Below are 283452 nucleotides of genomic sequence, written 5' to 3'. Positions count from 1 at the left end.
GCTCCTGTCCCCAGGCTGCCTTCTTTACCGACAGCCCAGGGTCTCCAGCCCCCACCTCCGACTCGGGGATGCGGGCTGGGCCGGCTTCTCTCACAGAGGCTGCAGTTCTGGGGGGACAGAGGGGCAGCGCTGTGATGCCGTTGCCGAGGGAGGGGTGACACCTGCAGGGAGCAGGTGAGCGGGGGCTGCCGGGCAGCTGCTGAGCCACGTGAAACGGTCCTTCCTGCTGACTCTCTCCAAGAGATGCACCCCATCCCTGCCCCCCCGACCACGGAGCCCCGCACCGAGAGGAGGCCCCGCCCCGCCTCCCATCTGGAGCCCACCCAGACATCAGCAGGCCCCTAACCGTGAGGCCACCAGGTGCTTTGTTAAAATTCATCACCATGTCCCAGGCCCCCCACCCCCCCAGCCACCGCGGCGAAGAGATGACCTGTGAGCTCGGACACCTGCCAAGACCTCTGGTGCTGTCACGTTAGAAGGGGCCGCAGGAGGCTCTGCCACCAACAGCGTCCCGCGGCCTGTCATTAAATATTGATGAAAGGAGAGAGGGGACAGCTATGCAAATCAGGCATTGATCTTCCCAGGCAGGGCTGAGATAATGAGGGGACCAAGGCAGGCCGGGGCACTGGGAGGAGACCCCCGGTGCCAGCCTGCCGTGGACGGGGCCTTGGGCCCAGCAGGCCTAAGGGTCCCGGCACCAAAGGAAGGGGTCTGGACACAGACAGACCGTCCAGCGGCCCCGCTGTCCAGCCGCTGCTCCCGGGCTCGGAGAAGCTGCTGCTTCCCCAAGCCAGCCCCCAAGGAGGGGCCTCAGCCCCACGGGTGAGAGGCCATCTCCCATCCTTGGATCTGCATTCCAGCTTTGCTGCCTAACGGTTTTTATGATTCTTTTTTACATAGGAGCATCTGACTTTAAGACAATCCATATAGTAAACGTCTAAAAATAAGTGACGACATGTATATTCTTGCAAATCTCCTTTGCAAAATGCCGCGAAGAACTGAATTACATATCTACTTTAACACCAGTGGCGCTTACGTTTTCAAGAAGGATAAAAGTGTCTTCCTTCTGGTTGAAGAGGTGGCCCCGGCAGCTTTCCCCTCTCCTTCCCGAGTGGAAGCCAGAACCTCCGCAGGGCTGCCAGGACAGGTGGGGCTGGCACCCAAGCAGGGAGGCGGCTGAGAGCTGCCCCTCCCCAGCTTCCTGGAGTGAGGAGGTTCTCCTGGAACTCCGTCTGGCGCGTGGCCTCAAGGCCGCAAGGGGCACCCTGGTCTCCTTGAATTCACAGGTAGCCCCACACCTGGGCCAGGTGGGCCCTCCCCAGTACCTCGGTTGCTAAGACAGGGCCAGCCTGCAAACCCACGTCTGCTGGACCCCAGCCCCACCCCAACGCCCCCCTCCCGCAGGGACCCTCAACCAGGCGCTGTGCCTTCCGGGTCCACCCCTCATTCCAGGGAGATTCTGACGCAAAACAGTTCTTTCCAAAGTGGTCCCTTTAAGAAGCGGCTGCTCAGCTAGCCAGAACCCTCTGTTTCCCAGGAACAGGGCTCCTGGCGGGAGTCTCCTGGCCCAGCGCCGTCCGCTCAGCATCCCCCCTGGGCTGTGGTGGCCATGCTGGGGCTGGGAGGTGAGCCAGGGCAGGCTGACAGCGCGCCTTCAGGCAACTCTTCCCAGCACCTCCCCTGCTTCAGCCAGGGCCCCACGCCCAGCGTTGCCTCTTAGTGATGTTCCGTCCACTGACCCACTTGCTCCTACAGGGGCAAGGGTCCAGGCCAGCAGACCCCTCTGCCCGCCGGGCCCCCACCCTCTTCACATCTGGCCTGGCCTCTGTTCCCCCCTCCTCCCTGCCCCCCCGCCACTGCTCAGGGTCAAAGCCACCAGCTGCAGCCTCAGTTCCCCCCGTGCGCGCGTGACCGCTCCCGTGGGTCTCCTCCGCCCGCCACGGCATCTTTCCCATCCCCAGCTCCAGGACTTTCTCCAGCCTGCCTGGAAGCAAGAGAGGAAAGGTTTTCCTGCCCTGCCAAACCTGACGAGGGAGGGGCTTTAGTTGCTGGGATGACTGAATTGCTGGGGTCTCCCTGGCCCCTCCGTTCCTTACAGAAGGGGCAGCTGGAGCTATCGGTGACCCCTGAATTTCTGGGGTCTCCCTGGCCCCTCTGTTCGTTCCCGAGAGAAGGGACAGCTGGAGCTATCGGTGACCCCCCTGCCCTGCCCCGCAGCCTGACGCTTCACACAAGTGAAAATCAAAATCCAATTGTCAGTCCTGCTCACAGCGGGGGCCCGGGGCCTCCATGCCCGCAGACAGGAAGGGGTCACCCTGCAGACAGCCCTTTGCCCCAGTGGTCCGATGTGCCAAGTGCCCTGGAGGGGGGCCTCCAGCACCCCCAGGGGGGCCCACACTCCTTTTCTCCACCCTCCCAGGCTGCTGCAGGCAGGGGTGTCCCCAGCTGATGGCAGGCCTTTCCCAAGTCACTGCTGACCCAACGGGTCCTAAAACCCAGTCTCAGGCCCTTCTGCTGCCCAACAGGCTCTGTTGCTGGGTGGGTTGGGGGGGCTTTTAGGAAGGGAGCCAGGACCCCTCAGGCCCCCACAAGCCCCACCCCACACCTCACCCCTCTCCTCCACCTGCAGGAGGGGTCAGTTGCCCACTGGCCTTGCCAGCCACTCCTTCCAGCTCATTCCAAGGTGTTAAGAGGCAGTGCCGAAGGGCTGGGTGTGAAGGCCTGAAAAGCAAGGACCTAACCCTCTCCCCACCTCCGGTGCCAGAAACCAACCCCCACAGCCTTTGTCCCATTCACAGCGAAGCTTACTGTTAGGAATAATTAACACAAAACAAAACTGACGGCAGCCAAAACTCTCCTGGAAAATGCTGTGCTTGGATAAAGCTTGGCAGCAGTGCTGTCGACCCCTTGGGACTCCAGGTTGGAGCAGCCGGGCTGGGAAGGCGTGACCTCAGCTCCCACACGATGTAGGACGCGCCCAGAAAACCACCAAGGACAGAGGCTTCGGGGGATGGAGATGTTTACAAGGAAAACCAGAACCCTGACTCAACGCTCCTGCAGGGGAAACCAATCGGGGAATTCGATTGTCTTTGAGGCTGAATGTAGCCCCAAAAACGGGCGATCCCAACCCCCAAACTGAGATGTGACCTAATTTGATAAGAGTCTTTGCAAATGTGGTTACATCAAGGATCTTGAGGCGGGGAGGCAGCCCTGGATTTTCTGGCGGTGGGGTCGGGGGGATCCCTAAATGCAGCATGTGTGTTTTATCTGAGGGACGAGGCGGGAGATTTGCTCACACCCAGAGGAGGCCCCGTGAAAGTAGCAGCAGAGACTGGAAGGAGCTCAGTCTAGCCAACACCTTGGTTTCAGCCTGGCCTGGCTCTGTGCTCAGGCTGGGCTGAGCTCTCACCTGAAAGCCCCTGGGAAGGCCCCCAGCCAGGCCCCTTCTTCTGGTCTGGGCAGAATTCCGTTCCTGGAGGCCTAGGACGCAGGAGGCCCTGCTCCTGCGCTGGCTATCGGCCAGAGGCAGGGAGCGGCACTCAGCAAGCAGAGGTCACTTGTCCCGAGGTCCTGCCCACCCTGAGTGGCAGGAATCTGTGGACTTCTGCTTCCTGCCCCTGACCCCTCTCTGCCACCCACCAGGGAGAACCCTCTGCCTTTAAAGGCCATGTGACTCGGTAGATGCCCTCCCCACCACCACCCCCCACCCCCGACCCCAGAGAATGTCCCTGTGTTGAGGCCAGCGGATTCACAAGTCCCCAGGGTCACGTCACAGATGGTGGTGCACGGGGCCGTCCTGGAAACCTTGTGCTGTTGAAAATATGCGTAGAAATAAGGCCAAATAACTCAGGGTCAGATGTCCTCAGGCTAGAACCACGGGACCTGGGGCTCCGGTCCCAGCCTGCGTGGCGCACAGCCAGCCCGCGCCCCCGAGCCATGCCTGCGGCCCCCGCCCGGCCTCCCACTGTCCCCAGCCAGCCCCACTTGGGTCCACCCGGGCCTGAGCTGACCGTCCGGTCCTTGGAGGGGCTGGGGTCCTGAGGGCCTGGCTTAGTCTCAGCTTTGTTATGCAGGCCGCGGGCCTCGGGGCCTGTGCAGGCTCGTGGGGCATCCGCCCCATCGGGGGCTGTGTGCTCAGGACACTAAGGGTGTGAGTGGGGACCCTGCACGCGCTAGTCAGTCCCTGGGTGTAGACACTCGTCCCAGCCACGAGCCCTCGAGCCCTTGGCCCTCAGAGCTCCTGCGACCCTCCCCCTGAGGGCTTCTTCAGCCCCGCCCCCTGTGTTGACTTGCTCCCCCCATATCTTGCCCCCTCTTACCTGCTGGTGACCCCAGAACCCTTCAAATGCACTGCTCGCCCTGAGTCTCCAGGCAGGCTTCTGGGGAAACTTCAACCCAGCACTGAGAGCTTGCGTCCTGAGGACACGGCCCCTTTTGCTGATGGCCCAGACCCGAAATCCCTGACTGGTGCAGCCAAGCTGGTCGTTTGCAGGACCAGCGATCGACCCCACCCGGGGGCCCGGCCTCCGACCCACCCGTCCGTGTTCTCGTTGAGGCCGCTCCTCCCTGGGCCCTGGCCCCACCCGGAGAGTCGGCGGCTGACTCACGCACACGGCCCCCATAGAAGCGGCCCACGGACGGCTTGGGCCCTGCTGGCCAGCGGGCGCAAGGCCCCGGCAGACCCGAGCACGGGGCAGGGGCTCAGGGCCTCCCTGCAGGTAGCATCGGCACGTCCCCGCACCCCTGACGCCACTCAGCCTGGTGCCCCTGTGCCCTCCAGACAGATGGGCCGGGCTGATCGGCAAGGCGGGAGCACGGGATTTATGTGCTGAAGAGTCTGCGTCTGAAGCTGACAGCCGTTGAGGAGCAATCTCGCCCCAATAAATTCTGCCTTCAGCACCGGGCCCTCCTTTCTGCTGAGCGTCTCCCGAGAATCAGAAGTCCGCCACGCGAGTGGGAGGCAGGCTCCTGCCTGGGGCGGTAGGCTTGGTCGGGGGGTGGGGGTGGCACACGGGTGCGGGCTGCGACTTACACACCCCCCACGCTCAGAAGGGACCAGAGCGCTGGAGTCAGCTCCTCGGGTGACGTCCGAGAGGCCCCAGGTCTCTCTACGTGGAGGAAGGAAAACCCTCTGAGTCCACAGACCCCTAACCCCTCCAGGCCTCACCCGCTCCCCAGACCTGCACCTGCCAGCGTGGGGTCGGCCGCCTTCCTGGACACCTGGCTCTGACCCGCAGCCCAGCTCCGCCCCTGCAGGGACTCCCCAGCCCCGCCCCTGCAGGGACTCCCCAGCCCCTTGGCGCTTGCAGGCCCCAGGGTGCCCTGCCCAGCTCCCCGTTCTTGCCCCAACTGGCTGGCCCTCTTGACCCCTCCTTAGCCCGTCCCCCATCACCCACCACCTGCCCGCTCACCCCTCCAATCCCGGGATTCTAGACTCCTCACCCTTTGAGCCCAGGGCCCCCTCCACTGCTCCCTGAGCTCCAGATGCCGCTGCCCCACCCCCCAGGCCTGGCTGGGCCCACCTCTAGTGTCCTGAGGTCCTGCTGGATCCCAGGGTGACCTGATGGTCAGAGTGGAGAGGCCCTGCCTCGTATCACGTGCGTGGCAACTGATTCCTTGGTTTGAGGTTTAGCTTGGCAGCGCTGTAATTAACACGCATTTGGGAAGTGCTTACTTGTATCGGTTAGGGCTTGTTGGGTTTCTATGGAGACCCGTCAGCTGTAACGGGGGGATCTGGGTCCCCGTCCTCCTTGGTGGCCTTGGACGGACAGGAGCTCGCAGACAGAGCCAACTGCCACTAGCCACTCCATTCCAGCCACTGACAGTCCAGCTAACACACTCTCCACCCATCTGGGCACACTGCCCGACACCTCTCCTGGGGCTGTTGAACACCCCTCGAGGGCATCAGGGCCCCCCTGGCCCCTAGAGGGGATGGCACCAGGCTGGGAAGGGGCCGGGCCTCAGAGCCCCCTGCCCCAGCCTGGCAGGATGTCCTGGGTTCCCCCAGAATAATTCTGCTGTCTACAGCCTCCCACCCTGCTCCCCATAGAGCAGTGGGGTCACGCGTGCTGGCCAGCCGCCGCACTCAGACGGACAGGCGGACAGAGAGTGAACGGCTGCAGAGGCAGACTCTCCAGAGGGAGCAAAGGCGGGCCTTTGGCATCAGCATCCTGGGGGTTCAGCACCTCTGTGGCGCCCTGTCAGGGGCCCCACGAGAGCAGCCTGTGCCATGCGACCATGTGACCCAAACACACGCTTCACAAGGGGCCCAGAGGCCACACGGGGAGGCGGGGAGACAAGCAGAGAGGCCACTGGCGCCCAGAGGGGCCGACTCAGGGTGGTCACCCTTTTTGCCAATGAAGGAACCGGGGCAGAACCCGGAGGAGGGAGGGCCCATGTGGGATCCTGGCCAGTGAGTCCCTGAGCCCCCGTGTATCCCGGCCCAGGGGTCTGATGGTCGGGGTGAGGCAGGAGGGAAGACGGAGCCCCTCTGTCCCACCGGCTTGGAGGCGAGAGTGGGTACCGCCCAGGAGCCCCCAGAGCGTGCCTGTGACAGAGCTCCCCCAGGCCCTGCCTCTCCCCTCCAGGCTGACCCCATGTCAGAGGGCCCCCCCAGAGAGACCCCCATGGGAGGGGGCCCAGGAAGCTCCCCCCACCCTGCCCCAGGGTCTGCCCAGCTGCCTCCCCCTGGGGGCGGGTGGGGCCATGCTCTCAGTGCCCCGCAACAAGGAGGAGCAAAGCCCGCCTGTCTCTGCGCCGCCCACACCTGCTGGTCTCAGGGGGCTCGGCCGGCTGGGCGGACGCTGTCCATGGCCCTCATCACCGACGGCTCTCGCCTGCCAGACCATCCCCTCCACGGGGCCAGGACGGGCCTGCCTGGTCAGGGCCGCTTCACCAGGGCCCAGAAGCGTGTCCGCACTGGCCCGCTGAAGGCTCACACTCACATGGAAGGGGAGACTGAGGCTGGGAGAGAGGAGCCAGGCTCCGAGGCCATGGGCAGGGAGTCAGCAAGCCGGACGGAGGCCACGGGGAGCATGCTGTGACGAGACAGCCCTGGGTGGCTGACACGGCCCTGCCTGCAGTCACCCCGTCCAGTCAACCCAGGGCTGTTCCAGCCCAGCCGGTGCCTATCCTGACAACACCACCCATGCCAGGCTCTGCCGCCCGAGAAGTGACCTGGCAGCCACAGCAATGGGGGCCTTGCTGTCATTTTGATCCAGGGCCCAGAGCTCGGGCCATCCCACGCCTGCCCCCAGCTCCCAGCAGGCCCACACTCTGAGACGGGCAAGGCCATCGTCCACGCCAGGCGGGGCCCCAGGACCCAGGTCTGTGGGTCCGGAGCAGAGAAATGGCCCGGCTGCAGCTTGCATGGCCTGGCCTGCCCACAGGCTGACCCACCACCCCCGTCCCTGCAGCCCTGATATTCAGGAGGGGTGGTCCCCAGGCCCAGGGGCTGGCCTTCCCTTATGAAGGGGACAGCCCCCCCCGGGGACCCCTCGCTGCCCCACAGTGCCCTGGCCCAACTCACTGTCCCACACTTGGCCCAGGCGCCACTGCCCTCCCAGGGGGGACCACCTCCCGGGCCCCACGATGCGCTGGGGTCTTCTCTGGCGTTCCTCTCCAGACCGCAGCACTCTGGACCACAACAGCCTGACCATGTGACCCCGCAGGCTAGGCCCAAGCTGGGCGGGATTGTGCTGGAAGGGATAAAGGTGGGAGGACGGATGGGAGTGGGGAGGAGTAGGTGCTTGAGGACCAGGGGGTGGGTCACCGGACACACGGAAGGAGGATGAGCTGTGGACGGATGGATGAGGGAGGGAAGGACGGATGGAAAGAAGGAAGGCAGGACCCCCGGTGGCGGGGAAGAAGGAGGGACAGGCTAACCGTGGCAGGCACCCCCTCCCGGTCTCCTCGCTGCTCCGGCCCCCTGAGACGCGCGGTGCAGTGACCCACAGAGCCCTTGCGTGCTGAATGTCCCCTGAGGCCAGCGCCGTGTTCCTCCCCTTCTGTCCACGGCCCCCTGGGCTGGGTCGAACGGACCAGGGGGCCGCCACCCCGCACTGGGTAGAGGGAATCCAGAGGACCCCAGACAGCTGTGCCTCCTGTAGCCGCCGCTTCCTCGAATGCCCATAAATGGGAGCTCTCAGCTGGGTGGGCCAGCAGGCATGGGGGTGCCGGTGGGGCGGGGGCTGGAGGTGGGAGGAGCTGGGCAAGGGCGGTGAGTCCAGTGGCTCCCCCGGGGGGCAGTGAGACAGCCCAGGGTGGGGTGCAGGCCCACAGCCACCACAGGCGCCTTCCCAGGCTCTCCCAGCTCAGGGGGCCCTCTCCGGAGCTTTTCCTGACCCTTCCTGGTGCCTTGCTCTCTCCTCCCTCCAGCTTCACCTGGGCCTGCGATCTGTGCCCCTGGAGCCGTCCTGGTCTCACAGCCACTCCAGGGTCCAGCCTTGAGACCCACTGCAGGGTGCCGGTCAGCAGGGGGACAGTGCCGGAGTGTCCTGGAGGGGAGGTGACCCTGGGCACAGCTTGACTGTCATCTGCCTGTGTGTGTTCACTCGGCACACACACACACACACAAGCACATCCCATTAAGGGATTAGCCAGACCCGATGCCCCCTAGAAGCCCCCAGGCTGGTTGGACCGACATGATAGCGGAGCGCCGAGCAGCCTGCCTTCGTGGGAAGGGGGCGCACCCAGCACTCCCAGGCCAGCGCCGGGCCTGGAGGAGGCAAAGGAGACCCCTGACAGTCAGCACCGGGGGCCAGAGACAGCGGGGTCTCCCCATAAACCCCACACCTGCCCAGCTGCTGTGGCCACCATGCCCACTCCCTGCCTGCCTGGGCCAGCTGTGCCCCCACCACGCAGAGGGGTGGGCGTGTGTGCGGGCCGGGCATGTGTGCGGGCCGGGCGTGCGGGGCAGGCAGGCATCTCTCCTCGGGGGTCCTGGGGAGGCTGCATCCTCCCAGCCCTTCTGCCCAGAGCTCCCATAGAGCAAGCTAGATCCCCCTGCGACGGCCGGACAGCAGGGCTGAGGGGGACGCCGCAGCAGGGGCTGGGTTAGAGGGGAGCGTCGGCCCCAGCTGGTTGGGGCTTCTCCGGGGGAGACAGTGAGCCAGCACCTCCGGGCGGAAGGGGGCAGCGGGGGCCGGAGAGAGGCCGCACTCGCTGCAGCCGGGCCGCGGGGCCTCTGTCCAGTGAGACCACCACCCGCCCAGTGAGCAGCCCCAGGCCCGCGCCACGGCCCCCTTCCCTCACAGCACCCCAGCCCCCCGCCTCTCTCAACATCCACGTCCAGGGGGCTCATGGCGCCCAGCCGCCCAGGCAAAGGGGCTCAGCCTCCTGTTTCTCTGAGGGCACCCCACCCCATAAACACCACGTGTTTGGGGTGCAAGGGCAGGGTGCAGGGCCCTACGGCCTGAGCCGGCCTTTCTCCACGCCTGCCCAGCTGCCCTGGTCCCCGGCTTCCCGCCCTTGGTGACCATCTACACAGCGCGAGGGTCAGGGGTGGTGAGCCCAGACCTGCCCCTGGGATCTGCCGGGGAGGGGGCCTGGCAGGGCTCAGATAGCCCCTCCTGCCTTTAGCACCTGCAGTCACAGCCTCGGCCGCCCCCACTGGGCCACTCATATCCCCAGACCCCGTCGGAGAAACCCCGGGCCCAGCACATCAGGTTGTGGTCCTTCGAGTCCCTAGCTCAGCAGAGGCGCCAACCCAGGGAAGGGCGGCTGCAGCCCAGGCTTCCTGGCTGCTGGGGACCCCCACCCCCAGGACAGACCACCAGCTCAGGACCCGGGCCTGGACCCCCTCCCACCAGGACAGACCACCAGCTCAGGCCCCGGGGCCTGGACCCCCCACCAGACAGACCACCAGCTCAGCCCTCGGGCCCTGGACACCCCCACCAGACAAACCACCAGCTCAGGCCCCGGGGCCTGGACACCCTCCACCAGATAGACCAGCCTCCAACCAGGACACACCACCAGCTCAGGCCCCGGGGCCTGGACCCCCCACCAGACAGACCACCAGCTCAGCCCTCGGGCCCTGGACCCCCCACCAGACAGACCACCAGCTCAGGCCCCGGGGCCTGGACCCCCCACCAGACAAACCACCAGCTCAGGCCCCGGGGCCTGGACACCCTGCCCCAGATAGACCACCTCCAACCAGATAGACCAGCCTCCAACCAGGACACACCACCAGCTCAGGCCCCGGGCCCTAGCCAGGATGCCTCTGTGTTCTGGTGGCTCTGCAGCGGGGCTCAGGCTGACTACAGCCGAGGTTGCAGACAAGGAGTTTGGGGGGCTCCTCGAAGGGCAGAGGGCCAGGACTCTGTTGCACCCGCCACCGCCTTCCCGAGGGAGCTGTAATTGGAGTCTCAGGAGCAGACGGGCCCCACTGCCGGGACAAAGGGCCCATCGGCTGATCCCCCAGCAAAGACCAGGCTGGGCTGGGCCCCTAATCCTCGTCCTGTCCCTGGAGGGTGCCCAGGTGCCCGGGCCTGGCCAGACCCCACTAAGAGGCTCTAATTGGAGGCCCAGCATGGGCCAGCCCCTGGGGGAGCTCACCCAGCGCAGGTGGAGGGGTGAGGGCCAGGGCCTCCAATCCCCGACTGTGAAGCTGGAGCGTCTGTCATGGGCCCGGGGCTGCGGGTGAGGGCTGTGTATCCAGGCCCTGGCAGCCTCATCCACGTCCTGGAAGTGGGGAGCAGAGGCCCCTGTGGGGCCTCTTGACAAATGGGGATGGGGATGGATTCATGCTTTGCCTGGTTCCCTAGGGCAGATGGGGCCTGGTGGCTCAGCAGGCGTCCTAGGCACCAGGCATCCACCACCTCCCCATCCGTGGGGAGACCGAGGCCCCTGGACACTGGGCGTCCACACCCTCCCCATCCGTGGGGAGACCGAGGCCCCTTCCTGAGCTGCAGTGTGTCTGACCCCGACAGCAGAATGCAGGTTCTGTACAAGACCCCACTAGAGTCCTGGTGCCAGACTCCATCTGGGAAGCCAGGAGAGGAAGGGGAACCAAACGAGCATCCCGGCTCCTGCCCTGCCCCCAGGCTCCCCAAGGGGCACCCAGCCCCCAGTTTCCAGGTGGAAGCCCAGGACCCCCAGATCCCCTCTTCCCACGGGGCCCAGCCATCTCGGTAAGCATCCCAAGTCTGTCCCTCAGACTCATCCTCTGTCCAGGGGCCCCGCCACGCCTCCCTGCCGCCTCCACCCCACACTGTGACCCCCCCCAAGCCCTTCCTCCTGGAGGCTGAAGTTCCCATTCTCAAAGGTGATCTGAGCCACCCCCAAATCTCTCTCCCCACCGTGGTCCTGCCGAGTCCTCCCCCTAGATCCACTGCTGCCCCGCTGGAGGGCGCGGCCGCCTCCCCAGTCCCGGGGACACACCCCCCACCTCCTCCCCACAGCGCCACGCTGCGGTCCCCAGTAGGGCCACCCTCCCAGGTCAACAGAGAGCCTAACCTTTCACAGGCACACAGGCGCGTGCGCACACACACAGACGCACTCCCGGATCGAGTGCCCTGCCCACCAGCGTGCCCTAGAGACAGAGGCCGCACAGGTGCTCAGGGCCAGCCCTGACCCCATCCCTTGGTGTGACCTGCATGAGTCCCCACCCTCAAGCGTCTCCACACGGGGCGGGGGCTGACGGCTGGACACCCGGGGGTGCCCACGCCTCGGCCAGCAGTTCATAGGCCGTGTCGCTGGCGCTGCTTTGAATAAGGGAGTTACCCCAGAGGTCTCTGGAAGCCTGGTGCAGACGGGGGGGAGGGGGTGGGAAGAGCGTGAGACCCCTGCCTCTGTTCCCCAGTCATCATGCCCACCGCTAACCCGACAGAGGCGGCACGCTCCCCTCCACACACGTAACTCATCCTCCATTAGTGCGAGCGACAACCTGACAAATTAAATCTCTTTTCAGTGTTATCTGCCTCTAATAGTTAGCAGAAGGGGGAAAGCCCTACCTGGTTTTGAATGTTTAAACCTCCACATAAAAACCGTAAACCCCAGGAGCGCAAGCGTGTTAAGGAACCTAGTATCATCTTTAGGGGAGCGGCTGCCCCCCGCCCCCCCTCCCCAATGCAAATGTCCCGTTTTTATCTGTGGCTGACAGGCATGTCGCAAATAGGATTAGAAAACCATTTTGTGAAATGGAGACGAACAGGATTTAATGGAAAAACCAAAAGATGGTCCAAGACCCATTTTTCCTTAATGGTCTTTCTGGCCAGGAGGCTCCCCTAAATCACCTGCCAGGCTGCAGCCCCAGGACACCTGCCCCCCTCCCCAGGAGACCAAAAGGCAGGCAGAGCTACGGGACCCCCTAAGAGGGGGCACGGCGAGAGGAAAGCCCCCGCAGGACAGATCCGCCAGCAAAATTCACTTAACGGCTTCGCTGGGGCTTGATTACCGTGAACAACTTAATCCTGGCCCTGGAAGTCCATCCTGGGCTCCTCTGGGGACCATCCTCCAAGCTCCAGGCCCAGGAAAGATGTAGCTGGGCACGCTGACCTACAGGCCAGCCACACACCCGCAGGGGCTTCTGACGTGGGGGCCTCCTGGCCCGCCCAGCCCTCTGCCCGTCGCCATGGCACCCCACGGCCGATCAGATTTGACCGATGGTGCTCAGCCAGCTGGTCCTTCGCCTCCTTCCTCCCGAAGGATACAGGGAATTCCAGAGTCTGTGTGGCTGCACAGGAAGCCACGGCCCCTGCCCACCCTCAGCCCAACCCCAGACCCCGCCCCAACAGGCCTGCTGCCCCCGGCCACCTGCCTCCACAGGGACAAAGGTTAGAGCCCAGGAGGGGGCGGGATGCATCACGTGCTTCAGGGGCTACTTGCCCGATCTGGCCAAACCAAGCGTCGTAGGCTGGAACGTGTGCCCAGAACTGCATGCTGAAGTTCTAACGCTCACAGCACAGAAGGGCTCAGGCTGAGACGCAGACGTCTGCTGTTCCAGCCCCAGGCCGCTTCCTCTGTCCTATGCAGCAGCCAAGCAAACTCCAGGCTGGGGAAGGAAAAGGAGGAATAACGGGAAACAGCCCGGGCAGCCACGGCACTAGGGAGCCACGGATGGTGTGTGAGCAGGGCAGGGCCACAGTCAGAGCCGTGATTTTGGGAGCTCATTCTGACAGGGCAGACCAAACAGACTGCCATCTGTCTGCCCCCAACATACCCACAGCCCGTGGACATCCAGGTCTGCTCAGATATGTGGCCCAAGGCCATCGTCTGGGAGCAAGTGGCCACCCCGCAGAACGCCCCCCTCCTCCCCACAGCCAGAGGGGCAGGACCGGGTGAGCCCCACTCTGGGCTGCCTGGGGGGTCAGGAAGCTTCCAAGCCCAAGGGGCCTTTTTATACCTGATATAAAGCCTTCCTCAAAGTACTCACCTCCCTCCAACAGAAACTCAGAGGGAGGCAGGGGGTGGGCAGGTTGGAGCGTGCCCCCCACCCCAGGTCACGTTCCTTCTCAGGGAGACAGGACGTTTTCACCCATAGGACGAGGAGGGCCCTGCTGAGCCCCAACCTGGAGTGCTGTGGTTCCCAGAATGACTGAGTTAACAAGGAAGGATCCCGGAGGTGGAGCACGCCCCCATCCCAGCTCCCGCCGGCAACCTCGCCCAGACGCTCCCCAAGTGCCGGGCTTCACTGCAGGCCTCTAAGTCTCTTGGTTGGAAATTAGGACTCTTTGCGACTCTGCCCACCACTCAGCTTAAACCCAGCCACTCTTGTGTCCTGTGCTTGCAGTGACCTTGAACGTTCTAGGAGCTCAGATACCCAGGGACTGGGGGCCCAGTCTGCCTCCCCCCACCCCGCCTCGGCTGATGAGCAGATGTGCCGGCCACTGCAAGCTCCCGTCAGCTATCCCCAACATGTCACCAAGCCTGTCACCACTCAGGTGAAACTGTGGGTCTGAGGGCCGACCTGGGAGCTGAGTCGGTCAGGCTGCCTATGCCCAGGCCTGCCTGGGATAAGTGAGGTGTTACTGGGCATGAGAAAAGAAATCCTCTTTTTAAAATCAAATATTTAGATATAATCCCTTAAATTTCTTTTCATTTGTTTCATCTGTTTCAAAACAGCTCAAGCTGGGACTTCCCTGGTGGTGCAGTGGTTGAGAATCCACCTTTCAATGCGGGGAAGCAGGTTCGATTCCTGGTAGGGGAAGTATTAATAAGGTCCCACATGCTGCACGGCAAATCAGGCCTCACCACCACTACAGAGCCCGCAAGTGACAACTAAGATGCCATAGGCTGCGGCCAAGACCTGATGCAGCCAAAAGTAAATAGACATTATTTAAAAAAAAAACAAACAGCTCAAGGTCATGGTAGGAAATCCAAACACACAGAAAAGGCAGCCATGCAGTCCCAGGAGAAATCTTCTGTTCCAGGATGCTTGCCCAGCATCTCCCCTTCCCTGTGGTCTTTGCACCCCTGGGAACCAGAGTCTGGGGCAGACAGAGACCCTCTCCTGGCATCTTGCTCCTGCCCTCTTCCATCACTGTTCTGTACGTGAACAGCTCCGAGACTGCACTTGCCAGGGGCACCTTAAACAAAGGCAGGAAGAGGGGCTTCCCTGGCAGCTCTGTGGTAAAGAATCTGCCTGCCAACGCAGGTTCGACCCCTGGTCTGGGAGGATCCCACGTGCAAGAGCAACTAAGCCCGTGAGCTACAGCTATTGAAGAGCCCGCAAGGGAAGCCACCACAGAGGAGCACGCGCGCCGCAACCAGAAAAAAGCCCACAGAGCAACGAAGACCCAGCACAGCCAAAATAAACAGATAAATAAGATTTCAAAAATCAAAACACAGAGACAGGACGAGAGTTCCCTACAGCCGCCATCCAGGCAGAGGGCCGGCCCGGGGCTGTCCCAGGTAACTCTACACGTGACCCCGGGTCTGTCCCAGGTGTAACTCCATGGGTCACCCCGGTCTGTCCCGGGTGTGACTCCACGAGTCACCCCAGTCTGTCCCGGGTAACTCTACACGTGACCCCGGGTCTGTCCCCGGTAACTCCACGGGTCACCCCGGTCTGTCCCGGGTAACTCCACGGGTGACCCCGGTCTGTCCCGGGTAACTCCACGGGTCACCCCGGTCTGTCCCGGGTAACTCCACGGGTCACCCCGGTCTGTCCCGAGTAACTCCACACATGACCCCGGGTCTGTCCCAGGTAACTCCACAGGCACCCGCAGAGGTGAGGCCGCAGGCAGGCGGTACGCGCTGCCCTGGGTCTGCGCACTGAAGCCAGAGGTCACAGAGACTGCCCACCTGGAAGTGAGGCCGGCGATAGAAAGGACGGCAGCAGGGGACACCTCAGCGCTGCCCCCATGCTGGGCTGCTAGGCCGGGCCACACACACGGCCCGCACACCCCCAAAGCCCCTTGCACACCTCCCCTCGGGTCAGCGTCACTGGTGGCCGGCGTGCCCCGGCTCAGAGCTGAGTCCGTCGAGGAATGAAGGCCAGCTGAGCCTCTGGCATCCGTCAGGGGTGCAGACAGCCAGGAGCCCCCAGCCCGCCCCACCCACCCCTCGGGGCTCCACTCCAGCCCCCACCCTGCTGATCTGGAGAAGTGTGGCTCCAGGGGCCCAGTGTTTATGTAATTAGCGTTTCACACACATTTCTCAGCCCGAGCGGCTTATGGTGGGCCACATGCCACCCACCGTGCCCGGGACACCCGCCCGCTCCCCAGTCCCTCGGCAGCCTAAGCCCCCTGCCCCGGCCCGCCCTGCAGTGGGGCACTTCCCCCTCTCACCAGCAGCTTCCATGGCCGGAATGTCCCAGGCCCTGAGCTCCACTGTGAGTTCAGAGTCCAGGGTTCTCCTTGCCCACGAGCTCAAGGTCAGCCCCAGGTGAAACGTAGAGACTAGAAAACCTGGGCCCCCGCCTCTTGGGACCCTCCCTGTCCAAGTGAGCTTCACTCACCCGTTAATCAATCATTCCCTCAACCCACAGCAGCAACAGGGCCCTCCAAGGCTGCGCCTCGTTTCTGAGGGCTCTGGGGGTTGGGGTGAGCCCCGGCCTCCCCTCGGCCCCTGCTCCCCAGGACCTGCTCATCAGGCCGTCCCCACCAGGGCCACACTTGGGCGGGCAGGTGAGAGGAGGCCTGCCTGTGTACGGAGGCTCGGAGGGGAGCCCCCCAGGAAAGATGGCAGCGAAAGAGCCCTGCCAACCGCGGCTCATTATCCCTGTGATTAGTGCTAACAGCTTTCCTGGGCAGCCTCTGCAGGGCCGGTTCCAGGAGCAATTAACTGTAATTATCCTCAATCCCCCAACTCCCCTCCCCAGCCCCTCCCCAGCCCACGGAGGAGACACGTCAGCGGTGCGTGAGGCCCCCCAGGTTGCAGCCCGCGTTCTGCAGGGGCCCTCAGACCCTGCTCAGCCATGGGTGGGAAAGAGGGGAAGGAAGAGGGCTCCAGAAAGGCCGGGCTGGCTCCCCCTGGCCAGCCCCACCCGCCGCCCCCCAAGGGGTGCCAGCCCCCAATGCCGCCCCTGCTCCTTGCCCACCAGCACTTTCTGTGTCTCAGCGCCCTTCCATGCCATCGCAGGCCTCAGATGACAGGAAGGAGGAGGAGGCCCGGCCCCATCTCAGGGACAAGAGTCTGAGGTTGGGGGACCACTCCGGGGTGGAGTGGAGCCAGGCGACGGGCAGGGTAGCCTCATGCCTGACTGGGGCTCACTGAGTGGTGGGTCTCTGCCTCCCGCCACCCTGGCACGGCCCTGGCCATGAGGGTGGAGGGCATCACAAAGGGAGGCGCCCAGGGACCCCAGCTTCCCACCCTGGACCATGGGTAAACAGTGACCCTCCACTGGCCCCGGGGCCCAGGCAAAGGGCAGGGCAGGCTGAGGGCTGCCGTGGGACACGCTGCAACAGAGGGGTGTCCGGGGGACATGTGCAAGGGGCAGCTGGATACCTGGTCTGGAGCTAAATCAGCAGGGCTGCTGGCAGTGGGGGTGGGGACACACAGCCCAGGTGAGGCTGCTGCTCCCCGAGGACCCAGACGCAGGGTGCGTGGGTCTGTGCAGCGGGGGCTGGGGGCAGGGGGCGTGGGCAGGCAGCAGAGACACCGAGGGGACAGTCTGGGGCTGGGGGAGGGGACGGTCTTGTTGTCCGGGGCTGAGGTGTGGGGAGAGGACAGTCCAGGGCTGGGGCGGGAGGGATAGTCCAGGCTAGGGCTGGACGCTGCTTCTCAGGAAGCCTGGGGCCTGTCTGCGTGTCCTCCACCCGGCAGAGCATCCATGGCTGTGGGCAGACCCCACCACGTGTCCTGTGACGGCAGGGCAGAGGGCCAGGACACAGGAGATGCTGGGGTGGGACACAGCTGAGTGGACAGGGGGCCCCTCGGGGCAGCGAGGCCCCTAGGGACAAGCTGGGACCCTCACCTCCGTCTCCTCTGCTTCTGTGGCTGAGGAGGTTGGAGGCTGGAAGAAGCCAGGTGGACCCAGACACCAAGGCTGGTCACAAGGAGGCTGGCAAGAGCTGAGCAGTGTCCCCCCGAGTTCGCTGAGTGTCCTAACTGAGCCCCAGCCCCTCAGAACGAGACTGCAGGATGAGGCGGGCCTTGGAAAGGGGTGATTTGGCGAAAACGAGGTCCTGTGGGAGGGCCCCAGACCAATGTGACTGGTTATAAGGGGAGAGGCGGACACACGGGGGACACCAGGGGCTTGGGGTGCAGAGAGAGGCCTTGTGAGGACGCGGGGGGCGACGGCCGGCTGCAGGCCTCGAGAGAAGCCTGGAAAAACCAGGCCTGCCGGCACCTGACCTCAGACTTCCAGCCTCCAGGACTGCGGGAGAACAACCATCTGACATCTCAGCCACCCGGGCTGGGTGCTTGGCTCCCGGGGGACTGGGGGGGACACGAGGAAGGTGGACACAGATTTTTCACACCAAGAAACAAGGCTGAGGCCAAGTCCCGGCAGAGGACAGCCAGGTGACAGCGCTCAGCCCCTCTCCGGGGTCTCCTCCAGGACCCCAGCCCCAGCCCCTGAATGCCCCCTCCTGTCCCTCACCTCCCGAAACCCACCCAGGTCCAGCCCTCCTCCTCGGAGCCTCCCGGGGACCTCACTCACACCACTCTGGGTCCTGTCCACCCCGCAGCCCCAGGCCCCTCGGGAAGCAGGGAGCCACCCCCAGACGCCCCCCACCCCAACCCCGCTCAGATGGGCCTCTGAGAGCTGGGGGACCTAATGCCCTCCCTTCCCTGGCCCACCCCAAAGCAGCCTTTTGCCAAACACAGTCAATAAATTATTCAGTTTGCAAAATGCCATTATGTGTGAGTTTACTTAATTGAATAGAATAATTTATGGTAAAACCCGGGGAAAGGAAGATCGATGAGGCACGGGACAGGAGAATGATTGAGTTTCAGGGAAGGCAATTTGATTTTTATCCCTCATTATAATAATGTTAAGGGGAAAACATCAACTTGGGTCAGAATCAATATTTGCCGAGTGGCCGGACCATGAATTTTAACTGGAGGTGGCGAGGAGGTGGGCAGGCACGTCGATAATTAACGCCTGGTCCGCAGCCACAAATAACGGCCGGGTTCAGGCGCCGACACCTGCCGCCCGCGGACGTGCGGGTGATCATAAAAGATAATTTAGGAACAAGTCTGTCCCCGATACATGTGTAACACCCCCGACATGATTCAGGACGCAGCTCCTCGCCGGCTTCACAGCAAATCACCCGATCAGACAGACGGCACCACGTTTCGCCTCCTTCTCCTCGGCGCCCCGCCTCGGGCATCACAGTGCTGGCAGCCGGGGCCCGGCACAGCCTCATGAACGCCCGCAGCCCTGGTGTCCAGGACGGGCACGTCTCCTGCCGGGAACCTTGGCGCCCTCGCCGGGAGAGTGGAAACGGGGGTCCTTGGGTCGGCACAAATGACTGTTCCTGGCACTGCTTCTCCTCGACTGGAAAGAGGCTCCTGATCAGATGTCTTCAGTGCAGATAACCTGCCCCATCCAAGTCCACAGGCGCCTGTGTGCACTCACCCGCCGCCCACAGCCCCTGCAGGAAACTTCAGGCTTCAGTCCCTCGGTTCCAGGGAGCAGCAGAGGGTTCCAAGCCCCCAGGAGTGGCTCCCTGAGCCACACAGCCCCCAGGCTTCCTGCATCCGGGCTCTGGAGCCCCCTGAAATCCCAGGGGCCCTTCTGGGCCCCCTACCCCCATACACACCCATGCAGTCAGTTCCAAGGAGCACCAAGTGCCCTGAGTTCCTGGGTCACTGTCCCGTTTATAGATGAGAAAATGGACCCTTGTGAGCTCACAAGACTTGCCTGAGGCCACACGCCCGGGTGGCACAGCCCCACCTCTGCAGACCGTCTGGACACTTCTAGAGGCAGGGCTGGAGCAGGGTCAGGTGAGACAGACCCAGCAGCAGGTCCTGAAGGCCGGGCAGGGAGCCCAGGGCACAGGCACCGCCTTGGGCTCCTGTGGGGACCAGGGACATCTGCTGTAAATGGAAAGTGGCATCCAGCTATTTGCCTTTAGGGGCAGAGGGTGGCACCAAGGCCTGGGCTCACTGTGTGACTTTAATCACGGCTATCCCCTCTCTGGCCCGACTTCCACTTTCTCAGGGGCCTCTCTGACTCTCCGTGTCCCCTGGGCTGGGTGTCAGGGAGGTGGGAAGTGGGCCATGATGTACCCTCACAGGAACTCACGGAGTCAGTGCCTAGGGGACCCTTGCCCACCCACCTCCCCACAGAGGACCCTCTCCTGCTGGCGGGTTGGCCAGAGCTCAGCCCCAGCTCCCTCAGGACCCACGTCGCCTGAACACCTTCAGAACTGCATAGACCCCACAGACACACCTCCCACAGGGGCTTCTCCTACAGGCAGAGGAGTCTCCAAGGACGGGGTGGTGTCCAGCTCCTGCCTGTGCCCTCCTCCCAGCACTGAGGCCAGCACCAAGGAGCCCTAACTGCTGTTGGATAAGTGAATGGGTGGGTACTTGGGAGGGTGGATGGGTGGACAGGTGGACAGAAGAAGGAATGAATGGATGGATGACAGATGGATAGATGGGTGGATGGATGGATGATGGATGGATGGATAATGGGTGGGTGGATGGATGATGGATGGGTGGGTGGATGATGGATGGATGTTGGATGGATGGATGGATGGATGGATGGATAATGGGTGGATGGATGGATGATGGATGGGTGGGTGGATGATGGATGGATGATGGATGGATGGATGGATGATGGATGGGTGGGTGGATGATGGATGGATGATTGATGGATGGATGGATAATGAGTGGATGGATGGATGATGGATGGGTGGGTGGATGATGGATGGATGGCTGGATGAGGGATGGGTGGGTGAATGATGGATGGATGATGGATGGATGAATGGATGGATGATGGATGGATGGATGGATAATGGGTGGATGGATGGATGATGGATGGATGATGGATGGGTGGGTGGATGATGGATGGATGATGGATGGATGGATGGATGGATGGATAATAGGTGGATGGATGGATGATGGGTGGATGGATGGATGATGGATGGATGGATAATGGGTGGATGGATGGATGATGGATGGGTGGGTGGATGATGGATAGATGATGGATGGATGGATGATGGATGGGTGGATGATGGATGGCTGGATGGATGATGGATGGGTGGGTGGATGATGGATGGATGGATGGATAATGGGTGGATGGATGGATGATGGGTGGATGGATGGATGATGGATGGATGGATAATGGGTGGATGGATGGATGATGGATGGGTGGGTGGATGATGGATGGGTGGGTGGATGATGGATGGATGATGGATGGATGGGTGGATAATGGGTGGATGGATGGATGATGGATGGATGGATGGATGATGGGTGGATGGATGGATGATGGATGGGTGGGTGGATGATGGATGGATGATGGATAGATGGATGGATAATGGGTGGATGGATGGATGATGGATGGGTGGGTGGATGATGGATGGGTGGGTGGATGATGGGTGGATCATGGATGATGGATGGATGATGGATGGATGGATGGATGATGGATGGGTGGGTGGATGATGGATGGATGATGGATAGATGGATGGATAATGGGTGGATGGATGGATGGATGGTTGGGTGATGGATGGATGGATGGATGATGGATGGGTGGGTGGATGATGGATGGATGATGGATGGATGGATGGATGGTGGATGGATGGATAATGGGTGGGTGGATGGATGATGGATGGATGGATGGATGGATGGGTGGGTGGATAGTGGGTGGATGGATGGATGATGGATGGATGGATGGATGATGGATGGGTGGGTGGATTATGGATGGATGGTGGATGGATGGATGATGGATGGATGGATGGATGGATGGATAATGGGTGGATGGATGGATGATGGATGGGTGGGTAGATGATGGATGGATGGTGGATGGATGGATGGATGGATAATAGGTGGTGGATAAATGATGGATGGGTGGGTGGATGATGGATGGATGATGGATGGATGGATGGATGGATGGATAATAGGTGGATGGATGGATGATGGGTGGATGGATGGATGATGGATGGATGGATAATGGGTGGATGGATGGATGATGGATGGGTGGGTGGATGATGGATAGATGATGGATGGATGGATGATGGATGGGTGGATGATGGATGGGTGGATGGATGATGGATGGGTGGGTGGATGATGGATGGATGGATGGATAATGGGTGGATGGATGGATGATGGGTGGATGGATGGATGATGGATGGATGGATAATGGGTGGATGGATGGATGATGGATGGGTGGGTGGATGATGGATGGGTGGGTGGATGATGGATGGATGATGGATGGATGGGTGGATAATGGGTGGATGGATGGATGATGGATGGATGGATGGATGATGGGTGGATGGATGGATGATGGATGGGTGGGTGGATGATGGATGGATGATGGATAGATGGATGGATAATGGGTGGATGGATGGATGATGGATGGGTGGGTGGATGATGGATGGGTGGGTGGATGATGGGTGGATCATGGATGATGGATAGATGGATGGATGGATGATGGATGGGTGGATGGATGATGGATGGATGATGGATAGATGGATGGATAATGGGTGGATGGATGGATGATGGATGGGTGGGTGGATGATGGATGGGTGGGTGGATGATGGGTGGATCATGGATGATGGATGGATGATGGATGGATGGATGGATGATGGATGGGTGGGTGGATGATGGATGGATGATGGATAGATGGATGGATAATGGGTGGATGGATGGATGGATGGTTGGGTGATGGATGGATGGATGGATGATGGATGGGTGGGTGGATGATGGATGGATGATGGATGGATGGATGGATGGTGGATGGATGGATAATGGGTGGGTGGATGGATGATGGATGGATGGATGGATGGATGGGTGGGTGGATAGTGGGTGGATGGATGGATGATGGATGGATGGATGGATGATGGATGGGTGGGTGGATTATGGATGGATGGTGGATGGATGGATGATGGATGGATGGATGGATGGATAATGGGTGGATGGATGGATGATGGATGGGTGGGTAGATGATGGATGGATGGTGGATGGATGGATGGATGGATAATAGGTGGTGGATAAATGATGGATGGGTGGGTGGATGACAGATGGATGATGGATGGATGGATGGATAATAGGTGGATGGATAAATGATGGATGGGTGGGTGGATGACAGATGGATGATGGATGGATGGATGGATAATAGGTGGATGGATAAATGATGGATGGGTGGGTGGATGATGGATGGATGGTTAGATGATGGATGGGTGGGTGGATGATGGATGGGTGGATGGATGATGGATGGATGGATGGATGATGGATGGATGTATGGATGATGGATGGGTGGGTGGATGACAGATTCATGATGGATGGATGGATGGATAATAGGTGGATGGATAAATGATGGATGGGTGTGTGGATGATGGATGGATGGTTAGATGATGGATGGGTGGATGGATGATGGATGGATGATGTATGGATGGATGGATAATAGGTGGATGGATGAATGATGGATGGGTGGATGGATAAATGGGTATATGAATGACAGACAGATGAGTGGACTGTGGATGGATGGAAGGGTGAAGGGTAGATAAGTGGGTGGCTGAATAGATAGGTGAGGATATGGAAAAGAGTGGGGAGCTGGACACACAGCTGCGTGCCAAGGAACTGAAGGACAAGGAACAGAGAGGTCAGAGTGTCTGTGAGTGCTGGACAGAACGAGAGGAAGAGCGGGTAGCTGGGTAGACGGGTAGGTGGGCGTACGGGGAGCGTGATCCGCGGAGTCCTGGTGCTCCATAGATGTTTATCAAATGAGCGAATGAGCACCCAGGTAGAAGTGGGCCCCTGGAGCAGCAACTCCACCCCTCTCACCACTTTGGAATGACAGAAGAGCCCATCGAAGGCTCTGACCCTTCAATTTCCCTGCAGTGGTGGAGGGCGAAGCTGGAGCAGACCTCAGGGCCAGCTCCCCAGGCCCCGCCACATCAGTGGCCGGCGTGGCCCCCGGCCCAGCCCGGCCTCTCGGTCTACTTGCCGCCCCTCCTGCGGCTCGGGCTCAGCTGGTGCCATGAGCTCCTGGGGGCCGCTGGAGGCAGAGACCCCACACCCTCTGCTCACCCCCGGGAGGCCCCACTGCAGGCAAGAGGGCCAGGTAGACCCCTGGGGCCATCAGACAGCTGCCCCTTGGAGGGCACCGCCACACCCCCGACTGACAGGCACCCTGATGTCTCATCACAGCCGCGAGGCTCAGTCAGACGTCCCGCTCCTCACAGCAAGCTCAGTGGGGCACCTGTCAGCACGGGGGCAGGCCGAGGCGGCCGAGGGCGGGCAGGGCAGGCCGCCCGTCTGGGGGCTGGGCTGATGTCTGTCACCACAAAAGCTGGGAGATTGAGACAGCTGGAAATGGCCTGCAGGGAAACTGGATGGCGCTTTGGGCATGAGCCACCTCGGTTTCACAAGGGGAATGCAAGACAGTGAGTCTCTGGGGCCCCTGCCACCCACCCACCCCTCCCCACCTGACCCCACCAAAGTCAGCCCCCCACCGTGTCTGGGCCCCTCCCCTTAGCAAGTCCTGTCTCTGATTTATCCCTACCACCCTCCCCACGAGCAGCACTGGTGCCTCCAAAACCTTCCAGGTGGCTCGGTAAAGAACTCGCCTGTAGTGCAGGAGACCCGGGTTCCATCCCTGGCTCGGGAAGATCCCCTGGAGAAGGGAATGGCAACCCACTCCAGTATTCTTGCCTGGAGACTCCCATGGACAGAGGAGCCCGGCGGGCCCAGAGGGTAGCAAAGAGTTGGACACGACTGAGTGACAAGCACCCTGGGAAGCAGCTCCTTCCACCCGCCCCCACCTGTGCTAACAAATGGCCAACAATCGGCTCGCCAAGAAAACAGCTTGCCCAACACGGGCACACAGCTTATCACCGACCTTACCTCCGTAAAGGACGTGCATGTGCAGTTTAAAGACAACAGGAGAGGACACCCCACTCTGCCCTCTGATTCCCACCTGGCCTCTGGACGACTCCCCGCTCCTCGAGTTTCCAGGGCCAACCCCGTGGCCGCCACGGTTCCACCAACGAGGCCACGTCCCACACCAGACTCTCCAGACTCGGCTCGTGGTCGTTAGGTCTGCCGTGTGAGCCACGGTCCCACAGTCTCTTGCCCTCCTGCAAGGGGCAGCCACTCAGCCCAAGCCTCTTTCCCCACCAGCACTAAGGCCTGCAGTTATCAGCTTTCCACACCAAGGCAGGGATTGGGACGTGATTCCGTTCCACATTATTCAATGACAAATGTGCTTCACAGATGGCTCACAAAAGCCCTGAAAATGTCGCAGCTCTCACTGGCCGAGAGAACCCAGCCCTCAGCTCGGCCTCTACCTCCACACCTGCCTGGCGTGAGCAGTCGAATGAATGGATGAGAATGAATGAGTGAGTGAATGAATGAATGAGTGAGTGAATGAGTGAGTGAGTGAATGAATGAATGAGTGAGTGAATGAGTGAGTGAGTGAATGAATGAGTGAGTGAATGAATGAATGAGTGAATGAGTGAATGAAACGATGAATTTTGGTCTCAGCCCAAAGCTTCCTTCTGAAGCCTTCTGTGGGTCCCCTGGAATGTCTAAAACATTCCAGACTAAGTGAGAGCCGCTCCTTCATGTCCGACCCTTTGTGACCCCATGGACTGTAGTCCGCAGGCTCCTGTATCCATGGAATTCTCTCGGCAAGAATACTGGAGTGGGTAGCCGTTCCCTGCTCCAGGGGATCTTCCCGATCCAGGAATCAAACCCAGATCTCCTGCATCGCAGGCAAATTCTTTACCAGCTGAGCCACCAGGGAAGCCGTATTCAGACCAAACAGGTTCCCAAAACAGCACTGACAATCCCATACTCCAGGGCCGCCCACTTGGCCGGTCTCCTACCCCAGAATAGCTGAGGACAAGGCCACGCCCAGAGGCCCTGCATGCAGCACACCGGCTCCGTGCTGGGTCCCGTCCCTGTCCTCCCGAGGTGGAGTGTCTAGGAGAGAGCTGGAGCCATGGGCAGGGGTGCTGTGAAGGCTGAATGAGGTCTCAGGGGCTCAGCGGACTGCACGCTGCTGTCCTCCCAAGGCCCCTTCTCGGCATGGCCACCCCCGATGGACCCCCCTCCTCCTGCAACCAAGGTAGGGGTGGAACAGAGCTTCCCGCCTCACCAGGGACATCCCTGCTGTCAGGAGGAGCCTCACCCCTGCCAGTCTATCCTCTGCCCCCCAGGATCCAACTACCTCGGCCTCAGGCGGAAGAACTCCCCTTCCCCTGAGTGCCCCACCTATGCTCTCTGCTTCTCTCCTAGCCTAGGTCACCTGGCTGACGGCAGGTCACCTGCTGGACTGTACCTCCTGCTTCTGGACGCATGGGCGCTCAGCCTGGGCAGCGGTGAGACAGGCGGTAGGCACCTCTCCCCGCAACACAGCCTCACCCCCACATTGATCAGGCGTGTGGGGCAGAGGTGGGGTCTCTGAATGGTTCTTCCCGACCTGCCCCAGCCTTAGCCGGACCTTGACCACTCCCTGCACAGGACATGGCATCCCCCTTGGCCAGAGGCCCCCCAGGGGGCTGAGCTGATAACAGAGCAAATGTCTGTTTCCTTGAAAGAGCAGGAGACCCTCAGGGGCGTCCCTGAGGAAGTTGTCAGACAGACCACGAAATCCACTCTAGGCCCACCCGGCCGGTCCACGATGAGCAGCCGATCAGCAATCGCAGCGACGACCGAAGGGAGGCCGACAAGAGCCGGTCGGACTTCACGGGAAATACGTGTTCTCTCTCTGTGAGATGCCACGCTGTGAGCCGAGACACTGGGGTCTCTCCCACCCCACCCGCCGCCATGTCTGGGGGCCAGGGGCAGGGCAGGTGTGGCCGTGGGTGGGGGCAGGGGCCTTAGGGGCAGAGTGAGCCCAGGTCACCCCAGATTCTGGGGGGAGGATGGAGTTGACACAGTGCGGGGTGGGGGGGGCAGGGTAAGGGGCGAGGGCAGGCTGAGGGAAGAGGAAGCCCTGGGTTTGATCCTGCAGGTCTGGGGAGTCTGAGGGGGCACGGGGAGGGGGTGGGGGGTGTCAGAATCACAGATCGGGGGACGTGAAGTCACCAGGAGGGACAAGGTGGTCCAGGGGGAGGGGAGAGGCAGGAGGGTCACTGCAAGACTGAGCAAGGACACCCACAGGGCCGGGAGTCGGGAGCGTCCAGGAGGAGAGGCCCAGACACCAGGGGCAGCGGCCCCGTGCGGTGCCTTCATCTGCAGCCTGTGACCTCGGCGAGGGGGCAGCCCTGAAAGAGGGCCCCCCACCACAGTCTCACCACCCCACAGCCCCTCTCCCCTGAACACCCCGCCTGCCTGCCTTGCAATGGGGTGCCACCTCCACTAGGAGGACCAGTCTCACCCTGGGCCCCCGCTTCTGGGCTGTGGGTCCATTTGCAAGTCTAATTGCCTTGCTCCCTGTTCACACCCCATATATTGGCACCCACAGCAGAGAGGCCACCTGGGTGAGCCCACAAGTAAGGGGGCCCCTCCTCACCTGACTTACACACCCCCCCTACCAGGGGCAGGCAGGAAGGTGTGGGGAGAGGACCCAGGCCAGGCTGGGGTTGGGGGCTTCCCGGAGGAGGGGGCCTGGAAGAAGCCAGGGTAGGGCTCTCTCCCCACTCTGCTTCCCCACCTCCCACTGCTCACAGCGGGACCACCCCCTCCCCCATCACAGCCCCCATCCCTGGCCTCCTGCAGTATCGGCTGGGGCTCAAGTCCCCCAGTGAGCTCAGCTCCGGAGGCCGAGCTGCCCCGGGAATCATGGAACCGATGGGAACCCGGCCCCTGGGCCAGCCCCCCGGGACTGCCAGGTCTCAGGGGAGCAGGGGCAGAGCCCTGGCCAAGCAGAGGAGGCCCTCTGCTCCCCCACAGTGGCCTGCGGCTCTACCTGACACATTCCAGGGGCAGACACAGCCCGGCGTGTGGGCCCCAGTCCAGGGGCCTCCCCGCCCCACTGTCTCAGGGTCCCCGGGGCCTTGATGGGAAAACCAAGGCCTCGAGGGCTGAGGTCACAGATCAGAGCCAGCGCTGAGACCGAAGGGTCAGTGTCCTCACTTCATCACAGAGGACGGTCTGAGAGGTCAGGGCGCTTTCCTAGGTCACACAGCTGTGTTTGATGACACGTCTGGGACTGGAGCCCACCCTCTAGACGTCACAGCGTCTGCTGGGTCAGCTCTGGGCCTGGCTCAGGGGCAGGGGACAGGGCAGGAGAGGAGGGACCGGGGTTCAGGCAGGAACAGGTGGGTCCTCCCTCCCCCAGGACCAGGAGTGGAGAATTCCAAGGTGGCCGCAGCTGAGCATTAGCACAGTGGCCGAGCTGCCCCAGTCCTGACCCTGCCCCTCCAGCCAGCTCCACCTGTTCCAGCCTAGAAGCTTCCCTGCCCCTCCCCTGAGTCCCATGCCTGCTGCCTTCATGCAGGCCCACTGGCACCGCCTTTCGGGGGCTTTGGGCCAGGCTGCCCAGGACTCTAGACTGCAAGGCCAGGGCCCCTGGAGGCCACCGCCCTTGCATGGCCAGCTGGGTGCCAGCCCACGGTCAGTGGTGGCCAATAGAAGCTTCTAAGAGAAAATCCTTGTACAAAACTCAAGGTACAAGGGAGACCAAAGAGCCCAAGGCCCTGAGCTACACCCTCGGACCCCAGACTCCCCTAAATCTGCCCCCCTCAGTTCACAGACCCTGAGACACCTGGAACCTCATTGCCCCCCTATCCCAGACCCCTATAACCCCAGACCCCCCTTCACCCAGGCCCTCAGGCCCAAGACCCTGAGCCCCAGACCCCCAGACCATCACAGGCACAGGCTCCCACACCCAGAGGCAGAAGTTCTCATTCCTACAGGTCAGAGCTTGGGCCCCACTGGGGAGCAGCCGGGATAGAGTCAGCAGTTTGAGCAGAGCTCAGGGTGGAGGACTGAAGTAGATGAAAAGCTTCTAGAAGCTTCCATCACCCACCTAAAGGGATGACCCCCCTCACCTACACCTCCCTCCCTGCGAGGCAGTCTGTCCTGACCCAGCACTGGGTTGGGGGACACAGGGGCCTGCCAGTCAGGGGTGCGAGACCCTCCCCTGCTCCCTGAGGCCCCGTTCCAGGAGGGGTTCTGCTGGGGGTTGAGAGGGAGGCAGGGAGGCCAGAGAGCAGGGCGAGAGGAGGCTGGCTCCGTGGGAGGCCGGGAGGGAAGCGGCCTCAGCCAGAGCCGTCCCCCATCCCCCTCCCAAGCGCCCCTCCTCCCCGGCCCCATTCCCGGGGCCCAGGGACAGACGGGGGCCTCCTGGGGAGCAGCCACTCTGTGCTCTAAGTGCCAGGACCCGTCCTCACTCACAGCACCTGCAGAGGGCCGGCCAGGGGCTGGGCAGGTGGCCACCCCTTGGGAGGGTTCTAAACCAGCCGGCAACAAAGGACAGAGGGGGCAAGAGGCAGCGGGCAAGGGCTGGGGGCCAGGCAGGACGGATAAGAGAGGGGACAGAGACCCAGGGGCCTGGGAGCCAGTCCTGACCCCTCTAACTGCCTGGGCAACCCCGGCCCCCCGCACCCCCACCCCCTGGCCGCAGTTGCCCTCCCCTTGCTGAAGAAGGTGTCCAGACTCTGCCGTTCTGAGCTGACCCCCACGCCCCAGCCCCCACCAGACCCTGGGAAAGCAACAGGAACTTCAGAAGCTTGGGGAGGGTGGGCAGTGGGGAGTCCTCCCTGGAGCCGGGCCCCTCTCTGCCCATGGAGCCACCCGCGTTCCAGAGACAAACGCTTCTGGAGAAACAAGCCTGGATAGAGGATGGAGGAATACTCATGTTTTAAAAGGTGCATGCCTTCCAGACAGTACCGACTCAGCCAGCCAGACGGAGGCTGGAGCGCCGTCTTCTGCAGCCTCCCTGACCCCTGCTCCTCCCAGCCCCCGGGCCTCCAGAGAGGATGGGTCCAGGACTTGCCTGCCGATCCAGTGGTCCCCCCGGGAGAGGCGGGGGCGGTGACTGGGGGGAAGGAAGGTTCCCCCGAAGAGCTTCCTCACCTCGACTTTGGCTGCCAGGAGCCAGGACCCCTGCCCACCCCTCTGCAGCGTGGAACTCCACCTCGGCCCCCTTCCCCTCAGCAGCTCAGGGGCCCTCCTGCTACCCGCTTGCCCCAGACCCTGCATAGACCCTTCATCCCTACAGCCCCAGGCATCCAGCCATGCCAAGTTTGGGACCCTCACCCCACCCACCCTCTGCCCCAGGGTTGCACGCTCACTGATCGGAGGTCACCGCAGAGCCCCTCAGCCAGCGGCCAGCTATCCCACCAGGACCAGGGCAGGAGGGGAAAGAGGCCGGGCTCCTGGGGGGGATTCCAAGAGCCCTGAGCCCAGAGCTCAGGGGCAGAAACTCCACACGTGCGTGCGTGCATGTGTGCCCGCATACCAAGTAACGCATCTGTCCTTCTGGGGGGGCGTGCTTCCCACCAGCTATTCCCTTTCCGGCTTATTAACAAATCGCATGGTCTGACACGCGTTTCCCCCGGGACTAAATCTCCCCATCAAATCAGCATAATGTGAACTAAGTAAACACTGGGATGCTCAGGCCACGCTCGGCCGGCGGCCACCTCCCCGCCCAGCCACCCCCCCACCCCGGGGCCCTGCCGCAGTACTGGCTGAGTCCGGGCCCTCCTCCCAGGGCTCACAACCTTCCTGATTCCCAGCCCACACTGCCTGTCGAGGCCCATGGGGGGAGCCTGGGACCCCTGGAACTGTGCCCCAGACACCCTAGTTCCCCTCACACATCCACCATCCCTGGGAACCTGCCCCGCCCATGCCCCTGCATGAAGCTAACTGAGGGTCTTCAGAGCAGGCCCTTGGAGTCACTGTGGCATCTGCAGGGAGGCAGTAAAGTGTGTGGAAGGGCCCAGCCTCGGCTCTCACAGGGGTCCACAGGCTGGAGCGTGAGGCCGGCCTTGCCCTCCCAGGCCTGGCAGGGGCACCAGCCCACCCGCACCACGGCCACTGCCTCCCGGACCTCCAATTCCCTTCCGGATGGTGGAGGAGGAGGGGGTAGGAGGAGCCCCAAGCCAATGGGAACTTGCTGTGCTCCCTAGGACCTGGGACTCGGAGGAGGGGTACCTGCCAGGCAGGCAGGTCACAGCCGTCTGCTCTGCTGCTCCGAGGCCCTAGGATCTAGGGACTAGGAGGCACGATTTCAGGGTCTCCCTCAGGCTGGGGTCTCCAGGGCCAAAGGGCCTGAGGACAGTAGCCCCCAGCTGACGCTCAGGAGGCCCAGAGGGAACCTCAGCACCCCCCTGCCCAGCCCATGACACAGCCCAGAACAGTCCAGATCCCAGGCCTCCCACTGCCCGGTGCCCCCCTCCAAGGGGACCTGTTCAGGGTTCGGACGTTTGCAAGACACATGAACGTCTAGGCATACGTTCCTGAAAGCAACAGTCCTGCCTGGCTTCCAGAAAGCCCAGAAACCCCCAGAAGGCCCCAGAAACTCCAACCGAGAAGCAGGTGTCGGGGCGCCCATGGCTGCCTGAGCTTCGCCCCGAAGCCCTGGCAGGGCCCAGAGGTGTCGGCCGGGAAGGTCAGACCCTGGGGGGCTGAGTGCTCCCGGGTCCCTTGTTGCCGTCCTGAGGGCCAGGCTGCGTATCCTCTTTACTTCCCCAGAGAGCAGACTGAGGCTCAGAGAGGTGAAGTTGCCTCCCACACGGCAGGAAGGGCAGGAACCAGGCCAGCCTGGCTCTGTCCTGCTCCGGAGTCAGGGGCAGCACTGTGCTCCCTGGCGTGGGAGCGATGCCCGCCAGCGCACACACAGACCAGCCTTCTGTGACAGGCTCGGGGGGTGAGCGTGATGGCTGAGCCTGTCTCCCTCCCAAGCAAAGTCTCAGGCTCAGCCAGAAAGAGACCCTGGCAGACCATCTCTCACAGAGGCAAGCACAGGGTCCCCGCCCCCCCATCTGCAGGATCCCAGATATGGGCCACACTGCAGGCAGAGGGTGGTCTCGCAGTCAGGAGTGGCCAGCAGGCCTGGGGATAGAGTGGGTGCCGGGCAGGGACCTTCCCTGCAGCCGGTCCAGGCAGATGGCCGGCCAGGTCCCCCGCAGGGCTGAGGTTGTTGTACAGGGTGGATGCTAGGGGCTCGGTGGGAGCCCGGGGGGCGGGGGGTGGGCAGGTGGTGTGGAGGCTCAGAGGATTCCAAACGTGTCCTGCTGGAATGTCACTGATGGGCGGTCACACAGGGACCAGTAGGTGGCGTCACAGTTGGGAACTAGGGTGTCCTGGGGACAGTCCCCCGAGCGGTTCCCCGTCCCAGGCCGGGCACTCCTCGTCCACTTGTCAGAGGCAGACACGCGGGACCCACCTCCCGGCCTCTAGCCCTTCCCACAGGCGCCAAGCCCCGCCTACATGCGCCAGGCCCCGCCCACATGCGCCAGGCCCCGCCTCTGCGCATCCACTTAGGACTGGCTCCCGCTCAGCGCTTCGTTAGAACTGTGTCCACTTCTGGGCAAATCAAATCACCCAAAGGTGAGCCTCCACAGACTGGAGCGGGCCCTTTGCTCTGGGAAGGAGGCAGAAGGTTCTCGGGGTCGGGGGGGCGGGGAGCGATACCCCAGCCCTACCCCTGGGGGTCTCGGGGAGTGCCCAGCTTTTCACGAGGCTGCACTCCCCAGGTGGCAGGGTTGGGGGCAGGACCGTGAGTCCAGGACCCTCTCGGGCGCTGGTGCTTGCTGACACACGTGAACAGTTGTGCAGGTGGAGCCCCCATGATCCTCGCCTGGCCACATCTCCGTCTTGGAGATAGTGAGACCCCAGGTGCAGAGCTGGGGTTCACACCCAGGCGCAGTGTCAGAGCCCACCTGTGGCGTCGGTGTCCCTGGGAAGCACTGCTCAGGACGCCCTCCTCAGGCCCCCAGGCTCCAGGCCAGACCCCCACAGACCTCTGCTGCCCCCGCGCCCAGGAAGCCCAGTCCCCTGCTGTTGGATCTGGGTCTTCAAAATCTGCTCCCCTGGGTTCAGCCCCGGACACACGGCTGGACACACGGAGCTGGACACACAGGGCTCGGAAAGTCCTCACCAAAGACTGTGTCCCGGGAGAATTCCTTCCTGAAGCCAAATTTCAAGGTCCCTGGAGCAAGCACCAGCCTCTTCTCACCCTCAGTCTGGGGCCCAGACGGCAGCTGATCCGGGCCCGGCTCAGAGGACACAGTGGGGACGGTGAGCGGATGGGCAGGGCCGGCTCGGGCTGTAGATCACCCCCGTCCTGTCCCAAGTTCTCAGCTGAGGCTCATCCCGCCTCGTAAAGATGCCAGCGAGCCCCGGGCCAGCACAGGCAGGCCCACAAATCAGCAGCAGGCGCTGGATTTAGAACATCACCCCTCTGCCAGGCGGATCAGCCTCGGCAGACGGCCACCGAGGCCGCAAGAAATATGGCTGCACGTCTCGGCTGCTGGAGAAACGGGAGAGATTTATTCCAAACCAAGGAGGCTGTGTGTACTGTCGGGGCGGCTCAGACACAGCCCGCAGTGGCTCCTCCTTCCACGGGAGGGGAAACCAAAGCAGAAGAGGGGGAGCCGGCGGTCCGGTCCCGGTGTTGCTTGGCTGACTGGCAGCCCCCACGTCGGTACTTTTCTCTCAGTGGAGCACCTGGGCCGTCTTCTGAGGACAGCTGAACCAGTTACTCACTTGGATCACACTTTCCCAGATGGCTGAGAAAAGTGGGAGTCAGTACAGATGGGGGAGGCTGCCCCCCTCTGGGTTGGGGGTGGGGGCAAACGGCTGCCCCTGGAGGTGACTGGGCAGGAATGGGGTGGGGACGTGCAGACCAGGTGGCTGATGGCTGCCCAGGGGTGGGCGGCTGACCTCACATTCCCCAAGTGACGACAGCATGCAGGCAGGTATAGGGTGACCTCACCCCGGAGCCGCCCTGTGAGTTCTCAGGGACGTCACTGCCCCTTCGCCAGCCCCAGGGCCGAGCCGGGCAGCCAGGTCACAGCAGCAATTAGACAGGCATCATCGCGGACGTTGAGGATGCAGCCCCAAGCCCTCCAGCCGGCACACAGGCTCCTGGGTGCCCCTCCCCGACGGACAGCCACTGAGTTCCCGGTGAGACCCAGAGCCTGGCAGGGGCTGCAGCCACGTGGGGGATGGACCCAGCCTCAGACAGGCCCCAGGGACCCCATCACCACTCCCAGGTCTCCGTGGCTGCCTCCCCGGCACAGCCCCTGACCCTGGAAGCTCTCCCCAACTGGGGAGCCCCAGGAGAGGGCCAACGTCGACTGCTCCCCCGACCTGGACGCTCAGAGATCACAGCCTCCCTTCCCCAGTGCCCCGGAGGTTCCTAGTGACCCGGACAGGGCCCGCAGATGGATTATCAAGTGTGGCCACCAACAGAGTCAGCAGAAAGCCCAGGCTGGGTGGAGGGGGGCCCAGAGTTGCCCCTAGATGGCTGGTGGGCCCCCCGGTCCAGATCGGACCACGCGGGGAGGGTACAGGGGCCTCCAGGCAACCGTCGAGGACCTTAAACATGGCTGCGGCCAAACACAAGGGCTCCCAGGGGCCAAAGATGGAGAATTTTAGTCACAAAATTCAGTAGTATTGGGGTGCAGCCCAGCGTATAAAACAAATATCCTCAAGTCCACTCCTATAGACGGGAGTGATGGTGTAAACCAGCGGGGGAGAAGAGCCCGCCCCCTCGTGCAGGACAGTAATTTATGGAGGCGCTCTCGTCCTTCCACCCTGTATCCTGGGCGGGACCCTGGACCAGAGAAAGGACATGCGGGGAAATCTGAACCAAGTACGGACTCCAGTCACTAATGATTATGAGCCAGCACTCTGGCGTGAGGTGTCAGCGTGAGAGGAGTGTCGGGTGTATGGGAAGTCTCTGCTCTAGCTTTCAAATTTTGCTATAAACCGAAGATTAGGTTTATTTTCGAAGATGATTCTGAAACAAATACAGGACTGAGGGAGGCTAAGGTCGGGTGCAGCTGGGTGCTCGGCACATAGTAAAGCTCTGCGCTTGTGTCTGTGGGGCTGTTCCTGGTGGCACAGAGACAGGCGCAGGGAGGGGGCCCCGGCCGGCTGCCAGGCCCCCTTTGTCTGGGAGGCTGAGCCGAGCACTGATGGTGCTCGATCCCTGAGTCAGGACGATCCCCTGGAGGAGGGCATGGCAGCCCACTCCAGCATTCTTGCCTAGACAATCCCATGGACAGAGGGGCCTGGCGGGCTACAGTCCATGGGGTCACAGAGTCGGACACAACTGAGTGGCTGAGCACACGTCTGACCGCCCCAGGGGGAGAGGAGTGCAGAGGGGGTGGCCCTCAGGCAGGGTGCTGGGCCTGGAGGGAAGCCCCCGCCGGGGCCCCACCTCATCCGGACAGCCCTCCCCTGAGACCTCCCGAAGTCCCCGCGAGCCCACCTGCCCCAGGCCAGGCCGTGCTGGACTCTGGGGATGGGGAGACGCAATGCCCCTGGGCCCCTTCCCCACCTGGTGGGGAAATAATAGTCCCTGGGCCTCAGCGTCCTGAAACACAAGGCCTCCCGGGCACCCCCACCCCCACCCCCCGCCCAGGGGCGGTGCGGAGGGCCCCTCTCAGCTCGTGGCTGACCCTCCCCCAGCCGGCACTCCACAGACCCACAGGAAGCCCAGCTTCTTGGCCAGCCCAGGGAATTCCTTCCCGGCCCCCTCCCAGCCTCCCAGGCTTCCTGTGTGGAAACGGGTCTGGATCCTGCCTTGGTAAACACAATGTCAGGAGGGACAGATCACCCTTGAGCTTCCTGTTTGCTGGGAGCAGACTCCAGCCCCTGGGGGCTTCCGGGCGCCCCCCTCCCAGCCGAGACAAACCCTCCCCCACCCAGGGCTGCAGGACCCCCTGGGACCACACGGCCAGGGACCCCACGTGAGTGCCGTGCACCCCTGGGTGGCCTGCACCCCTGGGTGGCCCTGCGCAGCAGGAGGCTGGGCAGGCGTTGGCGCTGGGGGGCACCAGGGGGAGCACTGACACCCAGACACAAACGCACCAACTGCACCAACAGAGGGCCCCGCCCTCCCGCCCCAGACCTCAGGAGAGCACGAGGTGGGGAGCAGGCCGGTGGGCACTGGGCGGAGACCTCCTGCTGCCTATCTAGGGCCCCAGGTCCCCAAGACCACCGCCCTCAGGCCCAGTGGGAGCCGCACGGAGGCTGCTGCCGTGACTTCAGCCCCGTTTCCCGGGGGTCAGGGCCAGGAGGGGACAAGGCCTCACTGCTGGCCTCCCTAGGGCCGGAGCCCAGGAGACAGACGGCCCCACGGGCAGAGGAGGCCCCTGCGATCTGGGCTCCAGGAGGCCGTCTGCCCATACCCCACCTCTGACCCTGCCCCACCACCATCCCCGCCACTGCCCCCTGCTCCAGGGCTCCTGTGGGTGAGCACCGGGCGGGGCTCAGAGGCTCACTCTCCAGACTCTTCTCCCAGCCTCTGACCCTGAGCGGGGTCGCCGGGCCCCCCGGTCCAGACACAGCCCAGGAAGGAGGCAGGATGCTCCTGGGGGCTCAGGCCCAGAGCTCAATTCCTGCCCCCACCCGTCCACCCTCCCTGGCTCCGGCCTGTTCCGAGCCAGGCACTGGGCCCACTGAGCCCCGTGACCCTGTCACCGGCCCGGCGCGACCCGCGCCCGGCTCCTCCTCCGCTTGCGGGTAGGGCGTGTGGAGCACGCCTGGACTGGCGGGGTGAGTCGGGCAGGCGCCTCGCCCGGGGAGCCTGCTGGAGGTGCGCCAGGCCGGCCTCGGAGGCCGTGAGAGACGCCTCCCTGGGGGCCTGGCTCCCAGGCCTGGCTGATCCCCGCCTCCAGTGGGAACGGCCCTCTTCCCAGCCCTGCCTCCTTTCCCAGGAGGGGACACCTGAGCAACCCCGCCCGCCCGGGGTCTCGGCTTCCCTGGGTGTTGAACAAGCCGGGTGCCCACAGCCTTCCGGGGGCGGCTGGGTCCAGGCGGCTCTGCCTTCCCATCCATAAAATGGGCGTCTCGTCCTCAGCTGCTCCCTGTCTGTAATGACAGGGCTTTGATGACCAGATGAAAGGCTGCCCAGACTCCTGGGCTGGCCCCAGGATGAGGGGCGCCCCTCTCCCGGGAAAGGCAGGCACCGCCTCCCGAGCCTCCCCCGGACTGTGGGAAGTGGGCTCCACTGGCCCTGAAGGTCACCTGCCCCAGCCTCAGCTGGCTCCACAGAGGACCCCGCCCAGGACGGGTGCTGGGGTAGAGGGCTGGGGCGGGGGGCGGTCTTGGTGTAAAGCAGGCTCTGGGCCCCTCAGTGACTGAGGGAGGGGGGTGGGGAGGAGGGACTTGTGCACAAGGAAGGGGTCTACCCAGCAAGGCCCCCACATCACCGTGAGTTCCCCCGCGACCCCAAATTCAGTGATGGAGAGGCAGCTTGGGAGATGCCTGCCTGGGCCCCTCTGGGAACCGGACCTGACCCCAGAACAGACACCTGCAGGGAGTGGAGGGCGTGGGTGTCCAGAGTCCCCCTACCTCCCGGCCAACATGTGACCCCCATCCCAGGGGTCCCAGTGCCACTGACTGCAGAGAGCGAGGAGGCAGCCTGGGGCAGGGGCTTGGTACGGGCGCCCCTGCGGTGGACCGGGGTCCACAGGAAGGACCAGGCCCGCTTAACGATGGGGAGGGGCCTGCACTCTGGAGAGCTCAGGGCCGCTGGACCCTCCTCTGGGAGCGGCCGCGATCACGGGGCTCACGCGTCTGTTCGGCTTGTGCCCCGAGGCCCAGGGGGCCCAGCCCTGCGTCCGATGAGGGGAGCAACAGTGAGTCACTCACCACGCCCCCAGGGGCCCCCCGACGCGGGAGACAGGCGGAGAGCACACACAGGATGCCCCGGTCGGGGGCTGCACCCCGGGACAGCGAGCCCACCGAGCAGTGGGCCCCACACTGGCCGGCTGGAGTGGGCGTCCCAGGCATAGCATCCGCCGAGAGGCCCAGCGGGCTGGGAGGGGCCTCCAGGTGCCCGCGTGGGTGCATGGGGTGGGGGCACCCAGAGGAGATGAGCGCGGCCGCCGGGGACCACCCAGGGCCACGGGGCAGGAGGCCTGAGCACAGGAGAGGGGAGGGTGACGGTGCTGGGTGAGGGGCTCCTGCCGGCTCAGGCGGTCCTGGACCCTGACCCCGTGGAGTGTTCGGGGGTTTGTATTCTGGAAAAGCAGATGGGGTGCAGAGGTGGGGGGCAAAGGAAGGAACTTGGGTGTCCCAGAGGGGCTCCTCCTCGCCACTGCCAGGGTTCCCAGCTAACACAGCCTCTGGGAAGAGGCCAGGGATCCCCAGAAAGCGCTGTTTCCTGTCGGCCAAGCCCCCCGGGAGCTGAGCTGGGCTGGGCAACTGCAGACAAAGGGGCTGGGAACAGGGACAGAGTGCAGATAGGGGCTGGAGCCCCGGGCTTGCAGCAGGGCCTCCTCCCCATCCACACCCTCTTGCCGACAGCTGGCCCCCACTGTGGGGTTTGTGGATGGAAGGTGCCCCCCGCAGCCTCCTTGCCCCGCCTCGCCCCGGAACCCTCGGAGGACGGCCCGCCAGGTGGACTCAGGAGCCTCGTGAACAAGGGACGCATCTTTTATTCACAAATAAAAACCGCAGCAAGCTGTTATGTACATGTTTGTACAAAAGTTCGGACGACCTAGAAAATCCACAACGGTCAGAAAAAAAGAACCCATCGTGACAGGAACGTCCCGCTCCTGTTAGCAGGCTCATCCCGGTCTGCATTTGGCCTCCCAAGGACCCTCGCCCTGCCCAGGGACCTCCCCGCCCCAGCAAGAGCCCGGCCGCAGGAACACCTTCCATAGAAAATCATAAAAACATAGATCATTTATCTTCAAGTTCCCACTGCAAATACCGCGTTTGTAGGCAAAATGATACAAAAATACGAACCTGACAGCACCTTTACAAGACCCTCATCCCCCAGTCTGTGTGTGTGGGTTGGTCTGTTTTGTTTTTTTGCTTGTGGTTTGGTAAGAATTCCTGCCGTGGAAGAAGGCGCCAGATGCCTTCAGTTCAGCCCTTGGGCGCTGCCCTCCTGGTGACGTCAGGACAGAGCAGGTCCAGGGGACAGAGAGTCAGCCACCCCACCCAGAAGACCCACCCGCTCCAGGCTCCATCCGAGATCAGCAGAGAGAACACACACGGAGTCTGCAGACCCCTAAGGCCGGCTCTGTTGAGAGGAAACGGCTGTGAAGGAAAAGTAACCCTGAGCCTAAAGCAGAGAGCCTGGCGAGCCCAGGGCCGCTCTGCCGCACGGAAATCGCTTAGCTGTACACAAGGCGCGATCCGATCCGACAGCCGGTCCGGCGGCCCCTGGACAGCCTGTGGACAGCCACAGGCACTGCCCGGGGGCCGCTGTGTGCTGGTGGCCCGAGTTCTTAGCACCAAATGCAGAAAGGAGAGAAACCCAGCCCAAGGCAAAGGCACCTGCGCCACAGCCCTCCCGAGTCCTGCACACTCGCTCCTCCGCCCGCGGGCACGCTCCCTCGCCTCCAAGACGCCCCCCTCCCGCCCCGTCCCGCAAGGGACCCTACACATCCTCCTCCCTCCGACCCCCAGCACATCCTCGCTCCATCCCAGGTCCCATCCACGAGCCCCCGACGCCCTGTGCCCTCCCCCAGGGGCCCGTGGCCCAGCCTCAGACGTCCACCTCCTGGGGCCCCGGGGCGGTGGCGGGGGCGGCCGCGCTGATGTCGAAGCAGGTGACCATCATGACGTGGGCCTTGCACAGGTTCACGCACTGCTCCAGGGCGGCGGTGGCGCGCTCCAGGGCCACCAGGTACTCAGCCGACTCGGGCTCCAGCCCCGGGTCCACCTCGACTGCAGGGGTCGGGGGGAGCGGAGAGCTGGTCAGGCCCGGGTCCCCGCGGGGCCGAGGCGTCGCCCCTCCCCCTCCCAGCCTCCGGGTACCCCCCCGCCCCCTGGGCCTGGGGTGAAATGGTTGGACCGGGGTGCTGGGCAGGGCTGGAAGACTCACACTGCTCCAGCCAGCGGCCGGGCTCCAGCATCAGCCGGCCCTGGGTCTCAGCCAGCTCCCCGCGCAACAGCTCCCGCTTCGCCCGCACCTCCTGCAACCGCCGCAGCCTGGCACTGACGCACACCGGGCCCTGAGCGTGGGGGTGGGGCGTGGAGGGGCTCAGGCATGGACGACGGCCTGCTCCCCAGGGTTCCGGCACCCCAGCCTTGACCCGAGCCCGGTTCCACACCCCAGGCCTGGACAGGCGCACAGTGGGGCTGCCGAGGTGGGCAGGGGTTAGGCCCTGCCCCTCCCTTACCACCCCACTCCCCACCCCCGTGGGGCTCAGACCATGGGCCCCCAAGGCCGCCTGGAACCCAGGCCCAGGATGAGCGCCGTGGCTGTGGGAAGGCCCCCCCCAACCAAGCGCAATTCCAGGGCACAAGGGAGGTGGCCACAGGACCCCCTCCACTGCCAGGGGCTCAGGACCAGCGGGGCTGTTCCTACCTTTTCCAAGCTCTGGGAGGGCTGCAGACGAGAGGGGAAGGTGAGGTTGGCGGGCTGCCAGCAGCACCGAGAATCCCCCCTGCCCTCCCAGCCACACCCCCGCTGTGCCCACCTCCGCCGGGCCCTCCCTGGGGGGCACACGGCGCCGCTGCAGCCGCTCCACGTCGTCAATCTCGTACACCTTGATCTCGAAGGGCTCCTTCAGCGTGCCGGCCAGGGGCGGGGGCAGGTCCACCCACTGCCCCGGGAGGCTGGGCTTGCGGCCCAGGGCGGCGGTGTCGGGCATGGGGGCCTGGATCAGCCGTCGCCGCTGCAGACCTGAACAAACAGCCGGGCGCTGGGCGTGCAGAGGCCAGACCCCCCAGCCCCCAGCCTGGCCACGGCTCTGACGGGCAGAGCCCACAGGGGCCCAGTCCCAAAATGCTCAGCCTAGTGCTGGCCAGAAACCCTGACAGGTTTTGGAATAGATAGGACTCCAGCCGCCCCCCAGCACCTCCCTCCTGGACAGCCACACACCAGCCTCCTCGCACGGCACATCCTCAAGGCCACAACCCTTGACCTCTGGCGGTCACCCTTGAACACCCTAACGGGCTGCACAGCCTCCTAACTCACAGGCGTCTCTACTCCCACTGCCCCCGGACAGACCCCGAAGCCAGGCCCACACTGGCACCCCCACGCCCCCAGGACGCCCCTCTCTACCACCTCCGCCAGCCTCCGGCTTTCCCATGCACCTTCTTGGTTCAGAGCGCGCGTGCCTCACTCACAATGCCCTGGAAAGCGTCCACCAGTGCCCAAATCCCCCAGCCACACTCAGCCTGCGGAACAGCCCACCCTAGCTGGGTCCGCAGAGACGGGGGTCCAGGGGACGGACATGGGGCTTCCAGGCAGCCAGCGGACTTGGTAGCCCCCCGTCCTCTCCCAGCCCCGCATGCCTCGGCAGGGTAACCTCGGGGGGCCCACCCTCGCCAGCCCACTCTGACAGGACGGGGACCAGCCTGGGGGCAGTGCAGGGGGGCAGAGAAGGACACACACAGGGTGCGTTTACAAACCGCAGAGGGCGGGGCACGCCTATCCCTTCGGCCTGCGTCTGAACCCGTCAAGGGTGTGGTGACCCACAGACGGAAGGGCAGATGAAACCCAGGAGGGTCTGGGAACGCAGGAACCGAAATACCAGACCCTCATCGCCCTTCCGTCCGGGGCGGTGTCACTGTTAATGGAGCAGTACAGCCTGTCTCCCCTCCTGGCCCGTAGGGAGGTGTCTGCCCTACCCATGCCTCATCCAATCAGCAGACGACCCGCAGGACCCCTATCCCACTCCCTGTATCCTGGGTATAAAAGCGGAATAAGGACCCCTGTTCGTCGTCGGTTCTCCCTTGAGCTGGCCTGCTGTTCTAACAGCGTCTCCCGCTCTAATGAACTTTATTCTTCTTTCCTTCTGTCTCACGTCTGGAAATTCATTCCCAACCCACGCCCGGACCACGACAAGGGGCTGCCTACACCTGGGATCCACCAAGGGGGCGCCCGGCGGTGCAGGGTGGCCCGTGGCCGAGACGGACACCCACCTGTGGCCCTCTTCTTGGGGGACTTGAGGCTGCGGGAGCGGGCGCCCGGGGAGGCGGCCCCGCTGTCGCTCATGGAGTCGGGGGCCGAGGAGGTGCTGCCTGTGGCCTCGCTGTCCCGCAGCACGCTCTCGTAGCCGCTGCTGCCGCCGCTGTGATAGAAGAGCGCCGTGCGGCCCATGGCGGGCGGCAGCTCCCCGCTCAGCACGCTGCTGTTGTCGCTGCCGTGGCCGCTGCTGTAGCGCTGAGGCCGCCGGGGCGCCGTCACCTTGCTGTACGGCGAGGGCAGCGCTGGGCTGGCGGGTGGCCGCTCCTCCGAAACATTCACACCGCTGTCGTTGCCGCTGTCCGAGTCGGCAGAACCCCAGGAGGAGCCGCCCCGGCCGCGGGTGCCCCCAGCCGCCAGCTCGTGCACGCGGCTGTGGGTGGCCCGGAGCGCCTGCTTGGTGCCCATGATGGTGCCCCGGCTGGCCTTGGCCCCGACACCCGGCGCCACCCGCGGGGCTGCCCTGGGGCCCGTCACGGGGCCGCAAGGGGCCTTCCCCACCGTGGGGGCCAGTGGCTTCGCCGAAGAGCCCAGGGCCCGGGGCCCGCCAGCCACTACACTGCGGCCCTTGGTCCCGCTGCTGGGGGGCTTGGGGGCCCCCGCGCCCTTGGCGGGGCTGCTCCTACAGGCAGGCACGGGCCCAGGCGTGGGGCTGGTGGGTGGGACACCCAGCCGGGGCACAGCGCGGGCAGGCCGGCCGGGGGCTTCCCTGGCCTTGCTGCTGCCATGTGCCAGGCCCTCACAGCGCTCCAGAGATCCGTGGGTGGCAGGTCGGCATGCTGTCTCTGCCTTGCCGGTCCGGGCCTTCAGGCTGGACGTGGCCCTGGGGATGGAGTGGTCAGCCCGGCCACCAGGCCTGGCCTCCCCGTCCCCTCGGAGGAAGGCAGCAGACCCGGGCCAAGCCGGGCTTCCGGCCTGCAGAGAGGACAGCCCGGGGCCGGTCTTGTGCTCCAGACTGGATTTGCGCACGGGGGGCGCTGGGGGGGCCACACCGCCAGGCCTCGCACAGAAGCCCCCCTTGGGAGCTGCGCTCTTCTTGCTGGCGGGGGTGGCCTTGGGGCTGCCCAGGCAAGCCGCTGCCTCCGCTGGTGCATCCCCAAAGGAGGCGGAGGGCGTGCTCACCCCCAGCGTGGTGGCCCCCCTCCGCAGGGGTGGGATTGGGGCCACGACTTCTGGCCTGTGGGCCACACGGCCCACCTCACAGCCATCCACCACCCTGCGGCCACAAGCCAGCGTCGGGACTGGGCTGGGGGCCCTGCCGGCTGAAGCCAGGGGTGGCGGGCCACAGTCGTCAGCCCGGAGCAGCCAAGGGTCCTCGAAGAGGCCTCCGGGGCCAGGTGGGCCCGCGGCCAGGCGGGGGCAGCCCACGCGACTGGCCGTGGAGGTAGTCCTCGGTGTGCGGGGCAGGCTGGAGTGGAGGGTCTGTGCGGAGGCCGGCCCCCGGGGCAACACAGCAGATGGCTCCTGGCCGGGTCGGCCGGGGGCTGCCACAGCCTCCTCCGCGGGACAAGGACCCCGGGCGGGCAAGGGACTGTCCAATCTGCCATGCTCTGAGCGCTGAAGGCCACTGTCCTCCGGAGACCCACCGTCCAGGATGGAGGAGCCCAGCAAGGGGGGCCCTGCCGGCACCTCAGAGCCGACGGGGTCCGGGGGGCCCGCTGGCGTGGGGCCAAGGCTGTCCGCCGTGCACAGGCTGACCTCGCTGAGCCAGGAGCTGCCAGACGAGCTCTGGCTGCCGCCCGCCCAGGCCGCCCCGTCCAGGGCCCCGCCGGGGGGTGGTGAGGTGTATGCGTCGAACTCGTCATTGATGCTGCTGATGATGCTCACTGGCCTCGAGCCCGAGGCCAGGGCCTGCAGGGAGCAGTCACTGCCGAGGCTGGCCAGGCTGGAGGGGCGCCCGGGGCCGGCGAGGCCCCCCAGCGACAGCTCTTCCACCAGCGTGAACACCAGCTCGTCCTCCCCGTTCAGCTCCACGGGCTGCTGCAGGGTTACCGTGGTGGTCAGCAGGCCCCGCTCCAGCCGGTGGCCGCGTGCAGGCGGGCAGGGGCGCTCGGCCTGCCCGCTCCTGCCCACGGGGGGCGTCCGTATCACACCCCCGTCACCCCCTCCAGGCTCCTCAGAGGCCCCGCCAGCTTCCAGCTGCCAAGGTGGGGGTGGGGCCGGGTTGGGCAGCGGCCTCCCGCCTCCACCCGACGTGGTCTTATCTGGCAGAGTGGGCAGCTCAGGCCTGGTGGTGCCCTCCTCTCTCTGGTCAGCGCTGGCCTTGGGGGGCTCCGGGGCACCCCGATGAGTGTCTGGGCTGGGGCTGCCGCGAGGCGTGCTGGCGGCCAGTGGAGCGCCCACGGGCGTCCTGGGGGCCGCGGCCTCGGGCGGCGAGGGCTTCCTGCCCGTGCGGGCTGGGCCGGCCTGGGCCCCAGGGTGGCCCTCGGTGCCGGGAATGCAGCCCAGCCGCTCCTGCAGCTCCGCGAAGGTGCTGCAGCGGAAGTGGTCGGCCTCCCGCGGGCCCGGGGTGGGGCGGGGGCGGCTCAGCGCGGGGATGATGGGCACGAAGTCAGGCGGGCCCTCGCTGTCCGTGAGCTCACGGTCCGACAGCGCCGTCCCGCCAGGCCCCACGTAGATGACCGTGTCACAGGACTGCTCACTGCTTGAGGAGTAGTCGGGGTCGCCGGGAGAGCTGGCGGCCAGGTGGTCGGGGTCCGGGGCCACGGCACGTGGATGGAAGGGGCGCAGGTGCGGGGGGCGACGGGCACGGCCTTCCTCACATGAGCTGTCCCCACCGGAGGAGCTGGATGCGTACTGGGGACACAGCAGGGCCCCCCTGAGCGTCGTCCCGCCTGCCCCTCTCCCCCAGCACCCCCAGCCGCACGCGCCACACTCAAGGGACAGAAGTGATGGCGTGGCCACCAGACTTGTCCCTGCCCCCAGCAAGGTCTCAGGTCCCCAACACAACCGGACCTCCTCAGCAACATCCCAGAAAGTGGTAAGCTGAGTCGCAGGGAGGCGAGGATACGCCCTAGGCACACACAGCGTCAACTGTAAACCCAGGATTCAGACCCAGGGCCCGGGCCTCAGGGCACCCCAACTCCATCCTCCAGACCCAGTGAGGGCCCCAGGGCGTGCCCTGTAGGACCAGACCTGGGAGGGTACAGGCCACGGTGGTCCAGTAGGCTGCCCTGGCCACACGCCTCCCCGGGGCCAGGTAAACAGAGACCAGGCCACCACAGCCCCCAACATGAGCCGCTCCAGTTCTCCTGGGGGCGACCATGGGCACGGACCCGGCCTCCTCTTGGGCAGGAGGAGCGCCAGCATCACCGCCATGCAGGCAGGGGCCCAGGAGGCGAAACCAACCTTGACCTTCTTCCTGCGCAGGCGGTGGACACGGGCAGCCAGCTGCACGGTGCTGAGCGTCTCAGCGTGGCGGGCTGGAGCATCGGACACGTGGGCAATCATGGTGGTGCGGCAGTTGGCGGTGGCCAGGGTCTCCCGCAGCAGTGCAGTAAGCCTGTGCTCCCTGGGGGCCGGGGGGGCGAGGCTCAGAGGCAGAGGGCCTGGGAGGGGTGCCGGGGGACCACTGGGCTTGGGGGCTGCTACAGGGCTGGAGGGAGGGAGGAGGGCCTCTAGCTGGACATGGGCCGTGCCTGGGGCCCTGGGGTCGGGTCTGACACCCACCTCTGCCCCCCGGGCCCTGGGCAGCAGGACTCCCTGCCAGTCCTTGGGTAGCAAAGCCGGTCACACAATGAGGAAGAAAGGACAGAGGGATCAGGGACCATGGGCACAGAGGACACGCCTGACGTGGGCTGAGCCAGTTCCCCAGGCCCACCCAGGAGCCCGCACGTACCTGCAGGGCACGTGCTTGGCTCCGCTAACCAGCGCCAGGATGACGCTGCCCAAGGCCGACAACGACAGTGATGGGGGGCCCCCGGGGGCCTCTTCACAGCTGCCCAGGTCAATGAGGTGCAGGCGGCTGCGGCCTCCAGACACTGAAACCACAGGGTGGGAGGTGAAGGCTCAGCCCCAGGGCCCCCAGACCCAGGGCGCCCGACCCCACGACGCAGGCACGCGGCCACCTACTTCCGCCTCTGCCGCACTTCTCCACGCGGTACTGGTACACGTGCAGCGTGAAGAGCACGTGGGAGCCTCCCCGGGCGTCCTCGCGGGCGGCCAGTGCCGCGTCCAGGTAGAAGGCCGCCTTCTCAGCCGTGGGCGCCCGCAGCTCACTCTGGTTCTGGAGCTGAGGACGGACGGATGGACAGACAGCGGGGTAGGCACGAGAGTTACTTGGGGCCGAGCTGTCCCCACGGCGCCTGGCTAACCAGCCCGCGGCCCCGCCCCCCAGCCTGCGGCCCCGCCTCCGCCCCAGCCCGCGGCCCCGCCCCCCAACCCACGGCCCCGCCCCCTAGCCTGCTGCCCCGCCCCGCGGTGCGGTCAGGGTACCTGTGCCCCGCACGCCAGGTCCTCCCGCAGGTACACGCCCGGGGACTGGGTGTCCTGCAGGCTGCCGGAGGCCACCTCGGCCAGCAGGTCCCGCAGGCTCTGGCCCCGGCTGCACACCTCCACGGCCGAGACGCGGACGGAGAAGCGCGCGCCCGTCCTCTCCCTGCGCTCGTCCATGAGCCTGAAGAGCCAAGAGATGGCGCAGGGCACGACGCCCAGGCTCTGCGGCGAGCTGTCCCTCCCGATCATGGTGTAGGACTTGCCTGTGGGCCGGTGGATGGGTCCTCAGAGCTAGCCGGGCCGGCACCCTGGCGGCACTGGGCACCTGATGTCCAGGCCTGTAGTCTGGGTTTCCTCTCCCACTGCCCGTAGGGGACAGGCCCAGCCCCGCCCCCCCCCACCCCCGAAATGGCCTTCAGAGATCGCAGAGCGGGTGGTCAGGGGCACTTACCGAGGCTTGCGTGGCCAAAGGAGAAAATGCAGCCATCAGCCCCACCCACCACCGACTGGAGCACGTCGGCCACGGTCCCCGAGCAGACCTCAGCCTGCAGGAGGGGCACAGAGTCAGGCTGCCACCCCGCCTCCTGCCTCTTCCGTCGCATCACACATGGACAGTGAGTCCACGAGGTGGCCGGGAGGTCACCAGGACCAAGGACACAGAGATCTCCACGTGGACACACAACACACATGGACCGGACACAAACACACATACATTCGCAGCGTGAGCCGACAGACACAGCTGACAGGCACACAGTGCGCACACACAGAAGTCACACTGCCACTGTGGCCACACCGGGCACATGGCACACCACACGCGTGATCACAGTGAGCACACACACCACACACATGTTCACAGAGAGCACACACCACAGCACACGTGTGATCACGATGGGCACACACCACAGCACACGTGTGATCACACCGGGTACACACCACAGCACACGTGTGATCACGATGGGCACACACCACAGCACGCACGTGATCACAGTGGGCACACACACCACATATGTTCACGGCGGGCACACACCACACTGCACACGTGACCATGGCAGGCACACACCACAGCACACATGTGATCACAGCGGGTACACATCACACCACACGCATGATCACAGTGAGCACACACTTCAAACCACACACATGTTCACAGCACACACCACACCGCATGTGTGATCACAATGGGCACATACCACAGCACACGCGTGATCACAGCGGGCACACACCACAGCACATGTGTTCACGATGGGCACACACCACAATGCACATGTGACCACAGCGGGCACATATCACAGCACATGTGTGATCATGGCGGGCACATACCACACCACAGACGTGTTCACAGAGAGTACACACCACACCGCACCACACCACACGTGTGATCACAGAGAGCGCACACACACCGCACGCGTGATCACGGCAGGCACACATCACAGCACACGTGTGATCACAGCGGACACACACCACACCACACACATGATCACGGCACGCACAGGACACACAGAGGAGCATCCCGGGGAAAACAGGCTCTGCACGGACAGCTTCGGAGGGTGGGCTCTGGAAACAGCCTGAGAAGCAGCCCAGGAGCTAGTGGGTACACATGAGGGTGGGGAGGCCAGCGGGGAAGGGGAAACACAGACGGTCTGCCAGCCGCACCCAAGCCCCTGCACCCGGGCCTCCTCTCATCATCTCCTGCCCACCCTGCACAAGAAGGGGTGCAGGTCTGACCATCTCCCATCGTCCTGCGCTGCCAACCCGCCCCACCCAAGGCCACCCCGCCACCTCACCTGCTCCGAGTCCTGGGGGAAGACCGCGTCGAAGGCGAACATCTTGGGGACGGCAGCTGTAGGGGCACGTCGGGGGCCCGTGCTGCCCGGGGGCCTGGCGGCCGGGTCATAGAGGGTCACCTGCTTCTTGCGAGGGTCCACCTTGAGAAAGGACGTGGACTCGGCCGAGCGCTGGGCCCCCTGCTCAGGCCAGATCCGCAGCATGACCTTCACCTGGGGAGGCGGGCGGAGCGGGCCTCTGAGCAGCGCTAATTACAGGGCAGGGGCAGCCTCGCGCGAGTCGGGACAGCGGGCCTGGCCGGCACGGGGTCCCCACTGGAGGAATGCGGCATCCGCGCCCCAGCCCCAGGCGGGAGCACGTCCCACATGAGGTCAGCGAGGCAGGGAGGCAGTGAGGCCTGGCAGGAGGAGCACGCCAGCACAGATCAGGGAGCCCATGAAGGGGGGCACAGGGCGGACAGAGGAAGCACACCCCAGCTGCTCCTGTGGGCAGAGAGAGAAGACGAGGACGGGACCCAGAGGGCAACCCCGCGACTCGGGGGTCCTCACACCCTCTCGCTGGCCCCGATGCAGAGCCAGGACCAGGGGAGTAAGCCCCAAGACCCGGGCCTTCAAGAGCAGAGTCACCTGCATGGGCTCCCCGCCAGCTCTGCCAGCTCCCCAGCCTCACCAGCCATTACAGGGACTCCTCTCCCCCAGGCCTGCGCAGGCTTGAGAAGGGAGGAAACCCACTTAGAGAGGTCAACTGTCCCACCTGCATCACACAGCCTGCGAGCGGGTCCCCTGAAATCCCGATCCCCAAATCTGAGGGTGGAGCGAGAAGGGGAGAAGGGGCAGTGGAAGCAAGACCCGGGCTCTCCCACAGGGCCCCCATCAGAGCCTCGGGAGTGCTCCCACCCCCTGCTCCCACGCCATGGGTGGACAGAGGCTGCCCCTGACCAAGGCCCTCCCCACACCCCCAACTCCCGACCTCGGGCAGGCTCTGCACACAGCAAGGTGCAGCCCCAAGGAGAGACGGCGGTGCACGGATGCAGGGCAGAGGGAGGGCGTGGGCCACGCCCCACCCCCAATCTCGGTCCAGCCTCACCTCCTCCAGGGAGCCCTTCCGGCCAGCTCCCAGCCCCAGGCCAGAGGCCTTCAGGGCCCTGAGCACATCCTCCCCGGCCCGCGGCCCAGGGTGGGCAGCAAGAGCGCGGGGGATGGAAGGACAGACCACAACGCGGGACAGGCCGAGGCCCGTGCCGCCCCCGGGAGAAACGGGCTCCGGTACTTCCGACCCCAGAGCCGCCGGAGGCCAGACTCACACCCAGGACCAGGCAGGACCCAGAGGCAAGCCGGTCAGCACAGGACCGGGAGGAAGAGGGCAGGCTGATCCAGGAGGAGATGGGGATTCTCAGGGGACTTGATGGGGAGACCGAGGCCGGGGTGACCGGGCGGGACAGGCTCGGCTGAGCTCAGGGCCCAGCAGGCCGCCCGGCAGCCTCTGCCACTGTGTCCCCCAAACCCAAAACAAATGCAAAGCTCGCCCGTGCTGCCCATCTGCCTTTACGCCCAGCTTCCGGAGCTGGACCCCGAGCCCCAAGGCCCCCAGGCAAACAGAAGCCTGGGGGCGGGGGACCCAGAAACTTAAGATGCAAGAGCCCAGAGTAAGCTGCACTGCAGACACCCCAAAACCTGCAGGGAGAACACAGACCCCGGGCCGAAAGGGGCCCGGAGCTGCCGGGCGAGCCACCCCAGGTGAGCCCCCCACCCCCCAGGAGAAAGCATTAGACCCCGGCTTCTGCAGGAGAACACAGGCCTCCACTAAAACCTCCGATTTCTCCACCACAGTGTAAATCAAATTACCAGGCTCATCTCAGAGCCAGTATTTTTCACGGATTTAATTGTAAGTGACAGATACATAACGCCGGCAAAATTGGTTTACCGCGGGTAGTTCGCGCAAGGCGCCACTGATACCCCTTCGGCACGTGGCAAATTGACATGCAGAGCGCTCTGCTAAGGAGAGGCGGTCCTGGGGGAGACGCGGGGAGAGAACCCCTCTACTGAGCTCCTCCAACCCGGGCTCATTAGGCGAGAAGCGATTCTTTTATTCCCTGACGACACGAACAAAACTATTTCATTTCCAAACGCCGCTGCCAAGCAGACGAAAATGTGCACTTCCCAGTAATTTTTGGCAATTTTTTTTCAGCGTGAACTCCAGGCCACTTCAGGAGCCAAATGGGTTCTGCAGATTGGAGCGTGTTCCTGGCGGGGAAAAGCCTGACTGGGCTGCCCCGCTGGGGTCCCCACCCCCGGGCCAGCCTCATGGCTGGGTCCTGGTCTGTGAGGGCCTTTCGTTACCAGGGGAAATGACAGGGTCTCCCCGCCAGACAAGCCCGTCTCCCCCTAAATGTTCAGCTATTGCAAAGCACCCGCTGAGTAGCTGCCAGGTAGGGAACAAATACATTTTGCATAAAAACGGGCTTCCACTCCTAAGAGGGGGCCCCGGGCGGGCGTGGGGGGAGGGACCGTCTTCTGTAATTCCGCACAATGATGAATTATCTTAAGTGGCACATTAATGTCAAGAATCGAGTGTAATCTAACTTCTTTTCTCTGACAATATTAAATGCCTTTCAGGAGGCATTTCTGACTATGTGATATTTGTGCAAATAACATCGTCCAGGGAGGCAGGGAGGGGGGCCTGGTGGGGGAGGGGAGTGGGGAGAGGGCTAGGACAGTGGCCACAGGCTTCCTGCCTCCGGGGGTGGGGCTCTGCCAGAGAGCGGGGGCAGGGGCCTGCCCTGGAATACTTGGGGGGCTGGTCACCCCGGGGGAGGGGGAGGCCTGTGCATCCCAAGTAACACAGGCCAGCAACGAGAAAGCCAGGTCTGTGCCTGAGGCTCCTCAACCCTCCAGCCACCCGGCCCCACCGGGATGGGCCCAGGGCCCAGGGTCCAGCAACAGGCCCAGGTCAGAGCCAGGCCCATAGTGTTTAAAGCCCCTTCCCCACGGCCAGTTCCCTCTCCAGACCCAGAGCAGAAGCCCCCTGGGGCACGACCTAGGCAGCAGGATGGACTGAGCCCAGGGGTGTGGGCCTCTAGGGGCTGCAGAGGCCGGGCCCAGGGCCTGGGTGGGAGGCTCAGAGGGGGCTGAAGGGGTCCATCCTCAGGGTCAGGGTCCCGCCCTCCCCCTGAGGCCCTCTGCGGCTCGGGCTCCCCGCCTGCAACGCCCAGAGCCCCCCGCACTAATGTGCTCACGCAGCCAGACCCGGGCCCGGGGGCAGTCATGAGCAGCCCAGGCGGAGCCCGGACAGAAACCGTCTCAGCAGAAGGGACAGGAGCTGAGAGCCGGCCGGCTGCGACGGGCAGGGCCCTTCACGCTGTGGGCCTGACCCCCGTCCCCAGTTATCGTGTCAGGATGCGGCGGGGCTTTGCCCGGACTCTGGCAAGCCGAGGGGCCCCAGCCGTGCCCCCGCCCTGCCTGAGAGACAAGGCACGGGGGTTCCTGGAGTCAGACCCCAGCTCTGAGTCCCAGGAAGCCTTGGTCGCCCCACCCTACTCTAGGAGTGGCCAGTGCTCCTGGGACCCCCCCAACCAATTCCCGTATTGCCCCCCACCCCCAGTCCCCCAGGCTCCCTGCCGCCGTCTGGAGTGTCCAGGCGGCCCGGGCCTCAGTCAGCCCATCTGGACACGGACCCCCCTGGTCCAGCCCCGGAGAAGGCAGCAGGGTCTCTCACCGCCCACTCCCCCACCCCGCTCGTGCCCAGACAGCCCAGCCTCGCCCCACCCCAGGGTCGCCGCTGACTCGCGGTGGGGCCTACCTTTCCAGCACTGCTGGGGTTGTCCTTGACCTTGGAGGTGGCCCTGAGCAGGCAAGGGGGTGCAGGGGGCGGCCACAGTTGCAGGACCCCGCTGAAGTCCGTGGGGTAGGTGGAGGCCCGGCGCGGGGCGGGGGGCGGCGGTGGCGGGGGTTTCTTGCGCTTGGAGGCCAGGCTGAGCTTCTGGGCGGCCCTGGGGGGAACAAGGGGGCTGGGCGTTCAGTGCTGCCCTGACGCCTGCCCCGCCCTGCAAGCAGCTGCTCGGCCCGCACTTCATTTCCCACCAGCCACGCAGAGGCCAGCTCACCAGCCACGTCCAGCCCCTGGCAGCTTGGCCCATTCAGGCCAGGCGACCGGGCCCAGGCAGACACGAGACCCGGCCCCTCCTGCACCCCGCACCAAGCACATCCTCTTTTTTCCACTGTCCTCCCCCAACTCAGCCGCTGGGCTCTGTCACTCACAGGCCGTGTGACCGCACGTGGTGCCTCAGTCTCCCCACCTCTAACGTGGGAGGACGTGATCCCCCACAGGGGCCCTTGTGAGCGGCCCTGATGATCTAATGCGTTCACGGTGACACCAGGCAACAGAGGAAGCACATGTGCTGGGCCTGGGTCCAGACGTCCCCGGCCTCCGTCAGCCACCCCCACCCACCTCCCCAGCAGCCCCCAACCTCCATCAGCCACCCCTACCCGCCTCCCCAGCACCTCCCCCGCCTCCATCAGCCACCCCCACCCACCTCCCCAGCACCCCCCAACCTCCCCAGCACCCCCCCACCTCCATCAGCCACCCCTACCCGCCTCCCCAGCACCTCCCCCGCCTCCATCAGCCACCCCCACCCGCCTCCCCAGCACCCCCCAACCTCCCCAGCACCCCCCCACCTCCATCAGCCACCCCTACCCGCCTCCCCAGCACCTCCCCCGCCTCCATCAGCCACCCCCACCCACCTCCCCAGCACCCCCCAACCTCCCCAGCACCCCCCCACCTCCATCAGCCACCCCTACCCGCCTCCCCAGCACCTCCCCCGCCTCCATCAGCCACCCCCACCCGCCTCCCCAGCACCCCCCAACCTCCCCAGCACCCCCCCACCTCCATCAGCCACCCCCACCCGCCTCCCCAGCACCCCCAAACCTCTCCAGCACCCCCCAACCTCCCCAGCACCTCCCCCGCCTCCATCAGTCACCCCCACCCGCCTCCCCAGCACCCCCCCACCTCCCCACCCTCACCTCCCAGCAAAAGGGACCAGAGACCAGGGCGCGTCCAGGCTCAGGGCTGAAGAACCCGCCCAGCCCGGCTCCCCGGCCTGCTCCTACCACACACACCCTCCTCGTCCCACAGCCCCGGCCCTAGTCCCCCCGTCAGCCTCCAAAGGTCCCGACAGGAGGCCCCACACTGCGGGCAGCATGGCCCCTCAGTCAGCCTCCCACTCAGTGGAGCTACTGGCGTTTTGCTTAACTCCTCTCATCTTTAATAGGAGTTGTCTTTTAAGAGACCCCAGGGACAGCTTTCCTCCTAGCGCAGTGTCATCCAGGAAAATAAAAGTAATCTACGGTGCGTGGCGGCTCCTTAATAGCGTGGTGGGGTGGCCGGTGCGCACGGGGCGGGGAGGGCCCGGGGCGTATGAGCGGGCCGGCACCCTCAGCCAGGGAGGGCCACGGCTTCTCCGGCCATGAACAGACATAGCCCCGGTTTCCACCTGAGCCCGTGTGTCCTAAACCTGAAGCCTCCTGGACAGCGGAGTCCCGCGTCCCCCTCCCGCTGCCCCCTCCCCACACGCATCACACCCGGGGCAGGATGGAGGCTGAGAGTGTCCGCAGGCGCAGAGCGAGAAGCCAAAGGACTCAGAAGGCAGGACGGGGCCGCACGGAACCCCAGCACGACCGTCTGTGGAGGCAGCTGGACTGGGCCGGGTGGGTGCCAGGGCACCGGGCAGGGGGCCCGTTCAGCTCAGCTCTCGGGGCTCCTCCCGCCCTGCCCCCTCCCCAGCCCAGCCTGCTGCACTGGACCCCGGCCACCCTAAGTGAGGCCACAGCTCCCCACCCACCGCCCCGACGGCAAGACGCAACCGCCTGACCCAGAGGCTTGCAGTGCAGCGGGCAGCCCTGCCCCAGGCCCTGCCCGGGGACAACCAGGGCAGGTGGGCTGGCCCCCAGCCTGCCTGGACAGGACAGGGGGCCACAGATGTGCACCAGTGGGGTCGGCTCGCCTCCACGTGGGCGCCAGGGCCCCGCGGCCTGGACGTCAGGGAAGGGCATCATGAGGACCGCCCAGAACCAGCCTGCCTGGGGGGCTCCGGCCGGGCCCTCAGGGTGACCAGATAGATTGGCAGACGCCCAAGGCTGAGACGAGTCCCCCGCCCCGCCACAGCCAGCTCCCTGCTCCTCCCAGAACCAGCCGGGCCCCCTCCTCCAAGGCTGGGGGCACATCCAGAACCCGCACCCCTGAGGCTTGAGGGCTCGTGGAGACCAGGAGGACGGGTGAGGCGCTGGGGGAGGCCGGGCACCATCCGGCAGTGGAGCCCACAAGCAGCGGGCAGGGCTCGGCCTGCTGGGGCACCTGCCCCTCCGTGACCCTCTCGGGAGCCCAGGTTCCGGCACGGGCCTCACTCAGCCCCGCCCCCACACCTCCAGGACTCTGGCAGCACCCTGGGAGGCGTCCATCCCCGCGGGACACGCCCAGGTCTCACCACTAGACAGACACTGGACCCTCAGCCATCTGTGGCCCCACAAGTCCCGGGAGGCTGGAATGTCCCTGGCCAGCGTCTCTGCCCCGTGGTCCGATGGAACTCTGGTGCCCCCTCCTCCCTGCCTGCCCTGGGTCAGCCCCCGCAGGGCGGGGAGCCAAGAGGCTGCGCCCCAGCCTGCCGGCCCTCCAGGTCTCCGCTCCTACAGGCTCAGCTCACCGGGGGTGACTCAGAGCGCCCCGGGACAGCACGCTCCCCTTTGATGAAATCCAGGGCCCTTCACACCCAGGACAAACCCGTCAGCCACTGGGGACTGTGTCTCAGCTCACATGGCCTGGGGTGGGTGGGGGGCGTCTCTGCAGGGGCCGGCCCGCTAGGGGCACAGACCTGGTTTCTGGGCAGTGGGGATGGGGGAGGAGACCCCACACTCAGGACTACGAACACCCACTGCTCTGCTGCGGAGCAGTGGGCGGGGGGACTCAGGTGGGACCCACGGGGGCCGTGTGGGTGCCTCCGCATGGTCTGGTTGTGAAGGAAGACTTCCTGCACCCACAATTCTCATCCTCAGAGGATACCTCCCCCAGGAAGCCTGCCCTGATGCCCCCACACTTGGCTTCCCTGAACCCTGTGCCTCCTGCTACACGGGAGCCCCGCTCTGCCCTGAGCTTACACAGCTGTGCCCCACCCCGAGGGGGCTCTGCAGGGCAGGTGTTGGCCCAGGCCTAGGGCCCAGGGGAAGCTGAGGACGGGGCCATGAGGGCAGGCGTGAGAGAACGGGTGAGAGAAAGGGGGAGGGGGGAGGGGGGAGAGGGGGAGGGAGGCGGGGAGGGAGGGCCCCAGCCCTCCAAGCATCGCCCTGAGCCCCCAGCCCTCTCACCGAATCCCAGAGCCCTTTCCAAGGCTCGCAGGCCCTGCTCGCTGATTCACGTGAACAGAAAGGAAAATATTTGCCTTTTTACAAAGAAAAATTGCCTCTTCCAAACAAGAAGGTAATTTCACAGGCAGTTGGCCTTGACGGTGAGGCCTTTACTCACCCCGAGGAGACACAGGGCCCGTGTGGATGTGAGTGGGGCTCAGTTACCAGTCCGACCTGGGCCGCCAGGAGGCGGGAGGACCGGGCCACGCCCCGCATGCCTGGCCTGCCCCACCCCCGGAGGGGCCCTCAGGGTTCACCGGTGCAGGGCGGCTAAGGGGGCGCTGGAGCCCCCGAGGCTGAGGCCCACGGCCCCAGCCGCCCTGACCCTTGCCGTGCCTGCCTGCATTCTCCTGTCACCTGGGGCTTTCACCCCGAGGCTCCCAGGCTCCTTGCCAGCCCTGCGGGTGAGGGACACCTCTCTGCGGAGCCCCACTGGCCGGGGGCCTCTGGGCAGCACCCATCCCACCCCGGGCCCCTGCCGGGTACCAACCTGACGTCCTGTGGCCTGACCATCCAGGCAGACATGAGGGAGGGGCGCCCCTGAAGCTGCAGTGGAGCAGGTGGGGGGTGCCTGGGAGCGCCGCCCAGAGGGAGCCCACCACTGCCCCTGCCGAGGGGGCTCACAGCTGTCCTTCCCATGCCGTCGAGCTTCATGGGTCCAGGGGGTGACCCCACTGTATCCCACCTCTAGCTTCAGGGGTCTGGGAGGGGACCGCCCCGCCCCGGCATCCCACCCAAGAAAGGCCCAGAGGAGGGTGTGGGGGTGGGGAGACTGCAGAGACAGGAGGACGTTACACAGCGTTGCGGGGGGGGGACTTTAAAGGGGCATCAGGGTCACCAGAGCCCCCAGAGAAACGTAACTGCAGAGGCGGCCTGTGCAGGGCCCTGGGGTGGGGGGGCTGGCATGTGGAGCCCTCGGTCGCCACTGCAGCTGCCGTGCCCAAGTCATGACCGAGCTGCCCACCCAGGCTCAGCGGGACGTGCAGGGCGCCAGGCCTCATCCGTGCCCCATGTCCCACAGGCCTGGTCCCCAAGCCGCCCCCCAGAATCACCCTCTGCCGTGGCTCACCCACAGCGGCTAAGGGGCTCTCAGGAAGACCCAGGAAAGCCCAAGGCTAGTGTGCCGGCCCCCAGGGGGTGCTCAGGGACCCCTGACCGCTGAGCCCACCCTATTCTGCCTCCACTGGGCAGACACCAGGCTCCTACTCAACCCTGAAAACCCACCTCTGTGCCCTCAGAGCGTGGGTGATACTGCGTGGCCCCTTCAAAGACGGCATGCTGCCACCCTGCCCCCTACCAATCGGAAACTTCCAAGGGGCAGGGTACAGGTTCGGGGTCAGCTTTGTCCCCCAGGGGCCCAGTGACGGGTCACAGAATGTACCCTCAGCTCATTCCTGAGGCCCCTCTGCCCGGGGGTCCAGGAGCTCCTCACCTCCGAGGGACTCCGGACAAGCGCCTCCCCGACACAGAACAAAGAGGGGCACACAAAACTGAGAGCACCCCTCTCAGGCTGACGGTGAAGCATCCACACCCTCAACGCGCAGAGGGCCTCGGGACCAAACAGGCGCAAGCCGGGGCGGTGCTCCCAGCTGCAACACCACCCCGGACTGGGCCCACGACCCTCAGGAAGCCGCTGCGAGCACGGGTGTCCCACAGGCTGGCAGTAAGGACTGCCAGCAATGCCCCCTGCCCCAGCCCCCAGCCCCCACGCTTGTTTCTATGGTAACTTCCCAAGGTCAGCGGAGGCAGCCTCGCTCGCTGGAGACAAAAGAAGCGCCCCATCCCACAGGCCCTGGGTCGCTAAGGAGCCAGGGTGGCCCCAGATCCCCAGGACTGGCCTTCCTCCCCAGGGGCCCTCAGGCTGGCAATCCTCCAGCAAGCGCGGCCTGGCAGGGCGTGACCGCTGCCCCAAAGGCCGGGGCAGAGACCGCAGAGACCACCGGGGCCGGGACCCCCAGGCGTCCAGATCGGCCCTCTGTCCCCTTCACGGGGCTCCTGGGCCCGCGAGGCAGGCCCTACCCACCCCACAGCAGAAGGCCCTGCCCGGCTCCTGGTACCCACCTGGGGCTGTGGGCCCGCACGTGTGCCCACTGGCCCAGCGCCCCCACCACGCCCCCCACTTCCCAGTCAGCCCCACAGCCCCAGGCCGCGCTGATAAGACGCCGGCTCCTGCGATACAAGGACGAGCTTATCACACCCGCAGGGGCTGCTGATGGGACAGTGACGTGCGGGGCCAGCCATCGTGACTCAGCCACCATCACACCCCGGGAGCCCCAACCGCAGGGGGCGCTTGGCACCCAAGGGCACCACCAGTGAGGTGATGTGCCGGGGGCCCCAGGGCAACAGGAGTCCCCCCAGGACACCCGCCCCAGCTCACGCCAACCTCCCCAGTGGCCCAGGGACGCTCCCTCGGGCCGCTGCCTCGAGGCCTGCCTGCCCCTGCCTCCCGTCCATGCCACCCACCCCCTGCCGCCAGCACTGGCCCAGGACCACCTGGGGATGTCCACCGGCCGCAGCTGAGGTCCTCCCGCCATCAGCTTACGACGCCTCCCGGGAAGCGCCACCTGATAAACGAGGAAAGCGAGGCACAGAGCACCAGAGACCAGATGCAACCTGCCTGAGACCACCCAGCTGGGGCGGGTGGAGAGCGGGGAACCCCGCCCTCGGCTGCACCCCGTGCTGGGCAAGAGGCCTCCGGACATGCAGTTGACACAGTGCCCCAGGAGGCCCGGAGAACCCCCCTCCGCTCGGCCTCCCCGGAGAGGCCCGTAGGCCGCCAGGCTCAGAGCCCGAGGGGCCTCCGACAGGCCACCCCCAGGCCAGGCACAAGCCCCCAGGAGTACGTACCTGAGGAAGAAGGAGGCTGCAGCTGACGGGCCCGTGGAGCCCCCCGGGGGGGTGCCCGGGGTGGGTGTGACCAGGCCCCACGTCTTCGACGCGCCATTGGAGCCCACGGGAGGGGGCCCGTCCCGGACCGTGTCTGCCACCGCCACAGCGGCCACCGCTGCTTCAGCCTGGAGGGAAGGAGGAGCCGGCGTGAGGCTCGGGCGCCCTCTCCTCACCGGGGAGCCAGGGGGGCAGACCCCTGGTCCCTGGAGACCAGCATGCTCCCTGAACCCCACACACACAGGACCGCCAGCTTGGAGCCCTATGGAGAAGAGGTGGGCACAGGTGGCCCCCGCCCGGAGGCCTGACATCCCCCCTCCACTTCAAACTCCAGAATCGCAGGGACCACATGGTCAGGCAGATGGACAGGGACCCTCCGCCACCCCTGGGTCGGCCGGCTTGGGGCACCCAGAGGCACGCTTAGAGAAAAAAACCACAATAAATATTTGTCAGGGGCACTAATTGCCCCGTGCATGATAATGTATGATCTTCCCTTCATCTGAAATACTACTCTGGCATTTCCTACTAATTAGCTAAAATAAATTCCAGAAAGGGAGACAGCCTCGTAACACAGCACAGATGCAATTAGCCGCTCCCCAGGACGGCGCTGGCCAACTGGAGACCTGGCCACCGTATATTACGTTTATGCACATGTGTCGGGTGCTGGACCCCCCAGCGGGACCTGGCCTCGGAGGGTGGGCGGACATGGCCCCCTGGCAGGGAAGGGAAGCGGCCTGCCTCAGCCCGGCCACTCCAGCCCCAGCCCCTCCCCAAGGGCCCCAGCCTCTAGGGCTCCCCAGGCACCAAGGCCTGGTCCGGGGGGCTCCTGGCTACACTTGGCCCTGAGTGCAATCACAACCATCGTCCGAGGTGTCCTCTCTGCTCGGCCTGGCAGAGGACAGGGGTCTGTCTGGTGACCCTGCGGGTGAGGAGCCCAGGTAGCAGCCACACTCTAGAGGGCCCAGCGTCCTCGGGGTCTCCCAAGTGACACGGCCACAGGCCAAGGTGACGCTTCAGCAGAATAAGCCCCCACAGGCCTCAGGAGGAACGTCCCAACAGGAAGTCCGGCCGCCTCCCCACAGGACACCCCTCACCAGGGTGGAGGGTCTCACCACCACCCCCAGCCCACGGTCAGCACCAGCTCCCAACACCTCCCCTGGGACACAGCAAAACCACGTCTGCAAAGGAAGCTCAAAGGGAGCCCCAGAGCTTGGGCTGGAAGGAAGCCCAGCACCCCACCCTCACCCCCACAGCACCAGCAGCTCCCCCAAGGCTGCAAGGACAGGTCCCAACCTGGAACGGCCCAGGCCCCCACCAGGCCCTGTGCTGGTGCACCCGCCCTGCCACCTGCCTACAGGGCAGGAACTCCTATGCATCCCTCAGAACCCAAAACAGCCAGCCCTCTCCTCTAGGCCACTCCCTGTGCCTGCCCTGGCCTCCCGCAGCCCTGAGACCTCCCCCTGCTTCTCCCGGTCTACCCAGGGCTGCCCGCTCACAGAGAAACTGGTCCGCGCTCAGCTACTCAGCACTGCATTCCCCTAGCACCCCCAGCTTGCACGAGCACCTAGCACATGCCAGGAATCCAGAGGCCCAGAGGAAGCCTCTGTGCCTGCCTGGTCGCCTCCACATCCCTGGTACCCTGCCCAGCACACAGCAGCTGTTCAATACACCTGCCCTCCAGGCATGCACATCCTGGCACGAGACACGCAGGGCCCACAGCCAGGAGGTGAGCCCCATGGCCCAGGGGGAGGAGGCTGCAGGCACAGAGGGATACCCGCTCCTGGGGAACATTCCCGAGGAGGGGTCAGCCAGGCCCAGACCTGGGCCACTGGGTACTGTTTCTCCTCCTCCAAGCGGTGCTGGGGCTCAAGGCAAATGAGTGACAGGGCAACCGAGGCACCAGCAGCCTGGGCACAGCCTGGCCCCCCTGCAGCCCCCCAGGGCTCCATGCAGCACGTCCTGGCCTCAAACGTCAGTCCCTTCTGTCACCTAACAGACGTGCTCCCCTTGACAGCTCTAAACGCCTCCGTCGAGCAGAGTGGTGGAGAACCAGACTAATGTTAAAAGCTGCGGCATCCCCAGGGCCCGGGCCGAGTCTGGTTGGGGGCTCCCGAGGCTCACCCCCCACAGCACCCTGCTACCCGCTGCTCCAAGCAGCCCGAGATGTGCACTCCACCCAGCACAGGCCCCACCCAGCAGCCCAGGCCCGCCCCGCCACGCTGCCCCGCACGACCACCTGGACGGCGGCCACGGCCCCCGAGGGCCCCTCCACTCACCCCTGTGGGGCCCGAGCCAGCCCACCTCCCACACCTGCATCTGTGCCTCCAGCCAGATCGTCCGGCCCCACGGGCAATGGTGCAAGCCACGTGGCATGCCTGCGGCCGGCTGGGCCCCACACTGACCTGTCAGGGGTCCCGCACGCGCCGCGGCTCCGCCGGCCGGTGAGCTGCCGACACCCGGCTCCGGCCACCGGGAGGCCGCTGCCAGTTCCTGCCGGAAGCAGAGCCCGGACGCGCCAAAAGAAGCCGGGGGGGTGGGGGGCAGGGGAGGGCGGCAGGTAGGGCGGAGGGGGAGACCACACACACATGGGGACAGGAGACAGGGGGCCGGGGCGGGCGGGTGGCCGAACAGAAAGCGTGATGGAGGCGCCAGGGCAGCAACGAAAGAAAAGTGTGAAGAGAGGAGAGCGTGAGGGGGGCCCGCCGTCTCTGCAGGGTGCCCGCCACCGGGCGCCGGGGTTCCACCAAGCACCGTTTGGGAAACACCAAGTTAACCCACTCCTCAGGAGCCCTCCGGGCCTGAACTCCACATCGGCAAGATCGGGGCCCAGGAAAGACAACGTTCCCCAGCTCCCTCAGGGGCTTTTTCGTGCCGAAAGGTGGGGAGGGCAGAGCAAGGGGCGGCCAAGGGGCACAGAGCTGCACCTGGCCCTGCAGGGGGCACGGGGCCTGCGCTGGGCACCGGGGCCCCCCTCAGAGCCCTGCCTGGTCACCCCGGGGCCCCAGGCTCAGACTGTCCCTCCCCCATGTCACAGAAGCAGCCTCACGTGGAAGTGCGGGGGCATCTAGTCCAAACTCTACTCCTCGGGTGGGTAAACTGAGGCTCAGAGGGGGCACCCGTGACGGTTGGCCAGGTCAGAGCTCCCCTACCCCACACCGTCCCCACCACATCCCCAAGGACAGGTGGGCACCCACCAGGGACCTGGCCAGGGTTCATGGGAAGTGGGGGCGGCAAGCCGGCTGGCACGGGGCAGCAGGAGCAAGGTCCCCAAGCCAGTGCCAGCCCACCTCCACGGACAGAAGGAAATCCTTGCTCCACCAGAAACGACCTCACCTCCCACTCAGAGCAGCACTTCCTCCAGGAAGCCCTCCTGTAGCGCCTGCACTGCTCCAGGCCCCGGGCTGGCTGCGAACCCTCCGCTCCAAGTCCTCTTCCCCCGGACCCTGGGTGGGGCCTGGCCCATGTCTACAAGACTACAGAGGGTTTGCGGAAGACTCCCTGGCAGGGAACGGAGGTGGCTGCACATTTCACCGTCTTACTCAGCCGCACCCTCAGTGGCCCCAGGCTATGCTACCTCATAGCCCCAGGCTATGCTAGCCGACTTGTGGGGTCAGGAGGCCAAAGCCACAATCTCCAGGCATCTGGCTGCAAAGGGACCGCAGGTGTCCTGTGAACGAACACCTGAAGGGATCCTGCGCTCCTCGTGGAGACCCCACGGTTCACAGCTGTGTCCCCGTGCGGCTGGCTGGGGCAGAGCATCTCGGGGTGGGGGCAGCCCACGGGCACCCCCAACCCCCAGAGCGGCAAAGCTGCTGGAAAGCAACTGCCCAACTGTCCCCATGGGCGGCCCCCGCCACCAGGAATCATCACAGGACACTTTCCAGGAGTGGATGACCCGGACAGGGCAGAGTTCTGTGCTGCAGACGGGGGCGTGGGCTGCAGTCGCGATCACAGCGTGGCTGGCCGACAATGGGGCCCTCTAGACGGCCATGTGCACAGAAGAACCCCCGGCAGTCCACGGGGCAGGCACCCAGAACACGCCAGACCCTCACTGCCCACCTGGCCGGCCCAGACCCACGTCCTCCTGGAGACAGTCACGCCGGGGTGGGGGGTGGAGGGTTGCACCTGATGGGCTGTGGCCGGGATTCACAGCATGTCCCTCCAGAAGTATTTAATTCTACAGCCTAACACCCAGTGTTTTAACACTCCAGGGCCACCTCTAATGATCAATGCCCGGGTTCAGGGGAAATTACCTCATCTCGGTCCTAAAGTTCTATTTATGGTTCTAATAATCTCTCTATTGATCACCAGGACTGTTGTCTAATTATAAATCCATTCCCACCCACCCTGAACGCAATCAATGCACACATAAAACCAAGAGCGAGCCTTAAACGCTCACATTTTATGATGTGCAGGCCACCAGGAGGGCTGCCCAGCAAGAGCCCAGTGACCACCCCCGCCCCCCCGGCACCAGGCACAGAGAGGCAAACAGACCACCAGCGGGCTGTGCCACCCGCCTTCTCCCTCTGCCAGCTCACACGCGCCTCTGCCTCCTGGGGTCTCTCTCTACCTGCGAGACCACGCTCAGCTCCCTCCCCAGATAAGGAGCCCCCTGGCTGTTCTCACACACCTCTGGCGGGCCCACCATCTCCGACACTTACCCCACACCCAGCTCAATACCACCTCCTCCAGGAAGCCGCCCAGCTCTCTGGAGCTCTCGCGGCACACTCCTCCCGGGCAGCCCCGCTCTCGGCCAGCAGACACCACGGGACAGCACAGAGAGGCTGCCTCCCTCTCCCTGGTCTGGGCCCAGGCCTCAGCAAATGGAGGAGTCAGGCACAGCGAGGCCACATCCAGGGTGCACTGTCACACCAGCCAAAGGCTAGCTCAGAACCAGAAGCTCTTCCTGGAAGCCCCCTGTGCCCCCAGCTACCAAGGGCCAGGCCCCAGGACAGGGCAGCCTCAGACAGACTGGCCCCAGCAGTGAGTGCCCAGGGGCCCGCTCCCAGCTCCGGCAGGATCTTGTCAAAGGCCACAGGGAAGGCGGCAATGTCTGGTCAGCACAGCTCAGCGCCTTCAGAGGGGCCAGCCAGCCCAGAGGTGGGGCCGGCCGGGGTCTGCCCTGCAGCGGGGGCTGTGTGGGATTTGGTCCCAAGAGTTGGGGGCCTTTCCAGGGCCTCCACCCTCCACAGCCCCTCGGGGGACATACGGACCCCAGGAGGTGTCTGCCTGATGCTATTTCAGAGACACCCACTGGCAAGATGGTGCAGCCCACTCGGGCAACTGGGAAGTTTCCCCGGCCACTTCGGATCTGACCTCCTGTCCCCAGGGCTCCACGGGGCGGGGCAGAGACACAGCCACAGACACCCGTGTGGGGCCAGACCACCCTTAGCGCTGTCTCCTGATGAGGCCTCCAGGCCCCCGCATGGACCCTGCCCTCCACTGGGAGAGCTCGTCCTACTTTGTCCGTTTTACAAGGGTCTGCTGGGCCCTGGGTCTCAGCCCCCAGCTGAGTAGCCGTGCAGCTGAGGCACCCCCACCCCATTATGAAGCAAGGAGCCCTCTGGGGAAAGGCCCTCCCGGCCCTCAGCTGGCCCCGTGTACCACCAAATCCAAACCAACCCCCCAGCATCCCTGTCCTGCAACCCATCCTCTCCTGCCCGCCCCCCATCCTGGTAACCCCTCCTCCTAGATGGGAAACTGGGGGTCCTGGAGACACTGGGGAGAGACCCCCACCAGCAAAGCCCTGTGACCCACGGGGCTGAGGACCCAGCTCCACCCTCCAGAGCTGGGGTCTCCTCAGACCTTGGGGCCCCCCCTGAGCACACGCAGTCCCCCTGGTGCCCAGAGCTGGTTCCACGAGGCCATTCCATGGCTGTGGGTGACAATTGGGCGGCCCTAGGTGGGGAGCCCTGGAGGGCGGGGGCAGGGGAGCATCCCAGGGTCAGAGGACGCCGGGGAAAAAGAGGAGGCCAGGCCCCGGGTCAGCCCCCCTGACTCTCTCAGTTCTGGCGCCTGTCCACGAGGCAGGTGTGACCCCAGGGACGCCTGTGCTCCAAGCAGCAGAGGCCTGGACGGGGCGGGACCAGGGGAGATGCTAGATGGCGGCCTGACCTCCTCCCAGGAGCCTGCAGGCCCTTCCACCAAGCCCCGGTGCCACAGGGGGTCTCAGAGTGACCGACCACCTCGGAGGTGCGCTGCGCGGGGCAGGAGCGAGCCTCCAGGGGGTGGGAGCGGGCCCTGCCCACGTGACCTTGCCCGCACACCTGATGTGCGCCGTGGGAAGGTCTGGGGCCTCCACCAACACGCACAGCCCCCCTGCCCTCACGGAAACCACACCGAGGGGCCCCCATTCGCACCTGGGCACTCAGCCCAGTGGAGTCCAGCCCTGCCCGGTGTCCCGGGGGCCCCCAGCCCACCGGACGCAGGGCACTCACCAGGCACGTTGGTGGCAGGAAGCTGTTGACCCTGGAGACGCTCCACATGCCCTCCAGGCACTGCTGGGCCTGGATGGTGACCGTGCTCAGGGCCCCGCCCAGGCCGGCGGGTGCCACCGACACCTGGACGCTGGGCCCGGACGGCCAGGCCAGCCCCTTCCTCCTGTCGGGCCCCGCCCGGCCCGACTGCCTCCCCGCAGGGCCCGCCAGCGCCGGTCCATCCCTCGGGCTGGGGACTGTGCTGGGGCCGGGGGGCGTGAGGCTGGGGCCTCCGTGCGGGGCGTTGGGGTCCTCACGGCTGGTGGGCGCCTGAAGCAGCTGCAGGGCCTCCTGCGTGAGCTGGGTCAGGTGTGTGGCACAGACATCACAGCGGCGCTCAGCCTCCGGGCGACACGCGGGCAGCTTGTCCAGAAGCAGAGCCGAGAGGCAGGGGTCCTTGGGGGAACAAGAGACGGAGGCAGTCAGGGTCCGGCCGCCAGGACCCATCACCCAGTGCTCAGGTCCACAGCAGCCGCCGCAGCGTCCACAACTGGCTGATAAGCCTCGAGTAGCGCTGTCCTCCAAACCCACCAGAAAGCAATCATCGGGGCTCGAGACGCCCTCAGTGCCCGTGACAGCTGCCCACCTCCTCCCTGGTCATGACCGTCCCACTTTTGGCTAACGAGGCATCCAGAGGATCCCAGACGATCCACCTCCAACAGCCAAGGCCGCGTGCCTAAGCAGCAGCCAGAGGGCTGGCAGAAGCGGGGCGGCCACAGCAGGCTGGGGGCAGCCAGTGCCAGGGCCCCAGCTGGAAGCAAACCTATTCCGAAGCCCATGGACGTGGGACTGTGGGGTTGGACGCCTCTCCTGCCTTTGCGCCTTCTCTGGCCCTGGTCTACAGGACCGAGTGGGCAATTCCAGGCCCACAGGAGGACCGAGGCTGGGCATGGCTGGCAGGAGGCCGACGAGACGGCCGCCACGCTTCACCACAGGTGTGGACGTGGCCCCTGCAGCCCGCCCGCCCCCTGCCCTGCACCGAAGGGGACACCTGGGTCTCCCCGTAACTGCAAGCCTAGTATCAGGAGCCCAAGAACAGGAGCTGGGGAGCCCAGCGGAGGCCCTCACCTAGCCTGGAGGGTCAGGGAGGGATTCCTGCAGGAGGTGACATCTCTGGAAGAAAAAATACGAGGAGGAGGGAGCCAGTTCTCAGAAGGAGCCTCACTGGAGGGAAGCTAGTAAGAGTCCCACTCCCGGGGCCCAGGCCCAGCGCCTCCAGAGCCCACCGGGCTCTGCCTCAGCCCCTTCCCGGGGGCAGTCCCACAGGGCTCAGCATCTGCACCGGGGCCAGCCCCTCAGCATTGGTGTCCTTCCCCAGGGACGAGCCCCAACCACGCGCAGGGTCGGGACACTCCCTCCGTGACCACCCAGGACGTTCCCACCACCAGCTGACATTGCAAACCCACACGCGGGCCAGGGTCTCCACTCCGGCAGCTCCTCCCTGTCACCTGACAGCCCTCCCTGTCACCCCCAGTCTGCAGAACGGGGGCCTCCCCGTCCCTGATCATACAGGCTCTGGCTGCAGTCCGGCTGCCCGGTTGGCCACAAAAGGGGCTATGACCTCCTCAAACCCTCGGATGCAAAGGCCGATGGCACCGTGCAAACGGGGGTGCCTCAGTCACCCCAGCTGGGACCCCCCGAGCCTGACCTGCGACCGGCCAGACCAGTGTCCACAGACCCCTGGGAGGGCTTCATGGGGGTGACAGCTGAGGTCAGGTGGCCTCGCCACGAGGGGACAGTCTCTGGTCCAGCATTAGCTGGCGATCGCCCTCCTCTGTGTCCCCAGAACAGGTAGACTCAGAAATAGTTCCGGTTCGGTCCACATCACTGTGATAGAGTGAGGACTGAAATAAATTGAATCAGGTGACTTTTTTAGTTTCCCAATTTCACAAGCTTTATGTTCACACTCTACCGCAGGTTCTTCGGTGTGCAACAGCATCGAGTCTAAAAAAACAATCCAAGACTGAAAACCAACGTGAATTAGAAAACAAAGTCGTCAGGAAAGCTGCGCAGATAGACTTCCTCAACGCAGGGTGGCCACAGGTTTGTGCAAAAACGCTGTATCCAAAAAGCTCGACGAAACGAGCTGAGCCTGTGCCGCCCACACTCCCTGCAGGCTGGGCCGCAGAGCTGTCCCCTTAGAACGCTCCCCCACCCCCCCACCAGGACCAGGTCGCAGGAGGGCTGACCTGGCCAGGCCGGCCTCGCCAGCTGCCTGATCCACAGGCCGTTCCGGAAGGCCTGGCTTTGCTCTGGCTGGGGCTGGCGGGCCCCAGAGCCTCTGAAGTGCCTGACGGGCCTGGTCCCAATTAACAGACACCCCCGCCCCCCAGCTCCCCCGTGGGGCCCCGGAAACGCTTCGGGGACTTCACTCAGGTTGTCCATGGGCCACAGATGGAAGCCAGACGCCCCATCCCCAAGCCACACGGGGCTCAGACAGGCCGCGGCTGTCACTGTCCCCCCACCACCCCCCTGCCCGTTTTTTCCAGACCTGACTCTGATGACTCTGGTTTTTCCACTCAGCGGGAGGCGGCTAATGGTGGGCTGGCGAGAGGAAGGGAGGGCCGCCTGCTACAGCCATTAACCCGACTTGAAAGGCGGCCCCGCCCCGCCTGCCCCAGGCCCAGCCGCCCATTGTTCTAGGGCCTCTGCCTGCCTTGGGGAGCCCGGCCCCCAGGGAGCACACCCTGGTGCCCCCTCCACGTTAGGCTGGCTTGGCAAGCCAACTGCAGGGGCTTCTGCGCTTGTGGAAACCCCCCAGACCACAGATGGTCTCCCCGGAATTCCCAGGAGGGCCGGCCGCAACTTACTCAGGCCCCATCCCGTGGCCAAAGCCCCCGTGAGGGGCCAAGCCCCTCTTCCAGCACCAGCAGCCAAGCCCACTCCCCTAGGAGACCCTCACCACCATCACTGCATAGGGCCCACTGAGCCCCCCAGTCCTCGGGGGACTCCCAGTGTGGGGCAGGCCCACCGCTCCAAGCCCTGTAACACACGCGACACCAGCAAGGAGGAGAGGCCCATCTGGGATGACCACACAGAGAGCAGGGGGCCCTGAGCCCTTCACCGAGGCCAGGCAGCGTGGGCTGGGCCACCATGGGTGCCAGTGGGCGGCTCGGGCGGAAGCTGGGCTGCTGAGCATCCTGGGACAGTCACTGCCTTCCGCTCACTCGGACCCACAGCCCACCCCTGGAGACCACCCCTGCGGACCAGCGAGCCTCGGGCGGGACCGACCTAGAGCAGACCCCCTGCCCCCAGAACCCTGGCCTGGGGCTTGGGGACTCCAAGAGGGGGCTTCTCCTGGGGGCTGGCACTGGCCACTCCCAAGATGGGCCTCCGGGACACAGGAAGGCGAGGTGCTGACCCTGGGCAGCCCCCAGAGAGACAAAAGCCCTCCCTCATCCTCAGCCACACCCCTGTCCCAGCAGAGCCCAGCAAAGCGGGAGCTGGGGGCGGGCGGGAGGGGCGGCCCACCCTCCTGGGCCTGGTCTCCTCCCCTAGCCCTGGGGCAGCTCAGGGCAGCACCCTGCGCCCAGGCCCTCGAGGGGTCACAGCCTCAAGTTGCACAATTTTAACACCCCCCACCCTGAAAGGCCCAGCCAAGGCACCCACCCCTCCCCTCAGGAGCCCCGCGCCTTCAGAAAGACAGTAATTACCCCACCACAAAATATTACTGTTAATTTCCTCCTTATGGTCTAATTAAACAGATACTTTACTTGGATGTGGAAAATGTTTTTCTTCATTTGATTCAATTTAGCATAGTATAACCCACCCTTGCACGCTGCCTGGCTTTCGGGGAGTTCCCTCCACTTAAAAATGATGCCTCTCCATCCTTCATCTTGTTTCCAGGGTCTCCAAGCTGCTTTAAGTAATCCTTCCATTCTCTCCTGTGAGGGAGCCTCAGGGGGTGCTCACGCTGCCCCACCACAACTGCCAGGACGGGCTGCCCCCGCCCAGGCCGGCCAGGCCCACCCAGAAGGTGGATGGGAGTGACCAGCAACTGCCCCCCCGCCCCCATGAGCGCCCCACGGGAAGGGGTGGGGGATCAGGTCAGAAAAGCCCCAGGACTCAGGGCTGTGAGACCACCCTGTTGAGCCCCCATCACGCTGGGTTTTAAAAGGGGGCCCAGCCCCCACTGGCGGGGCAACCAGAAGGCCCAGGGCCCAGAGGCCGGGTCTGGATGAGCGCCTGAGGCCGCCGCTTGGTCAGGCTCCGCGAGCGGGCACCGGGCACAGCCCGTCGGCCACAGGCCCCTCCTGCCCACCCCCCTTCCCTCCGCAAACAAAGCAGCTGGGCCGTGACCCCGTGCGGCCCCCGTTTCCCGAGTTGACAACAGGTCCAGGAAGGGATCCCAGGCCCCGGTGCTGCTGTCGAGGGCGCGCCCAGGTCCCGGGATCCCAGACCCCGGTGCTGCTGTCGAGGACGTGCCCAGGTCCCGGGATCCCAGGCCCCCGGTGCTGCTGTCGAGGGCGTGCCCAGGTCCCGAGCAGCCGGGTGGGCTGGGCTGGGGTCGGGGGCTCAGCTTTCCAGCCACCTGCCTCAGCCATCCCGGGTCCTCCCACCGCGGGGTGCCTCACCAGGGGCCCGCCCCCAGCCCAGGGCCCTGCCACCCGCTGAGGCCCAGGGGAGACCTGAGCCTCCCTTTGCCACCCCGACCTGCAAGCCTGCAGTTCTGAGGCCCTGAGTTGGCGCTGGAGGGGAGCCAGGGCGGGCACAGCCTGGCCCACCCAGCACTGCCCGGCACCCATCCCCAAGGCCCTGTGCCAGGCGCCGGCCAGCTGGGCAGCTCGGGGTACACACTAGCTCATTGAGACCTCCTCCCCTCAATGGCCTCCCTATCCTCCACCCGGCGGGTGCCCCGGGGGCAAGAGGCCAGACGGGCAGGAGGGTCCAGATGGGCAAGGGTGACGGAGAAGCAGCTCCGTCAGGACCCCGGCTGTTGGGGGCGGGGGCACAGTGGGCAGGGTGCCTGGAGCACAGCTGGACACGGCCTTCAGTCCAACCATCCACCCTGGGCTCCGGCACTGCGATGGACGTCAGTCTCCTCATCTGGACCACCAGGCAATAGAGCACCTCCACGGGCTGCCCAGACCCACCCAGGATGGGGTGTGCCGCCCCCCCCACAAGCCCAGCCACGGCCCAGGCCCCACAACACCACTTGGGGGGTCTGAGAGCCATGGCTGGGCACCCGACCCTTCCCACCAGCCACCTAGCAGGGAGGACAGGTGCCCGGCAGGACGACTGGCATCACATTGACACCCAGCAGCCTGGGCCTCCCATGGGCCACCTGCCCTGGCTGGAGAGTGCCCTCGGGGCTCCAGGATGACTAGCCTCCCAGGCACCACCACCTGGGAACCACCCTACCCGTGGCTGCTTTACAGACGGAGGCTCAGAGACACTGAGACCCTGAGGCCAGGCCACACAGCTTGGGAAGCAGACCTGAGACCTAGAGGGTGGGCCACACGAGAAGGGACGGGGCCAAGGACAGGGGCCCCAGGGAGGAGACCGGGGGGTCTGTGTCTGGGTCAAGGGCAGCCACCGAGCGGGTCAAGCTGAGAGGGCTTCCGGACAGTCCCTTGGCTTGGTTTCGAAAAGGCCAGGCATGTGGGGCTGGCGGGAGGGTTCCAGGAGGCAAAGTTGGGGGTGGCCTTGCACTGAGGCCGTGGGGGGCGAACAGGGCCAGGGCGCCTAGGACGGGACCGTTAGGAAGGAGCAGGCCTGGGGCAGGCCCCCGGCCTGGCAGGCTCCACCCAGAAACAGCGCAGGCCCGCACCCATCACGTGGGGTCAGAGGGGAGTGGGCATGGCAGGGCCGGGACAGCCCCCTCCCGAGGCGGGCGCGGCAGGTGCTGGGCAGCGGGCACTGTGCCGTGGAGGACTCTAAGTCCACCATCCCTGGGCCAGTCCAGCCCCCACGGCTGAAGCCAGGGAAGCTACCCAGGGCAGGGACCAGACCAGATGAGGCCAGGGAGCCCCCAAAGGGCCAGGAACCCCCCAGTCCACACGATCCCTCGGGCACAAGACCAGAAGCAAAATCGCCCCCTCACCCGGAGGGGCCAGAGGGCTACTCGGCCAAGGACGCTGTCCCCAGACGGGGAGGGCCTGCCCGGGAGCAGCCACACCACAGACCAGGAAAGTGTCTCGTCAGCCCCGCGTCCACCCAGCAGGAAGGGGAACCACGGAGGTCAGGGCTCTGGGGTGGACGCCGGGGGCAGCTCCCGGAGGCCAGGCCTCCCAGCCTGGCTGCTTCCAGAAGCTTGACAGGAGCCCACCTGGCCCTGACCACCACCGCCCAAGGTCCCCGGCCCCAGGGAACAGATGAGTGGACACCGGGTGGGCATCTGCCAGGCCTGCTCCTACCTGAGGGACGCCGGGCCCGCTCCTACCTGAGGGACACTGGGCCGGCACCCCCTGAGGGACGCCGGGCCCCCCGCTCCTATCCTGTTTATTTACTCACACCCTGCTTCTCCTTCCACACAAACTGCAGTGGCTTCCAGGAACTACTCGGCATGAATTGGAAGCAAAACCACGTGGCTAATGACCATTCATGTTAGAACAAGCAGGAGCGACCGGTTCTGACAGACAAGTAAGAAAGGGCCCACGTGACGGGCAGAAGCTGAAGAGGACATTGCTGTGAGCTTCCTGGCAGGCAAAGGAAAAAGAAAACCAGATTTCGCTCACCATTTAAGACAAGAACCAGCTCTTCTGACTTCCAGATTCAAGATTCCTTCAGGACATCTGATGGGGCCTTGAAGAGGCCCCAGTGACAGTGTCAGCCCCCAAGCCGTGCCCCACTCTTTGTGACCCTGTGGACTGTAGCCTGCCTGGCCCCTCTGTCCATGAAATTCTGTGGGCAAGAATACACTCATCCCGATCCCCATCTCAGACCAACACAAGCCCCCAGCGAGGCTCTGAGCAGCTGAGAGGCCGGGCTGACCCCTGGCTCCCCGGCTCAGCAGAGGGGCAGTGAGTCACCACCACACACTCCCCTGCTGCCCCACCACTGACCGCAGCTGGACTCTCCTCAGGAAGCTCCCTCCTGCAAGACGCAAAGCCACCTCACCAGACCCCAGCCCCGAAGCCCCATCCCTGCTTCAGAGGGCAGGTGCTCATGACCCAAAGCTCAGTCCCTCCCCCCACAGCCTGGCCTCACCCCCTAACCCCAGACCAGCAAGGACACAGGACGGACACACGGAGCCCGTCATTCCATCATGGGGCCCAAGGAAGCCCCCAGAGACAGCAGGAAACACCAGCCAGACTGCCATTCATCCAGGGAGCAGGGGCAGCCCAGGCTCGGGCCCCGGAGTGGCCAGGAGCCTCCAGGTCCCACGGCCTGCGCCCTCCCCAGCTGAATCACCAGGCCCTTGCCAGCTGGGAGGATGCCCGGCCGCCACCCCCAGGGAGCACCGCCCCGCTGCTCTGGGGCCTGCCAACACCCGGTTCAGCTGCTGACAGCAGGCGCCCCGCCCCGGGGAGCCCCTGGAAGCTGGTGGGGCTCCGCAGGCTTCAGACAGTACGGGGGGCCGGATCCAGGGATCTGACCACAGACACTCAGCATCAGCTCGGCCTAGCCCCGGCCCGCTCCGGAGCCCACCACCAGACGCCAGCGTGGTCACAGCTGGGGCCATGGGGACAGGGCACACAGAGGCCCGCCACCCCCAAGCCAGCATGGAACGCTGTCCAGGGTGGATGGGTCTTCCCGGACAGAGGTGGAAGGGTCTCCCGGCCACCAATCTTAGAAACCTGGCCACGTCACCCCGGGCCGTGCACGGGATGAGCCCACAGCCTCTTTGGCAGCCTTCAGACTCGACGTCCAGCTCGGGGAAAACATGAAGCACTGCTGGGCCCGCAGGGCTGGGCGGTGGTTCTGGAATTCACAGGGCCGGGGAGGACAAGAACCCCCCTGCCCGGGTGAGTGAGAGAGTCACGAGCGTGAAAGGAGGGTTGATCCCTTTCCCCCATCGGGGCGATAATCCATTCAGCGCCGATACTGACACATGGAAGTCATGGTTCCCGAGTCGTCCCCTCGGCATGGCGCATCTGGGTGGCAGCAGGAGCCCTGCCCCCCCAGCAGCCGGGGCCTGCTGTCCTCCCTGGGGCGCTCATCGGGGCGGGGCCGGGCCCAGAGTCCAGCTCAGCAGCCCTCCAGGCGAACCGAGCTGGCGTGGGAGGGACAGTCGGGGCCCTCCGTCATTCAGCAAACTTCTCTGGGGGACCCGGCCCCGTGCCTGCTCTGACACAGCGCCCGGCCTGGGAAAGCGACACTGGCCGCAGAGACCACACAGCGGCCACGCGAAGGAAAGGGGGGTGGTGGGAAGCAGGGATGATGAAAGTGGTCTGCAGGAACCCAGGGACCAATTTGCCAGGGAGGACGGGGCTTCGGTTCTGACCCGGACACAGAGCGGCCAGTGCTAAGCTGGAGGGCACGAGGCTGCGGCTGAGGAGGAAGGCCCAGCTTCGGGCCCTGGTTGCAGGGCGGGGGGCGCTGGGAGCCCCCAGCAGAGGCCACTCAGAGGCAGGGGCAGGGAGAACAGAGCAGTGCCCAGGGAGGTGGGGGCACTGGGGAGGAGCAGCCCAGGGAGACCACGGGACAGTCCAATCCAAACCACAGGCTCCGGGCCCTGCAGGGCCCCAGGGGTCACTCAGAAACGAGGCCTGGGACCTGTGAGAGGAGAGGCGCCTCCGTAGAGGCCCAGGGGCCCCAGCCTGGCCCCTTCCCGCCAGGCCCGCCTCCCGTCTGGGTTCAGGCGGGACAGCCTCTGGGTGGGCTCCAACCTGGGCAGGCAGAGAGTGTTCCCTCCCCTGTGTCCTCAGGGGCACTGAGGCTCAGAGGGGACAGAAGACACGTCCTATCCACCCTGGGGAGGAGGTCCCTGGACGGGAACCTCAGTTACTGTCACTGCCCAGATGGAGAAACTGAGGCACGCAGAGGAGAAGGGGGGACAGGCAGCCAGGGAGACGCGAGCTCTCCACCCAGGGCACCCAACAGCTGGGCAGGCCTCAACCGCCACCCACCTCCAGTGGGCACCAAAGACCCGGACACAGAATGACCCTGAGCCCACATCCCAGGAAGAGCAGCCAGGGCCAAGGCATGCGGGCACACGTATGCCAGATATGGCCCCTCACACCTGGGGAAGGGGTGTAAAGGTGGTCCTGGGCACTGTTCTTCAGTCGCTCAGTCGTGTCCGACTCTTTGCAACCCCATGGACTGCAGCATGCCAGCCCTCCCTGTCCCTCACCATCTCCCGGAGCTTGCTCAAACTCATGTCCATTGAGTCGGTGATGTCATCCAACCATCTCATCTTCTGCCTCCGCCTTCTCCTCCCTCCTTCTATCTTTCCCAGCATCAGGGTCTTTCCCAATGAGTCAGGTCTTTGCATCAGGTGGCCAAAGTATCGGTCCCGGTACAGAGAGGGAAATTGAGGCCATGAGCTCTCAGGGAACCTGCCCGAAGTCCCACAGCAGGGAGCGGTCCGTCTACTGGCAGGAGGGTGTATGAGAAGCCAGCAAGGGGTCAAGCCCTGGCCGGGATTCCGAGGGCAGAGGATGGGGTGGCTGCGGGCTGGCGGAAAGATCAGCCTCTGTCCACACCTGAGACCCAGCAGGGACCCCTGAGGCGAGGGCCTCTGGGCCAGGTGGGGGTCCCAGCTGCACCCTCACTGACCCCCTGCCCCGGCAGCCCAGCAAGCCACCTCCTGCCCTGGGCATCCCCAGATGCCCCGAGCGTGAGACTGGGTGAGATGACAGCCAACAAAGCTCTCTGTGAACTGCTGAGCGCTGTCCCCACAAAGCTCAACTCCTCACGACCAGAAGCAAGAAAGCGCCCCCCAGGAGAATTCTAGGAACCACCTCTGCATTCCAGCGCCTCAGCTTCTGAGCAGAGCTCAGTGCCCCTGGACCCTGGGGCCAGACTCCTGGGAGGACCCACAGGTGCTCAGCCAGAGCCGGTCACCCAGCCCTCCAGCCGCCCAGCCATCACCCAGGGATGCCCGCCATCCCTCCCACGCCGAAAGCGGATGCAGCCATCCAGGCACCACCTGCCCCGCTGCCCCAAGGGAAGCTCTGGGCAGGCCAGGAGAGGCCTGTTCACCCAGGACAAGGACACCCGCCGAGACCCAACCGCCCGTCGCTGGGCCCGGGAGGCTCCGCTGGAGAGCCTGCAGCCCCCTTGGGCCCACCTGCAAACCCTCCAGAGAAACAGAGAACAACAGGGCCTTCCCTCCCCCGGGCACAGCACCCCCAGATTGAACAGCACCCCAAGAAAGGCCGCTGGAGGCTACCCCCATCTGACAAAGGAGGAAATGGGGAGGAGGGGGCCATAGAGAGGAACCGAGCTTAGGACCTCGGTCTGCTGGCTGCCAGGGACAGCTGGGGAAGTGGGTGAGCCCTCAGCTGGCACTGAGGGGTACCTGTCGCCAAACTCAAACTTAGAGAGGCCACGGGAGGTGGAAGTGAGCACTCCGGGTGATTGGGGCCTTTCCTGATGAGCTCGTCTGCAGGAAGAGACCACTGAGGCTCCCAGGTGAGGGACCCTGAGTCCACCAGCGACTGGTGTGACCTGGAGCTCTCGCCACCAGGATCAGCTGCCCACCTGCAACCTACCAGCCGCACGTCCAGCACCACCAGGCAAAGCCCGGCTCCGTCAATAAAGCCCCTCCTCTCTATGGCCTCGTCTGCCCCTAATGGGGGAGCAAGATGGCCCTGTGGCTCTGACAGGCCCCCAGCGTATATCCGCAAACATGCTCTCCTGGGGCCTGAAGGTGGTGTGTTCTTAAGCAAACTCAGGCCATCCGGGGCACAGAACTTGGCTAGACTGTACCCCCAGCTCAGAGCAGCAGACGTGGGAGGTTCCAGCCCCAACCCAGGCCAGGCCACAGGCCCCTCCCTCCCCTGACCACCGAGAAAGGGTGCCCCGGACACACACCAGACTCACGTTCCCCTCCTGCCCCCTGCCCACGCCCACACTACAGGGAACACAGTTGGACTCCAGGAGGCCAGGGTCTCGCCCAAGACCGAAGGGCCTCCTTGGAGAACTATATTTAGATTCAATGGGGATTATTCGGCCTTACTTCCCAGGACAGCTTTCAGAAAGGCTGCAGGTCAGGCGGGAAGGGCTTCCTCTGGAGACCCCCACCCCCCCACCTTCCCAGGCTGTGGAAACTTCCAGGGCGCATTGTTCCTGGAACAATGGTCCCCGTTCCTTCCAAGACCAGGGCGAGCCCATTGGCTGCAGATCTCAGCAGGGCCCAGGCCCCTGGCAAACACCTTGGCAGCTGGACCGGAGACTGGGGGAGCACTCGGTTGACCATGGCCTCCAGTGGCAACGGCCCAGAGTGTGTCCCTCACACGGCTCTCACCCATGAAGCAGGAAGGGAGCAGCGTCGGCCCCCCTCACAGCGGGGGGCCCACCCCCGGCCTTCCAAGCCCTCCTGCCCCAGGTGTGCAGTTTCCAGACACTTGGCTGGGGGCCCAGGTGCCCCAAGGGCAACAACGCACGGGGTGACCTCTTCTGCAGGCAGGGCAGGAGCTGTCCCGCCCAGGGTGGAGGCCTCGCCACCTCCCTCTCTCCCCTCCCCCTCCCACACACAGACGGTTCCAGCTGCCTGTCTGCAGCGGGAACCCGGCCCAAGCCCCCTCCAATCAGACCGTAGGACCCTCTGAGGATGAAGCCCCCCAGGGGTGTTACAGACGGAAACCGAGGAGGCAGGAGATTGGCCAAAAATCCACGGTGAAGCTTTGCGCCTGCCTCCAGCACGCGAGTCTCCCAAGTTCCAGCATGGGCCCTGCCCTGGGGACCGGCCCGAGGAAGAGTCACTTACCCGGAGGGGTGTCCCAGGCCCGCTGACCAGCTTCCAGGCCTGTCGCTTGAGCTCGGCGAGCTTCGTGTGGCAGTGACGGCACCATCCGCCTCCACCGGCCGAGTGGCCTTGCTCTGCGCCCGGCCCGGCGCCCTCGGGCGCAGGGCGGCTGCCGCATGGGTCCTGCTCCGGCCCGGCGGTCAGCCTCTTGCGGGGGGACACTTCCAGCAGCTTCAGAGGCTCGCGGGCCGGGCCGCCCTCGGCCACCTGCGGGGGGGAAAGGGGACAGTGAGCTGAGCCGCTGGGCGGGGCCACCCCAAGGACCCAGGCCCGGTAACTCCAGACCTCAGAGCGCCCCAGCCCGAGAGCGACGCGCTCGACAAAAGTTAGGAGCGCTGGGCGCCGACCTGCAGCCCACCGCGTTCTTCCATCCCAGGAAGTCCTGATGGGGCTGCCCCCAAGCCAGCAGGAGGCCCGGCGCCACCCGCGCGGTGCTCCAGGCCCCGCCCCCAGGGGACGCCGCGCGCCCCCCGCCCGCCCGCCCGCCAGCATCCTCGGGGTCCCGAGATCGGTCCCGCACCGCCCGGAGGCCCGCAGTCGCCCGCCTTCCTCTCGGGCCCTCAGCGCGTACCGCGGGTTGCGCAGCGCACAGGGGGCCGCCGCGGCTGCCCATGGCCCGGACGCAGGGAGGGCTGGGCGGGCGCTTCGGGGCCACCCCGGCTCTCCAGGGGCGCCGCGGCTACGTGATCCGGCCCAGAGATGCCCCCATGGCCCGTCCGGTGGCTCCGAAGTTCGCGGCGCGGGCGAGTGGAGAACAGAGCTCCGCAGATGCGGCGGCGGCGGGCGCGCACGGAGGCGAGGGCGGGGCCGGGGCGGGGCCGGGGACTCCGGGGCGGGGAGGGGCGGGGCTCCGGGAGCGCGACCCCCCCCCGCCTCCGCCCCCGCCGCTCAGGCTTTCGCTCCGCAGCGCGTGGGGGAAGGGGTCCCGCATCACGGCGCGGCCCCACCCGCTCCGAGGCCCCTCAACCTGTTAGGCGAGTCTCAGTCCCAGGGAGGGGCGCTGGGGGCCCGCGGTGAGATACCCGGTATACGCGCGCGCGCGCGCCTGGCCGTTCCGCTCCCAGGACACTGGGGTCTCCTTGGGAGACACCAACCCACTCATCACTTTACAAGCGGGGAAACTGAGACCGCCGTGGGGAAAATCTTGCCCAAGGTCACACATCGAAGTGGAAGGGGACAAGCCCCGGCTCCCGGACTCCCGATCGCTTTCCCCCGAAAATCCAGGGCACTCTGCGTCCGGGTCTGTCGCGCGTGGGTGAGGGTCGCCGCGGTCTGCGCCCCGGAACATGCGCCGCTCACGCCGGTGCATCTGCTGTGTCTAGGCGTGTCGGCAGAGAGCACGCGGGGCTTCGCAGCCGCGCGCGTGCAAGAAGGCTAGTGTGCGCGCCGTGCGCCCGGGAAGCGGGAGGAGGTGGCCCCGGGGGTGCGCGCGGGACCTGTTGTCAGCCGGCCTGGCAGATGGGAACTTAGCTGCGGAATTAATTGCCTGTTTGTCTCCGGCTGGGAGGTCGCCCCCCACCCCCCGCCCTGCTCCGGCGACCAGTTGCTCCCGCTCTGGCTCGGGCCTCGGGGTCGCCGCTCTCCGAGACGGCGGGCTGCGCGGCGTCCGGGGTCTGGATCCGCCCGAAGCCCGGGGTCCGGGTCGGCGGGCGTCGCCGCCCGGCTGCTCGTGACGCGGGCGCCCCCTGCTGGTCGCCGCGCCACCTCCGCCGCCAGGCTCCGGGGAGACCGACCGCGCGCCACGCGTCCCGGGCGGAGAGGCGCCCCTAGGAAAACCGTGGTCCTGGTGGAGACCCCAGCCGCTGCGCGCTGACGGGCACGCAGGGAGACTATCACACAGATTCCACCCGCTCCCCGCCTCTCCTGAGCCTCTCAAAGCGACTCCTCCTTTATGTTTTGCCCCCACCCTCCCTGTCGCTTGAACGGGCCTCACTCCCCCAAAATAGAGGAGCGCGGTGATCATGCCCCTCCCGCCTCTCCGAGTCTTTAATGGCCTGCAACGCGGTGGGGGGCGCACAAAGTGGACAGAGGCTCCCCACTCTCACTCCACGGTCCCACGCCGTCCAGCCCGTTTCCACCCTGCCTGGCGGCGGAAGATCCCCTTTCCCAGATCCTCTAAGCCTCGTAAAGGACAAGGGGCGTCAGCACCCCGTCCGCATCCCCCGCCCCGCAACTGCTCCGGGACACGGACACACACACACGCAGGCCCGGGAAGCGCGGCTGTCCGTAGCACACCTACGGGCACACTCCCCACCTGCTCCTCCAGAAACACGTCGGCGCAGGAGCCCCGGTCCTGTGTCCGGGACCGGCCACGCCCGCAACTTTGTCCGCACGGTTGCGACGCTTCCAGAAGCACACGCTCGCACCTGCACGCGGGTTCTCAGGAGTGATCAGACTCAGCCCCGAGGAATCTGGACCACCTCGGGACTCAGGATCAGCCACGAGACTCCCGGCCCTCTGCCTCGCCCTCCCCAGCAAGGCGCGCGGTGGGACGCCGACGGTCCCGCTGAGCGGAGACAGATCAGCCCTGACGCGGGAAAGTGCAGCCCGGCCTGCTGGACGCTGCTCAGAACCTGCCACCTCTTTCCAGCACCGCGAGCCGCGGGAGCCGGGCCGCGAAGTCGCGGGACGGCGCCGCTGCCGCTAGCGGGGGTCCGCCGCCTGGCCCTCACCTTGGTTCGGCGCCGCAGGAGGTGGCTGGTGAACCCCAGGATGATCTCCGAGTCCAGGCAGAGCGCCCCCATCTCCAGCAGGCTGGGCACCTTGCGGGGCGCGCCGCGGGGCGGCTCGGGCGGCCCCGGCAGCGCCATGGAGGAGCCGAGCGCGGGGAGCGCAGCGCGGGGAGCTGGCCCGAGCTCCTCCCGCGGCTGCAGCCGCCGCCTCCTCCCCGCCCGCGCGCTCACTAGCCGCGCTCCCGCCGCCGCCGCGCTCCGCACGGGACCGCCCGCCGTGTCCCCAGTCCTCGGCGGCCCGCGCCCGCCGCCCCGCGCTCGCTCCGTGCCGCGCGCCCCCGCGCTCCGGCCCCTCCCGCCCGCACCGACAGCGCCCCCTTCGCCCGCGCGGCGAGCTAGACTCCCGGACACGCAGACTCGAGGAGCCGGGCGGGGGGCGAAAACCCTGCAGGCCATGGGGCGGAGGATGGGGGCCAGGACCTGGCCTGGGTCTGCACCCCTCTGCTTCACGCGCCTCCTACCCGCTGCTCTGACTGCGAAGCACAGCGACCGGGAGGCCGCGCCAAGCGGGATTCCGCCAAACCGACCTCCAATCCGCCCAGGGGACCCCGCACCTTGGGTCCCCAGTCCTTGGCCACGTGTAGGGAGCCCAGTGACCTTGCGACCCCTCCTCTGCCCACAGCTACCCTGTCCGGGGTCCCTCCTTGGAAGCCCTCCATCCCACACCCCAGCCTGAGCCTACGGACTCCTAAAGCCCGCCCCGCCAGGACCCCAGAGTGCCTCCACTCCAGGGATCGTGATTCCGCACCCATCTGCAGCCTTCTCTGCCCTTGACCTGGGCCCCTCCGGCCGATCCTGAGACTCACCACTGGCTGGAGGATCCCTGCTCTTCGCCGGGCGCGACCAAGGGTCGGAGTCAGTAGCAGGACCCTCTGGGAGCAGGGGGTGGATTCTACCGGGATACAACTCGGGCCGAATCCTGCGCTCCTACTATGCGCAGCCCCCAGCCTCGCAAGCTGGCGGGGCAGCCCCTAGGGGTGCAGGCCGGGCTGCGGGACACCTGCCTGGGGAGGATGGCGTCCCAGGGACAGGGTAGACTAAATAAGTTAGGCCCACGGGGAGGTCTTTGGGAGTTAAGGCAAGGGAGGGGGGTATTAGGGACCCCGCCAGGGGGAGATGAACCTGAACAGGACCTGGAAGATAAGCAGGCGCAGAGAGAGGAACGAAGCGCCGAGGGCCTGGAGGTCTCAGCGCCGGGACCTTCCAGAGGCGCAGACGTGCTGTGGGCCTGACGTGTCGCCCGGCCAGCCTCGCAGCCCCCTCTGTGCCCTGGGAAGGACCATGAATCTCTCACCCCCCACTCTTCCTCTGCCAGGAGACCCTCCTGCTTCCCGGAGTTCCACCGCTGACATTCCTAGTGGCAGACGGAAGACTTTATCTCCACCTGACTACACCGATGGGCTTGCCATAAACGCCTTATCTGCCGGACACAGGACTGCATGACCACTGCTCTGCCCCACTGGGGCCTCGGGTCAGGCGAGACCCCCAGGGGGAGCTGCCCGCCTCCCTGTCCTTGAGGCCAACCCTGGCCTGGGGCAGAGATCGGGACAAGCCGGAAAGGGGGCCACTATCCCCCCTCTCCCCCTACTCTCCCCCCTCAGCCCCCTCAGTCCCCTCCTCTCTGCTCCAGAAGGCCACCCCAGGGACCTCCCAGCCTCCTCCCTCCCACTTGGACAGGCTCTGCAGAGGACTGTCCGGCCTCCCCTGTCCTCCAGCACCCTGAGCCTGAGGGGGCTTCCTCCAGTGAGCCCTGCTCTTCTGGGAGGCGGCCACCACCACCTCGGCGGATTGATTAAAGCCATCTTGGGGATTTTTTTAACATTTAATTTACCAAGCACGCCGCGGCCAGTCAGAGCTGTCCCCAGGGAAATCTAGGCCAAGGGAGCAAAAGAGAAAAACCCCTGCAATTGAGCAGAGCTCTGACAGGATTAATTGCGGGACTCAGCTTCCAATCAGACCCCACGTGGCAATATTTCAGGAAGGCGGGAGGACACGAGGCTGCAGTGGTCAGATTCCTGAACTGGATATGGGGAACCCAAGCTCACCATACCACTGCCACCATGAGCTGCTGGGGACATTGGAACCCCCCCATACACACACACAGCGCACATGCCACCCAAGCTCCTGCCAGGGGTTTCCAGTCCACCCCCAGCCAGCCTTTCAAAGAGGGGCCAAGCCCTTCCAGCCAGCAATCTGAGAGCTGGGCAGGCACCCTGCCCAGCATCCACATTGCACTTCAGAAGATGAACACCTGCAGCCGCTTCTCTGTGATGGTGGGAAACTGGACCAGTGGGGCAGTGGGCAACAAACCCTAACAGCTGATCCCTGGTGAAAGTGGACACAGGTCAGAGACCGGGGCTCCTGGAAAGATGCCCCGTGTGCCAGCACCCATAAAAGCCCGGGCCTTTCCTGGGGGAGATGCTGCACACAGGTGGGAGTTGCTGCTTCAGTGCGGAGGAGAGGGTGGGCCAGGGAGAGGTCATGGGGCCTTAACTCTCATCCAGTTTTTAGCCATGAGTTTGGGTATTTAATCAAGAGGTCAGGAGGGGCTGGAGTGCCTACGCTGCCAGACATAAAATGCTCTGAGGTCTGAGACCTAGAACCACACTCAGCACGGAGCAGCCCCTCCTCCCCCTTCCATGGGCAAGGTGGGGGAGGAAAAGGGGGCTTGCAACCCTCCTAGCCTCCCCACGTCTGGTCAGCTCCCCAGGCTCCCCGTCAGCGCCCCTCCAGAAGGCTGAGCTCATGTCTGGAGCGGGAACTTTGCCTCCAGGGGACAGCTCATGATGACAGCCCCATTGTGTCCGTGAGAGAAGCCCACCTCAGCTCAGGACAGGGGCCCCTGGCCAGGCTTTGCCCCTCCTCCTCCTCCTCAGCTCCCGGGGTTGGGTGGGGTAGGCTTCGGGTTGGGAGCAAGTCAGCCTTTTTGCCAGTTCTCCTGGGGTGGCTGAGTGTGTGACAGGGTTCAGGGTGAGGGGGGAGGCACTCATCTTATTCTCACAACAACTCTAGAAGCGGGCGTTGTTTCAACCCCTACCACGCAGGAGAGGAAACAGGCAGAGCGTGAAGTTGCCAGAATGCATCCCAGGTAGTCTGGATTGAGATTGTGTTCAGGGAACCCCTTCCCTTGGGGCCTGGCCTCAGGTAGTCTGGACTGAGAATGTGTTCAGGGAACCTCTTCCCCCTGGGGCCCGGCCTCAGTAGTGCCGCTGTGTGGGGCAGGACAGGACCTTGGCCTGGGGGCTCCCCTCCTGCGGTCAGAAGAGGAGGTGAGGGTGGTCACCTCTCCCACCCCACCCGCACCCCGCCAGAGTGGACGGCAGGATAAGGCAGTCAAGCAGTAGGAGAGCGAGAACAGCAGGGTGAGGCTGGCTCCCTGAAGAACAAGGACCCTTACAGGGGCCAGCCCCTGCCCCCTGCCCACCCTCCGCCCTGCACCCCTGCCCAGCACCCCAGGCCAGGAGGAGCCTCAGGCCCAGAGCAAAGGGACCCCCTCCGGCACGGTGGGTTCAGCACCTCGGCCAGCACCAGCAGAGAGGCTCCAGCTGACCCAGAACAGCCCCTCCACTCTCTCTACAAGTCAGGTGGGGTGGGCTCAGGGAAGGGCAGCAGACAAGGCGGGGGGTGGGGGTGGGGTCCTGGGTGTTGGTTTCCATCACCACCTGCTCATTCATTCACTCAGTTCAATCACCCTGGAGCTGTCCTTGACTCTTGCTGGCTCTCACCACCCTTGGGTCCTATCCATCAGCATTTCCTCTTCCTGCTCCCTTGACAGAATGTCCAGAATTGGACTGCTTTTCCAGCCTGCGCTGCCCAGGCCCCCTCTCAGCCACGCTCACGTTTATTGCAGAGGCCTCTCTCTGGAGGCTCTGTGACCACTGCCATCCCCTTGGATCTGGTCTCAACTCAGCAGCCAGGAGGGGCTTTTAGCAGGTGAGTGAGCTCACACTGCCTCTGCTCACAACCTTTGCTTCCTTCCCATGCCCCGGGAGCCCCCGCATCCCACAGACTCCTGGCTGTCACTGGGCACACCCCTTCTGGGGCTCACTCTGCTGTTCCCGCCACAGGGGACACTGGTCCCCAGACATCCACTCTGCTCTCTCTCTTTTCTGGAAGGTCATCTTCACAGCAAAACCCTCCTTACCCACCCTACCTAAATCCCCAACCCCTCCCAGCTTTCCCCAGCACTCCAGTGCTCTAATTTTCCCCCTCAGCACCTACCGTGCTTACTGTGAATGTTTCTTGTTTATTTTGTTTATGGCCTATAATCCCCATTAGGTTCATTGGAAGGACTGACACTGAAGCTCCAACACTCATCGGAAAAGACCCTGATGCTGGGAAAGAGGAGGACAGGAGGAGAAGAGGACGACAGAGGATGAAATGGTTGGATGGCATCACCGACTCAGTGGACATGAGTTTGAGCAAGCTCCAGGAGACAGTGAAGGACGGGGAAGCCTGGCGTGCTGCAGTCCATGGGGTCACAAGGAGTCAGACATGACTGAGCAACTGAACAACAATCCACCCCCACCTAGCTGCAGCCCCTGCCAGCCCCCTGCCTGCATGCCTGCTCTGGCCTCCTCACTGGCCCCTCACTGGCTCCTCCCTCCCTCCTACCCCATCCAGAACAAGGCCACAGGGCCAGACACTGACCCTGGGATGATTTGACCAGACCCACCCAGCCCAGCCCTGAGTTGACCAGCCTGAGGACACATCCTGGCCCAGATGGAAGCCTTTCTGATCTGTCTGCACCTCTCCAGCTCCTGAGAGGGGGTGTGCGTGACACTGAGTGGTCCCTAAAACCTGTAACCAGTGGCCTCACTGTGACAGGTGCACTCTGGCCCACCATCCCAGCCAGCCAGGGCTCCCAGCCCTGCTAGAAATCCTGAGCCCTTCCACGGTGCCCCCATTAAAGTGGCAGCCCCTCAGCCAGTGAGCCCACAGGCACCCAGCCAGGACCTCCTCCTCCTCTTCGGGGCTCAGCTCCTTTGCTTCTTTTGTCCTCTTTGCCTAGATTTCCCCTTCACAGCTGGCCAACTCCAGCTTCGGGTCACAAGCAGATGCCACCTCTTCCAGGAAGGCTTCCAGCCTAGGCAGGCCCAGTCCTGGCATTCCTGCCACCCGCGGCACAAGTGTCACCGACTCCCGGGTGTCAGTGAATGTGTAAGGGAGACGGGAAATCAGCCCGAAAGGTCACCAGGTAGCAGGAGCAGAGCCCCGCTTCCCGGGCTCCCTGGGTTGGTGGGGTCAGACAGGAGAAAGCAGAACTCTGGGAAACCAAGGGACTCTGGGAATCCCCTGCGAAGGCACAGCCACGGATGCAACAGGGACACTGCCACTTATGGCCAGCAGAGGGCGCCCCTTGGCCACAGTCTCTGATGAAAAAGACTTGCATTTAAGAAACTGGTTTCCCTCTTACACAGACGAGATAACTGAGGCCCCAAGAGGAGCCGCAGCATCCCAGAGAGTGAGAGATGCCAGTCCCGAGCCCTCCCCTCCGTGTGCCTTCTGGTGTCCCCTGCCCACCTGCTGCTCACTAAGGCCTGCCCACTAAGACCTGCCAACCCCCCAGGCCTCCCCCAACCCCCAACTCTCTCTTCCCCCTCCCCCAGTTCTTGCTCCCTCTCCCCCCAGCCCGCAGAGACCCGGGCTCAGCCTCTAGCTCGAGGGCAGGCAATGACTGAGGCAGAGGGACCCGGGGGTCAGGGTGAAAGCCGCAAAGCTCTGGGAACCCCCTAGTGCAGGCGAATCCCCGCTGTGCCAACGTGCCAGAAAAGGGCTTGCTGCTTCCTGAGGAACCCGTCTGGGTGACTGTCCCACACAAAGAGCCCTGGGACATCACCTGGGCAGAGTCCAGCTCAGCACTGGATCTGTAGAAACCAGGACTGGACACAAAGGTGGTGGACTTGTGAGTACAGGCTGTGTGTGTGTGTGTGTGTGTGTGTACAGTGGGATGTATCACATATACTGGGAATGAAAACATCACGAGCTGGTGTGCTGAATGAATAAAGACAGGGACACTGAAGGAGCATACCCCCAGACCCTGGGGTCCAGGCAGCACCACGGACCACGTCAAGTGCATGCCTCAGGAGCCCCATCCCCACGGCCCACCTGGGTGTGGCATGGGGGTTCCTCAGAGAAAGCAGAAAAGACGCCAAGTTCCATGAGCTAAAGTACAGATGAAATTCAGATAACAGAAAATGAAGCACTTGGAAAATAAGAATATGAGACAAAATTCAAAAGAAAGACTGAAAGATAAAGTCAAGGAAACAGCCCAGAAAGTAGAGGGAAAAGAAATAGAAAAATAAGAGTGGGGAAAAAGAAAAAAATTTCAGGGTTGAGGTGAGAAGTTCAATGTCTGAATAATAGTAATTGCAGGGGAAAAAGAACAGAAAAAGTATGGTAAGGAAATAATGAAAAACGAAAAACAGAACTAAAGACTGAGGATTTGATGGCTTCCAAGATAGAAAGAAAGAAAGATCAACATCTTTGTGAAATTTCAAAACAACACCAGGAAAAACCACAAGATACTAAAAGCTTGTGGGAGGGACCCACACGGCAAACAAGTTGCAGATTGGCCTCCAACTTCTCAGCAGCAGCAGTGGAAATCGAGAGAGAATGGAGCAAAGTTTCCAAAACTCTGAGGAAAGATAATTCCCTATATAGATTTCTATACCCAGCTAAACTATCAACTGAGAGGAAAAGTAGAATAAAGACCCCAGAAAAAGTAGAATAAAAACAAAAAAAACTTGATTTTCCCCTTTCTCAAGTTCCTGGCAGATGGACTCCCCCACAAATAAGGAGCTAAACTAAGGATAAAGGGAACATAGGATCAGGGAAGTGGGACCCCAATCCAGGAAAGAGATAAAAGGCATTTCCAGGATGGTGAACAGAGGTTTACAGGTGTCAGTTGAGTCGTGAGGATCCAGATTGGAGCAGGCATTCACAGCATCTACAAGAAGGCCTTAAAGAAAATGGAGGGAGGGAGGGAAATAAATTATGTAATGTATTTGGACACATTTAGGAAAGATTTAAACTTTCATCACAGAGGATGGAGTTATTCACTATTGCATAGAAAACTATGCAAATTTTAAAAATGAGGAAATAATAATAATAAAATGAGGCAATTATTTTTAATTAGAAAGCTGTAGCAGAAAGGAATGGTGACATAGCATGCTAACTTGGGACCTCCAAGGTGGTTCAGTGGTAAAGAACCCACCTGCCAAGTAGAAGACAGGGGTTTGATCCCTGGCTTGGGACGAACCCCTGGAGAAGGAAATGGTAACCCACCCCGTTTTCTTGCTGGGAAATCCCACAGACAGAGGAGCCTGGCACGGTGCATACCATGCCAAGGAGTCAGACATGAATGAGTGACTGGGCAACAGCATGTTAACGTGGGGAAAGAATATGTAGGTTAGGAGGCTCCTGTTTTTTCCTAACAAGCTTTACATTGATAATTATTATTTGACTTTTTAAATTATATAAATGCTTGAGGTTCATTTTTAATTTAGAAATGTAAATGGAAGTGAAAACACACTTCTGAACAACTCTAGAGGAAAACCCCAAAGGAAACTACACCGAAAGCAGTGGAGGGCTTTCTGTCACCACCCGTGGGCTGAGGCCAAAGGGACGTCAAAGAAGCTTAAGTCCTTATCTGAATGTGTCCAAAACGAGGAAGGTGCTTGCCTGGTGGTCCCGCGGTTAAGGCTCCACGTTCTCAACGCAGGTGGCATGGGTTTGGTCCCTGGTCAGGTAACTTAGGTTCTGCATGCTGCACTGCATGACCGAATAAACAAATAAAAGCTTTTGCAAAATGGCCAAGTGTCACCTTGCCCATGGCATGTCACTTGGGCCTGTATGCTGGGGTGTCCTCCCAAGGCACTCTTCAGGCATGGTGGAGATTTAGCCCAGAGCTAAAGAAAGGCTGAATCTTGGAGGGAGGAAGACCAAGTACCTGGAGAGTCCCCTCTCCCAGGACTGAGCTGGCTCTGCCACTTAGACAACCTCACCCCCAAGGAGCTACTCCTGGGGGTGGCCATCTCACATGCTTCTGCTGAGGTCAGGCCCTCAGAGAAGTTGTGTGTATGTGTGATGACCCACATGTGGATTTAGGTTATCTGTGATGGAGTCCTCCAGGCTCCAGCCTGAGCCGGCAGAATCCAGCATCGGGGGTGGTCAGCAGGAGGAGCCCAGAAGAGATGGAGCTCCAGGTGAGGGCAGGTTGGAGACCGCTGGGGTGTGTCTGAAATAACCTGTCATCCCTCAGGGACAGCCAGAAGCATTTCTGGGAAAGGACCGTGGCAGAGTGTCAGCAGTTGCAGGGGGAGATTTGAGCTGGTGTTCTTGGGGAAACCAGAGGAGGGGGTGATTTTGAGCCAAGATAAAGCATCAGGGACCAGATTCACAAGAAACGTCCTTAAAGGGAGAACATAGATGAAACAACAGTTCACGGGACATGTAGTCTCAGGCTCGCCAGGACAGGGATCCCTGGACCTGCCCCAGCCCCGCCCACTGCCCAGCAAGGGCTGACTGGCATCCGCACAGGAAGAAGGCACAGGAGGAGCTCCCAGGCATCGCTGGAAAGAGGGGTCCTGTCGGAAGCCTGGGGAAGTCAAGGCTACAGGGCAGAGTCTCGGAGAGGAGAGCTGCCAGAACCTCCATGGCCCTGGTGGGCAACGGAGACCCCTGAGCCTCTAGCCAAGAGCCCCTCATTGCGTGCAAGAAAGGACGGCCTAAAGCTGAAACAGACACATGCGAATCACGTCCACAGCAGCGTCGCTCACAGTGGCCGGGAGGAACGGATCAGCAGGCTGTGGTCCAGTCACACAGTGGAACCTCGTGTGTGTGTGTGTGTGTGTGTGCACGTGCACACACGCGCATGCACGTGTGCCCAGTCTCTCAGTCATGTTGGACTCTTTGCAACCCACGGACTGTCGCCCGCCAGTCCATGGGATTTTCCAGGCAAGAATATTGGAGTGGGTTGCCGTGTCCTCCTCCAGGAGATCTTCCAGACCCAGGGATCGAGCCCACTGGCAGGTGGACTCTTCACCATTTCGCCACATGGGAAGCCCCAGAGGAGCATTGTTCAGCCTTAAATCAACGAAGGACATTCTGGCACCTGCTGCAATACGGATGAACCTTGAGGACTTTTGTTCAGTGAAATAAGCCAGTCACAGAAGAGAGAAATACTGTACAGTTCTGCTCATTTGGGGTAACTGTCGTAGTTCTTACAGACAGAAAGAAGAAGGGTGGTGCTGAGTGCTGGGAGGAGGGGAGACAGGACACTGTTGTTTGACAGAGACAGAGTCTCAGTTTTACAAGATGAAAAGGTTCTGGAGATGGAGGACAGTGATGTTTCCACAGTCACGTGAGTGTACTTAATGCCACAGAACTATATGTTTAAAAAATGGTTAAAGGAATAAACTTTACTTATTGTATATTTTCCCATAATTAAAAAAAAAAAAAGTCTTTTAAATATGCTGGAAATGGTGTGCGTTCCCACCAAGCAGAATGAACAGCCTCAGTCATTTCCAAGACGTGCAGCAGAGGACTCACAAGGGGGCTCCTTCACTGCTGGGGAGACAGAGTAAACGTTTAACGGATCCTACCTACAAAACTGAAAGCATCACTCGGAAGAATCAGAACTCTCTGCTAGTAGCTCAACCGCATCCCCAAACAAGGCCCACAACTTCTGTAAGTTACAAACCCATCCAGCACCCAACCGTGAAAGCCACGATGTTTGGCAGCCAATCAAAAATGACCAGGCTTGAAAAGAAATAGAAAACTGTAAAATGAGGAGAAAAATCAGTCAGTAGAAACAGGCCCAGAGAACCCTCCTACACCGTCTATGGAATGTAAACCGATGCAGCCGCTATGGAGTTCCTTTAAAAACTAAAACTAAAGCTATTGGGTTGGCCAAAAAGTTCATTTGGGTTTTTCTGTAACATCTTACAAACGAACTTTTGGCCAACCCAACATCATATGATCCCACAATCACGCTCCTGGGCATATATCCAGAAAAGGTGAAAACTCTAATTTGAAAAGATACACGCACCCAAATGTTCACAGAAGCCTATTCACAGTAGCCAAGACATGGAGGCAATGTACCTATCGACAAATGGCTGGATTAAGATGTGTGTGTGTGTTATACATAATATATATAAAGGGATACTACTCAGCCATAAAGAAGAATAAAAGAGTAGCATCTGCAGCAACATAGATGGGCCTTGACATTGTCATACTAAGTGAAGTATGTCAGACAAAGATAGATATTATATGATATCACGTAAGTGTGGTATCCAAAATCTTAAATCTGAAAAAAAGAGTACAAGTTAACTTATTTAGAAAGCAGACACAGACTCACAGACATAGAAAACAAACTCATGGTTACAAAGGAGAAAGTGGGGATAAACGAGAAGTTTAGGATTAACAGATACATTCTGTATGGAATAGATAAACAACAAGGATTTATTGTATGATACGGGGAACTATATTTAATATCTCTTGTAATAACCTATATATAATCCAAAAGAATCTGGAAAAGAATATATATACATATATAAATATATATATATATAAACTGAATCACTTTACTGTACACCTGAAACTAACACAATACTGCAAATCAACTCTACTTCAATAAATAAATCTCCAGTATTGCAGGCAGATTCTTTACCATCTGAGCCACCAGGGAAGCCCAATAAATACCACACAAACACAAAAAGAAACAGACTCAGCAATGATGCAGATGATAAAATCCGTTGACAAGAACTTTAAAACTATTTTTGTAACTTTATTTCAATATGTTCAAGAAGATCTAGGAATGCTTGAATGCATTAAGCAGCAATATGGACCACTATTAAACAGACTCCATCAAACTCCACAGATGGAGAATCTAACGTCCAGGATGACAAACATTAAAAAGCAGAGACATCACTTTGCCAACAAAGGTCTGTCTTATCAAAGCTATGGTTTTTCCAGTGGTCGTGTATGGATGTGAGGTTGGACTATAAAGAAAGATGAGCGCCGAAGAACTGATGCTTTTGAACTGTGGTGTTGGAGAAGACTCTTGAGAGTCCCTTGGACTGCAAGGAGATCCAACCAGTCCATCCTAGAGATCAGTCCTGGGTGTTCATTGGAAGGACTGATGTTGAAGCTCAAACTCCAATACTTTGGCCACCTGATGCCAAGAACTGGCTCATTGGAAAAGACCCAGATGTTGGGAAACATTGAGGGCAGGAGGAGAAGGGGATGACAGAGGATGAGCTGGTTGGATGGCATCACTGACTCAATGGACATGAGTCTGAGCAAGCTCCAGGAGACGGTGATGGACAGGGAGGCCTGTGTGCTGCAGTTGATGGGGTCACAGAGTTGGACACGACTGAGCGACTGAACTGACTAACTAGGATGACAATTACACTGACAGAATTAACAGCCAATTGGATGGTTCAGAAGAAACAATATTTAGCTAGAAATAGAAACTACCCAAAATGAAACCAAGAAAATAAGACTGAACGGTGAGCGGAGTCTCAGGCAACTTTGGATCATCCTAAGACTGGCCTATAGACACCACCTTAAGAAGCGAGAAAAGCAGAACAAACGAAACCTACAGCAAATAGAAGCGGGGACAAATGGCTTCTTTGAGACGATCAACATAACAACAAAGCTCTAGCAGACCGAGAGAACACAAATCATCGATATTAGGAGGTGAGGGGCTGCTTCCCTGGTGGTCCTGTGGTTAGGACTCTGAAGCGCCACTGCAGAGGGCTTGGGTTCCATCCCCGGTCAGAGAACTGAGATCTCACATGCCACAAGGCATGGCCAGAAAATAAATTTAAAAAAATTTTTTGAAAAGAAGGGAAGATGGAACTTTGCTACAGATTCTACAGATGCTGAAAGAATAATAATGGAGCGTCACACTTAACTTTACACCAAAAAATCTGACAACTTAGATTAAATAAGCAGATTTCTTGAAAGATACAAACTGATAAAACTCACTCCAGAAGAAACAGATAACCTGAATAGTCTTATGTCCATTAAAGATACTGCATTTGCATTTGAAAACCTTCCAAGAAAGAAAACGTCAGAGCGGGCTGGGGTGAGAGAGGGGGCTTAGGGATGCTGGGGAAGGGAGGAAGGAATTGCTAAGGGCCAGGCAAAACCCATTGGGTGGTGGGTCTGCTCCTTATCTTGTTCAGGGTGAGGGTTTCACGGATGTAGGCATATGGCAGAAGTCATCAGATTCTGCACTTTAAACACCTGTTGCACTTTTTACTATACCTTAAGTATACCTCTAAAAACTGGAGAAGTGAAAGAGAGGGTGATCCCCAACTGGAGGGCTCGAAGAAAACTCACTTGGACACGTGCCCCATCCGTGCCCCCCGCAGCCTCTACAGACCCCAGCAGGTGCTCTGACAGCCCGTCACAGCGGCCCCCAAGTCCTCCCAGAGTGGACATTCACCAAGTCACCAAGCGTGTAAAGTGTCCCTCCCCCTCTCAACCTCACAGGCACTTGGAGTTAGACTCTTGCAGCCTGGTGGGAGGCCCCCAGGAGGTTGCCAGTGCAGTAGGGACGCTGGGGACAGAGGGGCTGACAGGCTGTGCCTATTCTGGGCTCTTGCTGCCCTGGGGATTAGAGGCTCCAGACATCGCCAAAAGCCACAGGTTCAGGGGTCTGTCTCCGCTCACTTCTTTTCTCTTGCCGAGATCTACCACCTAAGCTGGTGATCCTCAGCCTCAGGCTGGGATCAGAATTGGCTGGGGGCTTGGCCAGGGTGACGCGAGGTGCCCACCCCACCCCTCTGAGCCTGGTCTGGGGGTCTTTGCCACCCCTCCTGGTGACAGCCACAGGGCAACCTGGAGAACCACTCACTCAGAAGATCGGTTTAGCTACTTTAATAGAGACCAAAAGAATAGCAGCTTTAAAAAGACAGAAGGTTAATTTCTCTTGTGGGAAAGAAAAGTTGATACATGGTCCAAGGACCCAGGGTGGCAGGTCCCCTGAGCCAGTCCAGGGTAGGGTGATCAGGTCCCAGTTTGCCCGGAACAAAGAGGGTTCCCAGAACATGAGATTTCTAGTGTTAAAACTGGACAGTCCCAGGCAAACCTTGACAGGTTGGCCAGCCTCATCCAGGATGCTCTGCTCTGGCCCAGGTGGTCCTGCCTGCAAGGCCAGGGTGGGCTCAGCACCTTGGAGGGCTGGTTCCACTGGAAGTGGGAAAGAGTAGGGGCAGGCCAGAGCCCCCACTAGCAGCTCAGGGGCCCCATGCAGCCAGGGGTTTCCTCTGCTAAAGAGAATGGGTCCTGGGGCCCCTGAGCGCCACTCGCCAGAGACAGCAGCCAGAGAGGAGAGGCCTGACCCGGGCATGGGGTGGGGGAACCGTCTGCCGGCAAGGACAGGCTTGTCACGAGGAGGAGCCTGTCCTCAGGAAGCCCAGGGGCTGAGGGGGCCTGTGATGAGACCCACCCCACTGCCACCTACATCCTCCCCCAGCTCCTGCCCGCCACCAACCAGGTATTACAGGTCCTGGGATGAGGTCTAACTGGCCCGCATCACCGCTCGGGGCACGGCCCCTCCAGCAAGCCCCTGCGAGGTGGGCGCTAGCATCCCCCCCTGCAAGAGGGAGAAATGGGCTCCCTGAGGGGAAGAGGGCGTGCCAGGGCCCCTTGCTCATGGGCGGCAGGGCTGAGTCTTGCTGTACAGCTATAGGCTGTACCATGGCCGATTCTCAGTCTGGGCCGGGATGCAGGGGACAGCAGAGGAGGGGCTTCCATCACTTCAGCCCCTAAGCCCCCCAAGCTTGCCCCTCCCCAGAGCAGGAGCCCGGCCAGGCTGGGCATGGCAGCCGCTGGCCAGGGGGCCAGGATGGGGTGAGCTGGAAGCACCCGAAACCTGGGCCCCAAGACCAAGTCCTCTCCCCAGCCTGCTCCCTGAGACGGCAGAAGGTGGGGCAGGGGGACAGGGGAAGGTTTCAGGAGGTGGCCCTTCTCCCCGCCCCCCCAAGAGGGGCTGGATGAGACAGCAGTGTCTGAGGCAAGGAGAGGCTGGCAGCCAGGCCCAAGGGGACTGTCCCCCTTCCTCCTCCTCTGGGGTCGGAAGGAAGACGGGGAGGCTGAGATGAGTGAGCAGCGGGGGAGAGAGGACGGCCGGACACGGGGACGCTTTAGGACAAAAGTTTATTGTCATCGATCTGCGATGCATACATGTTCACATTGTACAAAATGATGCCAAGCCACAGACTGGGGAAGCCCAGCTCGGGGAGGCGCGGGGGGCGCTGTCCCTGGGCTGCTGGGGGGTGGCGTGGACCGCCCAGGAGCATGGTGGAAGGGAACCACCGCAGAGCGCCGCTGGCGGCCTGAGGGCTGCGGCAGGACCGCGGCCCAAACCGTCTGGGCCCCTCAGAGCCTGGAGCACCCGACCCGGCCCAGCGGCGGTTGCAGCGGGGGTTGCTGGGTAAAAGGGGGAAGGAGCCCTCTGGCAGCTGGACACGCCTCCAGGGAACACGGCCCCCTCCCCCAGGCCGCCGAGGGGTCCACCGCCCGGGCTGGGGCCGCATCCTTCGCAGCCCACTCTCTCCCTCCGCACCGCCTCTCCGGTCGACCGCCCCCTAGCCACCACCAGACTCATGAGCCGTGACTGGCCCTTAAGCTACCTGGCAGCTCGGTGCGACGCTGGCCCCAAACCCAGGCCTGTGGGACCCAGCAGCCAGGCCGCCCTGCGGCGTTTCCCCTCCAAGGGGGCCGGGCGGCAGGGACCTTTCCTTCCCAGAGGGTGTGGCCAGACCCGGGCCAGGCAGGCTCCGGAGCAGGTCAGTCATCCGGGGGAGGAGCAGCGTCGCCCTTGGCGCGAGGTGGGAATGGACGGCACTTCCCTGAGCCCCTCCCAGCGCCCCCGCCCCCGGGGATCACGGGCGGCGCTCCCGGGTCCCACTGCAGAGCGGAGCCTGAGGCTGCGGGGGTGACGCTGTGGCCCCGGCAGCCCGGCCCATCGAGTCCGCGGGCCTGACCCCTACCTGGAGCGCGGGCTCCCAGCTTCCCCCAACCCCAGCGAGTCCGAGTTCCTCGGCGGGGTCCTTCATTCATTCCCCACGGTCTCATCGGCCCCTGCGCTCGACCCCCACGGCCCCCTGCGAAGCGAAGGCTCCAGCTCTCCCCTCGCGAGCCCACGACCCTCTGCCCCCAGCCCGAGGGCGCGGCCGCCGCATCACCAACTCCCGGGAGGCCCGAGGCGAGGAGCGCGCCTCCATCCCGCGGGGCCACCGCCAGGGCCGCCCTGGGAAGCCGGCGGAGTTTCGAGAGGGTGGGAGCCCCCGGGGCACTGGCGGGCGGTGGTGGCGTCTCTGCGCCGGCAACGCGCCAGGAGCGTGGGCCTGGCGTTCCCCGCACCCGAGCCCATCCCGGCCGTCCCCTGCGCTCGGCGCCGCCGCGCCCGGCCGCCTCCTGCGGCTGTCGGCCCGGGCCCGGCCTCGGGGTCTGCGGGGCGCGGCGCGCAGGGAACGGCCGGCCCGAGGTGCGCGGCGCCGGGTCCGCGGGCTCCTCCTCGGCAGTCCCGGCGCGGCCCTGCCCATGCCCGCGCTCCCGGGCCGCGCGTGGGGCGCCCCGTCGTTGTCGCCGGCGCCAGGCCCGCCGGGTCTAGTGGTCCTAAACATTTCACAATTGCGCTACAGAACTGTTGAACTGTTAAGAACCACTGGACCCAGCGCGCGATCCTCGTCCGCCGCGCTCTGTAGACAGGAGCCCCGCCGCCCCGGAGCTCGGTCCCGAGCCACGACGTGCCGGGGAAGCGCGGCCGCCGGACCCAGCCCCCCGCCCGCCCGCGGCCGCCGAGCCCCGCGAGCCCAGCCGTCCCGGCGGCGCGCCCCCTCCACGAAGCCCGGCGGTGCGTCCGTGTGGCGGCGGCCAGCGCGGCGGCGCCTTTTAAGCGGGGCAGCCGCCCTCCCCCGCCGCCGGAATGCGCTCGCGCCGCGCCGGCCCGACCGGTTTTTCCGGGCGGGGCGGCTCCTGGGCCCGCAGGTCGCGCTGCTGGTCGTCCGCGGCGCGGGTACCTGCTCGGCGCGCCCACGCGGGGGTGGCCCTGACTCACCGGCCTCCCGGCCCCGCCCGGCGCCCCCGGCGTTCCTGGGGTCCGCGCTCCGCCCGGGCCGAGGTGGGGGGAGCCCACAGCGGCACCGTCCTGCCAGGGACCCGGGGCGCTCGGCTCACGGCGCGGAGGGTGGGGAGACCCTGGGCCGAGTTGGCGCCCAGGTGAGGACCGGAGCCGCCAGAGGTCCCGGCCGGTTCGGCTCATGGGTGGCGGGAGGGCCGGGCTGGACACGCCCAACAGTGTCCCTCTCACTTCAAAGCGAGCGTCGTGGGAGGGGGAGGAGGCGAACGAAAGGAAAGTGAAACCAGAGGGCGGGCGAGGACGCGCAGGCAGGTTTCTGGTTCTCAGACCCCGTGGGTCTCCTCCCAGAGCCCCGCCCTCCTCCAAGCTCACGTCGGGGGGCCTCATCCTGACGCCACACACCCCACCCTGTGCGGGGGGTGGGGGGGCACAGTCCTCGCTCTGCTCTGCTCTGCTCCACACCCGCCAAGAGCCCGGGCCCCTCCCGGCACACACCGCTCCACCCCCAACCCCACCCCAGCACCGCCCCTCCCCCCATCGCCCCCTCCCCACCCCAGCACTGCCCCTCCCCCTATCGCCCCCCTCCCCGCTGCGCTCAGGCCTGACCACTTGAGTTACCTGGGGAGGTTGGGGTTAGCCAGCCTCCAGAGACTCCCTTACAGCAGAGCTGTCCATTGCGAGCTAGTGGTGGAGCTTAAGCTTTAGGAAAGAGAAAATCGGGAGGTGACCCCTGAAGTCCTCAGGATGGGTGGGAGGCAGAGGGTGGTCATCCTCTTTGGGCTGAGTCCAGGGCAGCCCCCACGGCCACACTACCAGCCGGACACTGGTCCCAGGCCGGGACACAGATGCCAAGCTGGGCCGGGCCCTGCAGGCGCTCTCACACAGGCTGTGTGTGTGTTTCCTGCACCACTGCCCTGTGAAGGGAGCAGCCAAGGTTTCACTGTTTCCATTTGCAGTTGGGGAAACCCAGGCTCAGAGAGAGGCCCTGACTTCTCAGAGCGGAGAAGTCCCAGTGGAGCTGGGACTCCGCATCTGGCATCTCTGCTGAGTCCACAGGCCTGAGTGTCAGTTACCGGGGTGGGGTGTGCGGAACCTGGGGGCAGAGACGTGCGTGTGACCCAGACGAGGAGCTTGGGACCAGCCCGGTCCAGGGCGGACCCCTCCGTCCACCTGCTGCAGCGCCAGAGGGGGCCGGTATGAGTGCGTGCGGAGGAGGAAGCGGTGACAAGCGGCAGCCTGAGACCCCCACCTGCGGCAGGAGGTGTTGAGGTGTGAGCCGCAAAGCGGAGGGTTACTTCCTGCCTGATTTTAGGATGGCAGATGCTGGGTAAATGTGGATAATGGCCTAAATGAGAGCGAGATGTTGGCCAGCGATAACGCTGAGATCGCGGTGACTGGGGAAGCGCTGTCAGGAGCTGGAGCCCCACCAGTGAAATCACAGACGTGAGCCATGCAGCTCTGAGACCCCGAGGGGCTCCGGTGCCTCCCACGGGTACCCCGCCCTCCCTCACCTCCCACCACCCACAAGAGGTGCCAGCAAGCTCATAGCCCAGCTCTGCCACGTGCCAGCCTGGGACCCTGAGCACAGGCCTGGGCCTTGCTTTCTTGCTGTAAATAGGGAAGGTGGGCCAGTGCCCCCAGGCAGGTGACCCTCAGGGCAACCCCCTCGTCCCACAGGACCGGGAGTGCAGAGCGCGGGCAGCCTCCCAGCAGGCGGAAGCCTCTCCCCGGCCCTCAGTGACCCACCTGTCGAGAAGCCCGCGCAGCGGCTCCCCCTGGGGCCCCAGGCTCCGTGGGCATTTCTAGGGGGCAGGGCGGCTCCCGCTCAGGGACCGAGGCACCAGGGGATCCAACCACAGCTCTCACAGCCCAGCTCCTCGGGGCCTGGGAGAAGCAAAGGCTCTGAGCCGTTCCCACCCCCTTGGAGGCAGTCAAAGCGGCTGTGTGCCGGGCGCCACCAGCCCTGGGACATGGAAGGGGGCCTCCAAGCTCTTGTGCAGTGGTCCTGCCGCCCACCCCCAGCCTTCTGGGGGTTCCAGCCCCCGGGCCACTGCAGGGCCCCCCAAGCCCCCCGAAGCCCCGCCCCCGGCCTTCGCCAGGTGTGGGGCAGAGGCTCCCCGGCCCCACCACGCTCCCCATGTGGTGTCACCTGGTTGTGCAAGGCTCAGGCACACCCGTGTCTGGGCGAGATCTGGAATGGTGCCAGCCGTGGTGCCAGCCCGGGCCTGGGAACCGGGCTGAGAAGCCTGGGGGTGCGGGTGGAGCCGCCCCCAGCCCGGCCCCACCGAGAGAAGGCTGTGTGGTGGGTGCCAAGGGAAAGCCCTTTGGGGTCACACTTTTACCCCAAAACTACAGAGCACATGACCACGGGCTGGGCTCAGCGGCTTCCTGAGCCCCTAGCCCAGGGCCCACACAGACAATGTGGGTGCTTAGAGCGGGCCAGGGGTGGCCTCCATGGTTCCTCAGGCTCAGCAGGAGGGGCTCAGGGGCTGGAATGGGGAAGTGAGACCTTGGGCCGGCCCAGGATCAAGGGTGCATCCTTGTCCCACCAGACCGAGGGCCAGAGAGGAGGCCTGGGGTCCAGACACCTGACTTCAGCCCTGGCCGGGCCTCGGAGAGCCGCACCCCACCGTGGCCTGCCCCGCCTGGCCCACAGGCTTGGAGCTGCCTCCCACCCAGGCTGTCACAGCGAGGACCGGCGCAGGCCGCCCTCTCTGCCTCCCTGGGGTGGGCCTGGAGTGAGCGCAGCCAAGGGGCCCGTGGGCGGCAGAAGCCCCCGTGAAAGCCAGACAGGAGGGCCGGGGAGGACCAGAGAGATAGTCTCTGTGTGGTGTGCTTGGCAGAGCAGACGTGGGTGGGGTGTGCCTGTAGGGGTGACCCCAAGCTCCCAGACGAGGACTGGGAGGGGAGGGCCTGGGGCAGAGGCTGTGTGGGCCAGAGGGCCTGGCCTGCCCACCCCTCGTGGGGGCCCAATACTCGCTCACCCTGCCACCTCCTCGGGCAGGATTGGCAGTGGTTCCCTCACCCCAAGGTGCCGAAAACACTGCCCTTTGACGCAGAGCCTGAGGCCTGACACCCCACACAAAACCCCACGGTCCCGGGACCAGACAGACCCACTGGAGCCAGGCTGGTGGGGGAGAACGGTCCTCAGAAGGACTTTATGGCCACTCTCCCCAACGACGTCCTTCAGGCTGTGTCCTGGACACAGAATGGGAAGCAGTTTCCACAGCAGGGTGGGGGGCAGGGGGCAGAGGCTGGGGGTGTACAGCATGGTCAGGGCGGGGGGTGCCGGGTGGCTCCGTCCCTCCAGCAGGTCTCAACAGGAAGGAACAGCTCACGCCGCAGCAGGAGAGCTTCAGGTTAGACACCAGGCAGCACTTCCTGGAAAAGGTAGGTCTCTGGAGAAGGAGTGGAGGCCCAGGTACTGCATGGGGGCAGGGCAGACAGACAAGCCTGGGCACCTGTCAGTGGGGCCCAGCCTTTCACGAGGGAGGGACCCAAGGACCTGAGCAAAGCCAACCAGAGGGAGAATCTTCCAGTAGGCCAGCTGATGGGGTGGGGGCAGGGAGCCAGCCGGGAGCGCCGTCCACCCGGCCCAGTGGGTGCTGGGGTCCGGGCGGGTGCGGGTTGGGCAGGACGGGCCCAGCAGGGTCCCTCCAGGCTTGGGAGATTCCTGGCCATAGCCGGGCCTCCAGGGCTGTGGCCAGCTGCCCTGTGGGGTGGCCTGGCCGGATGGAGTGTGGGTCTGAGCTCGGCCATCCCTCTGGGAAGCCCTCCGTCCAGAGACTGCAGCTCCCCTCACAGGGTGAGCCCTGCCCCCAGGACACCGTCCCCACCAGCGCCTGACCACAGCGAGTAGGGGACTTACTGGGCCTGGGGCCTGGTCACCAGCCCCACCCCGAAGGTTCTGCAGGAGGGCCACCACTTCCAGGTTCCCAGCTACCTCTGCCTGTGGGGGGTGTTGGGGGGCTGCCTCAGGCGGGTGGACCAGCAGGCTGGTCCTGAACACCCCTGCACCGGGGGGGCTCCCACCCATGCATCGAGGACCCCGTGTCTCCTCCACCCCTCCTTGTTCCCACAGCTCTGGACCCTGGTGGGGGGGGGGCCTGGGACAAGAGAAGGGATAGCCCCCTCCCCAACCCACGGTTCCCGCATACGGAATGCCTCTGCAAGGAGGGCAGGGGTTGGGCATTTTGGGAAGGGGGAGCCGGTGGCGCAGTCAGGGAGGGCTTCCTGGAGGAGGTGGTCCCAGAGAGGGCACCGGGGGCACTCACGACGTGCAGCGCGCTGCGCCCATCATACCCGGGCTGCCTCAGGTCGGCCCCTGCCTGCCCCCACGCCCGCAGGCCCTCGCAGTCTGCCCTGGACGCCAGCCTGGGAGGGGGAGGGGAGGAGGGGGAGCCGTTGGGGACTCCTGGGTGCCCGGCCATCTGCCCACCGGCTCTCTTGCAAAGCCAGCCCCGAACAGCTGACCCAGCAGTGACCAGGGTCCCCGGGGCCGGCCAGCAGCCTGGACTCTGGTGTCTACACCTGTGGGGGTGGCTGTGACTCAGGTCGAGGGTACACACACACACACACACACACACACACACACACACACACGGGTGCACGTGCACACACGCTGAGCACCGCCTGCCAGTTTCATCTTTCACAACATAGCTCTCCCCGGGCGGGGCCCGTGGGGGCGGGAGGAAAGTCAGAGGCAGCCCAGTGGTGGAAAGAGCGTCACATGGGGGCCCGGGGTGGGGGGCTCTGGACCAGCGGGCTGGCCAGGAGCGGATCTGGGCCTGCCTGCCCTGGAGAGGTGGGGGCACCGAGGGGCGGCCCTCTCCCTTCCCCCTGCTCTCAGAGGCACCGCCCCCCCAGCCTAGGACCGGGAGCCATGGGGAGGGGGCCACGCCAGGGGTGCCAGCTGGCTGCGGGGAGGGCAGGGCAGACCCCCAGTACTTCCTCTGAGTCAGGAGCCCGCAGCAGCAGCGCCCCCCCGACAGGGCACGGGGTCGTCTCTAAGGTGAATCACGCTGACGCACCGCCAGCAGCCCTCGGACCTGGCCCCAGGCCTCTCGCACTGGTTCCCACACAGTTGCTTCTTGGGGAGCTGGTCAAGGGCCCCCTCAAGCCAGCCAAGCAGCTCAGGTTGGATGACCTGCTCCCATGGGACCTGTCCCTGCCCCTCCACCTGCCTCCCCGGCTGTCAATTGAGGAGTCGTCAAGGCCCACCCGAGCCGGGTCAACCCAGGAGTCCCTCCAGAGCCAAGCCCTTCCTGCCTGGGTCCCGTCACCGCAGGTCACACCCCCCTCCCCCCAGCCCTGTCATCGCTGAAAAGTCAGCAGGATCCATCCACTCGGGGACACTGAACTCCAGGGGGGAGGGGCCGAGACTGGGGACCCGTGGGGTCTGTGCACCCCACTCTGTACAGGATGGGGACCCCCTGGGCTGGGTGAGACCTCACTGGAACCAAGGCAGGGGGGCTGGGGAGAGGCTGGCTTGCAGGGACCCGGGGGGCCAGAGCTTCAGGTCCTCGTCCTGGTGAGCAGGCAGCCACCCCCCACCAACCACCTACTCAGCCTGAGACGCAACCCCGGTCACCCACAATGGGGGCTGTGACTTCAGTGCCGCTCCCAGCCTCCCGACCTGGCTTCTGCTGGTGCTCCGGCCTCTCCTGCCTCCACCTCCCTTTCCCCACGACCCTCCTTGCTTCCTCCCTACCTAGAGGCCTTGGGCCTGGCCCGCCGCACCCCAGGCTGGACGTGGGAGGAGCTGGTGGGTACTGGGGAGGCCACCCCACAGGGAGGGCCTGGGGGGCAGAGGACCTTGGGCTGCCGCCTGCCCACCCCCTACCCGCAAGGGCTCCAAGGGCCCAGCTGGTGCAGACAGAGGGCAGGGCGGGCTCTCCCCGTGTGAAGCTCCCCCTCCAAGCCCGCCATCCCTCCCCAGTGCTTGGTTTCCACCTCGGAGCCCCAGGCCCCACCACGTCCCAGGAAGCACAGGTGCGCCTGCGAGCCTCACCGGCACAGCTCCGTCCCCGAGTCCTCCAGCTCCTGGGGGGACAGGCAGGCCCCAGCTGCCCGCAGCAGCCCAATGACATCCCTATGCCTGCCGTGAGAAACAGCGGGGTGACCGCCTGCCAGAGGCAGCATCTGCCAGACGCCAGCAGGCCAGGACCAGGAGCCCACCCTCACCGGACGCACTCAGAACCATGCTGGGGCTCAGCCCAGGCCGAGCAGCTCAAGGCCCAGGCCCACCCGAGGGCACGGCTGTGGGCACCGGGAAGGCCCAGCCTGGGAGACCGCCCTGTGGAGCTCGCACACGCTCGGGGAGTCTGCAGAGACTGAGTCCACTGGGCCCGCGCTCTGCCCCTGAGGGTGGGGTGGTGAGGAGATACCAACAGAGAACGCGGGGACAGGCTGGCCCGCAGCGGGGCCCAGATGACTGCAGGCGTCCAGGGGCACCTAGCCTGAGCCCCGCATGCGGGGTGAGCCTCCATGGGGTTCGCAGGGTGGGGGTGAAGCTCAGTGAGGCAGGAGAACAGAGAGCCGGGGCCGGGGGAGGACCATCAACTGCAGTCACCCCACTTCTGGGGAGCCTGGGGAGGAGGGGGAGTCCCACAGGCTTGGCACCCCCCCTCCAGCCCAGAACCTTCCAGGGTGGGGCCACCCCCCACCCCAGGGCACAGCAGGGCCCTCTTGGGGGTGAGACCGGTTTGGGAAGTGGGGGAGGTGTTGTGACAGCGGCCGGGACGAGGGGGTGGGGCCACGATGGGGTGAGCTCACCGCACTACCCACCCACACCCCAGGACGGGCAGCCTGGAGTCTGCAGCCAAATCAGCCTGGCCTGGGTGCCGCGGGCACACCCCACAGGCACCCCACCCCTCTGCCCACTGCCAGGCCTGTTCTGAGAACCTTTGATGCCCCCAGGAAGCGGGGGCTGCTACAAGGCGCCCCAGCCCAGGGCCAACCTGAAGAGGTTGGTGGCTTGGAGTCTCCATGAGACTCAGAAAATCCCCAGCAACAAGCCGGGTTCCCACAGGCTGAGAGCCCCTGGGGAGGGGCGCGGGGCCTGCCACAGACGCCACACAGAGCTCAGCTATCAGCAGGGGCAGACTAAGCAGGATGGGGGTGAAGGACAGGGAAGGCGGGCATGGAGTCCATGGGGTCGCCAAGAGTCGGGCACGACTGAGCGACTCAACAGCAAAGACGCCGGGAAGGAAAGTTCCCAGACACACACTCACACAGGCGTTCAGCATCATGTGCGTGACAGCTCTGGGCGGCTGGACAGAGGGAGGGGAGGGCAGGGCAGCACTGCCCGGCCTCTGAGGGACCTAAGCCCCTAGAGGGAGAGGCCAGGCGGCCTCCAGGCCCCCCACGTGCCCGGCCGCTGCGAGTCCCCATGGGCCAGCAGAGCAGGTGAGGCTGACCCTCGGAGAGAGGCCAGGCGGGCCTGGGCGGAGGGGAGGAGACCCCCACCCCAGCAGAGGACACAGGACGTGTGTCCGCCAGCCGGATGCCCACACCTCCGCCCTCATGCTGGCCCCTGCCTGCCCCATGGGCTGGGCTCAGTGCCCAAGGCCCTGGCTCCTGAGGGGTGACCTCCAGCTCGTGCCAATCCTCACACAACCAGCCCTGCCAGGGGCCATCCCGCAGCACGTGTGACCCCTCCGGGTGGCCCTGGCCTCTGGCCTTGGTGCCCTCTGACCCTCAGAAGGAACTGGGCATCAAGTGCCCAAACCCACTGCTCAGGGCGCCAGGGCCTCAGTAAGGACTCGGCTCGGCAAGTCTCTACCTGTGGAGGGGAGGTGGGAAACCTCCCCAGAAACACTCAGGTTGGGGACCTGCCTTAAAAAGCCAGGGTTTGTCAGACAGGGCCAGCTTGGGGGACCACCCCCCGAATATCAGGCATGCTGAGTTCACTCCCTAGGGCACCTGTGCCCACCCTGCCCACCTGGCACTATGCAAGCTGCTCTGCAGCCTGCTTCGCCCCAGTGCTGGGCAGAGGGCTTCCCCCTTCGCCCTCGTGCCAGCCCCTCAGGCAGAGGGTGCAGGGAACACACGAGGCCTCTTCTGCTTTTCTTGTTAGAAATTCCCTGCCAGGGTCTTGCTGGACCTGGAGTGCTCAGCTCAGAAGTCACCTCCAGGAAGCCCTCCCTAACCACCCTGCCCCGAGGAGTCCTCCCAGTCTGGGCCCTGCCCACGACCGGCAGGGTCACTGTTGGTACCGAGGGCCCAGGCCGGAAGGGGTGAGGCTCCGGGAAGCAGGTGTCTTCGGTGCCCCCCGGCTCTGCCTGGGGAAGCCATGTGACCACGGGCACTCCGAAGGCCCCCCGGAGGCAGCTCTGTCCAGGCCCGGCCCCGGGCAGCGCCCGTGCCTGCACCCCCACCCCAGTGCCCGCCGTCAAATACCTGCCCCCCACGGCCAGCAGCAGGGGGCTGAGGCCGTCCTTGTCCCGGGCGTTCACGTCCAGCCCTCTCTGCAGCAGCATGGTGACGGCCCCAGCCTGGCCAGCCCGGGCAGCCGCATGCAGTGGGGTTTGGCCACTGAAGTCCTCCAGGCTCCGGTCACTGCCCTGGGGGGACATAGGGGCCCGTCACCCACCGAGGAAAGGCCACGGGGAAGGGACATCCCAGCAGAGCCACGAGGCCCCGTCGACTGCAGTAAGGGGAGCAGACCCCGGGAAAGGAGATCCAGCCCACCCCCGGGCCTGTGTGGCCAGGCTGGTCCCCAAGGGTGGATGAGAGACTCACCAGCTCTACCAGCACCTGCAGGGCCTCCAGGTCACCCACGTAGGCCGCAGCACAGGCCAGGCTGGGCACCAGGGCGTCCCACACCTCATCGGCCTCCTGCAGAGGCAGGCAGCAGCACCTCGGACCCCTGCCCCCTCCCCGAGGCCCCCGCCGTACACACGTGGCTGCTGCCCATTCCCCCACCGCCCTCCCGGACAGTCCTGTCCCCACGCTCACTCCACAGGGGGGACACTGAGGCCCACGGTGGGCCCCGGGGCAGCAACCAGACGCGGCGCCCCCGTACCGGGTCTGTACACTTTGCCCAGAGGCAGGGCGGTGAGGGGGGTCACCAGGAGGTCCCAGTCACCGCCGGGAGCCTGGCTCAGCTTGAATCCCACAACCCAGGCCCAAAAGCCAGCCCTCAGCTCCTTCCCGGGCCCAGGCACCCTGGCCGAGAAGGGAAGGGGCCCCGGTCTGGCCCCTCCTCTGGGGAGACCTTGGAGCAGACCGCCCTCTCGCCCCAGCTGACCCTGCCGGCCCTGGGCTGTTCCACCAGGTGAGCGCCATGGTCTGCACGCTGCGTACACGCTGCAAGCGCCCCTCTGGACCACCCAGCCCCTTCCAGACCCCTCTGGATGCCCGCCGGCGAATCCCTGCCAGCCTCCCCGGCTGCTGCCCTGAGCCCTGCCTGCCCCCCGCCCTTGGCTCAGAAGCAGGCTGTGCCTGGGGTTGTTCCACTCCTGTCCCCCGGGGCCCCTACCCACGCTGCACCTGTCTCAGACTGAGGAGCTGGGCGACCCCGCGCCCCAGCACACCACCCCGCAGAGAGGGCCGGGGCTCGTCCACAGTGGGCGGCGTCATCTCCCCGCGCAGGTCCCTGGCCAGCAGCTGGGGCACATGGGGCGGGGAAGGGGGATACACACAGAAAGAGCCGGGCAGCTCACCAGAGCCTGGACCCAGCAGTCCAGACCCACCAGGCGGGCCAGGCACCCCCAGCCCCTAGCAGAGGGTGCCCCCAGACCTGAAATGCCTCCATCAGGCTGCTTCCTGGGGCCCAGAGCCTGACCCAGCCAGGTCCCCACAGCAGCTCAGCCCACCCTCCAGCCTCCAGCTTAGGGTCTCCCTGGGCCCTGGTGGCCTCTGCCCAGCCGGAGGGGCCAGCCGGGGAAGCACTGGGGTGGGGATACCCTGAGAGCAGGGCGGACCTGGGGCTCCCCAAGAAAGAGTGTGGGGTGTGGGGCTCCCCAAGAGAGTGTGGGGGTGTGGGGCGGTGTGGGGCTTGGGGGAGGTGACGGGGAGGCCACTTCCAGCCCCCCGCAAAGCCCAGGCACATACTCCCCGGGCTGGGCCCACCCACCACACGGGAGCCGAGGGGCGCGGTCCCCGCTGGAGGCACACACACCTCCTTCCTGCCATCCAGGCTCAGCCCCGGGAGGCCCAGCACATAGGACAGCTTGGCCAGTGCTGCCTCAGACGTCATGTCGAAGCCTGACACGGTCCCAGAGCCGCTCAAGGCCTGGAGGGGCGGGGGTGCGGGTGGACCGAGAAGGAGGCGGGTGGCCAGGGCTCGCCCCTGCCCCCGCCCCAGGCCCTGGCACCCCCTGCGCCCACCATGCCGGCTCCGTAGTCGGAGGTGACGGCACCCTGGAGGCAGTGGGTGCAGTTGACGATGATCAGGCCACGCTCGGCCGCCGCCCGCAGCTCCTGAAGCAGGTCGGGCTTGGTGGGCCCGTTCCCGGAGCCAAAGGTCTCCATGACCACGCCCTTCATGGGGGGCTGCAGGAAGGCCCGGACCTGTGGGGGCGGGAGGCGGGGACTCGCTTCCACCAAACACGGGCAGCGGGGGCTGTCCACCTCGCTCCCCTTCACATCTTCCCTGAGTGACCCCCATCCCCTCCTGAGCATTAGGGCCATGAACACTGTGGAGACAGGTCAGAGGTCACAGGGAGCCGGCCGGACATGAGAAGGGGCAGTCAGGGGCCCCACCGAGGGCAGGGATCCCACCCCAGCTGGACCACCCACCGCCCTCCTGGCCCTCCATCCGGCCCGAAGCTCTGACACACGACAGGTGATGCTCCCAGCAAGCCGGCGGGCGGGGACGGGCGCTGCAGCTGGACACACTGAGCTCAGGGCACGCTGAGGCTGAGCTGTTGGCCTGTGCTAAGGGTCCAGCCCCCTGGCTGTGTCCCTATCAGAGCCTTCAGTTCAGCCCAGTCGCTCAATCATGTCCGATTCTTTGCGACCCCATGGACTGCAGCACACCAGGCCTCCCAGTCCTTCACCAACTCCCGGAGCTTGTTCAAACTCATGTCCATCGAGTCAGTGATGCCATTCAGCTATCTCATCCTCTATCGTCCCCGTCTCCTCCCGCCTTCAATCTTTCCCAGCATCAGGGCCTTTTCCAATGAGTCAGCTCTTCACATCAGGTGGCCAAGATATTGGAGTTTCAGCTTCAGCAGCAGTCCTTCCAATGAATATTCAGAACTGATTTCCTTGAGGATGTACTGGTTGGATCTCCTTGCTGTCCAAGGGACTCTGAAGGGTCTTCCCAGAGCCTTCAGCCCTCATCAGAACCACTATCAGCTCCCTCCTCCTCTCCAGGTAGAAGCCAAAGGTAAAAGTTCACCTATTCCTGGCAGCTCCCAGGAACCAGTAGACTGGAGTCTGGGGCCCACTGCTGGACGATGCTGTTCCTGCCCTGACGGCCCAATAGCCCCCATGGAGTGAAGCGCTGGGGTGCCACCAGGGAGGCGGGGTCCCTACCAGGGAGGCGGGGATCCCCGGGTAGAGGCGCAGCAGGCCCACGTTCCGCTCCATGCTGCTGTGCACCACCAGCCGGCCCTGCCCGCGGACTCTGCGCACCAGCTCCTGGCTGACTGCGGGGACAGACGGACCAAGAGTAGAATTAGGCTATCTGGGGCCACAGCCAGGCCCCGCCTCCCCCGGGCGCCTCTGAAGCCCCCTCCCCTGCCCCCCTTCAGCTCGCTCAGCCAATGGGCGCAACCCAGCCTGAGCCAGCCCAGGGATGGGATGGGATCCAGGGGGCAGGAGGACCCTGCAGGGGAGTTGGGGGGGTGGCTCGGGGGTAGGGCCTCCCAGGCGAGGGCACGGCTGCTGCAATGGCAAGAGGGCAGGGCGCGGGGCCCCAGGATCCGGGGTCCCAGGTCCCACGAGCAGTCCGGGCAGCAGCCTCTGACCAGCCAAACTCACGGGCCCCTTGCAGGGCGCCCGCTGGGCCCCGAGCCCAGCAGGTCCATGAATGAACGAGTGAGTCTTCAGGATCCCAAACCTCTGGGGAAACCTCCATCTCATTCACCCCAAAGTCTCAGGAGTAACGTGAGCCCGGCCTGCTCCCCACACCCAGGGCAGGTTTCCGGCTCCTGAGCCCCGAGGAGAGTGGAGCAGCAGTGCCTGGGGGTCAGTGCCCGCCACCCAGAGAACCCCCAGGCCTTAGGCTCGCCATGGACCTAGAGACGGCAGCTCTGTAGGGACCACATCGCCGGAGCCGCCCCGCCCTCCTGCTGCACCCATGGGCGGGGCACAGGGGCGGAGGTCTGGGCAGCAGGCCTGGCCTCTGACCCTCAGGAGCATGGCATTGAGCCCGAGTCCCATCCTCTTGGCCCCTCAAGCGGGCAGAGGGTGGGTGCCAAGACCCCTTGAGAGGCTGTGGAGGAAGCAGGTGCCAAGGAGACCCCTTCATCCAGCCCAGGGAAACCAGGCCCAGAGCGGGAAGGGGCTTGAGAGGCTGCCCAGAGTCAGGTGCAGAACTCAGAGGGGAATAGGGGCTCCAGGACCCCCACCAGGGCTCCTCCAACAGCCCGTCCTGTGGCGGGTGTAAGCCTGCCTGCCTCCTGCTGTTTCCACCAGAGGAATGCTCAGTCAGTTCAGTCACTCAGTCATGTCCGACTCTTTGCCACCCCATAGATTGCAGCACACCAGGCCTCCCTGTCCATCACCAACTCCCAGAGCTTGCTCAAACTCATGTCCATCGAGTCGGTGATGCCATCCAACCATCTCATCCTCTGTTGTCCCCTTCTCCTCCCGCCTTCAGTCTTGCCCAGCATCAGGGTCTTTCCCAATGAGTCGGTTCTTCGCTTCAGGTGGCCAAAGTATTGGAGTTTCAGCTTCAGTATCAGTGCTTCCAATGAATATTCAGGACTGATTTCCTTTAGGATGGACTGGTTGGGTCTCCTTGCAGTCCAAGGGACCCTCAAGAGTCTTCTCCCAACACCACAGCTCGAAAGCATCAATTCATCGGTGCTCAGCTTTCTTTATAGTCCAACTCTCCAATCCATATATGACTACTGGAAAAACCATAGCTTTGACTAGATGGACCTTTGTTGGCAAAAGTAATGTCTCTGCTTTTTAATATGTTACCTAGGTTGGTCATAACTTTTCTTCCAAGGAGCAAGCATCTTTTAATTTCATGGCTGCAGTCACCATCTGCAGTGATTTTGGAGCCCCCCAAAATAAAGTCTGTCACTGTTTCCATTGTTTCTCCATCTATTTGCCATGGAGGGATTGGGACTGGATGCCATGATCCTTGTTTTTTGAATGTTGAGTTTTAAGCCAGCTTTTTCACTCTCCTCTTTCACTTTCTTCAAGAGGCTCTTTAGTTCCTCTTCAATCTCTGCCATAAGGGTGGTGTCATCTGCATATCTGAGGTTATTGATATTTCACCTGGCAATCTTGATTCCAGCCTGTGTTTCAGCCAGCCCAGCGTTTCACATGATGTACTCTGCATAGAAGTTAAATAAGCATTTCACATGATGTGCTCTGCATAGAAGTTAAATAAGCAGGGTGACAATAGACAGCCTTGACGAACTCCTTTCCCCACTTGGAACCAATGGGGAACAACCAGTCCATTGTTCCATGTCCGGTTCTGTTGCTTCTTGACCTGCATACAGATTTCTCAAGAGGCAGGTCAGGTGTTCTGGTATTCCCATCTCTTTCAGAATTTTCCACAGTTTATTGTGATCCACACAGTCAAAGGCTTCAGCATAGTCAATAAAGCAGAAGTAGATGTTTTTCTGGAACTCTCTTGCCTTTTCAATGATCCACCAGATGTTGGCAATTTAATGTCTAGTTCCTCTGCCTTTTCTAAATCCAGCTTGAACCTGTGAAAGTTCTCGGTTCATGTACTGTTGAAGGCTGACTTGGAGAATTTTGAGCATTACTTTGCTAGCGTGTGAGATGAGTGCAATTGTGCGGTAGTTTGATCATTCTTTGGCATTGCTTTTCTTTGGGATTGGAATGAAAACTGACCTTTTCCAGTCCTGTGGCCACTGCTGAATTTTCCAAAATTGCTAACATATTGAGTGTAACATTTTAACATCATCATCTTTTAGGATTCGAAATAGCTCAACTGGAATGCCATCACCTCCACTAGCTTTGTTCATAGTGATGCTTCCTAAGGCCCACTTGACTTCACCTTCCAGGATGTCTGGCTCTAGGTGGACGATCACACCGTCGTGATTATCTGGGTCGTGTAGAGTTCTTCTGTGTATTCTTGCCACCTCTTAATATCTTCTGCTTCTGTTAGGTCCATACCATTTCTGTCCTTTATTGTGCCCATGTTTGCAAATCAAAAGTAATAGGTGATAATAAACCAAGGAATATTCCAGAGACACGCTGCCCTTTCACAGAGAGCTGGGGGGGGGGAGCTGGGGGTGGGAGAGGAGGGAGCTGAGTGTTGGGGGTGGAGCTGGGGGTGGGAGAGGAGGGAGCTGAGTGTTGGGGGGGAGCTGGGGGTGGGAGAGGAGGGAGCTGAGTGTTGGGGGGAGCTGGGGGTGGGAGAGGAGGGAGCTGAGTGTTGGGGGGGAGCTGGGGGTGGGAGAGGAGGGAGCTGAGTGTTGGGGGGGAGCTGGGGGTGGGAGAGGAGGGAGCTGAGTGTTGGGGGGGAGCTGGGGGTGGGAGAGGAGGGAGCTGAGTGTTGGGGGGGAGCTGGGGGTGGGCTCAGAAGAAGGGTGGCTGCGACAGCAGCAGGAAGTGGTGTCCTTTACTTTAGGGCCGGGCCCAGGAGTTCTGGCTGCAGAGGAGGGTTGGCGGAGACAAAGAGGGCCCACACCCACCACGCGACTAGCCCATACCCTGAGAGCCCACGGGACCCCGAGTCCTTCCACCTGGGCCTGCCAAACACCGAGGGACGCTGCCCCACGTGCAGAGGGGCCGAGAGGGAAGGGAGGCGGTGTGAGGCCCACCGCGGCCGGGCGGGGTCCCGCTCAGTCCTGACCGTGGCCTCAGGTCGATGCGGCCAAACCCAGTGTACTGGGGGACGGTGGTTCCGAGTCCCCTGCAGCCACCGGGGCCCCACTGGCCACAGCCTGGAGGCCTGACTCCCCCTCCTCAGGGCCGGGGTTTCTGCTCTGAGAGGACCTAGGGCTCCTGGAGACCCGGGTGACCACACGTGCCGTGGCCACTTGGCGGGGGGTTGTCGGGACCAGTGTGGGGGGCAGAACCCCGTGCTCCCCTCCCGGCACAGCTCAGCCCCTCCTGAGCCCCGGCCTCACAGAGGGCCGGGAAATGCAGCAGGAAGCAGTGAGGGGCTCCACCGGGCCTGGCCTGGGCAAAGCCTGGCGTTTCTCAGCACCTGTACTGGGACTGGCCTGGGGCCCTTGACACCACATGGGCACCCTTGCACCGGGCCGGAGGACACGCTCCTCCCGGGATCACAGGCGTGGGGGGTCCACGTCTCACCCCTCAGGGCCAGCATCAGCCACTCACCCACCCAGCCACTTGCACCAGCGTGCCCTGTGCTTCGAGGCCGGCGTGGGCTTGGCGTGGCCCCAGCAAAGGCCCAGGATCCAGGGTGAACTCCTCTGCACCTTTTAGCGGGCCACGTCCCGGAAGCTCCCCTCTGAGCCCCAGACCAGGAGTGACTCAGCCCCACGGGGCAGGCAGGCCTGCACAGCGGCCGCCCCACCTTCGTGCCCATTCTTCCTTCCTCAGCTGGTTGGCACTGAGGCAGGAGGGGCTGAGCGCCACCACTCAGCACAGCCCGGAGGCAGATCCATCCACCAGCACTAGCCCACGCGCCACCTCCTCCAGGAAGCCTTCCTGACTCTCCCCCTCAGCAAGCACGTGCCCCCTGCCTGACCCCCAGACCCCAGCCACGCTACACACACCTCAGACACACAGACGTGCTCTGGGCCTCCCCAACCTCCAGGGCATGCGGACAAGCAGGGTGGGTGGGCAGGGGGAGGGAAATGCAGGCTAAGACCCCGGAATGGACTCAGGACTCGGGCCGCAACCCCTCCCGGCATGTCCCTTCCTTCTCGGTGTGCGGTTCTGACCCAGTGGTCTCCCCGCCCCACCCGCTGTGGCCCACAGCCACCTGGCAGAGATCCTCTCCTCCCCAGGGCAAGCGTGGGGGCCTCAGGGGGAGTTCTCAGGACCCACCCACAGCTGGAGGCATCAGACAGTCCCAGGAGGGGGTGCTGGGGCAGAGACTCCCCTGAAAGTCCCCAGGATGCGGTCACTCCACTGGAACCACGTCCCCACGAGGCCACTGAGGGACTCCTGGGCCTGGGGCCCCGTGGCTGGGGCGGGGCACCCAAGAGGCTGGCCCCCACACAGCCTGGCTCTGAGCCGGGGTGACCTGGGGATGTCCCTATTCTGAGCGGCCCCCCACCCCGGGTTCTCCGCAGAGTTGAGGGCTGCGCTCCCCAACCCAGGGCCGCCCACAGGCCCCACAGCAGCTACGGCAGGACACGACCCCAGGCGGACGCCCCCGCTGTGGGCCCTGCTCGCTTACTCGTGACGTCAGCGCCCACGGTGGCCAGAGGCGGCAGGTTGGGGGAGCAGAAGGCCGCGAACCTGCGCGCGTCCACTTTGGTCACCCGGTTGCCCCGAAACAGCTGATTCTGGAAGAACAGGCAGACCTGTGGGATGGGAGGGGCCGCAGCTCAGCACGGGGGGCCCGGACCGCCCCCAAGCTTCGCCTCACCCACCAGGCACCCCCACCCCACTCTGGAGCTGTTCCGGGGCGGGGCCTCTGAATGGTACTCGTGAAGCTCCTCCCCACAGCGGGCCGCCTCCCAGGTTCCTCCCCTCCCCTGAGACGTGAGGGAGGGTCTGGGAAATGTGTCTGTGGCAGAGCAAGGTGCAGAGGCACCAGAGGGGGTCCCAAAACCACGCCCCGAATGGCCTGTTTCTACGGAAGCTCACACACGTTCACGTGTATGTGATGTAGATGGACACATACACCACGTCCTCAGCACGGGACAGGTTAGATAGATGTACATCACACACACGCAGAGCCCAGGAAAGCCCCCCGCGCCGCCAGCTGCAGGTGTCTGGGGTGGGGCGCGAGCACAGGCTCCCACTGCCCGCTGCTTTCCCATTTTCTCTATGGTGAGGGTGTAGCTCATGCTCAAGGTGAAACACGGAGCTTTAGCCCTGCCGGCCCCCTCACCTGCATCCCCCAGGGCAGGCGCCAGCCCCCACCCCGCGCTGCACCCCAGACCCCGCCCCGCCCACAGGAGGAGGCAGTACCTCGGGGATCACGTACTGGCCGGCCAGCAGCAGGGCGCCCAGCAGGTTCTCCCGGCCGTCATTCCACAGGGCGTGGATGGGCACCTGGGGAGAGGCCGGGGCAGGCTCAGGCCGGCGGGTGCTGCCCCTAGGGGCCGCACCTGCTGACCGTGCTCCTCCAGCCCGGCCCAGCCCCCTCTGCTCCCCCCAGACCCCCGTGCCCCCTGCCGGGTGCTGGCCAGTCCCCAAGCTCAGGCAGCACACGATGCCCTGGGACCCGTCACTGCTCAGCCCAGCCCCCTGGCCCCCAGGGCACCGAGGCCAGGCCCTCACGCTACCCAAGCCAGTGCCTGGGCCAGGCAGGCAGAGGGGAGCTGGGGGCCGACCGCAGGTGCAGGTGAGGGCAAGCAGCTTCAGGCGGGGCCTCCGAGCACCGGGTCACAGACCTGCCCCGGATCTGCTGTGGGGCCGGTGCCCCAGCAGTGGCTGGCCTGTACCCAGCTCCCCCACATCTACCAGGAAGGCAGAAAAGGGCTGGACTGCCACGGCATGGGCAGAGGGGTCGGCTGGGGAGGGGCCCCCAAGGCCTCCAATGGAACCACCCTGGGCTGAGCCACTGTCCTGGGTGCTCATAGGGCCTGTGGACGTGGGCCGGCTGCCCGGCTTCTGCACCTCATCTGCCCTGGCGATAGCAGGAGCGTCCCACTGGGGCCAGCGTGGGGGGAGGAGAAGACAAAGCAGGGCCGCAGGCTGGCAGCAGGCAGGAGCCCGGCGCTGATCGGGCACTGGCCAAGCGGAACCACCAGGACCCGCAGGACCGGGCATGGAGCCGGGGACCCACCTGTGGCCTGGGAAGGCCCCGACCCACGCGGCCTCTGCCCAGCAGGCGCCCGGGGAGGTACCTGGGCCCCGGTGAGGATGACGGTTTTCTGCAGGTTCTCCAGCACGAAGGAGAGCACGGAGGCAGCGAAGGCCATGGTGTCAGTGCCGTGGATGACCACAAAGCCGTCGTACCGCGCGTAGTGGCTCTGCAGGGGCGGCGGCCAGCTCAGGCGGCCCAGCTCCTGGGAGCAGGTGCTGGTGCCCCCACACACAGCTGGCGGAACTCAGGGACGCGCGGGCAGGCCCCAGTCACTGCCAGCCGGGGAGGCCCACAGGGAACGGAGCCCCTGCCCTGTGCTCTGCTCTCTTCCAGGACAGCCTCCTCCCCTGAACCCCTGGGGGTCTCCTAGTGACACCCCTTGGCCCTGAGAGATCTTGGCGGGGGTCTCCAGGCACACTGATGCCGGGGTGGAAAGAATCCCCGAGCAATGCCTGACCTGGGCTCCTGAGCACACCATCAGCTGGACGAAAGTGCCGGGCCCAGCTCAGTGCTCCGGAGGGCCCCTTGCTGAATGACCATTGCCCCTGAGGGCAGCAGGGGCTGTGGGGCGAGGAAGCCCACCAGCCTCTCGGTCCAGTGAGAGGGCCAGGCCATGCGCACAAGCAACAGACACGAGGCACAGCCCGCGCTGGAAGATGAGATGTCGGAGGTGGGCAGGGTGCGGACAGCAGGCATGGGCACAGCCCCTCCAGGGAGTCAGAAGGCCCCCCTGGCACGCAGGCCAGCTCTGCAGGGACACCCCCCAGCCACCGCCTCCGTGGGAGCAGCCAAGGCCTCAGGAGGCAGTTGGCCTGGGCTGTGGTTGCGAGGAGCACAGCACCCGGAACCATGGGGTCCCGGGACCTCTCTTGAAGCCCATCAAGAGACCAAGCCAGGCGGGGCTCAGAGCTGCATGGGAGCAGAGACACGTGGTGGACTGGCCCGCCCTCTGCTGGCCACACCAGGCAATTGCGTGTGGCTGGACAGCAGGATGAAGAATTGATGCTTTTGAACAGTGGTTGGAAAAGACTCTTGAGAGTCCCTTGGACTGCATGGAGGTCCAACCAGTCCATCCTAAAGGAATCAGTGCTGAAAATTCACTGGAGGGACTGATGCTGAAGCTGAGACTCCAACACTTTGCCCACCTGATGCGAAGAACTGCCTCATTGGAAAAGACCCTGATGCTGGAAAAGATTGAAGGCGGGAGGAGAAGGGGACGACAGAGGATGAGATGGTTGGATGGCATCACCGACTTGATGGACATGGGTTTGCGTGAACTCCAGGAGTTGGTGAAGGACAGGGAGGCCTGGTGTGCTGCGGTTCATGGGGTCACAAAGAGTCGGACACGACCGAACGACTGAACTGAACTGAACTGAACAGCAGTCCTAGATGCTCAGAAAAGCCATCAGGCCCCAACTGTGGGTGCTGCTGGCCAGAGACCAGGGAGACTGCCCCAGACACAGCTGCAAACATCCAGAGACAGGGGCCAGGCCTGGCGCCCCCGGGGCCAGCCCCCGGCTGCCAGGAAGGGTGCCTCAGTGACAAGCCTCTCTCTGGGGAGCAGGGTTTCTTAAGGGGGGAAGGTAAGAAATGGGCCAGGAGGGCCCCCACCCCGGGAGGCAGTAGCTGGGGCTGGCGCTGGTGGGGTGGGAGGATGGAGAGGAGAGCTGATGCAGGTGGGACGCTCTGGCTGCAGGTAAGACGTCTGCTCGGTGCTCTAAACCACGAGCCCTAAACCCACTAAGACTGCACTCCAGGGTGGGCTCGGGGCAGACAGAGCAGAGTGGGCCAGGCATGGAGCTGTCAGTCCGCAGAGGTGTCTCACGTCTCCGCGCAGGACACAGACTGGGAAAAGCTACGTTTTCAAATTGAGAGCCACCTGGGCCACTTCCTCACCGGACAGGTGGGCGTGGGCCTCGACGCGCCCCTCCAGGATGCAGGAAAGAGGGTCGTGGGGCTGCACCGCTGAGGTGGGACCCCCCATGTGCCTCCTCCCAGACCCACCTTCACCGCCAGGCCCCCGCCCCTTCCCCCCAGCCCTCCCCACACTCCCTGGTCACCTCGATGGTCTGGGCGATCTGCACCCACTCGGTGATGGTCATGTCACTGGAGTCAAAGAGGGGCTGGCACTCCAGCACTGTGTAGATGACCCTCTGGTCGGGGCTGGCCGGCCTGAGGGGGTGCGGACGGCAGGCTCTCACTCAGCACCCCCTCCATCGGCAGCCCAGTTCCCTCTGCCCAGTCGGGCACCCAGGGCCATGGCCTTGGGCCCTGCACCTCCACGGCCCCCGCTTCCGCCTGAGGCTGCAGGAACAAGGACCATGGTCCCTGGGAAGGGCTGCTCCAAGGCAGGAAGTGAACCAGGACACCCCCAGGAGCAGGGCCACTGGAAGGAGGGGTCAGCACCCAGCAGGGAAGAGCACTGGGCAGGCTGGGCCCCGACCTGGGAAGCAGGACCTTTCTGGGGGTGTACTTTAAAGGGGACTGCAGTCAGTTCTAAAGCCACCAAAGCGGGGCTGTGCCCTCCAGCAACTCGCTGTGGACACCCCAAGAAGCCACAGCCTGCTAAGCCGGCCTGGCAGGGGCCAGGCTCAGGGTGACCCCCCCACCCCATGACAGCTGGCTGTCCTCTGTGCCCAGGACCCAGGGGAGCGCCCACTCACGGCAGCACCAGGGTGTCCTCGGGGAGGCCGCGGGCCCGGGCGTGCTCCTCGTCATGGAACATGGGCAGCATCTTCAGAACTGCGGCCAGGCCCCTCCCGGGGACGAGCACTGCAGGGAGGCGGGTGGGGGTCAGGGGCTGGCAGCCACCACCAGGGCCCCCCCGCTGCTCCTCGCTGGGGGCCAGGCACCGAGCAGGACGGGGGCTGGGCGCTGCGGGTGAGCTCTGGCCCTGAGGGAGTCAGACTGGGGGCTCAGGCTGCAGCCGTCCCAGGGCCCTGGCAAGTATGGACCACTGCCCGGAGCCTGGGCCACCGCTCTCCCCCAGACAGCCCAGGGGTCCGCCAGGGGCTCCGGCCGCGTCCTGGCTAACACCTCCACCTCCAGACGAGCCCAAGGCCCCAGCGAGGCTCACAACACACACACATACAGCACCCCTCTCCCCGACTTCCCAGAATATCCGCACCATTCTGCCCAGGACACAGGCCTCTGCCTCCGCTCCGCACCCCTTCTCACCCTGCAGATGCTCCCCCTCCAGGCACAGGGCACCACCTCCAGGAAGCCCTCCTTGATGTCCAGGTCCTGGCGCCCTTGCCACACTCACCCAGGTTACCCCTTCTCCTTCCCTGGCCAGAAGCACGCGTCTAAGGAGGCACTGGGCAGAAACGGCACATGTCCTAAGAAAAGCCTAAGAAGCCCCAAGTGTCTCCTGGAAGCAAACCTCTTCCTCAGCAGAGGCTCCCAAAGGAATATTTGCATCCAGGCCCTGGCCTCTTGTCCCATCCTGCTCCCTGCAAGCTCTGCGACCTGGGGCAGGTAGGCTGAGTCCTCCTCACTGAGGTTCTGCTGGGCATCGCCCACATGCCTGGCCGTGCTGGACACCCGGACGCAGCAGCAAGGACAACACGCCCCCCGCCCCCCGCCCACTCCAGAAAAGCTTCTTTGGCTGAAACGCCTAAGACCTCCAGGACCAGGGGCAACGGGCACGGTGGTGGAGACCTGGCTCCCAGCCTCCGCCCTCTGCCAGGTGTATCGGCCTCCTGCTGCTGTGCAACAAGTGCCCCAAGCTTAGCAGCTTAAACAGCACCCTTCATTATCTCAGTCTGGAGGTGGGGTGTGGGGTGAGTTCGGGGGTTGGGGGTCGTGATCTTCCTGGAGGTGCTGGAGCAGGTCTGTCCAGGCTCACCCGGAGGCTGGCAGAACTCAAGTTCATGCCAGTAACAACCAGGAGCCTTCCCAGCCCATACCCCCGGCTGGGGGACCCCGCAACGGCCGGTGGGTCCTGACACTGAATCTCTCTGACCTCGCCTGTGCCTCTTCCCCTCTGCGGAGCCCGACAGCTGCCCCGCCCGCGCCCCCCACCCTCACCCCACCCACCCACCCCAGCCCCTTCTTGGGCATGTGTCTCCTCCTCAAGCTGGCGGCCAGGATCTCTCCCCAGATGTGAGTCCGGCCATGCGCTCCTTTTCTTGGGGTCGTGGGCCCAGCATCAGACCCACCCCCCCACCCCGCCCCCAGCTCACTGATGCCCCGTCCCCACCCTGCAGCTCGGGGCAGGGCTCGGCTTCCCTGGCCTCGTCCGCCGAGGAACAAATCTGAACAAACCCAGGGAACCAAACCAGCAATGTTTGCGGGCCAGAAGCCACAGACTCTGGGCTGGGCTTCCCGCTCCAGCGCCCTCTCCACACGTCCACCTGCTAAACCCCAGGCCCAGCTCCTGCCAGCCCCGCAGGGAGCACGGCCTCAGAGTTCAGGGTGCTGTCTCCCCAGCCAGAGAAGGATACCTCGGGGAAGGGGCACCTGGAATAGCCACCCCGTCTTCCACCCAGGAAGCCCCTGTGGGGGCTCCATACACTTTGCTGCAGAAGCAACGTGGCTCAGGGAACATCAGTGTGACACCGCCGGCCGGCCACCCTCCCAAGATGCTGGAGGCTGGCCGGGACACGCAGCTGCTGCACAAAGCTCTGGACTCGCCAGCCCTGCTGCTGGGGGGAGGCCCCAACTTCAGACCTGGGCGTTGAGGGAGGCCCAGGGCCGCCCACCCCCCTGCAGCAGGGGACAAGATGGCCCGCGGATGTCCCCACCTGAGCCCCAGGACCGAGAGGCAACCTTCTGTGGGCGTGAGTTCAGGAGATGATGCTGGCTCCTGGCCTCCACCTGCGTCCTTGTGAGAGGGCTTGACGCCCAGAGGGGAGGGCGGAGGAAGGATAGAGCAGAGCTGGCCCAGATTGGGGAGGTCTCCAGAGGGCCCTCCTGCTGTCTGAGGCCCTGGTTTGGGGTCTCGGGTCAAGCAGGTGCAGGAAGCTCCCCGACCACTGTCTGTGCCGGCTCCTCTGCAGTGGGTGGCCTTTGGGGATGGCCGTGGAAATCTGAGGATCCACGAACGGGGCGGGTGGTGCGCATGGTCACTACCACCCCAGAGCCAGGCCACTGCTGGCGGACTCGGGGGGGGGGGGTGGTGGGCGCGGGGGAGGGAGGGGGCCCTGACTCCGGGAACATCCCACCCCAAGGCCAGCAGTGGGCGGGGGTGGGCGTGGGGGGCCCTGACTTCCGGGAACACCCCACCCCAGGGCCAGCGGGATGGCCCGAGAGGAGGCCATCCTCTGCTTCCATTCTATTCTCCCGGGGCAAAACTCTGCGGACACATCATCATACAAAGCAGCCAAAGATGTGGGGGAAACGGCGGTGAGAGTGTCAGGAAGTCAACAAATAAAAAATATATTTTTGGATTTTGTAATATTATTGGCTTTTAAGAACGGGAAGTTATTTCCTTCATCAATCGAAGTAAACACCTGTTACCAAAAAAAAAAAAAAAGCGGGGAGGGGGTTGGGGGTTGGGAAACTTCCCTGGCTGTCCAAAGGTTAAGACTTCCCCCGCAGGGGGCGCAGGTTCGATTCCTGGTCAGGGGATTAAGATCCCATCTGCTGCGCAGTGCAGCAAAAACAAAACAACTAGTAAGCAAACACCTGCTTTCACATCTAATTCTGATTCAGATTCTTTTTCTTAACAAGGGCCCCCAAGCTTCAGGCCCTCCGCAAGCAGAAGCGGCTGCACCAGGCCTCGTCTCCCTGCTGTACAGGCGGGGAGCTGGTCACGGGCAGCGGCCCCACAGACAAGTTCCCCTGTAAGGGCCGGTCTGCCCCAAGGACAGGCGCACGGCAGCCTGTTCCAGGAAGGGCGTCCAGGCCAAGGGCAGGAGAAGCCGTGGGCACTGCCTCTCAGGATCAGGCTGCCCTCCTCCTGTGGCCTCCTGGAGGTCCTGGCCCCCGCAGACCCCGAGGCTCCGCCCACCGGGAGCCGGCCCACAGAGGGCGCCCGGGGCGTCGGAGTCTCTGGCCGGGGTGCTGCTGACCCTGGGCTTGCCTCATCAACTGATCTCAGGTTCACGATGCCCCTTGACCAGTGACATCATCTCTGATCTCAGAGAGGGGGAGGGCGAGGGCTGTCCCCAGCCGCCGCGGCCTTGCCCTCCCCTCAGCATCCTGACCTTTGGCAGGGCTCGCGTGCCTGGCAGGCCACTGTTTACCAGCAGGCGCTTGAAATGCTCCCAACAGTGAGAATCCAAACAGCCACAGGAGCCGGTGGCCCGCACCCGCAGAGCCAGGCGGGTTAATTATTGACCCCGCAACCGGAATCCCCAGGCAGGCAGGGCCTGGAGCAGCTGGGCGCCCGGCCTCCAGCGGGGCTCGGAGCGGGGTCCCCACGCCCCAGGCCCGCGTCCTCTACGCGCCCCCTTTGCCCTTCTTCCCCCACCCGCTCCTTCCCGGCTCGGGGGCGCTGCCCTGCGGGATCTTGGGAGACGGCTTGCCTGGAAGTCACTGCCACCACACTCCATTTTTCTAGAGCCCCTTCCAGACAAGGGGATTTGTCAGCTCTTTGGCAAATGCAGGGCCTGTGGGAGTGAGCCGTGGGCGTCCGGGTGGCGGGGGCGGTGATGGGGGGCACAGAACGCAGTGCAGATGGGGTCACGGTCAGAGTCCCCCTAGTCCCTTCAGCCCGGACCCTCGACACCCATGAGCTGAGCTCAATGGGATCACAGGCATCACAGCTGGCCAAGTGCCAAGCCTGGGGGGTTGGGCAGCGACCGGGATGGGTCAGGGCCATCTGAGGACGCCGGCAGAGCCTGCCCGCTCCCCTCTCTCTGCCCCAGCCCTGCAGTCCAGGAGGAGTGACCCCCAGGGTACGGAGGGATGTGGAAAGCCCCCCTGGACAGGGCTCTCTGGGGGTCTGAGCCCTGGGACCCAGCATAGATGGTGCCTGGAACCATCTGTGAACAGGCGGGGCTTGGGGAGGGGGGCGTTAACAGGGACAGAGGACGGGAAGCAGGTGCTGGCGAGAAAGGGCCCGTGGCATCTGAGTAGCTGCTTCAGGGGAACTGCGTGGTGGCGGGGGTGGGGGGCGCGGAGGATGCTCTGTTGGCCCTGGGGGTTGTGGCGGGGCACAGCTGGTTCTGAGGGAAGGGGAGGGCCCTGGGGAGCTGGGAGAGCTCCAAGTAGGAGGACACCCCAGGGCAGGGTGGGGCGGCCCCAGGAGTGAGGCCCGCGGGGGACCTGGGGGCACAGGGAGCAGCCGAGGGCTGGGGAGGGGGCCCGCGGGACGTAGGCGGAAGAGGGCCAGCGCCCCCGCTCCAGAGTGCGGGGCAAGGTTCCAGGCTGAGGCTGAAGGGCTGTCTGGGCCCCTCCTGGAGGGTGAGCACCCCCACAGCCAGGACCCGGGGCCCAAGTGGAGGCCACGCTACAACACTCCAGGGGTGAGTGCGGTGCCCTGCCTACCCCTGCAGGCTCCCCGGGCGCTCTGCCCGGCCTGGGGGCACCCCTGCCCCGGGGTCATGCGGGCCCGGCGCCCCCCCACTCAGGCCCTCCCCCGCCCAGCAGTCACCCCTCCCAGCAGTCACCCCTCCCTGACCCAAATCCTGTCAGAGCCCCAGGGCAGGGGAGAGGGAACGCGACCGCCAGGTCTCCGCCAGGTCTCCTGGTGCCAGTGAGCACTGCCCAGAGCCGGCGGGCCGGCCAGGGACAGCAGGGAGTGGCCGGGGTCGCCCTGCAGCCCCTGGTGTCCGGAGTGAGAGGCCCGGACAGCCCTTGAACACCTGCCCACCAGCCCATCTGTGCAGGGACAGGGTCCGACAGGAGCGACGCCCCCCAGGCTCGGGCAGAGAGGAGCCGGCGGCAGCGAGGGGGAGGCGCTGGGTGCCCACCGGAGCGGGGGTCAGGACGGGTCAAATGCCGGCGGCGGGAGCACGACCCCCACCTCGCCCCCCACCCCGAGCCGGGCGCCCGCCCCACTCACCGCCGCGCTCGCTCCGCATGCCGATGGTGCCGCCGGTGTAGACGGCCAGGAGCCGCCGCTCCCGCCCCGCCGCGCGCGCCATGCCCGCCACCCAGGCTCCGAGGGGACTGGCGGGCCGGCGGGGCGGGGCCTGGGGGGCGGGCACTCGCCGCAGGGTCGGGCCTGTACCTGTCCCCGCAGGGGAGTGGCGGGGCAGGCCCCCAAGGGGGAGGTACTGGGGACAGGTCCCAGCGGCCCCAGTGGCCCGGGGCGTTTTGAGTCGCTGTAGCTTGTGGCACGAAGGCCATGGGCCTCACCGACGGTGGCGTCCGAGGACCCCCGAGCGGAGGGCGGGTAGTCCTCCCCACAGGCCCTGGCGCTCCCCCGACCTAGCACCGTAGACCATGCCTGGGGTCTTCTGCCCTGGAAGGCGGGGCAGGCAGAGACCCCAGCCGGTCCACTCACACTGTCCAGAAGCCCGAGGGGACCCCCTCCAGGGCTAAATAGAGCCCACCCTTCACAGTCCCGGCTTCCCAGGGGGCGCTGGTGGTAAAGAACTTGCCTGCCAAGGCTGGAATCTCCAGAGTCATGGGTTTCATCCCTGGGTTGGGAAGATCCCCTGGAGAAGGAAATGGCAACCTGCTCCATTATTCTTGCCTGGGAAATCCCGCGGACAGAGGAGTCTGGCAGGCTACAGTCCTGGGGGTTGCAAAGAGTCAGACACAATGGAGTGTGAACACACACACACACTCACACTCACACACACACACACACACACACACTAGCCTTTTGGTCCAGGAGATGGAGGAGGAGGATAGGGAGAATCAGGAAGAACTCTCCGCAGGTGGAGTCAGTCTGTGTAGCCCTCCCCGGGGGCAGCACACCAAGGCCTGTGGGGGACCCACACAGGGGTGGGGAACCACAGCGTGGTTTGGTGGAAAACTGATTCCTCTCCAGAGAGAGCCCTTCTGGATTTGATTCTGATTCCTGGAAGTGATGAGATAAAATTTCTATTTTATGGCCAGACAGAGTGAGGGAAAAAAAAGTCTGGCCTTAAGGGATCAAAGTCTTCTTGGGAGAGTCTTGCTTTTCTCCTCCTCTGTCTTTCAGATGTAAATGTTCTACTTGGTCCGTTCTAGGAACCCTTACCTAGGCCCTCTTTTAAAAATGCAAATTCCACCGTTCCCTTCTCCAGGGGATCTTCCCATTCAGGGATTGAACTCTGGTCTCCTGGATTGCAGGCACATTCTGAGCCACCAGGGAAGCCCAACTCCTATCCTAAGACAAAACAAAAGGTTGGTTAATTTGGAACTTGACTTGTCAGCGTTAGTCATTCAGGTCTGATTCTTTGCAACGCATAGGACTATAGACCACCAGGCTCCTCTGTCCGTGGAATTCTCCAGGCAAGAATACTGGAGTGGGTTGCCATTCCCTTCTCCGGGGGATCTTCCCAACCCAGGGATTGAGCCCCGTCTCCTGCACTAGAGGCAGATTCTTTACCGTCTGAACCACTGCTACAGCTGCTACTGCTAAGTCGATTCAGTCGTGTCTGACTCTGTGCAACCCCATAGACCGCAGCCCACCAGGCTCCTCTGTCCCTGGGATTCTCCAGGCAAGAACACTGGAGTGGGTTGCCATTTCCTTCTCCAATGCATGAAAGTGAAAAGTGAAAGTGAAGTCGCTCAGTCGCGTCCGACTCTTAGCAACCCCATGGACTGCAGCCTCCCAGGCTCCTCCGTCCATGGGATTTTCCAGGCAAGAGTACTGCAGTGAGTTGCTTCTTGCCTTCTGAACCACAGACAAATACAAATCTTAAGTGTCTTCTCCCTGTATAATAGTAAAAAGGGCCTAACCATCTAAACAAGTGATGTTGACTTGTTCCATCTGCCAGAACCCCAGTTTAAATCCAATCCCTCTTGTAACTGACAGGTTTTGGGGGTGGGCAACTTTGTCTTTATCTTATGTATGCACCACCCTTAAGGCAGAAAGTGAAGAGGAACTAAAGAGCCTCTTGATGAGGGTAAAAAAGGAGAGTGAAAAAGCCGTCTTGAAACTCAACTTTAAGAAAACTAAGATCTTGGCATCCTATCCTATCACATCACCTCATGGCAAATAGGAGAAAAAGTGGAAGCAGTGACAGAGTTTATTTTCTTGGACTCCAAAATGAAGCTCCAATACGTTGGCCATCAGAGATGGCCAGTGAGTTTGTGAAGAGCAAACTCATTGGAAAAGACCCTGATGCTGGGAAAGAGTGAAGGCAAGAGGAGAAGGGGGCAACAGAGGATGAGATGGTAGGATGGCATCACTGATTCAATGGACATGAGTTTGAACAAATTCCTCCCGGAGATGGTGAAGGACCGGGAAGCCTAGAACGCTGCAGTCCATGAGATCGCAGAGAGTCGGACACGACTGATGAACTGAACAAAAACAACAAAATCACTGCAGATGGTGACTGCAGCCAGGAAATTAAAAGATGCTGTTCCTTGAAAGAAAAGCTATGACAAACCTAGACAGCATATTAAAAAGCAGAGCCATCACTTTGCTGACAAAGGTACCGATAGTCAGTCAAAACTATGGTTTTTCTAGTAGTCATGTATGGATGTGAGTTGGACCATAAAGAAGGCCGAGTGCTGAAGAATTGGTGTTTTCAAATTGTGGTGCTGGAGAAGACTCTTGAGAGTCCCTTGCACAGCAAGGAGATCAAATCAGTCTATCCTGAAGGAAATCAGTCCTGAATATTCATTGGAAGGACTGATACTGAAGCTGAAGCTCTAATACTTTGGCCACCTGACTCATTGGAAAAGACCCTGATGCTGGTAAAGAGTGAGGGCAGGAGGAGAAGGGGACGACAGAGGATGAGATGGTTGGATGGCATCACTGACTCTATGAACATGAGTGTGAGCAAACCCATGGAGATAGTGAAGGCCAGGGGAGCCTGGAAGGCTGCAGTGCAGTGGGTTGCGAAGAGTCTAACAGGACATAGCATTAACAGCAACAAAGGGGTATGTGACGAGGATCAAGGCGGTAACAGTCTTCATTCTTCCTTCTGCAAAGTTTCAGAAGGGTCAGGTTGCTGACAAGGTGTGTGCAAGGTCTCAGGTGGTGAGTCTCCTAATCTGAATGAACTTCTCTGGCCCTTTAATCTTGCCTCAGGTGGAAAATCCCATGGACAGAGGAGCCTGGTAGGCTGCAGTCCATGGGGTCGCGAGGAGTCGGACACGACTGAGCAAGTTCACTTTCACTTTTCACTTTCATGCATTGGAGAAGGAAATGGCAACCCACTTCAGTGTTCTTGCCTGGAGAATCCCAGGGACGGGGGAGCCTGGTGGGCTGCCGTCTATGGGGTCGCACAGAGTCGGACACGACTGAAGTGACTTAGCAGCAGCAGCAGCAGCAGGTGGTTTCATGGCTGCTCCTTCCCTGATTAGCAACTATTAGAATCTGCTGTTTGGAACAAAGGGAAGGTCAAGGAAGCTGGAGTCTTGCCTGTAAGAAATGGGGGACGAAAAGGCCTCTGAGCCTGGGAGCCCCAGAGGGCCCTGCTGGGCATCAAGACTTCTGCCATGGCAGGAAGACCAATGTCCTCCCAGCATCAACAAGTTCAGTTCAGTTCAGTTCATTCATTCAGTCGTGTCTGACTCTTTGGACCCCATGGGCTGCAGCACGCCAGGCCTCCCTGTCCATCACCAACTCCCAGAGTCCACCCAAATTCATGTCCATTGAGTCGGTGAAGCCATCCAACCATCTCATCCTCTGTTGTCCCCTTCTCCTCCTGCCCTCAATCTTTCCCAGCATTAGGGTCTTTTCAAATGAGTCAGCTCTTCACATCAGGTGGCCAAAGTATTGGAGTTTCAGCTTTAGGATCAGTCCTTCCAATGAATACCCAGGACTGATCTCCTTCAGGATGGACTGGTTGGATCTCCTTGCAGTCCAAGGGACTCTCCAGAGTCTTCTCCAACACCACAGTTCAAAAGCATCAATTCTTCGGCACTCAGCTTTCTTTATACTCCAACTCTCACATCCATACATGACTACTGGAAAAACCATAGCCTTGACTAGATGGACCTTTGTTAGCAAAGTAATGTCTCTGCTTTTTCATATGCTGTTTAGGTTGGTCATAACTTTCCTTCCAAGGAGTAAGCGTCTTTTAATTTCATGGCTGCAATCACCAATCCGCAGTGATTTTGGAGCCCCCCAAAATAAAGTCAGCCACTGTTTCCACTGTTTCCCCATCTATTTGCCATGTAGTGATGGGACCAGATGCCATGATCTTCGTTTTCTGAATGTTGAGTTTTAAGCCAACTCTTTCACTCTCCTCTTTCATTTTCATCAAGAGGCTTTTTAGTTCCTCTTCACTTTCTGCCATAAGGGTGGTGTCATCTGCATATCTGAGGTTATTGATATTTCTCCCGGCAATCTTGATTCCAGCTTGTGCTTCTTCCAGCCCAGCGTTTCTCATCATGTACTCTGCATATAAGTTAAATAAGCAGGGTCACAATATACAGCCTTGACGAAATCCTTTTCCTATTTGGAACCAGTCTGTTGTTCCATGTCCAGTTCTAACTGTTGCTTCCTGACCTGCATATAGGTTTCTCAAGAGGCAGGTCAGGTGGTCTGGTATTCCCATCTCTTTCAGAATTTTCCACAGTTTCTTGTGATCCACACAGTCAAAGGCTTTGGCATAGTCAATAAAGCAGAAATAGATGTTTTTCTGGAACTCTTGCTTTTTTGATGATCCAGCGGATGTTGGCAATTTGATCTCTGGTTCCTCTGCCTTTTCTAAAACAAGCTTGAACGTCTGGAAGTTCACGGTTCACGTATTGCTGAAGCCTGGCTTGGAGAATTTTGAGCATTACTTTACTAGCGTGTGAGATGAGTGCAATTGTGCAGTAGTTTGAGCATTCTTTGGCATTGCCTTTCTTTGGGATTGGAATGAAAACTGACCTTTTCCAGTCCTGTGGCCACTGCTGAGTTTTCCAAATTTGCTGGCATATTGAGTGCAGCACTTTCACAGCATCATCTTTTAGGATTTGAAATAGCTCAACTGGAATTCCATCAGCTCCACTAGCTTTGTTCCTGGTGATACTTCCTAAGGCCCACTTGCCTTCACACTCCTGAATGTCTGGCTCTAGGTGAGCGATCACACCATCGTGATTATCTGGGTCATGAAGATCTTTTTTGTACAGTTCTTCTGTGTATTCTTGCCACCTCTTCTTAATATCTTCTGCTTCTGTTAGATCCATACCATTTCTGTCCTTTATTTAGACCATCTTTGTGTGAAATGTTCCCTTGGTATCTCTAATTTTCTTGAAGAAATCTCTAGTCTTTCCCATTCTATTGTTTTCCTCTATTTCTTTGCATTGATAGCTGAGGAAGGCTTTCTTATCTCTCCTTGCTATTCTTTGGAACTCTGCATTCAGATGCCTATATCTTTCCTTTTCTCCTTTGCTTTTCACTTCTCTTCTTTTCACAGCTATTTGTAAGGCCTCCCCAGCCAGCCATTTTGCTTTTCTGCATTTCTTTTCCACGGGGATGGTCTTGATCCCTGTTTCCTGTATAATGTCACGAACCTCCATCCATAGTTCATCAGGCACTCTATCTATCAGATCTAGTCCCTTCAATCTATTTCTCACTTCCACTGTATAATCATAAGGGATTTGATTTAGGTCATACCTGAATGGTCTAGTGGTTTTCCCCACTTTCTTCAATTTAAGTCTGAATTTGGCAATAAGGAGTTCATGGTCTGAGCCACAGTCAGCTCCCAGTCTTGTTTTTGCTGATTGTATAGAGCTTCTCCATCTTCAGCTGCAAAGAATATAATCAATCTGATTTCGGTGTTGACCATCTGGTGATGTCCATGTGCAGAGTCTCTCTTGTGTTGTTGGAAGAGGGTGTTTGCTATGACCAGTGTGTTCTCTTGGCAAAACTCTATCAGTCTTTGCCTTGCTTCATTCTGTACTCCAAGGCCAAATTTGCCTGTTACCGCAGGTGTTTCTTGACTTCCTACTTTTGAATTCCAGTCCCCTATAAGGAAAAGGACATCTTTTGGGGGGTGTTAGTTCTAAAAGGTCTTGTAGGTCTTCATAGAACTGTTCAACTTCAGCTTTTTCAGCATTACTGGCTGGGGCATAGACTTGGATTACCGTGATATTGCATCAGCAAGACAACTCCTTAAATTATTTCATTCCTTCTTGATCTTGTAAGGGGGGGTCATGCCACCCATCAGGATGATGCCTAGATAGGATAATGTAAACTGTTTCAATAATACATCATTTGACGTACAGCCTTCTGGTGAAGGACCAGGAAGCCTGGCGTGCCTGGTGTCCATGGGATCGCAAAGACTCAGACAACAACGACTGAGTGACTGAACAACAACTTCTGTCTCAAACAGTTTCTATTTCTGTGCCTTGGCTTCTAACCGGGAGGAACAGCTCGCAGAGCTCTCTGAAATGCTCTTCCTGAGTTATAATCCTTAAATTTGGCTTGAAGAAAAATTTCTTTTCTTTCCTAGATCGACTGCTTATTTTTTGACTGCCAGTCATTATAAAATGCCGGCTGTATTCCCTGTATTGTGCGTACTTGCAGGATCTCGTACTGCTGCGCCTGGTTCACGGCTGCCGTTCTGGAATGGGAGCTGAGGGTCTGTGTCTGCGTGTTGTCTCCGTATGCGTGTGTGTGCTGTCGGTGCGCGGTACTGCCGAGCCCAGCCCGTAAGAGCACTGTGTTTAAGTGACTTCAAGCGAATCGAGCAGCTCTGCAAGTGCTCAGAAATACAAACCAAGCTCAAGTGCACTTCAGGATCACACGCGCTGCTGTTGGGTCACAGGGCTGTGTCCGACGCTGCGACCCCACGGACTGCAGCGCGCCAGGCTTCCCCGTCCCTCTCCATCTCCGGAGTGTGCTCAGACTCACGTGCACTGAGCCAGTGATGCCATCCAACCGTCGCAATTATCCAGGATTGATTTTTAATGAATGAAACCAAGTTTAAGCTTGTTGGTATAATTAATACAGGCATATCTTTACGGTCATCAACATTAAGTATAAAACTTTTATTATACCTAAAAATCAATGAAGATTTTATTCCTGTTGCAAAATTTGACAGCAAGAAAAATAACATAACGGACGATCAAAAATAGTTCCTCCAGATTGTTGGTAACTCGAAACTGCTAAATTAAGATAAACGGTGGGAATTCATTGAATATAAGTTCTAAACAAGATACTGGAACATTCATTGATAATAAGTCTAAGTTTACCCACTCTTATCTTCTTACTACAGAAAAGCTAAAGATATTTTTGTTCACTGGACTGGTCATGTATCCTATTGAGGAAAGAAATTAGGTTCTACATGATGTTCTTAAATTTGCCAGTCAGGGGACTTCCCTGGTGGCCCAGTGGCCAAGACTCCACACTCCCAGTGCAGGGGGCCCAGGTTCAATTCCTGACCAAGGAACTAGATCCTTCATGCCACAACTAAGAGTTCCCGTGCTGCAAGTAACAACCCCGTGTGCTGCAGCTGAGATCCAGAGCAGCCAAGTAAATAAATAAAAATACATGAAGCATGCCACAGCAGTCTATCTTTGGATGAAGTCTAGAGGCCCTATGACCTGCAATCAGGAGATGGTGCTTGCTGGAAAAGGCATCAGACAAAGGCGCCAGGTTGGAAGGAATCTACCCGTCTTCCTCTCTTGAATGAACCGCAACTCCTGTTTCTGACACCCCACTTCAACTAACCAGGCCCAGCGCCTCCAGACCAGGACGAGAAGACAGCAACATCTGAAGTGGAGACCTGGCCCACGACGCTCAACCAGGCGTGTGTACCGGTTACTTTGATTATTGTTCACACTTTTGCTTAGGAACCAGATGTATTTCTCCCTCGGGTTCAAGGTCACCTATGGGTAGTTTTGGAATCAGTCCCTGCCAATCTGCCTGTAATGTGAGCACACTGGGCTTAATCGGTTTTCCCATGGTGTGACCATTAGGTGGCAGTTCTCGTTCCTTCACTTGGCATTTTGCTCAGTCGCTCAGTCGTGTCTGACCCTTTGCGACCCTGTGGACTGCAGCACTCCGGGCTTCCCTGTCCTTCACCATCTCCCGGATTTGCTCAGACTCATGTCCATTGCGTCGGTGATGCCATCCAACCATCTCATCCTCTGTCGTCCCCTTCTCCTCCCACCTTCAATCTTTCCCAGCATCAGGGTCTTTTCCAATGAGTCAGCTCTTCATATCAGGTAGCCAGAGTACTGGAGCTTCAGATTCAACATCAGTCCTTCCACTGAATATTCAAGGTTGATTAACCACAGGGGCTTTAACAAAATTTACTCAGCAAGCTTTGAATGACAATAATCACACCATTAGCTTGTCTGGTTCAGAAGTCTTCACGATGAGAAAATCCATTGTATAGAAGCAAGTGGCCCTAAATGCGCTCTAACTGCTTCCCGCGGGGGCACTGGTATTATGATACTGGTGTTACGATATTGAATATTGGGTTTTTATACCTGATTCCTCTTCTAACATGATTCATCTTATGACACATGTAAGAATCAAATGTCAGCTCTGAATGACCGTCTCCCCAGTTTAGGGGAGACATGAGGGACGGTGGTAGACTTCAGGAGGGTCTCTGTGCGCACGCATCTCTTTTTTCCTTCTGTGCGCATACACTTCCTCTTCTTAAGGACACGCCAGTCAGGGGTTTCCCTGGTGGCTCAGTGATCAAGAATCCACCAGTCAAGGCAGGAAACGTGGGTTTGATCCTGATCTGGGAGGCTCCTACCTGCCACAGAGCACCTAAGTGTGTGTGCTGCGGCTGCCAGGTCTGCGCTCTGGAGGCCAGGGGCCCCAGCCACCGAAGCCCGCACGCCTAGACCGGCGCTCTGCGAGAAGAGCAGCCACTGCGATGAGACGCCTGTGCTCCGAAACCAGCCCCAGCAGCAGTGAAGACCATGCACAGCCCAAAATAAACAAATAACATTAAAAAATACACAGACTGCATTAGGACCCATCCTCAGTTCAGTTCAGTCACTCAGTCATGTCCGACTCTTTGTGACCCCAGGGACTGCAGCACGCCAGGCCTCCCGTCCATCACCAACCCCTGAAGCTTGGTCAAACTCATGTCCATCGAGTCGGTGATGCCATCCAACCATCTCATCCTCTGTCGTCCCCTTCTCCTCTTTCCTTCAGTCTTTCCCAGCATCAGGGTCTTTTCCAATGAGTCAGTTCTTTGCATCAGGTGGCCAAAGTATTGGAGTTTCAGCTTCAGCATCAGTCCTTCCAATGAATATTCAGGACTGATTTCCTTTATGGTCATTTCTTTTTTTCTGGCTGCTGCATGTCCATCCCACCACACACCTATCCCTTCACCCTAGCCCGCCTTGCCACTCGCCATCTGTCTGTCTGGTCACACGGTGACTCATCAGATGCCCACACGGCTCCCCCCAGACACGCCTCACAACACAAGCACCCGCTCACCCTCCACTCACAGGAGCTCACCCCTTACATGCCCTCCCCCTCGCCCAGCATGCCAGCTGGGGGAGGGTGCTGTGAGACCTGAAAGCCCTGTGTGCCCCGCCCAGGGCCCCCACCACCCGGTTGACCCGCTCCCGCCCCCTCCACTCTCGTAGGCTCTTCCAGAGCATTCTCCCAGCGCGCTCCAGGCCTAGAGCCTCTCCTGGACCCCGGGAACGCAAGCTTCCCAGACGCCTGTCTCAGAAATCCCGGGAAGGGGCCCCAACAGTCCGCGCACTGATTGTAGGGGTCGGGAATGCCGGCACAAGTCTGCGGACCACGGGCACGGGCCAGGGGTCAGCAAACCAGGATTCGGCTATTCTCCTAAGTGAATGTGACCGGGCCGTCTCACCCTCACACTGATGTCCCCTGAGGGGTGGGGAGAGGCTGGGAGAGAGCCGTGGCCCCAGGGCAGCTGGCTTTCCGGGGGCAGATGGCACCACCCCTCGGTCCACCCCGGGGCAGGCCTCTGGTCCCGGCTCAGCCTCGCCTCTCTGAATGCTGGCTCTGCACCCCAGCGCCTCCCTGCTCCTCGCTGAGCCCACTGACTGGGGGAGCAGCTGCTGGCCACCAGGGACTCGCCCAGCAGGGAGGCTGCAGGCTCCAGGGCAGAGCCGGCGAGGCAAACTCGGCACCAGATGCTGGCTTTGCCTCGCCAGGGCTCTCTGAGCTGTGGCCGGCCAGTCCACTGTCCAGGGACAAAGGGCAGCCTGGGGGGCGCAGGATGCACAGAAAGGACCTGGGGGCCGGGTATGAGGCCAGCCTCTCTGAGTCCTGAGAAGGGGGAATGCCCACCCTCAGGGCAGGCCTCAGGAGGATGTGGGGAGCAGGGTGCTCCGTCAGCCTTGCAGGGACATGGGACTCCTCCCCTCGCGTGAGCACTCGGAGGCCCGAGTCGGACCATTTTCCTGCTGCTGCATCGCAGGGGACAGGGAGGCCCGTGGTGTAGGGTCAGGGGCCAGCTGGCCAGGGGGGCAGTCAGAACACATGCTTGTGTGCCCATCAAGGTGCTGGCTTTGTGCGGGCAGCTCGAGGTGCCCCCAGTCAATGAGAGTATAACTTCTGAGATCGCGGGGCGCCATGAGCATAACCATGGGGACAGTGATATAGCTTGAAGGTCGAGAGAGGGTCCCCAGGATGCGACACAGAACACGCACGCTGTCGGAACCATGGTTCAGACAGACGTCAACACGGGGGCTCATGGGCCTTCCATTTGTGAGAAACGCACGCCCGCAAAGGGCAGCGAGGCAGGGTCCCCCTCCGGCCCCGCCGTGGGGCGGCCATGACCCGAGTGGCCCAAGGCGAGGGCTCCTCCGGCCCCTTGGCTCCACGTCAGTGAGGTTCCCCCATCGTTTCCTCACCCCTTCCATACTGGCCTGCACATCCCGGAAGTACAGAGTTTCCCAGATATCTGTGGGCTACTTCAGCAAATTCAGTGACCCCGAGGAGGGGGTCGTGGACCCGACCTACAGATGGTCAGAGGCCCAGGTGACAACCTAACCTTGCAACTGGGGTCTGAGGTGCAGGTGGCTGGAGGGATCCCCCCAGGTACCTGCTGGGGCTGGGGCCCGGGATCGCTTTTGGGGGTGAGGGGGAGCTTGAACTGGGACAGGGACCCGGGAGAGGGCAGAGAGAGAGCAGACAGATGGCTCTCACACACAACTGTGCCACCCGCGTGACCAGGGGCTCGGGACACAGTGGAACACCGTCCCCCCACCTTTTGGGGGTCTGGCCCCTGCAGGTGCCTCCACATGTGGAGGAGGCGTGGGATGTAGCCTGGCCCTCAGAGGCCACCAGGCAGCTGGCTGGGGGCTGGGAGGCAGCTGGGGGGGTGCCCTCTGGGGACACCGCCCTGCAGGGAGGGGCCCAACCTCGTAAGACTGCGGCCACCAGGACCCCAGGGCCTCGGGGCAGCGGGCACCGCTGTCCGGAGTCAGAGGGAGGTGCCCTCAAGCCTGTGTGGACTGGTCAACTGCACGCACACTGCCTCTGGAGGGAAGCCAAATCTTGGGGGCAGGCAGTGGTTTTTAAGCAAAAGAAAACAATACCCAAAGAGGATTGAGAGCCGAGGCCTTGCCAGTTGGAGGGGACGTGTGTCCTCTGGAGAGGATGCCAGGGCAGCCTCACGGCGTTCTCAGCACTGCCCGGCAGGACAGCAGACCCTGTGGCTTGCCGTACTGGAAGCTCACCAAGGAAAACATTCCCCAACCCGGAAGACATCCCCCCGCCCCGATCTCACCACGCTCGGAAGTCACCCTGATGCGGGTCATTCGAACCTGTAACCTTTCCAGAAGGAAACACAGATGGGGCCTCTTTGTGACTTGGGGTTAGACAAAGGTTTCTTAGGAAACTCAAAGGAACTAACCATAACATAAAAATCTTAAATTATAAAATAAACTTCAAATCCCAAACTGCCGTTCATCTCAAGACACTGTTAAAAAAAATGAATAGACCACATACAAAGAATAACTCAAAATGGGTTCATAAGACCTACAGCTATAAAATTCTCAGAAGAACTTCCCTGGTGGTTCAGTGGCTAACACTCTTGTGTTCCCAGGTCAGGGGGCTCGGGTCTGACCCCTGGTCAGGGAACTGGACCCCACTTACAGCACCTAAGAGCTCAGGGGCCACGACTAGAACGAGCCCGCCTGGAGCAAGGAAGGCCGACGACCGCGGGGGCTGCAGCTGAGACCTGGCAGAGATTTTTTAAAAATCTCCTAGAAGACCACATGGGGGGAGCTTCATGACGCTGGACGCGACAATGGTTTCTTGGACATAACACCAAAGTACAGGCGACAAAAGAAAAGGCAGACCAACAGGACCAACTACACTCACCTTCTGCGCATCAAAGGAGACCCATCGACAGAGTGGAAAAGCACCCTCGGAAACAAAGGGAACACTCGCAAATCGCATTATCTGATAAGGGGTTAAAGGTCGCACTGTGTAGCAGACTCCTACAACTGAACAAAAGTCAAGTAACTCGATCACAAAATACGCAAAGGACTTGGATAGACGTTTTTCCAGATTATACACAAGTGACTTGAAACAATGCTCAACCTCACTAACCATTCAGCTCAGTTCAGTTCAGTCGCTCAGTCGTGTCCGACTCTTTGCGACCCCATGAATCGCAGCACGCCAGGCCTCCCTCTCCATCACCAACTCCCGGAGTTCACTCAGACTCACGTCCATCGAGTCGGTGATGCCATCCAGCCACCTCATCCTCTGTCGTCCCCTTCTCCTCCTGCCCCCAACCCCTCTCAGCATCAGAGTCTTTTCCAATGAGTCAACTCTTTGCATGAGGTGGCCAAAGTACTGGAGTTTCAGCTTCAGCATCATTCCTTCCAAAGAAATCCCAGGGCTGATCTCCTTCAGAATGGACTGGTTGGATCTCCTCGCAGTCCAAGGGACTCTCAAGAGTCTTCTCCAACACCACAGTTCAAAAGCATCAATTCTTCGGCGCTCAGCTTTCTTCACGGTCCAACTCTCACATCCATACATGACCACAGGAAAAACCATAGCCTTGACTAGACGGACCTTTGTTGGCAAAGTAATGTCTCTGCTTTTGAATATGCTACCTAGGTTGGTCATAACTTTCCTTCCAAGGAGTACGCATCTTTTAATTTCATGGCTGCAGTCACCATCTGCAGTGATTTTGGAGCCCAGAAAAATAAAGTCTGACACTGTTTCCCCATCTATTTCCCATGAAGTGATGGGACTGGATGCCATGATCTTCGTTTTCTGAATGTTGAGCTTTAAGCCAACTTTTTCACTCTCCACTTTCACTTTCATCAAGAGGCTTTTTAGTTCCTCTTCACTTTCTGCCATAAGGCTGGTGTCATCTGCATATCTGAGATTATTGATATTTCTCTCGGCAATGTTGATTCCAGCTTGTGTTTCTTCCAGTCCAGCGTTTCTCATGACGTACTCTGCATATAAGTTAAATAAACAGGGTGACAATATACAGCCTTGAAGAACTCCTTTTCCTATTTGGAATCAGTCTGTTGTTCCATGTCCAGTTCTAACTGTTGCTTCCTGACCTGCATACAAATTTCTCAAGAGGCAGATCAGGTGGTCTGGTATTCCCATCCCTTTCAGAATTTTCCACAGTTTATTGTGATCCACACAGTCAAAGGCTTCAGCATAGTCAATAAAGCAGAAATAGATGTTTTTCTGGAACTCTCTTGCTTTTTCCATGATCCAGCAGATGTTGGCAATTTGATCTCTGGTTCCTCTGCCTTTTCTAAAACCAGCTTGAACATCAGGAAGTTCACGGTTCACATACTGCTGAAGCCTGGCTTGGAGAATTTTGAGCATTACTTTACTAGCATGTGAGATGAGTGCAATTGTGTGGTAGTTTGAGCATTCTTTGGCATTGCCTTTCTTTGGGATTGGAATGAAAACTGACCTTTTCCAGTCCTGTGGCCACTGCTGAGTTTTCCAAATTTGCTGGCATATTGAGTGCAGCACTTTCACAGCATCATCTTTCAGGATTTGGAATAGCTCAACTGGAATTCCATCACCTCCACTAGCTTTGTTCATAGTGATGCTTTCTAAGGCCCACTTGACTTCATATTCCAGGATGTCTGGCTCTAGGTGAGTGATCACACCATTGTGATTATCTGGGTCGTGAAGATCTTTTTTGTACAGTTCTTCTGTGTATTCTTGCCATCTCTTCTTAATATCTTCTGCTTCTGTTAGGTCCCTACCATTTCTGTCCTTTATCTAGCCCATCTTTGCATGAAATGTTCCTTTGGTATCTCTGATTTTCTGGAAGAGATCTCTAGTCTTTCCCATTCTGTTCTTTTCCTCTATTTCTTTGCATTGATCGCTGAAGAAGTCTTTCTTATCTCTTCTTGCTATTCTTTGGAACTCTGAATTCAGATGTTTATATCTTTCCTTTTCTCCTTTGCTTTTCGCTTCTCTTCTTTTCACAGCTATTTGTAAGGCCTCCCCAGACAGCCATTTTGCTTTTTTGCATTTCTTTTCCATGGGGATTGTCTTGATCCCTGTCTCCTGTACAATGTCACAAACCTCATTCCATAGTTCATCAGGCACTCTATCTATCAGATCTAGTCCCTTCAATCTATTTCTCACTTCCACTGTATAATCATAAGGGATTTGATTTAGGTCATACCTGAATGGTCTAGTGGTTTTCCCTACTTTCTTCAATTTAAGTCTGAATTTGACAATACGGAGTTCATGGTCTGAGCCACAGTCAGCTCCTGGTCTTGTTTTTGTTGACTGTATAGAGCTTCTCCATCTTTGGCTGCAAAGAATATAATCAATCTGATTTCGGTGTTGACCATCTGGTGATGTCCATGTATAGAGTCTTCTCTTGTGTTGTTGGAAGAGGGTGTTTGTTATGACCAGTGCATTTTCTTGGCAAAACTCTATCAGTCTTTGCCCTGCTTCATTCTGTATTCCAAGGCCAAATATGCCTGTTACTCCAGGTGTTTCTTGACTTCCTACTTTTGCATTCCAGTGCCCTATAATGAAAAGGACATCTTTTTTGGGTGTTAGTTCTAAAAGGTCTTGTAGGTCTTCATAGAACCGTTCAACTTCAGCTTCTTCAGAGTTACTGGTTGGGGCATAGACTTGGATTACTGTGATATTGAATGCTTTGCCTTGGAAACGAACAGAGATCATTCTGTCGCTTTTGAGATTGCATCCAAGTACTGCATTTCGGACTCTTTTGTTGACCATGATGGCCACTCCATTTCTTCTGAGGGATTCCTGCCCACAGTAGTAGATATAATGGTCATCTGAGTTACATTCACCCATTCCAGTCCATTTCAGTTCGCTGATTCCTAGAATGTCGACATTCACTCTTGCCATCTCTTGTTTGACCACTTCCAATTTGCCTTGATTCATGGACCTGACATTCCAGGTTCCTATGCAATATTGCTCTTTACAGCATCGGACCTTGCTTCTATCACCAGTCACATCCACAGCTGGGTATTGTTTTTGCTTTGGCTCCATCCCTTCATTCTTTCTGGAGTTATTTCTCCAGTGATCTCCAGTAGCATATTGGGCACCTGCTCACTAACCATTAGAGAAATGTAAATAAAACCACAGTGAAATATCCCCCTATGCCCAATGGTGTGGGGGTGGAAAAAAGGCACCCTAGTGGTCCAGTGATTAAGAATCTGTCTTCCAGCACAGGGGACCCAGGTTCGATCCCTGGTTGGGGAACTAAGATCCCACATGCTGTACGGCAGCTCACCCCACAGGCCGCAACAACCAGCCCAGGCTTGCTCTGGAGCCCACGGCCACAACCGGAGAGGAACCCACAGTCCACAGCAAAAGATGGGACACAGCCAAATTAAAAATAAAAATAAAACCAGAAAACAACCAATATCGGTGAGACAGTAAAGAAGCTGGAACCTTTGTGCTCTGCTGGTAGGATTTTAAAATGGGGCAGCCACTACAGAAACAGTGTGGAGGGCCCTCAAAAAAGTAAAACTTGAGCTGAAGCCATTTGGTGGGGTTTTGTGGGGCCCCTGGGTCAGGAAGATCCCCTGGAGGAGGGCATGGCAACCCACTCCAGCCTTCTTGCCTGGACAATTCCAGGGATACAGGAGCCTGCAGGGCTGCGGTCCACGGGGTCGCGAAGAGTCGGGCATGACTGAGCGACTGAGCATGGACGCGCAGAAGGCTCCAGTCCTCCATGTCTCAGCGCATAAAAAATTCATCAAGAGGCAAAGCGATAGACAAGTGATGTATCAGAATAGGATGCTTGTGAGGCTGACAAGCAGGCAGGCAAGAGGATGCCGTGCCTGGAGAACCGAGCAGGTACAGTTATAATCAGAGGAAATGTGGGGACGGAGAAAAGGCTGCTTTCTTCCTCATTACTGAGGAGACGTCATGCTTCCATCATCAGCTCCTTCTGCAGCTGGGCAGAGGAGCTTTCTTGTCCCTGCAGGGTCAAGTCAGGGCCACAAAGTATTGTTTTTCACACGTGCAGAGAGCGTGTCCTACCCCAGTTGGCTCACGGGCAGGACGTGCGTCTCCAGCCACCATTGTTTTATTGTCTGGGGGCGTGTCCCGTCTTCTGGGGAATGGTTTTGTTGCGAAGCCAGGCTGCTCGTTTTGTGGCTGAGCAAACCTGCCTTCTTGAGTAATCGTTAACTCACAGGGGTCCCCCGTATTTTTTCTGTTTGCAGTCTCCTAGGGGGATTAACTATTTAATCACCTACCTCGTCCCTTTTCCCTGTCCATATCAGAACTACCGCATGACCCATCAATCCCACTTCTGGGCATTCATCCAGAAGAATTTAAAGCGGTGTCTTTGGGACGTCCTTGCACACCCGTGCACACAGCAGGACTAGTCACAGCAGCCAAGAGGTGACAGGTGAGTGGATAAGCTTACTGACCATGCACACAGTGCGCTATTATCCAGCCTTAAGAAAGTAAGCTCTGACACATGCTACAACACAGATAAACCTTGAGAACATGGTGCTAAACGGAACAGGCCAGGCACAAAAAGACAGACGCTGCATAACCTACTCACGAAGGCATTTAAAGAGGCCAAGCTTAGAGACAGAAAGCAGCGTGGCAGGTGTCAGGGGCTGGGCGCAGCAGGGAGGGGGAGGTGGCGTTGAATCTGATTTGCAAGATGAAAAAATTCTAAAGATCTGCTTCACAACCAGGTCAGTAACATTCACATTTTTAAATGGTTAAGATGGCCACGCGTTTGTGTTTTTACCACAATCCAATGAATAGGCAAGGTTACACTAAGATAAAATTTTCACGAAACCTGACAAAGCACTTATGCCCTAAACAAAGAACTGAGGCAACTCAGTGAGAGAAATACAGACAACCCCCGAGACGGGGCCTAAGACTTCAGCAAACACTTCACAAAAGAGGATATGGGGAAAATGTAATACAAAGAATGATTAATAAAAGGGATTAACTACTTAGTGGGGGTAAACAGAATCCTAAAGACTACAGGAAATGGACTTCGCCGGTGCTCCAGTGGCTAAGACTCGGCGCTCCCAGTGCAGGGCCCCCGGGGTTTGATCCCTGGTCAGGGAACTAGATCCCGCATGCCGCAACTGCGTCTGCGTGCCACGACCAAAAGTCTCGTTCCCTGTAAATAAGGCCTCTCGTTTATTAAGCCAAATAAACGAGCAAATTTCTTTTAAAGACTACAGGAAGAGAAGGTCAAGGTAGCCAGCACTTTGAAAAATTTGGCCGTTCCTTATAAGGCTTAACCACTATCTGCTCAGTAATCCCACCACTTCAGTTCAGTTCAGTCGCTCAGTCGTGTCCGACTCTTTGCGACCTCGTGGACTGCAGCACGCCAGGCCTCCCTGTCCGTCACCAAGTCCCCGAGTTTACCCAACCTCATGTCCGTGGAGTCGGTGATGCCATCCAACCATCTCATCCTTCTCCTCCCACCTTCAATCAAAGAATGCTCAAACCCCGCCTCTGCTGGGTATTCATCCCGTTCATCTAAGGGACAGGAAGTCATGCATCTATAAAGGCTTGCTCACAGCAGCTTTCTTCGGCCCAAAGTGAAAGCAATCCACATCAGTAGGAGAACGGATAAATACATTGGTGATTTTTATACAATGGATAATAAAAGAACAAATCATTCATTTATACAACATGAATGAACCTCAAAAAATGTTATGCAAACAGTAGCCTGACCAGAAGAGCACGTGCTGTGGGATTCCATTTATGTGACCTTCTACAACAGTCAGAACTAATCTACAGGGAAAAAACACTAATATACAGGGAAAGAGATCAGAAGGGTGCTTGCTCTGTGGGGAACCTTCGGTGCTGAGGGGAACGGCCTACTCTCTTAGGCAGGGCCTGGCTGCGTGTGTTCATCAGCTCCGTCAGGACTGTAATTCACACCCCTGTGTCCCCGTGTAAGTGTGAGCGGTAGAGTTAGTCCCTTCGTCGTGCCCGACTCTCTGCGACCTCTGGACTGTGGCCCTCCAGGCTCCTCTGTCCATGGGATTCTCCAGGCAAGAATACTGGAGTGGGTAGCCATCCCCTTCTCCAGGGGATCTCCCCGACCCGGGAATCAGACCCAGGTCTCCTGCATCGCAGGCACATTCTTTACCATCTGAGCCCCCAGGGAAGCCCATGTGCAAACTATACCTCAAACATTTTTTAAAAAAAGAAAAAATAATAACCCCTGATTGAGAGCTCTATATGAAAAAGGAGGGGAGATTTCATGTTTTTAAGTACTTTATTTAGGTGTGCTGGGGCCCAGTCGAGGCACGCAGGATCGTTACTTGTGGCACCTACTTCCCTGGCCGGGGATTGAACCCAGGCCGCCTGCGTTGGGCGCTCAGAGTCTTAGCCCCCAGACCACCAGGGAAGTTCTCGGGGACACATTTTTAAAAGACCTGGTAACATCTTTCCACTTTATCCTCTTCCCAAATGAGGTTATGTTGTAATAACTCTAAACAACCAAAAATATACAAAAATAAACTTATATAACTCTCCATATTGTTTATAAAAATGCTCCCACAAAATTGGAAGAAGTTCTGCTTTCTTGTCATAATTGCTCATCAATATTTCCAATTTTTTTTTCATTTATGAGGTGTTCCCTCCCATTACCAGGCTGCAAGCCAAAATTTAGAAAAGCCTTGTGTACAGACCATGAAATTAAAAGATGCTTACTCCTTGGAAGGAAAGTTACAACCAACCTAGATAGCATATTAAAAAGCAGAGATATTACTTTGCCAACAAAGGTCCGTCTAGTCAAGACTATGGTTTTTCCAATGGTCATGTATGCATGTGAGAGTTGGACCATAAAGAAGGCTGAGCATCGAAGAATTAATGCTTTTGAACTGTGCTGTTGGAGAAGACTCTTGAGAGTCCCTTAGACTGCAAGGAGATCCAACCAGTCCATCCTAAAGGAGATCAGTCTTGGGTGTTCATTGGAAGGACTGATGCTAAAGCTGAAACTCCAATACTTTGGCCACCTCATGTGAAGAGTTGACTGACTCACTGGAGAAGACCCTGATGCTGGGAGGGATTGGGGGCAGGAGGAGAAGGGGACGACAGAGGATGAGATGGCTGGATGGCATCACCGACTCAATGGACATGAGTTTGAGTGAACTCCGGGAGTTGGTGATGAACAGGGAGGCCTGGTGTGCTGCCATTCATGGGGTCGATTCATGGGGTCGCGAAGAGTTGGACGGGACTGAGCGACTGAACTGAACTGAACTATCTACAGACCAACAGCCGCGGAAACAAAACCTGTAGTTTGAGAGAGAGCCGCTAGATGGCAGTGCTGCTGCTCTGACGGCTCTCAGTTTAGGAGGAAAAAAACACGTCCCCCTCCCTTGAATAGGTTTGTTGAAACCCAAGTATAAGTAGCACATTATGAAATGCAATTTAAGCAAGAAAATATTATGTAAGAGATAATGCGCCTCTCTCTAATTACAGGTCTTCAAAAGCACAGCCTAATTTAAGATTCCTCTAAAATCTTTGTCTGTCATCTTTCAACATACTACTTCTCTGAGGTTATAATGGCACATTTTTCTCTCTTGCTTAAAAAAAAAAAAAAAAATCAAGTTAATGTTCTAAGGCCATTGTTCCAATTCAAATCAAATCCAGGGATTAATCCAGAACATGCCAGAAAACAGAGCACTATTTTCTTCAGCGCTTCCTCACGTGGTGTTTAATTGCTCTCGCAGTCACTCTGCTCTGGTTTCCAGGGAGTCCCAACTTGCGGTTGGGAACCGGGTCAGATCCCCGCTTGTGTTCCTTAACATTTGGAAAACTTCATGGTGCAGAGAGAAGATGCTCAGGAGACGTTTAGTCACTTGAATTCTGTGATTTGGATACTGTCTGTGCTTCTAAAAGGAAGCCTGGGCTTTTCAGAGTGGGAAGCAGTGGTCAACTGTTACTTTGAATTCAGACAAGTCAGAATGTATAGCCTGGAAGCAAATATCTGTGGCCGCACTGAATCTGGACCATATCAGTTTGCCTTGGTCTCTTCTTGTGATTTTTAATACTTCTCCTACCAGATCAGTTCAGTCACTCAGTCGTGTCCGACTCTTCGACCCCGTGGACTGCAGCACGCCAGGCTTCCCTGTCCATCATCAGCTCCTGTAGCTTGCTCAAACTCATGTGCATCAAGTCAGTGATGCCACCCAACCATCTTGTCCTCTGTCCTCCCCTTCTCCTCCTGCCTTAAACCTTTCCAAGCATCAGGGTCTTTTCTAATAAGTCAGCTCTTTGCATCAGGTGGCCAAAACAGTGGAGCTTCAGCTTCAGCATCAGTCCTTCCAGTGAATATTCAGGACTGATTTCCTTTAGGATGGACTGGTTGGATCTCCTCGCAGTCTAAGGGACTCTCAAGAGTCTTCTCCAACACCACAGTTCAAAAGCATCAATTCTTCGGTGCTCAGCTTTCTTTATAGTCCAACTCTCACATCCATACACGACTACTGGAAAAACTATGGCTTTGACTAGACGGACCTTTGTTGGCAAAGTAATGTCTCTGCTTTTTCATATGCTGTCTTGGTTTGTCATAGCTTTTCTTTCAAGGAGAAAGCATCTTTTAATTTCATGGCTGCAGTCACCATCTGCAGTGATTTTAGAACCCCCAACAATAAAGTCTCTGTTTCCACTGTTTCCCCATCTATTTATCATGAAGTGATGGGACTGGATGCCACGATCTTAGTTTTATGAATGACAAGACCCATTCTCCCCCTCAGTCAGTCTCTCCCATCAGGAAGCTTCCATAAACCTCTAATCCTCATCCATCAGAGGGTGGACAGAATGAAAACCACAATCACAGAAAACTAACCAATCTGATCACATGGACCACAGCCTTGTCTAACTCAATGAAACTATGAGCCATGCCATGTAGGGCCACCCGAGAAGGATGGGTCACGGTGGAGAGATCTGACAAAATGTGGTCCACCAGAGAAGGGAATGGCAAACCACTTCAGTATTCTTGCCTTGAGAACCCCATGAACAGTATGAAAAGGCAAAAAGATAGGACACTGAAAGATGAACTCCCCAGGTCAGCAGGTGCCCAATATGCTACTGGAGATCAGTGGAGAAATAACTCCAGAAAGAATGAAGGGGTGGAGCCAAAGCAAAAACAATACCCAGCTGTGGATGTGACTGGTGATGGAAGTAAAGTCTGGTGCTGTAAAGAGCAATGTTGCATAGGAACCTGGAATGTTAGGTCCATGAATCAAGGTAAGTTGGAAGTGGTCAAACAAGAGATGGCAAGAGTGAACATTGACATTTTAGGAATCAGTGAACTAAAATGGACTGGAATGGGTGAATTTAACTCAGACGACCATCATATCTACTAATGTGGGCAAGAATCCCTTAGAAGAAATGGAGTAGCCATCATGGTCAACAAGACAGTCTAAAATACAGTACTTAGATGCAATCTCAAAAATGACAGAATGATCTCTGTTCGTTTCCAAGGCAAATCATTCAATATCATGGTAATTACTGCCCCAACCAGTAATGCTAAAGAATGAATAGTTCTATGAAGACCTACAAGACCTTCTAGATCAGATCAGATCAGATCAGTCGCTCAGTCGCGTCCGACTCTTTGCGACTTCATGAACCTCCCTGTCCATCACCAACTCCAGGAGTTCACTCAGACTCATGTCCATCGAGTCAGTGATGCCATCCAGCCATCTCATCCTCTATCGTCCCCTTCTCCTCCTGCCCCCAATTCCTCCCAGCATCAGAGTCTTTTCCAATGAGGCAACTCTTCGCATAAGGTGGCCAAAGTACTGGAGTTTCAGCTTTAGCATCATTCCTTCCAAAGAAATCCCAGGGCTGATCTCCTTCAGAATGGAAACTGATCTTCTCCAACACCACAGTTCAAAAGCATCAATTCTTTGGCGCTCAGCCTTCTTCACAGTCCAACTCTTACATCCATACATGACCACAGGAAAAACCATAGCCTTGACTAGACGAACATTTGTTTGCAAAGTAATGTCTCTGCTTTTGAATATGCTACCTAGGTTGGTCATAACTTTCCTTCCAAGGAGTAAGCGTCTTTTAATTTCATGGCTGCAATCACCATCTGCAGTGATTTTGGAGCCCAGAAAAATAAAGTCTGACAATATTTCCACTGTTTCCCCATCTATTTCCCATGAAGTGATGGGACCGGATGCCATGATCTTCATTATCTGAAAGTTGAGCCAACTTTTTCGCTCTCCACTTTCACTTTCATCAAGAGGCTTTTGAGTTCCTCTTCACTTTCTGCCATAAGGGTGGTGTCATCTGCATATCTGAGGTTATTGATATTTCTCCCGGCAATCTTGATTCCAGCTTGTGTTTCTTCCAGTCCAGCGTTTCTCATGATGTACTCTGCATATAAGTTAAATAAGCAGGGTGACAATATACAGCCTTGACGAACTCCTTTTCCTATTTGGAACCAGTCTGTTGTTCCATGTCCAGTTCTAACTGTTGCTTCCTGACCTGCATACAAATTTCTCAAGAGGCAGATCAGGTGGTCTGGTATTCCCATCTCTTTCAGAATTTTCCACCTTCTAGAACTAGACCCAAAAATGATGTCCTTTTCATCATAGGGGACTACAATGCAAAAAAAGTAGGAAGGCAAGAAACACCTGAGGTAACAGGCAAATTTGGCCTTGGAGTACAGAATGAAGCAGGGCAAAGACTAATAGAGTTTTGCCAAGAGAATGCACTGGTCATAGCAAACACCCTCTTCCAACAACACAAGGGAAGACTCTACACATGGACATCACCAGATGGTCAACACTGAAATCAGACTGATTATATTCTTTGCAGCTGAAGATGGAGAAGCTCTATACAGTTGGCAAAAACAAGACTGGGAGTTGACTGTGACCCAGATCATGAACTCCTTATTGCAAAATTCAGACTTAAATTGAAGAAAGTAGGGAAAACCACTAGACCATTCAGGTATGACCTAAATCAAATCCCTTATGATTATACAGTGGAAGTGAGAAACAGATTCAAGGATTAGATCTGATAGACAGAGTGCCTGATGAACAATGGACGGAAATTTGTGACATTCTACAGGAGGCAGTGATCAAGACCATCCCAAGAAGAAGAAATGCAAAAAGGCAAAATGGCTGTCTGAGGAGGCCTTACAAATAGCTGAGAAAAGAAGAGAAGCGAAAGGCAAAGGAGAAAAGGAAAGACACACCCATCTGAATGCAGAGTTTCAAAGAATAGCAAGGAGAGATAAGAAAGCCTTCCTCAGCGATCAGTGCAAAGAAATACAGAAAAACAACAGAATGGGAAAGACTAGAGATCTCTTCCAGAAAGTTAGAGATACCAAGGGAACATTTCATGCAAAGATGGGCTCGATAAAGGACAGAAATGGTATGGATCTAACAGAAGCAGAAGATATTAAGAAGAGGTGGCAAGAATACACAGAAGAACTGTATAAAAAAGAGCATCATGAGCCAGATAATCACGATGGTGTGATCACTCACCTAGAGCCAGACATCCTGGAATGTGAAGTCAAGTGGGCCTTAGGAAGCATCACTACAAACAAAGCTAGTGGAGCTGATGGAATTCCAGTTGAGCTATTTCAAATCCTAAAAGATGATGCTATGAAAGTGCTGCACTCAATATGTCAGCAAATTTGGAAAACCTAGCAGTGGCCACAGAATTGGAAAAGGTCAGTTTTCATTCCAATCCCAAAGAAAGGCAATGCCAAAGAATGCTCAAACTACTGCACAATTGCACTCATCTCACACGCTAGTAAAGTAATGCTCAAAATTCTCTAAGCCAGACTTCAGCAATACGTGAACTCTGAACTTCCAGATGTTCAAGCTGGTTTAGAAAAGGCAGAAGAACCAGAGATCAAATTGCCAATATCCACTGGATCATCGAAAAAGCAAGAAAAATATCTACTTCTGCTTTATTGACTATGCCAAAGACTTTCACTGTGTGGATCACAATAAACTGTGGAAAATTCTGAAAGAGATGGGAATACCAGACCACCTGGCCTGCCTCTTGAGAAATCTGTATGCAGGTCAGGAAGCAACAGTTAGAACTGGACATGGAACAACAGACTGGTTCCAAATAGGAAAAGGAGTTCGTCAAGGCTGTATATTGTCACCCTGCTTATTTAACTTACATGCAGAGTACATCATGAGAAATGCTGGGCTGGAAGAGGCACAAGCTGGAATCAAGATTGCCAGGAGAAATATCAATAACTTCAGATATGCAGATGACACCACCCTTATGGCAGAAAGTGAAGAGGAACTAAAAAGCCTCTTGATGAAAGTGAAAGAGAATTAAAAAGTTGGCTTAAAGCTCAACATTCATAAAACTAAGATCATGGCATCTGGTCCCATCACTTCATGGCAAATAGATGGGGAAACAGTGGAAACAGTGGCTGACTTTATTTTGGGGGACTCCAAAATCACTGCAGATGGTGATTGCAGCCATGAAATTAAAAGACACTCCTTGGAAGGAAAGTTATGACCAACCTAGACAGCATATGAAAAAGCAGAGACATTACTTTGTCAACAAAGGTCCGTCTAGTCAAGGCTATGGTTTTTCCAGTGGTCATGTATGGATGTGAGAGTTGGAGTATAAAGAAAGCTGAGTGGCGAAGAATTGATGCTTTTGAACTGTGGTGTTGGAGAAGACTCTGGAGAGTCCCTTGGACTGCAAGGAGATGCAACCAGTCCATCCTGAAGGAGACCAGTCCTGGGTGTTCATCGGAAGGACTGATGTTGAAGTTGAAAATCCACTACTCTGGCCACCTGATGCGAAGACCCAACTCGTGGAAAAGACCCTGATTCTGGGAAAGATGGAGGGCAGGAGGAGAAGAAGGTGGCAGAGGATGAGATGGTTGGATGGCATCACCGACTCAATGGACATAAGTTTGATCAGAGTCCAGAGACAGTGGAGGACAGAGGAACTCGGTGTGCCGCAGTCTGCGGAGTCACAAAGAGCTGGACACGATGTAGCAACTGGACAACAGCAACAAGCCAAAATGTGACCCTTAAAATTCTTGCATTTGAAAAAAAGTATTCCTTTGTGGTCACAGACAGGATCTGTTTTTGTAAACATTTCACAAACCTAAGGGAAAGGATACTTTAAGCGTGAGGGATCCTGGATTCTACATAGATAATGTATCAGCCTTACCGACTCTATTATTTAATTCCTGTATCCTAACTGGTGAATTAGAATGCTGAAGAGTGAACACAGGAGTGCCGAGGTCGCCCATTACTGTTGTATTTGCATGAAATTCTCCCAGTATTTATTATTTCTTCAGTGTGTTGCTTGGTGCCCACATATTCCTAACACACCATCAATTTTGCCTTTTACGCTACGTAATATTCCTCTTAATTCGACACGTGACCATAAACATTGCCTTGTCTGACGTCACCTGCAGATCCCGCTCTTTGTTCTCCCCTCTCTGTTACCCAGGCCCTCACCCCTCCAGCTTTCATCACTCCGTGTTCTCATAGACTGCGTGGAGCTGGGCTTAGTTTATTTCTCAGCCCTACTTAGCTGCCTGTCCTTTGGTGGGAAAGCTCAGTCCGCACGGTAACATACTTGGTTCTTCTCCCGTCAGCTCCACGTTCGTCCCTTATTGCGGGGAGCCGGTGAGGCATTCCACTCGTGACAAAGGTCATGAGGAAGGAGGCTCGACATACGCAAAGGCGGGATCGAGCCTCAGGAGTACCCCCGGATATTCTCGAGCATTTTCCCCCCAAAAACCAGAGTCTGCCTACTTTATTGCTTTGTGCTCTCACCTCTGACTTTACTGGGGGCTGTCCCCTACCACCATCTCGCTCTCTCTCTGTCTATTCTACAGGGGGGTCTGCAGCACCCTAAGTGGGGTCCTATCCGTCCCGAAAACTCAACACTGGGGGAATGGGGTTGGGGACTTACCTTCGAAGTCCCTGTTCGGGCGCCACCTGCCGAGGACCAGCCCCGGCTGATCCAGGGTATTCGAAGGGGAGACGGCGTCGGCGACTATTTATATGCTAATTAGAGATATAGAGAACAATAGAATGAGGATAGCTCAGTAGGAAAATTCAGTGGAGAAAAGAAGCTGAGTAGCTTGGTTTACGCGGGAGACCAATAAAACTTCAAGACAAGAAGTTTGCACCACTTACGTAGGCCGCAGGCGCCCTCTCGAATAGCGGAAGGTGTCTCACCCTAGACACCTTCTCGAGTGGGTCTTAGAAGCCCAGGCATGATTAGTAAGCGTGGTGGGTTCCGCGCTCCAGATGGAGACTCAGCTTTAAAGGAAGAATGACATGGGGAGACCAAGCGTTGGTGAGCAAGGCCCCTAGCTTTATTTTTAACAGGGGCTTTTATACCCTAAGTTACACATAGAGGATAATAGGGGATGCAAAGTCAGCAGTCTTTGATTCTTATCAAAAACCAAGGTTTCTTTCCTGCAAATGTATCGTATACAAATGGTTTAGGTGATTTACATCATCTTCTGGCCAGAAGGCCTACTAACATTTTATGACTCTTGACAAGGACTTATCAACAAAGACTTACTTTCTCTAAGAGTAATTATTTCAAGGTTTGGCACCATCTTGCAAAGATAAAATTGCATTCCTATAGGGCGGATGTGTAATGGGTTTACAACAAAGAAAGAATTTATTACCTTAAGGGTCTAAAGTTACTAACACCAAGGCCACTACTTATTTTTTCTACATACCCACTATTAATTGATACATATTCAAGGATACAATTCAGGGGATGTGAAAACTTGGCAACAAGCATTGACTCATCAATGAAATCCTTTACTAGTTTATTCTGACAGTTTTTAACTCTCTGAGAGGCTCTAAGCTATTTGAATATCTTAAGCTTCCCATGCCTCTCGAGGCTGGGAGACTGTAAACAATCGTATGCATAGCTGCAGGAGTCCGGGTAAACTTGTCAGGCGAGTTAGAGAGCCATCAGAGGGGTTTGGATTTAAACACTCCTAATTGCCCAGGAACTTTATTAATTGGAGCTGTAAGTTAACTCTTTGACAGAGAGAGAGCGAGATGGTGGTAGGGGACAGCCCCCAGTAAAGTCAGAGGTGAGAGCACAAAGCAATAAAGTAGGCAGACTCTGGTTTTTGGGGGGAAAATGCTCGAGAATATCCGGGGGTACTCCTGAGGCTCGATCCCGCCTTTGCGTATGTCGAGCCTCCTTCCTCATGACCTTTGTCACGAGTGGAATGCCTCACCGGCTCCCCGCACCTTATCACGCACGGACTGCTTCTGCCCACCCGATCCCCGTGTTCTGGTCCGCTCAGGGTGTAGCACCTGCACCCCCCACCCTCCGGCCTGTCTTAAGTCCTCACTCAGTGATCCTTCCCTTCTACGGTCCCTGCGACTATGGCCATCCCTTGAAGCCTCGTGTCCAAGAACTTCCCACACCAAGAGGTTTCCTCCCCTGTGTTCCTGACACAGCAACCATGCCCTGGGAGACGGGTGGAACGCTGGCTCTGATGGTCGGATCTCTACTTCTAAATGGAATAACGCTGTACACAGAGTGGGCCGAAGGGGAGACAGAACAGAAGCCATAGAGAGACTGGGACAGGAAGTCACTGGGTCAGAGACGCTGGTGGCCACTGAGATGGTGACACAGGACAGAATCGTAGATGTGTTTTGGAAATCAGATTCTAACTGAAAAAATAAAATAGTTCAGTCACCACCCCTCCCAGGCTATTCCCTCCACCCGACACCTCTCCTGACGTCCAGACACCTCATGGCTTTTTTCTTTTTACAGTTTTTATTTCCTTATTTTGGGCTGTGCTGGGTCTTCATGACTGTGCGTGAGCTCTCTCTGGTCGTGGCGAGCAGGTCTCGTCTCTGTTGTGGAGCACGGGCTCGAGCGTGTGCGGGCTTCAGGAGCTGTGGCACGAAGGCTTGGTTGCCTCACAGCACGTGGGAAGTTCCCAGCCCAGGGATCAAACCTGCGTCCCCTTCATTAGCAGGCAGACTCTTAGCCACTGGGCTACCAGGGGAGCCCCTCACAGCTTCTTACACATCTTTGTTCAACGACCCATGGACGCTTTAAGTGCAAATCCAGATTCTCCCCCACCACAGCAAATCTGTTATTTTCCTGGCAGAGGACGTCACCATGGACCCGACTCGCTGACCTGAACCCTGACGGTCACGGCAGGGCACTGCTCATCACGCACACATCAAGCCCACCTCCTCCTCCTCCAGGTTCGGAGAGTCTATTCTCTGTCTCCCCAGCTCCACTGGTGGCCTCCCACCTGGACGGCCTCCTCCGCGGGCCCAAGCAGCTGTTCTCCTCGTCCTTGGGCACTTCATCTCCTGCTCCCACACACCCCCATCGACTCATCACCCTGCAGCCGGGAGAGGCTGGAGAGTTCAAAGGGGACCACACACCGCCCTGCTTACCAGCCCTCGGCAGCAGGCAGCGTCTTCAGTGTAACACCGCATGCTCCACTGTCTGCTGGCATCATCTCAGACAAATCCCGACCAAAACCAGCCTACCTAGCAAGCAGAGCCCGTGAGACTCCTGGATGGAGTCACGGAGCCCAGAGGCAGGACCAAGGCCAGAACGAAGCACTCAGATGTCCACCAAGCCCCTGGGCCATCCCAGCCCTGCTTCTCTGGACACGGTGGCTTCAGCCACCACTCCAGCCGCGGGCCTCCCGGTTTCTGCATGGCCTACACCGTGATGTCCAGCGCAAAACCCCGAAGGACCCCGGGGTCCGGTGACGGCAGGGGCCCACCTCCAGACCACGGGGGCCGCCCTCACAGCTGGCCCGGGAGGAGCAGCAATGCTCGGAAGAGGGCGTTTTGGTGTCAGGGGCTCTCAGAACAGGGTCGGTCGGGGCGGGGGATGCAGAGAGGCAGGGCAGACAGGCTGTGAACCGCTCTCTGCCCGTCGGAACCCCCCGAGCGTCCCCTGCCTGCTCTCCCTGGCCAGAGCCCTCCTGAGACATCCACCTCCCGCCATGCGGGCATCGTGACCATCTTCACGCAGGGCCTCAAAAAGGCTGCCGCTGCCCCTCGAGTCCACTGTCCTCAGCAGCCCCTTCCCCTACCCTCCAGCTCTGCTGCTGAGTCTGTGGGTCCCCGCGCCCCCCACGCCCCCTGCACCAGGCCCCCGGCAGCCCTTCTGAGCTGGGTCTCCACGCCTATGTGGGAGATCTGGGCAGAAAGCCCCCTGACCGCGCTCCCCAGAGCCTGGGCCTGCCACCAGGAGGCCTTCAACGGTTTAGAAGGTTGCCCTTTGCTGAGGTAGTTTCCGTTCACAGCGATTTCTTTCTGCGCGTCTAAGACCCGTGGCGGTTCACTACTCCGTTTTATATTTAACTAATCGCTCTTACATCTGAGCACAGCACGTGGACATCTCCATGGCAACGTGCCCTAGGACAGAGGAGGTGGCCTTACAGCGGCCTCAAGACCCTGCACAGGTCCGGCCAGCGGGTCTCCCTGCCGCAGAGCCTGGACGGGGAAGCAGGCCGGCCAGTGTGCGCCCGTGGCTCCCACCCTGTCCCCTCAACACCGGGCCTCCTAGTCCCCTAAACTGGAGGGCCGCCCCTCAGCCTCCAGCCTCCTGACGGCCCTCCCGAGACTGTGATGGGTTTTATTCAAATCATATTTGAATACCAGGTAGGTGCCAGCTCTTTAGAGATTAATAAAATACAGATTCTACTCTTGAGAGACCTGTAATACAGTGTGAAAAGCCCTCTTAGCACTCACTACGGGGCTGGGTCATTCGACCCTAAACCCCCAAAAGGCAATCCAAAAATGCTTGTGAAGTAAGTGAACTACTTAATTCTGGGAGCAAAACCAGATGGCCGGAGGGACAGGGAGACGGGGCGCCTCCTTCTGTCCAGAGACCTGTGGGTGGCATCGCAGCACAGGGGACGCCTGGGGCGTTTACCGAGGGGCAGCACTCCATCCAAGCGGGGGGAACGGCGTGTGCAGGCAATGTCCAGGGGTCCGTCCAAGCGGGGGGAACGGCGTGTGCAGAGAACATCCAGGGGTCCGTCCAAGCGGAGGGAACGGCGTGTGCAGAGAACGTCCAGGGGTCCATCCAAGCGGAGGGAACGGCGTGTGCAGAGAACGTCCAGGGGTCCGTCCAAGCAGGGGGAACGGTGTGTGCAGACAATGTCCAGGGAGATGAAACGTCCAGGACACGATGAGAAGTAGCCCCGCAGGACGGGACCCAGGCCGCAAGGCCGCGTGGTGACACCACAGCCACAGGCGTGTCCAGGCTGGACTGGGCGGCTGAGCAGCCGTGACAAGGCCCCAGGGTGGAACCCCCCCACGGCGCCCCCCGCCACCTGCCACCATCCTGACAGCATGTGAATCTAAATACATTTGCATTATGTCAACAGTGGAATTTTTCACTGAAAAAGCATTTTCGGGAATGAATTTCACTAAATCTATGTAACTCCGTGCTCAGTTTTCTAAACAAAGTTTTGTTTTCATTTCCGCTCCCCACCCCCCGCCCCCCCCGCCAAAAGATTCTCACTCTCTTGCAGAGAGTGTTTGGGGAGATGTGTCTGTCTATAATTTTATCAGAACTTCCATCACTGGGGGGGTTTCCTCTGGAGCCATTTTTCTCACTTAAATTTTGTGTTAGTCACTCAATCATGTCTGACTCTTTGGGACCCTATAGACGGTAGCCCACCAGGCTCCTCTGTCCATGGGATTTCCCAGACAAGAAGACTGGAGTGGGTTGCCATTCCTCCTCCAGGGGATCTTCCCAACCCAGGGATCAATCCCAGGTCTCCCACATTGCAGGCAGATTCTTTACCGTCGGAGCCACCAGGGAAGCCCAAAATTGTATAAAGATGACTCTGTTTTCATCCCCTTTAATATTTCATTATTATGATCATTATTACTACTATTTGGCCGCTCTGGGTCTTCACCGAGGTGTGTGGGCTCCTTGCTGGAGCACACTCTCCCGTTGCCCTGCTCAGACTTGGTTGTCACCCCGTGGCCTGCGGAACCTGAGTTCCCTGACCAGGGATTGAACGCATAACCTCTGCACTGAAAGACAGATTCTTAAGCACTGGACCGCCAGGGAGGTCCCTATCCACTTTTAGATAGTAATAACTGCCATTCTTGAGAGTTTTTCTTTGACTAATAATGCTATTTAGAAATGTGTTGTTTAATCTCCAAATATCGTGGGATTTTCTAAGCTATCTTTCTGTTAGTGACTTCTAGTTTAGGGCTCTGACAGCATACTTATCTGAGTTCTATTAAATGGATTAAGGGGTGTTTTATGTCTCATAGTCTGCAGAGCTACCTCAGTAAGAAGAGTACACAAATGCATACAGGTTGGGAAAGGAACAAATAAAACTCCATTTGTTCACAGATGACACGATTATCAATAAAGAAAATCCCAAAGGATCAATTAAAACACTGAAACTAGTAAGTGATTATAGCGAGGCTGCAGGATTCAAGATCAACGTATAGAAGTCAAGTGCTTTTCGGGCTTCCCCGGCCCAGTGACTAAGACTTTGCCTTCCCAAGAGGGGGTGCAGGCCCAGTCCCTAGTTGGGGACCTAATATCCCATATGCCCTGGGGCCAAAAAACCACAACATGAAACAGAAACAGTGTTCTAACAAATTTGATGAAGACTTTTAAAAAATGGGTCAGATTAAAAAAAAACAAACTTTAAAAAGTCCAGTGGTTTCCAGTATTCCAACACTGAACAATAGGAATTTGATATTTAAAACACAGTATCTTTTACATTAGCACCAAAGAAAAGGAGAAAAAGTATTTAGTAACAAATCGAACAAAACATGTACATGACCCATACGCAGAAAAGTACAACACTCTTATGTAAGAAACCAGAGATGATCTAAATAAATGGATAGTCCACGTTCGTGGATTTGTTGTTCAGCTGCTCAGTCTTGTCTGACTCTTTGTGACCCCATGGACTGCAGCACGCCAGGCCTCCCTGTCCTTCACCATCTCCTGGAGATTGCTCAAACTCATGTCCATTGAATACGTGATGCCATCCAACCATCTCGTCCTCTGTCGTCCCCTTCTCCTCCTGCCTTAAATCTTTCCCAGCATCAGGGTCTTTTCTAATAAGTCAGCTCTTCACATCAGGTGGCCAAAGTAGTGGAGCTTCAGCTTCAGCATCAGTCCTTTCAATGAATATTCAGGACTGATTTCCTTTAGGATGGACTGGTTGGCTCTCCTTGCAGTCCAAGGGACTCTCAAGAGTCTTCTCCACCACCACAGTTCAAAAGCATCAATTCTTCGATGCTCAGCCTTCTTTATGGTTCAACTCTCACAACCATACATGACTACTGGAAAATCCATAGCCTTGACTAGATGGACCTTTGTCAGCAAAGTGATGTCTCTAACCTTGTTCGTGGATGGGAAGACTTAATATTGTTAAGATGTCAGCTATCTCCAACATGATCTACAGATTCAACACAATCCCAACCAAAATCCCAGCAAGTCATTACATGGATATCGACAAACTGACTTTAAAGTGCGTATTATTCTGTGTCACACAGGTGCACGAGGATATTCACGGCAATGCTGTGTATTAGTGAGTCTACTATTTACATGCCTGGTGTGAAAAGGTAGTCAGGTATGAAAAATCAATAAAATTCTATACCACAAAGTAGTTAAGAAGAATGAGGTAACTCTTTCTGTAGTGATCCAGAAATACGATCCACAATAAAAATTCAGCCAAAAAATTAAGGCACAGGTCAGAGTGTGCAGCACACAGCCAGGTGTGAGACCTGGGGCCTGCGTGCATGGAGAGACAGCCTCTGGGAGGGAGCAGACGGTGTGTCTGGATTAGCTTTCTGTGGCTGCTGCAACAAATTACCGCAAAGAGGGCTCGGGGGCAGGGCAGGGGGGTCTTGACGCGGCAGAAATGGGCCGTCTTGGGTTCTGGAGGCCGGGAGTCTGGGACCAAGGGGCCAGCAGGGCTTCACTCCTCCTAGAGCTCTCGGGGAGGGTCCCCGCCACCCCGTCTCTGGGGGCTCTGGGTGTGCCCTGTCTGCCTCTGCCCCTCCATCTGCAAGGCCTCTTCCTTCTGTGTCCTCTGTGGCTCTCTTAAAAGGATGCCGGTTACTGGCTTCAGAGCCCATCCTAAATCCAGGACGGTCTTCTCATTTCCAGATCCTTCATCAGACCTGCAAAGACTCTCCAGATAAGATCACGTGACAGGACCCCAGGGGTTAAGATGTGGACACAGACTCTGCAGCCATCCTTCACCCCCACACAGTGGTGTCCCGAGAACGCTCCTCCTCTGATTTTTCAAATCCAACCGCCTTCCTTGTGACCGCTGCGCTCTGGCACACACGCCCCCAGCTGGCCACCTGCTCTCAGCACCAGTGTCCCCCTGGGTGAGGGTCCTTACCCGCAGTGGCCTGCCCCGTGCCCCATGCCGCAGCCAGGATGGCCGTTCTTAGTAAGTTCAGGTGTGACATCACTGCCCAAGCCCCTCTGAGAGCCCCCACCGCACTCAGAATGAAAGGCAAACTCACCCTGTGGCCTCAGCTCCTGTCTAAGCGTCCTTGCCCCGCCTCCCGGCTCACTCTCCAAATACTCCAAGCGTTTGCTCCCTCCTCATCTCCTCTGCCCAGAATCCCTCCTCCCCACGTGCCCTCAGGTCAGATCTCTATCCGCTCTCCCCTCACCGTGAAGCTTTCCCTGACGCAGTCATTTCCCTGCATCCGCCCTCCATCGCCAGGTCAGCAAACCAAAACCCACGGTCTGACACTGGTTCATATAAATAAAGCTCTGCTGGAACTCAGCCTCGCTGATTCATCGAAGCATCACCTGTGATTACTTCTGAGCGATGGCTGCAGAGCTGATGGGCAGCACAGATACCTCACGGCCCCAGCACCCAGGACTCTGACCACCGGGCTGGCCCCTTCCCGGGAGAGCAGCCTGCTGTGGGCCCCTCCGCTCCCTTTACCCACCCTCTGGGCGCTCACTGCTGCTGGCCTGGCTGTCCCTCCTGTCTCCACTCCCAGGGTCAGCTCCGTGAGGTCATCAACATCCCTGAGCAACAGCACGTGCTTGACAAACCCCATGGGAGGACTGTGCAGACAGAGACCACGGCTGCCTCTGGGGACAGCTCGGTACTGGTGGGGAGAAGGCGGACTCTTCCTACCTACCTCTAACACCCCTTCATCTCACACCACGGACATACATGACTAAGAACATAAAAAACTGAAAGAATATGTCAGGAGAGAATCGTGCACATGAAAAGCATGGCAATCACCCTCTAAATCAAAGTTATATGGAAAGACGCGCTATCAAATACACTACCTGTTTTTTTTGTTTTTTTCAGAAAACATATGTACAAAGTTAATGTGATGAAGACCAACGACTGATTTAACCAGCAACACAGATGCCTGGGTTGGGGTGGGAAAACGAGGGGCAGAAGGATGGAGAGAGCCCCACCTCCTTCTGTTAGCGCCGCAAGCAGTTAACCACTAAGGTGAAATGATGCAAAAGCATAATTTACTCAATAAAATACTTAAGATGGAGGCAATTCCAGAAAAAAAAAAAAAGGTAAGAGTTAGAATTGTTTTGAGGGCCATAACCACAAAAATCTAAAAACTGGATTTTTTATTAATTTATTTGGCTGCACTGGGTCTTGGTTGTAGATTGCAGGATCTTAGTTCCCTGCCCCGGGATCAAACCCGGGCCTCTGCACTGGGGGCACAGTCTTCACCACTGGACCACCAGCGAAGTCCCCCCTTTTTTCACACAAGCCTCTGGTGCTGCTTACTTTTTCAGCCACTCACAGAACGGCTACTTACACGCTAACTAACAAGCAGAAAGCACCAGCAGCCCAGGCCCGGCCTGGCCCTCCGGCCCCCCACGCCGGCTCCCTCTGCGGCCGGCCACTTCCATCCGGCGGCGGGCGGTGCGGAGAGCAAAGAGCAGGCAGCATGTCCTGCTCCTCGTGGAGGCGAGACCTGACCCTTACAGCTGAGGAAGGCCCGTGTGGGGCTGGCGGGAAGCACTCTCCCTGGAAACCTGCAGGGGGTGCTTTTGCTCAGAGCTGAGCAAGACTGGACGCCAGGGACGCGGGGGTGACGTGCTCAGACGGTCGAGACACAGCCGCGCGGCCCGGCACACGCGTGCCAGCAGGCTTCCCGGCTGCTGGCCCGGCTGACCCGAGGAGGCCCAGGGCAGCGCCGGCCAGGCCCCAGTTTACAGAAGTCCTCCCCGCGCCGACGCGGGATGGCTTCCGAGTCCTCCACATGAGCTCCTGGTCACGACCCCACCATCGAACCAAACCCAAGTGCTTCTCGTGTTTTCTCACCAGCCGCGAGCTGTCTCCCTGGAAGCCCCACTCAGGAGGACCCTTTCTCCTACCCGCCCACTGGCCGGTCCAGACCTTCCGTGAGAACTAACTCAGATCTCGCTGGCTGCTGCATTTACAGCGGCTCTGCTTTGCTGCTAACCCTGTCTCATAAAAGTCATGGCAAATAGATGGGCAAACAGTGGAAACAGTGACAGACTTTATTTTTGGGGCTCCAAAATCACTGCAGATGGTGACTGCAGCCATGAAATTAAAAGATGCTTACTCCTTGGAAGAAAAGCTATGACCAACCTAGACAGCGTATTAAAGAGCAGAGACATTACTCTGTCAACAAAGGTAGCTCTAGTCAAGGCTATGGTTTTTCCAGTGGTCATGTATGGATGTGAGAGCTAGACTATAAACAAAGCTGAGCTCTGGGAGTTGGTGATGGACAGGGAGGCCTGGGGTGCTGCAGTCCATGGGGTTGCAAAGAGTCAGACACGACTGAGCGACTGGACTGAACACTCCTTTATCAGTTTTAGAAATCTGCATTATTTTTTTTTTTTGTATTCAACTCTTTATTTTAGTAAAGTCAGAATAAATACAGCACATGCAGTGCTAGAAATCTAAAACTGATACATTAAGCAATTACCAAACTTAAAGTGACGAGATTCAATGTCTGTCTACATTTGGCTAATTAAAATCCATTCTTATTCACTGAAAATGTTGCTGGCTGACAAAACTTAAGGTAAGTCACTGATTTTGGCAATACACAAAGATAACCACATGTTTGAGAAATAGGCCAGACACTGAAAAATAAATAACATATGTAACTAAATAGAACTCTATAGAATTTCTGAAAATGTGGACACTTCCTAAGTGTTTTAAGATAATATATCAAAACCTTGGCATGTTATGGTTTCAAGTTGTGAATTTTGTGTTACATTTTCTTAGAAAGTTAAAGCTACCTACATTGTCAATGCTGGGTCTGCTTAGTTTCACTAAAAGTATAGTAAGACTTAACATTAAAGCTCACATATTGGACTTAATGTTTGGAGATTGGGGAGAAAAATACCTTACAGCAGAATTCCCTTCTGATGTGGCAAACTGTACTAATTTAACTTTGTACTTGCTCATTCTATCTGGATAGGCATTTATAGTCTATAAATAAGCCATTCCGGTCATGATAAGATTACATGTATGAATACATCCGTATATTTTCAAAGCACTCTTGAAAGTTAATGCAAGTAAATATAGCAGTTCCTCTTAATTCTAAGCTAGGCAAGTCTTGTGTATATGTTACTACGGGAAAAGTTTGAAAGTTCGATTTTAAAAAAGTGTTTAGTGGAAGTTTCATCTAATTAGATTTTTTCATGCCTGCCATAAGTAAAATTAAAACAGTAGAATGGCTGACCATGCCAGTGACCAGTCCTTTTATGGATCTGCTTGGATTTTGGTCTTGAATGCATGCTAGTGTTAACGTTTTTTGGTCAAGAGGATATGAGCAGGAGGGATTATGCAGCAGGCTTTTATTTTATTGCAGATGTTCTTCACTCTCTTTACTCTGCACTGAAACGTTAAAATGGCTTACATTTGTGGACTTTGTTAATTGGAATAACAACAAACAGAAATCCTTGAGATTTCACGGGTTAGAAATACGTACTAAGTTGCTCATGGTGATTTTTCTGTATAGTACAGTTATATTTTAGTTGCATAGGTTTCCATTGTACTTTACACTTTTCTGCTAAATTTGGCCAAAGATGATTATTCACCAACTAAAGTTGTCTCCTCCACGTGGAATTGGTACTGATTCTCTGGTTAGAAAATGGTGATCTTCATCATCTTAACAATGGATTATTATTTTTAAGAACAAAATATATTTTAATCTCCTCTGACTAAAACTGTCAGAAACAAACTCGGTCTAATACTTTTATTAGATATGCTAGTGACCAGGTGATCTCTCTCATTTCCAAAACGTGGACTAAGAATTGTAACTTAAGGAAAAACCTGAGATACACAAAACGAAGTATTTTTCCCGAAATTAGATATCTCCCCTCACGGAAAAAAGTCAGAAAAGGTCACATGGTTTTGGAAAAGAACACCCAGCTTTCCCTTGTCATCAGCTGGGAGCACTGGTCTCCCTGGGCCCAGGCATTTAAACCACGGCAAGAAGGCGGAACACACGCTGGATCCAGAACCTCACACCCAATACTACCTATGGATATCTACTTTAATAACAGAGCAAAAGAGAACCTTTTTCCAAATGAAGTCTTCCTTCAGAACAATTTTTCCCAAAATGTTTAATACAGTGATTTTGTTTCACGAGAAGACCAGCCTTTTCCCAGTTCTTCCCACGTGAACAGAAACACCACCCTCCAGCCCCCACTGAGGCAGCGCAGCGCGCGGCTCGCAGGGGCAGGGCACCCGCCCTCTAGGAGCTGAGCACAATCAGCCTGTGGAGCTGGTACAGGAAGGTGTTCTTGCCCCTGCTGCTCTCTCGGTCCGCCTGCTCCATCACCAGCTTCGGATCGACCTGTTGGGGCAAAAGGGCCAGTCAGGCTCCGCAACAGCGCTTTTCTAGACATAAAGTAAAACAAAGTTACACACATACACAGACCTTGTGTGTGTGTGTGTGTGTGTGTGTGCAGAGAGGGCAGGAAGCACTCCTTCAATGTCTCTCACAACACCAGATACTATACATTTGCTATGCCAGCTTTCAATTCGTCTTAACAATACAGTAAGCTTTACTCAGAAATCTCCCATGCATTCTTTTACGTAAACATGAACAGTAACTTCACAGAGGCATTAGAGCATGTGGAAGTTTTCTGAAACCCACCAACCCCAGAGTGAAACTCGGCTTCCTAACTAAGTCTTCTATTAGCTTCACACCCCCCATGGAGGCTGTGGGAGAGGTGGCCGGCGCACCCTGCACGTCCTCCCTGAGGGCAGAGCTTGTGCACGTGCTGGAGCAGCTCCAGTGACTGGTGCTCAGCACTCTGACAGGGAACCCCATCATGGAGCACGTGGACCACAGGAACGCTGCACCAGAAGTAACTGTTGGACTTGGAATGGGAAACACCGCTCCGGGGGCAGCGTCTCACTCCCCCGCCACAGGGATGAGGAACCAGTGCCCCAGCTGGTTTATTTATAAAGACAGCCTTGGCTCTAGGATTGTTGCTGTTCAATCACTAAGTCATGTCCGACTCTTTGCAACCCCATGGACTGCAGCACGCAGGCTCCTCTGTCCTCCACTATCTCCGGGAGTTTGCTCAAAGTCACATCCATTAAGTCAGCGATGCCATCTAACCATCTCATCCTCTGCCGTCTCCTTCTCCTCCTGCCCTCAATCTTTCCCAGCGTCAGGGTCTTTTCCAATGAGTCAGCTCTTCAAATCAGGTGGCCAAAGTATTAGAGAGAGGTTCAGCATCAGTCCTTCCAATAAATATTCAGGGTTGATCTCCTTTAGGATGGACTGGTTTGATCTCCTTGCAGTCCAGCTACCTTCTCCAGCACAATTCAAAAGTCTGAGTGCTTCCTTAAGTCTCACATCCATAGATGACTACTGGAAAAACCATAGCTTTGACTAGATGGACCTTTGCTGTCAAAGTGGTATCTCTGCTTTTTAATACGCTGTCTAGGTTGGTCATAGCTTTTCTTCCAAGGAGCAAGTGTCTTTTAATTTCATGGCTGCAGTCACCATCTGCAGTGATTTGGGAGCCCAAGAAAATAAAGTCTCTCCCTGTTTCCATTTTTCCTCCATCTATTGGCCATGAAGTGTTGGGACCAGATACCATGATCTTAGTTTTCTGAATGTTGAGTTTTAAATCAGACTTTTCACCTTCCTCTTTCACTTTCATCAAACGGCTCTTTAGTTCTTCTTTGCTTTCTGCCATAAGGGTAGTGTCATTTGCATTTCTGAAGTTGTTGATATTTCTCTTGGCAATCTTGATTCCAGCTTGTGCTTTACCCAGCCTAGCATTTCTCATGATGTACTCTGCATATAAGTTAAATAAGCAGGGTGACAATATACAGCCTTGACGTACTCCTTACCCAATCTGGAACAAGTCCGTTATTCATGTCCAGTTCTAACTGTTGCTTCTTGACCTGCATACAGGTTTCTCAGGAGACAGATAAGGTGGTCTGGTATTCCCATCTCTTTAAGAATTTTCCATAGTTTGTTGTGACCCACACAGTCAAAGGGCTTCCCTTGTGGCTCAGCTGGTAAAGAATCCACCTACAATGTGGGAGACCTGGGTTTGACCCCTGGGTTGGGAAGATCTCCTGGAAAAGGGAAAGGCTACCCATTCCAGTATTCTGGCCTGGAGAATTCCATGGACTGTATAGTCCACGGGGTTGCAAAGAGTCAGGCATGACTGAGTGACTTACACTTCACTTCACACTGTCAAAGCCTTTAGTGTAGTCAGTGAAGAAGTAGATGTTTTCTGAAATTCCCTTGCTTTTTCTATGATCCAACAGATGTTAGCAATTTGATCTCTGGTTCCTCTGCCTTTTCTAAATCTAGTTTGTGCATCTGGAAGTTCTCGGTTCACATACTGCTGAAGCCTAGTTTGGAGAATTTTGAGCATTACTTTGCTAGCGTGTGAGATGAGTACAATTGTGCGGTAGTTTGAGCATTCTCTGGCATTGTCTTTCTTTGGGATTGGAATGAAAACTGACCTTTTCCAGTCCTGTGGCCACTGTTGAGTTTTCCAAATTTGCTGGCATATTGAGTGCAGCACTTTCACAGCATCATCTTTTAGGATTTGAAATAATTCAGCTGGTATTCCATCACCTCCACTAGCTTTGTTCATAGTGATGCTTCCTAAGGCCCACATTCCAGGATGTCGGGCTCTAGGTTAGTGGTCACACCATCCTGGTTATCTAGGTCACTAAGATCTTTTTTGTACACTTCTGTGTATTCCTGCTACCTCTTCTTAATATCTTCTACTTCTGTTAGGTACATACTATTTCTGTCCATTTATTGCATCCATCTTTGCATGAAATGTTCCCTTCATATCTTTAATTTTCCTGACGAGATCTCTAGTCCTTCCCATTCTATTGTTTTCCTCTATTTCTTTGCACTGTTCACTTAAGAAGGCCTTCTTAGGTCTCCTTGCTATTCTCTGAAACTCTGCAGTCAGCTGGGTATATCTTCCCGTTTCTCCTTTGCCTTTGATGTCTCTTCTTTTCTCTTGGCTCTAGGATTAGAGCTTACGATTCCTCCCTGGGCTCCTTTCATGCAATCACATTTTCTTCTCTTCTCTAAATCTCATGGGCAGGAAATGTCACGGTGCCTGGTGTGGGCCCTGCCACACTTCACAAACGCTGTGGGCCGAACCGTGTCATCCAGACCCCCAGTGGCACAGTATTAGGAGGCAGGCCTTTGGGCAGTAGTCGGGTTAGACGGAGGTGCGGGGGAGGCTCTCACGATGGATTAGTGCCCTTACAGGAAGAGACCCCAGACAGCATGCCACCCAGTCTGTGCCACGCCAGGGCACAGTGAGAAGGTGGATGTCTCCAAGCAGGAGGGCCCTCGGCAGAGCCCCACCGTGCTGGCACCCGCAGAACCCACACCCGGCCTCTATCACTGTCACAGAGTAAACTGCTGCTGCTTTTGCCACCCAGTGGATGGCACGTCGTCATGACAACCGAAGAAGATGAAAGCAACAGCAAACGTGCCCTAAATGCGCGCCCGACACCCATACCTGTTTTATCCAGAAGTGAAGGATGGTTAGCCTGGGGTCTAACTTTTCACATACAATATACTATCCAGAGGGCTTCCGGTGGCTCAGGGGTAAAGAATCCACCTGCCAATGCAGGAGACTCGAGTTCAATCCCTGGGTCAGGAAGACCCTTGGAAGAGAAATGGCAACCCACTCCAGTATTTTGTTGGGAAAATTCCATGGACAGAGGAGCCTGTATAGGGCTATAGTTCATGGGGTTGCAAAGAGTCAGACACACCGGAGAGACCGAGCAATGCACTATTCAGAAGTGGCAGGCTGCCTGCGGGCACCGCACCGCCGGCGCCGCCCGCTCCGTCGTGCGCCTCTCTCTGCTCTCCCGCATCCTCCACCCTGAGCTCCTCTGAGTCTCTCCCTGAGCCCCTCTAGAGGCTCTTCCCTGAGCCCTTATGAGTCTCTCCCCGAGCCCCTCTGAGTCTCTCCCTGAGCCCCTCTAGAGGCTCCTCCCTGAGCCCCTCCGAGTCTCACCCTGAGCCCCTCTGAGTCCCTCCCTGAGCCCCTCTGAGTCCCTCCCTGAGCCCCTCTGAGTCTCACCCTGAGCCCCTCTGAGTCTCACCCTGAGCCCCTCCGAGTCTCTCAGCTCCCCCGAATCCTCCTCCCTGAGCCCCTCTGAGTCTCTCCCTCAGCCCCTCTGAGGCTCCTCCCCGTCCGTCCTGGGGGCAGGCGGCCCACACCGCCTCCAGTTTCTCACTTACCTGATTCCACTCGTACGGCTTCTCGTACCACTTAGGAACAACCTTCTCTCTTGGTTTCAACTGACAGAACAAACTAAAATTTTAAAAAAGAGAGTTTAAGTCATCTTAATTATATGTTAGTAACTGAAAACAGTACTACGATATTTAAAGAGATTTAAATTCTATGTACTTTCGCTCAGGATTATAACGCTAGTAAGTTTTTTAAAGGTCAAAATTTATGTAATTGTGATCAGAGAATATTTTAATCCACTATACATTCAAAAGAGCTTCCCTGATAGTTCAGTTGGTAAAGAATCTGCCTGCAATGCAGGAGACCCAGGTTCAATTCCTGGGTCAGGAAGATCAGCTGGAGAAGGGATAGGCTACTCACTCCAGTATTCTTGGGCTTCCCTTGTGGCTCAGCTGGTAAAGAATCTGCTCCCAATGTGGGAGAACTGGGTTTGAGCCCTGGGTTGGGAAGATCCCCTGGAAAAGGGAAAGGCTACACAGTATTCTGGCCTGGACAATTCCATGGACTATATATAGTCCATGGGATCACAAAGAGTCGGACACAACTGAGTGACTGACTTTCACTTTCATACATTCAAAAGCAGGAAAAGAATGGAGTGACGCGGCCTCTAAGGCTGACCGCTGTGCTCTGTGTTCCCCTGGTAACCAGTGGAGGCAGCTCCATTACCGAACATCTCTGCGTCACTGAGTCAAGTTCTGGGAGATGTAACAGGAACTGTTATACCATTTACTCTTAAGCAGCTGTGACAAGCTGGAAATGTCAAAAGGCTGAGATAGAGAATTCTAGCAATAAGAGAATAAAGTTTGCAAATCTTCTTGCACCTCCTTCCTCCCCAACAAGTATAAAACTGGACACGATTGTCCAAGGAACACATCTGAAGGCTCTGGATGTTAACCAAAAGCAAACAAGTTCAGAAGCATTCATTCAAGAAAAACTGCTGAACTCTAGGCAGTAAGACTAGAGTCTGCGGAGTTCAAACCTGGGGCTGCTCCCCGCCACACTCACACCCACCCCAGCAGCTTGACCTGGCACTCCAGAGCTCCAGGGGAGCTGGCTGTGAGAACAGGCATGCTCATGGCCAGACTGAGTTCACTTGATGTGCAGCAGAGGGTGAAGCCTCGTGCCTGGCAGCACAGTCAGACGAGTGCAGGAGGAATCGAAGGGAGAAAGCCTCCAGCTCTGCGAGCCTTTGGCCTTGGTCCTGCTTGGGGCCAGTGCAGACCAGCAGACTCCCGGGAAATGCCCAGGGAGACCCTGGGGCCGAGAGCGGCAGAGGCCAGCGGGGCTCCCAGACGACCCCAGGGTGATGGAGCAGCTGCACACACAGGTGCAGAGGAGCCCTACGAAGGCCCCCAGCCTGCCACAGGGCCCTGGCGAAAAATACAAGCCAGGAAAGAGCTTAACACTGCCTGAACTCTAGAAGTACTGTCAACCCACACACGGACCCACCAGCACAGGCTGGAAAACTTGATGATTCAGAGGTCCAAGCACAACTTCTGATCCACCAATGGCTGAGCACTGAGCAATGCAGACACAAAGACAACCCCTAACAAGCCAGACTGAAAAATAAAAGGAGAATTAAAAAAAAAAAAAAAAAGGTACCTGCGGCCTTACAACATGTAGGGAAACCCATTCTGCAGAATTCTGCAGGGAAGAACCAAAACCCTACATTAATATACTACATTACCTAAAATACTCAATCTCTAACAAGATATATGAGAAACAGGAATGCGTGACCCATACTCAGGAATAAAAAGGAGAGCAGGCAACAGAGGCTGAGTGGGTGGGCTCGGATGTGGGTTTAGCAGGTAAGACTTCAAAGAGGTCCCTGCAAGCACACACAGAGAATTAAAGCAAACCGTGTTTAAAGAAATAGAGGAAAACACGATGACAATGACTCAAAGGAAATCTCACTAAAAGTTTAAAACTATACACGAGAACCAAAGAGAAATTTTAGAATTGAAAGGTACAGTAACTAAAATGAAGAAGTCCTTATAGGAATCTGTCGGTGTGAGATGGACGAACAGAGAGTCAGTGAACTTAAGGACAGAGCAACGGACGTTCCCTAACTGAACAGCAGGGAGAAGGAGGAGGAAGAAAAAATGGCAGAGCCTCCGAGACCAGCAGGACGACGTCAGTTGTACCAAACACCATACAGTGGAGTCCCCAGGGAGGAGAGAGCATGGCAGGGCAGAAAGAAGGCTTTCAAAGATGCAAAGATGCAGGTGCCCTTTCAACTAAAAGGGCGGGAAAAGATACATCATGAAAACAGTAAGCAAACAGTAACCAAACCAAGCAGAACAGCTATGTCAGACAAACCAGACTTTTAAACAAGAAAGATTATCAGAACAGAGATTTCATAATGATAAAAGGGCTAACACCTCAGGAAGATACGACACTTATAAATGTAAACGTGTCTAACAGAGCCCCCAAAAGACAGAAACGGAAAACTGACAGAGAAGAGAAATACTCCTATCTCAATAAATAGAAACTGTAATGTCCCAGTTTTGATTTTCATAGAACTAGAAAGAAAATCAGCAAGCATAGTGAATCCCAGGCCACCACCCACCATGGACCCACTCAGCATCTACAGAGCACCCCACCCAACAACACATATATTCTTCTCAAGGGAACAAGGAACACTTTCCAGGAAAGACTGTGTGCCAGGCCACAGAGCAAGTCCCAGTACACATGGGAGGGGTTATGAAAGACTGGGGTCATTCATGTCCGTGTAACGCCTACAACGGAAATGCATTATACAGTAACAACATAGAATATTTGGAAAATCTCAAAAAATATTTGAAAATTAAACAATATGCACCTCAATAATGCATCAAAGAAGAAATCACAAGGGAAACCAGACAGTACTTTTAAAAGAATTAAAATCAAAATACCACTGATCAGAAAGTATGGGATGCAGCAAAAACAGTAATGGAGGGAATTTTACAGGTTTAAATGTCTGTAACAGAAAAGTTCTCAAAATAATAAAGCTTCTAAGTTAGGAAATTGTAAAAGCAGCAAGTTAGGCCCAATGCAACCAGAGGTAAGGGAATAATTACAATGAGATAAACATTGCTACTGCTAAGTCACTTCAGTCGTGTCCGACTCTGTGCGACCCCATAGACGGCAGCCCACCAGGCTCCCCCGTCCCTGGGATTCTCCAGGCAAGAACACTGGAGTGGGTTGCCATTTCCTTCTCCAATGCATGAAAGCGAAAAGTGAAAGTGAAGTCGCTCAGTCGTGTCCGACTCTTGGCAACCCCATGGACTGCAGCCCACCAGGCTCCTCCATCCATGGGATTTTCCAGGCAGAGATAAACATCAACGAAACAGAAAAAATAAACATTAGGGGGGAAAATCAACAAAACCAAACATTAGTTCTTCGAAGAGATCACTAGAATTGATAAACTTTAGCTAAGCTAACCCAGAAAAAAGAGAGGCAATACACACAAAATCCAAAGCAAGAAAGGGGGACGTGACTTCTGACTACAGAGGAAAGGGTTCCTGGAGAAGATTCTGAACAACTGTATGCCAACTAGTTCATTTACACAAACTGAGTAAAATTCTTAGAAAGACACAAATTATCAAAACTGACTTAAAAAGAAATAGAAACTCTGAATCGACCTAAAACACAAGAAATTGAAGTAGTAATTTAAAATCTCCCCACAAAGAGAAGTCCAAGTTAGATGATTTCATTGGTAAACTCAATCAAATATTTAAAGAGATGATATCGATCCTATACAAACTCTTTCTGAAAACAGAGTGGCAGGAAACACTTCCTAAACTCGTTCTGTGAAGCCAGTGCCGCTCCGATACCAAATTTGACAAAGAGATCACAGGAAACTTAAGACCAGTGAATGAGCCTCAGAAACACAGAGGGAAAACCCTAACAACAGAAATAGCAAACGAGCTTATCAAAAGAATTACACACTAAGTGGAATTCATCCCAAGAATGCAAAGCTAGTTATAACATCCAAAAAGCAATTAATACACTATATAAATTTTAAAAAACACAATTTTCTCACAGACACAAAAAAGGCATTGGCAAAATGTGACATCCTTCCCCAATCAAAGCTGCCAGCACACTAGGGACAGAAGAGAACCCCTCCAACCGGACGGAGAGCGTCTGCTGCTGCTAAGCCTCTGCTGAATGCCTCCAGCCACCGCCACACTCAGCGAGTGACAAGGCTTCTCCCTGAAACGGGGGCCGAGGCAAGGACATGTGCTCTCATCACCTCTGTTTAACAACATATTGAGGGTTCTAACCAGCAGAATAAAACAAGGGAAAAATTACGAGCATACAGATTGGAAAGGAAGAAGTAAAACTGTCTTTACTCATAGATATAATCCTGTATGTAGGAAATCCTAAAGAGTCTACAAGAACTACTAGCACTAACCATTTAATAAGGTCACGGGATAAAAGATCAGTATATAAAAATCAATTGGTCATTTGTAGCAATGAACAATGCAAAAATAAATTATTTAAACTCACAATAGCATCAAAAAGACAAAAATATTTCGAAATAATTTAACAAAAGTGCAAGCACTGCACACTGAAAACCACAGAAAGTGTTCAGGGAAACTGAAGGATATCTAATAGACATTCCATCTTGGTGGGCCAGACAACTCAATACTGTTAAGATGGCAATTCTCCTCAAACTCATCTGCAGATCCACCACAATCCCTATCACGGTTCCTGCAAGGCTCACTGTAGACATTGACAAGCTGAGCCCAACTTGCATGTGGAGAGGAAAAGGATCTAGAAAAGTAAAAGCAACATTGAAAAAGAAGAACGAAACACAAGGGCTCACTGCTCAATTTCAAGAATTACTATTAAAACACACATAAGTCAACAGAACAAAACAGGAAGTTCATAAATAAACCTTCACACTCATGGCCAGTTTATTTTGGACAGGTGCCACTGTAAGTCAATGAGGGAAAAGAAAGTTCTTCAGCAAATTATGTTGTAACATATAACAAGTGGATGTTCGTATGTGAAAAAACAAACTTCAAAGCCTCTTACATGTCATACCACATTCAAATATCATCTCAAAACGGATCAAAACCCAAACACAAGAAGGTGGTGCAGTGGTGAAGAACCGCCTGCTCGTGCAGGAGACACAAGACACAGGTGCAACCCCTGGGCCAGGAAGATGCCCTGGAGAAGGAAATGGCCACCCACTCCAGTTTTCTTGCCTGGAAAATTCCAGACAGAGGAGCCTGTCCATGAGGTCACAAAGAGTTGGACATGACTGAGCAACTGAGCACAAATATGAGAGAGGGAAACAGAGGAGAACACTTGTGTGACACTGGATAGAACACCAAAAGCATACGCCACACCAAAGATGAAGTAGCATCATCAACATTAAATCTGTGTGTTCTTCAGAATATGAAAATAAAAGGGAGACGAAAAGACAAACTACATGACGGGGAAAGTATCTGCAAATTACATATTCATAAGAGACTTTCAGCAAGCATTTAGAAAGAACGCCTACAACTCAGTAATGAGATGACAATCGACCCAATTAAAAAAATGTGAAAGATCTGAAACATCGATAACCTCAGATCTGCAGATGATAACAACCCTTACGGCAGAAAGCAAAGAGGAACTAAAGAGCCTCTTGATGAAGGTGAGAGAGAAGAGTGAAAAAGCTGGCTCAAACTCAACATTCAAGAAACGAAGACCATGGCATTGGGTCCCATCACTTCACGGCAAACAGATGGGGCAACAATGGGAACAGTGACAGACTTCACTTTCTTGGGCTCCAAATCGCTGTAGATGGTGACTGCAGCCACGAAATTAAAAGACGCTTGCTCCTTGGAAGAAAAGCTATGACCAACTTAGCGAGTTAAAAAGCAGAGATGCTGCTGACAAAGGTCCATCTTATCAAGGCTATGGTTCTTCCAATGGTCGTGAATGGATGTGAGTTGGACCATAAAGAAAGCTGAGCGCCAAAGAACTGATGCTTTTGAACTGTGGTGTTGGAGGAGACTCCTGAGAGTCCCCTGGACTGCAAGGAGATCCAACCAGTCCATCCTAAAGGAGATCAGTCCTGAATGTTCACTGGAAGGACTGATGCTGAAGCTGAAGCTCCATTACTTTGGCCACCTGATGCAAAGAACCAACTCACTGGAAAAGACCCTGATGCTAGCAAAGACTGAAGGTAGGAAGAGAAGGGGATGACAGAGGATGAGATGGTTGGATGGCATCACCAACTCGATGGACATGAGTTTGAGCACACTCTGGGAGTTGGTGATGGACAGGGAAGCCTGGTGTGCTGCAGTCCATGGGGTCGCAAAGAGTTAGACACGACTGAGAGACTGAACTGTGCTGTAAGGCCACTAGATTAACTACAATAAAAAACTCACAACCAAGCGCAGGCAAGGATGGAGAAAAGGAAACGGCCACACGTTGCTGGCAGGGATGTGATATGGGAGTCAGCTTGAAAACCAGCTTGTCCATTTCTTAAAAAATTAACAAATTTACCATACAACCTACCACTTCCACTCCTAGATATCTACCCAAGAGAGAAGAAGATACACATCTATTTAAAGGCTGCGTGCCTTTCCAGAGCAGCATTACTCAAAAAGCCTAATACTGCAAACAAGCCAAGCATTTCAACAACCGGTGGATGGGCGGACGAAGCGTGACATACGCACACGGAGGAGCGTGACATACGCACACGGAGGAGCACCAGTCATTAAAGAGGATAAACACATCACAACACGGATGAACCTCAAACACACTCGGCTAAACAAACGAAGCCAGGTTTTTAAAGTCATTAGGTCAATTATAAATAATTTTCAGAGAAGAAAAGTCTATGGAGACCGTAAGAGCCCAGTGGTTGCCTGGAGTTTGGGTGGGGACAGGAGATGCTGACAAATGGACAGAAGAACTGCTGCTTCTAAAAACAGCTTTTTTGAGGTCATTATATACCATAAACTAATTATTTCTAAGTATGCAATTTAATAATTTTAGTAGATTTATAGCATTGTGTGGCTATCCCCACAATTCTGTTCTAAGGTTATTTATAAGCAAGCTTTGGGGATGACAGAAACATTGTAACAGAGTCGTATAGTGCTTAGCACAACTCCACACGCTTACTAACAACCACTGAACTGCACCCAACCTCCCCGCCGCATGTGGCGCCCAGCAAGTCAGGACTGGCTGCCCGCCTTGGGGGTGGGGAGGTGCCCTTAGGACACGCAGGGCAGAGCACAGCCGCACCGGGACAGGGGCCTCCAACATGTGGAGACAGCCGCTCCTCCACGCGGATCTTGCTGGGGGTCTCTCAGTGTTATGAGGACCTCCAGTGTTTTACAGCACAGCGTCGCTCCGCTGCTGACCAGGTGGTGCATCCGCCGGGGCACACACACTGAGATGGCTTCTGTCTGCGTGTGTGTGAACTCTGACACACCTCAGTCTCTGTCGCAGTCGCAGAGGCAGCACTGTGCCTGGCACCCTGCCGCTCACTGTCCTCAGCTGGCTCCCGGCGGCCCAGGCCACCGTCCCGGGCCGGGCAAGAGGTGAAGCCAGCAGGGAGAGAGGCTGAGAGTGGTTTGCGGGACCCCAGGTGCCGAGGGCCTCTGTCTGCTCCTCCCTACCGTGTCCTTCCCCCTCGGCCTCCTCTGACACCTCCAGGCTGACCTGACCTCACGGGCTGCCCCAGTGAGGGCCCTGGTTGCAGGGCTTCTGGCTGGCCTTGGTCAACGGGGAGTCCAGCAAGCAGCAAGCCTGAGCCAGCTGGGAAGCTCACGAGAGGGGCCCAGCTCCTGTGAGGTGGTCCTCAAGCCTGGGGCCCCTCATCTCTCTGCCCTCAAGGTGCCCACCGTGGACTCCCTCTGCCCTGCCGGTGCCGTTTGAAAGGCTCTCTTTATTACACTGTTTTCAAACCACCCTGCTTCCTGCCCGGCTCCCAGTGGCCACCCAGGACACAGCCTGCTGCTCCCAGGAAGCTGAGGCCTCTGTCCTGGTACCTCGGAGACACGTCCCCACTTCAGAGCCTTAACCCAGCACACTGCGTCGTATCACAGACAAGGCAAGACACCCAAGGTCCAGACGGCTAAGAAGGAAGCCCGTGTGGCCACACAGCTCACCCTAAAAGTTTCTGGCGGCTGTTATCCTGTAACTGCGCGATCCTTTCCGGCCCAAGACACTTCGATCCATTCGGTCCATCGCACACAAGCTTGTTGACAGCAGCTCTGAGAATATTAATCTGTAAATAAACAGTAAGGTACATGCTCACATGGTTCTACTATGACTGAATCTCAATCTACATTTAAGTAATTCATAAACATTCAACTTAGTATTTTCACAATTATCGTCAGTATGGTTTCTGGAACAAATGATCAAGGCAAAAATGACACCAGTGAAGTGAGCGTTAGCCCCTCAGTCGTGTCAGACTCTTGACGACCCCGTGGACGGTGGCCCTGGACCAGGCTCCTCGTCCATGGATTTCCAGCAAGAACACTGGAGTGAGTTGCTATTTCCTTCTCCAGGGGATCTTCCCAACCCAGGTCTCCTGCACTGCAGGTAGATTCTTACTGTCTGAGCCACCAACTATCATAATTTAAGAAACAATGACAAAAGGGAAAAAAAAAAACCAGCAAGGAGGGTTCAGACTTTTCCGTGTAAGCACACTCTTTAAACTTCTGTTCTAGAATGTAATAGTTTAGCCCATGGGGCTACATTGTTCAAAACCTACTTGTATCTTATACACAGGAAGCCCCTATAATCTGTGGATTCAACAAATCTTGGATCAAAAACACTCAGAAAAACAAAACAAAACAAAACTCCACAAAGTCCCAAAAAGCAGAACTTGAATTTACTGAACACTGGCAACTATCTCCAGAGCATTTACACTGTGTTAGGTGTTACAGGGGGAGAAGGCAGTGGCACCCCACTCCAGCACTCTTGCCTGGAAAATCCCATGGACAGAGGGGCCTGGCGCGCTGCAGTCCATGGGGTCGCTAGGAGTCGGACATGACTGCGCGACTTCACTTTCACTTTTCACTTTCATGCATTGGAGAAGGAAATGGCAGCCCGCTCCAGTACTCTTGCCTGGAGAACCCCATGGGCAGAGGAGCCTGGTGGGCTGCAGTCCATAGGGTCGCGAAGAGTCGGACACGACTGAGCGACTTCACTTTCACTTTTTACTTTCATGCATTGGAGAAGGAAATGGCAACCCACTCCAGTGTTCTTGCCTGGAGAAACCCAGGGACGGGGGAGCCTGATGGGCTGCTGTCTCTGGGGTCGCACAGAGTCGGACAGGACTGAAGCGACTTAGCAGCAGCAGCAGGTGTTACAGGTAACCTAGAGACAACTTAGAGCACTGGGCTGGCTGGGAGGCTCCTTCGGGTTGCTCACTGGCTCACTCATTCTCGGAGGCTCTGGGCCTTCACTGCTGTCGCGGGCTCTCTCTAGTCTTGGCTCTCGGCGCCTCTTCGTTGCAACGCCCAGACTTACCGCGGTGCTTCTCTCGCTGTGGCTTGCAGGCCCCAGCAGCTGCGGCACGAGGGCTCGGCTGCTCCGAGGCATGTGGGATCTTCCCAGGTCAGGGGCTGAACCCGAGTCCCCTGCACTGGCAGAGCAATTCTTACCCACTGCACCACCAGGGAAGTCCCTTTGTTTTCTAAGTAAAAATAAAAGACACCTTTTTCATTTTCACCAAGAATTTTGTTCAATGTATTCACTGTTCTGTTCCACTACCTTCTGTGATTTTTAAGGCAACTTCGTAACTCCGTCTTTCCAAAAACTTTTTATCTTTTTGAGAAAAGAACTGTTCCAGGTGCCTTTTACAGTCTTAGAGGGAACTGAAATTTTTCCCACTAAGAGAATTCTGTAAAGACCAAAATAAATGGACATCCAATGGCGCAGTGTCTGCCAAATACGGAGGATGAACTGGAACTTCCCAGCCAAGCTGTAACAGCTTTTGCCCGGCCGCCAAAGAAACATACTGTCTGTGTTATCGTGATGGAAGATTAAAGGTTTTCTGTTGACTAATTCCGGATGCTTTCGTCAAGTGTTGCCTTCCGTTGGTCTAACTGGAACCAGTACTTGCTGGAATTAATCGTCTGGCTTTCCAGAGGGAGCTCATAATAGAGGATGCCCTTCCAATCCCACCATAAATACAACATCGCCTTCTCTGGGTGAAGACCGGCCTTTGGTGTGGTTGGTGATGGTTCATTTCACTTGCCCCATAATCCTTTCTGTTCCACATTAATGCACAGGATTCACTTTTCAGAGCCCATCACAATTTGTTTTAAAAACAGAATGGTTTTGTTATGTCTAAGTAAAGAATCACATGCAGTAATACAATCAAGAAGGTCTTCTTCACTTACATGGAACCCAAATATCGTACTCACTAACATAACCAAGCTGGTGCAAATGACTTTCAATGCTTGATTTGGATATTTTGAGTATGTTGGCTATCTCCTGAATGGTATTACGTTGATTCTTCTCCATTAAGGTCTCAATTTGATCACCATCAACTTCAACTGATCTACCTGACACAGAGCATCATCCAGAGACGAGTCTCCAGCACAAAACCTCGCAGCCCACTTTTACCACATCGCTCAGCCACAGCACCTTCTCCATGTGCTGCACAAACTTTGTTTGCATTTCAGTTGCATTTACTTTTCTCGAAATAAAGCATAATGCACCAAAAATGTTGCTTTCTTTTCCATCTTCAGTATTAAAACGGCTACACAGAAATTAACCAACTTTGGTAAGCTCTTTTAAAAAATGAATGCTGATACTGACAGCTGTCACAACACAATCCCACGGCCCACCAGTCATAGCCAAGGCCTGACCTGAGCACCACACTGTTAACTGACACCTGGCTCTGACCGGCTTTTCCACTGGCATCCTCTTTCCATTCCTGGACCCAATCCACGGCACCTGCAGTCACGTCTCCCCAGCCTCCTCCTGCTCCCGGCCAGATTCCCAGGCTTTTCCTGTCTTTTGAGACCTTGACAGTCCTGAGGAGTCAGGTATCTTGGGAGATGCCCCCTAGTTTGGGCCTACGTGATGTTTCTCGCATGACTAGGTTGGGGTGGTGAATTTGGGGGAGAAGCCCACAGACATGGGGGCCCTTCTCACTCCATCACATCAGGATGTGTGTGCCACCACCACGACGGGTCACTGGCGACGCTGGCCTTGGCCACTGAGCCCGGGCAGTCTCTGCCAGGCTTAGTGGAAGCCGGTCACTAAGTCTAGTCCACCCCTAAAGCAGGGGGAGGGGAAGGGGAGGTTTCAGCTGCACCGCTCGAGTGCCATTGGGAATTCTCCAGGACAGAAGATTGGTCTCTTCTCCTCATTTGTTTATTCAATCACTGGTTTATATCCCCGGACACTCTTGGGTTATCATCCAACACAACATGATTTATTCTCTGGCCCTAACTGCTCCGGCCCTGGCACCGGCGGGCCCTTGCTTCCTGAGGGCATCTTCACTTCCCGGCACTACAAGAAGCCCCGGGCTCACATACTTCCTCTGCCCATTTCTCTGGGGAACCCCTGATCCTCTTACTGGAAAATCCTATCAGAAACTACCGTCAGGCTCTGGGTTTGTTCGTGGCTGACTACTGGCTGCCTTTGTTTCTGGCTCTCAGAGCGCTGGGCAATTCAGGCACATGTTTGAGATAACGTACTGTGGCTCAGCTGGTAAAGAATCTGCCTGAAATGTGGGAGACCTGGATTCAATCTCTGGGTTGGGAAGATCCCCTGGAGAAGGGAAAGGCTTCCCATTCCAGTAGTCTGGCCTGGAGAATTCCATAGACTGTATAGTCCATGGGGTCGCAAAGAGTCAGACACGACTGAGCGACTTTCACTTTTCATGAACATGTAACTCGCCTACATGCAGTTAGACACGAATACCCTTGAACCATGCCTCTCGGTCATCCTGCTTCACAGGGTGTGCCCAGCCTTCCTCTCCTGCCTGCCTCCAGGCCCTGTCCCACAGTAAGAAACTGGCGCCCACATCCCTCACCTGTTCAACTCCAGTAACATGCTGAGCCATTTCAGAGCTCGCACTCCTGGAGAATAACTTTACCAAGGAGCAAAGTGTTGTGCATTTTCTTTTCATCTATAGCCTAACTGTTGCCAGTCAAGCACTGTTTTCCAAAATTCCTTTTCCCTCACCTGCTTCAATGCAATTATCCCCCAAACCCTAGTTGGTGTGTATACGGGCACACGTGCTCACTACCTCAGATCAGATCAGATCAGTTGCTCAGTCATGTCCGACTCTGTGACCCCATGAATCGCAGCACGCCAGGCCTCCCTGTCCATCACCAACTCCTGGAGTTCACTCAGACTCACATCCATCGAGTCAGTGATGCCATCCAGCCATCTCATCCTCTGTCGTCCCCTTCTCCTCCTGCCCCCAATCCCTCCCAGCATCAGAGTCTTTTCCAATGAGTCAACTCTTCGCATGAGGTGGCCAAAGTACTGGAGTTTCAGCTTTAGCATCATTCCTTCCAAAGAAATCCCAGGGCTGATCTCCTTCAGAATGGACTGGTTGGATCTCCTTGCAGGCCAAGGGACTCTCAAGAGTCTTCTCCAACACCACAGTTCAAAAGCATCAATTCTCACGTCCAAATCTTTGCGACCCCATGGACTGTGGCCCGCCATGCTCCTGTCCACGGGATTCTCCAGGCAAGAATACTGGAGTGGGTTGCCATGCCCTCCTCCAGGGAACCTTCCTGATCCTGGGATCGGGCCCACGACACTTATGTCTCCTGCACCGGCAAGCAGGTTCTTTACCACTGAGCCACCTTTCTGATCCTCATGGAGCTCAGTACAGTCTGTGAAAAGGTTCTCATCACAGAGAGACCACAGGTATAAGCCTGTGTTAACAGCACCATGTCAGACTCAGCGTGCTGAACGGCTGTACAAGCAAAACCCGAGTGAGAAGGAGCTCCCACGCCATGATAACCGCAGCCTTACCTCCACGATATCCTCCACGCTGAACTGCACGTCAAACGCAAGCTCCATGTCATGTTCTGGCAGGACCGGGGCCCCTGTGGTCGGATTGCACCCCAAGCCACACAGGACGCCAGTGTAGCATCTGCCGTCTTGATCAACTCTACACGAAGTTTTGAGAAAAGTTAATTGTTAAGCTACTCGGTTTTTTGTTTTCAAGAGGTAACTTGAGCTTATTTTATATATATATGCACATATATAAAATATTTATTTATCGAAGTATAGTTGATTTATAATGTCATGTTAGTTTTAGGGGTATGGCAGTGATTCAGGTACACACACTCACACACACACACCTGAATACATGGATGTACAGAATATATATACTCCTCTTCAGATTCTTGTCCCTTACCGAGGTTGTTCGAGCACTCTGCTGAGCCGAGTCCCCTGTGCTGCCCAGTCCCCTGGTGCTCGTCTATTCTGTATCTGGGAGTGTGATGTGATTTATTGCCCCCTGATTTATTGCTCTTCCTCCTTTCCCCTTAACCATGTTTGTTTTCTGTGTCTGTCTGTTTTGTAAATAAGTGGCAACATTTCTCCATCTATTTGTGTCCTCTTTGATTTCCTTCACCAGTGTTTTATAGTTTTCTATATAGGTCTTTTGTTTCTTTAGGTAGATTTATTCCTAAGTATTTTATTCTTTTCCTCGCAACGGTGAATGGAATTGTTTCCTTAATTTCTCTGTTTTCTCACTGTTACATGTATAGGAATGCAAGGGATTTATTTCTCTGTGTTAATTTTATATCCTGCAACTTTACTATATTCATTAGCTCTAGTAGTTTTCCGGTGGTGTCTTTAGGCTTTTCTATGTAGAGGATCATGTCATCTGCAAACAGTAAGAGTTTTACTTCTTCTTTTCCAATCTGGATTCCTTTTCTTTTTCTTCTCTGATTGCTGTGGCTAAAACTTCCAAAACTATGTTGAATAGTAGCAGTGAGAGTGGGCACCTTGTCTTGTTCCTGACTTTAGGGGAGATGCTTTCACTTTTCACCACTGAGGATAATGTTTACTGTGGGTTTATCATATACGGCTTTTATTATGTTCCTTCTATGTCTGCTTTCTGGAGTTATCATAAATGGATGTTGAATTTTGTCAAAGGCTTTCTCTGAATCTATTGAGATAATCATATGGTTTTTATCTTTCAATTTGTTAATGTGGTGTATCACATTGATTGATTTGCAAATACTGAAGAATCCTTGTATCCCTGAGATAAAGCCCACTTGGTCATGATGTATGATCTCTTAAATATGTTGTTGGATTGTGTTTGCTAGAATTTTGTCGAGGATTTCTGCATCTATGTTCATCAGTGATATTGACCTGTATAGTTTTCTTTTTTATGGCCTCTCTGTCTGATTTTGGTATTAGGGTGATGGTGGCCTCACAGAATGACTTTGGCAGTTTACCTTCCTCTGCAATTTTCTGAGTTTGAGTAGGACTGGTGTTAGCTCTTCTCTAAATTTTTGGTAGAATTCACCTGTGAAGCCATCTAGTCCTGGGCTTCTGTCTGTTGGAAGATTTTTTTATTACAGTTTCAATTTCCGTGCTGTGGTGGATCTGTTAAGATTTTCTATTTCTTCCTTGGTTCAGTTTTGGAAGGTTATACTTTTCTAAGAATTCATCCATTTCTTCCAAGTTGTCCATTTTATTGTCATATAGTTGCTGATAGTACTCTGTTATGATCCTTTTGATTCTTCTCCATTTTCTAATGATCTCCATTTTCTAGTGATTTCTCCACTTCCATTTCTAATTTTGCTGATTTGATTCTTCTCCCTTTTTTTCTTGATGAGCCTGGCTAATGGTTTGTCTATTTTATTTATCTTCTCAAAGAACCAGCTTTTAGTTTTGTTGATTTTTGCTATAGTCTCCTTTGTTTCTTTTTCACTTATTTCTGCCCTAATTTTTATGATTTCTTTCCTTCTACTAACTCTGGGGTTTATTTCTTTTTTTTCTAGTTGCTTTAGCTGTAAAGTTAGGTTATTTTGATTTTTTTCTTATTTTTTGAGGTAAGCTTGTATTGCTATGAAGCTTCCCCTTAGCACTGCTTTTACTGAATCCCATAGGTTTTGGGTTATTGTGTTTTCATTTTCATTAGTTTCTATGCATATTTTGATTTCTTTTTTATTTCTTCTGTGATTTGTTGGTTATTCAGAAGCATGTTGTTTAGCCTGCATGTTTGGATTTTTATTAGTTTTTTTTCCTGTACCTGACATCTAATCTTACCACATTGTGATCAGAAAAGATGCTTGGAATGATTTCAATTTTTTTTAATTTACCAAGGCTAGATTTATGGCCCAGGATGTGATCTATCCTGGAGAATGTTCCGTGTGCACTTGAGAAAAAAGGTCAAATTCACTGTTTGGGGGTGAAATCTCCTACAGATATCAATTAGGTCTAACTGGTCCATTGTATCATTTGAAGTTTGTGTTTCCTTGCTAATTTTCTGTTTGGTTGATCTATCCACAGGTGTGAGTGGGGTAGGAAAGCCTCCCACTACTGTTGTGTTGGTTTCCCGTCTCATACTTGCTGGCATTTGCCTTACACACTGCGGTGCTGCCGTTTTGGGCGCACATGTACGTATGACTGTCCCGTCTTCTTCTTGGACTGATCCCTCGATCGTTATGCAGTGTCCTTCATCTCTTTTCACAGCCTTTATTTCAAAGTCTATTTTTTCTGACCTGAGTATTGCTACTCCTGATTTCTTTTGGTCTCCATTTGTATGAAATATCTTTTTCCAGCCCTTCAGTCTTTATGTGTCCCTTGGTTTGAGGTGGGTCTCTTGTAGAAAGCATCTGTAGGGGTCTTGTTTTTGCATCCATTCAGCCAATCTTTGTCTTTTAGTTGGGGCATTCAACCCATTTACATTTAAGGTAATCATTGATAAGTATGATCCCATTGCCATTTACTTTGTTGTTCTGGGCTTGAGTTTATAAACCTTTTCTCTGTTTCCTGTCTAGAGAAGATCCTTTAGCATTTGTTGGAGAGCTGGTTTGGTGGTGCTGAATTCTCTTAGCTTTTGCTTATCTGTAAAGCTTTTGATTTCTCCTTCATATTTGATTGAGATCCTTGCTGGGTACAGTAATCTGGGTTGTAGGTTTTTCTCTTTCATCACTTTAAGTATATCCTGCCATTCCCTCCTGGCCTGAAGAGTTTCCATTGAAAGATCAGCTGTTGTCCTTATGGATCCTTATGGATCCCCTTATGTGATATTTGTTGCTTTTTCCTTGCTGCTTTTAATATTTGCTCTTTGTGTTTGATCTTCGTTAATTTGATTAATACGTGTCTTGGGGTGTTTCGCCTTGGGTTTATCCTATTTGGGACTCTCTGGGTTTCTTGGACTTGGGTGGCTATTTCCTTCCCCATTTTAGAGAAGTTTTCAACTATTATCTCAAGTATTTTCTCATGCCCTTTCTGTCTGGTTTTTCTGGGACTCCTATGATTCAAATGTTGGGGCGTTTAACATTGTCCCAGAGGTCTCTGAGGTTGTCCTCATTTTTCTTTTCTCCTCTCTGCCTCATTTACTTCCACCGTTCTATCTTCCACCTCACGTATCCTCTCTTCTGCCTCGGTTATTCTTCTGTTGGTTCCCTCAAGAGTGCTTTTGATCTCAGTTATTGCATTATTCATTACTGACTTTTTTATTTCTTCTAGGTCCTTGTTAAACATTTCTCACATCTTCTCAACCCTTGTTGCTAGTCTACTTATCTGTAATTCCATTTTGTTTTTAAGATTTTGGATCATTTTTCCTATCATTATTCTGAATGCTTTTTCAGGTAGACTCCCTGTCTCCCCCTCTTTTGTTTGGTTTCATGGGCATTTATCATGTTCCTTTACCTGCTGAGTATTTCTCTGCCTTTTCATTTTATTTAAATTGCTGTGTTTGGGGTGCCCTTTCTGTAGGCTGGAAGTCTGTGGTTCCTCTTTATTATGGAGCTCGCTCCCTGTGGATGGGGTTGGACTAGCAGCTTGTGAAGGTTTCCTGGTTAGGGGAGCTTGCATCTATGTTCTGGTGGATGGAGCTGGATCTCTTCTCTCTGGAGTGCAATGAAGTATCCAGTAGTGAGTTTTGGGGTGTCTATGGGTTTGGCATGACTTTGGGCAGCCTGTCTTTTAACACTCAGGGCTATGTTCCTGAGTTGCTGGAGAATTAGTGTAGTATGTCTTGCTCTGGAACTTGTTGGCTCTTGGGTGGAGCTTGGTTTCAGTGTTAAGTATGGAGGCTTTTGGGTGAGCTCATCTATTAATGTTCCCTGGAATCAGGAGTTCTCTGGTGTTCTCAAGTTTCGGATTTAAGCCTCTGTCTCTGGCTTTCAATCTTATTCTTACAGTAGCCTCAAGACTTCTCCACCCATACAGCACAGATGATAAAACATCTAGGTTAATGGTGAAAAAATTCTGCACAGCGACAGACACCCAGAGAGGTTCACAGTTACATGGAGAAGAGAATAGGGAGATAGAGGTGACCAGGAGGAGAAGAGGGGGAGTCAAAAGGGGAGACAGCAATCTAGCCAGTAATCAGTTCCCTCGGTGCTCTCCACAGTTTGGAAGACCCAGGGAGGCTCACAGAGTTACATGGAAGGAGATAGAGAAGAGGAGGGAGGGAGATAGAGGTGACCAGGAGGAGAAGACAGGCAGTCAAAAGTGGAAAGACCAATCCAGCCAGTAATCAGTTCCCTAAGTGTTCTCCACAGCTCGGAATACCCAGAGAGATTCACAGAGATAAGTCAAGAAGAGAAGGTGGAGGAGATAGAGGTGACCTGGGGGAGAAAAGGGAGAGTCAAAAAGGGGAGAGAGCAATCAAGCCATTAATCACACCCCTAAGTGAAAATGAATACTAAAGATTCGATTCTTAAAGGTACAAAGTGTGTTAGTTGCTCAGTTGTGTCTGACTCTTTGCAACCACATCAACTATACAGTCCATGGAATTCTCTAGGCCAGAATACTGGAGTGGGTAGCTTTTCCTTTCTCCAGGGGATCTTCCCAACCCAGGGATCGAACCCAGGTCTCCTGCATCGCAGGCGGATTCTTTACCAGCGGAGCCACAAAGAAGCCCAAAAATACTGGAGTGGGTAGCCTATCCCTTCTCCAGGGGATCTTCCCAACCCAGGAACTGAACTAGAGTCATCTCCCGCATTGCAGGTGGATTCTTTACTAACTGAGCTATCACCAAAATTGATAACAAATATCAAAAAGCAAAGATTAAAAATCTACAATACAGGTGAGACTCTCAAAAATATTAAAAATACAGAACAAAATCAATCACAAAAATTAGAAAAAATATATATATGAAATTTGCTTTAAAAATAGGGTCTTTTTTTGCAAGGTAATAGTAGGTTATAAAAATGAAAATTAAAGGAGTAATAAAGAACTTAAAAATTTTTTTAAATTTAAAAATGATAATAGTAAAAATATATTTAGGAATTTCCCTGAGGCTGTTGTGCCAGCCCAGTATTTTGGATGATGTACTCTGCAGAGAAGTTAAATAACCAGGGTGACAATATATAGCCTTGATGTACTCCTTTCCCAATTGGGAACCAGTCCGTTGTTCCCTGTCCACTTCTAACTGTTTCTTCTTGACCTGCATACAGATTCTCAGGAGGTAGGTAAAGTGGTCTGGTATTCACATCTCTTTAAGAATTTTCCACAGAGCATCTTCTTGACCCAGGGACTGAACCCTGGTCTCCTACATTGCAGGCAGATTCTTTACCGTCTGAGCCACCATGGAAGCCCATGGAAGTCTGTAAGCCCTGCTTGAATGTTAAAAGAAGTGACCAAGAAAATCCTAAATTCTGCCAACCCCTAAAGCAGCAACTAATTTCATTTTTGCATTTTCTCCTCCAGTTTTTATATCAAAAAGAATAGAGTATATCTAGTTATAAAAAGAGTAAAGTATTTTTACTAAGCCATTACTTAGGTTTCTAATTCTCACTGCATGACGAGACAATGTAAAGAATATTTTATCACGTATAGTTTTCCCCCTACTTTTGAATTCCCTCCCCAGTGAAGTCTTATAAGTGATATTTCTGGAGAAAGGGCTATAAACTCACGTGTGACCTGTGAAAGATGTCTAGCACCCAGTAAAAGCTTCAAGATGTCTGTCCCACCTTCCCACCGCAGAACAATCACACACACCAAGAATACAGAGCCCTGCATCCCCTTTGCACAAAAGCCTGCTGCTTCCCGCTGCCACCACCAGCTCCTGCCACTTCCATCTCCCAGAGTTCTCCTGAATCCACGCACCCTCTCCATCCCAACAGCCACCGCCTCGTGCAAAGCGCTGTCATCGCCCACCGGGCAGTCGGCTTCCGACCCGTTTACCGCGCATCTACTCCTGCTTCCTCCAGTCTGTCTTCGCTGGCTTTTCACAACACGTCCGCTCATCTTGCGTCCTGGCTCAAGGGCTCCCAGCGGTGTCCACGGCATCCTGACAACCCCCTCTGCGGGGCTCCACTGCATACCATACTCCCGGCCAGGCCCCTGCTTCTCTGGCTTCCCAGAAGGAGGGGCTCAGGCTCCTCCAGCAGGAACCCTGTTCCCCCCGACACTCACACCCAGGACCCTCGACCCCAAGCTCCCTCGCATGTTACAGGCATTAGTTTAAAACACTACTGTCTCAGCCCATGACAGGCTCAACAGATTATCAAATGAATGAACATTCTCAAATACTGATATTATCAAATGAATAAAATATTTTTTGACATTTTATTTTTAGTTGGAGAATAACTGCTTTATAATACTGTGTTGGGTGTTGCCATATACCGACATGAATCAGTCATAGGTATACATATATCCCCTCCGTCTTGAACCTCCCACCCCACTCCACCTCCTCCACGTTGTCACAGAGCGCCAGATTTGACTCCATGCATCATACAGCGAATGCCCACCAGCTGTCTGTTTTACACATGGTGGCGTACGCGCTCCCAGGCTGCTCTTCCCATCCATCCCACCCTCTCCTTCCCTGCCACCCCATGCCCACAAGGCTGTTCTGTCTGCATCTCCACTGATGCCCTGCAAACAGGTTCTCCAGTGCCATCTTTCCGGATTCCACGTATGTGCATGCATGCTAAGTCACTTCAGCTGTGTCCAACTCGGTGCGGCCCTCTCGACTGCAGCAGCCCGCCAGGCTCCTCTGCCCAGGAGATTCTCCAGGTAAGAACCCTGGAGTGGGTTGCCATTTCCTCCTCCAGGGGACCTTCCCGCTCCAGGGACTGAACCAGCGTCTCTTACGTCTACCTGCACTGGCAGGTGGGCGCCACCTGGGAAGCCCATGTGTGTGTGAGTATAAAATATCTGGTTTTCTCTCTCCCACTCACTTCACTACGCATAACAGGCCCTAGGTTCATCCACTTCATTAGAAGCGACTCAAATGCATTCCTTCTTATGGCTGAGTAATACTCCATTATACATATGTACCACAGTTTCTTTATCCATTTACTTGTTGGTGGACACCTAGGTTGCTTCCATGTCCTAGCTACTGTAAATAGTGCTGCGATGAACACTGGGGTACGTGTGTCTTTTTCAATTATGGTTTCCTCAAGGTATATGCCCAGTAGAGGAATCATTGGGTTATACGGTAGTTTTATTCTAAGTTTATTAAGGAAGCTCCATGCTGTTCTCCATAGTGGCTGTACCAATTCACATTCCCACCAACAAGGCAAGAGGGTTCCCTTTTCTCCATACCCTCTCCAACATTTATTGTTTGTAGATTTTTTGGTGATGGCCACTCTGACTCGTGTGAGGTGATATTTCACTGCAGTTTTGATTTGCATTTCTCTAATAATGAGCAATGTTGAGCATCTTTTCCTGTGTTTATAAGCCACCTGTATGTCGTTTTCGGAGAGATGTCTGTTTAGATCTTCTCACTTTTTACAAATATTGATATTAAATACCTGTTAAAATATTTTGGTAATTTTATTTGACTCAATCAGTGCAGACCTTTCCCATCATCTAGATCAGTGAAACTCTGAGGAAAACACTCCAGGCAGAGAGCATTCACACACACACTTTTCCCATCACTGTAATAAAAATGAAAGAGAATCACATTCCAAGTAAACTCAAAGAGACTCAGATTCACTTACACGTTAGATGCTGAGTACGTGCTTTACACAACAGTCACCAAAATGTTTCCTTAAATGGCAAGCTCACCCACATTTGTTTTTAATGAATGTAATTTATTATTTCAGTTTATACAAAACCTTTCCAAAACAGAATAACCAGGGCTCAGCAAAGTGAAGGACGACAGCTTCATCACGGCTGTCAACGAGGCATCACGTCGCCTCCACGTTACTGCAGCTGTGACGAGACTTAAACTGACCCGCTCACCTGTGAGAACACACACTGTGACAAGGACGGCCTAACACACTCAGCCTTGAACCGACTCCCACTGGGGTAGCAACTCCATGCTCATCGACTCTAAATCTTAAATTAATAAGGGAAATCAAAGCACTGGGTTTGATTCCCTTCTAGGGATCCTAAACACCCTATGTGCACCTAAGAAACAGTGGTTAAGACCACAAAAATACTTTTACTTCCTTTATGAAGCATGTTTTAGATTCAAACTGAAAACTGCAAAAATCAAGACAGGAACAAAAGAAAGTGCACCCCTCACAGCATGCAGCAAGGGACACTGTGGAGGCCCCAGCCTGCAACAGAGCGCAGGGAAGGAGCGTCAGTCCATTCGAGCACACCACAGCCATCTGTGCGAGGGCCAACTTCTCTAAACAAGGAGGTTTAAACTCACACTGCAGTATGTTAAAATGATGTTGAAACAGAGTTCCTTGCGGGTGGAACTTTTCTTGCAAGCTAATATCCTAGAACTCCACAAATGTGCCAGATAAGGACATCAGTTCAGTTCAGTTGCTCAGCCGTGTCCAACTCTTTGAGACCCCCATGGACTGCAGCACGCCAGGCCTCCCTGTCCATCACCAACTCCTGGAGTTTACTGAAACTCATGTCCATTGAGTCGGTGATGCCAGCCAGCCATCTCATCCTCTGTTGTCCCCTTCTCCTCCTGCCCCCAATCCCTCCCAGCATCAGGGTCTTTTCAAATGAGTCAGTTCTTCACAACAGGTGCCAAAGTACTGGAGTTTCAACTTCAGCATCAGCCCTTCCAATAAATATTTGGACTGATTTCCTTTAGGATGGACTGGTTGGATCTCCTTGCAGTCCAAGGGACTCTCAAGAGTCTTCTCCAACACCACAGTTCAAAAGCATCAATTCTTCGGCGCTCAGCTTTCTTTATAGTCCAATTCTCACATCCATACATGACTACTGGAAAAGTCATAGCTTTGACTAGATGGACCTTTGCTGGGAAAGTAATGTCTCTGCTTTTTAACATGCTGTCTAGGTTGGTCATAACTTTCCTTCCAAGGAGCAAGCGTCTGAATTCCATGCTGCGGTCACATCTGCAGTGATTCTGGAGCCCCCCAAATTAGAGTCTGTCACTGTTACCCCAACTATCTGCCATGAAGTGATGGGACCAGATGCCACGATCTTAGTTTTCTGAATGTTGAGTTTCAAGCCAACTTTTTCACTCTCCTCTATCACTTTCATCAAGAGGCTTTTCAGTTCTTCTTCACTTTCTGCCATAAGGGTGGTGTCATCTGAATATCTGAAGTTATTGATATTTCTACAGGTAATCTTGATTCCAGCCTGTGCTTCATCCAGCCCAGTTTCTCATGATGTACTCTGCATATAAGTTATATAACCAGGATGAAAATATACAGCCTTGACGTACTCCTTTCCCAATTTGGACCCAGTCTGTTGTTCCATGTCCAATTCTAACTGTTGCTTCCTGACCTGCATACAGATTTCTCAAGAGGCAGGTCAAGTGGTCTGGTATTCTCATCTCTTTAAGAATTTTCCAGAGCTTGTTGAATAAGGAAATATATTTCCTCAAAAGGTAAATGTTAAATCAATCTGAAGCCTCCATAAAAAAAAACAACGCTGTTAAGTACTTTGTAATGCATACTGTATTAACCTTCAAAGTGTTAAGAGCCTAACAGCATCTCCAAACGCTGCTCAGGCTGTCCTCTGAGGCTCTGCCCACCTCCCTGCTCTGCTGCCAGATGCGAGCAGCCAGGCCCTGAGTCACGGTGGGGGCTAAAGTGTCTGCGAGTCTCCTCCACCATCCTGTGAGCCCAGGAGGGCCCCTCTGACAGCTGGGGAAGCCCAGACTTTGGGGAGTGCCAGGCACGGCCAGAGAGCAAGCCCAGGTCCCTTTCTTAATGTATATTCTCAGCACCCCACCCGCTTCCAGTACTTGACAGGTCCCTGCTCTGGTCTCCTGTTTCCTAAGGCTTCTTTAAAATACGGGTACAAAAACAGCCCATGAATACACTGGTCAACAACGGAGACAGTCCGTGAGCACACAGGGTGGAGACGTGAGCCGTTCCCGGCTCCCGTGCTGCTCGTCCAGGGCAAGTGGGCGAGGATGCACGCCTGGGGGAGTATGCAGCACCGGGGGTGATGGGGAGAGCTCTTACACGGGAGGACAGGCGGCAGTGCAGCAAGACACTGCGTGCCGGAGCTCCTCCTGCTCAGGCTCTGAGTGCTCCAAGTACCTCACTGTCCAGAATTCTTAAAGAGGAATTCATCCTGGGTTAAAAAAAAAAATACACCGCATTACTCAAGTCCTCAAGAGGTTTATATTGAAAAAAGAGCTGAAGCAGGAGCCTGGACAGATGCGGCGATGCACCCACCGCATCAGACCCCCGCCCCTGCCCCGCGTGGAGCTCTCTGGCTGCAGCGTCGCACCTGCTGTGTTGATTCCACATCCGCCTCCCCTACAAAGACCCAGGAGATGCCTTTATTCTAGAGATGTCTATCACACCATTATTACAAAACTAGAGAGAAACCAAATTCCAACATACAAAGGTATGTTAAATTCTTTCAGGGTCAGAGCAGGTCAGAAACAAACACAAATGTAAACACGACAGGGAAGAGTTGACAAAAGCCACTCCGTGTTCACTCAGCAGTGTGTGACGCAACGTGTACAGTGAGTATTTACAAAGACGCCGTCGTACTATGCAAATGCTTATAAAATGTAGTATGAAAAAATTTAAAAACAAAATAAAACGTGCACAACACTGTAAGTCAACTATACTTCAATGTTTTAAGTGTATGTATTTATCTAGGTGAACACTGAAAACAAACATACTGATGATGTTCGTGTTTCCCATACAGTTTTTTCTAGGTAGCACATGTTTTTATAGTAGGGGGAAGAGATATATACAATTATTATTATTATTTCTTAAAAGCACTGTGTATCTGAAACGTGACAGCAGATTCTAAGCAGCCCGCACAGGAGGAGGGCTGAGGCACGGCACAGGGCTACCCACCCTGAGCTCTACCAGCAAGGCTGGTCGACGGACCTGTGTGTGCTCCCAGGAGACGTGGACGGGGCACAAGCCATGGGCACGAGCCCTGCTCAAGCGTGCGCAGGCCCACCCCAGTGTCTGGGGAGGCCGTCCCTCTCACCCACCAGAACGTGGGCTCCCGAAGGCCCAGCTGCATTCCTTTCTTGCATTCCCCCCACCCCGCAACTCGACAAAGCCCAGCAGGGCTGCCCCCTGGGTCGTGCCCTGCGGATCCTGCTGCTCCAACGCAAGGCCCTGCTATTCCAACACACGCCATGCAAAGGGCGGTGTCTCGGGGCTGCCTGCTGTCTGGCTGGTCCTCACTCCACCCCAGGGGCTCCAGCTGCCTTCTCTGCTCGCAGCCCGCAACGAGCGGGGACCCACTGGTGTCCACTGACGCCGCTGCCAGGGAACCTGGCGTCGCCCCCTGGCTATGGACGCACACCGCCATGGCACCGCTCCGAGCCTCCGCTCTCCCTCCCGAGTGCTCTCGCTGCACTGTCACCGGGCCCCATGGGAGGCTGTGTGTCCTTGTCGGCCCGCTCAGTGTCCTTCTGAGCAGGATCCAAGCGCAGCCCCACAAACCACCGTAAACACTGAAGCCAGCGGGCTTGCCGGCAGGCAGACCCCAGGGCCGTTCCCATCAGCGCTCTCCCATGAGGACACCCGCTTCTCCCGCCGGTTCGCGTCTCACCTGCGAGCGCTCCCTACCTGAGCTCCATGACGGGTGCAAACAGCATGCTGAGCAGCGCGGGGAGGCCTGGGATGTGCGGCATCAGGGAGGTCTCGCGCAGCAGCATGGTGGACCCTGCGGACGGGCCCGGCGGGCAGGCGGTCACTGTGGGCGCCCCGCGCTCAGGCCTCCCACCCCGCGTGCAGCTGTCCCACAGATGCCCGGCAGGCAGAGCTCCCGGTGCGGGTCCCCCAGCCCCCCAAGGGAAGCCCGCCGCCTAAGGCCCTGGCTTTGACTGTTCTGTTTGGTTACTCCTCCTCTCCTTCCTCCTCTGGCCAAGACCTGGGATTCGCCCTCCTGTCCAGCCAAGATAACGGAAAGCATGGACGGCCAAGGAGTCCGTCCCCGCGCCCCTGCGCAGGGAGTGGGAAGGCTGGGACTCTCCGGCTCAAACTCACACCCGCTGATGCACTCAGAAGAGAGTCCAGGAGCCAGGCCGCAGGTGTGAGGCTGCTCCCGACCTCAGGACAGACGTCCCGGCCCTGGAGTCAGGCGGGGAGCAGGGCGGGCGGCGCAGCCCCTCACTCACCAGTGGTGTTCACGGAGAGGGACGCTGCGACCAGCAGCCGCTGGTGCGTGTCCTCGGGGCTGTCGCTGATGATGACCGAGTTGATGCTTTCCTTCTCGATCCAGACGCACCTGGAAGCAGAGCTCCTGGGAGAGGCGGCCCCTGCACGAGGCAGCGCCTGACGCCAGGCCAGGAGAGGCCACTGCAGAGACAGGCCGGCCGCAAACGCAGAAGCGGCCCCTGCACGAGGCAGCACCTGATGCCAGGCCAGGAGGGGCCGCTGCAGAGACAGGCTGGCCGCAACGCAGTGACCGACCGACCGCTGGGAGGCCGCGGCCCGTCTCCACCGAGTCTCGGCCATGCCAAGACCCACGTGCTGCCCTGGCACAAACCTCCACCTCCAGCCAGACCGCCGCCCGCACTGCCCACCTGCAGCGGCTGCGGCCTGCGTCCCAGCAGGCTGTCCCTGACACCCGCCTGGGGGAAGCCCGGCCTGGCCCACCTGCCCCCTGCTCACAGTGGCCCAGCAGGGGACCCTCCACGCCTGCTCCTCCCAAACCTTTGACTCTAATCGCAGGCCAGGCTATCGAGTGCACACCGAAAGCTCCCATGAGCTTTCTGCTCCTCCTACGGTGGACACAGTCCACGGTGACCCGCCTGGAGCAGGACGGAACGGCCTCCAGAGTCTCTCCTCCATGCGGGCTCCGCACCCTCTCAAGTGCTCACCGGGCACCTGCAGACTCTGGGGCTCTTGCTGCAAACTGGGGGCTGAGCTCTGCGTTTCTAACAGGCTCTTGGGGACACGTCTGCTGCTGGTTCTGGAGGAGACTCTGGCAAGCCAGGGTTTTTCCTCTGCAGCCCAAGCGATTGTTTAAGATGCACAAAATGAGGCTTCCCATGCTTCTCAGGAGGAAGCGACTCATGAGGCTTGGCAACACACGCCTCCCAGCAGTCCTCCGCTCTCACTCTCCGTCCTCAGGGGAGCACTCGCTCCAGATCTGGCCTGCACCCTCTGCTGCCAGGACCCTCCTGGAGCCTTTACCCTGCCAGCACAATGCTCCTGGTCTTCACTCCTCCGCACACTCCGGGTCTCAGACTTCTGAAACCCGACGGCCTTCCGAGTGTGGTCAGGGCGCTGAGACGCCTCCATGATGCTCCAGGAGCCCATCAAGAGCCACAGCAACCCACCGTGAAGTCAGAGGTTTCCTCTGTCCTGCCGCTGTGCCCGCTGGACCCATAATGTGGGGCACACCACCTGTGCTGTGGCCCCCAGTGTTCTCGCTAAACCCCTCCCAGGACACAGCAGGCATGACAGATCTGCTGGACGAATGGCGATGATGCTGAGGACAGAAACGACGAGGGCCCTAATGAAGCCCAGGTCTCAGCAGAACGGCTTTCACCTAAGAGAGTGTGGGAACCTCAGGTCTGCAGCGAGCACAGAGGCCAGAGGACTTAGCAAAGGCAGCAGGTTCCGAGAGGTTAGACATAGAAAAGCTTAGTTTCTGATAAGCCCTTTGAACAGAGGACCAGAGAAAGCAGCTTCATGGGAATCTTAATCATACCTGAACTTGGATATTCTGGTCAGACTATGACACTTCAGTTCGTAAGGGTTAAAAGGCCCGTGAAGTACTGCCTGTACACACAAAACATACAAAACGTTACGGATAAGTAAAATGTCACTTCACTTTCATTTTAAAAATCCAAAAGTCAGCTCACAGTTTAAAAGAAAGAAAAAGAGCTACGTCTTAGGCATAAGGTCTTGAAGATTTAATGGGGGAAAAACGCCTTAAAAGAGGTATTCTCTGGAATGCACCTGTTTCCATCAATGGAAACCTTCATATTTTGCATATAAAATGTATCTACACACACACATATATAAGATAGCCTTTGTCAAGAAAAGGAAACACTGTCAAGCACTTCTGTGAAAGGCCTCTCTTCACTGCAGCAGCAGCCCAAGACCACACAGCCAGAGGCCAGGACAATAAAAGCAGAGTCCCTGGCTGGGGCGAGGGGACACGTCCCAGCCAACCCTTCCCGCCAGACGCCACCAAGGGACGAAGCTGAGCCCTGCCGCTGGTCCTCCGAAGCCCAGAGCCGTGCTCCCCTCCATCTGACGAGCAAACACCGGTCCCTGTGACTGGAAACGCAGCCTGCCACCCAACTGCCCGGCTTTGCTGCAAAGCGCCCGTCTATCCTGCCTCCTCAGAACTGTCTGAGAGGCTGCCTCCCGGGCTCGAGTCCTCAGCAAGTCCGCCAAATTAATCAACATAACCCTCAGCTTTTAGGCTGTACAATCTTTTTCACATGGTGTCGCCTCTGGAAAGGTTGGCTTAAAAAAGAACCACTCAAAAAAAAAAAAAAAAGAACTAACCAAAAGCCTGTCTCTACACTAAATTCTAGGTTTTTCTCATATTAATACAGGCTCCACAGTGAGAGAAGTAACAGTACTAAAAACCAAGGACAAAAAACCACCATGACTTCCAGCTACAACTCAGCTTATAGCTGCAGAGTGATTCGAAGTTCTTAACTGGACTGTACAATACCTCCTATAAATTACCTTGCAGCTTGGGTTACCCAGCTTATTGGAAGAAAAGCTCTCCAGCAAAATCCGGATCAGGTGCTTTTCGTCGTCTTTCACGGGAGACGCCGTGGACATGTCTGTCAGGTCTTCTACTGATTTGGAAAAGAGACCCTTGAGAGCTTCGTGGCTTTGCTAAACAAAACAAGAAAAATTCATTTTGGTAAAAGGAAAACCAGTGTTAAAAACATTTTACTCCAAATTAATCAAAGCATTTCATAGGCACCACCTTATCATTAGGTTACCTTTAGATCATTAAGATGTCAAAAGATAATTTATTGATACAAACAAAAGAAGACAGAACTCACTAAAGGCTCAGCTCATTAGCCTTTACTAACTTTCAGCCAAAGTGAAAGTCGCTCAGTCGTGTCTGACTCTTTGCGACCCTGGACATACACAGTCCATGGAATTCTCCAGGCCAGAACACTGGAGTGGGTAGCCTTTCCCTTCTCCAGGGGATCTTCCCAACCCAGGGGTCGAACCCAGGACACCAGCATTGCAGGAGGACTCTTTACCAGCTGAGCCACAAGGGAAGCCCTCAGCCATCAGAGAACTGAAGGGTGACACAGGTTTTGTACACAAAATGTCAGCTTCATCCCGGGACTGTGACCAGGACCCCCGGTGCGTTTTCTCAAGTGGAAACACAAACCCGGCTGGCTCTATGGTGACGTTTCCCTGCTGGTTTGCCCCCTGCCCAACCCAGTACCTCATCCCCAGCAGAAATTACAGAAGGAGCCACCTTCAACATGAGCCTCAAAGTGGCATCTCAAACCTTCAGATCAAGAAAGGCAGCTTCAGAAATGGTTTTGAAATAAACAGCTGAAATACATTTTGAAATGTTTCAAACGCTAGAAACAAATATTTTATAAAGGCATTATAAAATTCATTAGGGAGATAAATCTTGGAATCCATTTTTTAACAACTCCCCAAAGAGAGAACACTTTCACATCTAAGTTTCATTCCAAGAACAACAACAACAAAACACCAACAGCTTCATAACCGGAAGCCACAAGAACTGTGCCTGGCCACCACGATGTGGCCTCAAAGGAACTAGAAGACATTTAGGAAGGAACCACAGATCTCAACACACCAATCGCTGTCCGGCTCTGCAGCCCTTGAGATCCTGAGAGCGGGAAAGGCCCCCTCTGCCTCCCGCCCCACCCCGCCCACGGGCAGCACACACCTTGGACTCGTAGGGCTCCTCGGCCGGCTCAGCGTAGCCCTGGCTGATGAGGATGCCCCGCACGCTGACCGTGTCCTGCAGCCCTGAGGGGAGGTAGGCGTCCACGTGCAGGACGCTGTGCACCATGGAGAAGACCTTCACCAGGAGGGTGCGGCCGCCGACCAGAGAGGAGAAGCGCTGGCTGGCCCCGCTGCTCCAGCGCTCGCCACACACCAGGCACCTCGCTGATGGCCGCATCTTGCAGATCTTGAACTCCAGGGCCTGCAGGGCAGAGGGCAGGGCCAGACACTCAGCCCAGACGCTACCCAAAGTAGACCTGGGCGGGGTCTGCACCAGGAACCATCACAGACCCTACTGGAAGCACGGCAGGGTGACCGAGGACGCCACAGCTAAAACCACATGGTCTCGTCAGTCGATGACAAAAAAGCTTAGAATGCCTTTTACAAAGCACAGGTGGAAAAGCATTATAAACTTCACGAAGTTTGAAACCCTCCATGTACTTTAACTTGCTCCAGAAGCACTATCAGCAAAAACATCTACAGCAACATATCTCAGGGAAAAAGCAGAAACCAGACTTGGGGAGCACAACAAAATGAGGGCCTTCCTGCTCTGGGTCTTGGCCCATCTGCAAGCTGAGGGGCGAGCCCTGACCTCCAAGACCCCTCCAGCTTCACACGCTCAGGCCACCGCAATGTGTCCCCCTCACCTGAAAGGGCAGCTCAAGGAACTGGCAGGGCATCTCCATGAGGACGCCCAGCGCCACGCGCGCTCTGTTCCCGTAGTCCACGAAGAACACCTAGAGGAGGCCGGGTGTGCGTCAGTGCAGGCCCGGCCAGGAGTCCAGACGCGGCCGCCCCAGCCAAGCCCACTCCTCGGGACTCCCAGGACAGGGCGAGTCCTCAGGCCACTGAGGGAAGGGGCTTTCCGACTGCACCACTTCTCTAATTGTAACTATTTTATATTTAGTTTCCACGAGAAAAGACAAAAATCTTTCTGTCAACTGCTTTGAGTCTGCCTCATTTCCGTTTGCAAGATTTACTACAGAAAAACATACCTCGGCAGAATTTCCAGAAACATAGAGGACCTGGGCTCTGAAGTAGCTTTCTTTATCACTGTCGGCGAAGGGAGCCAGGCAGACCTGGTCGGGGTGGGGGTGGACAGGCAGGGGCACCAGCGTGAGGCGGTTTATCTCGGCAGCCAGACTCTTCAGAAACTCCCAGTTCTTCTCATCGGTCCTGTACCCCCAGAAGTGTCCCACTTCAACCACCTAGAGGGGAGGAGGAGGAAACAAACCCTGGAGAGGATCTCCGTCCAGAGGGACAGGCGCGCCTGCTGCAGGCCTGGCGTGCCCCCCTGCCGACCACCGCAGGTCACAAGCTATATTCCCTGGTCCCTAAGGTTCTCCAGGCTTTGAGTCGGTGCTTATGAGGAAACGGGGGCTCCGGTCAAGTGAGGTGAGGGAGTGTGACGCGCACCAGCACTGCAGGCCCTGGGGCCACACGAGGTCAGGGCTGTCCCATCCGACCAGCCCCCAGGACCCGCCGAGCCCACAGAGCCCCCCCGGAGCGTGGGGCGGAGTGCGGACGGCCTCGCCCGCTGCCGCCACCACACAGCCCAGGCCGCACTGCTGCGGCCCTCCAGGCGGCGGGAGGCCAGGCTGCTAGGCGGAGTCTCCCAGGGAAGGGGACCACGCATTTGCTAGGAAGCCTGCGGCATTTTAACTGAAATTTTATTTTGAAGAAGTAAAAACTACACTCCAACGAACGCTGCTGCCAATGCCAGCTCTGCTGATACAACTGAATTACAGGCAAACAGCGCCACGCCAGTGACGTCCTACCTGTGCCTGTTGCTAAACTGGTGTTTTTCGGCATTTCAAATGTACTACCATTTTGAAAATTAAACTTTGATTCTAGGATGAACACTTGTGTTTCTTGTTCTGTTACAGCCACGTTTGAATTTGCGAGTGAAAGTGACTCGAGCTCACCCAGACGGACTCCTGGTGGCCTTTAGCGATGCCCTTGATGACGCTGGTGTGCACCGTGAGGGCCCCTCACCGGGAGGCTTCTCCACTGTGAGACACAGGACCACACGGTCCACGGCCGGTCGAATGTGAGGATGCGAGGAGCCATGGACAGAGGGCCGACCCTAAGCAACCTGAGGACTAAGCCCTCGCTGCCACGGGTGCGGCGTGGGTGACTAAGGTACATGGGCCGTCTGCGGCTGCACCTCCACGTCCACTGCCCCGTGCACTCGACGGGGCGGCTCTAAATAGAGACGACAGAAGAGCTCCAACGCCCGGGTCGCACCGCTCTCACCTCTGTGACTTCCACTGTTAGGAGCAGGTCTGTGATGGTCCGCGATTGGTCCACCATGTTAAAGGAGACTTGCACGGGATCAACTGTCTTCTTCTGGAAGTCCACGTTCACCCTGTTAGACACCACTTATCTTAAAAGGCACAGAGGTGTCACAAAGAACACGCGTGTGCTTATGTATGTGAGGCTACTGCTCGCACTAGTGCAACAGAGGTGTCACAAAGAACACGCGTGTGCTTACGTACGTGAGGCTACTGCTCGCACTAGTGCAACAGAGGTGTCACAAAGAACACACGTGTGCTTACGTACGTGAGGCTACTGCTCGCACTAGTGCAACAGAGGTGTCACAAAGAACACACGTGTGCTTACGTACGTGAGGCGACTGCTCGCACTAGTGCAACAGAGGTGTCACAAAGAACGCGTGTGCTTACGTACGTGAGGCGACTGCTCGCACTAGTGCAACAGAGGTGTCACAAAGAACACGCGTGTGCTTACGTACGTGAGGCGACTGCTCGCACTAGTGCAACAGAGGTGTCACAAAGAACACGCGTGTGCTTACGTACGTGAGGCGACTGCTCGCACTAGTGCAACAGAGGTGTCACAAAGAACACGCGTGTGCTTACACACGTGAGGCGACTGCTCGCACTAGTGCAACAGAGGTGTCACAAAGAACACGCGTGTGCTTACGTACGTGAGGCGACTGCTCGCACTAGTGCAACAGAGGTGTCACAAAGAACACGCGTGTGCTTACGTACGTGAGGCGACTGCTCGCACTAGTGCAACAGAGGTGTCACAAAGAACACGCGTGTGCTTACGTACGTGAGGCGACTGCTCGCACTAGTGCAACAGAGGTGTCACAAAGAACACGCGTGTGCTTACGTACGTGAGGCGACTGCTCGCACTAGTGCAACAGAGGTGTCACAAAGAACACGCGTGTGCTTACACACGTGAGGCGACTGCTCGCACTAGTGCAACAGAGGTGTCACAAAGAACACGCGTGTGCTTACGTACGTGAGGCGACTGCTCGCACTAGTGCAACAGAGGTGTCACAAAGAACACGCGTGTGCTTACGTACGTGAGGCGACTGCTCGCACTAGTGCAACAGAGGTGTCACAAAGAACACGCGTGTGCTTACGTACGTGAGGCGACTGCTCGCACTAGTGCAACAGAGGTGTCACAAAGAACACGCGTGTGCTTACGTACGTGAGGCGACTGCTCGCACTAGTGCAACAGAGGTGTCACAAAGAACACGCGTGTGCTTACGTACGTGAGGCGACTGCTCGCACTAGTGCAACAGAGGTGTCACAAAGAACACGCGTGTGCTTACGTACGTGAGGCGACTGCTCGAACTAGTGCAACAGAGGTGTCACAAAGAACACGCGTGTGCTTACGTATGTGAGGCGACTGCTCGCACTAGTCCACGGCTACTACAGGAAAAGAGGTTTAATGAGACACAGCCAGGGACGACGAACTGCACCTCATCTCCCACGAGAGACTCTGCCGGTGTCCTGCGCTGCCCTGGGGCAGGGGGTGCACCCCACAGTCACACACCACCCTCTACAAACACATGCTAATGCTCAAGATTGTCACGGAATTCTGCTTTAAAGGATATAAATTCTAAATCTGGGAACTGCAAGGTCTCCTGACTTGTGGGTTCAGAGGTGAGTGACCCTGACCTTTAGAAAACCGTAAGAATCGACGGCTGCGTCATGTCACTAAGAAGTCCACGCCTAGGTCATGAAGTCATGTCATTAGAAAACACATACGTGGTTTCTAAAAAATCCAGTTATCATTCATCCCTTAAAGCAGCAACACAGCCAATGCTAAAATGTGAGGAGATACAACTCAAGTTTGAGAAAAGGTTTCCTTTTTTCCCTAGTAATTTTATTCTTCCATGAAGAGGAAGGATGATGAGAGACCCTGACCCGCCTCTCTGCCCTGTCCGCAGACCCGTCTGTTAAGTAAGGTGCCCAGGCAGCCAGGCAGCGGGACGGGTGTGCTGCACGTGGCCCCAGACTCAGCACACCCAGCTGCCACCCTCAGAGTCAGGTCATCCCACACCAGCCACACTCGTGGCCACACTTCCCTTCCTCCCCACTCCTCGACTTCGGGTTGGGTGCCTCGGGGGCTTACAAGATGACTGAGAGGAAAGACACAGGACTGCAGCTCTGCGGGCACAACCGAAAGTGCTCCCACCGGGGACGCCGAGGGCATTCAGGTCGGCCCAAGGTGCGCAGAGCCGCCAACCGCACGGCAGCGCCCGGGGCCGGGCGGAACCCCTGCGCTGCCTGCCAGGAGCTCCCAAGGGCGCCGCCATTCCGTGCCGGGTCAGCTCTGCTGAGGACAAGGAAGACCCTCTTGTGCTTGAGAAAAGGAGCGACGGGAAGGAGGAAGAAAGGGGGCTGGCACCAGGCTCAGTCCCCTCGACTCAACTGAAAATGACACGGCGACTCCGCCCACTCCCCGGCAGCCTTGACCACAGGTGCCACAGCTACCACACAGACGCAAACGCTGAGGTTCAGAGAGGTCGAGTGACCTGTGCGAGCGCACACGGCAGCCCAGGCCAGTGCGAGTGTGTGACCTTCAGCACGGCTAAGCAGCTTCTCAAAAGTGGCATTTGAGAATGTGTAGGCAGCAGGACAGAGTCGTGCCCACCAGCCTCCTGAGCCTACCTCGTGTTCCGGAGCTTGGACACGGCCCCTCCTTGCACCTTCGCTTCAATCTCCTCTGCAGAGTGAACACTGAGTTCAAGGGACACTTTGAGCTGAGACATCTTGATGGCCATGTACACGGCAGGGAGCGTTTTAAACCTCTCTGTTGGATTGCGTGAAAACTCCACAAAGGCTCTGCTCCACAAATACAGATAAAAAATAAGCTTATGAGGCGTCTGAAACAGAGTTAAGTGTATATTAATTTCTCTCAAGTTCAGATAAAAGATTTTCAGCTACACATCTCCTCAAAACTACCTAGTAACTAACTTCTCATCACAGGGTTAATCAAGAAGATGTATTCAAGAGGAAACTACTCACTTAAGAGCAATAAAAATTACAATGACATACCATTAAATTAAAAGCCAGTATCGTCCTCACGTATCATGCAGTATAATGTGAAATAAAGACCGACTTCAAGTGGAATGTCCAGCTAAGAAATCTTAATTGTCATTATTGGAACAAAGTGATAGGTCTGGGTTTTGCTACTTTATTGTAGAATAAAATGCAGAGAGAGAAAAGCACACAGCTGAGCAGCTCAGCGATCTTTCTGGCCCCCCTCAAACACCCGGTTTATCACAGTGAAGCTGAGGCACGGCCTCCACCGCCCCGCTCCGCAGGGTCCTGCCAGCCCACCCCTCCCAAGGGGTAAGAATCAAACACGCAGTGTGGGTGCCCGCCAGGCACTCCCTGGTATAAACGGGAAAACCCTCTCGTTCACATTTGCTGGTGAATGAATGTCAAAACTGCCCAGGTCAAACATCACACTCAGAAACAGACTCGTGACCCTCCAGCTGCTGTCCCGGAGAGCGCAAGCCTGGGGGAGCCGGAGCCCTGAGCTGGTAAGAGCGGCCGGCTCCACTGTCCTTCCACCCCTAGTCCCCCTCCCAACTCCACTGTCCCGCCTCAGCTCCCTTTCCGCCCCCTCCACTGACCCCCACCTGCCTGGGGCTCCCTTAACGCACATCCATTCCGGTCCCACCAGCTGTCTCTAGAAGGCGCCCAGGTCTCTCCTTAGAGATCATTTCTTTCGAAGACTCTAGATCACCATGATTCTCCTCTTCCCTGAGTGTTCCCAACTCAAGAGGTGGAACAAGCCGAGCCCACGACATCCCTCCCCTGCCTCCCAGCCTCCTCCCATTCCCTATCCCCGTTGGCTCCTCGCTCTTTGTCCCCCAGGTTCTAAATGACTGAAGCAAAGTCTCCTGGGGGTACTTCTGGCGGCTGGCCCACATGTGAAATCTCAGCCAGACACACCCCAGTGCAGTGCACCCCCCGAGCGTCAGCCCATACCCCTCACACTACTGAACACCCTGGGTGTCAGACCCGGAACCACACAGCTCGGCTCCTTTAGGAGGAACTCGGCTGAGAGCAGACACACAGCTACATGAACCGCAGCTGCGCTTCGAGAGCTGTCCACAGCGGCCCTCTGACGTGTGGGCCCATTCTCCCACACACCCAGTTTCAAGAACCGGCCCCTGCAAAAGTGAAAACCTCGCGGCTCTTTCGCAGCCGCAGTGGATTACAAAAGTGCACCACTTACTTTGCACCATCGAACACGATGGACTTGACTTGGCCACACTGTCTGAAGAGAGACTGCAGCTGCTGGTGGTAGAGAAATCCGTAGGGAGGGATATGCTTCAGCTGTAAAACACGGCAGGCGTTAGCAGGGGCAGACCCGGAGCCCCCGCGAGTCACCGTGTTCACAGAGCAGAGCACGCCGTCTCTAACCAGAGAGGTGGACCCCACAGCAGGGCACAGAAGGACTAACGACCGCTGTGGGTAATAACTAAGCTTTAAGAACACACATCGGACAAAGGCTAATTCTTCCACACCGTTCAGTCGCTCAGTCGTGCCCGACTCTCTGTGACCCCACAGACTACAGCACAGTGGGCTTTCCTGTCCTTCACACCATCTCCCGGAGCTTGCTCAAACTCATGTCCATCAAGTAGGTGATGCCATCCAACCATCTCGTCCTCTGTTATCCCCTTCTCCTCCTGACTTCAGTCTTTGCCAGCATCAGGGTCTTTTCTAAGAAGTCAGTTCTTTGCATCAGGAGGCCAAAGTATCAGAGCTTCAGTTTCATCATCAATCCTTCTAATGAATATTCAGGGTTGATTTCCTTTAGGATTGACTGGTTTGATCTCCTTGTAGTCCAGGGACTCTCAAGAGTCTTCTCCAACACCAGAGTTCAAAAGCATCAATACTTTGATGCTCAGCCTTCTTTATGGTCCAACTCTCACATCCATACATGACTACTGGGAAAAACCAGAGCTTTGACTAGACAGACCTTTGTTGGTAAAGTAACGTGTCTGTTTTTTAATATGCTGTCTAGGTTGCTCATAGCTTTTCTTCCAAGGAGCAAGCGTCTTTGAATTTCATGGCTGCAATCACCACCTGCAGTGATTTTGGAGCCCCCAAAAGTGAAGTCTCTCACTGTTTCCATTGTTTCCCCATCTATTTGCCATGAACTTCGTTTTCTGAATGCTGGGTTTTAAGCCAGCTTTTTCACTCTCCTCTTTCACTTTTCATCAAGAGGCTCGTTAGTTCCTCTTCAATCTCTGCCATAAGGGTGGTGTCATCTGCATATCTGAGGTTATTGATATTTCTCCTGGCAATCTTGATTTCAGCTTGTGATTCTCCAGCCCAACGTTTCTCATGATGTACTCTGCATATAAGTTAAATAAGCAGGGTGACAATATACAGCCTTGACGTACTCCTTTCCCAATTGGGAACCAGTCTGCTGTTCCATGTCCAGTTCTAACTGTTGCTTCTTGACCTGCATACAGACTTCTCAAGAGGCAGGTAGGTCTGGTATTCTCATTAAGAATTTTCCAGTTTGTTGTGATCCACACAAAGGCTTCAGCATAGTCTATGAAGCAGATGTTTTTTCTGGAATTCTCTTGCTTTTTCTGTGATCCAATGGATGTTGGCAATTTTGATCTCTGGTTCCTCTGCCTTTTCTAAATCCAGCTTGTACATCTGGAATTTCTCAGTTCACATACTGTTGAAGCCTAGCTTGGAGAATTTTGAGCATAATCTTGCTAGCATGTGAAACAAGTGCAATTGTGCAGTAGTTTAAACATTCTTTGGCATTGCCCTTAATTTGGGATTGGAATGAAAACTGATTCTTCCCTGTTAAAATAGTCCAAAAGTCCAATACACAAAAGACTTCATTTCACCTTAAAATAACAGAGTAGCCTATATATCTTTATCAAACATGGTATGTCTACACAGGCAGTGGTGGGAATGCAGACACCCCTGAGAGGCGGGAGTGGGTCCTCACCCTGCAGGCAACACCCAACCAGGAGGCCCTGGGCAACCCCTCCTTCCCTCTCCCCACTCCGCCCCCTCCCCACTCCCACCCTGCCCACTCCGCCCTCTCCCCATACCCACCCTGCCCACTCCGCCCCTCCCCACTCCGCCCCCTCCCCACACCCACCCTGCCCACTCCGCCCCTCCCCACTCCGCCCCCTCCCCACACCCACCCTGCCCTCCCCACAGGGCCATCTGGGTTCTGAGCTCTGACTCTGGTATGAAACCTGGAGCCCCTGCCCCATGCCCAGCACAGCTCCACAAGAGGCAGCAGGTAGTGAACAGCAAGGGCTGTGGATTCGGGTCTGAGTTCAAGTCCTGCCTTGTTCAGTCTCTTTCGGCAAGTCACAGAGCCACCCTCGGACCCCCCAGCCACGTCATGAATTAAGGGCGATGACCAATCTCTCACTCGAAGGGTGAAATGCAAAGAAAAATGAGTAAAAAGCAGCTAGCAAAGGCGCCCTCAGAGGACAGTCCATACTAGCACGAGCTCAGCTGTTACAAAGCACACGGGAGGGAATTCTGGCCCGCAGAGCGCATGGTGAACAGGCAAGCACAGTCCCATATCCAAGGAAGTGCGCCAAGTGCGCTTGGTCCACCACGGCCATCAGGAAGAGCAGAGGCCCAGCCAGGCTTCCCCACCGCGAGGCAGAGCTGATGAGCACCTCCGCGGGACAAAGCACGGTGCTCCTCCAAGACCCCCCACCCCCACCCCAGTGTGAACTCTGCTTCTTCACTAGCAGAGCACAGCCCCAGTGGGGGAGGAGAGGCCGCAGTGCTGTGGGCTCGCCACCGCTGGGAGCCTCGCCAGGTCTCCGCGCCCCTTTAGCAGATGCAGGCTGAGGTCGCAGCACGAGCCCACGAAAGCCCGACTCCCAGAGGCCGACCCTGAAGTCACCCTGGGCTCAGGTTTGATTAGACACAGAGTCCACCAGCGTTGATAGGTGGTGAGCGCTGGGACTGACCATGAGATTCGCCCAAAGCTCATGCTATTTAAACACTAATTTTCAGGCCACACTTCTAGTTCAGATTCTGTGGCACGGGGCCTCAAGTCTGAATTTCAAAATAAACAAACACTCTCTAGGCGATTCTGTTACGTGTGAATGGGGATCAGAGTTTAAATCGCAGTACAAAGTTGCCAACCAAATAACCCTTTACACTTTGCGTAAAATGAAGTTATTAACCACCTGCTCTTAAATTTATGGAGAAGTATGTTAAATCCTTCAGAACGAGATGGGGCAGGCAAGGTTAGCCTTGACTACTTCACTCCACAAGGCCTTCTTTCTTCAGGCCAGGTCTGTGAGACAGGAACCAGTGGAGGCATGTGAAAAGGTCAGACAAGCCATGAAATTCACTTTAGGGGAAAAAAATCCACTAAGCATTTATACAAACAGAGACAAAGGGGAAATAAAATGTTCCGTACTGGCCACACTGGAATGATGCCTGCCTGAAAACCGAGCGCCCAGTCTCCCCCAGGGAAGGCCACTGTCTCCCCCCACCTACCACGATGGTCGTCTTTGGGTCTTTGCCTGCCAGCTCCCTCGTGGCTATCTCTTCATCAGGCTGCCCGAAAGTAAAGTAATTTGGATAAAAAGCACCTGCCAACACAACCTGGGAGACAGATGTATTTTCATGAAGTAACAGCATGATTCTATCACATTGTCTCATTAATACAGTAATCTCATCCCAGAATGACATCCATAATGTAAAAGGTGAGTTAATATTTTTTAAAAACCTGGACCTTTAATCAACCAACCAGAAAGTCACAATTCTGGTTACTTCCCTGTAACAGAAACACATTCTACAAGATCATTGCTCCAAAGAGCCTGACTATTTCTCAGAATGAGGTTTAGGGACTTCCCTGGCAGTCCGGTAGTTAAGACTCCACTCTCCCAATCCAGGGTACACAGGTTCAATCACTGCTTGGGGAACTAAGATCCCACAAGCCACACCGTGCAGCTAGGAAAAAGAATGAGGTTTAGAAAACAGTGGTGAGTTGAACAAGGACACAAATGATTGCACACACAGGGCCCTGGGGGCTAGCCAGCATTTTCTACCTTCTCCTCAACATACTTCCTTCCATGGGTCAGGCCTTCTCCAAAATGTTCAGGTAAAGTTACAACTGGGGCACACAGACTCAGGGCAGCAGGCCTGCCTTCAATGCTCACTTCTAAAAAGCACTCTGCAAAGAGCCGCTTCGTCAGTTAAAAACATGCCATTTGAAACCAACACCCAAGGAAGACTGTCCCAACCTTAAAGTAATTTGACATTGGTTTCCCAGCAGCCTCCAGGTTACAGGATCCCAACTCTGTGTGCGTCAGCCAACAGGTGGACGCAGGACAAGCCCGCCTCCGCCTCTGAGCCTGAGTCAGAAGCACTGGCTGCCTCTCCAGGACACACTTCCCTCCACACACGCCTACAAGGCTCCATCCAACAAGGGAGTCTGATCACGGCCTCAAAGTTGAAATAACTTTCTGATGCAGGGTAAAAGCAACGTAATATTAACAGCAATTTTACTTTCTTAAAAGCCAAAATGAAAGGATCTCTCTGGAAGCAGTAAAGACAGCAGCCTTCAGAAACACGCCTCCAGAGATCAGAACTGGGTCTGGATCACCAACTCAGTGACATAGAAACCTGAACGCAAGGGTGGAGTGTTTCCTGTTCTCCAGCACAGCGTGAACGCTGCGTGTCTAAGATCTCCTGTGAGGCACAACTTGTACCAGAGAAAGGGAGCAAGCCCTCTCACAACCGAGCCCAGAGGAGCAGAAGGAAGCAGGAAGGACGTCCGGGCGCCCCCACGTACCTGCAGGATGAATCTCTGCTTGTATTTGTACTCCTGGTCCAGGACAGGCCGCCGGGAATCAACATACATGTTGAACTGTGAGACCCTAGTCTTCAGTTCTTCATATAACTCGGCCACCTAAGAAGAACACAGGGACAGTGTCTCCAGATGACCACGCCATCCAGGGTAGTGGGAGCACCAGAAAAGCAGTCCACACTGGGAAATACTGCTACGCCTGTGGGTGAAACCCTGCAGCTACTGAGAGCCATGATACTAGAGGCTGATTAAGAAAGGATGGAAAAGACACACAATACAGTGCGACAGACAACAGGACACAAAGCTGCACACGCTTCACAACCCCAGCTCATAAACACTCACAGGAAGCACTGCAAACGCACACACAGGCGCCAGCGGCCGAGTGGGCCTCCGCGGCCTCCGCCCTGCCTCAGGCCCTCGGAACACTCCCAGAGCCTCCTGCCAGGAGCACACACTGCTGCTTTGTGATTAAAAACAACGGCTACACAGTCACTCTCAACAAAAACACCTCTTTAGTTTAAATAGAATTGTCTCACATAAAATTATTTTATCACACTTCAAATGTATACACACAAGAATACACAAATCCAAATACCTATGAACGCATCATAAATTAACTTACCACAAAATTATCTCCCAGGAAGCAACAGTTAGCACTGGACATGGAACAACAGACTGGTTCCAAATAGGAAAAGGAGTATATCAAGGCTGTATATTATCACTGCTTATTCAACTTATATGCAGAGTACAACATGAGAAACGCTGGACTGGAAGAAACACAAGCTGGAATCAAGATTGCCGGGAGAAATGTCAATAACCTCAGATATGCAGATGACACCACCCTTATGGCAGAAAGTGAAGAGGAACTAAAAAGCCTCTTGATGAAGGTGAAAGTGGAGAGTGAAAAAGTGGGCTTAAAGCTCAACATTGAGAAAACGAAGATCATGGCATCCGGTCCCATCACTTTATGGGAAATAGATGGGGAAACAGTGGAAACAGTGTCAGACTTTATTTTTTTTGGGCTCCAAAATCAATGCATATGGTAACTGCAGCCACGAAATTAAAAGACGCTTACTCCTTGGAAGGAAAGTTATGACCAACCTAGGTAGCATATTCAAAAGCAGAGACATTACTTTGCCAACAAAGGTCCGTCTAGTCAAGGCTATGGTTTTTCCTGTGCTCATGTATGGACGTGAGAGTTGGACTGTGAAGAAGGCTGAGCACCGAAGAATTGATGCTTTTGAACTGTGGTGTTGGAGAAGACTCTTGAGAGTCCCTTGGACTGCAAGGAGATCCAACCAGTCCATTCTGAAGGAGATCAGCCCTGGGATTCCTTTGGAGGGAATGATGCTGAAGCTGAAACTCCAGTACTTTGGCCACCTCATGCAAAGAGTTGACTCATTGGAAAAGACTCTGATGCTGGGAGGGATTGGGGGCAGGAGGAGAAGGGGACGACAGAGGATGAGATGGCTGGATGGCATCACTGACTCGATGGACGTGAGTCTGGGTGAACTCCGGGAGTTGGTGATGGACAGGGAGGCCTGGCGTGCTGTGATTCATGGGGTCGCAAAGAGTCGGACATGACTGAGCGACTGAACTGAACTGAACTGAAAGAAAAAACTATACAAGCCACAGCTGTAAAGGTAACTGGAAAAAGACTACAAAAAAGAACGGTGAGGACGGAAACTCTTAGAAGTCCTGACCTATGAGGAGAGGAGGAGAGCCTGGGGACACAGGAAGGGCCCAGCCTGGCCACTTCCACACTCACTACTGAAATCACCCAGAAGGCTGCAGGAAATACAGCTTGCTAATTAAAAACCAATTTAAAATTATGCAAGTCACCTTTTCTGACCAAATGCAATAAAAATCAAAATATTAACAACAAAACAAGATATCTAAAGATATTTCTACCCAGAAACTCAAACACTCTTCTAAAAGACCCTGAATCAAGGAGAAAGCCAACAGTGAAAATAAGCCTCAGACAGGGATAGCAGTGAGCTCCCTATAGCGGGGAGGGAACGTGCATCCCCACATGGGATGTCAAAGACCAACGGACCCAAACTGCTCACAAGAAAACTCACAGCTTTAACTACTTTTAATTAGAAAGACTGAAAGTCCATCCCACTCCAATATTCTTGCCTGGGAAACCCCGTGGACAGAGGAGCCTGGCAGGCTATAGTCCCTGGGACCTCAAAAGAGTCAGACATGGCTTAAAAAGACTGAAAGTGATAACAAGTTAAGTTCTCACCTCAGTAACTAAAAGTAAACCAGAGAAAAACTAAATTAATGGAAAAAAGCCAAAGTCAATCCACTGAAATCTTTTACCTTTCCTCTCCCACAAAACACGTGCACAGTAAAACTGTCAAATCAAACCAGGAGTCAGTTCTCTGAAAATACAATAAAACAGACACAGCATCTTGCAAACCGGTGCAGTAAAGGCCTTGAGTCAGCAGGCCCGGCTGTCCACGTCCTGGACATTCCAGAGGAAGGTCTGGCTCCGGGCAGGTCAGCTCTGGGTCCCTGGCATACTGGCCCTAAGAGCGTCTTTGTTCAGCTGAGGCCTTGGTTCAGCACAAACGCAACAAGCAGTTCATGGAGCAGCGCGACATCGTGGGGCGGGGGGCAAGGGGCCTGGGCCACAGGGTATCCATGTGACCTTCAGAGGAGCTGAAAACCAAGCAAGTGAGGTCAACCAGGTGCGCACCCCCGACCACGTAACCAGCCCTCAACACAAGCCTGCAGGCCAAGGCCAGCGTGCCCCCCGGCCTGTGGTCTCCTGCAGGCTGTGAGCACCCGTGCTGCCCAGAGGCCCTGCCGCGAGACCCCGACTGCGGGCCGACGCTGGTCTCTCCTGGTCCCTCCCCACCCGCCTTGCACCTTTGCTGGTCGTCATCTGTGTCCTTTCACAATAACAAACCATAACTGTGACCGCAACACATCGAGTCTACTTGCGCTGGACACAGGACGCACTTCCTGGAAGGCTCACTGCTACCCACGGGTCGCGAAGAGTCCCCCACGACTGAGCAACTAAGCACAGCACTGTACAGCACCCTGGGTACTGCCGGTACTTGATAAACGTCACCTTTACTTGCGTTCAAAGAATATACAACTTACCTCTCTAATTCTCTTGATCTGAATGTAATTTAACCGCCCCCAGTCAAGTTCATCCTTTAAATACACAAAAGCATAATATTTAATATTAATGTAACAAACCAGAACTGATACATCTACGATAATACATACATCTCACAAGGAAGAATATAAACCAACAGGAAAAACACTGGCTGGCTCTTTGTTCAGTCACACAGTCGCATCCGACTCCTTGCAACCCCAAGGACTGCATCACCCCAGGCCTCCCGTCCCTCACCAACTCCTGCACTATGCTCAAACCCATGTCCATCGAGTCGGTGATGCCGTCCAACCATCTCGTCCTCTGCCGTCCCCTCCTCCTCCTGCCTTCAATCTTTCCCAGCATCAGGGTCTTTTTCAATGAGTCAGCTCTTTGCATCAGGTGCCAAAAGTATTGGAGTTTCATCTTTACCATCAGTCCTTCCAATGAATATTCAGAACTGACCTCCTTTAGAATGGACTGCTTGGGCTGCCATGCTGTCCAAGGGACTCTCAAGAGCCTTCTCCAACACCACAGTTCAAAAGCATCGATTCTTTAGTGCTCAGCTTTTTCTGTGGTCCAACTCTCACATCCATACATGACCACTGGAAAAACCACAGCTTTGATGATACAGATCTTTCTTGGTTATGTCTCTGCTTTTTAATATGCTATCTAGGTTGGTCATAGCTTTTCTTCCAAGGAGCAAGTGACTTTTAATTTCATGGCTGCAGTCACCATCTGCAGTGATTTTGGAGCCCAAGAAAATTAAGTCTGTCACTGTTTCCATTGTTTCCCCATCTGTTTGCCATGAAGTGACGGGACCAGATGCCCTGATCTTCATTTTTTGAATGTTAAGCTTTAAGCCAGCTTTTTCACTCTCCTCTTTCATCTTCATCAAGAGGTTCTTTAGTTCTTCTTCGTTTTCTGCTATAAGGGTGGTGTTATCTGCATATTTGAGATTATTGATATTTCTCCGGCAATCTTAATTCCAGCTTGTGATTCATCCCGCCTGGCATTTCTCATGATGTACTCTGCATGTAAGTTAAATAAGCAGGGTGACAATATACAGCCTTGACGTACTCCATTCCCGATTTGGAGCCAGTCCAGGTTCCATGTCCAGTTCTAACTGTTGCTTCTTGATCTGCATTCAGATTTCTCAGGAGGTAACCAAGGTGCTCTGGTATTCTCATCTCTTTAAGAATTTTCCAGTTTGTCGTGATCTACACTGTCAAAGGCTTTAGTGTAGTCAATGAAACAGATGATTTTCTGAAATTCTCTTGCTTTTTCTATGATCCAACAGATGTTGGCAATTTGATCTCTGGTTCCTCTGCCTTGTCTAAATACAGCTTGTGCATCTGGAAGTTCTCAGTTCGTGTACTGTTGAAGCCTAGCTTGGAGAATTTTGAGCATTACTTTACTAGCGTGTGAGATGAGTGCAATTGTGCGATAGTTTGAACATTCTTTGGCATTGCCTTTCTTTGGGATTGGAATGAAAACTGCCCTTTTCCAGTCCTGTGTCCACCGCCAAGTTTTCCAAATTTGTTGACATATCGAGTGCTGCACTTTCACAGCATCATCTTTTAGGATTTGAAATAGCTCAGCTAGAATTCCATCACCTCCACTAGCTTTGTTCATAGTGATGCTTCCTAAGGTCCACTTGACTTCGCATTCCAGGATGGCTGACTCTAGGTGAGTGATCACAGCATCGTGGTTATCTGGATCATTAAGATCTTTTTTGTACAGTTCTTCTGTATATTCTTGCCACCTCTTCTCAATCTCTTTTGCTCCTGTTAGGTCCATACTGTTTCTGTCCTTTATTGTGCCCTCCTTTGCAGGTCAGGAAGCGACAGTTAGAACTGGACATGGAACAACAGACTGGTTCCAAATAGGAAAAGGAGCACGTCAAGGCTGTATATTGTCACCCTGCTTATTTAACTTATATGCAGAGTACATCATGAGAAATGCTGGACTGGAAGAAACACAAGTTGGAATCAAGATTGCCGGGAGAAATGTCAATAACCTCAGATATGCAGATGACACCACCCTTATGGCAGAAAGTGAAGAGGAACTAAAAAGTTTCTTGATGAAAGTGAAAGTGGAGAGTGAAAAAAGTGGGCTTAAAGCTCAACATTCAGAAAACGAAGATCATGGCATCTGGTCCCATCACTTCATGGCAAATGATGGGGAAACAGTGGAAACAGTGTCAGACTTTACTTTTTTGGGCTCCAAAATCACTGCAGATGGTGACTGCAGCCATGAAATTAAAAGACGCTTACTCCTTGGAAGGAAAGTTATGACCAACCTAGATAGCATATTCAAAAGCAGAGACATTACTTTGCCAACAAAGGTCCGTCTAGTCAAGGCTATGGTTTTTCCTGTGCTCATGTATGGATGTGAGAGTTGGACTGTGAAGAAGGCTGAGTGCCGAAGAATTGATGGTTTTGAACTGTGGTGTTGGAGAAGACTCTTGAGAGTCCCTTGGACTGCAAGGAGATCCGAGCAGTCCATTCTGAAGGAGATCAGCCCTGGGATTCCTTTGGGGAGAATGATGCTGAAGCTGAAACTCCAGTACTTTGGCCACCTCATGCAAAGAGCTGACTCATTGGAAAAGACTCTGATGCTGGGAGGGATTGGGGGCAGGAGGAGAAGGGGACGGCAGAGGATGAGATGGTTGGATGGCATCACTGACTCGATGGACGTGAGTCTGAGTGAACTCCGGGAGTTGGTGGTGGACAGGGAGGCCTGGTGTGCTGCGATTCACGGGGTCGCAAAGGGTCGGACATGACTGAGCGACTGAACTGAACTCAACTTTCATGAAAAGTTCCCTTGGTATCTCTAATTTTTTTGAAGAGATCTCTAGTCTTTCCCATTCTATTGTTTTCCTCTATTTCTTTGCACTGATCACTTAGGAAAGCTTTCTTATCTCTCCTTGCTATTCTTTGGAACTCTGCATTCAGAAGGATTTATCTTTTGTTTTGTCCTTCGCCTTTCGCTTCTCCTCTTCCCTCAGCTATTTCTAAGGCATCCTCAGACAACCATTTTGCCTTTTTGCATTTATTCTTTTTGGGCTGACTGTCTACACAACGGCTTTCATGAGTAACTCAGACAGTTGCTCTAAGGATGCATCTGGGCATGGCAAATTTACACACACATACCTACCAGCAATCTTTTGAACACGCTCAGTTTAGAAGGAGAACAAAACCTGCCTGTGCCCACCCCAAACAACGATGGCTAAAGGCTGGTTTTTCCAAGCCGACTATGGAGCACATGGCTGAAGCAGCAGACGGAAAGCCCCGAGCCCCTCCGCTCTTGAGCGGCAGCCCAGGCGTGGCCCCCAGGCCTGCAGTCCCGGCAGTTGCCGGGGCTCCTGACACTGAAGGGTCCCCGGTCTCGGAGGCGGGCGGCGGGCAGCACGGCCACACACAGGCCGCCACCTCCAGGAGCCGGCGCTGCCGGTTCGCACGGGCGATGAGGCTGAGCGCGGGGGCCCAGGCAACTCCCGCGGCGCCAGCAGTCACAGCAGAGAGACTCGGGGAACGGCCACTGACCTTCGGGTGCCGCAGCTCCCCTCTCTGTCTGCAGGTCTGCCACGCCTGCGAAGAAACCATCGGGGTCAAAACTCTTTCCTGACCACAGACAATTTACAGATTTGTTCTTTCTTTCTGAAAATTATCAAAGTTAACATATAGTTCTACTATATACTAAAATTATTCTTTTAAGTGGGTGAATTAGGATTTTCAGTTGGGAGATTTTTTTCCAGTCAACTTCAAAGACTCAGACTCCCATCCTGACATACTTCTCCCAACAGTTTCTTTAGTCTCAGGGGTCGGTAACACTAAAAATCCTCCTAACGAAGACAGGCACAGGGCGTGAAAGTGTCCTGACACCCGCGGTCGCTGCTTTCGGAGCTGGACTTACTCTAAAGGCTTCAACAAGTGCGATGCAGTCGCTCCTGCTGCTGCCAGCGAAATTCACCTTGTTCCTAAAAACAGACAACAAAGGGCGTCACCTGCTCCCTGTAAAACACGGCAGCTTAGAAGTACGAGAGGAAAATACCTGTATCCATCAAGATGCTGCCTGAAAGGCATCGCAAAAAAATTCTTCAAGGAAAGAGATGCCGCTATCAAAAGAATAAACAAAGACAATGTGAGATGCTCAGAAGGGCCTCGCCTTGCGCCCTCCGTCACCGCCTGGCCGCTGCACACGCACCGATGATGAGACACTCGTCCAGACACCCGAACACGTGTCCGAGGACTATGAGTTTGCCGAGCTGCTGACTGACAGGAAGCTGGGCTAGAACCCTTCCTAGGAAGGTCAGCTCACCATCGTGGGGGTTGTCGTCTTCTCTCCGCCCGCTCACCGCAAGCGCTCCCACCTTCATGAAACAAAGCAGGGCCGTCAGCAAGCGAGGCTTTGCCCACGCCCTTCTTCCCTCAGGCAGGGAGTTTAAGACAGGGACCAGCTGTGGATGAGCAAGGTTCCACAGGGCCTCTGAGTCAGCTTACTAAAGACTGAGACTAAAGGTTTTTTTGAAGCCAAGAACGCCATTTCATTATTTCCACGTAACTCACAGGCTAACGAACGTGGCAGGCCCAATCCCAAATATCCAGCTGCCGCATCATTCACAGCCAGATGGAGCAGCCCCCATGCGGAGAAAGATGTCCTCAACTGGATGGAGCGTGTTTTACGGACACCCAAGCAAGTACGAGAAGCACCCCAAGGCTGAGGGCCGGAGGCACACGCACACAGCCGGCAGACGGGGGCGCCTGGCCAGGCTGCCCACCGCAGGGGCAGAGCCGGAGCCCACCACAGGGGCAGAGCCGGAGCCCACCACAGGGGCAAGGCCTCCAGCACCAGGAAGGAGAAGGCTGGTGGGGGCGAGGAGCAGGACTCGAGGGCAGGGGAGAGGGCTCCTGCGGCCAGAGCTGGGGAACAGGGCCGCACTGCGCCCAGCGGCCCTGCCAGGGCTTCTCAGCCTCACCAGCAAACAGCAAGCCCGGTGGGGGGTGGGTGACGGGTGGCGAGAGAGCAGGAGCGGCTAACAAAGCTGGTCTGAACTACTATATAAATCTGGAATCAACCGTTAGTCATGAATGCCTAGCCAAGCAAGCACTATTTACAACCATCAAAATACCTTAAAGATATCCACATCATGAAACCTATAAAATTCACCCAAAAAATCTTAGCTTTTCCCATCACGAGCAAGTATGGGAGGGTCCTACCTCCTTGAGCAGAAGGATGGTGCGTTCAATGTCGCTCAGACTAGGTGGAGAAAGGGCCGTGGCCAGCAGAGCCCTGGGCTCACCCATGTCAAGTAACTTCACCTTCAATATCGTGCTTCCTAACGGACAACGCTGAAAAGAAGAGAACTTGAGTTTAGAAACAGAAAAATCAGTAAATCAACTCACCTACTCACATGACTAGTACTCCAGAGGAAGCAGTGCAAGAGAGGAGGTAAAGAGAATTAAGAAAGGAAAACAGAAAGAGGCAGAGGGCTGGGCGGAGGAGAGAGAGAGACCAGGGATGGAGAGATGCGGGAGAGGAGGAGCGGGAGACAGACGGAAGACGGATGATGGAGGGGGTCAGAGAGCGAGGAGGGGAGGGCAGGGGCAGCGGCGACGGCACGGATGGAAGGCACAGACGGAAGGCACGCACGGGGCGGCTGGGCACAGCGCTCCTCGGGCCATCCGCTGGCACGGCGCGACTCCCTCAGGGGCCTGGGGCCCAGGCGATGAAGCCAGTGCTGGCATTCAAGATGACCCTGGTCACAAGTGATGTTTCCAGGGTCAAAATTATATGACACTCAAAATATACTCCTCAGACTGTTGGGTAAAACTGCCCATAAAAACCAACTATGAAGATGACCAAAGTCCGTTACCAACATCTCAGGGATGACGTGGTTGGGGATGGAGTTGTCCCAGAAATCCTTGTGCACGAGTCTGTAACAGTATCCTTTAGACACCCGTCCAGCGCGGCCTTCAAAGGGGGAACATTCAAATGCTGGCATTAGTTACTTTAACATTAGCATAAAGACATTTTTCAGAATAACCATTAAGTACTAAGGAAAACTCTGTTATCCTCTACCAAATCAGGTCAGTAAAAACTTCAGAATAGGTCAGTGTTAGAAGCAACCTTATACACAGAAATTAAGTGCTAACTTGTACTCAGTACAGTATCAAATGCACATTTCCAAAGACTACCACATTGGCCCCAGAATGCAACGGCAATCAGAACATTATAAACACCACACCTCTCCTGCAAACACATAGTTTACACTGATAATCGAGCTGGTGAGAGAAGCCACGCTTCCCCCAGCGGATGGGCTGGCTGTGCCCTGTCCCCACACCTGTGCGGAAGCGTCCGCCCTTCATGACGACTTCACATGACCTGAGTGTGCAGAGCTCAGAAGCAGGCCTGGCCCATGGAAACTGGCCGATCAATGGCTCTTCTCTTGCGATGGTATCGCTTGCACAATGAAAACTGCTTTATCCAAAAACAGGATAAAATCTGAGAGCGCGGAAGGCGGGGAGGGGGCTTCTTCATGAATACTTGCTTTTAAAAAGTGGGGGCAGCCAGGGAGGTGCCTGTGGAGCCTGGACCCCTGCCTTTTCTGCCCCACCAACCTGGGAATCCGCCCCCCTTGCCACCAGGAGACTGAGGGGAGTGTCCAGGCTTCTGCCTCCACCTCCACCCCACCCGCGTATCTTCAGACGACAGGACTGCACGTGGGAAATTCCAAGGTAATGACAAAACCAAACGCACAACTCCTGGAACCAACAAGTGAAATCGGTGAGTCACCAGACTCAACAGCAGCACAGAAAATAAACCACGTGTATACACTAGAAACGAGCATGTGAAAACCCGCGTGAACAACGCCCTCACAATCACTGCAGTCCCTCCGATTAAACTGAGCACTTAGACACAGATCTAGCAAAACGGCCTCCCTGGTGGCTCTGAGGGTGAGAATCTGCCTGCAACGCAAGCGGCCCGGGCGCGATCCCCGGATCCGGAGGATCCCTGAGGAAGGAAATGGCAAACCACTCCGGTATTCCTGCCTAGACAATGCCATGGACAGACAAGCCTGGCAGGCTACAGTCCATGAGATCACATGACATGACTGAGTGACTAACACTTTCTAGCAGATCACATGCAGCGTCTGTCTGCTGAAAATAACACAATGCTGGCTGACGACGTCAAAGACACCCTAAACAAGGGAGACACACGCACTCAGCAACAGGCAGACTCAGGTCTCCACAAACTCGTGTTCAGGGTTAACCAAGTCCTAGCAGCACCAGGGGCAGCTTCTGTGTATGCGTACACAACATCATTCTAAAGTCTACACAGAAAGGCAAAGCCTAACAGAACAGTTAGAACCACCTTGAGAATGAAGAATGGAGGGGCAGGAACCCATCTGCTTCATGTTAAGTCTCACAGTGTGTTCTTGGTGGAGGAAAAACAGACGAGAGAACGCAATGAAGAAGCAGAAACAGCCCCAGACAAGCGCAGCCCGTGGTGTGCGCAGAGGTGCGCACGCCCTTCACCAGAGGACGACGGCGCGGGGACACTGCATCCAGACAAACCGCACATCAGTGACGAGAACTGACTGCGTGGATCAGAGACACGGAGGCAAGAACCAGCCGATGTGACTCCAGAGGAAACACAAGAAACACCTCACAGTCTAGGCTAGGCGAACTGCTCTTGTCTGAATCTTGAGCATGATCCGTAAGAAGAAAAGCTGATACAACCCAAACCACACCAAAATGTGACTTTTTCTCTACGAAATACCCTGTCAAGAGGAGTAAAAGACAAAATACACTCTGGGGGAAACACAGGAAGTCCTCTACATACGACCCTTCAAGCTGCAAGCTTTCAAAGGTGAGAACGTGAGTGCCAGCTTTCGTACCCTGGCACTGTGAAAGGTGACCACACACTCCTGGTGGGCATGCCAACACACTCAGCTGCTCAGTGGAGAGGAGGGTCGGGCATGGAAACAGAGTCTGATGCTGTGAGATGCTGTTGCTTTATACGTAAAACTGGTTCCAATAAAGGTAATCTCTGATTAAGACTAAACATACAAAGAGCAAAACCCTTGAAAGGACCCCCAGTGTGTCGCCAGGCCCCGGGGCTGTGCTGGAACACAAACACCTTACCTTTCCTCTGCTCACAGCTGGTCTTAGAGGCCCAGCTCAGCCGCAGACTCTGGTAATTCGTGTCTTCATCACAAACCAGAGTTCTGGTCAAACAAAAATCTATAACTGTCATAAAAAAGGGAATGTAAATACCAGGCTAGGCTAGCAAGAAATAACCGTGACAATCACAGTGCAGAGAGGTAAGTCGATTTATGGAACACACAGCCTTTAGAACTGATGTACACACAGCAGCCTCTGGAAAAGACCAGCCACTCCCAACTGCCCAGGACAGGGCAGCGGTGGCCATGCTCTCCCCTCATACGGACTGGGCGTCTGGACGGAAAGAAGACTGCTGGTCAGAGCCCCTGCAGCACAGGGAGCCGGTGCGGGCTGCGCCCCAGCCTCCCAGGACTCGCGGCCACGCAGAAGCACAGCTGAAGCGGGGATAGTCAGGTCTCAGCCGTGTGTGTGTGTGTGTGTGTGTGTGTGTGTACAGTCGGGTCTCAGCCCTGAGTGTGTGTGTGTGTGTGTGTGTGTGTACAGTCGGGTCTCAGCCCTGAGTGTGTGTGTGTGTGTGTGGTGTGTGTGTGTGTGTGTACAGTCGGGTCTCAGCCCTGAGTGTGTGTGTGTGTGTGTGTGTGTGTGTGTGTGTGTGGTGTGTGTGTGTGTGTACAGTCGGGTCTCAGCCCTGAGAGTGAGTGTGTGTGTGTGTGTGTGTGTGTGTGTGTACAGTCGGGTCTCAGCCCTGAGAGAGAGAGTGTGTGTGTGTGTGTGTGTGTGTGTGTACAGTCGGGTCTCAGCCGTGTGTGTGTGTGTGTGTGTGTGTGTGTATGTGTGTGTGTGTGTGTGTACAGTCAGGTCTCAGCCGTGTGTGTGTGTGTGTGTGCGCGCGCACGTGCGTGCATGCTAGGGGGCTGGGGGCGGCTGCTCCATGTCCATGTTAGGGTCCTCCCCTCTAACACCCGGGGACAGGGCCCGTGCCGCTCTCCCCATGCCCCAGGCCCAGCACAGAGCAGGCAGGCTCCATGCAGGAAGAGGGTCTGTTCCCGCCGCACGTGCGCGCCCCTCCTCAGTGCCCTGCCCGCCCACCCCGCCCCCGCCCGCCTCAGGAGACCCTCTTGCACGTCCACGACACCATGTGCCCCCAGCCCGTCCTGATGGCTCCACCAGGCCCCGGACACTCCCCCCACCATCACCCGCGGGGACCTCCACTCCCAGACACGGGGCAGGCGGCATCCAGGACCCCGTCCTGTGCCCATCCTCCACCCAACTCGCCTTCCGTGCCCCCACCCGACATCCCCTCAGGCTCCATCTCCAGCCTCTTCTCTGGAACTGGAGGTCCCCCCACCGCTGTCTTGCAACCCTCCCCAGCAGCCCTTAATCCCCACACACGGACCCATGGTGTGTCCATCTGAGGAGCACAGGCCCCCAGCCCCTCTGCCCGCTCCTCACCCTCCGGACACCCACAGCCCACCGGGCAGCACGTGGTTACTCATCTCATCGCCCGTCTGTCAGTGCCCGCCCGCCCCCGTGTCAGGAGAACAGAGTCACCCCGTGGTTGGCACTGTCTCCCTGCCCCAGGACGGCCTGCTGGCCTGGCCCCACGCCGGCACCCTGCGGCTCCTCCACACTCGGGCACCCCCAAGTCAAGCCCCCCTCAGCTGTCACCTCTTCACAGAGGGGGCCCCCGCGGCCCCAACCAAAAGGTCATTCTTCCCAATTAACGGTAACCCCTTTCTCTGGATGATTGTCCTATGTAACATCCACCTCGACCTGGAACCACACACTTTTTTACCTACCAACGTCTCTCACCAGACAACACGTCTGGCCCATCCTGCAGGCCTCCCATCGAGAACACTGTCTGGCACGTGTCAGGCTCCCAAACTTTTTCTTGGCTGTGATGCTCCGCGTGCGGGATCTGGTTCCCCGACCAGGGACGCACCCCACGCCCCCCTGCACTGGGAGCACGATCTGAACCACTGGACCGCCAGGAAGTCCCTCTGGCTCCCAAACATGAACCCACAGCCTCACAGAGTCATCAAGGACACACACGTGGGCGCCCAGCCTGAGTGCCCTCACCCCTGTACTGACTCGGGGTCCTTCTCAACCACCCTCAGCAACGGGGAGGACTTGGGGTCCTCCCTCCAGTCACGATGTCCGGCGGGGCAGCCCCAACGCTCTACTGCCCACAAGCCCCTGGCACGCCCCGGATCACTTCCTGTATAAGTAACCGTGCCCAGAGGCTGCCCATGTGGAAGGATGCATGTGCTCGGAGGACAGCATGGAGCCTGCACCTCCGGAACAGGGAGGGGACAGTACGGGGAGGGGCCTCCCGAGGACACACAGGCCACGACTGCCCGGCCACGCTGGGGGAGACGGGGACCTCACCGTACTTGACGTCTGGAACCGTGACAGAACTCTCTGCGATATTGGTGGACAGAATGATCTGGCAAACAAACAAAAAGAGCAATCTGACTCGCTCACACGTATGGGAAGGCATCAGGCAAAGCGAAAATAAAGCAACTCAGAATCACTGAAAGGCAAAAACACTGGACTCAAATTTTAAATTTAGCCATTTTTCTATTTTACACAAAAGTCCACAATCGGTCAAGGGTCTCGGGGGTGAGGCGAGGAGGAGGAGTCAGTGCAGGGGGCTCTGCTCCACACCAGTGTGGGACCCTGGACCACTCACCTCATTCTTCTCATCTGTAAAATGGAGATTACAGCAATACCCACCTGATTATTTGAATTAATAAATACAGAATGCTCAGAACTGCTCCTGGCCTGAACTGAGCCCTCAGTAAACAGCAGCACGCCCTGCAGCACTGGCGTCTGGGCACTGAACACCTACCTGTGTCGGGCCGGCAGCACCACAATTCAAGGACAGACAGATATTATCATAAGTAACCTTCCTAACAGCTCTGCAAGGTGGTTTTATTGCCTCTACTTTCAAACAGTAAAATTAAGCCTGGGAGAAGCGAGGTGCCCAAAGGCACACACCTGCAAGGGACAGAGCCTCGCGTCATCGGTCCAGTTCCACACGTGCGCTCTTAACCCTTCACCTCTATGTAAAGGCACAGCTTTTCCTGGTGGACTCGCTCTCAGGAGTCTGGTGGAGTCCTCACCAGAAACCCAGGCTCCTTCGCACAGCAGGCGCACAAATGCAGTGGGCAAGCAGCGGGGCGAAGACAGCTCTCCTGACCCCAGACTCGGCAGCTTCAGGGGCCTTGGAATCATCCGGGGGCGCAGAGCACAACAGACTCAAGGCAGAGGCCCTGGGAGGGCCGCAGCGCCTAAGAGCCCTGAGTTGCTGGCAAGGCCTAGGCTGCCCCAGAGACTCAGACCCTCTCCTGGAATCAAAGGGGCTGGGCTGCACGTTCGGGGCCCCTGATGATCTGAAGCCACACTTGAAGGGCTGTGATAAGATAATCCCATCACCCACCATAAAGGATTAAAGAAATGCTCTTAAGCAGGATCAAGAGTGTGGGCTCTGACCACAATCTCCAGGGCAGTGCCAGGGACAGAGGCCCGGAGCCCACGAGAAACAACGCCCTGAGGCTGGGGAAATAACAAACCTTAGCAATCTGACTTACAAAACAAAGGCAAAATGAAATCATACACCTGGCTCATCAGCACGCACGCGTGTGGGCGACTAACCACCAGCTACAGAGCCCGCCACCCGTTGGGCCACCACGCTCTCATCAGCAGGGTCTCTAAGGAGAAGGTACTCAGAGTGCAGAACGGGTACCCCAGCCATCCCACCTTTCTGTACCCGGGCACTGGACTTAAAAACACGTTGTTCTGTTCCTCCAAAGTCACACTTGAATGGAGTGGATAGACCTGCAACCTAGAAAAGAAGTAAAAGAAAGAAAACATCCACAAATGGAAAATATATACGAAAATGAGTAACTACTCACTAAGATAATTAAAACGATTGAGGGCAGAAACAACACAATGCTTTACAAGTAAAACTCTACAGGTTATCATTTTAAACGCACCTTTTATGAACCATGTTTGTGAGAAGTTCGTGCATATAGTTTATTTCACCCAGACCTAGGGAAGAAAGATAGTGGAGGAGAAAAAAAGAGATTTGTATTCATTTCTAAAAAACAACCTTTAAGACGACATCTTTTTCAAAGATGGTACTACCAATTCATTTTAGTTGACTTTTTTATCCTCTTCACCTAAATACATCAGTATTACAAGTGACAAGTATGCAACACTGTTTTTGCTGTCGTTCAGTCACGAAGTCGTGTCCAACTCTTTGCAACCCCGTGAGCTGCAGCACACCAGGCCCCCCTGTCCTTCACCATCTCCTAGAGCTTGCTCAAACTCATGTCCATTGAGTTGGTGATGCCAGCCAACCGTCTCTTCCTCTGCCGCCCTCTTCTCCTCCTGCTCTCAATCTTTCTCAGCATCAGGGTCTTTTCCAATGAGTCGGCTCTACCAGTACTCACAACTGAGAAGAAGCGTATTCTTCCAATGCTTTCCTTTCCCCAACAGCGGCGCCTGTGAGTGCTGGCCCTATGAGTAGCTTCACATTTCCTGCCCCTCCACTGGTTTTCCAAATGCCTTACGTTAATTATGCAAAAATCTTACAATCAAAAACTAATATTTAAAAAGTATTGGTCACAAAGATGTGCTACATCTTTTTTATTAGGTTCAGAAATGCTCATTGATATATATAAAGTTTGCATGTGATTTTGCCACATCCTGAGTTATCAATATTTGAACCTCTATGGGTTGAACTGTGTGTCCCCAAAAGATGTGGAAGCCCCAACCCCAGTGCCTCAGAATGTGACTTTATTTGCAAATAAAGCATCACTGCAGATCTAATTAGTTAAGAGGAGGTCACCCTGCAGAAGACTGGGCCTTTATCTCAATAGGACTGTTGTCCTTGTAAGAAGACGCACACGCAGAAAACACCGTGTAACGGTCAAGGCAGGAGGAGAAGTATCAGAGCCTCGAGCCAAGGGCGGGCCAAAGACTGCCTGCCAGGAGGAGCAGGGAGAGGCCGGGGAGGAGTCCAGCCGGAGCCTCAGGGGGAGCAGGGCCCTGAGACACTTTGATTTTTACTTCCAGTCTCCATAACAGCCAGAGAATAAATGTCTGCCATTCTAAGCCTTCGTTACAGCAGCCCTAAAAACTCTAACACAGAACCATTCCCAAAAGATCAATCAATGAAGTGAGCATACTGTCAGACCTGAACTCACATAAACATGTAACAGAAAGACAACAGACTCAGCAGTGAGGTGTCACTCGCAGACAGCCTGCTCCGGTGACGTTCAGCGGCGAGGAAGCACGCACCTCGCGTCGGGTGTTCTAGGCGCGCGGCCCTGGCTCCACTCCGGCCCTTTCTTCCCACAACGTTACGCACACAGAAACCTCTAACAAGTATTTATATGGGCAAATGCAGCTCCACTCCACTGCCAGCCGATGGCTGTCTTCTGGATACAAAACTAATCAGTAAATACAAAACTAATCCATACCAACTTAAGCAAAACGTGATCAGCGCTTTCAACCCACATGCTGTATTCCAGAGTAAAATAAGTTACCTTTATTCATGCTTTTTGTTCTCCACCAAAACTAGCACAAATACCCACATGTTCTATGTATTACTTTCCAACAACAAGAAAGATACATGAACTGTCGTAAGTTTCATCAAGCTATATCACTTGATTAAAAAATCATTAAAAAAAACCATCACGTTGAAAAAGTACAATTTTAACATAAATTAATCTTGTCAAATTAATAAAAGATGCTTGCTCCTTGGAAGAAAAGCTATGACAAACCTAGACAGCATATTAAAAAGCAGAGACATTACTTTGCCAACAAAGGTCCATCTAGTCAAAGCTATGGTTTTTCTAGTAGTCATGTATGGATGTGAGAGTTGGACCATAAAGAAAGCTGAGCGCTGAAGGATTGATGCTTGTGAACTGTGGAGAAGTTCAAAACTGTCGGAGAAGACTCTTGAGGGTCCCCTGGACACCAAGGAGATCAAACCAGTCAATCCTAAAGGTTATCAACCCTGAATACTCATTGGAAAGATGGATGCTGAAGCTGAAGCTCCAATACTTTGGCCTCCTGATGCAAAGTGCTGACTCATCAGAGAAGACCCTGATGCTGGGAAGGACTGAAGGCAGCAGAAGGGGACGACAGAGGATGAGGCGGTTGGACGGCATCACCGACTCGACGGACATGGGTTTGAGCAAACTCTGGGAGTTGGTGTGAAGGACAGGGAAGTCTGGCGTGCTGTAGTCCATGGGGTTGCAAAGAGTCAGACACAACTGAGGGACTGAACTGAACTGCACATTGTCAAGTATCTTAAACAGATTATTTTCTCAAATACTGAAGAGAAAAGAACTTGAGGACTACCTTGATTATTTTCATGGTATTACAATAATGACGTTATTATTAATAAACTTTAAATACAGTTCAGTTCAGTTGCTCAGTCGTGTCTGACTCTTTGCGACCCCATGAATCGCAGCACGCCAGGCCTCCCTGTCCATCGCCAACTCCCAGATGGATGACAATTACCTCAAAAATAGCAAACTTAACATAGCCGGTTTTTTCCCAAAGGGGGTCAGACTGCCCTCAAAAATAACATTAAACTCATTATTAATGTTTTTAGCAACACAAAGGGTTATAGTAAGAAGTCAAACTAAGAACCCCATCCATTCCCATCCCCAGTGTCCCACAGTAAACCCGCTCTACAAATAACCATATTTCACCATATGTGCTAGACACAAACCAGCCTCCATCCTGAGCACGATTCCACATCATGGAAGGACGGCACTCACCTGGCAGAAACACCAGCACGCTGCTCCGCTCTGACAGAAACGGGCTGCCTGACGGGGTCTTGGCCCTGTTAACAGGTGAGGTGCACAAACGTTAGTCAAGGTGAAGCAGCCGTGGTTTTTTAGGGTCCTGGTAGTGCAGGCTTCTAACCGTGAGAGGCTCTTACCTCCAGGTCACCCCCTGCAACGTTCTGTCCTTTATGTAAGACAACACGGGGCCCCAGGACGGGAGACACAGCCCAAAGCCCCACAGGGAACCAAGAGGCCTCCAGCCTCCTGACTACTTTGTTCCATTAAAACTCATCATCAGCAAAAGTCTTTGATGTTTAGTTACTGTAATCTAGACCCTCAAAATACAAGAGATTTAGAAAAACTATTACAAACAAAACTTAAACTTACAAGGAATTGAAACAATTATCATTTTTATAGACCAAGATCTCAAACCATCCCCTGGCCTCCTGCCTCCATCAGCCCGTCTACTTCATGTGAACTCAGAAGTCTGATTCCTCCACAAACCCCCGCAGCCCGCCCGGGTGCCAGGCCTCCTGCATGCAGGCTGGCACAGCAGCGAGACAGTCCGCTCCCTGCCCTGCTGACACCCCAGCTGGAGAGACCTACAAGAACAAGAATGGGAACCTTCAGCTTGGCAACGAGAGCATGACAGGAACGGGCAAGGCCACAGAGCTGCAGCCACTGGGCTACCCCCTCACCCCGCCTCCTTCTCTGTGGCTACTATTCCCAGGAATGGCGGGGACTGTTGTTTCTTGGCTTTTCCAAGAATTAAAAAAAAAAAAAAGATTAGAGTGGAAATTAATGAAATAGAGAAAGAAAAGCAACAGAAAAACAAAAACCTAGCTCTTTGAGAAGACAAACTGACAAATCTACCTACTTTGACCAAAGAAAAACAGAGTCCAATTACTACAATCGGAAAGGAAAGAGGGGCTTCCCTGGTGGCGAGGTAGATAAGAATCCATCTGCCAATGAAGGGGACATAGGTTTGACCTCTGGGGTTGGAGGATTCCACATGCCACGGGGTAGCTAAGCCCATGCGCCACGACGACTGAGCCCACGTGTGGCAGCTACTGAAGCCCATGTGCCTGGAGCCTGTGCCCCACAGCAAGAGAAGCCTGCACTCACAGGAGGAGCCCGCGCTCCGCAACCAGAGACAGCCTCAGCATAGCCACTAAGACCCCACAGCCAAGATGAACAATTAATCAAGCTACTTTCTGTTAAAAAATAAAATAAGGTGCTGCTATTAAAAAAAAAGAAATGAAAGAGAAGACATCACTGCTGACTTTACAGAAATGAAAAGGACTGTAAAGGAGAACCACAAACAACCAAAAGCCAACAGATTAGAAATGGACATGAAATGGACACAGTCCTAAAAGACACAAACTACTGAAGCTGATCAAAGGAAAACAGATAATCGAGCAGGCGACGCCACTGGATGGAGGGCTGTGGGCAGCGCCACTCAGGCTCCCCGAGTCCACAGAGCCTCACGCAGCTTCATGAAAAGGCAGCCACACCCCTTCACGGCAATCACACCACAGGGTATGAAAGACCAGGACCGCAACTGGAGGTTAACCAGGCAAAGATACATTTACCTGCAAGGAACGGCTGAATCAAAAGGTTCTCACCAGAATAAGAGAAGCCAGAAGATCATGGGAAAATATCATAAAACATCTGAGAGAACAATAAAAATGGGTGCATTTGATATATGTAAATTACGTATCAATAAAGTTATTTAAACTAAAAATTAGAAAAAGTACAAGTAAGGAGAGAAAGAGCAACCAAATTTCACACTTAACAAGACTGTGTCTCTCAAATGAGAGTGACACGCTTTTAGCCACATAAAAACTGAGCTTTACCAGCAGACTCAAACTTCTGAAGGACATGCTTTGGGAAGAATGGAAACAATCTAAGAAAGTCTAAGATGAAAGAATGATGCATAAAATGACGTGTATTTGAGTAAGTGTAAACACATTGATCATATAAAAATAACAAAAAACTGCGGGAGCTTAAAAACAGTTAAAGTAGTCCTCGTTTGCACATAAGCTGTACTTTCCAACTTGGGTGCCAAGCACTGCTCAAGCCCCAGCGCACACGTGGTCCTGGCACACCCCTGGCCCTGTTGCCGGAGCAGCGGAGGAGTCAGGATCCAGACAGACGCAAGTGCAGTGTCGGCAGGAAATCTATTCTGAAGGCACGGAACACGGCTGCCCCCCTCCATAGCAAGAGGGCAGGACAAACACCACCTTGATGCTTCCTGCACATTCACACCGCACAACCACCAACTAAAGAGAAGGACTGTGCGTGCCTCGGGCCCACAGAGGACAGCCTTCCCAGAAGCCGAGGGCGGCCAGCACGAGGAGGTGGGGTCCACATTCTGCTGGCCGTTCCAATATGTAAATGGTAAAAGCTTTAATGCAGTGCAGTATCGTGAAAGACTCTAACCACACCTGTAACCTAAAACTGCCCATAAGGGAAAATACCTTCTAGGTTTCAAAGAGCCAGTCAATGAACAAGCGTCTGGATGACAATGGGCGACTGCTTAGAATCAGGAATAGAGCTTTGGGATAAATGGAATCAAAGGCCAAGAAAGCGTTCGACAGCCTCTCCCACGGCATCCTGCGAGTTTCACCTCGGGCGTGTGGGGCACGACCTCTGCGTGTCTGTCTTCAGCCTACAGTTTCCAGCTTGAAACCTGTCAGCCCTAAAACTGTACTTAGTATGATTTTTAGCTACTTTAAAATAGAAATTTCCAGTAAAACATTTGTTAGATACTAACTTTAATTTTAAAATATACAGAGGGACCACTGAAAAGATATCTACAGTTAGTATTATAAAAACATTAAAATGCTTCATAATGAACAAAGACTTCCCGATCCCACTGAAGTTCACTGCCCACTGGAGGATCTCTTACCCACTCTCTTTCATGTCCAAGTCATCAAACATCTGAATCAGGGAGATGGCAACCTCATAGACAGCCCTGGTTATCACTGGCTCCTCCAGGAGGTGGGGAGAAAGCTAGAAAGAGGAAGAAGGGAAGCTGGAATACCAAACAGGCTCACCAAGGGAACTCGTAACAAATACCCCAAATGAACACGGTATCGCTGGCAGCCAGGGTCTGGGCGCCTGCTAAACAACAAGCCCCGAAACACAGCCCCCACCAGCACCGCCCTGACCCGTCGCTGGAGCAGTGGAGCAGCCAGGGTGCACACAGGCCGAAGCCCATCGCCGGGCAGGACATCTGTTCTGAAGACATGGAAAAGGTGCTCCAAATGCCCGCAGAGCCAAGAGGAGCCTCCCGTCCCCTCTGTCAACCGCCCTCAAGAGCCGAGGACTGAGCTCCCCAGGAAGACCACCAGAGCCAGGGAAAGGCAGCAGTTCGTCTGCACCGGTGACAGCAGCCGCTGTATCACAGCCACCAAGGCTCTGGGGGTGACTAGACTGCTCTCAGTTGGGTTAGCACAGCCAGGGAGCCCAGGCACCTTAAAACTGCCCTTCGGGTGGCCTCTCCGGAACACTGGGGTTCAGCCACACCCAGCACCCCCGGTGAGGTCAGGACCACCGGTCTGAGCTGACAGCGTTCACATGGCAGAGGCCGTCACTGGGAACGCATCTCCCCAGAGTATCCACCATGACATCGTATCACAGTTTCCCTAAGATCTATTTTATAGCCGTGCTGCAGTTTCTCACCAAGAATAAGAAGGCTTTTTTGTTGAACAATTTTACTTATCAAGTACTGTATAAAAGACATAGCATTTGTTTGTGTGCAGAACACATTAGAAAAAGACTTCAGGAGAAGTTAGCTACAAATACAAACTTTTTTCCAATTTTTAGAGTAAATTAAGCCAGTTACTACTTAAATAATCTGTTTCATTATTACAATTCTACTAATGTAAGTATGACAAATTATCTTGTTTAGTCAATTAACTCTGAATAAACATTCTTGATGTTTACCTTAAGCACTCTTCTACTTTACCCAGCCACCAGTACTTACCACACTGCTGCTGCTGCTAAGTCGCTTCAGTCGTGTCCGACTCTGCGTGACCCCACAGACAGCCTCCTACTGGGCCCCTCTGTCCCTGGGATTCTCTAGGCAAGAACACTGGAGTGGGTTGCCATTTCCTTCTCCAATGCATGAAAGTGAAAAGTGAAAGTGAAGTCGCTCAGTCGTGTCCGACTCTTAGCGACCCCACGGACTGCAGCCCACCAGGCTCCTCCGTCCATGGGATTTTTCAGGCAAGAGTACTAGAGTGGGGCGCCATTGCCTTCTCCACTTACCACATTACAGCCATACAAAGAAGGTATACGGAGAAAAGGTACACTCTTCAAACCTCCAACAGTAACATCCACACCCGACTAGAGCTGCTTTCCTACAAACAAGCTGTGGGAAAAGCATAGCGCTGGCTGCCGAGGCCTCACTGAGCTCCAGACTCCAAGCCCGGGGCACCCGGTGAACGGGCTTCTCCAAGCCCGTGCGACGCAGGTGCCAAGGACACAAGCGGCCACAGCACTGGCCCAGCTGCCGAACCTCAGCCTCCATGTGCACAAAGGAGACCCAAAGAGACACAGTCCCGGGCCTCCCGCTGCTAGCGAGCCCGGGGCAGGCAGGCAGTGCCTCCTGCAGAGGGCAGGAGCACTGTTGACCGCACCACAGTCAACAGTGTGGGAAGCAGCGGGCAGGAGCACAGAGGCAAGCGTGGATGCTCACACAGGTGCAGCCGGGGCGACTCCATCTGCCCCCAGCCCCACCACATTCCCGGACCATGACCCTCGGCAGAGTGGGGCAGAAGCGCCCCTGTCTCTGTTCCCAGCTGAGGTCCAGGACCCTGAGTGTCTGCCTCCATCTGAGACGGCCTCACCCCGGCCTAGGCAGCTCCTTGAGGAGGAGAGCAGGGCTCCTGTGAGTGAGAGACTGAGCAGGTGGGGGAATATGGATGGACGGGGGAGCAGAATATGGACAGGGGAGGGTCCAATTTTATCCTGTTTCATGTCATCCTGCCAAAATGACCAAAACAACAGAATGATCTCTGTTCGTTTCCAAGACAAACCATTCAGTATCACAGTAAACCAAGTCTATGCCCCAACCGGTAATGCTGAAGAAGCTGAACGATTCCATGAGGAGCTGTAAGCCGTCCAGAACTAACACCAAAAAAAAACAACGTCCTTTTCATCATAGGGGACTGCAATGGAAAAGAAGGAAGTCAAGAGATACTGGAAAAACAGGCAAGTTTGAGTTTGGGCTACAAAATGAAGCTGGGCAAAGGCTAAGAGAGTTTTGCCACGAGAACGCACTGGTCATAGCAAACACCTTCTTCCAACAACACAAGAGATGACTCTACACATGGTCAATACGGAAATCACATTGATTATATTCTTTGAGCTGAAGATGGAGAAGCTCTATACAGTCAGCAAAAACAAGACTGGGAGTTGACTGTGGCTCAGATCAGTTCAGTTCAGTTCAGTCGCTCAGTTGTGTCCGACTCTTTGCGACCCCAATGAACCACAGCACGCCAGGCCTCCCTGTCCATCACCAACTCCCAGAGTCCACCCAAACCCATGTCCATCAAGTCAGTGATGCCATTCAACCATCTCATCCTCTGTTGTCCCCTTCTCCTCCTGCCTTCAATCTTTTCCAGCATCAGGGTCTTATTCAAATGAGTCAGCTCTTCACATCAGGTGGCCAAAGTATTGGAGTTTCAGCTTCAACATCAGTCCTTCCAATGAACACCCAGGACTAATCTCCTCTAGGATGGACTGGTTGGATCCCCTTGCAGTCCAAGGGACTCTCAAGAGTCTTCTCCAACACAACAGTTCAAAAGCATCAATTCTTCAGCGCTCAGCTTTCTTTATAGTCCAACTCTCACATCCATACATGACCACGGGAAAAACCATAGCCTTGACTAGACGGACCTTTCTTGGCAAAGTAATGTCTCTGCTTTTGAATATGCTGTCTAGGTTGGTCATAACTTTCCTTCCAAGGAGTAAGCGTCTTTTAATTTCATGGCTGTGATCACCATTTACAGTGATTTTGGAGCCCAGAAAAATAAAGTCTGACACTGTTTCCACTGTTTCCCCATCTATTTGCCATGAAGTGATGGGACCAGATGCCATGATCTTCGTTTTCTGAATGTTGAGCTTTAAGCCAACTTTTTCACTCTCCTCTTTCACTTTCATCAAGAGGCTCTTTAGTTCTTCTTCACTTTCTTCCATAAGGGTGGTGTCATCTACATAGATCATGGACTCCTTATTGCCAAATTCAGACTTAAATTGAAGAAAATAGGGAAAACCACTAGACCATTCAGATATGACCTAAATCAAATCCCTTACGATTATACAGTGTACATGATAAATAGATTCAAGGGATCAGATCTGATAGACAGACTGCCTGAAGAATTATGGAAAAAGGTTTGTAATATTGTACAGGAGGCGTTGATCAAAACCATCCCCAAGAAAAAGAAATGCTAAAAGGCACAATGGCTGTCTGAGGAGGCCTTACAAACAGCTGAGAAAAGAAGAGAAGCCAAAGGCAAAGGAGAAAAGGAAAGATGTACCCATCTGAATGCAGAGTTCCAAAGAATAGCAAGGAGAGATAAGAAAGCCTTCCTAAGTGACAATGCAAAGAAACAGAGAAAAACAATAGAATGGGAAAGACTAGAAGTCTCCTCAAGAAAATCAGAGACATCAAGGGAACATTTCATGCAAAGATGGGCACAATAAAGGACAGAAATGGTATGGACCTAACAGAAGCAGAAGACATTAAGAAGAGGTGGCAAGAATACACAGAAGAACTGAACAAAAAAGATTTTCACAACCCAGATAACCACTATGGTGTGGTCATTCTCCTAGAGCCAGACGTTCAGGAGTATGAAGGCAAGCGGGCCTTAGGAAGTATCACCAGGAACAAAGGTAGTGGAGGGGATGGAATTCCAGCTGAGCCACTTCAAATCCTAGAAGCTGATGCTGTGAAAGTGTTGCACTCAATATGCCAGCAAATTTGGAAAACCCGGCGGGTGGACACAGGACTGGAAAAGGTCAGTTTTCATTCCAATCCCAAAGAAAGGCATTGCCAAAGAATGTTCAAACTCACACAATTGCACTCATCTCACACGCTAGCAAAGTAATGCTCAAAATTCTTCAAGTGAGGCTTCAACAATACGTGAACTGAGAACTTACAAATGTTCAAGCTGGATTTAGAAAAGGCAGAGGAACCAGAGATCAAACTGCCAACATCTGCTGGATCACAGAAAAAACAGAATTCCAGGAAAATATCTAATTCTGCTTCATCGACTACACTAAAGCCTTTGACTGTGTCAATCACAACAAATTGTGGAAAATTCTTCAAGAGATGGGAACATGATACCACCTGACCTGCCTCCTGAGGAACCTGTCTGCAGGTCAAGAAGCAACAGTCAGAACTGGACATGGAACAACGAACGGGTTCCAAATTGGGAAGGGAGCACGTCAAGGCTGTATATTGTCACCCTGCTTATTTAACTTCTTTGCAGAGTACATCATGACAAACGCTGAGCTGGAAGACACACAAGCTGGAATCAAGATTGCAGGGAGAAATATCAATAACCTCAGATATGCAGATGACACCACCCTTACAGCAGAAAGCAAAGAGGAACTAAAGAGCCTCTTGACAAAGGTGAAAGAGGAGAGTGAAAAAGCTGGCTTAAAACTCAACATTCAAAAAATGAAGATCATGGCATCTGGTCTCATCACTTCATGGCAAATAGATGTGGAAACAGGGACAGTCTTTATTTTCCTGGGCTCCAGAATCACTGCTGATGGTGACTGCAGCCATGAAATTAAAAGACGCTTGATCCTTGGAAGAAAAGCTATGACCAACCTACACAGCGTATTAAAATGCAGAGACATTACTTTGCCGACAAAGGTCTGTATAATCAAAGCTACGGTTTTTCCAGGAGTCATGTATGGACGTGAGAGTTTGGCCATAAAGAAAACTGAATGCCAAAGAATTGATGCTTTTGAACTGTGATGTTGGAGAAGACTCTTGAGAGTCCCTTGGACTGCAAGGAGATCCAACCCGTCCATCCTAAAGGAAATCAGTCCCGAATATTCACTAGAAGAACTGATGGTGAAACTCCAATAGTTTGGCAACCTGATGCAAGAGCTGACTCACTGGAAAAGACCCTGATGCTGGGAAAGATTGAAGGTGGGAGGAGAAGGGGACGACAGAGGATGAGATGGTTGGATGGCATCACTGACTCAATGAACGTGAGAGTGAGGAAGCTCGGGAGAGGGTGAAGAACAGGGAAGCCCAGCGTGCCACAGTCCTTGGGGTCACAAAGAGTCAGACATAACTGAGCAACTGAACAACAAGAAACACCCTCCTCCCAAATCCCCTCAATGGACTAAGCTGTGTTCCCGGGCGGTGGGCGTCCTCCAGAAGGAACCCACGGGCAGGCCCAGGGAGTGGGACCCACTCTGCTTCTGGCCCAGGTGCAGGGCACGGTGGCCACAGCTCGTCTCAGGGCACGGTTACATTCGTGAACTTCCTGGGGCAGGGTTGTAAGCAGTCTTGGCAATTAAAACAAGCTGAAAATCAAGCATGAGAAAGACTCTTCAAAAGACCCTGGAGGGAACCACAAAGTTAGTAACAGAACAACCAGGAGGGCTTCACGGGCCACAGGAAGGGTCCATTTCCAGATATGTGGTGCCAGCAGCATCAAGAATCAGAGGGGGGCAGGCGATGCAGGCCCGAGTGCCCCGGACCTCGCTAGGCGGTCGCTAGAGATGCAGGCGAATCAGGCATGGTGCCAAGCAAGCAATGCGAGTTGGGTCTGGCGAAAGCTGTGAGCAGCAGGGCACCGAATCAGGGGTTTCTCAGGTGAGAGACTCAGGGCTCTTTAAATGTGGACAAGACGCTGGGAAAGGGGTGGGGAGCAGGGCCGTGGATACGCTGAGGCCCCGAGGAGGTGGGAAGGGATGGGACTGACACTCGGAGAAGAGGCTGCCCCCCCGGGAGGGTCTCGCGTAGACTGCACAGCGAGGGACCACGACAGCACCGGGCATCTCGGTGAGAAGACCATGTTAACACGGGTCCTCTGAGTCCAAGGGTTAGGGGAGAAGCTACATGAAGCACGTAAAAATTAATCCAGAGCTATGCCTTGCGTGTCCATTCACTCAAAGAGTAACTGACAGTGACCGGGAAATGTAAACACAGCCGGGCCCGGGGTCCTCCCAAAGGAGCACGACCCAGCAGCCCTCCGGGGCTCACACCTGGGTCCAGGCCTGACCCCTCCTCAGCACGACCAGGAGGAACCGACAGGAGCTAGTGAGATTGTGGTCAGCAGAAGAGAGTGTAAAGCTTGTCTACTCGTATTCCAGAACGGGTCAGACAAGGCGCGGTGCTCCAACATTATAAACATGGGCATTTTCCCTCCATCCTGAATACGGGCTGCTTTAAGAGACTCGTGTCCAACCACAGACCAGCAAGGAGAGGGGAGAATGTCCCCCACTCTGTTCTACCTGGGTTTGGGTGTGACACACAAAAGCAAACCTAGTGTGCATGCACACACACACTCACTCGGGAAAAGAAAGAGGACGAAGGAAAGGAGGGGAGAGGAGTTACGGGGAGCAGCCGGGAAGACGTCCTCGGCCAGGAGGTCCGGGTCCCCTCAGCAGGGATGAGCCGCGCCCTGGTCGCCGTGTGAGAGTACCGCACTGCTCCCAGCGGCCCTCTGCCCCGAGGCTCACAGTGAAGCCCCAGTCTGATGGGAAAAGCACCTGAAAGCCTCCAGCAGTGGGGCCTGCTGTCCGACCCCTGGCCGCTACTCCTACAACCGTCAAGGTCATCAAAAACAAGAGGAGCCTGAGAAGCTGCCACAGCCCAGCGGAGCCCAAGGAGACATGACAGCTACATAAACCCAATGTGGGATCCTGGAGAGAAAGAGAGCATTGGGAAAACGAGTGAACTCCAAACAAGTCAAGTTTGGCTCACAGTGATCCACCGTGTCAGCTGTTTGTTCTGACAGGTTCAGGGTTTTTTTTGAAGTGGTACAAAGCAAATGTTATCTGTACACTCTAGGTAATGGATACACAGGTGCTCACTACAGAATTCTTTCAACTTTTCTGTTTTGAAATACCGTTGTTTTAAAAGTTGGAAGAAAAAAGAAGTGCTACATTCTAATGGTCATCACTGGCCTCCCTTTGACATAATCAGATTTGACAAAATACATCTTCTAACAGTAGATGAAGCGTAGTCTGCCAACTCACTGTAGTAGAGACTGCTTACTTTAACATTACAGATGCTTTTAATAGAAGTCAAATTCCTCTAGAGAGCGACTTGGCAGCATCCATCAAAATTCCAAATGCACACACGTCCTGTGAGCCACTCCTAGGAACTTGCGCTGCAGGAGGGCTCATCCCACACAGGGCTCCTCAGAAGCAGTGCTTCACCCCGACCCCAGGGGTGTGTGGGTCCTCACAAAGGGGTGGGGGTGGGAAGAGCCCTGGTGGGCCCACCTGCGCCTAGCGGGTCAAGGCCAGCAGACATCCTGCAAAGCAGCGGACAGCTCTCGCCAGACAGAATTACCTGCCCAAAGTGTCACCGTGCCGAGGCCAAGAAAGCCTGGTGTACAAGACACGCTTTCAGATGTGCAAAGATGTTCTCTTTGGCACTGTTTTTCATAAGAAAAGATCAGAAACACCGGAAAGTACTTAAATGAAGATAATCTTTAATAAATGCACCTCAATGTTCACAGCAGCACTGCTCACAGTAGCCAAGACACGCAGGCTCCTGCGCGTCCACCAGCGGATGAAGCGGCGGAGAAGGCGGGGCGCGCACACGAGGGACTGCCACTCGGGCACAGAGAAGAAGCAGATGGCGTCACTTTCAGCAACACGGATGAACCCAGAGATGATCACACTAAGCAAAGTAAGTCCCAAAGAGAAAGACACGCATCGTGACATCACTTACAGGAATCTCAAACGTGACGTAAATGGACTTATTTACAAGCCAGAAACCGACTCACAGACACAGAAGACAGCTTTATGGTTACCAAAGAGGGAAATGAGTGGGGGGTAAATTAGGAGTTTGGGATTAGCAGACACAAACTCCCACACACCAAGTAAAGCACAAGGCCCCCCTGTGGAGCAGAGGGAACTGCATGCGATGTCCCGGAACAAACTACGATGGAAAAAATATAAACACACACACACACACGTGTAGTGTTTGCATTCAACGCACACACCTCTGCACATGTGAAAGTGTATGTTATAGGCCAGGATTTCTTTACAATACTGCAAGTCAACTACACGTCAGTAAATAAAACAAATATTTATATTCACATAAAAGAATGTTATACAGCTCTAAAAAGGGAATGAAGAAATCATACAATGATAATGTAAAAAATGTGCAAAGTTAAGTGAAAAATAGCAAGATGCACATGGAGTGAAATCTATAAAAAGAAAAACGATAAAATTCTATAAAAAAGAGAAACAATGCATCCATACTTGCTTCTGTAGGCACAAAAATGTAATGGAAGGATCCAGAGAACTGCTGACAGCTGTGTCCTCCTGTTGGCAGGGAGCTGGCAGACAGAAGACGGGAGGAGGAAGGAGCTGCTTCGTACCTGCAAATACTTGCCGGTCTTCCGACCCTAAGAATGTATGCCCACGCGAGAACGAGCGCACCATGCCTGCGGCTTCTCACAGGAACGGGTTACCGTGCTCAGTCCCCACAAGGCGGTCTTCGTTTAGTTTACAGCAGTACAACTTACACTAGAAACTTTAACTGAAATAAAGTTACCACCCACCCCCAGCTGAATCTACAGTTTTGCAGTGAATCAAACTCCTACATTTTATTCTTCAACGAAGTGTAAAACAAGTCTGAATAATTTTCACCAGGATATACAATGTGAGGGTTTATTATGCTCACAGTTTATGACAACAAACCCAGGCGTTTCCTTCCTCTTATTCTTCTCCAGGCCCATTCCACACCATCGCCCTGCTCCAATTTTAAGCTCCAATAGAGGTTTGCAATTGTAGCTAATGAATGCAGATGTGATCAAATACAAAAGTACATTCCCTGTAAAAGAAACAACGCGTTCCAACATACCCTGCTGTGATGAACGTGCTCCAAATCGTTAAGATAATACTCCTCAATTGAGAAGGGCTTTCCTTCCACTTCAAAAACGTAAGCTGGGCTCATCTTGTTCTGAACGGGAACAGCAAAGTAATCTGCAAACTCTCTGCAGTTGATGGTGGCTGACATGAGGACAACCTAGAGGAGAGACCGTTGAGAGGACAGAGTGACACCGACGGCAGTGGCGACCGGGAGGCTCGCTAGAAGGCCAGGCTTCTCTTCTTCCAGGAATTCTCAAAGCTTTAATTGAATACTCTGACTCGATCTCCAGTGTAATACAAATTCTTACAATCTAAGAATGCTCAGAGATGTCAACTTTTACAATTTCTCTTCAATTACTTTATCAAGTGAGAAACTACACTTCTCCAGTCAAGCTCAATTACAACTATTTACCTAAAAGGACACTTTGCATCAGAGAACTAGTTCAGGACAGAACAAGCTCTAGACGGTGTGTTCCAGAAAGCTGAGGGAGCAGAGCAGCAAAGGGGAAGAGGACAGGGGAGCCAGGAAACCTTGACCCTAAGCGGAGAAACGGGAGGCGCCCAGCAACCAGTCCCAACCGAGTGGGATGGCAGAGGCTCGGGGACTCCCTGCAGGTTTCAGTTTTGCCAGAAAGCAAATCTGGGATGATATCCTGAAGAACTCAGCCGTGAATGCCAGAAGCAGCATGCGCAGCCCGCCAGCTGTGCCCTGGAGATGGCAGCAGCACCATGCAGGGTCTCCACCATCCGCCAGGCTCCAAAATGCTAAGCGGGAGGCAGACACAGCTGTCTGCTGACAGTATTTCTGAAGTCTAAGTCTTTGCAGAAAAATAAAAACTTTACACAGACATTATTAATACATTTACTGGGCAGACAGAAAGTCTGTATTTCCCCTCTGATGTCAGATACAAAAGGTCAAAACCCCACTGACCAAGCTCACTCAGAAGCCAGGCTCTGTGAGGCACTGTGGGTGCTCTGAGTGGCCCCCAGGGCACACCTGTCCCAGCAGAGGACTAACGCGTCTGCCGGAGCCGCCAGGCTGGGGCGCTTCAGGGCTTCTGTCTGCCTGAGCGCGAATGGGCACTGCTCACAGCCACGGCCGGCCCGGGCCGCCCCCGCCTCCCGGCCCTGCACCCTCCCCGCGGCTCTCCGCTCATCCCCACAGACGTCTGCTCAGCAGCCTGCCCTGACACCTGCTTGTCCGGGGGGCCCGGGCTGAGTCTGGGCAGCCAGCGGCGACAACAGGGTCTGCAGGCGGGGGACGGCACAAAGCCGGGGCCCTCTGGAGAGCTGGGTGCGGGGCGGAAGCGGGCCCGGAAGGCCCATCTGCCCAGGCTCCTCCTGCATCTAAGGCCCCACGGCAGCTCTCTTTTTAAAAAGGAGTAAGGGAGGAAGTTTCGAGAGTTTCAAAACACTTACTACAAAGCCATACAGAACTTGCCTTCTAGTTTCTTAGCCCAACTACATACACTGTTACAAGGCTCTATATTCAGAAAGCATACGCTTCATATATTTCTTAATAAATCACGACAACACTGACACTGACAAGCCGCTTCCCACTGCGCGTGTGACCAGTACCAAACTCCGGAGCACCGTTTTCAACAGTGTGGTAGATTTTTTAAAATTCACCAACACTCTTAGCTCTTAAAAAGTAAAAAAAAAAAAAAAAAACTGTAATCAAGTTATTATCTTACAGTAAAAAATTAGTCTTAAAATGACAATCACGGGTTTCCCTGGTGGCTCCGTCATGAAGAACCCGCCTGCCAATGCAGGAGACATGGGGTTCAACCCCCGATCCAGGAAGACCCCACATGCCGTGGAGCCACTAAGCCTGTGGGCCCAACTACTGAGCCTGTGCTCCAGAGCCCAGAACTGCAACCACTGAAGCCTGAGCACCCCAGAGCCACGCTCCCCAACAAGAGAGGCCACCACAGGGAGAGGCCCGCACGCCGCAGCTGAAGAGCAGCCCCTTCTCGTGGCAACTAGACAAAGGCCACACAGCACGGAGGCCCAGCGCAGCCAAACGTAAACAGATAAACAGATTATACTAAAAAGCAACTGTCGAGAAAGGTCTGGTTCTGCTGATTCTCTCCATCTTTCGAAGGTCCTCTTAAGCAGGGAAAGTGAGAGCCTCTCAGTCGTGTCTGACTCTTTGCAAAGTCCATGGGATTCTCCAGGCCAGAATACTGGAGTGGGTAGCCTTTCCCTTCTCCAGGGGATCTTCCGGACCCAGGAATCGAACCAGGGTCTCCTGCATTGCAGGCGGATTCTTTATCAGCTGAGATATCAGGGAAGCCTCTTAGGCACTAAGTCAGCCTCCTGCAAACCTTGGGTTCTACTTCCTCGGCGCCCACCAGGTGAGACTGTGACCCTCCCAAGGCTGATGTCCCCACCCTGGAAGGTGGGGAGGGAGGAAAGTCTCCCTAAGCCGAGAGATGGAACACGTGCAGACAAGGTACCGTATGGTCTAGCGGGCACCCGCTTTGCAGAGACAGCAAGTCCTCCCACAGCCCTTCCCATGGTGAATGACTGCACCAGCCACCACCGCTCCGGGAGACTCCTGCATAGCAGAGCTGGGCTGACCTGTGTCTAGACTGCGTAGTAATTATAAACCCTCTGCTACTCTGGTCAAGTTCGTGTCCTCATTCTTCCTGTTCAGATAAAATGTAAATAACGTTGGCCATTCCCACAGACTTTTGGTTAGCTCCTAACACAAGTCTCCTATAGAAGTAGGGCACATGACCACTAACCTCAGTGCGACTCAGTGTTGCTTACAGAACGGAGATGACAGAGTCACATTCCCTCCAGCTCTGGTTTTCATTCAGGCCAAAGTTGTGCTCTAACACCCAGCATTTCATTATTTTCTGCAGCCTGGAGAATATTTTACAATTTAATGCAACCTAACAACCAAAAACTCTTCCACAGTCTGATCCTAAGAGAAGGTCCTCTGGCCAGCTTCCTAGCAAGATCTGGAGGACTACAGAGACAATGATTTTAAGAGTCACTGCTTTCAACCGTTTCTACTGAACAAAACTGCATGATAAATCTTAACCCTGAATATTTCAGTTACTCACGAAATCAACTTTACCTTCACAAAACGTGAATTTGTTCTTAAAAGTTTGCGGACAACTAGCAACAGGAAATCCATTTCTTCAGTTCGCTCGTGTACCTACAAAATAAGAAGGGAGGCCCCCACGGGGGGAGGCACCCGTCAGTGCGGAGTGACCGGGGGTAAGGGGCTCACCGCCGCGCCCAGGGCCAGGGTCAAGGCTCCGCGATGGACGTCACCACTCAGCCCCTAAACCAGGACGTGCAGGAGAGGCATGTGGGTCACTGTCTCCCCTCCATCCCCAGGGTTCCCGGTAGGGCCCAACTGGCATCCGGGCAGGGGCACGTCTAGCATTCTCAGCCCCGCCCGCTCAATGCCAACAGCGCCCCCAGTCCCCGACACAACACAGAGCAGCCTCCCGTGGCCGCCTCCAGCCCACGGCCCTTGCCCCGGGCCCATCTGCACTGCGACCGGAGCAGGTGTGCGGGGCAGCAGGCCGCCTGCCCGGCAGGGCGGGAATTAACAGGAGGCCTGGGAAGAGCTGGCTTGGCAGGAGCAGGCAGGGCAGGGCTGGGGAGGAGCAGAGGGCAGCAGGGAGCCTTGCAGGAGCGTCTGGGACATGGGGCTTCAGGGCCCCAGGGGAAACTGCCCCGAGCAGCCCCGCTCAGACAGCAGCCGTCCAGCCGAATGCCCCCACCCCGGGGACTGCCCACCCTAGCCGTGCCTACCCCCACCAGCTAATGCCAAGGGCTGAGTCACGTATGGGGCATCTCAGACTGAGCCAGGCTGCCCCGGGCACAGGGCACAGGGGATTCCTCCCTGGGCCATGTCTCTGCCGATGCGGAGACAAGCTCCTGAGTTTCAAAGAGGGAGGCCCCTTCTCCGCAGGGCGAGAGACCCCACTACTGCTTCTCTGGCCGGACACCTTAGCAACCTAACTCTCGTTCTCTCACCAAACTCAGTGTTGAGAGCAGCTCCTCAACACGAACATGCTGCCTTGGACTTGAGAAGCAAAAACAAAGGCTCAGTGAAGAGCCCCAAGGGGGCCCTCCTCAGTTCCGAGGCCCCCGGCCCCCACGCCATCCTGACGAGCCCCCACAGCTCAGACTTCACACAATCGCTTCTCCCACTGCTGGAGGCCAGGCTGCCCCTCCAGCCCGAGGACCCACTTGGCCCTCCACCCCAGGGTCCCCAGGGTCCTCTCCCCAACCCCAACACCTCAGCAGACATCTGTCCCCCCAGCAGAGAGGTTGAGAGCAGAAACTACAGCTTCTCCAACTTTATGACCTCAGCACCTAATGAGGCAGGTACTCTACAGATGTTTACTGAATGAATGATTCACCTGAAGTGAGTTTATTCTCTTTCCAGAGCTAAGAAGTTAAGGACATGACCATTCCATTCCCTGCTTGTTTAACTTATATGCAGAGTACGTTATGCGAAATGCCAGACTGGATGAAGCACAAGCTTGAATCAAGATTTCCAGGAGAAATATCAATAACTTCAGATATGCAAATGATACCACCCTTATGGCAGAAAGGAAAACTAAACAACCTCTTGATGATGGTGAAAGAGGAGAGTGAAAAAGCTTGCTTAACACTCAACATTCAAAAAATGAAGATCATGACATCCAGTCCCATCACGTCATGGCTAATAGATCAGGAAAAACGGAACAGTGACAGACCTTATTTTCTTGGGCTCCAAAATCACTGCAGATGGTGACTGAAGTCATGAAATCCAAAGATGCCTGGTCCTTGGAAGAAAAGCTAGGACAAACCTAGACAGAGTATTAAAAAGCAGACACATCACTTTGCCAACAAGGTCCATCTAGTCAAAGCTATGGTTTTTCCAGTAGTCATGTACAGATATGAGAGTGGGACCTTAAAGGCTGAGTGCCAAAGAATCGATGCCTTCTAACTATGGTGCTGGAGAAGACTCTTGGGAGTCCCTTGGACTGCAAGCAGAGCAAACCAGTCAATCATAGAGGAAATCAACCCTGAATATTCACTGGAAGGACTGATGCTGAAGCTCCAATACTTTGGCCACCTAATGCAAAGAGCCAACTCACTGGAAAAGACCCTGATGCTGGCAAAGACTGAAGGCAGAAGAAGGGGTTAACAGGATGAGATGGTTGGATGGCATCATCGACTCAATGGACATGAGTTTGAGCCAACTCTGGGAGGTGCTGAAGGACAGGGAAGCCTGGCGTGCCGCAGTCGATGGAGCTGCAGAGTCGGACGCACCGAAGAGCGGCAGCATTCCATCTCCAGCCGCCTGGCTGCCTTCACATCACCCCACACAGCACAAACAATATTCTTTGTAAACATAAAACCTCAGGCCTATCCAAACCTGTTCATTCTTTAAGCAAAGTTATCACAGTGCCAAGTGACAAGATGCTCCCGTGGGGGCAAGTTCCCGCAGAGTGCAGCTGACGTGTTCAGCTACCATCACGCAGCTTCAGGAGAGAATGAAGCCAATACCACAGTGCACACAGGCTTGCCCACATCATTCAGGTGTGCGTGTGCAGAAACACCTCCTTACACAGTCAGAAAGATGCTGGATCCACAGAGATAAACAGAAGCGTGAGCAGCAGAGACTCTGGAGTAGGTTACCCAGGGTGAGCCTTGCCATGCCACCTGGAGGCCTGAGTGAAAGGCTCAGTGACTAACGGCGACTCCTGTGAACTTTATCATACTGACACCACCTTTGGGCACACCGCCTAAGTTTGATTTCATCACCACCTAAAGACACTCAAAACTGCCAAAAGTCGTGAAGAACATATGAACCACACTGCACATCCCACTGTAGTGCAAAGAACAACAGATGCCCCGCATGTCCCTGTCCCAAATACCCGCGAGTGCCGCCAAACAGGCAGGCGGACACGACCTGGGAAACGCACCCACTCAGCTTTACCTGCAGTACCAATGGAAGAAATTCTCACACGCTGCGGGGTGGGAAGTCACTCTGGCTTATACATGACACGGCTTGGACTTCACACTAATTAGAGCAGCCGTGTGTTGTGACCCGGCACACGGGCTTTGTGTATCTTCTTTGTCCACTAACAAAGAGGATGCATTTCAAAGTCAAAACGGAGTAACTGCAGTTCAGTCATCCAGGGTGGAGCAGGGTGCCCACTGCGGACACGAGTCCAGACTGGCCCTGGAGCCCCGAGGATCCGCATGTCCCTGACTGTACCGGACTCCCGGCCTCCACCCGCTTTCTCAGATGCTGTCTGCCAGCAGCAACGCCATGGCCTCAGGCCTCCGCTAGCTCTGCAGCCGTCCAGCCCCAAGCAACCCCCTAGGACCCTTCCTTCTCCCCGGCTCCGATCCTAACTCTTGACAGCAGCTTGCGTTACGTTTCTGTCTTTGCCTTTCCAGGCCCCCACCTTGTAGCCCAGAACACAACTCAAGTGTCTCATGAATCTGGGTCTCCCGGGCAATCGGCATCAGTTTGGCTCAAAGAGCACCCTTCTCTATTCCTGTTATAGACTATTTACTCATGATTCCCGCAGACAGCACGTTTCGGTTCCATGCTGATCACACACGCACCAGGACAGTGGGGAGACCTGCCCAAGAGGGCCTCGCAGAGGCCCTCACTCCAGCCTCCGTCAGGCGCTCCAGCGCCACCTCACGGCCTCCCACAGATCCCACTTATCTGCTGTTTCCAAGGCCTCAAGAAACCAGTGAAGCTTCTCGAGGCATAACTACTGCTGAGGTTTAAAACTCCAGAGTCTAGGGGGAGTTACTTCCAGAGCTCGTGGCACAACTGTTTGAACACAACATCACTTCACCTCAAAAAACCCTAGTTTAACATATAAACAAAATTGGGAATCCCCTGGAGGTCCAGTGGATAGGACTCAACACGCAGTACAGAGGGCACAGGTTCAATCCCTGGTTGGGGAACTAAGATTCCCCACAAGCCCCACGGCACGGCTAAAAGAAGATAGAATAAAGTCAAATCAAATTAAAATATTCTATCCTTACGGAGAAAAGTTGAGACAGCTAAGATTGGCACAAGAAAAGGGTTCACAGTACATTATTAGGGATTTTTTTTTTTAGAAAAGTGAATAGATTAATATCTATTCATTTTCTTAAAAGATGTTTTTATTGTTCTTATTGTTCTTGTTTTATTAGATGGAAAGTATCTGTAAGGTGCTGAAAACACCTACAGACAAGTAAAGTTCTTTTAATTGTCTGATGTGGCTAATACTCCAAACCAGGGTCAGCAGGCGTTCCCTGTAAAAGGCCAGAGGGCAAATATGTCCAGCTTCACGGAACAAATGGCCCCGTCCCAACTACCCATCTCTTCTGCAGTAGCCTCACAGCACTCATAAATGCAGCAAAACTGTGTGCCAACAAAACTTTATTTACAGAAATGGGCCAAATTTGGCGTGAAGGCTGCAGTCTGCCAACCCCTGGTCTAAACAAGGAATCTCTGCATTCTCCTCAACCTCCTCACCCATGTTTTGGAAGTAAGAGCAAAGGATAAAAAGAGCCAATCAACTTGCATGAGTAGAATAAGCTGATATAGACTCAAAGAACTTTCTGACACTTTATAAGTAACTTGTACTGTGTTCTCTCATCAAATGAAAACAGAGCGTAAGAGCAGAGCACTTACTTCATCAATGAAGACGTGTGTGAACTCCACCAAGCTCTTGGCACTCACTATCTTCTGGAGCAGGACTCCCGTTGTCATATAAATTAACTTGGTGTCTTCTGTCGCTATTTTTTCCAACCCTACCTACAATTGGGGAAGGAAAAAAAAGAATTTTCTATTTAAATGATTTACATTTAACTACAAAGAAAGCAATGTTAATTTCATAATGAAGGTAAGAAAGGGAACAAAAAATTATCATATAATGCAAAAAATATAACAAACTAACAAATTCTCAAATTGATTTTCCTTCTCCTTCTTTGGTGGTGAGGGGAGAGACTGGCTTATCTAGTCATACTGCCCATATCATTTTGATGTTGAGATGACTATATATGAAGACCTCTTCAACATAAAGATATAATTAAAGATAAAATTATAAAAGCCATGAGTCTGAGAATTCTCACTTCTTTTCTGTTCAACTGAGAAAGAAGTTAAGCTATTTTCAAGAACTTCTGATTTTCACTATTTTCGAAATTATGCCATAATTCTGCTCCATAAGCAACTGATTGCATCTTCTCTCCCAGCAGAAAATAAATCACATCCTATCATCGACTTACGTGAAAGACAAAATGACCAAGGAGAGACACTCACCTGGTAGCCCACCAATCCACCCAAAACCCAGCCGCGCTCTCTGCTGATCCAGCGGGCGATGCTGCTGGCCCCAATCTTGCGCGGCTGGGTGACCACGATGTTGCAGTAGGCGGAGCGCTGCAGGTAATGGTCGAGGACGTACTGTGGGAGCTGGGTGCTCTTGCCACTGCCCGTGGCGCCGTGTATGATCACCACGGAATTGCTTTCGATCAAAGAGATGACCTGGAATGGCACAAGAGTTCCTTCAAAACTGCCACAGATTTAACAATGATGCAAAGTGTTACCTATGAACCGAAAGCTTAACCTCAGAAGACTTTCAGGATTTCTTTTCTCTTCACCCTTACAAGTTAAATCCTTAACCTAACCACCTAAACCTCACAAAAGGGACACAGGTTACTAGTGGTTACTGCACTTGATCTGACTGAGCAGGAGCGAATGGCTACAGAAATCCAGGCCAAGTTCACTGCCCCCTGGGTCTCAGCTTCTTCATCCATAAAAATGAAAACACCAGACTGAATTTCTAGAGCTCTTGTTAAGTCTAAATTTCTATTATTTTTAAATTGTGTGATGAGCCTCCATCTAATTCTACTGAGAAATATGAAAACACAGCTGTTGTTACACACAACAAATGTACCCTCAGTTCTCACTTGAAATTCTTCAGACACACTTGAAAACAAGTAACCCCCACTGCTCCACAGACTGTATGTGCAAGGCTCCAGCGCTGACCCAGCTACCACCCCTCCCACCCCACCCAAAACACCATTCGGTTACCCAGCGATCCACCCCTCCCACCCCACCCAAAACACCATTCGGTTATCACTCGAGTCATCAAAATGGTCAGGGGATGCAGATTAATTTTAACGTTGGCCTCTTAAAATTAATAAAGCATATAAACTCTACACAAGTTGCATGATTCAATCTAACACAAAGCAAAAATGAATTTAGAACATATACAGTTTACTGTCATCTGTAACCATTTCTTCCATTAGTACAGTTAATTACGATTTCAATACATCTACTTTTAACCAGGTTTATGCCTTGCTACGTCACTTCAGTTGTGTTTGACTCTTTGCGACCCCACAGACTGTAGCCAGCCAGGCTCCTCTGTCCATGGGATTCTCCGGGCAAGAATAGTGCAGTGTGCTGCCAGGCCGTCCTCCAGGGGATGCTCCAGGCCCAGTTTCTTACATCTCCTGCATTGGCAGCCAGATTCTTTACCACTAGCGCCACCTGGGAAGCCCAACCAGGTCTAGTAACACGTAACTAATTAAAAATGCAATCATCTTCCTGCTGTATTGCCTGACATTGTTCATAAAATGATATATCAAGGACTGATCAATAACCAGGCAACACAAACAGCCAGTGTATAAAGGAACCCCAGTGGAATGCTAGAGGCGGCTGTGACCAGGGGCAGGCAGTATCCGCTTTCAAAAACGTCTGGGCAGTGGGACTTGAAGGCAGCAGCTCCCTGGGCCCACAGGTGTCCACTCACATCTACTTCAGAGCAGGGGAGACGGGACGAAGGATTAAACAGGAAAAGGTGAGCTCGGGGGAAGCTGAACGAGTGACACACGGCGGGAGGAAGGCCCTCTGCGCGGTCACTGCACAGAGCCTCCTCCCGGTGCCCACCCGGCCCCTCGTCACTTTCAGACTAGAAACCAAGGGCTGGGTCGCTGGCATGCAAACAACAAAACCACATCATGAGAAAAATAACGTTACCTCTTCCCTACACCGGCTTATAGGCAACTCAGGATATTTATAGGCTGTCTCTGGGATGCGCATCACATGGCTGGATTTAGCTAAAGGTGGCCTTGGACCTGGATTCAGACAAAACAAACAAATACAATGGTATTTCTCATGTGAAAAAAGGCAAGATAAACAACCCCATGCTTATCTAGTCTATATATACAGCATATACAGAGCAAGCTGCACACACACACAAACACGCATTCACCGGCCAACACTGTGAGCAGGGTCATCAGCAATGATGGAGTGGGCGCTACTGGAGCGCCCACCACTAGCAACGCACAGGAGCAGAGCGCCACCCCCCCGTCCATTGCAGCCATCGGTGCTGTAGGCTAGTGCCACCTCTAAGACAAGAGGCCTGCAGAGCGCCAAGCTCATCACTTGCAAACAGCACAAAAATGACTAGCTGAAAGAACTAACTCTGATTTGAAAAGTCACATCAGTTTGTTAAGTGTTCACTCCTCGATACTGGAACAAATAGGCAGTAGACAGCCACACACCACCCTGTGAGCAGGGGTCCTGAGAGGGGCCGGGGACCGTCTTTGCTCTGACAAAGGCTCACCAGGGGAGCTCTGCCCAGTCCTACGAGTGAATAAAAGTGTTAGTTGCTCAGTCGTGTCTGACTCTTCGGGATCCCATGGACTGTAGCCTGACAGGCTCCTCTGTCCTGGGGATTCTCCAGGCAAGAATATTGGAGTGGGTTACCATGCCCTCCTCCAGGGGATCTTCTCGACCCAGGGATGGAACCGGGGTCTCCTGCATGGCAAGTGGATTCTTTACCCCGAGCCACCAGGGAAGCCCAGTGAATGTTCTCTTGTAAATATACACACTCCTCTCCGGCAACGCCACAAATTCTTGACAAATTAACAATCATCAAAAGTCTCAGCATACAAACTTTTATTGGGAAATAATTTTATTTCCAAAGTAAACTCTGGAGCGTCCCTGTCTCTCCCAGCCTCAGCACGGGGCTGGCCCTCCTGGGTCCTTCTCTCCTGCTCCTCCCAGCCCTGTGCTGCTCTGCCCCGTCTCTCCGTCTGCCCAGCTGCCGCTGTTCCTGCCCGACACACACGTGTCTCTGCCTTTCTTTTGCTCTCCTACATGTTCTCCTACACATACCCTCAGTTTCAAAACTGGCCTAGCTATATAATTACAACATGGCTATTTTCCTGCAGTTGAACCAACAACTTGTTCCGAACCTGAAGAGCAGAGGAGCCAGCTCCTCTTTCCTCCCAGGAAGCCGGGCACTGACTTCAGGAGGCTGTTCTCCAAGTCCTGCCCCAGACAGCTTTCTGATCATCTAGACACCTCACTGCTGACACTGCTCTCAGAAGCCTGCGCTTCCCGGCCACTCTCATCCCTCTCTCCTCCCCTTCCCCCTCGCAGCTTTTACAAGTCACGGTCTGTGCCGCTATCCCATACTTCCACTGGTGCACTTCCTCCCAGTCTCACCCCTTCTAGAAGCACTCGGCTAAAAAGCCCTTAAGTTAACCACGCTATCTTCAAAACACTGAGCAAAATTCAGAGTGTGAACAGTTCCTAATTTATAAATGGTTCCAACATTTTATTAAATTATTTGGAATTCTAAAAATGATGGCTGGGTACCCAGACTGCTCTACAAATGAAGAACTGAGATAATGCAAGCCTAAATAGGGAAAACATCTGGCCCTTCCCTCTCTTGGGGCCGGCAGGCTTATCCATCAAGAATCGGCCTTTCCAGCACAAACGGAAGGGCTGAGGCTCCACAGCGGAGGAAGCCCCTAAAGACGGCATAGGGACGTGGTGACAGAGGGAGGGACACCGTGAGCGCCCGGGCCTGCCAGGGCCATGATGCGACACGGGCTCTCCAGAGGGACCAAAGGCTGGCAGCCGTGCTTCTCGCTCAAGACCGGAGCCGCTGAACGAGCCACCACGTTAACCACACTAACGTGACTCACACTCCTTGATGACACGCATTTTGAAGGCTGCTACTTGGAGACGGAAATGCTACAGGAAAAAATCCCGAAAGGCCTAACTGTACTGTCTAAACCGCAGCCCTTCCTCTGTTTAACACGAAACACGGGCTGACGTTTTCAGGTCACTGGCTGGAACCGACCCAGCGCGAGTCGAGTCCAGCCTCCGCGTCCACCGCCCGAGGGAGGACCGGGAACCAAGAGAGGTCCCGGCTGCGCACCTCGGGCATCTGCGCATGCGCAGCCCAGCCAGAGGCGGGGCCCAGGCCATCACCGCGAGCAGCGCTCGGAGAAAGGACACGGCCAGCCAGGGCGAGGCGGCAACTGCGCACAGCCAAGCTTTCCCTCAAAAGTGATGCAGGACACACTGCCCTAAAAATTCGCTGTTTTTATTTTCCTGTTTTCTCTTTATTCTAGGTAATTAACATTAAAGCATTTCACTTGAACTGGAAAAAACAGGAAACCATGAAAATTGCTAGTTTCTCTTTACCAAGTCACCCCGTTATTTTCGCAACAGCCAAATCTAAAATCTAACCCCAAAATTCAGCAGTTCAGGGCTCCAAATAGTATACAATGGGCATGAGGATTTTATCAAAAAATCTATTACACGCTGTTCACTGTAGAAAAGAAGCTTAATCACTACACTACTGATTTAACCATGAAATTAAATCTTCAAAATAACCACACAGCACTTTCTCCAAGTAAGGGTTGGTATTCCAAATACAAAATTAAACTTAATTTGACTGTTTCCTTCTTCAGTTATTAAGAACTCCATAAAGGCCATTCTTTTAAACCCAGAAGAAAAGTTCTGAGAGGGATGGAAATCACCAACAGAAATGTCACGGAACAAGAGGGAGGCCGTGCTATGGCCTTTCGTCACAACTACAGACACAGCCCAGGACGAGTTCAAAACTGCTGTGTGAAAACAGCAGAAACCCGGCAGGGCCCACAGTCTGGAAGCGGGCTGCTCAGAAATGCTATTAAATGTCAACTTTGAAAAAATGATTTACCTTTAATTATGCAAAATAATTCTAATGTTACTCATAGAAATTTAGTGAATGTGCGTTCTTGGATTTCCACTTAGAAATAATTTTTAAGAAGAGCTACATAGATGAAATACCACCCACACCACACCAAAAGCAGAAGGACTCCGTATCTGGACATGACAAACGCTCACTCTGAAACCCTGGTGCCGGACCAGAGTCAGGGGTACTAGTGCGATCTTACGGTTTTAATGCAGACAGACAGAACAGGGATAGAAGCTGCTGTGTGCTGTGTGTGCGCCGTGCACGCAGGCGCGCGCACACACACACACACACACACACACTCGAGAGAACTGCCTCTCTGCCCTCATGGGCACTACCACACTTCAGAAGCCAGAGCGTGAGCCCTGCCACTCGCCACGTCCCCGTCCCCATGCCCCGAGTCCCACCCGGCTGGCCCGGACCAGCACCCCGCTCCCCGATCCCCACCATCACCAGCCAGTGCTGCCTGGACTTCTCAGGTCCACACCGGCCCCTCCAATCCAGTCCCTCCGGTATGAGCAGAGCAGTCTCCTCAAAACACTCCTCACTTGACACTCCTCCCCTCAGACTCACCCAGAATAAACCTAGAACCTTCAGCCCACCGCTGCTCTGAGCACTAGGACCAGAATTCTCCGCCCCAGGCTGGCCCCCGCCAGCAGCTGCATCTCCCCCACGAGCGCGCTCAGCTTCCCGGCTCCTGCGACAAGGACCCTGAGCCTCGCGCTCACACTGCACACCTTGCCTCTCCCACAGCTCTGAGCATCTGAGGCCCACAGCAGTCTGGCTGGCTCCTTCTGCAGGCTCTGGGGAGAACCGTCCCCACACCTTTTCAGCTTCCAGAGGGCCTGCGTCCCCTGGCTCCCTGCCCATTACTCGAATCATGCAGCCCACGGCGCCTGCCATCACATCCACTACTGACTCTGGGAAGAGCCCTGTGCTTACACCGGGCCCACCCGGCAGCACCCCCACCTCAAGCTCCTTAACGTCATCAGAGCTGCAAAGCTCCTTCTACCAGGGACGCAGCGCAGGCACCACCGCTCTGAAGATGAAGGTGTGGGCCTCTCGGGAGGGCTGTGACTCAGTCCCCCGCTGCCCCCACCCAGGCCCCCACACCCAGCAATGACGGCCCTCGCCCAGGGCTGGTGGCTTCCCTGGTGGCTCATCTGGTACAGACTCCACCTGCAATGCGGGAGGCCTGGGTTCAATCCCTGGGTTGGGAAGATCCCTTGGAGAAGGGAAAGGCTACCCACTCCAGTCTTCTAACCTGGAGAACTCTACAAACTGTACAGTCCACAGGGCACAAAGAGTCAGACACGAATGAGTGCCTTGCACGCTCCCAAGGCTGGAGCCTCAGACTCTCCCCCGTTACAGCCCTTGGCACACATTCCCCTCTCCCCGATCCCCATGCTGCCTAGGTAACTTCTAAAACTTCTACTCATCCTTCAGCTCCAGTCCCGATTATGACTTTCCTGAACCCCAGCTCAAGTTACAATCCTTGTCCCAGGTCCGCAGAGAGCTACGTTCCAGAGCATTCACCTCTAAAGCCCCGCTTCGTGTAACTGTGTGGTCACATGATGGCCTCTCTAAGAGCAGAGGCCAGGCCTTTTAAACTTCTGCTCTCACTGCTCCCCACCGTCCCTGGCTCACATCTTGATAAACACTGGTCTTGGAGTGAATCTTCCAAGTGCAGCCAGAGCTGTATGACTCCCTAGTGAAAATTTCCAAATATATTAAAGGTGCCACGGACAGAGATTGCAAATAGTTTCAAATATGAACCCAAATCAAAAGTTCCAAGAGCAGACACTGGGACTCGCAGGCATCCCTCTGCAGTCTAGTGGCTTCCGCGCAGGGGCCAGCAGGTGCGTGCCGGGCGCTGAGTACGCAGGGGCAACGGGAAGGGCCCTGGTACCAAGCACCATCTTAAAACTCACACACCTCCCCATGAGACGGCAATGACGGCCGTCTGTCCACAGTAAGTAAGTGGCGGGCTTCTAGCAACATCTGCAAACTCCCTTACACAGGTCAAATCACCAGTCCTCACCTACGGCTGATTCATAACAAAATTCTGTAAAGCAATTATCCTTCAATTAAAAAATAAATAAATATTTTAAAAATCGCCAGTCTTCTGTTCATTGACACTGAAGAGATTCGAAAGGCGTCCCTTACATAAGCAATGACGCACTGACTGTTCTTACACGTACGGTGTTGTACTTTTCTTAGCACAAGTAAATATCAGATCAAAGGACACACACGATCACTTTGAACGATCACTTCTGGTAATAAGGTACTGCATTGTTCAGACAAATATTCCCCCTCAGGACAACTAAAGATACCAGATTAAATATACAAACACCATCTTTAAAAATCCAAAAGTTTGGTGAGAGAGAGGAAAACACCAGGGCAAAGTCTCTAACCAGACTGGGACACAGAGACAGAAACAAAGAACTCACAGCTGCTTCTGCCTCAGGAGAAAGACCAACAAGGAGAAAGTGAACAGCAGACAGCTGGGTGACTGAAAACTGAAAAATGCAAACTGAATGAGGGTGGGGGTCTCCGAGATAACAGCTCAGACTGTTTCAGAATTGATGAAAGGTATCAGTATTTTATATTATCAAGAAGTCCAAGTGAAGACAGTTAAAAGGACTGATATACTTTTATATATGGGCTGTATGCTGAAATTTTCAAAAAGGCTGAAAAGGAAAACATTACTCGAATCCCAGCTTCTATCTCTACATCGGAGCGTGAGCACACAGGGCAGAAGGGAAGGGTGTAGAACTTCCTGGCTGGCCGGTAGGAAGCTTGTGAGGGATAAGCGTTTGCAAAGCAAAAGAATAAAAACTTACTTCTACCGTATGAATCAGGCCTAATGCTAACAAGAAAACCCACAGAGAAAAAGAGTGCACTCTCACAGGAAGTGACGAGCTTAATGTAAACTCTGAACAGCTGTACCCATGGGAGGAGGAGAGATTAAAAAGGACTTCTGTCTTTTATTTTACACATTTAATGTATTCTTTAAAATTTTGTTTTTACACATTTATGTATTCTTTAAAATTTTGTTTTAATACAGTTATTCTTAAAACTATAATAATTTTTTAACTGTTTAATGATACAGATGATTTTTAAAAATAAAACAGAAAACTCACATTTATAGGCTAATGAACATCATTAAATTTCTACATGTGAGTAGATAAATTCGTTTATCTTTCATGCATCTGAAATACTCTTTTACTTTCATTTTTGAAAAATATTTTTGCTGGGTACTTTTTAATATGCTGTCTAGGTTGGTCATAGCTTTCCTTCCAAGGAGTAAGCGTCTTTTAATTTCATGGCTGCAATCACCATCTGCAGTGACTTTGGAGCCCAAAAAAATAAAGTCTGACACTGTTTCCACTGTTTCCTCATCTATTTGCCATGAAGTGATGGGACCAGATGCCATGATGTTCGTTTTCTGAATGCTGAGCTTTAAGCCAACTTTTTCACTCTCCTCTTTCACTTTCATCAAGAGGCTTTTTAGTTCCTCTCCACTTTCTGCCATAAGGGTGGTGTTATCTGCATATCTGAGGTTATTGATATTTCTCCTGGCAATCTTGATTCTAGCCTGCGCTTCTTTCAGCCCAGCGTTTCATAGTTTCTATTGCTATGCCTTCTAGTTCATTGTATCTTTTGCAAAATCTAATCTATCGCTTTTTTTTTTTTTTTTTTTGCTGCAGGACATGTAGGATCTCAGTTCCCTGACCGGGGATCAAACCCGTGCCCCCTGCAGTGGAAGCAAGGAGTCTTAACCACTGGACTAACACAGATGTCTCCAGAGTTCTTTTTATCTCATATGCAAGAGCTTCCATCTCTAGAAGTTTAATTTGGGTCTTTAAAAAAATCTTTCAGGTCTCTCTATTTAACTTTTTTAACATATGAAATGTAGTTATAAAAACTACGTATCAATAAATGTTTTTATTTGCTAATATGAACACCTGTGTCAGTTCTGGGTGAATTTTGATTGATTGATTGATTCTTCTCTTAATCAAGGATATATTTTCCTGCTTCTTTGCATACCTGTTGTTTCCAACTGAATTTTCATCAAGGTATGTTTTATATACTATAAAACCCGGCTTTTTAAAGTGGATGACTGGTTATAGTATATTCACAAACTCACACAGTTATTGTTGTTGTTGCTGTTTGGTCACTCGGTTGTGTCTAACTCTTTTGTGACCTCATGGACAGAGGAGCCTGGCTCCTACATCACACTCCTCTCTACAGTCCATGGGATTTCCCAGACAAGAAGACTGGAGTGGGTTGCCATTTCCTTCTCCATATAATAACTTTAATAACAATTTCAAGTATTTCAAATTAACAGTAAGGTAAGGGACCATCAGTAGTCTTCCAAAAGGCAGACTATTTTAGACACTACACTTAAAAGAGAAAAAAATGAGCAACTTACAACCTATGACACACTGGCAATTTATAATCTATCATACACTCACTCCCCTAAAAATCCTGAATTAACAAGCAACATGGATTCTTCATTGATCAAAATAATACTACATTTTTAAAGACGTTTAAGAACTTAATGTTGTGAACAACTCACACATATTCTATGATATTTAAAGATACCTGTTTTATCTGACCCGCTGATTAAGTGATCAAGGAAATACAGATAAAATTCTTGTGCTTCAAGTTGTCTGTATTTGTCAATATACTCCGTATCTGCGCTCTTTTCACCCAGGAGCCTGCAAAGAATATTAAAAGTTACTATACTGTTTACAAAAGGCCTATAAAAACCATACTGTTTATAAAAAGCTAAGAAATGTCCATATGCTAGGAGAATTCTTGAATAAATAACTTTTACATTAAGCCCTACAAGAAAAATTGCAAAGCATCAATAAACAAATGAAAATACAATCAAATTCTCAGTCACCAAAGAGATGCAAATTAAAGCAATGAGAAAGGTTTTTCATCCTTCAAATTGGCCAAAAGAACAAATGGTCTCAGATCCTGAGGAGAGGGCAGTAAACGGACACAGCCACTTCCTCTGCAGGGCAATCTACCAGTATCTGTTGCAACGCCCTCCGTGCCTCCCCGAGAGCAGTGCTGCGCTGCAGACAGGGAGCATGTGCAGAGACGCGCATGGAGGCTCAGGGTGTCAGAACGAGCCTCCGCAGCTCACTTTTGCATGAGGATCCTTTTGAACTAAAGGCAGTCAAGACTACAGGTTCAGAGAAAACAAAGGCAAAACATTCTCTGACATAGCATAGCAATGTTTTCTTAGGTCAGTCTCCCAAGGCAACAGAAATAAAAGCAAAAATAAACAAATGGGACCTAATCAAACTTGCAAGCTTTTGCAAAGGAGATGAAACCAAGAAAAGACAGTTTACAGAATGCGAGAAAATATTTGCAAATAATTCAACCAACAAGGGCTTAATTGCCAAACTATACAAACAGCTCACACAGCTCAATTAAAAAAAAAAAAAAGGGCAAAAGACCCGAATAAACATTTCTCCAAAGACAATATCCAGATGGCCAACAAGCACATGAAAAGATCTCAACACTGGTAATTATGAGAGAAATGCAAGTCAAAACAACAGTAAGTGCCACCTCACGCCAGTCAGAACGGCCACCATCAAAAAGTCTACAATGATAGGGAGAGCTCTGGCAGTGCAGTGGTTAAGACTCTGCCTTCCAATGCAGGGCACACGAGTTCAACGCCACAGCCACTGAGCCTGCGCGCCACAACTAAGACCTGGCACAGCCAAATCACTTCCTTCTCGAGTCCACGTGCAACAAACGAGGGAGGGCGTGGGAGAAGGGCCCCTCCCACCCTGCCGGTGGGAATGCAAAACGGTGCAGCCACTGCGGACAACAGTCTGAGGCTTCTTTAAAAACAGGAGTTACTGTATGACCCTGCAATCCCACTCCTGGGCACATACCCAGAAAAGAACTCTAATTTGAAAAAATACATGCACCCCAGTATTTACAATAACCAAGACACTACTTTACTGACAAAAGTCCATCTAGTCAAAGCTATGGTTTTTCCAATAGTCACATATGGATGTGAGAGTTGGACCACAAAGAAGGCTGAGAGTCAAAGTATTGATGCTTTTGAACTGTGGTGCTGGAGAAGACTCTTGAGAGTCCCTTGGACTGCAAGGAGATCAAACCAGTCAATCCTAAAGGAAATCAGTCCTGAATATTCATTGGAAGGACTGATGCTGAAGCTGAAGCTCCAATACTTTGGCCATCTGATGTAAAGAGCCAACTCACTGGAGAAGACCCTGATGCTGGGAAATACTGAAGGCAAAAGGATATGGGGATGACAGAGGAAGAGATGGTTGGCTGGCATCACCGACTCAACAGACATGAGTCGAAAAACATGAGCAAGCTCCGGAAGTTGGTGATGAACAGGGAAGCCAGGCGTGCTGCAGTCCATGGGGTTGCCAAGAGTCAGACATGACTGAGTGACTGAACTGAACTGAAGACATGGAAGCAACCCAAATGACCATCAACAGAGGAAGGGATAAAGAAAATGTGGGGGGGGGTGTGGGTATAAAATATACAGGGGAACACTCAGGCAAAGACCAGACAGAAATGAAGGCTGGGCAGCTCTCTGAGTGAGGCAGTCAGGAAAGCAGGAGCCCTGAGGCCAAAGTGCCAGGAAGGTGGGCAAGAGGCCCATGTGGCTCCAGCAGAGAAAGCCTGGTTTGGTGGGGGTAGAGGTACAGAAGAGCCAGGGATTCGGGCAGAGGAGAACCCGGGGACTGGCAGGGGCTAATCCTAAAGATTTTGGCCTTTTCTCTGAGTGAGTTGAGTTTGGCACTCAGACAGAGAAATAACAATACCTGGCTCCTATTTTAACAGGATGGCTCTGATCAGGTAAAGTGGGGTGGAATGATGGGGGCTCAGACACAGCAGAAAAGCAGGGAGACCACCTAACAGAGCACCATATAACCAAGGCCAGAGATGACATCGCTCAGACCAGAGGGGCAGCGGTTAAAGTGGAGCCCATAGAATATGCCGTCATTATTAGACACGGCGGATGTAAAATAACCAGCTTCCCTGGTGGCTCAGATGGTAAACAATCCTCCTGCAATGCAGGAGACCTGGGTTGGGAAGATCCCCTGGAGGAGGGCAGGACAACCCACTCCAGTATTCTTGCCTGGAGAATCCCATGGACAGAGGAGCCTGACAGGCTACAGTCCATGGGGTCACAAAGAGTCAGACACGACTGAGTGACGAGGAGTCAAGAATGAGTTCATTTTGATATATGGCAAAACCAATACAATATTGTAAAGTTAAAAAATAAAATAAAATTTTTAAAAGTAAAATAAAATAAAAAAGAATTAGTTCAAGGCTCCAGCTTCCAGTTAGATGGGTGAGCACACCGCACCCGCACAGAAGGGAGCTGTGACTCCCGGCAGAATGCCTTCGCAGCTGCTGCGGAGCGCTGACCAGTAAGCGGTGCCGGGCAGACTAGGGCGAGACGAGAATGCAGAGCGCTCACCAGGCACAGAGCGTCGTGTTTAGCTCTGGCAGCCCCTGGCCTCAACTCCCCACACTATAAAATGCACGGGGGCCCTGGCACAGGCAGAGGTGTAGGGGCACTGATTTCCTTTAGGATGGACTGGTTTGCAGTCCAAGGGACTCTCAGGTCTTCTCCAGAACCACAATTCGAAATCAATTCTTTGGCACTCAGCTTTCTTTATGGTCCAGCTCTCACATCCGTACATGACTACAGGAAAAGCCACCACTTTGACTACATGGACCCTTGTCGGCAGCACAAACTCTCACGGCCCTTTTTCTTAATCTATCCACTGCTCGGCCTAGAGGGCAGAGGCTGCTGCAGGAAGTGCTGGGCAGAACAGGACAAGAAAGCCCCGGCTTCCAGCCAGAGGACCGGGAGAGGGAGGCCCTGGGCGGGACAGCACCTGGGACGCTGCAGACCCCCGGGAACCCCTAGGAACCGCTGTGCTCACCCGGGCTGGGCGCACGGCACCAAGCCCAGACAGCCCAGCATGGACTTGGAGAACTGAGGACAGATCCGGACAGCCCTGCCGAGGCTCGGAGGCCCCGATGGGCCTCGGATCGCTGCCCACAGGATGCTGGGTGGAACCTGCAGCCCCACAGGGTGTGACAAGACCCAGGGCCCACGATATGAGGATACTCCAAGCGCCCAGGGCACGCCCACAGGGACTGCGCTAGGAGCCGTCAGGAGCGCTGCTGGGCGAAGCGACAACCACTGACTTTGGATAATGGCTATCCAACCTGGGGACCCCCCACCTCACACCAACCGCTAATTAACTCCAAACCAACTACACCCAGGGGGTACTTATTTTTTAAGCCTAAAACGCTGATCTTCCCCTATGTCATAACTTTGGAGTAAAGAAGGCTTTAAACAAGAACACAAAAAAGGAAAATATTAATGAACGAGTTATAAAACTGTGAACATGTCTACCAAGGTCAAGGGCAACAACAGAGGCCACCTGAGAGCTGCACCTAACCCGGGCACGTGCTGCGAATTCCCTCCAGCCAGGGAGACACGAGCACAGCCCCATGAAAACGCGGCTTTTAGTGTGAGACATCTTATGGAGGGAATAATACTGGGAAAGGAAATTCAACATCAGTTTCTCAAATGGTGACTGCATCTTTAACAGACAAAAAAAAAAAAAAAAGAACCAATAATCCAGAACTTTGAGATCAGTAGCAAAGGAATTAAAAACAGGAAGACAGTAGTCTCCTTACAATGAAAAACCTGCCTTTAATTGCAACAGAAAGCTGCTGAGAACTGTGTAAGGTGGCCCTGGTCGCATATATACAAAATCTGCTTATATACAATCTGGCTCCTTAGCCTGCCCTTCAGGATTCCAAAGTTTTGTCTTTTTAGACTTAAATTTAAGTACTTCCTTATACATCTTACACTTTTACACACACGCACACTAGGGATGATATGATGCTATCTCACTTTGTCTTATAAAATTTTCTACAATTCAGCCAAGATGTAGCCTAGAAAACCATGACAGTGACCAAAAAGGAATTAACCTAACTGCTTCACAGTTCAAGTTTTATGTCTTCCACACAAAACAGCTTCACGAGGTTACAATTAATTAGAAAAAATTCACTTATTCAACTTACTAAAATGTTTGATGAATAAAATCCAACATTATTCTGATTATACTCTGAGGAACAGGCAGGATTAATGCAAAAGTACTTCCTTACCCGGATCTACAAATACTTCTGTCTCTATCTACATTACAGTAGGGGAACTGCTTTAATCAGAGAATGACATTTGGGCTCTGTTTCAATCTAATGACCTCAGGAGCTAGGACAGAAGAAACAAAATGTGTAATACTACAGGCGGCACACCCTAAGTATTAGAAAAACTGGCTTATCCAAGGAAGATCAAAGGAAAATGTACTGAATGTGAGTCCAGGCGGTAGGAAACGTTCTGTCAAGATCAGACTTGGGCAAGCCTTGATAGCCAGCTAGGTGCTAACAGGTCAAGGGGAGGCAGGAGACCGCCCCTCGAGAAGTTCTCTGTGTGGCTTACTCAGTGACCCTTAGGTCTCTGCTCCAAGGACAGCCCGTCCCCAGGAAGGCCTTCCCCAACCCCCGCAGCCAACCAGGGAGGCCTTGAGTGTGCCAGGACCACCACACTGGCCCCTCGGGGACTCGGGTTCGTCTGCCCACGGGCCCGCAGGGCAGGGAACAGTCAGTCTGTCCACCGCTGCCTCCCGTGGCCCCCAGTCCCCGACGTGCACCCGGGCCTGGCACAGTCGGCACAGTCAAGGGTACCTGCTGAGAGAAGGAGAGCCGAAACCCCAGCGGGGGCAGAACAGACCTGGTCTTAAAGGACAGTAGTATAGCAGTGGAGAGAGATGCGACCAGAGCTCAAGCAAAAAGGGGTCAAGGGGAAAATGATGTTCTTCCCTCAGACCGAAGAAAAAATTAGCTGGTATTTAAAATGGGCCCTGAAAAAGAGTTACAGTGTAGGTACACGGAAAAGAAAGACAAGCCCCTCAGCAGAACCAGCGTGAGCGCAGCTGAAGGGTCACGCAGGGACAGACACCGGTATGCAAGCAAGCCAGCCCGGGACAGAAACGCAGGTCATCTTCCAACCCAGTACAGCTCTGACGCTTCAGAGGCAAACGTGAAGAACCAAAGCAACGACGAGGAGGTTATTCAGAGGGAGAAGCTGCGTGGTTCACGGTGCTGTCAGGAGGAAATCCGAGAGGACAGCTCTGTCACGAGAAACTTTCCTCCCGTCCTTCGCACGGCGCTACACACAATGCGATGTGAAAACCTGCTCGTTGCAGATAATGAACCCTGACATCTAGGTTTTCTAACATGTGAGTAACAGGAGCTGCAGGGTGACCACACGCATCCCTCTTTATCGTGCGTGACATGCAGGTCCGATGCGGATGAATGAGGTCTACTCATCACAGTTCAGTTGGAGGAAAGAGCAACACAAGAAACACATATTATAAAAGGGAAGCGCTGTGCAGTCATTTAACAGACCCAGAGAGTCAAGAACCTGTCCACACTTCAGGGAAAGACACACAGGCTCTGGGACAGAAAACCCTCACAAGGACCTTACACGCCGGCACTCACCCAAACAGTAAGTGCAAGTTTCACTCTCAGCTCCAGAAGAAAACCAGAAATTATTTTCTTTAATGAACTGTAAGATTTTGTTTTCAACTTTATATGTTCTTATGTCTCTCTTTTTTTTTTCTGACCTCAATCAGTAGATTGCCTTATCACCATGCTTCTAGAGATTACAAAGTATAAAGTTATCTACTTCAGTGTATGTAATATATGTAATGCATTGCAACTTGTTTAAATATACAAATTTAAATACTATTTAGAAAAAAACCAAAACGTGTACAGAATGTAGCATTTGCTAAATATTTCACAGGACTAATATCTAGCATTCTTTGCCTACTTTGCACAACTGTAGCGCGTTTTCTCAGAATGTGTATCGTGTGTATATTGTGCAGAGTCAAGTCCATCCCTTTCCCATGCTTTCATTAGCGGGGACAGTGACCTGACTTCCAAATGGCCTGAAAGTTAAGCTGAAGAATAAAAGCAACATGGTTATTTTTAGAGCTCTACAGGCATAAAAATACAGCACTAAACTGTGACCTGCAGCTACGCACACAGAGCATCACATCATGCGACAGTCTTCACTTTAGCTGGGAGCGCATCTGTGGTGCTTCAGACGACCTTTCTTCATCTCTCCACCAAAGATATGTCTAAATGCATTTAGGACCAGAATCCGTGGCTGCCGGCATCTTTTTCAAAGAGACAGCTACATTCAAAAGGCGAAGCGTTATATAATTTGTAAAGATTAAACAGTGAGTTATTTTTGTCCTTTCTTCTAGGTTACTTACAAGGTGGATTAAGGAGCATTCTCTCCAAATGAAGACATCACGGCCTCCTTCCTAACACAGAAAGTTATTTATTTTGAAGACGGTTTCAGTGGGGAAAGGAGGCGGCTCATTCTCTCAACAGGGGACCCATCCAGGAGGAGGAGACGTGCCTGTGTGCAGCACAGCTCCATCACCAATTCAAGTGAACTCTTTAGCAACAGGCCACGTTGGACCCAGCAACTTCACAGGTAACCTTTAAACCTTTTCTGTATAAAAAACCTAAGTCAGAAGTCTGTTTGCGGACAGCACTTTCCTATATGTTAATATTATAGAGCCTCCTAAGAACTTTTAATAGCAAGTGTTAGTGTTATTTTCAGGAAGTGTTCAGTCTGTAGATTATCCCTGACTGTATTTCATTCCTGCTTAGCTACATAAAAGTATTTCGAAAGCCTGGTTTTTGGCACTGACCTAGTTAGAAATAATCCATTCTAATCTTATTCTGACCTGTATATCTAACCAGTGAAAAATTCATGCACTTTTCTGGCAAATTTACTGTAAAGAAACAAATATTTGCTGATCAGAACCATAACATTTTATGCAAGTAAACAAGTGAAAGCTTTTCCACAGGCTTAAAATGCCATTTTTTGGCTGGATGAAATGGCCAAAACATGATTCCTACAAATCCACACACTACCCTGACTCAGATGTAGTGACAAAGACTCTGCTTCGGGAATTAAAATGGCATCTGAAGGAACGGGAGAGACTGATACAGGAGATCGAAAATGAGCAAAAAGTGAAAAAAACAGGTGTGGATTACAACTGGCTGAGAAGCTACCAGCATCCCCACACAGCCATTCCAGCTACTGAACAAAGACAACTCGAAGTTCTCTGCTCACAGGTTCAACCGTGCCAAACGGGAACTGTTCTCAGCAGGTAAAACTCTACACTCTCTTCTCCTGATGTCTGCTGTCAGCTCTCAGCTCCTTTTACACTTAGAGTGGAGATCGTTATTTATCATATAAGTCCTTTAACCGTGTGTATCAAATGCTCAGCAACCAAAATCCCAAAGAATGGGCTGGACAAGAAAAAAAAATCTGTTGATAACTCACTGGCTAGGAAATGTTTTAAAGTCACTTTCAAAATTTCTTCACTAGAAGCATAATTTTAAAGAAATGTGCAGTTTACACTGCTGCTGCTGCTAAGTCACTTCAGTCGTGTCCGACTCTGTGTGATCCCCTAGACGGCAGCCCACCAGGCTCCCTCATCCCTGGGATTCTCCAGGCAAAAACACTGGAGTGGGTTGCCATTTCCTTCTATAATGCATGAAAGTGAAAAGTGAAAGTGACGTTGTTCAGTCGTGTCCGACTCTCAGCGACCTCATGGATTGCAGCTTACCAGGCTCCTCCGTCCATGGGGTTTTCCAGGCAAGAGTACTGGAGTGGGGTGCCATTGCCTTCTTCAGCAGTTTACGCTAAAAATGGATAACTACTATATGAGCACATTATTTAAGCTGAATTTTTGAGATAAAGGGTTATGACAAGAGATTTTCTGAACTGAATACTCACAAGTGTTTTGCCTCTAGATTTCGAGAAGTTCTGGCAGAAAATGATGTACTGCCGTGGGAAATCGTCTACATCTTCAAGCAAGTTCTGAGAGACTTCCTGAGCAGCGCTGACGGGGGCAGTCAGCAGGAGTGCCTGGAAGGGTCCCCGGGCGCAGCCTGCCCTGTGCGCTCCGTGACCCCAGGGGGCAGCTCCGAGGGTCCAGAGAAAGATGAAATCCCCACCATCTCAAGTTATGTAGACAGAAACACAAAGAACAGGTTCCCGACATTCTCACATCGAATATGGAACCTACCGTACCACTACCCATCAAGTTAAGTTACCTATACCCAGAGAGAAGAGTTTTTTGGTGACCATCTTAGCATCAGAACTCTTAACATTAAGAGAAAGTGATGTGACTTGATGTTACTCTTTGTTGCGAGATCAGAAGCTAAAATTTCTGTGATGTAGTCGATATTTGAAATAGTGTTCCTTTTCTAGCCACTTTTAAAATGCAATGTTTTCACTGAACAGTATGCTTTCAACTAAAATATTTCCTAAATATTTTGAAAAACTGTTTGAAGTATTTTCTTATACCTCAAACACAACTCACAGAAACTAAGTTTTATTCTGAAATTTGAAATATGAAATTTATATGAAAGTATGAAGTATAAAATTTGACAAATTAACTTTGACTTTTATTCTAAAAGGAAGCTATGTATTGAATAAAATAAATGATTACTGTGAATCTTACCTTTACAATATAAGACTGAGTCAATCATTCTCTGTGGGGGAAGGCGGCAGGGAGGGAGAAAACTACGTGTGGTCTGCAAGCAAAGCAGTGCTTCATCTCAACACTCAGATTCATCTTTAATCTCAACCAACATTAAGAGAAGTATAAAAAACACAGATCTATACTATGAAAAAAAATAAATGAACTGGTTTAACAACACTGGTAACTGCTACTCTCAAAGAAAAACAATCAATGCTGATCTAAACCAATACTGTGTTAGTCGCTCAGCCATGTCCAACTCTTTGCAACCCCACGGGCTGTAGCCTGTTAGGCTCCTCCATCCGTGGAATTCTCCAGGCAAGAATACTGGAGTGGGCAACCATTCCCGTCTCCAGGCCATCCTGGTGTCAACACAACCAGGGTTTAATAAGACAAGGTAAATGGGAACACACCCCAAGCAGACTTAGAGTAAAGACACCTTTCACTCCTGTTCCCTTTCTGTTTGGTTTTCAGAACATAACTATGGCTTCTTCCATCACTGTAAGAGTTCACAGAGTGAGAACTATTTGTGGGAAAGAGAAATGCTCCCCAAAGTGCACAGCTGCTCATTGAGCAGTGAATGCAGGAAGCAGAAAAAAGAGGTCCGACACTGCATCAACGATGGAAACAGGGTTTTAAGTAATTTTTATGGGAGTCTCGTTGATTTACGACGCTGTGTTGGTTTCTGCTATACAGCAAACTGAATCAGTTACACATATACACAGACCCACTCTTTTTTAGATTATTTTCCCATAAAGACCATTACAGAGTATTGAGTAGATTTCCCTATGCTATATGATAGGTCCTCACAGAATTTTTGTTTTAATAGAATTTGGAATTTGTCTATGAAATTCAGTACTAGAACCGGCAGCGTCAGCATGTGTATCAGAAAATACACACCATGAAGAGGCTTAAAACATATTCCTCCCACAAGGCACCTCAAACAGCCACTGCACAAAAGAAATGACCAAGTCTACAGCACTTTCAAGAAAGGGCAATCCTCTCTGTCCAGAAGGGAAGAAAATAAAGTTTTAAATATAGTTCGTATCAAAAAGCTTACAGTGACTGAAGAGGCTGTAGACGGTAGGTCATCCCAGCAGCCCAGGAAGAAGACGGACCCCCACCACTGAGTCGCCCATAAGGCACAAACCAGCTGTACACCCAGACTCAGCAAGGGGTGGGAAACGCGCTGCCCTCGGCATTCTCAGCCTCCACCTCCCACTTTCGTCTTCGGCAATAACCCAATAACCACGTTTCCTGTGTCAGTATCAGTGTATATAACTTAAAACTAGAGTTGTTCCTTAAAAACTGACAAATCAAGTAGAAAGTATAACACAAGTAACTTCCTGAAATATTACTAGATGCACACATTTATACACAGGGCTATTTATAGTACTTTAAATCGACAAAAGAATGAGGATTAAAAACATAAGCGGGTACAAACGCGGGGAGGAAAGCTTCAGGTACGGTTTACAAAGATGAAGTATCGGCACAGCAGCTAACGGTCTGAGCTTGGGAACAGTAAGGAATACACACACTAATCCACTAACAGGACTCTGGTAGCCTGACACACGGCCAGCTCTCGAAAGGCGGCACTGTTCCCAGCTCGGCCCACCTAGTAACAGGCGGCCATGGCTCTCCACGCAGGCACTGCGCTGAGCACCACATGCGTGTCCCACTCAATCCTGAACTCGAAAGCAGGTGATGCTGTTCCCATCGGACAGATGAGCAGACGGCCTCACGCCTGTTCAAGGGCTCCCCAACAGCACAGCGATGCTGCCTGGCAGAGCGGGGATGCACGCCAGCCGGGCAGGCCCCTCCAGCCCCAAATGCACACAGCCGGTTGCCTACCTGACACCTCCTTTGGAGGCCCACGGGCAACTTAAAATCAACATGCTCTAAACCAAATCACAGAGGTCCGCTAACAGGATAAGTAAAATGCAGGAAAGGAACAGAGGAATCCAAACAGCACGCTTCACAGACTAAGAGCGTAACTCAGCACTCCACCCAGTGTTTCCCAGTCGCTTCTCAGGAAATGACACTACTACCTATCCATCCAATTTTACCAGCAGACATCTCAGAATCATTCTGATCCCCTTGCTATGGTGCAGGAGCCAAAAAACACATCACAAACAAGACTGTGTGCAACAGCATACACCGTGAAACATCCTTACTCTGAAAATACTTTATGGTTCAGTTGCCAGGGTATTACACGCGCCCCGCCCCAACCTGAGGGAAATCAGCTCCGGTCAGAGGAGTAAAGACAGATTTCAGGCTTTATTCAAGACAGGAGCAAATGAGGAAGCAACTCTCACCGTTTTTAGAATAAAAATAACTGGGACCCACAAAGACAATTCATTCCCTCGGACACCTGAGTTCCCGCTATGTGCCAGGTACTGTGCTGAGGTGGAGACTCACTGAAAATCTCCACCCTCAAGGAGTTATGTGGGGAAAGCAACACAAAATAATTCCTTGAGAGCACTAAGAGATACACACTCAGGATACCAAGCACGCGCTACATAAACAGGCTTCCCGCTGCCCTTCCTTGGCCCCGCTGGTGTTCCTCCTCAGCCGCCTTTGCACGTTTTATCTCACAACCTAAATGACCACGTGCTCCAGGCTCAGGGCTCCCTCACCCAGAGCCTTAAACTCCCACTGGTCCAGCCCCACAGCGAGCTTCTCTCCTCAACTCCAGACCACCTGCACTTACCGTTATCTAATAGGAATTTCAAAGTTAGCATGTTCGAGGTCAAGCTCCTGGTATTCCGCCCACGCCAGTTCTTCCTGTGGCCCGGCCTTCCTCAGCGGGTCCCAACAGCTTCCAAGGGCTCGGCCAGAAACCCAATGTCACCCGTGCCTGCTTCCCCACTCCCATTCGGTATCTGATCCGGCTACAGAGTTCCAGCCTCTTAATAACACATCCTGAATCCCATCGTCGCTCACCACCTCCACTGCCACTGTCCTGGTCTATACCCCTGTAGAGGATACTCCTGCTTGGATGATGTGTTACTGAGGACCCTCCAGAGAAACAGAGCCAACAGGATATGCGCTGATAAAAGTTGATACCTGACCTCCCTGTTTCTGCCCCAGCCCCATTCAATTCATTCAACTAGCAGCCATCCTGCTGGAGTGGGAACCACACAGGAGGCCACGCACAAAGCCTCCAGGCGCCGTCCAGTGACCCCGGACGTCTTGGGTGGGGCAGCTTCTCACTGAGACCGAAGACGAACCCGTGACCCGGCGCCTGCTCCCACCGGACTGCCCCTCCTCTCCATCAGCCTACTCCAGCTGCACATGGAAGACATAGACACTCAAGTACTTTCCCAATGAATGGGGAAATGACCTAATAACTTACATCCGTTAAATAGAAGGTTTTTAAAAAACAGGGACTTTGTGGGTGAAGAGAAAACAGACTCCTTGGATGGTAACACAAGCAAACGCTAACGTCTATGCAAGGCCTGGACACGGAAAGGCAGGGCCAAAAGGAAAAGATCGTATGCTGTGGAGTCAAACACACCCACTGTCCAACCTATCAGATACGTGCGCTGGGAGCAGCTTCCCAACGCAGCCGAGGAAGCCCAGGGGCAGCTGTAAGACAGGACCAGCCTCGTCTGTCAGAAGGACGGACTGCTTACGTGGCCTGTGTCACGTGCAAAATGCCCAACGCAGCAGGCACTCAATCGACAGAACAGCACACCAGGAAGGAAATGGGAAACCAAGAGAAAAGAAAACTGGATAAAGGCGCCAGACGACGGCAATCTGAAAGCTTCTGTAGCAGTGTCTCCGGGATCAAGCACACCTTAAGGTGCTGGAGAGTCAAGAGATAAAAGTGGGAGCTGAGCAAGATCGGAGTGAGCCAGGAGTCTGTGAGCTTTGCAGACACAGGCCAGTCCACACACAGACCAGCCCTGGGCAGAGGGTGGGGTGGCCAGCTCCCAGCCTCAAGCTGGGGGCCAGGCCCTGAGTTCCAAAGGAAAGCCCGCAGACAACCGAGGAAGAAAACGCTCGAAATGCCTAACACAGTCACAAAGTATTTCCTTTTTCACATGCCAAGGTGAAGAAAGAGAATGTAAAAATAAAAGAAAACATACCCCACAATCAGCACCAAGGAGCAAAAACACAATACCATGTGGAAAACAAGACAGGAGGAAATCCACATCACTGAGCGTATCATCTGCAAACCACTCACCCTCCCAGCTCGTGGCCATCTCTGATCGCTCACCACAGGGCCTCAGGCGCGGCTTCCTTCCAGAAGGAAACACACACTGTGACCGTACTCACCACCCAGACATGAATCCATCTCACAGAGCAACTCTTATCTGAACTATCGTGATGCATACTGGAATTTTCTGTTGCTCCGTTTTTAAACGCTAGTGGTCATGACTCGTGCGGCTCATTGAACTGACTTAGCAGCACCCACAGACTAGACTCCAATGACTCATGCGCGCTACTCTTCCCACCTGAGGGACTGATCCCCTCTAGTAAGGCTTCACTGTGTGATACCCTACACTGATAAAGCCTGTCTTCCTCTGCATCAAATGTTTTCTCCCAATATCGACACTCTCCTGCACAGAGAAGACATCAGTCAAAAGCCTCTGCGCGGCCGCAGTACCAGGCGACAGCTTCTAGTGTCTGAATCCCAGCTCCACCCCTCTGTCAGTTTCCCGCGGCTGCCACAGTCAGCACGAGCACTCAGTTTAGAACAGCACACACATGTTACTCACAGTTTCTGTGAGTCACGCGTCCAGGTGGACCCAACCGGGTCCTCTGCTTTGTTGTGGTTGTTCAGTCATCAAGTCATATCTGACTTTTTGCGACCCCGTGAACTGACGCAAACCAGGCCTCCTGTCCTTCACCATCTCTCGGAGCTGGCTCAAACTCATGTCCACTGAGTCAGTGATGCCATCCAACCATCTCATCCTCTGTCTCCCCCTTCTCCTCCTGTCCTCAATCTTTTCCAGCATCAGGGTCTTTTCCAATGAGTCGGCTCTTCGCATCAGATGGCCAAAGTATTAAAGCTTCACCATCAGTCCTTCCAATGAACATTCAGGGTTCCCGTTAGGATTGAATGTTCTCCAACACAATTCAAAAGTATCAAGTCTCTGGTGCTCCAGCTATGACAAACTTAGTGTACTGAAAAGCAGAGACATCACTTTGCCAACAACGGTCCCTTCAGTCAAAGCTATGGTTTTCCCAGTAGTCACGTGCAGATGTGAGAATTGCACTATACTATGGTTTGCCTTGGAAATGAACTGAGATCATTCTGTCATTTTTGAGATTGCATCCAAGTACTGCATTTCAAACTCTTTTGTTGACTATGAGGGCTACTCCATTTCTTCTAAGGGATTCTTGCCCACAGTAGTAGATATTATGGTCATGTGAATTAAATTCACCCATTCCCATCCATTTTTAGTTCACTGATTCCTAAAATGTCAATTTTCACCTAAATGTTGCCATCTCCTGTTTGACCACTTCCAATTTACTTTGATTCACAGACCTAACATTCCAGGTTCCTATGCAATACTGTTCTTTACAGCATCAGACTTTAGTTTCACCACCAGACACATCCACAACTGGGCACAGTTTCCACTGTGGCTCAGCCTCTTCGTTCTTTCTGGAGCTATGTCACTCTTAGGCATACTGAACACCCACTGACCTGGGGAGAGGGGTTCATCTTTCAGTGTCATAATTTTTTGCCTTTTCACTGGTGGTAGGCAAACATCTGGAGAAGGCAATGGCAGCCCACTCCAGTACTCTTGCCTGGAAAATCCCATGGACAGAGGAGCCTGGTAGGCTGCAGTCCATGAGGTCGCGCACAGTTGGACACGACTGAAGTGACTTAGCAGCAGCAGCAGCAGGCAAACATCTACTGCATTTATAAAGTTATTTTACATGCTGATTGTAATAATCTTAAAAATGGGGCTTACATTTTATCTTTTTTCATTTTACTACTCTGAAAATTCATTTTTATTGACTTTACAACAGTCTTAGCCCATGAAGAATTGAAAATTTTTAAAACTGGTCCTTAGCAGTTAAAAGGACATTTAAATCTGTGCTTGTCATTTCTGACAAAGTCAGTAATAATTTACTTCAACAACCAGTTATTTGAACTCGATACCGTTCTGTCCATTAAGTCTAGGGAGCACAGGGCGAAGCAGGGCAGCGGGTGGGCCGAGGGTGGGCCGGATAGACCATGGTGCATTCAGACAATGGAATCATTTGCCAGAGCGATTCAGGGAAACAAAATGTGTGAAAATGAAACAGAACAGCAACTCGAAAGCTGTATCACAGTTTCTTTGTCCCCTCCCTGCCCCCAAGAAACAAATTTACCAAAGATACCAAGTCCCACTTGGCTTTACAAAGGCTGGAAACAGCCCATGAGACCTTGACTCAGGCTCGAGTCCATCCACTAGATCAAAGGGTAGGGGTGAGGGGCAAAGAACAAGAGTAGCTTTAAGAAGTTTTAAAAACAAAACCAGCATCTCAACTGTAAAGGGCGTTGAACTTGAGGGGAAGGGGCCAAGCAGTGCTACAGATTCCCCAGGTGCGAAGAGGTGCTTCCACTCTGACTTTCTTTAAAGAGCAAGCAGGTGTTTCTACTGACCAGATCTGCTGCTGCTGGGGCTGCTAAGTCGATTCAGTTGTGTCCGACTCTGTGCGATCCCATAGACGGCAGCCCACCAGGCTCCCCGTCCCTGGGATTCTCCAGGCAAGAACACTGGAGTGGGTTGCCATTTCCTTCTCCAATGCGTGAAAGAGAAAAGTGAAAGTGAAGTCGCTCAGTCATGCCCGACTCTTAGCGACCCCATGGACTGCAGCCTACCAGGCTCCTCCGTCCATGGGATTTTCCAGGCAAGAGGACTGGAGTGGGGTGCCACTGCCTTCTCCGACTGACCAGATCTAGGTCTCCTCAAAACGCAGGCGTCCTCTTGCTTTATTTCCACCAAGATCACGAACAGATTCCACCGCACTCCAGCGGAAGAGCAATGGGAGAAGGAGCACTAACGAAACTGCACCAAGACGCAGCACTGCTGCTCCTGGGCACCTACCCAGGCGAGCTGACGCCTCTGGGCCCACAAAACCTGCACAAGGACGTTTGCAGCAGCATCATTCACGACTGCCAAAACTGGGGATGCACCAACATAGTGTTCAGTGGTGATCCGACAGACCATGGTGCGTTTAGACAATGGAATGTTACTCAGCACTTAAAAAGAAATGAGTAATCAAGCCCTGGAAAGACATGTCGGAACTTTAAGTGCATAATACTAAGTGAAAGAAGCCAATCTGAAAAGGTCACATACAGCAGGTTAACACCGATTGTTTAGTTGCTCGGTCGTAACTGACTCTTTTGCGACCCCATGGACTGTAGCCCGCCAGACTCTGTCCATGGGATTTCCCAGGCAAGAACACTGGAGTGGGTTGCTAATTCCTTCTCCAGGGGAATCTTCCCCTCCCAGGGATCAAACCTGGGTCTCCTGCATTGGCAGGCAGATTCTTTACCACTGGGCCACCACAGGGAAGCAACTATAAGGCACTGTGAAAAACGCCAAACTAGAAACAAGAAAACGATTAGTGGCTGCCTACCCACTGGGGATGGGGAGTGGGGCAAAGAGGGATGAGCAGGCAGAACACGGGATTTTTTTCAGCAGGGGAACTACTGTTTTGATACTAATGGTGGATACATATCGTCATGCTTTGTCCAAACCCACAGACTGTACACCACCAAGAATGAACCTTCTGTCTTATCTATGGATTTAGTTAATAATGATGTATCTATTGGAGAAGGAAACGGCAACCCACTCCAGTATTCATGCCTGGAAAATCCCATGGACTGAGGAGCCTGGTGGGCTACAATCCATGGGGTCGCAGAGTCGGACACGACTGAGCGACTTTTGTGTGTGTGTGTGTGTGTGTGTGTGTGTGTGTGTGTGTGTGATGTATCTATTGGTTTGCCAGCAAATAGATGAGGAAAATGGGGAAATAGTGTGAGATTTCATTTTCTTGGGCTCCAAAATAAATTCCAGTTGTAACAAACATACAAATATACCACACTAAAGCAAGATACTAACAATGAGGGAAATTGTTGGAGCAGGAGGAGATACTTGGGACTCTACTTTCTGTTCAATTTTCCTGTAAATTTAAACTGCTCTAAAAAATAATAATAAAGCCTATCAATAAAAAGATTTTTCACTGACCCAAACTCTGGGGAGGTTCCACTCCTGGTGGAGAAGTTTAATCTGGTCCAGGCCACGGACTGGGGCTTGTCTGATGCCCAGCTACCTCACCAGACAGGCCAAGGCCAGGGACGCGGTCTCACCGGGTGGGGACGGCCCAGGTCCTGGAAGCCCAGACCCACAACTGCACCCACCCATCTCTCTCCTCCCCAGCCTCCTACCTCCATGGTAGTGCCAGCGTGGCCTGGGCCTGGGCTGGAGCCTGCTCCTGGTCTTGGTGCTGGGCCTCGGCCTGGGCCTGGGCCAGGACCGGAGCCTCAGCTGGAGCCTCAGCTGGAGCCTCAGCCTGGCCCTCAGCCTCAGGGTCAGAGCTGGGGGCCGCATCCCTGCGCTGTGCCTCGTCCCGAGCAGCCTCGGCTGGGAAGGCAGGTGGCGAGCCGAGGAGTTCCACATTGGTCACCATCTTGCCTATGGTAAACCAATCATTGATTTGGTCGAGGGTGAGCTTGCGCAGCATGTTCGCAGCCGGGCCTGAGCGCCGCTCAACCGCCAGTCAGAGAAGCGTGAACAGGCGAGGCGGGAACCTGGCTGCAGGATCAAGAGATGGCGAGCCCGCGGCCCCGCCCCACTGCAAGCCCTCCAATCAGAGCCCTCCACAAGGCACACTGCTCAACCTCAGGCCGCTGGCCCCGCCCCACCACAAGCCCTCCAATCAGAGCCCTCCACGCACCGGGGCTGCTGGGAGCTTGTGGCGCCAAAGGACCCCATGGCGCCGACGCACTGCACTAGGCCTGTTGGGAGCACTGCTCTTCAGCCCACACAGAGGCTGCGTGACTCGGGGTTTGGCCGTCCATTACCAAAATTGGGGAAATGAGGCCTTCAGGGTCCCTCGGCCTTGTGGAGGTGGGCCCAGCATCAGGGGACCGTAGATGTGCAAGACCAGCGCCCCCAGTGTCTCTCCAGCCTCCCCCTCAGGGCTACTCCGTCTAAGGCCTGGCAATCTGGGCCGAGAAGGAACAGAAGTTATTGCGGACCTCCTGTGCGCCTGGCCCAGTGCAGGGTCGCAGTGATAGACCTCAGGGTGAGGCAAACCGACCCTGCTAACCTCAGACACCTTGCACCTAATTTGGGGAAAGGAGCAAGAAAGCTAGGGAAGGCTTCTTGGAGAAAATGACACCTAAGTGGACACCTGCGGGAGAACCGATAACAAGCTGGGTGAAGGAGGACTTGGAGGGGAGGTAATCCGCTGATGAAGGCAGGGGGCTCTGGGAGCTGAGAGCATCTGGACGGAATTTAGGGGGCCAGAACTTGACTGGCCGCAACTTGAGTTGCGTCTTCCTTGAGTGGTTTTTCCAGTGGTCATGTATGGATGTGAGAGTTGGACTGTGAAGAAGGCTGAGCGCGAAGAATCGATGCTTTTGAACTGTGGTGTTGGAGAACACTCCTGAGAGTCCCTTGGACTGCAAGGAGATCCAACCAGTCCATTCTGAAGGAGATCAGCCCTGGGATTTCTTTGGAAGAAATGATGCTAAAGCTGAAACTCCAGTACTTTGGCCACCTCATGCAAAGAGTTGACTCATTGGAAAAGACTCTGATGCTGGGAGGGAGTGGGGGCAGGAGGAGAAGGGGATGACAGAGGATGAGATGGCTGGATGGCATCACTGACTCGATGGACGTGAGTCTGAGTGAACTCCGGGAGTTGGTGATGGACAAGGAGGCCTGGCATGCTGTGATTCATGGGGTCGCAAAGAGTCAGACACAACTGAGCGACTGAACTGAACTGAGTTCGTCTTCCTTCCTAAATCCATTTCTCGGAGGCAATGTCCTCCCCACAGCTGCACAGAAACAGGTGGTAAGAGGTTCACCTTTGGAGATTATCAACAAATGGATGGTGGTTAAAACCCTCAGAGCAGCTGAAAAGGTCCAGGCCAGAGTGAGTGGAGATGGACAGAAGCTAGGAAACAGCCTGAAAGAAAAGGCAGAGAGGACAAATCCAGCAAAGATACTGACGTTACTGCCTGCCCACCTTAATATCATCAGTGCCCAGTGCAGTGTCGGGCACCATGTGGGCTCCCAGGAGCAGTGTGAAAGAGTGCCTGAGCAGCATGAAGAACATGTACTGATCAACAGTGTGAGAGCCAATCAGTTCAGGACTGGGAAATACGCAATGAGTGGCAGTTAAGAGGTCAGCCTGAGAGCAGTGCAGGTAGAAGTCAGACTAGACTCGGTTGAACTACTGGTTTCTTACAAAAAATGAACCCAGCATGGTACTGAGCTAGCAGTTCCAGGTCCTAACTTGGCCACACCACCAACATATGAGATCTGGGCCTTGGAGTTTTGGCTGATCCAAATACTGAACCGCCTCACATGTACACATTTGTGGGCAAGGGAAAGACAAGAAAATGTGATCATAAACTCATTGAGACTCTTTGTACGTCATTCAGCATTGATTGAAAAACACTACAAGTTTGGTGAAAGCTAACACATGTTCGAATTTTGCAAGATAGGCTGTTGTTCAGTTGCTCGGTCATGTGCAACTCTTTGTGACCCCATGGACTGCAGCACACCAGGCTTCCCTGTCCTTCACGGTCTCCGAAAGTTTGCTCAAACTCCTGTCCATTGAGTAGGTGATGCCATCCAACCACATCATCTTCTGTCGTCCACTTCAGTAACTGCAAATCCCATTTGTGTTCCCTAGTACATTATTAGTACATTACTAGTACAAGGAGACGGAGAAGGCAATGGCACCCCACTCCAGTACTCTTGCCTGGAAAATCCCATGGACAGAGGAGCCTGGTAGGCTGCAGTCCATGGAGTTGCTAGGAGTCAGACACGACTGAGCGACTTCACTTTCACTTTTCACTTTCATGCATTGAAGAAGGAAATGGCAATCCACTCCAGTGTTCTTGCCTGGAGAATCCCAGGGACAGGGGGGCCTGGTGGGCTGCCGTCTATGGGGTCACACAGAGTCAGACGTGACTGAAGTGATTTAGCAGCAGCAGCAGTACAAGGAGATCCAACCAGTCCATCCTCAAGGAAATCAGCCCTGAATGTTCATTGGAAGGACTGATGTTGAAGCTGAAACTCCAGTACTTTGGCCACCTGATGCAAAGAACTAACTCATTTGAAAAGACCCTGATGCTGGGAAAGATTGAAAGCGAGAGGAGAAGGGGACAATAGAGGATGAGATGGTTGAATGGCATCACTGACTCAATGGACATGAGTTTGAGTAAACTCCAGGAGTTTACTGGAGACCAGAAGTCTCCAGGCTTCTCTGTCTATGGGATTTCTGAGGCAAGAAAACTGGAGCATGTTGCCATTTTCTTCTCCAGGGGATCTTCCGGACCCAGGGATCAAAACTGTGTCTCCTGCATTGGCAGGTAGGTTCTTTAACACTGAGACACCACGGAAGTCCAAAAACGGGATTAAAGCACTACAGTATTTTATAACAACAGAAGGTAGCTGAAGATACTGCATGCTAACAGACAATATGATACATAACCCCTGGGGGAGGAGTCAGCAGGACATGTGGCTGAGGTCACCTGTTTAGACTAAGAGCCTTTCAATGGACTGCTGGATAGATTGGATCTGCTGCTTCAGTTGTGAGCCTTCTTTGAGGATGACAGACAAGTGATAACAGGTCTGGAGATGCCACAGGCTTGCCCCAGGGCCTGCTTTGACCCCTTACTTTCACTAGTAGTTCTTGGCCTCTTTAGTCACTTGGCCCAGCTCATCCAGGATTCCTGCCCAAAGTCCAGAGTTCACAAGAGGCAGCTTGATATTTCTGCATAGGCACGTGGACACCTAGGTCAGGGCACCTGGGAAGGCCCCAGAGTGGGCCTTGGTGGAGGTTTCCCATATTTGCATTCCCGGAGCTGGTGGGGCTGCAGGCCCAAAGGGAAAACAGCAGAAGACAATTACAAATGATGTTGATGCCATGAGCAGGAGAAGCTTTGCCCAAAAGACTTTCCTGTCTTCACTGACCCTCCTCAGCCACAAAATATAGCACTTTGTGCTTTGAATAAATCTGCTGGGATGGCCCATTCTTTAAACATTGTTTTCTTTGAACATGGGCCATGTTTCTTGCGGGCCATGTTGGATTAGCGACTGCTACTGCTAAGTCCCTTCAGTCGTGTCCGACTCTGTGCTACCCCATAGACAGCAGCCCACCAGGCTCCCCCGTCCCTGGGATTCTCCAGGCAAGAACACTGGAGTGGGTTGCCATTTCCTTCTCCAATGCGTGAAAGAGAAAAGTGAAAGTGAAGTCGCTCAGTTGTATCTGACTCTTAGCGACCCCATGGACTGCAGCCTTCCAGGCTCCTCTGTCCATGGGATTCTCCAGGCAAGAGTACTGGAGTGGGGTGCCATAGATTAGCGACTAAGGACATTAAAATTCTGTTGATCCCAAGTGGAGTTTTAAGTTGAAATGATTTGTCTTGAAATAACTCCTTAAGGTTTTTCCTAAGTGCTTTTTGTCCTCTGCAGTTTTCTAACTCATTATAAGTCTAAAACATTCTTTTTCTAAGACTGTTTTTCAAACTTTTTCTTTGTCTCAAGATTCCTTTACACACTTAAAAATTGTTGAAGACCCTAGAGAGCTTTTTGTGTAGGTTCTATCTACTTTTTTAGGGGTTACAACTGAGAAAGGTTTTATTTATTTTTAAATTAATTTTATAATATTAATAAAACTGTTTTGTGTTAAAGCAAATAATTAAGAAAAGTCACTGTGTTTGCCCCCCAATTTCTGTGTTTGAGAAGAGCGACACGTCTGCCTTTCCACAGACCTCTCAATGCCTGCCTTAATGGCTGACAGCTGGGTTCTTATTCTGTTGTGACATCACAAGTCATACAGCCTCTGGAGAACTCCACCATACACTTGTGAGAGGATTCTAATGAAAAAGAGAACATCTTACTATTATTATGGATAAAAGTTTTGACCCCTAAGGAGTCTTGAAAACCCCCAGACCACATTTTGAGCATCAATACTGTAAGATGACAAGCTTTTCGAGTTTGATGCACAGCTTCATTTAATTCTAAACTTTCTTCCCTTTGAAGCGGGTTCATTGCTGTTTCTCCTCCCTACCCTTCTTCCATCTGAACTCACTTTTCTTTTGCCTGAATAATGAACAGTTTTTTTTTTAAATCCGCAGATCTACTGCTGATTATTCCCTCAGTCTTAGTTGGTCCAAAATGTCATTTCGCTTTCTTTATTGAATGCTAATTTCCTCACGCACAGAATTCTAGATTGGCGGTTATATTATGGTAAACTTTCTTGCTGTTCCTCTTTTGTCTGTGTTCCTCAATGGTTTTTTCTAACCCAGCCTCCAATTCAGCGATTCTTCAACTGTCTAATCTGTTGCTATAAATCAATCAAATTTCTTTTTGGCTCTTTTTCAGTCAGTTAAGTGGCTTTCTTTTCTTTTTTTTTTTTTTTTTTTACAATTTCCAGTTCTCTGCTTAATTTTTCAGCCTTGTGTTTCTTTGTGCATACTAATCGTGGGTCTTTTTAAAACCTACGTTTTAAAACTCCAGTGTCTGGAGTCCCTGTGGAAGTCTTTATTTATATTGTCTATTGTGTAGAATTACTATGCACGGAATTGATGCATAAAAACATGCAGACCAAGAATGTTGATAACAAAGAGAAATGGCAAGAAACCCAGAGGTGGGAGACTCGGCTTCTCGGCCATTAACACAGCAAGCAGAGACTCCCGTTATCAGGTAGACCAACTCGTCCTCTTTGTCCAAGACCTTCCCTGTTGCAACACAGGAAGTCCTACTCCCGGGCAAATCCGGACTGTTGGTCACCTTATTATGACACAAAACCCGGCCACGTCCCCTCCCCCGCCGCTCGTGCTGTCGGCCTCCATCTGGTCGAACCGCTGGGGGCGCTGTGGTGCGCAGGCGCGGTCAGGTAGGCACTCTGGCCAGGGGCACCGTCGCTCCTTCCACCTTCCCGGCAGGCCCCGCGCGGCGCCTGCGCGCGGAGTGACCTTTCCGAGTTGGCGGTTCTGAGTTGGGGCTTCCCGAGCCTCTGGTCCTCGGCCGAGGTGAGTGTGTGGCCGAGTCCTGCGCTTGGCTTAGGGCCACCGGGATGGTGAGGGCCGGACCGCGGGCGGCGGAAACCCGGGGCCCCGTATGGCCCCCACGGCCGCGGGCAGGAGCTTCCCCGGCCCGCCCACAACCGCACCTCGACCCCCGCTGACCTTGGGGCCCAACCGCTCCCGCTGCCCACGCGCGTTTTCCCCCGCGGGCCCCCCACTGTAAAGGGAGGTCGTCTCGGGGTTCGCTGTGCTTGGCGAGTAACGCCGAGGCCGCTCCACGCCTTTTCCTTCGGCCATGAAAGTCAGCCACCTCCTCCGAGGTTACGGGGCTAGTAAGTGATGGAGTCAGGATCCAAGCTGAGCACTTCGGCGCCACGTCTAGTGGCCTCTCGCCTTACCCCTCAGGTTTCCTCGCTGCTTACTGTTCCCGGAGCTACCCTGTACATATGACAAGGCCATGGGAGGGGCGAGGCGGGGACCAGAAGGGGATCCGAGGTGGTGACTGCAGTTGCACGGACATTAAGCCTGTGAAGCCTGGTCCGGGCTCAACGGGTCAGACGTTTCCGGTCTTCAGTGTAGGTTCAGGTGACGGTTTGCTTAACGTAGCGCCAGAAACTGCAGACTGAGCCGGGCACAGTGGACTCCCATCTGGCCTTTGACTAGGATGGGCCTTTGAAGGAAAGGGCGTTAATAAAACCCACGCAGAGCTGGGAAACGTGGCTGGACAGAGTGGACTTAGGCAGAAGTAGGGGGCCTCCGGGGCACTCGTCCGACCGAGCGTGGAACCCTTGAGCCAAAGGCAGGTGGGAGGTGAGCGTTTGCAGCGTACCTGCCCTGTAGCAGTCTCGGATCGTTTTAGGTGAGGAGAGAACGCCAGGGGCCTGGGCCTTGAACAAAAGATCCAGAAAACAGGTTATTTTGGTCTGTTCTTAGGGCCTTTGACCTTCCTGGTTTGCTTTGCTCTTTCCTTCTAGGTCTTCATCTGGCCTTGCTCCAAGGCCTCTAATGGGCCTGGGCCTTGCCCTCATCTTCTTAAGCTTAAGTCCTCTGTAGAACCCCAGGAGCTTAGTACTATTGCAGCCAGCTAGCCTTTTGCAGAGGTTCCTTCTGAGCTTGTTGTGATCATTTACTGAGTTTTTATTCCTCACCAGGGAGTAGGCCGGGCTTCCCTGGTGGGCTCAAACGGCGAAGAATGCTCCTGCAACGCTGGAGACCTGGGTTCAATCCCTGGGTGGGGAAGATCCCCTGGAGGAGGGCATGGCAACCCACTCCAGTATTATTGCCTGGAAAATCCCCATGGACAGAGGAGCCTGGCAGGCTACGGTCCATGGGGTCGCAAAGAGTCGAACATGACTGAGCAACTGCACAGGCAGGCCAGGGTCCTTTATGTTTCCTCCTGAAATTCCATTGAGAGCCCAGCAGGGCAGGTAGAGCTGTCTGTGCTTCACAGAAAGGGAAACCTCTGAAGTGACATCTTTCAGACTTGGCCAAGGTGGAGGGCAAAGCAGGCAGAACTCATGTAGGAACCCAAGGTTCACAGGCTTCCAACCCCCTGGTCTTCCTTCCCAGTCAGTGCTGGGCGCAGGGAGGAGGGGAGCACACTCAGCGCCTCTGAGCTCTTCCCCTCTGGGGCCCCAGAGGCGCCTCTGCGCCCTGTGGCACGCTCTCAGTGCCTCTCGAGGTGGCGCCATTGGCTTCCTGGAGCCGTGTGTCCTGAGGGAGCGTCCCAGTACTGCCTGGGGACAGGGCGTGTGAGGGCACACACACCTCAGCCGGGGTCTGTGCTCTCCTGGGAAGAGCTGGGAGCCAGGCCTCAGAGCAGATCCTCAGTCATGAAGCGCAGATCCAGCTGGGTGAGCTCGGGCAGCTTCCTCCTGGGGTGCAGGCGATAAGCGTGTAAAGTGCTTCACACATGTGCTAGGTTTGTGTGACAGTCTTAGGGTGAGAACTGCGTTCTCTGCTGCAGCCCCCAAGGCCATCGAGCTCTGGCCGTCCGCCGCCCCAAGTACAGCTGCGACTCCGTGTGTATGAACACTTGCTGTAGCACAGCAAGTACTGTGACACAGAGCAGCACCTCTGTCTTCACGACAGCCCTCGGGGGGCAGGCGCGGGGGCGGGGGGCGGTTTATCCCTGCTTTAGAGATGAGGAAACCGGGACAGTTCAAGTTAGCTGCCAAGAGGGACGGTCCAGGTGCGAGCCCCCGCAGCCGCTGTGGCCTTCCCGAGGGCTCTCCCACTCCAGGCACGTCCTGACCGCAGGGTCTCGGCCCATGTGCTGCCTCTGCTGACGACACTGTTCCCCCAGGAGCTCCTGGCTCTTTAGGAGCCCGTGTCTCAGCTCCAGAAACCGTGCCTGCCACCTCTTACATGCACACTTCACATCTGCTGAGTGAATAATGGCCACACGATACAGGTTTCACTCACGGAAAACCAGAGGAAACTGAAGTGAAATTTTGTGTAGCCAAGTAGACATGCGAAAGCAACGGGGTGACCGTCGGTCAGCCTGGGGCTGGGACTGGGGCGGCCTTGCTGACTGAAGCCGGAGCAGTGCTCCTGGTAAGATGAGAGGTACTTTGATGTCGGTGTTCCTCACGATGGTTCGAGTGGCGATAGTTTAATAGATCACCTTGGATGTTGCAAAGCTTATTAAAATGAAAATGAGGGCACCTGATTTTAGAATCTGGTGAATTATAAACATGAGCAAAAGCACCGCTTTGAGAACTGCACATAAAGGTGAGCTGTGTCAGTTCAGAATGTGATGGCTTTTCCTAATCAGATCCAGTAATTATTTTATTGATTAAATAAGTTATTACTGCGTCTCCTAGGAAGTGACGGTGTTCTCTCATGCTCTCTGTATTTGTTAAATTCTACTGTTAGTAGACCTGAAGACTGGGATGATGCAGCACTCTGTAGGTCATAACACTGAATTGCATAGTTGAAGTGTGCTAAGAGAATACAACTGAAAGTTCTCTTTAAAAAATAAGAGGTGATGGGTGTGTTACCTAACTGGACGGGGGAAGTCCACCCACAAGGCGCACGTCTGTCGGTCACACTGCGGCGCGCACCATGAGCACCGCACGGCTTATATGTCGGGTGTGTCTCAGCACTGCCGAACTCAAACAGAAGAAGGACTGAGACTCGCTGGATGAGCGTGAGCCCGAGCCTGGTGTTGCCGTCACAGGGAACTCACCACGCTCTTTTTCAGCATCAAATGCCGACAACTCTTAACACGGTGATGCAAATGTACTAGTTTTAAAGTTTTAGAAGTGTGTGATTTTTGGCATAATTTGGGGACACTGTGGAGGGTAGCCTTCAGAGGCGGGCTGGCGATGGCAGTGCAGGCTGAGCGAGCTCTGGGCCTGGAGGAATGGGAAGTGACGGAGTGCACGGATGGCCAAGGTGGGGGGTATTGCCGGTGTGTGGAGCTTGAAAAGCTGTTGCGAGCGGAGCCCCCGTGTGGATGTTGGAAGGGCTTTGGGGAGCAGGCCTGGCATAGAGGCTTGAATAGTTTGAGAAATAGGTTCAAACTTAATAAAGGGAAACCTCTCAGCAGTTAGGTTTATTGAAACAGCAGTCATGGTAATACTTAACCACTGTGCTCCTTTTCAGATGCTTCAGAGTCTTATTAAGAAAGTTTGGATCCCCATGAAACCCTACTATACCCAAGCTTACCAGGAGATTTGGATAGGAACGGGGTTGATGGCCTACATCGTTTATAAAATCAGGAGTGCTGGTAAGTTTCTTTGTTTGATTCATTAGAGATCAGGAAGGAAATCCTTTCAAGAGGAATCACAGTTCATATTGTAAAGAAACTATGGCCCTTAACCAGCAGGCCACACCAGAAACCCTGGTGGTCCTTTATTCAAACATGGGGAGTATAAGAGCTGTGTCAGCAATAAGAGAGATTTGAGCAAGACTTTGGCATCAGGGAATTGTGAATTTCCCTAGGTGTGGCAGTGTTCAGAGTGCATAGGCGATGTCCTTAGTTTTGAGAGATGCAGGTTAAAACACTTAGGGTAGAGTGTCCTGGTAAACAGTATTCTGTGTACCTTTCCCACTAATCTGAATGAACATTTTCATAATAAAGCTTGAGGCAAAGCATCCACTTGGTTCTCAGTAGAGCACAGATGAGGCCCAATTGTGTACGAATAAGAGAGAGGGAAGAAAGGAGAGAACTTTAAACTGCAGGGCTGGAGTTTGGGATGTGGTGGGGAGTGAAGAGGCCTGTTCAGAGAACATCTGTGGTAAAACTTTTTCCACTTTGTGGCTTTGAAGCACTACAGGATTACTATTTTCTGAAAGCTTCACTTAACAGCATTACCTAAGGTATGAACTTTTCAGCCAGATGATGATTTTGACAATAAGTTGGCTAAAGGCATTTTTGCAAAGAATTGGTATGACCAATTTTTCTTTCCATTTATTTTAGATAAAAGAAGTAAAGCCTTGAAAGGTAAGATTTCTGCTTAAAATGGGTGGGGAATGAGAAACACCATCACACCTTTCAGGACGAGGCGCCTCCTTATTGAGAATTGCAGCCGACAGCTGCTTCAGTGAGCGGTCAGGCCCAGAGGGGACGTGTCGGAACGCAGAGCGCTGGTCTGCTGAGGCAGAGGCGCCGGATGTTCTGCTTCCTATAGACCGAGCTTAAAAACCGTTGCTCAGCCCTGGCTGAGTGTAGCTCCCAGGAGTGCAGTGAGTTGATGAGAGCTGGCTAGGGCTCCAGTGGGGACGCAGGAGCTGCCTGTGCGAGCGTAGCTTCCAGGAGTGCAGTGAGTTGATGAGAGCTGGCTGGGGCCTCCAGTGGGGACGAAGGAGCTGCCTGTGCGAGTGTAGCTCCCAGGAGTGCAGTGAGTTGATGAGAGCTGGCTGGGGCTTCAGTGGGGACACAGGAGCTGCCTGTGCGAGCGGGCTGCCCTGGGAATGCCACTTGGACTCTGGTGCAGACATTTCCTCACTTCACATCCACATGACAGTGAAACTCTAGCCACCTGAGTCCCAGACAAACGCAGGGCTGGCCCGTGAGCTTGGGAGGAGACGTTTCCTGCCCTCGCTCTTTGTGTCCAGGTGGGTTCCACAGACCCTCCACGCACATTGCCGTAGAAATAGCCCTCTCTCTGCCTCCTGGTCTTGCCTCCGGCTTGTCAGTGCGGGCTTGCGTGATGACTGCAGTCTGCTCTTCCCTCCCTCCTAAACTGTCTCTGCGTTGTGCTTCTCTTCGGAAAGCTTCCAGCGCCACTCCGGCTCATGGTCATCATTAACCAGCTTTCTGCGGACGGGACATCGGCCTGGCTGTGCTCTGGGAACGTGGGACCCCGTGTTGAGATGCCGCTGCCCTCGAGCCTGAATAAACATACCTGTGAGACCCACGCTGTCTGCACCCGAGTCCCTCCCTGCGCCCCTCGCCCGCCCTGTGCCAGCCCCACCCTGAGCAGGTCTGTGCAGCCATCCTCAGTGGCCCTGAGGGGCTGAGGGGTACGCGCCCGTTAGTGCAGGAGTTGGGGGTCACATCTAGGCACTCGCGCTCCCAAGGTCTGTAACTGTTTGCTAAACAGATGATTCTGCTGCTTAGTACTCTGACCTCCCTGAGCCTCCCGTTTCTCATCTGGAAAATGAACAGGGAAGTTCTAACAGGGTTACTGTGGAGCTCAGGAAGAGGAGGTGTGGGAAAGCGTGTGTTACTCAAACTGTAAAAGGCTTTAGAGGTAAGGCAGTGTTAAATCACATACTAGGTGGAATGAGAGATTCTGGGAGAAGATTTTCTTCAGAAGTCACTTATAAGGCAAGATACATAATTAAAAAAAAAAATCAATTGATACTTTTTTAGCTTGACTGATATCAAATGAACGCTGCATAATGTTTTTCTCCATCTAAGACAATTACCAAAACCCCTAGAATTGCGTTCAAAAAGTAGATCCTGAAGCAGTCAGCTCAGGGTGGAAGCGCAGGTGGGGGTGTCTGCCTGTGGAGTAGACGTGGCGGCCCGGTCCCGGGCTGGTCTCTGGCCACCTCCACTTCTCTGAAGGGCAGTGACCGTCCCTGAAGGGCAGTGGCCGTCCCTGAAGGGCAGTGACCGTCCCTGCGTGTTTTGTTCTCCAGCACTAGTGTCAAGCCAGGCCCACGGATGGTGCCTGAGAAATGGCTGCCACTTCTGAATGGGGTCTCTGAGCCTTGGTGTCTGTTGTAAAATGGGGATAAAACCCACTTTCAGCCTCGCTGGCTCCGACAGGGACCTGGCGTGAAAGTGTCATAGAGTCCCAGAGGGCCTTGGTGTTGAAGCTGGGGGCAGGGTTCCGTTCTCTTGCAGGAATAGCATTTTGTCCAATAACTGCGTCCAGAGGATGAGTCAGCTCTGCAGTTCAGAAGGACCTCATTTTAAAATTTGCTCATCTGGGCCGTCTGTTTTGAGACGGCATCCCCTGGAGGGCTGTCAGGAGGGACGAGCAAGCCCAGCATGTCCAGCTTCCTTCTGTGTAAGAAGAAGCCTGAGAACTTGTGTTCCTCACAAGTTCCCAGGACCACACTTTTGCTGATCCATACAAAAAACGCACCCACCACCAGCGTTCAGCCACACTCCCCACCGTGCTGCCCATCAGCACGTTCACTCCTGAGAACCGAGCGAGGTGGGGCTGTAGTCCCGTATTACAGAGGAGACTGAGGCTGAGAGAGGGGCAGTGATGTGCCAAGGGTTGGCTAGCCAGGGCTGGGACCAGGACTTGGACTCCGAGAGTCTGAGCTCTGTCCGGAGAAGAAGGCGAGGCCTGGGAACAGGCCCTGATGTCAGCAGAGGCGTTGGTGTGCGGACCCTGAGAGCAGGTCCCCTCTGCTGCGTGCAGGTTCCCGTAGTTACAGTCATGGGGAAACAGTCTGTAAAAGATGCTTACCACTCCTCTAGAACCTGTGCGGAAAATGGGGTGAGGGGCTGTTGGGACTGTGGAAGTGGGCCCTGTGGCTCATGAATGATGCACAGAGGAGGGACCCACCCCTGAAGATAAACCAGCTGGTTTCTTTTTATTTATTTATTGAGTTTGTCACAGTATTGTTTGTGTTACCTTTTGTTTTGTTTTTTTGGTCATGTGGCAGCTGGAATCTTAGCTCCCTGACCAGGAATTGAACCTTCACACCCTGCATTGGAAGGTGCAGTCTTAACTGTTGGACCAGCAGGGAAGTCCCAGCAGGGAGTTATTGTCCTTGCCTCCTACGTGGAGTTAGGTTGTAGAAAGAAGCAGTTTTATTGCTGCTCAGAACCCACTTGCTGTTTGGGCCCGAGGCAGCCTGTAGGGGGAGCTGGTGCTCCCTGCCAGCCCGGCTTCCTGTGGGCGCTGAGCACCAAGCTGGGACGGCCTGGAGCGGTGCTGGGGGCGAGGAGGGGCCCTCCCCCCGGGAGTGTTCAGAGCAGCTCTCAGGAGGTGCTGACCAGAGAGGCTTCTGCAGAAGCAGAGAGGGCCTCGAGCTCAGCTGCGAGCAAGAGCAGCCAGTTTCTTTTTCAGACGGTGCCACAAGGGGGCCCTTTATCCTGAAGTCTGCCTGCTGCCCGTCCTCGTCTAGTACTCTGCTCTTCACCCTGAACCGTGGGGGATCCTGAGGCAGGTGGGGGAGAACACAGCTCCAGCATCTGAAGGGCTGCTTTTGAACAATGTGTTTCAGCCTCGAAGCTTCTGGAAGGAGGCACATGTTTCTTACTTGTCATTGTATATCTCAGGGGTACATGCACCCCAGTTGAGCTGTAAAGCAGCTGTAAGGTGACTGATCATAAATTCCAGATTTATGGGAAGGACACTAACTCACCTCTTTCCACTTGGTATCTCATGTAGGACCAGATGTTTGTATTAGGCATTCAGCGTAAGCAAAAGCTTGTACTTTGAGAAGATAAATAAAATGGACAAACCCTTTAGCTGGACTGGTGAAGAGAAAAAACAGTAACAAGAATGAGGGAGATGCCATTACTATAGATTGTAAGCTATTGAAAGGATAAGGAGGACTTCCCTGGTGGTCCATTGGATAGGAGTCCACCTGCCAATGCAGGAGACACGGTCCCACACCTAATCCAGGAAGACCCTGTGTGCCACAGGGCAGCTGAGCCCTTGCAACGCCACGACGGAGCCTGTGCTCTAGAGCCCACACGCCGCACCTACTGAAGCCAGCACGGTGAAAAGCCCAAGCATCCCGACAAAAAGTAGCCCCCACTTGGCCACAACTACAGAAACCCCACGCACAGCAATGAAGACTCAGCCTAGCCAATAAATAAATAGGCTAAGGGAATATCACAAAAAGACCAGAAAATTCTACAGGGTGTATGAAGTAGACAAATTCCTTGTGAGATACAAACCACTAAAGCTCACTCGAGAAGAAATGGGAAAACTGAATAACACTATATCTCTTAAAAAAAGTTTAATCTGTAGTTGAAAACTCTAGAAACTCCAGGCTCAGATGGCTTCCCTGGTGAGTCACACCTAATTTTGAAGAATAATGTAATAACCAATTGTACACAAATTCTTCCTTAACAGAACAGGGAAACACTGCCCAACTCATTCTGTGAGATCAGCACCAGCTGCTCTCAAGTAATGAAAAGGAGAATGACATTAAAAATTATAGA

General features: G+C 55.5%; 5 protein-coding genes and 2 long non-coding RNA genes across 10 annotated transcripts; 4 read left to right on the top strand and 3 right to left on the bottom strand.

Moving 5' to 3' along the window:
• The first annotated feature begins 31644 nt into the window (after positions 1-31644).
• Positions 31645-34396, top strand: LOC133234670 (uncharacterized). The gene is made up of 2 exons (XR_009732243.1): positions 31645-31995; positions 32224-34396. It is a non-coding gene; the product is annotated as an uncharacterized LOC133234670 (long non-coding RNA).
• Positions 34397-38042: 3646 nt separating this feature from the next.
• Positions 38043-77176, bottom strand: KIF26A (kinesin family member 26A). The gene is made up of 16 exons (XM_061395522.1): positions 76949-77176; positions 76339-76584; positions 64485-64919; positions 58009-58175; positions 51569-51758; positions 47770-47982; positions 46437-46530; positions 45986-46248; positions 45623-45782; positions 45390-45531; positions 44900-45062; positions 41509-44347; positions 40059-40264; positions 39947-39967; positions 39461-39590; positions 38043-39303 (listed from the first exon to the last, which is right to left on the bottom strand). Exons 1-16 carry the CDS (start codon positions 76988-76990, stop codon positions 39122-39124), a joined length of 5493 nt encoding a protein of 1830 aa, XP_061251506.1. The 5' UTR covers positions 76991-77176; the 3' UTR covers positions 38043-39121.
• Positions 77177-98336: 21160 nt separating this feature from the next.
• Positions 98337-121311, bottom strand: ASPG (asparaginase). Of its 2 annotated transcripts, XM_061395516.1 has the most exons (16): positions 121215-121311; positions 115927-116035; positions 115324-115435; positions 113304-113429; positions 112423-112506; positions 111683-111809; positions 106693-106805; positions 105541-105723; positions 105332-105445; positions 104701-104817; positions 103951-104046; positions 103609-103772; positions 101219-101305; positions 99483-99582; positions 99077-99157; positions 98337-98589 (listed from the first exon to the last, which is right to left on the bottom strand). In XM_061395516.1, exons 1-16 carry the CDS (start codon positions 121294-121296, stop codon positions 98569-98571), a joined length of 1716 nt encoding a protein of 571 aa, XP_061251500.1. In that variant the 5' UTR covers positions 121297-121311; the 3' UTR covers positions 98337-98568. The 2 variants fall into 2 exon arrangements, with proteins under 2 accessions (XP_061251500.1, XP_061251501.1); XM_061395517.1 differs by lacking the exon at positions 101219-101305 and having other exon boundaries at positions 98471-98589.
• Positions 121312-159106: 37795 nt separating this feature from the next.
• Positions 159107-269460, bottom strand: TDRD9 (tudor domain containing 9). 2 transcript variants are annotated; one of them, XM_061395510.1, is made up of 36 exons: positions 269040-269457; positions 251586-251701; positions 243977-244074; positions 242258-242479; positions 241631-241753; positions 237053-237133; positions 233957-234121; positions 224786-224889; positions 221866-221930; positions 219064-219118; positions 218828-218912; positions 217454-217511; positions 215087-215191; positions 212815-212912; positions 212159-212290; positions 211146-211311; positions 210993-211056; positions 210855-210918; positions 210485-210529; positions 206942-206995; positions 203813-203929; positions 202513-202620; positions 199238-199338; positions 197659-197832; positions 194990-195101; positions 193729-193941; positions 193381-193470; positions 192675-192935; positions 191471-191626; positions 190476-190546; positions 188935-189044; positions 188384-188480; positions 176283-176421; positions 171437-171555; positions 163331-163403; positions 159107-159427 (listed from the first exon to the last, which is right to left on the bottom strand). In XM_061395510.1, the coding sequence occupies exons 1-36, from the start codon at positions 269333-269335 to the stop codon at positions 159326-159328; spliced, it is 4239 nt and encodes a 1412-aa protein (XP_061251494.1). In that variant the 5' UTR covers positions 269336-269457; the 3' UTR covers positions 159107-159325. The 2 variants fall into 2 exon arrangements, with proteins under 2 accessions (XP_061251494.1, XP_061251495.1); XM_061395511.1 differs by lacking the exons at positions 159107-159427; positions 163331-163403; positions 171437-171555; positions 176283-176421 and adding an exon at positions 184466-186002 and having other exon boundaries at positions 269040-269460.
• Positions 258047-260482, top strand: RD3L (RD3 like). The gene is made up of 3 exons (XM_061395512.1): positions 258047-258579; positions 258959-259264; positions 259914-260482. Exons 2-3 carry the CDS (start codon positions 258966-258968, stop codon positions 260209-260211), a joined length of 597 nt encoding a protein of 198 aa, XP_061251496.1. The 5' UTR covers positions 258047-258579; positions 258959-258965; the 3' UTR covers positions 260212-260482.
• Positions 269461-273811: 4351 nt separating the features above from the next.
• On the top strand, positions 273812-274506 carry LOC133234656 (uncharacterized). The gene is made up of 2 exons (XR_009732237.1): positions 273812-274080; positions 274399-274506. It is a non-coding gene; the product is annotated as an uncharacterized LOC133234656 (long non-coding RNA).
• Positions 274507-274754: 248 nt separating this feature from the next.
• Positions 274755-280225, top strand: ATP5MJ (ATP synthase membrane subunit j). 2 transcript variants are annotated; one of them, XM_061395513.1, is made up of 4 exons: positions 274755-274865; positions 278469-278592; positions 279286-279309; positions 280083-280225. In XM_061395513.1, the coding sequence occupies exons 2-4, from the start codon at positions 278469-278471 to the stop codon at positions 280115-280117; spliced, it is 183 nt and encodes a 60-aa protein (XP_061251497.1). In that variant the 5' UTR covers positions 274755-274865; the 3' UTR covers positions 280118-280225. The 2 variants fall into 2 exon arrangements, with proteins under 2 accessions (XP_061251497.1, XP_061251499.1); XM_061395515.1 differs by lacking the exon at positions 274755-274865 and adding an exon at positions 275124-275299.
• The last annotated feature ends 3227 nt before the right edge of the window (positions 280226-283452 follow it).

This window comes from Bos javanicus, chromosome 21 (genome assembly GCF_032452875.1).
Source record: "Bos javanicus breed banteng chromosome 21, ARS-OSU_banteng_1.0, whole genome shotgun sequence".
NCBI classification, from domain to species: Eukaryota; Metazoa; Chordata; class Mammalia; order Artiodactyla; family Bovidae; genus Bos; species Bos javanicus.
Note: the sequence above shows the minus strand (reverse complement) of the source record. Positions and strands in the feature narration are given on the sequence as shown.

What these genes read in the sequence shown, in the direction of transcription:
- KIF26A (XM_061395522.1), bottom strand. Translation starts at nt 76,990, where the DNA reads ATGGGCAGCCGCGGCGGCCCCCTGTGCGCTGCGCAACCCGCG. An exon ending in ACCTGGCGTGCGGGGCACAG is followed by an intron (nt 45,783 to 45,985) that starts GTACCCTGACCG and finishes GTCCGTCCTCAG; the next exon opens with CTCCAGAACCAGAGTGAGCT. An exon ending in CCTCCCAGAGCTTGGAAAAG is followed by an intron (nt 39,591 to 39,946) that starts GTAGGAACAGCC and finishes CCCCACGCTCAG; the next exon opens with GGCCCGGTGTGCGTCAGTGC.
- ASPG (XM_061395516.1), bottom strand. Translation starts at nt 121,296, where the DNA reads ATGGCGCGCGCGGCGGGGCGGGAGCGGCGGCTCCTGGCCGTCTACACC. An exon ending in CCGACTACGGAGCCGGCATG is followed by an intron (nt 105,446 to 105,540) that starts GTGGGCGCAGGG and finishes CCGCCCCTCCAG; the next exon opens with GCCTTGAGCGGCTCTGGGAC. An exon ending in CTGCTGGCCGTGGGGGGCAG is followed by an intron (nt 101,306 to 103,608) that starts GTATTTGACGGC and finishes TTCTCACGGCAG; the next exon opens with GCATAGGGATGTCATTGGGC.
- RD3L (XM_061395512.1), top strand. Translation starts at nt 258,966, where the DNA reads ATGCCATTTTTTGGCTGGATGAAATGGCCAAAACATGATTCCTACAAA. An exon ending in ACGGGAACTGTTCTCAGCAG is followed by an intron (nt 259,265 to 259,913) that starts GTAAAACTCTAC and finishes TTTTGCCTCTAG; the next exon opens with ATTTCGAGAAGTTCTGGCAG.
- TDRD9 (XM_061395510.1), bottom strand. Translation starts at nt 269,335, where the DNA reads ATGCTGCGCAAGCTCACCCTCGACCAAATCAATGATTGGTTTACCATA. An exon ending in CAGTGCCCGGGTACAGAAAG is followed by an intron (nt 217,512 to 218,827) that starts GTGGGATGGCTG and finishes TTTGTTTGCCAG; the next exon opens with ATCATTCTGTCCACCAATAT. An exon ending in AGATCAAGAGAATTAGAGAG is followed by an intron (nt 203,930 to 206,941) that starts GTAAGTTGTATA and finishes TGTTCTTCTTAG; the next exon opens with GTGGCCGAGTTATATGAAGA.
- ATP5MJ (XM_061395513.1), top strand. Translation starts at nt 278,469, where the DNA reads ATGCTTCAGAGTCTTATTAAGAAAGTTTGGATCCCCATGAAACCCTAC. An exon ending in TTATAAAATCAGGAGTGCTG is followed by an intron (nt 278,593 to 279,285) that starts GTAAGTTTCTTT and finishes CATTTATTTTAG; the next exon opens with ATAAAAGAAGTAAAGCCTTG. An exon ending in AAGAAGTAAAGCCTTGAAAG is followed by an intron (nt 279,310 to 280,082) that starts GTAAGATTTCTG and finishes CTCTTCGGAAAG; the next exon opens with CTTCCAGCGCCACTCCGGCT.